The following is a 288,358-nucleotide window of genomic DNA, read 5'->3' as shown; positions in this document are numbered from 1 at the left end:
GTGCCTTGAAATGTTTAATTTCAAATCTGTTAAATACCAGATTAATAAGACGATCCCTGTGGGAATACTCCCTTTCGGTTCATGTTTAAGTCCCTCAAACCCGAGCTGTTGCAAGGATCCTCTGATTTGTGTGTCCTTGTTTTCTGCAGACTGTCATAGGATTCAAATTAGTTAGGTGTAGCATATTTTAATCATGAGATAGATAAACTGTCCTTGAAACCTGGCCTATATAGAAAAAGGACACAAGAAATTTACTAAGTATCCAGTTGTAATAGATTACATCTAGAATATGCAGTTTAACAGCTAACTGGATCACAATCAAATAAGCAGATCACTTGCTGAAAGGTTAGTTTTCATTGAAAAGGTTGAAATAAATTATTTAGTGTTATCAAAGTAATATTTTTCAAACTGTCATTCACTAACAGTTTTGAAATTTCTAAATAATTGGTGATGGAAGAAAAAAATGAGCCATTAATAGGAGATAGTCCTTTTGGGAGAGATCACACAAAGTAAGCAGGTGTGCAATTTCTCATCCTTTTTTTTTTTTTTTTTCCCAGTGCTTGCAAATACATCTGACTCACAGGAGATGCCTTCTGCAAGGAAGAGTATTATTCATTACTAAGCTCTGCACATGGATTTGTGTTAGTACGTCTTGACCTAATGTTATTTACATCTTCAGAATAATCATTTATTACTCTTACTGAAGTGTTTTTAAGCTTCTGACTGTTACTTTATGCAGTTACCTACAGTATAGCTGTACTCTCTTTTCTTTGCTTTCTCATCATGCCCTGATGTCACAGTCTGTATGTTACAACATTTGGAATAAGTTAAAGTGTGTGAGGGAGGAAACCTGAGTTTAGGATATATGCATGGATATGTCTACAAAACTACCTCGACCTATTAACAGGAAATTGTGTTTATAAGGATAAATGGGTAATTGTATACAGGGCTTGGCAGTTTCTTGACCTTTTTAGGACATTTTCTTGACATTGGAGGTATTGCTGTTTTGTGAGAGTGCTGCGGCCAGGCTGTGAACTGTGCAAGTATTTAACAAGATGTAGACCTGAGGGAATCAGGGAGACAGTTTTAGGGCAGGCTTAGATTGAATCTTGCCTCATCCCTTTGAGCCACCGGTACAACAGCTAAATAAAAGACTTTCTCTGAGGCTCTTCCTTACTCAGAAACACTTTGTGAGATGTGACTAGAATCTGTTATTTGGTAGGTCTTCCTTTACCTTGTTTTTGATGATAAAAGCAATTTTCACACATTGAAGACTGATTTCAACTTTTTAAAGTTCAAGCATAGCACACTGAGTCACCAGAGGGTGTCTCACATCTTCTCTGCCCTGTAGGACCACATGAGGGTGAGGGGCCACAACAAGAGGCTGTAGTCCAAGCAGCAGACTACTCTGAGGAGTGGCATCTTTCTTATTGCTGTACTCCAAGCTCCAGACACAGCTGAGATGCCAGAAATGTGTCGACTGATGGTGTCATTACACAAAAAGTAGACGAAGGACAGGTAAGTGAGTGATTCTCATTTTTTGTTTATACAGGTGATTAAAATCCAAGTATGTTGCATCACTGAACAGATCAGCTTGCATGAATGGATTCTAAAAGACTCAAATTAATTAGTAAACTATTTTCTTGTGGATGTTATTCACACTGCAAAAACTTTAATTGTTGATACAGGATTTTTTTAAGGCATACATTTAATGTATGTTCTTGTGATCACCTTTTTATATACGCAAAGTCATTTCTAAATATTTCCTTTTGTTAATTTTTAATATTCTTCCAATAATTAGTCCCCTACTTCTCCAGTTGTCCAGTGGAAAACTATGGGACTATCAAGGTTTTTATTCCTTGCTGCTAAAAAACCAAAGCATGAGTCTTGGTCATCATTTACGGTGCACAGCTATTGAAATGGATGAAACAAGAGAATGGGAGGACTTCTCTTGGTGAAGAGAATCTGTAAATAATTTAATCTAAAAAAAGGCAACAGAATTGGAAGTGGATATTGGGGTTTTAAACATTAATAACAGCAGCCTAATGAACAGAGAGTGGAAGAGAGGTGGGTAAAAGGATTAACTTTGCTTATCTGGACGTCCCAAGTGCACGTTGACATTATTACTTCTTAACCCTTTGTGTTAGCTCAGGAATACAAACATACAGTTCAAAATGACTTAAAAGTCTGTTACCTGACCACAGAAAGAAGGTGCAGAGGAGACCTAAAGATCTAAGTATCTGTTCCACAGTCTCAAGTGGCCCAGAACTACTCACTCCCTAGCCTTCAGTCTGATAGAAGTCCTATGCACCTCATCTGCTTCCAGATCAACCCAAGAAATGTGGTATTGCACAAAAGGTTCCTTAGGACCTGCACTCACCAAACTACTCCATCTTGTTTGAACATCCTGTTTATTAACTGAGAAAATCCAAAATATCTCCTGTATACAGTAATAGTGAAAGGAGGAATTACATAGTAATGAAACTCTTAACAGGATCAGACCAGGGAACAAATAGTGTTTACCATACTTGGAATAGACCGTTCTGATGGGATACCTGAGAAACTTATTTTCTGTCAAGGTCATGTCCTCTCTTCAACAGAAAAAACAAATGGAAATAAATTATTGAGAAAGTACTCTGGGTGTAAGGAATTCCGGAAGGAACAAAGTCATAAATGGACAGTCATAAACGATTACTGGATGAAAAGCTTTTTCTAAAATACACTTCCAGTGAAGTGCTTTAATCATCTTATGTCTTATGTGATCAAATATTTAGTATAAAAGCTCAAATATTCTCAGCATAACAAAATGTAAAGTTCCACCATCAAAAGCTTCTATGAAGTTTGAGTACATTTTCATGCTGGTTGAATGGACTGGTACTAGTTTTCACCATATGCCATATTAGTTTGATGGAAGAAGATTTGTCAAAATGCTGAGTAAGATGCTTTCATCTTTAATGTCAAGAAGAATTAGAGCAGTTATTTCAGAAATCACCGATCCACTGAAAAAAACTGTGCAACATAAAATGCCTGTTGTTGTATGAATGCAGTTGTTGGTAAAGCTGCAGAAGTGGCCAGGTTGCCTTAAGATTATGGCCCGGTTCTCAGAACTTACCTGATGAGAAGTATTCCTGTATGCCTATAGTATAAAACTTGAGATCTATGAATGACATCAGTAATTTGAGATTTCATGTAGATAATAAGCAAAAAGAAAATGCTTATTGACTTATGACATTACTTTTGCAAAGTAGAATTGTGTATCGTGGACTGTGTGTAACACCACCTTTCATCACACGTATTTGTTCTTTTTTTGTATTGTGTGGAGGTACAGATTGCCCTTTTTTAATGGCTCTCTACCAGCACCATGATGATCACAGTGATACTTCTCAATTTGTTTGTCACAATAATGAAGGGATTAGGTCCAAGAGCAGGATACTCTAGGCCCTAAATTGATATCCAGTATTTGTAATCATTGCAACTAATGAAGGAATTTTATTTAATAAACACACATGAACAAATGTGTCCGCAGTGAGTCTCTGTGTTGAGAAGGCTTGAGGCATTTTTTTATTGTATCTTTGGTTTGAACCTCAGTATTCACAGACTTAAAAATTAAATTCCTGCCTTGGTCGTCACTTGATGATTATCATCACTTGAAATAAATTCTTACTGTAGTAGGAAATAGATGAGAAAGCCACTTGACTCTAAAGATCCATTTCACGCCACAATTGCCAGTGACAATAAAATTATAGTCCCTCTTGAAAGATCTTAGATCAGATAACTAGTGGAGTTACAATCTGCTGTCTCAATGTTTGATATCTCTAGTTGTTCAGTAACATTTTGGTCTCTGTGCTGTCAAAGTAGCTGACAACCATTATATTGCCTTATGCATTTTTAAAGTGCATTCAAAATTCTTACCTAGCTAGTCTTTTCAGAGCATTACTTAAAGTTTAGAAAAAGAAAAATAGCTATCACTGTAGCACTGCAGCCCCAAATACAGCTGCTTAAACAAAACTTGCAGTGCCTGTTCTTATTCACTATGGTGAGAATTGTAAATATGAATCCCTTTCAACTGCTTTTTGTTGGTGTTGCAACTTAGAAGGCTAACTTGGCATCTGTATGACCCAGATACCGAGCTCTGGAAGATTTTCCAATTGTAGAATCTGCATCTTGGTTGCTTAGTGAAAAACACTAGCATTTTCTGTTCTTAAATTCTAATTGAAATGTATTGTGATGGTTTCTAATTATCATGATCGTATGACACTTTTCTTTATAGTAAGTGCAGCCATACATTATTACATGAAGTGTAGTTTCATAATGATTCAAAAAATCTCTCAGTGAAAAGTTTGTATTAGAGACTAATACTGTGCAAGACACTCTGCAGGAGGCTCTTCTGGCTTAGATCAAAATACGTAAAGGGATATGACATGGTGACACTATATTTTAAATGTCAGTTTGAATAGTCTTTGGCAGCATTGATGGAGGTTGTAGTACTGTGCAATACACTGAAATTAAGCAGAGTCAGTAGCTGTTCCGCAGTACTCGTAATATAGGTCTGATGGCACTCTCAAATCCCTAAATTGGAAAATTATGAATAGATAGTGAACTGAATCTTGTTTCTTGTTTAAATTAAACCTAATATCAAGCACCTTCTTGCTGGTACTTCCATTCTTGAAAGGACTTCCTCCTCAGCATATATATCAGTATATATATAAACAAATTATCAAAAGGTCGCTGTTTTCATGAATGACCTGCAGTGGCAAACCCAGTGATTTAAGCTGTGTGGCTCACAGATAGGTGCTGCTGGCAGTGCTGCTGATACAAGGCAGTAAGCATGTTACTTTTCATGTAGATAAAGAGGGTAGAGGTTATTAGATGCGTATCTTTTAATGAAGATAATTTGTTAAAGGTTTAATGGTTTTGTCTTATCTTAGAACTTTTTTTTTTTTTAAAGTTACCTGTTACCTAATTGTTGATGGTAGTGTGAGAAAAATCTCAATAATTTTCTTCAGACAGGATCTTCTGTGAAGCTATTTTATTCGCGATTGCAATGGCAGGCGTCCTGCCAATTAGGAGCGCATTATAGTAAACATACCATAACCTTTTATTCCCTATTACCTGACACCTGATCACCTCCCCTGTTTCCTCATTGGCTGAGTACTACAGGTTCACAAGCTACTCGACGTTCCTCTATACCATATATGTACAATTTTTCAACCAACCCTTTAATTTCTCCTTTTTCCTTTTTTTTTCTCCTTTCTTATGTTTAGAGAACTTGCGATCTTTGTTTTTTTACTGTTCTCACACTGATCATCCTGTCAGTCTTCTACCTTATTTTGGAACAGTGAGGCCTTTTACTGTCCACTTACCTACTTAGCATTTCTCTTTGTTATGAGTACACAACTACCTTTGAACACAGAAGGTTAGTTTTCTACTGCAAAAACACAACTTAGTTTCTCACAGTAGGAAGTGGGAGTTGTAGCTATTCATAAACTCAGCCCAAATTAGTCTGTATTTAAGTGAAGAAGGCATGGGACATTCTCGGTAATGTCATACCACTGTTGTATCTCTTTAGCACTACTGAGATGATTTGTGCTTGATTTGATGTACAGGCTCCCTTATTTATTAGCAGTTCTGTTGATGTAACAATTCTTATGGTTCAGCTGAATCCCATGAGATGACAAAGAACAGCACAGTTCATGAGAAGCAGAGTAAATTTAGCTGTGAAGTAGGTGAGGCAAGAGGAACATGGAATCAGTGCAAAGTAAAAGAAGACTGGAGAACGTTTGTTTCAAAATAAAGCATAGTTTCATATTGCTTGCCTAATTGACATGACCAGACCTAGAGCTGAGCTTAGATTCAAGTATAGTAATAGAAGAAAATGTTGTGTAAGGGTGCATTGCCTCCAACGCTCTCTTTTTCATTACTTTTTCCAGTAAATAAGTTCTCAATTCTTATATTTATCCTAAGAGATGTTCTGGGTCAGGTCTGTAATTTAAAAAAGGCGAGGAAAGCAGCTATTATTCATATGGACTTCATTAATAAATGACACCAGCAGTATCTGATCTGTAACAGAGAAATAAATCAGTGCACTGGGACTCCAGCTCCAGACCTGGGCACTCAAAACCTGAAGGTTAGATATCTTTCTGTGTGAACTATTAGCTTGATAATTGATAGTGGAGGACAAAGAAAAGTTAACAGTCTCATCTGCCAAAAACCTTGAAATTTTCTAAACTGAGAACAGGTGAGAATAAGAATGAATGTATGTGGCTTACATCCACCTTTGACAGAAAATCTCTGAGGCTTATAATGAACTTGGCTTTTAAGAATGCTGGGACAGAAAGAAATTTTTGTACAAGTTCTGATTGGCGAAAACACTAAGTGCTTTTAAAGCAAGTTAAAGAGTTGGATGGGCTGTTACTTATCAGAACCCACTGGCTCTTAAGCCTCTAAATACATGACCTTTGTCACTGAAACTTAGATCCGGACATTTTAGAAAACTCCTCTCTGCAGTGACCCTTACAGAGAGAAAAGACAGAGACCTTGTAGTGCTGTTTGGGATTAGAAATATTCGAGGTCCACAGAAGTTTAGTTTTGATCCTACTATATCCAGTGAGAGGTACAAACAGAGAAATTAAAGGTGGAAAACATGTGCTGGGTCATCTATTCAGCTCCCTCAAGACAGAAAATACAAGAAAAGTTACTGATGGTGTAAAAGTTCTGCATTTGTAGTTGAATTTATTAGCACAACAAGATCTGTTCAGCAGGATGCCCCATCCAAGCAGCTGTAAGTAGTTTGCATTATTTCTGGGGCTCCTAGTGCAACAGAAGACTACAGTGTAACAGGCATGCTAGTGGGAGCTGAGCCTGGCAGGCTGATGTGGGGTTGGTGCCAGCATGGATTCTCTGGAAGAAGGGGTTCAAGGCATTTTCCTTTGCATTGTTCCATTTGCCAAGTGGCGCCTTCAAGGTGCCTTCTACACACAGGGTGGCTCTGTGGTACACGATGCACGAGACCACTGGTGATCTTTACTCCTTCGTAAAGACAGAGTGATGATCAATTACAGCCTGTGTGGCTTGCGGAGTCACTTGATTTCATTTTGTTCTTTGCAAATTACTGACTACTGCTAATTTATTACTACATTTATAAATGTCAACACATAGCCAGTCCTCCAAGAATACCAAGCTTCGGTACTGCTTGGAATTACTGTGCTTTTCATAATAACTTGAAAGCAGAGAGAAATAAATCCATTTGGGTGTTCAAAATCGTTACTGGTCACAGGCCTACTGGAGTAAATGCATGTATGAGAAGATGAATGTGACAGTTTATCACTGCGAGGACTTGGACATAAAGTCATCATCTTCTAGAGGGAAAAGGCCAGTCTGATTTCCAAGTAATTTTGGTACACTAAACAGTAGAAGAGATGTGATATGATAAGCAGATCTAGAATAATCTGTAGTTTAGCTTGTTTAAAATTTAATACTAATTTCTGAGAATGAACTGGAAAGACTGCTCAAATGTTTTTTTCTGTTACACTATGTAAGTTCAGAGTTACTTGCTTAAAGTTAACATGATTGCACTATTTTATCTCAACACAGTACACTCTTGCTTTGTTTCAATACTGAAGGCACCTCCTTTTCTAGGAATGCTAGTGTGCCTTTTGGAATTAAAAAGTTTCTAGTGTTTGCCACCATTAATTGAACTGCATCACCGCTAGTAACTGGGTATCATTCGCATACCTGAGATGGTATATTATTAGTAGGACCCGTTAATTAAGTATGCCAATTTCTTAATAATTAAATGAAGTAATGTATGGCTTCTGAAAAACTATTGCAGTAGTTGACATAAACACATTTGGTAATGATAGCAATGCCAAGTTTAAATGCTTCCAAGAAGAATTACTGATACAAATACCACAATGATCACTGTTTGACAGCTCTATGTAAGTGTGGCAATTACTAGTTTTATTCTCTCTTAACTCTGTTTTAAATATCAACTTGGAAACTATTAGTACTTTTCCAAAATGCTGCAGAAAACCGTTCCTGGGCTATAAGTCTTTGCAGCACAAAATATAAGAGTTGCATGCTACATAATACAGAAAATCTCAGAAATTCCCACCACACTCAAATCAAAGAGAACCACTTGGATTTATCTAGCCTGTTCACATACTGACATTGTTATGCACTGAAAGTGGTGAATTGTGCTTGTGAAGTAACTTGTTCCTATTAAAAGCAGAAAACAAGAAAAAATGAGATCTTGGTTTAAAAAGGGGGAGAGTGGTTCTTGCATTTGAATGCATAGTAAGATTTGCTCATTAAGTATTTCTGTTTAATTTCAGAGCTGGCAAGAATGTTCTGCAACTGCAGAAAATCAGACATTTCAGAAAACAGGATTACTGCTTTGCATGTCTTATCTACACTAGAAATATGGTTTCTCCACCTTAATCTCAGTTTACTTAGGTCTGTTGTATCACCTCAAGAGTTTCAAGCTACTCTTTGTCACGATTAATACTTTTAATTGTATTCTGCAAGGATCACTATGTAGGTGATGATTTATTTGTAGTTCGTAGTGATAATAACAGTTAAATGTTAATGTAAAATAATAAATGAAATAAATAATGACAAAATTGTTCTGAATGCTATAAATATTGCAACTGAGGGAAAACAAAAAATACCAGGATATAAATTACCAGAATTCCTGTTCTTCATAGACAGGAAAAGTCATGATGTGACAATATAAAGATGAATGTGGATATGAAATACATTTGGTTACTGATAACTAGGTTGCAGGCAGATTCCAGAGTTTATATAGTTACACATTTAATTTTGGTTTGAATTTCTGTAAGGCATAAGTGCTGCTAATCATCGTGATTTTGAATGGATGTGTACATCACTGGCAGTTTTGAATGTCAGGTCACTTGAATCCAAAAGAAACACTGTTAACACTGCCTACAGGCAGGGCTGTGAAGCTAATGCAATTTTCTTAGTTTGCAGTTGTAGGAATTTCCAAGAGGACTGATGGAACACAGGGAACTCATCTGGGTCATTCCTTTAGTAGGCTGGGTTTCAGTTAATGTATGTGAAGTTAGGGGCCAAAATTAGCTGTTTGTTGTCAGAATTTTCTTAACAACTCCAGGTCCTTCTGAAGAAAACTGAACTGAGAAACTTCGCAAAATGAAGACATTTACTTTGGCAACATTATATGAATTTTGACTCTGTGAAAAAAATATTCATCATCATTGATGTTGTTTAACACACGAATAGTTCTAGCGATTTCTTTTGGTGACTGGGCACTTTTTATTTTTTTAGTGTTATGAACTAAAAGTGTTCAGGAACAGGAACATGAAGTGTTGGGCATCATTTTTAAACAAATAGAACATCTAAATATATGCAAATAAGATAGGAGGGATTTATTTTCAAGTGAATCAGTACTAAATAGAAAGCATACGTCTAAGCTTTGAGAATGTATTTCTGTTTCTGTAGTTGCATGGATAAGACTAATTAGGCCTGTTACACAGTTATGCAGTTAAATCTCTGTTCTCAATGTTAAGTAAAGTCTGTTTCTCTGCTATGTGTAGAGACTGTGATGAAAAAGGAAATCTTCTCAGCGTTTCTAATCCAGACTAATTTGGCTGCAGCATCTTTCTCTGGATTAGAAAATGAAACTCGTGATATTCATAGCCTGGAAAAGGAAAAATGGTAATAGGATGCAGAAGCAACTGTGCTCAAGAGCAAAAAAATATTTCCATTACCTAACAGCAGTAACAGCCATTTCTTAGAGAGACTCGTTAGAGAACACAGCAAGGCAGAAAAATGGTAAAAGGAAAAAGAATAAATGTATGAATGAAAGACTCAGGATTCCCTAAAAATGCATAGGGCTGTTACAAACTAGATAAACAGATAATATAAACGGCAAACAGATTTAAATAATTCTTATTTCTTCATTTGTTCCATAGTTATAGGAGATTATAACCGGTTGTCCAGTAGAAAAATCAAAATAATTTTTCAATGATCTCAGAAGAAAGCATTTATTGTGCTTTTAGCTCTTGGCAAAGTTGTTTTCTCTTACTGCATCAAAGCAATGCTGCCGAAGACAAAATAATAGCAAATTCTTATTCTCATCTGCCTTGCCAAAGTGTGTGTGTGGTTGGAATTTAGGAACTCAGCTGAGAAATCAGATTTAACTCACTGGAGAGGGGTCCATGGCAAGTGCCCAATTAAACTATAATGAATGACAGAGGTGAAGCCATTTCTGTTCCTAGAGCTGGAATGTCTTATCTGTAAATCTTCACAGACATGTGGCAAGAAATAAAAAAAAAAAAAAACGAAAAAAAAAAAGAAAAGGTTTTCATTCTTCACTTAGGGCAAAGAAATCTTCAGTTCAGATGGCTCATGCTTAGAATTCCTGTAAGTACTCAGTTTTCTTACTCAGAACTCTGTAAGAACTGTGACATGGGTTTAATGTTCCCAAATGAAATTTTCGACTTTCAAGGCATTCAGAAGCCTACTACACTCAGTTGCTCTTGGAGAACAGTCTCACATTTTGTAGCCTCACACTCATGATGGAGCAGAGGATAGGTTTTAGTTTATATTTATAACTTCTCCGTCTGTCTTCAGTGCCTCACTTCACCAGAGAGGACTTCTCAGATGTAGTTTTCCAGCCTCTTTGCAGTGACTCGGCAGCATGCAGCAACCTGAAGAAAATTTAAGGATGTAACAAACAGTAGCTTCCAGGGTTGCTCCTTAACTAACAGCTTGAGGGTACACTGCCTCGTCTGTCATCAGAAGGTGCGCAAAACATCCTGTTATGCCCCTGTTTTGATTGAGCAACTGCTTTATATCACTATCTCTGTTTAAATTTTCACTGTGTAGAAAAGGCAACAAGCAGAAGGAGGAAGTCATCTTATTCTCTAGGGTACAATTACTGAATAAACTTTGATCAAAAGACCTTGCCCAGCTGCACAAAAGGTTTAAGAAATTTCATTTATGCATCCTCAATCCAATAATCCACAGAGAAGGCATTTTCAATATTATGTTATCGACAAGTGTCACACCAGTTTGCTGTGTCCCTCTATGTCTTTATGATTAAATCTGGTAGAAGCAACATCCTGTGCCCTTTCCTTTGAAAGGCAGTTAGAAGGGAAGGAGATATTTTTCTTTTAAGATAGCAAAAACAAGAAGATTAACTATAGGACCACTGTAGCAGCTGTAAACAAAGCAATATGAAATCTCACATTGCCTGTTTTCCAGATGTTTGATGGTAAGATCTTTCTTGCTTTGGTTTCTGAAGTGAGAAGTTTCACCAGGTGTGGAGAATTTCTGGTCTTCTACTCACCATCTTACTGTTATCCCAGGGACCAAGTGCTGATGTAGCAAACTGTCCTCTGGTTCTTAGTCACAAAGATCAACCAGTCTATAATTCAAAACACACACTGCATCACGGTAGGTAAGGGCCAGGCTTTTATTTGTATTAGTATATCAATTCTGGGATATTATATATTTTAATACTCATTTACTAGCAATATGTATAACCACGCATAGAAATAACATGCTAAGCAGGTTATTTCAAGGTCTGAAAGCTGAAGTAACTTTTTGGCTTTGAAGCTGATTGTTAATGCTCCTATCTTTAGGCAAAGCGTAACAGAATCACAGAATTGTAGGGGTTGGAAGGGACCTCCAGAGATCATCGGGTCCAACCCCCCCTACCAAAGCAGTTTCCCTAGTGCAGGTTGCCCACGTAGGCATCCAGACAGGCCTTGAATATCTCCAGAGAACGAGACTCCACAACCTTCCTGGGCAGCCTGTTCCAGTGCTCCATCATCCTCACCGTGAAGAAGTTCTTTCGCATGTTGGTGTGGAACTTCCTGTGCTCTGTTTTGTGGCCATTGCCCCTTGTCATGTCTCCACAGACCACTGAAGAGAAGTTGGCCATATCACTTTGTCTCCCACACTTAAGGTATTTATAAACATCTGAGATCATTTATTGTACTTGAATAAACAAGTCATGAAGCAAGTTCAAGGGGGGAACATAATATTAGAGTCATAGAGAAGCTGAATACATACCAGACAGTAATACGTGATTCTTATTTATACCACATTGACAGTGGAGATAAGCAAGGTATGAATTTGTATCTGCATAACAAAGATATTGTATTGTTGCAGTCACAATCCTGTGACAACACCACTGAAAAAGATGCTGGCAGTGGAAATGAAATTAATCCACTAATTAACATTAAACATAACTAATTAACATTAATTAACTTCACTTTGCCAGACAAGTATTGAATTATTTTTCTACTGACATTGTATTAGTAGGGTCATTTAAACACAGACATCTACTTTCTTTTGTCAGACAATTAGTTCTAAGTTAGAATCCTAAACCTAGTCTCGGAAACATGTGCATAACCCTAATTACACTAGAAAACATTTGTGCACATCAGTGGGATATCCTTGGGAACCAACGAGTAAACTTGCTTACTAGCCCTTTACAACTCAGTTTTGAAGTTGGCTTCTGTAGAGATACAACATTAAAGCTGTGTAAAGAGACACTCCTTTTCATCTCTGTGTATCTCTAAGTAGTCCGTGACCAAACTGTGAAATTACATGGTGTATTTTATGTATGCTTTTTGTTTTGTTTTTTTTTTTTTTTTAAGAGAAATTTTATCAGGGAGGACAAACTAAATTGAGATGTGAACATCAGGTAGTTGAGAAGTCTTTTTAATACATAGCATTGTGAACCAATTCCCATACCAATCAGGTTTTATAGGTGAAGGTAACTAGTAAGCTAGCAGCTAACAAATGATATATCAACCAACATTTCATGATTATGTTTCATATAGAAGTAGAATAGTATTCTTTTAAAAGTGCTGCCAGAGCAGAATTATGTTCATAGTGGTAGATTTCAGCTACCACTGAAAATCAGGTAGATTTTAGCTAGAATCAGCTAAAATGACTGGATAACTTGGATGTAGTACCCATAGTAGTATTTTTGTGACATGTAAGAGACATTAAGCAGCACTGAAGATTTTAACAAAAATCAAAGTTGCTTATATTTAATACCAGATACCTAGGTATTGGAAAAGGAAAAAAAAATTCTCTGTGAAATTGAATAAAATATGTGAAAACTGCATCAAAAACAATGAAAAACTTGATGCCTGTGGCTGTCACTCTACAAATAATAGAATGTTGAAGAGTCCAATTAATCTGAGACTAAAATTAGCTACGCCAGGTGTCACAGAGCTACCATTAACATTCAGGCTTGAAATAGCAACGTGTTTTTAATAGTGCCATAAATTGTTTATACTAATACTATTTTTGATAGCATAGTACAGTCTTAAAGCTCCTTGCAATTTCATTATTTATAATGGCATTACATAGCCATGCACTTTCTAAATTCACTGAAATGAGAATGAAACTAAAGAGCTAATACACTCTCATCTGTGTGTTTTTCACAAAATTGAATACAATGGAATATTTTTCAAAATAACTTCAATGATTAAAGTCAGGGAATTAATGACAGTGTATATTCAGTGTGTCAAATTAAATTATATTTTTCAGTCCAGTATCTTAATTCAGTGGATAAAAACTGCATCTCACTTCACACACAAAGGACGTCCTGAAAAGTCTTAAAAGTCATCTCTGAGAAAGCAGGTCATTGTGTGTAGCCACAAAGACAATGATTAGATGCAGAAAGATTCACATAGTTAAAAAAATAAGATACTACCATTTAAACAGACATGTTTCATTTCCTCAAGTAGTAAGTATTTTGCATATACTATAGGGTATATGGATATTATCCAGTAAGGGATATGGGTATTATCCAGTAAAATATCTGTAAGTTCTTTATATACAAATAGCAAGCTTGGGGTTTCTGTTTATATACATATAGTTCTCTCCTGTATGCATGCAGAAGTTTAAGAAACTCAGTTATTTCATTTTGACCACAACAGCTGTAGGTCCTGCGTATGCCTGAACATAATCCAGGAACTTTGCTCAAGTTCCTTTTGCTTAAATCCCCTGAAAAGCCTGCTGCAGTAAGAGTTCTCAGAGCATATAATAGCATCGGGGGACCTCACATGCTGCTGCATTATTCTTTTTTTTTTTTTTTTAAAAGGAGTTGCCGGATGGGACTAGCATCCAAATGGTTAGAACATGTGCCAAGCTGTATAACATCTTGTGCTTGGTACCAGTGAATGGCCTTTCTTACTCAATATTAACATTGACTGTGATTACTCTCAGCACTGAGCATGAAAAAAACCACCAAACCACTAACTTTCAAATTAACACTGTTTCAGGCCTGAGAAAGAACGGTGATCTTTGAAAGACTGCAAATAAATTTTAGTTGTAATGTGTTTTCTGTATATGAAATTTATGTACTATAAGCATTCAAAGCAAGCCATCCTGCTGTTAGCTTGAAAAAAAAAAATGTTGCAAAGGATTTAATTTGTCAGAACATACAAGAACAAGATGACATCTTGGGTGCAAAATGTCAAAACACTATAAAACATTAAGACTTCTGTGTTCTTACTGTAGCCTTGAAACACTAGAGATACTGGATTTATTAACTGAATTTTAATTATATTCCCCACCTTTTAGTTGTTTCCTACCTCCATGATTTGTCCTCATTTTTTTTTCCAGTCTGTTCAGTCTTGAAAAGCAAATGAAGAGTCTGTACAATCCTGAAGTTCTGTCAGCAGCAAAGCTCATCTGAACTAGTATTTGCTTTAGTCAAAGGTAGTCATGGGTGCTTCAGTCCTTATGGACAACTTTGTGGCATGACAAATGTCCTGAGGAAGAATATGATTTATTGTAAATGCCTTATTAAAAGAGGAAAGAAAGAACCTAATAAGCTAACATAGTAACAAACAGCATAATAATGGAATCTAAACAGTGTATAAACACCTTTCCCAAAGCCAGCGGCACAGTCTAACTTGTCCATGTAACCTCTTATATGATTGTTTTGAGACATTTGATAAAAGCTAATAACAAGAAATAAACTGGATGTTCTGAGACACTTGACCAAGACTGATAAGTAAAGCAATAAGTAAATAAATAAATTAATTTATTTATTATTTATTATTTATTTATTCATTCATTTATTATTATTTATTATTATTTATTATTTATTATTATTTATTTATTAATTAAATGATAAGTAAATCTTTACTGATAAAGTAAACTAAAAAAAACAACCAACAACCACACACACAAAAATAAATGAGAACCTGTAGTCAGCCTTATTAAGTGGCAAATTCTGCTGACTAGTATCATAGAGAACTGTTAGGCAGAAAACCTAGCACATGGATAATTTTACTAGTATCAACAGAATTTTGTTTATAGCTGAGTTGATTTTTGCTCTCTAATATGTAATATATACAGATTAAGTGCTAATGGAGAGCTTACTGCTGCGTTAGACAAAAGGAAGGTTACTGAGGAGCTTACATTCAGCAAAAGAATTCATAATTGGATAGTGAAGTTCTTCAGCTTCTGCAATGAATGAAGTTATGCTAAATCAAAAAAGCGAGCACCCTCTTAACAATTTCTTCTGAAGAAATAAGTGGCAAGTATTGAATGGGATCTTTTTTCTCTTGCCTTGAACAAAATGGTAGCTCATTTAGAAGCAATTGGACCAAGTGAGCTGTCACTTGAGTCCACCTGCAAAGACAGAAAAACTGTCTTTCGTATGGATGTAACAAACACTTCTGTTACTGCAAACAACAGATGTAATGATTTTCCCAAAATACTGGAAGACCACAAATACAGAACAGTAAAAAAAATACATTTGATCTTCAGTACTACCCATCTTTCTTTCTCAGGCAATTTTATAAGATCATTTGACCCTCTCAGCATTTGTATTTAATTAATGTCATTTTTTCAAGTAATGTTTTATGCAACTTAAACACGCATATTAACTTTCTTTTCATATACCGGTTGAGCTAGGGAAAATATGTACATAAAGTTCATGCCAGCACAGCAGAGCAGGTCATGTAGATGCTTTAGGCTCTCAGCCCCAGCATTAATTTGTTGCCATGTCATCAAAATTAACAGTGAAAAAAATACATTATTCAATCGGTAAATTATACCATTAGTGCTGAATGAATCTCCTCAAATTTATTACATGAATGGATTTAACGGTATTTTTGTATTCCTTTTTTTTTTTTTTTTTTTCCTTTTTCAAAGATTCTGTTCAGCCAGGATTAAAATATACATATATGGAAACTTGCTTCCACTTGCAGGTCCACTTGTAATTGCTTTTCATCTCACAAACTGCTTGATATTCTGAAGAAAACACATGATATGTAGAATGTTTTCATTTTGAAAATCATCCATCAATCTTACAGTGACAAACAACATATGTCTCTCTAAATACTGTAACACATTTATATTGCTTTAGCCTTACATTACACTAAATCTTTGTTGCCCTAAACACTGAATTCACACCAGTAGATCATCAGCTGGTTATTTTGTCAGCTAAACAGCACTTAGTCTCTTACTTCATTGTCAGCCTGAAAGTTAATTACACTACTGTGTTGTTATATTTCTGGTATTTGGGCCTCATAAAAATGTAGGGGCAAAAGCAAAGCTAGAGTTTCTGTTCCAAAAGAAGGACAGATTACACACATTTAACCACCCTCAAATCAGTATCTGCTGTTTATTTCTGTGGGAGTCCTGACATGAGTAATGCTGGTAAACAATGCAAGTACTTGAAGAAATACAGCTAAAATACCACATAGAAAGTAGTGCCACCTTCTGAATCTTCACCAAACTACAGGTATCCAAAAATCCTATGTAATCTTGAAACAGTAGTTTTCCAGGAAAACTATCATATATAGACACAAAACAGAATAAGGTTCTGTTCAGTAATTTTTTTATAATCAGTTACACCACTATATTTTGATTTCAGGCTTAAAATAAGAGCTTTCATTCTTACATGGTTTTTAAGGATTTCAGGGAAAGCAATAGTAATTAGGAGCCAGAGCAATTGCATCCACATAGAGCATATCCTTGCTTTACAGTCCCTTATAGCTCCTGACTCTAATGAGTATGGCCATTATACTTCAACTTTTTCCTTTGAGTAAATCTAGCAAAAGTGAACATAAGTTACTAATGGGTTTACTGTACTGACCTACCCACTTAAATTAAAAAGTTGTCAGATTCTTAAAAGCAGTAAGATTTTTGCTGGAGCAAACAAGCAAAAAATCATTCTCCCCAAAGAAATACATTTGTAAAGTATCTCATACAACTTGTGTCTGAACACAAGAGAACTTGCCTGATAAACGTTTCTTGTTACAGTAAAACAATTCACCTCAGCAACCTGAATTGCAAACCATACTTATCTCTGCAGCAATGAAGCGGGGAAGAAGGAAGAGAGTTGAGTGTACCAGGTGTAAGGAGTTAGATATGATGGCACAGCTTGGGGGGGTTGTGCACCAGCAGGCACAGCTGCAGGAGCTAGAGCTTGTTTGGGACTGGAGAATGGTGCAGTTGTGGTAGTGCTTGAACAAAAAAGGTGTAGTGTGAGAGGGAAAAACAAAGTATTGCCTAGTGGTTGGTGAATAACTTATTTGTCCTTGTCACTACTAGGGTGACATAGTTGCAGATACCTTCTAGTTTGAGTTACTCCAAGTCCAAGCTGGCCTGGAAAGAAAATGGACTGGCTGACTTCTGGAAAGCGAGTCACCACACTGGTGCTAGTGACTACAACTAAGCCCTCCTGCTCTGCGAGCAAGGCAGCAGAATTTGTGTAGTTATTAATGCTTTCTAGTTCAGCCTGCTCCTAGACTGAGACATGTATGAAAAGGACTGAAGGGTGATGAGCTAGTCGTTACTTCGGAGTCCCTTTCTTCAGTGTCTGATGTTATGATTGTATGTACTTTTCTGCTTGTATTAATTTTCTTTTTTGTTTCCTTGGTCTGGCCTTTAAAAGTAGCATTTTTATTAAGTACTAAGTGGTGGTCATTTTGTTTGTAGGTCCTGCAGGTTGCATTAGATTTTCCTCGATTCGTGCCAGTTAGAACCCTGGTAAGTTACTGAGAAGTCCTTACCTTACAAGAAGATGGGAGAGAGACAAGGTTAGTGACTTTGATCAATATGTTTGGTTTTTTTTTAACCTATGTTTGATTGTGTTTTGCAAGCATTGCCTTTATAGTTTTGAGAGTCTCAGTGTGCACAATGACTGAACTTTGTTTCCTATGTAATGTCACAACTGATAGTATGATAGTATTCATACTTAAAAATCAAAAAACGCTGAGGTAATTTAGAAAATCTGGAAGTACAGGATAAAGTTGCTACTTTATCAAACTTAAAAAAAATTAAAAAGTCTATCTGTTGCATGTACAGAAAGACCAAACAAAATTATCATAAGTTTTTACTTTTTTTTTTTTATTTATTTTCATTCTTTCCCACTTGGTAACCTATTAAATTACTGTCCAGATAACTAAGTTGTGTAAAGTTTTGCTGATGATAGTAATAGTGTGGTGAGCCTCTTCTTTGTGGTTGTAGTTGTCTCAGTCCAGATGAGAGAATGAGTTGTTGGCCCTCAGACTTGAGGCTGTTTCCTGAGTTTCTGATGAGTATGGAAGTACGGGGTGAATTTAAGTTCTTGTAGATAAATCAGCGTGTCCAATTTAGCTAGCCTATTGTGAGAGATAACTTTTTATTTTCTTACTTTGTTTTCCTCAGAATGCCCTTTTTTTTTTTTTTTTAGCTTTCTGAAGTCTTTGTCTTTAAAGTCTGTGATGAAAAGGTTCAAGGGCAAGGGTTCTTTAATCTTTTAGATGCATGCAACTGGTTATCACTAGTTGGCTTGTCATGTTGACACTTGTTTTGTACTCATTGAGAAAGCTTAGTTTAGAATCTACCACTGCCTCATTGAACAATTAATTTAGAAGTAATGAAATACTGCTGCAGTAGAACATAGAGATTTAAGCTGTATGAAATTTAATGTGTGCGTAAAACTGTGTCACAATTCTATACTGCTGCTTCTGTGTTGTTTTCTTTATGATACAATAAACTTTGAAACCAGAAAGAGCTATTATTCAGGTAAATAAATAAGATGAGAACCATTCTTGGAGATGAGTGATACTTCATACAGTTGCCACACGTGCAATTAACCTTTTACTAACTTGCCTTCAGGGTGCCTGCTTAAGGTTTTGAACTGAGAAACCAAATGTAGACTTTATCACAGCATGGGTTTTCATGGCTTACATGACTTACTCTGCTGAGTGTAAATGTATAAGAAAAAAGTTAAACACGTTGCTCACATTTTGTGGGTTTTAACTTACTTCACAAAACATCAGCATAACATGTTCTAAATCATTTGTTTTTGTATTTTGTCTCAGCTGAACAAGGGTCGCGTATGTGGTCATAAAAGCATGTAAACAGGAAACTTTTTTTTTTTAGGCTGCTCTGTAAATAGACATAGAAATCATAGTAATACATTTCCTTGAAGTAGTTTAAAAAACCAACTTCTTGGCCTGATTCTAGAAGACTAAAAAATTATTGTAGTTTCTTCATTTTATGACTATTAGTATAGGGGGCCTATACAGCAATTACTTGTTATAAATAGATGTTTTTGTGGAAGCCAAGATGTATTAGAAATGTAGTGTTTCTTTGAAACAACATAGCAGTGTATCTATATAAGACAATCATTGCAGATTTTCAAAATTTCTGGCTTTGGTAAAGCAAAGATATTCCAGCATGGTGTAATGGATCTTACTGTGCAGGCACAGTGAAAACAGGCATGATTTGGCCAATTATGTTGTGCTACCGTCTCCTGATGTCATAGCTCATGAAGCTGTACATAGGCTTCTCATTGACACTGGTCGTATAGGAGGGTACAGGTTTCATTAGCACTTTTTTTTTTTTTTTTTTTTCTAATCAGGCAGTCATTGCTTTCTGGAGACCAAGACTGAACAGACTTGGCATCCTATTTCTAGGTGGCTGTTACAAGGTGTGTGATCTTCTGTTTGCTCTGTTTTGGTATGTATGTGCCCTTTTATCTACTTTTATTCTCTTTTTTCACAGGCTTCTGTTGTCTTTTCCATGCTTAAATATATATGCTTTGCCATATTTTCTGGATAATACGAAACATTTATGTTTGTCATGAAATTAATACTGAGTCATATGAGAATTGTAATTTCATTCTTGAGTACGTGAACCTGAAATCTTACCTGCTGTAACAGTGAAAAGGTGAAGTTACAATGAAACATCCTTGTTGATGCTGAGCTAGGGTTTCTAACTGTCTTTGTATCAGAGCTGAATATTATAGAAAGAGAAAATGTTTTCTGTTATTTCTCTAGACAATTCAAGGTCCAGTCTCAACAATTCAGAGATATTTTTGAGGAATACCGTGAGGTTCATTAAGGCTAAGAGATCTCTGTGTAGCTCGTTATACTAGACTGCTGTTCTCATATGGGGGATTGTTTGTATTTTACACATAAAATAATGCAGAAGTTGATAATGAGCCTAGAGAATTGCACTGCATAGCCTCTGCCTCATGTCTTATCCAGTCTGTGAAACTAAGGGTTCAGGGTTCTGTGAGAGGAGTTCTGATATATACACACAGTTACTGTTGAGCAAGGAATTTAATCTTTGTAATTTCCTGACCTTTGAGTAGTTCTCTTTGCATCCTAAACTGTCATTTTATGTAACTGTGTTACAGGAATAGGTCATTTTTCATGAAGTTAGGACTGATGAATTCTGTTAAGTGCAATGATGTGTGAGATGACGGCAGTATTCCATGCTGAGTAGTATATGAATTCTGAGAGAGGGATGCCCCAGCATTATTTGACGTCTAAAGCCATTTTTTAATTAGAAAGCGGAGCAGTAATGATACATGATTGTTTGTTTTGAGCAAGTAGTTGCTGGACTGGGCCTAGCATCACTGGCAACACAGAGTGTAGAATACAAATCACAGAATCAAGAATGGTTAAGGTTGAAAGAGACCTCTGGAGGTCATTTGCTCCAACCCCCCTGCCAAGCAGAGACACCCACAGCAGGTTGCTCATGTCCATGTGGCTTTTGAAGATCTCCAAAGAGGGAGACTCTACAATGTTTCTGAGCAACCTGTGCCAATGCTCAGTTACCCCACATTAGAGAAGTACCTCCTGATACTTAGACAGAGCTTACGTTCCAGTTTGTGCCCATTGCCTCTTGTCCTGGCACTGAAAAGAGCCTGGCTCTGTTGTCTTTGCACATTCCCTGTAGGTATTTATACATACTGATGAGATCCCCCCTGAGCCTCACTTTCATCAGGATGAAAAGTCCCGGTTCCCTCAGCCTGCTCTCATAGGAGAGGTGTTCCAGTCCCTTGATCATCTTGGTGACCTTCTGCTAGACTCTTTCCAGTATGTCCACAGCAGAGGTAAAAAAAGTGTAATAGAGGTAAATGTCCACAGTGGAGGTAAAATAGCAGAGATAAAATTCTGATCTTTATCTTCTTACAGTGTCTTCTGAAATTCTGCAAACCTCACGAAAGCTTGCTAATAAGCAGATGCTAGCTACATACTGGATTTTTCTACTGCCTTTTTTTTTTTTTTTTTTTGGTTAGAGATTCCTACCTATACAGTAGTTTTATTTGCTTGCATGTCACTTTACCAGTTGGGCAATAAAAAATGGTTCATGTGCTCTAATTTGGAAAACTACTAAAGCACTTCTTGTATCTTTTTCCCCTTCCTCAATCAGAAATTGAATTATGTTCTGATAGTGAATGGGTTCATTAAAGAAATCAGTATTAATTCATGTTAAATGTTAACACAAACTCTGAACAGTCTTCAAATCACATAACCACTGTGAGCACTTTTCTAGATTCACAAATCCTTTAGATTAAATGGAAAAAAAGAACAAACACCACCAAAAAAAAAAAAAAAAAAACAAAGAACCCCACAACTTTTTCAATGTCAGATGATACTTTTTAATTCTTGTTACTTCAATATATTCCTTTAAAACCTTGAAAGAGATAGACACTGTAAAGTATCTTGCTTTAAGTTTAAAAACATGAGATTAATTTCAGGGCTGGCATCTTTGTAATTTTCCTTGTGAATACAAAACATTTTTACTAAACCTGAAATGTATTTTCCAAAACAAAGAATATGGCTAATTGCTGGGGTGGACCTCACTGTTGAAGTGCTGCAGTTCATGCAATACATAAAAGACATCCCAAAACTCATTTTATTGAATATAAGTTATGGTTCTCTCTGAATTATAAAAAACAAAACAAAACAATTTCAGTAATTGCCTCATGTGACTTCACTTCTCCTTCCTTGGATAATGATATCAGAGATTTTTTTGTGATACTCAAGGGGGACTTCCCTTAGGGAATTTCCTGTATCGGAAAGCAAGTGGTTGGATAAATTTGCAGAGCAGAGTACAAGCAGGCTTCTTGAAAATATGCTGACTCAGTGTCTTTTAAATTCTTGATTTGTCTTTTTATATGCCTGGAAAAATACTTGAGAACCAATCAAAAAATACCTCCCTCAAGGGAAGCAGAGATTTTTGCATCTGAATTAAAGTGGATGAAGTAAGAAGGTAGAAGGTGACTGTCATCCATTCGTGCATGTCACAAACTCTCTGCAGATTGGCTTTGCCTTTTTTCTTAAGTGTTAGAAAAATGCAGTCTTCTGGAAGGCATACTTTTGTTTGCCTAAATGTTACAGGTTGAATGCAAGAATCATCTTTTAAAGACTCTAATTTTTACATTGTGTGTAGTAGAACAGCTACTTATGTCCTTCGAAGTCCTTGAATTTGTGTTGATGTGAAAAGAATTAAATCTTTCAACAGGGAAATAAATAAAGAAATACTGATAAATCAATTTAAAATAACATCTAGGGATTTCTTTAGAAGATCTGTATATTATGGCATAAAAAAGTCATTAAACACAGTATGGAACTGCAAATGGAAATAGTTCTGCAGTAGCACAATAATAGAGAAGTGGTTGGAATTAAAGTGGGTGAAGAACACCGATTAGTCCTCCTAGAAGAGTAAGGAAAAAATGATACATTCAAAGCTAAAAGGGGAATATGGAAAAGTACTGTTTCACCTGATGCAGTACTCCTGAAGGAAAAATGTTTCTCAAAAGTGTGTTTTTGACATACCTTGTTAGACCTCTTACTCATAGAATTGAGAGGTGACCCCATTCTTGCATAGTTCAGCAAGTCTCTGTTCATATGTGCAAGTCTGAAGCTGTGAAACAGTTGGATGAAATGTAAATATCAGTAAGTGGCACTGAAAGAACCATTCAAAAATTCAAACAAAAAATGTGTCCTTTAGCTGAATTAAGCTCTGGATCTGAATTTGGAGAGTGCCTGCTTGTTTAAATGGAGAAATAAGCTTTCAGTGCCAAATTCCTTTGAAGTTCAGGTAAGTTCAGATCATCTAAGTCATTCAGCTGTAAAAATTTTATGAGTAATAATATAAGAAGGATGAATAATATAAGAGAGTGGTGCTTACAAAAGTGATGAAAGATACTATCCTTGCCCCTTAGATTTTGCAGTCAAAATTAAACTGACATGACTCACTGATAGTAAGTACCTCCAGTGTAGATTTGGGCACAGAAGTGGCTGATAGAGGTGTGGTTTTTTGTTTGTTTGTTTGTTGTTTGGTTTTTTTTTTTTCAGTCTACTATCTTTCAAATAGCCACAGAAGAGTGAAGGTAAAGAGGAATAAGGGAAAAATGCTTATACTTACCTATGTCAATTTCTAAGTGGTTTAAATAACAAGCCTAGCCCATTTTATTTTGACAGGATTACTTCCATGTAGTTAATTTTCTCTCTACCCTCCATGCTGCAAGCATGCTGTATTATGATGATGTAGATGCCACCGTAATTCTAAAGCTGTAGAAGGACCCACCCTTCAGTGTTAGTGAATTGTTGGCTTAGAGTGGAAAGACTGAAATATCTTTATCAGCCGATCCTTCAGCTAATTGCCCTTCCACTTCAGAACACTTTTAAGTAAAAGTTCTGCACTGGCAAATACATTTAATGTCTTTGTTACTGATGAAATGCCAAAGCTTTCTTTTAACATCCCCTTTAGTGACTGATTTTACTTTTTCATGCTAGATGTATGATACACTTGAAAGCAAAATTGCAACTGTGAATCCTTGTCATCATTCTCCAATGGCTGAGGGAGGGTTTAGCTAGTTGTCACCTTGCTTTCCTGTGTTGCTCTGCATAGCAAGGCAGAGCTTGTTCATTCCATGAATTCTCTTCCCCGTTGTCCAGATAGTGAAGCACATAGTCTCCAATGGCCTTTATTTCAGGGTTTTGGAGGACAAGAATTCGTCTTCTGGTGTTCCTTCTCCTGACCTTTGAATTAATAGTTTTGCCCCACCCCCCCTTTCCCTTTCTTTGGGGTGGGCGGGGAAGGTGTTGGGACGAAGACCCATCTGTGATCACAGAATCGTCTAGGTTGGAAGAGACCTCCAAGATCATCTAGTCCAACCTCTGCCCTAACACTAACAAGTCCTCCACTAAACCATATCACTAAGGGCTACATCTAAACGTCTTTTAAAGACCTTCAGGCATGGTGACTCAACCACCTCCCTGGGCAGTCCATTCCAGTGCCTAACAACCCTTTCAGTAAAGAAGTTCTTCCTAACATCCAACCTAAACCTTTGGGAAGGAAAAAAATGAGGAGTGGAAGAATCAGGAAGAAGCTTACCACAGCAAAAAAGATTAGTGCTCTGGAGACAGTTTAAAAATACATCTGTACTTCAGCAGCTTATTAGAAAACTACAGTTCTTCATGAAAAATTCCAGATAAGATAAAAAAAAAAAAGGGGGGGAATCAGCCCTCCCTGGGTTCTTTGTTGCTAAGCTCTTAACTGTCTAGCATTAATTTTGATTTGTAATATTTCTCATATTTGTGGGGGGGGACTATAAGATGGACTAGAAGTTAAAATCTTAGTTGGAATTTCCAGTTTTGAAATCAGTAAACAATCATTTGTTCTTTTACTTCTTTTGAAGCTGTAGCAGATTATTGAGGTAATTCTCTGTTAAAAGTATTCTAAAATGTCTGATACCTCAGAGTAAGGATTGGTATTACTATGCAGTGAATGTAGATGGAATATGGGCAAAGCAGATGTCAGCAAGAACAGATTGATTGCTCTTTCTCTCTCCCTTCCTCTTATCTTCCCTTGCCCCCTCCTTCTTCTTTGAGGTAGTGCTGACTATAGTTCTAAACCAAGTATGTCCTCCAATTGTGGCATGCATTTCTTTGGAATATTTATAAGTCCAATTGAGTAACAAAAGTAATGTGATTACAGTAATGATGACAAAAATTATATCTCTGTATAGCTTGCTAAATAAGTGGCATATTTGATACTGAAAAATACCAGTAACATTACTTGATCTATGCTCAAAGAACTATAGTTGTCTATAGGAAATACTCGAGTACCACTCCATTTCTATACATTCTCTCTTTATAAAATGTGAAGTCTATGTAATCTTTTTTTTTTTTCTCATGTATGCTCTTGCATTTTGTATTGCTAGGGAAATTGTGTAAAAGGAAAACCTGTATTTCAGAACCAGTGTCTTACTTTTTCCTTTGAAATCCTTTTTCCTTCGTCAGAGATTACATTGAAATAATCAAGAATTTTCAGATGACATAACATCCCAATTACTCAACAGTATCCCTTTCTTTTAATTCAATGAGTCAGACTCTTCACCATGCAAAATAGCATCTCAGATTATTTCTGATAGAACATATCCTTCATAAGTCACTGTTTAGAGCATAACTTAAAATGCTTTAGTTAATATGTGCAGGTACCTACCACACAAAGTATTAAACAGAGGAGATATACTACTTTAATTTTGTACTCATGATTGTTTTAAAGATTGTGGAAGGGCTTATATTTTCCTTTCCTTTTAAATTAGTATTAGATACTTTTAGAGCTGAAGTGGTAGCAAGAGCCTAAGCTTCCCTTCACTGTTTTCCAAATATGAACTTTTGCAACTGAAGTATGTTTATCAATGGTCAAATAGTTCTTTTTCTTAGTTAATTTACTTGACAAATTGACTCTTGACTATTGAAGAGTCTATTGACTCTTCTAACAGTAATCCTTGTGTTCAGTTACAAATACAATGAAGCTAAAATAATCCAGTAAGCCATTAAGTTGTCTTTTTTTTCACCCAGTTGTTTTATTGCTTGGATGCCTCAGTCTCATAGTGTTTGGTTTTAGGATGTTTATCTTTGTTAGTGTTTTCATTAGTAGTATCTCATATGTGAGTTTTCTTTGGCATCAAACTGGACAAATATTTCACTGATGAATTCTACATTTAGCAGCAAATTGTGTTTTTCATGAGCATAAACTGACAGAGGGAAATCAGGTAACTTTGCATCTGGCCATCTGCTGGGGATCAGGCAATACTCTTGATTCATATTATGAATAATATGATAATGATATGATTATGATTATTATATTATATGATATATTATATGATTATTTTATTATTTTATTTTATTATTATTTTAATATTAAATTATTATATGATGATATATTATATGATGATGATTATATGATATGATTATGATGATAATGATATGATAATCATATGATCATAATATGATTCATATTATGCTGTCTTGTTAATGTCTGGAGAACAGTCTGCTTTGTGTTTTCCATACACAGAAAATAAGCCATCTATTTTTGGTCAGGAAAACGTACTTTGGAATAAGGGATACAAATAGGAAATAAAATAGGGAAAGATTGATATCCAAACTCTGGTGAGCCTTATCGCTGGTAAAAGGATGTACTTTTAGTCTTCTAAGAACAAAGCTCATTGTAAAATTGCAGAATTCTGTACGTTACAGAAACTTCTCTGTATCAGAATTCCTAAATGGTCTGTATTTGTTATGATGCATTTAGATGCCACTGTCTAGAGGTTAGTTTTGCATGAGACATACAGTGAAAATGCCACTCTTCTACTGTAGTTAAAGTTAGAGGTAGCCTTAATGAAATAACAACGCGTGCTCAGTGCCTTCATCATCCCAATGTCATCTTTCATTGAGGGCTGGGATTTAAGAAACAGAACACATTGTCAAACTTGAAGTGAATATGCTTTCATTTTTTGAAAGAATGCTTTTTTTTCCTGAACTCTGCTAGACCTATTTTTCCACTTATGTGTCAAAAGAGCTGAGGATTGTGAAGTCATTACTATAAGCCTGCACAGTTTAACTCCTTGTGACAATGTGCAAAGAGTAATTAAGCACAAAGGGGAAGATGTTAAGGAAAATCAGTTTTTCTATTCAGTTTGATTGGCAACGTAGCTATTGGGACCTGACTTTGCTCTAAGTTTCCATTGAGAGATCATCAGAAAACTTTGAAAAGGAATGACATCAGAGATTTGGGTCCAAGCAGTTAAAAGATTGCTTTTGTCTGATGTGAGAACGTAAAAAGGAAGAAGAACTAAAATAAGCTGCTTCACCTACCCTATCTCACTTTTTCTCCCTGCCTCGTTTCTTTCACTAGTTTCTAAATAATATTTATGGTATAGTCTCTCAGTCACTTGAAAAAAGGTGATTTTTTTAAATTTTTTTTTTCTGAAATTGAATGGATCCAAAGCTCTGGCTTATCTCTCTTGTTTCCCTGTGGCATCTAGATGCGAATAAATTTGCCCTTGGATTTTAGTGCTGCCACAGGAATTTTCTTCTTTTATTTTTTCGGTGGCTACAGCCAGTTCAACTGGGCAGTTGCTGTTCTAAACTTGACAGTGTATTCAGGGGAGCAAATGATGCTCCCACTATCAGCAGCTGCAGGTTTTATGAGTAGTCAGAGTGAAAATAAAAGAACTGCTAAAGATAGTATTAAACTCGAGGCATTTCTCCCTGGAGCTTATTTCTGTAATGGTACAATTCTACCAAATAGGTCTAAATTTCTAAGCAAGGTTCAAGTGAGGCGGGCTGTCATATATATTTTAATAAATATTTGAAACTGCCTTAGAACAAAACCAAGATTTTCAGAATTGTCTTATGTTCCATTTGACACACAATTCATAGATAACTGGTTTTCTCATCTCATTTTGTTTAGAAATGCCATCCTGAAGCTGAAATACCTTGTGCACAGTGTTTTTCTTCAAATTGGAGCTTTCAGAAAACGTTAAGGTTCTACTGAAGCAATTTTGAGTATGTCTGTTTGTTTGTGGGGTGGAAGGCTAGAGGAAGTGTCCTTGAATGCCTTTGAGCAGCTGTAAACTGATTCCTATGAACTACCAATTCCTGAGTCCTAGTGTTCTGATTAGGAAGAATTCATCTGTGGAATCTACAGCTCTTCTGACATACATACAGAAAAGGAAATAAATAAGTTCAATGAATGACTGTTCTTTTCAAAGGTATCAATAAGGTAACAGGAACATATTAATTGTAAATACTTCATAACACTTCTAAAACCACATAATTTTTAGAATCTAAGCATAAGCAATTTTGTTTTCTTAGTTATTTTCCAAGTTCAGTGTAGTGTATGTTGGTATTCACAAGGAGAGAGAAAATCCCTCTTAAAAACAAACAAAAAAACAGAAAACACACAGAAAAAGCATCACAACCAAAACAATACATTTTTGTTGGAAGATATTAGTATTCCAAGCTACTTCAGAAGGATATTGCTGTTTTCCTTTTGTGACCTCTGTAAGACACAGCCAGTGGCAGAAGCACCATCTGTCCCACCTGAAGTCCAACTTAGTCATATGGAGTTGTATTGGTGATGGCAAAGATTAAACAAGTTCAATGGGTTGTCATTGTTCCAGTGAAACACAGTCTTTTGCTAAGGTTTCTCTCAGTTACAGTTTGGGAAAACAGCTTGGTTCATATTCTGTTTTTACAGCTTTGAATCTCTATCTTGTTTTACATGGCGGTGTATACTTAATTGTCATTGTTTTATTTTTTTAAAATAAATTCCATGATGAGACATTACAAAATATTCTCTGCGAGGCTTCTCTACCGTTGAGGTAGTCAATAGCTCCTCCTAATGTAGTGTCATCTGCAAGCTTACTTAGTACGCATTTGAGTTTCATCCAGATTGTTTGTTAAAACAGTAATGAGAACTGGCCTTAAAATGGAGCTCTGCAGAACCCAACCAGTGACTGGCTGCTAGCCTGATGTAAGCCCGCCACTGAGCGTTAGTACGTCTGGTTGGTCTAATGAAAAAATTCCTGTGCAACAGCAGTGTATATTTACTTGGGTGTGACAGAAAGCAAGCTCACTTTCCATGGAACATCTGAAATATGGAAATGAGATACTGAAGTGAATGGTCTATTGACTTATTCTCATGCAGTACGTTAGTAATGAACTTCACTTTTTATAGCTGGAACAACTCCAGGCAGCTAAGGCTGTGGTTTGTTTTTATTTTTTATAAGTTTATATATGATATGTATAAATAAATACATAAAAAAGCATAAGAGATTGATGGTTAAGAGCGTAGGTTTTCTATTGGAAAATAGAGACAGATATACTTATCTATCTATATTTGATATTTTAAGGACTTTCTTGAGAGTCTTCATCTGTTCAGATTAGTACTCTCTCTCTCTTCTAATATTTATATATTGAGCAAATCAGCAGTGTCAACTGTTCTAGACAAATGTAATACTGCCTGGATCTAGCAAATACCTTATCTAAACAAATATGTTTTTAAACTGAGAAGATTCTTTACAGAAAAAGCAGCGATGCTTTCTTTGCAATTACTGAAGTTTCAAAAAGTGTTGTAAACTGTAGCTCATATTTTAACATCAAAGAGTTACGGTTCGGGTTTATTGTGGGAGCTGATATGCCCATCTCTCTACAAATAATTGCCTTGTACACTGACGTGCCTGTAGGCTATAGTCAAAACATTTACTTAAATAAACATAGGTATTCCATTTCAGTTCTTGTAATGCTTTCATTAGACACGCTGCATATTTCTGGCCTAACAGCATCTGAATGAAATCTTACATGTAGGATTATAATTTACTGTGATAAATAGGAGGTCTTGTTTTCAGAGATCAGAGACTCTTCTCACACCATGAGCTGGCTGACACTAACATCTTGCAGTTGTAAGCAGCTAGGCTCATGCCTAGTCCCCAGCTTTGACTTTTCCACAGTAAGGAGCTGACTCCATGCTAGCTTGCTTCATTTTTAAATCTGAAAGACAGTCCATCCAGGCATGAATAAGGGAGAGTCTTAGTAGTGCAGTTGGTCACACGGAAGATTTTGCATTATATTTTCATTGCAAATACCTGTTTTTTTCCTCAGTGTTTTACAGTTATTTACTAAGCAAGAGAGAAGGGATGGCACAGAATATCGTTTCCTTTATTTCAGTGATGTTTGTTAATTGTGATGTGCAAAACCTAGATTTTAATTGTAATTACTGTGTGTGAACATGGGAAGAGAATCACAAAAGTAGGCATGTGGTAGAAGCAAGCTTACTCTTCCTAAAACTGAACAGTGGCTGCTGCTGTGTCTGATTTCCCCAGCCAGTGTGACATTGATTGTCCCATTATTTGATAGCTATATCACGGAACTAGAGGACTCCTTATGATGCTTCAGGGTAAAATAAAGCAGTTTAGGAATGGTGTCGTTATTCACCTCTCTCCCACGCTGCTTAACTCTGGTAGGACTGTAACAACTGAACCTTGATTGAAGATTTTGACAGGACCATCATCTGTAAAAGCAAAATGGACACACTTTAAATTCTGACAGTATAAGAAAACTGCCAACCTAAGTAATGAAGAGGGTCACGCATTGTCAGTATTGCAATAACATTCATATTCTGTGGCAGTCAAGTTGCTGTCTATGGTAGTATAGGTATAGTTTTCTTATGGAGCTATGGGCTTTTGATACTTATTTTTATGACACTTAGGGGGAAACAAGGCATGTAAGAAGGCCTTTCTGTATGGTCCTACCATATTTTTTTCTTAGACTAGTGCCTGTTCTCCCAGAATTTATACTAAGGTAAAGAGAACAAAACATCTATAACCTGTTTACTGATTTGTACATACAGCTGGTAAAGAAATGGTCTTCCCATTTCAGGAGGTAAAAATAAGACTTCATTTCTTGAACAATGAGAAAATGTGGAAGGCTTAAAAATTCACAGCAGAGATGCACAACATCTCTTCTCAAAATTGCAAAGCTTATTATTATTAATTTATTTTGGACACTAAAATCTGTGCTGGACTGTAGCAGCCCCAGCAACAAAAGACTGAAGCAACTATGTTTCATATCTGTTCTGTGCCTTCTTATTTCTGAATACCAGTGGAATAAATGAACAGATTCTTCTAATGGTTAAGTTAAAACTGGACTTCGGTGCTGTTATTTAGAAAAGGGCAACCATAGAAACCTTTTCAGTCTGTAAGACCAGGGTATCCACAGCTGATGCCCCTAACAGGGGAAGGTTTTAGGAAACAAAAATTTCTTTTAGCCCCATACCTCTGAAAAGCACTTAATTCTTTAGCTTCTCATTTTCTGTCTCTAGGGAACTTGAAGTATTATAAAATAGTAAAAACAACAACAAAAATCTCTGGAGCCTTCGAGTGCTCTGTTTCCTTCATCCTTGATGCAGAGGATTATGCTGTGAACTCACAATGATTGCATCTGGCTGTACACTTCTGTATTCTTTATATTCTAGTTTTGATTGCAGTATTGACTTCCATCTGATCAAAGCCTCAGTCACGCTGTTAGTTAACCCCATCGCTACTGAAATGGTAAATTAAACAGAAAATCTGCTAACTGCTTACAAAAGCCTTTCAACACTCTTTAAGAAGCATATCTAAATGTGCAACTCAGTTTGTCTGTTCAGCATGTATTGGATTTGCTTTTGTCATTTGCTACGTACTCTTAGTCTCTTCAGAGATGGGGAATGTTTTTCCCAAGTGGGTGTGAGGCTGTCTTTTTGAGTTTGGTATTCTTAACTCTGGTTGGGCTTTTTTGTAAGGAGAAGGGACTGATAGAAAAAAATTGGTCATAGAGTCTATTTGATTTTTATCTGTTTCTGAAATTAACATAGAAAATAAACTTCAGATAATCTTCAGTGTATTGCCCTAAATGTACTGTGGTTCTATATCTTTGTCTGAAACAGAATTTTGGCAAGGGACTGATGAAAGATGAAAATGGGGAGGAGGAAAGAGTAACTGGGACAGTTGATCAAAGTGTATCAATTCATAAATAAGGAATGTAGCATGTTTTGAAGATCTGAGCTTGTAGCTTGAACCCCTGGGAAGGCTGGACTGCAATGATTGCTACAACATCTCAGATGATAAACTGGCATGGTAAAGAACCTGTTTCATAAGAAAAGAAATACTTAATGCTACCTTATAGTAGAAGTAACTTTTGCATTTTTTGGGACTTCAGTTCAAAAAATGCAGTTGTCTCAGCCTATCGGTTTTCTGCCATATATTCAAGTCTCCATGTTTTTATCTCGTATAGTACGGAAAGGCAAATTAGGAAGAAAATCCTACACTGAACCACGGCAAAGAGCTGTGGGCTTTAGGCTGTGTGTTGTGCGTGTGGGTTTTGTTGGTTTGTTTTAAAAACAAGAGTAGAGCTTTTATATTAAACCGTTAGGGCTATCAAGCAGCTGCTAATATTCATCCTAAAAATTAGCAAGTGTTGGAAAAGTTTGCTTTCCCATCTTTCAGTGCTTGCATATCTCATTTAAATATGCTGCCTCTTTGTGGGAGCAGGTACACTGGATTAAAAGGCAGTTGTTAACAAACCCAGTCTGTTGCTGGGATGTCCCTGCATTGTTTATGAACACCTGTCATCCCAACTTGTTCTTACTTGCTGTGGTTTAGAGTCTTTTTCTTTAAGTGGTGTTGATAAGATTACAGAAGGATAGTTTGCAACAAGTATGTTTCAAATTTATCCCAGTAAGTGTAGGTTCATTTACTTAACTTATTCTCACCATTTATCTAAGGCAGTATTTTATTTGTTTTAATGTACACAACAGCTAAAATGTGGTGTGAGCAGTCATGGAGGCAAGCCACTTAACCATTCTACACATGTAATGCCTTCCTTGGTTTTAGAGTACAGCAGCAATTGATTTCATTTTTTAACGTCAAAGCATTTTTGTGCTGCCATGGGACATAGACACAGAGCTAGTTATGAACACACCACGGTTGAATCAGTCAAACTTCATTTTGTGATGTCCTCTCGGAATAAGCTAAACCAGCATGTCTGCTTTGTAGATTGTTCTTTTGATGTAGCTCAGACTTGAACACCAGTCCTTTATCTTCCCTTCTTTCTCTAACCGTACTGTGTGTTAAAATTCTATCCTTGTCACCAGAATGTATGCATAGGTTTTCTATTTGTCATTGAGAATGGAGATTCAGATTTTTTTTAATAATAATTATTATTATTATTATTTTAATTATTATTTTTTATTGTAGTGGTGGTGGTCTTTTTCTTGGTATTAATGGTTTGTGTTCATTCTTTTAAATAAAAGCTGTGCATTGCTGTTAGGATATTAATGTCTAAGAACAAAATGATTGCTCTCCTCTGAATACTGGAAGAGTGATAAGATGCTGAACACAGAAAATAAGCGGTTTAACAAATACTAGTTCAGGTAGTTTATTTCAAGTAGTGCAGGAAGAGAGGGAGAAGGATGAAGAGAAGAGCTGCTTCAGCATTTCAGCAAATTGTAATTGAATGTCCTAAAAAGGTGATTTTTTTAAATTCTTATTTTTATTTGAAGTCTGTGGTTAAAATTTTCAGTGATGCCAATGACTTAAGAATTTCCACCACCTTTGAGAATGGATCACTTTGGTGTCCAGGTTTGAGATAAGTTGTGATTTCTAAGGTTTTAGGGAAAGACTACTCCTACCTAATTGAGTATGCTGGACACTTGGAAAGGTGGTAATGTGACTACATAATGCAGACTGTCTTGCTCTTTCTTCTAAAACAGGAAGTTTTTCACTGTTGGAGGTGACACAGACAGCTACTGGTATTTTTCTTAGTTATGTATTTCTTGAAGTGAACAATTTCAGAGCCTTAATCATCAAGAAAGAGCCACTGAACAGAAGGCTTTTTCAACCTTCAGGTTATCTGTCAGACTTCTGTTTGAAATGGTGCCTCAACGCACCTGGTGGCACTCTGTAGATACTGATTTTTGGTTGCTGAAGTAGTACAGGTTTCTCCAGGATTCTTTAAAAATAGGTGTTAATTTAGGGCATAGAATTATCCTGAATAGTAGCTTTCCATTAAGATGAGTTTTCTACTAATTTGTGTATGAAGTTGTGATGTTCAAACTGTTTCTTTACTCGTTTCCTGATGCATGTGTTTAAGTATTTGCTTAATTCAGCTGTAGGATTTTGCAGTTCATCAGAAAGAATAGCTGAATGGATTTTCCACTGAAGATCAGACAGGAATTCTGCTTAAATTTTTTCAATTTTTTCCTTTATTTGTTAATATTCTATAGAAAGTTCTTGTCTGTCATACTCAGCACTGGATCTACTAGAATATCCTCATATTGATCCTGTGTGTGTGCTTTTTATTCTTTACCATTTTCTATCTCTGTAAAAAATTTTTACATCTCGAGTTTTAATGTAGACATATGACTGCTAATAAACTGACAAATATTCACGTTAACAAGACAGGCTCTCCTGTAGCAATTAGAATGTCTTAATTATTAATTGACAAGGAAAACTGTTAATTAACAGAATTCCTCAAATATGCGTTATGAAGCTATGCTTAGGCATTACGTAGTCACTGGTATGAAATCAGAATCTGAGGATAACAGACTGCATTTAGGTGCTAAGAATAAGAGAAGAAGATTAAGTTTATCTATTAGTAGTAAAAATTTTCCTGCAAGATTCATGTTTTTCCTAAAACACATTATTTCAGTAACTTTGCATTCTTCATACTTGATAGGCTGATGCACAATCCAAGATCTAATTATGGCTTATAATGCTCAGTACTTTCTAGGATCTACGTTTACTGGATAGAGAAAGAAGATTTCTGTTTTGTTTTTTTGTTTTTTTTTTCATGTTATTTGTTCATTTAGAGCAGGAAGAGATTGTCTGCTCTGCCCTGCAACTATATCCCCCCCCTTAAATGGAAAGGGCATAGTTCAGGGGCTCACAGAAAGATGATGACTATTTTAATTTACTATCCAGTATATCTGGAGCACTGAGCAGGGATAGATTATTTGTTGGATTCTGAAATAGATGGGGCAAGCAATATGTTTTCCTTTGTATTCAAAGGTATTTCTAAATCTGAACTCTAAAGCTTGCACCTTTAATATTTCGCATCCACTATAATGAGCTACCTGGTGTTACTCGAAACAGTGGTTTCCCACTGCACCCTGTATGAACAATGACACTGCCTTCACAAACAGATAATATGTCATTTGAAGTGATGAAAATTCAAGAAGAAAGGAAAATTAGTGGCTCCCTGAAGGTCACATTGAGCCTGATTCTTGTTCTTTGACCAACCTGATGAGTGATGTTGGGCGAGTTATTTCCCCCAGTCTGTGCTTTGGATTATTTTTTTTCCTGTTGTTGTGGTTTAACCCTGGCAGGCAGCTCAGCACCACAAAGCTGCTTGCTCACTCTCTCCACATGGGATGGGGAGAGAATCAGAAAGGTAAAAGTGAAAAAACTCGTGGGTTGAGACAAAGACAGTTTAATAGGTAAAACAAAAATTGTGAGTGCAATCAAAATAAAATAAGGAATTTGCTCACTTCCTCCCTTCATCAGGCAGATGTACAGCCAGTTCCAGGAAAACAGGGCTCCATCATGCATAGCAGTTTCTTGGGAAGACAAATATCATACCCCCAAACATCCCCTGCTTCTTCTTTATTTACCCACAGCTTTTATTACTGAGCATATGTCATATGGTATGGAATATTCCCTTGGCCAATTGGGGTCAGCTGTCCTGGCTCTTTTCCCTCCCAGCTTCTTGTGCACCCCCAGCCTCCTTGAGGACAGGGCAGCACCAGAAGCTGAAACAGCCTTGGCTCTGTGAGAGCCCTGCTCTGCAGCAGCTGAAACAGTAGTGTGTTATCAGCGTTATTCTCATCCTGAATCCAAAACACAGCACCATCGCAGCTGCTAGGAAGAAAATGAACTATGTCCTATCCAAAACCAGGACATCTCTTGAGCTGGTAGCTGTCAGCCTGGCAAAAGTGTTGGAAATTAGCTCATTGTAGTTTGTAGAGGAAAGTGAAATCTTCCATTAGAAAGCACCACAGAAGCACAGAAGTAGGATCCTCAAATTAAGCACTTCAGAGCAAGGACTCTGGTACTCAGCAATACACAAAATATAATGATTAATTTTTCAGATGAACTTGGAGTCACTATTATTTTCTCAGCTTCCTAGCAGGTGCCCCTCTCTCCTTTGTTTTGCAAGTGCCCAAAAAGAAATTGGACTAATACCAAAACAAATGGAAATGATAAAGAAAAGCAATGCATTTACCATGCATATCAAACAATTTCTTATCACATGTAGACTCAGTGATGTCTCTGTCTGTACAGATCAAAAGTTGCAAATGAGCCTAGCTCTTCTACAAGAAATACTGGCAAATACCAATTGCTTGTTCTTCCTGCTGTAAATGCTCTTTCCACAGATCATGTTAGATGCCAAAGGCTTTACAGCCAAATGAGGAAGGAGGAACTGGTGTTCTGCAGCTGCTCAAGAGTGCATGAGATTCTCAAGACCTGTAGTTTAGAAGTCATGGTACTTGTACAGTTTGCGTTGTTTCTATTAAATCTTCTCCCAAGAGTATAATATACTGTATTTTTCTTGATGCTATTCCAACATTTTTATTTGTTTAAATTCAGTGCCCCTGGGATGAAGAAATCTTTTCCCAGATTCCTTTTTTTCCTTCTTCTTTCCCATTTTCCTTCCTTCTTTAAACATACAACATCCAACCATTTGGCTTAGAATTGATTTTTACAGTTAATTTGTAAGGATTGTTGCGACTGTATCTTTCTTAAAATCTTTAAGGAATTCTTGGAATAAATTATGGACATACCCAACAGGAACATGGGCAAAGAAAGCTGGATAGCTTCATAACTTAGAGTATTTTATAGAGGATGACTGTCTTCAAGAACATTTTTTTCCTTTTTTGACTCCTGTCAACCCCATCTTTCAAGTGTTTCTCGACAAGAATAGCAAAGCCGTATTTACATCTTGCTTTATTGTCAAAGGCAAGTAAAATCCTGTATTTCTTCCAGCCTGCCCTGTTCAGATCCTAGTAATTTAGGGAGTGACTTGTGTAGGAAATCAGTCAAACTTTCAGGTATAAAAACAGTGGTTTTAAAAAAAAAAGGGGGGGGGGTGGGATACTATTTTTAAAATCAGTAGATTGAAGGAGAATAGGCTATTTGTTTTGTTTCATATCTCAGATGAAAATAATTGGCTCGTTAATCACAATAACAACTTGGTCATTTTAGGAAGGTCAGCCTGAAGAATGAGTAGAAACAAGGTACATTATTTTAAAAATTAAAGAGCGGATGTTAAGGATGTCAGTGAAAGAAACTTGCGTAAAAATCCTCTTAACATTTTGTTACTTTATGTAAGCAAAATTTAAGAAATGTATTTTATGCTTTTCTTTTTTTAATATCATTTAGAAACGTACACTGAAAATGTGTGTACATGGCCTATATGTGTATATATGCACATATGCATTGAGACGGTATCATGAAAATGAATATTGATTTCTTAACTTCAGAGTTTTCTGGATGAATAGATGTTCTTGGGGTTTTGCTACCTTTTTGTGTATCAACTTCTTCCCAAGCTACCTTTTACTACCCTTGAATGCAAGTAGCTGTTGCTGAAGCATTGAAAGAGCAGACAGAAGCCCTGAACGCTTTCCATCTGTAGCTTTCCCTTAATGTTTCAAACACCATTATTTCCTGCGATAAGAAAGGTTTTGTTTTAGTCTAAGCTCAGATGGCAGAAGCTTTCATGAGAATGTTGTCTTATTTATTAGTTTTATATCTATTTCTAAATAAAAAAATGTTAAAGGAGGACTGAAAAATCTCAACTGAATATATAGAATTCTCTATATTGAATATAGAGAATTTAGAGAAATTAATAACTTTTCATATCACATTTTAAACTAATGTCATGATTTAGAAAACTTTCAGATGAGGATGGCAGTAGTGTTGGTCTCTCCTATACTGGGTCTAATTGTTCTGTACTCTCTCCCCTGAGTCCATACCACAGTGTTATTCTCTGCTACTGTAGTCTCCAGAGCAAAAAAAAATGCTGGAGCTACAGCACCACAGATTTCTAACCCTGTAGCATGGCTGCCTATTTTTGCTTTCTACAGTATCATTCTTTAGCCTTTAGTGAATATAAGTCTTCACTTAGCTTTGATTTCCTAAATAAAAGGATAGAACTTTCTGTAAGGTTGAGTAGGCTCAATACCTTTCTGTTCAGTGGCATCTAATTTCTAAGGATGATTACAGGCATACACAATATAATAGCATGCAGTAAGCCAGTATAATGGATGCCAGGATGATATCCTAGTTCTGCTATAGCCGTTAGGATTTTTGGCAGTCAGAATTTTCTGGTTGGTCAGTACACAGTGGAAGAATTATTTTCTGTTTGTAAAGAGCTTAATAGACAGTCTGGAAACAGTTGTGTCACAAATACTGTCTTGAAGTATTGACAGTAAAAAGACTTTCTCTTAAATTACTGCATGCATTCAGTCATCTGTTGTGAATGGATATATACAATTAAAAACTACAGTTTTGATGTTCATTGAATTATGAATGCTTCTGAAAGGCTCTGGACCATCTTAATTAAATAAACTTTTTTTTTTTTCTTCTTAAGCTACGTGTAGCTTCATGGATGGAAGTCCTAGCATTGATTTTTGTCTGCATAAAAGATTATCAGATGTTTTAAGGCCAGGTAATGCTTATCACCAGTGTATCCATGCTTAAATATGCCATGTTGCTTTCAGTGGGATACAGCAGTGTGTGTGCTTAAGTCCAGTGGATATTGATATATTCACAACTTTTTACTTGATTGGGGATGAGTACTATCTAAATTGTTTTTTTTTTTTTTTTTTCCTTTAAATAGATTCCCTGAAAGAAAAGCTTGAGATTTCGAAGATAGAGAGTGGAGATGCATTCAGTTTATGGAGCAGCAGTATCTATAAGCTACTGAAATTCTATTGTATTTAGTGAAATCTGAATGAAGTTCAAGGCTGTCTCATTTAATATATATATCTTTTAAATTGCTTATTATTAGGGGAAGAACTACAAAAAAGCTATTCATGCTTTACATGAATTAGCATTTGTTGTTAATGAATCCTGTCAAATTACTTTGACACTATACATGTTATTCTTTATCTCAAAACAAAAGAGAAAACAATTGATAACCAAATATTTATGACTGTATCTGTACAGAATCCTTGTTTACTCAATATTTGAAATTAGCAAGTCCAGACATGGATGAAAGTAGCTAATCAGTGCCATATTTACGCTAACCAAGGAGCTAAAAAAACTGTATGGTATGGCAGAATAGAGGTGTGAGGCTTTCCAATGATTAATCCATTGATTTTAACTGTCATTAGTCCAGCCACAGGGTTTTGAGCATGGTACAAGGACTTTGAATATGTTAGGCATTCAGACAGCAGTCCCAGCTTTCATATTCCCTGACCCTGCTCAGACTGGCTCTGATGCTGAACTTGAAAAATTGGTACCAGCTAGTAGCTTGTCTGCATCACTGTGTGTCCTGTTGCCAATAATTTTCCTAATGCAAGGAAGCTATAACACTAAGGTAATCTATAATGCTTTCTCCCCAGATCTAGTTGCTGTTGTTTTATAATGAGATTTTTTTTTTCATTTAGGCATTTGGGTTAATTAGATTTGTATTGTCCCACACTTTATATTTTTTCTCATTAATGAAGTTACCCAAATAGTACATACTGACACTGAAGCCTATTTCTGAAGTGAAATTAAGAAGTTCACTATTTCATGCTACAGGGCTATACTCTGCATAGTTCTAGCATTGGTGCATCTCAAAGGGAAAAGAAATCAGATTATTTTCCAGCATAGATGGAATAACTTTCAAAGAACTGCTAATGCTGATGAGCTTCTCACACATTTGTCATGCCCAACTCTTTTCTGCATGAAACTTCACTTAAAAGGAAAAAAAAAATCACCTGCATTTGTGTTCAAAAAGCAAATAAGAGTGGTGCTGGAAACTTTACTCCAAGTTCACAGCTATAAATGGGGAAACCAGCTTTGAAGAGTGTTTTTCTGTAGTTGGTTCAAATAGAAGTGTTTTATGAGCTGATTACGATGGGAAGCCCAGAATTGACATTTAACTTTTATCCTTTACCTCAGTTTTCTCAACTCCAGAATATTCAAATGACTGCCTGCAATCTCTGAAATATGCACATGGAGTTCTTCAGCTTCTCTGTGCCACAGCATTTTAAAATATTGTGTGATGAATGAGCCTTTCTCAACAGGAGGAAAATAAGATGAATCATAGGGCAAAAGACTGTTCAAGCAAACCTGCATTTTTAAGGATTTCTCCCTAGCTGGTGACTCAAGCAACTGGCAGAGAGATTCCATATAGATACAATGCATAGACCCTGAGCTTTTGTACTTAGGTGAGTAATCCTGTAGACATCATTGTCAGATGTATACTGTTCCCTTTCATTCTTGACAACTTCTGAAATTCTGGACTTGTTCCTTGGCTGTAGTGAGCCAAGTTTCTTTGAAAGTCATAAATGAATACATTCTAGGAGAAACTGTTAAGTTTAAAACCTTAGCAAGTATAGATATCATAGGACAGATGGCAGACTTCCAGTTGCTTTTCGGTGAGGTGAAATCAAACAAAAAGTTTATCAACATGCCATTTGTTGTAAATAGTTATCTGAGTATTTCCATGGATTTCAGTGGGGTTTCACTGGTACACAAAATGAGAATGCAGTTTTTAGATGCTTGTTCCTTTAGTTCGTGATTTGCATTAGTGCTGATACTCCACTAACACTGTGTTCTAGATTCACACAAAAAAAAGTAGCAACTCCATGGAGGTAAGTGCAGTTAAAAAACTTGTATGTGCCGAGAAATAAAGTCTGAACAAAAAATCCTAGCTCAGGACACTTGGATGAACGTTGAGTTGTTTAATTCTCACCTAGTCTTAACCTGACAGCTGGCATCTACAGCACCAGACTTCCCTAAATAGCTCTGTACATTCAGTTTTGGTTCCCAGTCCGTATTTGAACTTTGGGTTTTATGTGAGGTATCTGTAAAATCTGTTCACACAAACATTCTTTATCTGGGATTAAGTAAAGTAGGTCAGATCTACGTGTGCCAATTCTTTTTTTGAATCAACTCTTACCTTAAAATGTGTAAATCTCTCTATACTGTGACATGGTTGATGTATCCAATGGGCACTTTAATACTAGTAATTTTCTAGGTTTCAAGTGCTCCATTTCTCAACCTTCATGCTGTCTTATTATTTTTTGTGTGGAACATTTATTCAGGTGTCCTTGGTTTTTATCCTCAATGGTCTGATTAGACATAGGAAACTGTTGCTGAGATAACAATAGAACACAGTTCTCTGACAGCCAAAGCATTCATTTTAAGATTTTAAATTATGTATTTTGGATTGGGGGGGAGGGGGAGGGGAAGGAAATAGGGAATACACAATTTGTCAGGTACAGGCAAGCTTTATCCAGAGCCATATGATTTGTCCATATACTGCACTGTAGTTCAGAGATGTTCATCTTCGATCCCTTTTAGTCAGGGAATTTGACAGCTCGTGTAGTCTCGATAACTGTATTCATTTTGATAGAGCTTAGCATGTATCTTCAGATTCTGTTTTGTGTCCCTTATTTTCTGCAATTAACATTTTGAAGCAAAGCGATGTCTAATGAAAGGTTGTTCACTGTAGAAGAGCTGGGAGTGGAAGCTTGCTCTCCCACCTTTCTTTGTTTAATTTGGCGTTACTTTTGACAGAACTGTGTTAGAGGGACAATTTTGTTAATTAGGTATTGTTGAACACAGCTTGCTGAGTCAGCTTATGTTCTGGCAGTGCCACTGGGTCAGAGCTGAAGACCTTCTCCATTACAGCCAGACAGGAAATTCCAGGGTGAAATCTTCATCTGTGCCCTGCTGACAAACTAACAGTTGTTCTTGAGCTGTTGTAAGCTAGAGAATAAGGCTCCATCCAGTTTCTGAGTTGCTATTCATGCTTTGCACTCCTTACTGTTCAGTTAACCTCTTCCAGCTGTTCTTTATTTTGTTTGCTTGCTCATTTAGCATAGCAAGCCACTTAGAAGTGCTTAGGGTTATATACTGTTACGTTACATTCTTCCTAGAGAAGAGGAAAAGGCTTGAGGTGCTTAATGCCAACTTTGCCTTAGTCTTTAGCGGCAAGACTAGTTGTTCTCTAGATACCCAGTACCCTGAGCTGGTGGAAGGGGACGGGGAGCAGATTGTGGCCCTCACAATCCATGAGGAAATGGTTGGCGACCTGCTACAGCACTTAGATGTACGCAAGTCGATGGGGCCGGATGGGATCCACCCGAGGGTGCTGAGAGAATTGGTGGAAGAACTGGCCAAGCCCCTTTCCATCATTTATCAGCAGTCCTGGCTATCAGGGGAGGTCCCAGTCAACTGGCGGCTAGAAAACATGATGCCCATCTACAAGAATGGCCGGAAGGTAGACCCGGGAAACTATAGGCCTGTTAGTTTGACCTCAGGGCCAGGGAAGCTCATGGAGTAGATTATCTTGAGTGTCATCACGCGGCACTTGCAGGGCAAGCAAGCGATCAGGCCCAGTCAGCATGGGTTTATGAAAGGCAGGTCCTGCTTAGCGAACCTGATCTCCTTCTATGACAAAGTGACTTGCTTGGTGGATGAGGGGAAGGCTGTGGATGTGGTCTACCTTGACTTCAGTAAAGCTTTTGACACCATTTCCCGCAGCATTCTCCTCAAGAAACTGGCTGCTCTTGGCTTGGACTGGCGTACACTTTGTTGGGTTAGAAACTGGCTGGATAGCCGGGCCCAAAGAGTAGTGGTGAATGGAGCCAAATCCAGTTGGAGGCCGGTCACTAGTGGAGTCCCCCAGGGCTCAGTGCTGGGGCCAGTCCTCTTTAATATCTTTATTGATGATCTGGATGAGGGGATCGAGTGTACCCTCAGTAAGTTTGCAGACGACACCAAGTTAGGTGTGTGTGTCGACCTGCTCGAGGGCAGGAAGGCTCTGCAGGAGGATCTGGATAGGCTGGACCGATGGGCTGAGGGCAACTGTATGAGATTCAACAAGGCCAAGTGCCGGGTCCTGCACCTGGGGCACAAGAACCCCAAGCAGTGCTACAGGCTGAGCGATGAGTGGTTAGAAAGCTGCTTGGCAGAGAAGGACCTGGGAGTATTGGTTGATAGTCGGCTGAATATGACCCAGCAGTGTGTTCAGGTGGCCAGAAAGGCCAACAGCATCCTGGCTTGCATAAGAAACAGTGTGGCCAGCAGGGCTAGGGACGTGATTGTCCCCCTGTACTCGGCTCTGGTGAGGCTGCACCTCGAGTACTGTGTTCAGTTTTGGGCCTCTCCCTACAAGAAGGACATGGAGGTGCTCGAGAGAGTCCAGAGAAGGGCAACGAAGCTGGTGAGGGGTCTGGAGAACAAGTCTTACGAGGAGCGGCTGAGGGAGCTGGGGTTGTTCAGCCTGGAGAAGAGGAGGCTCAGGGGTGACCTTATCGCACTCTACAGGTACCTTAAAGGAGGCTGTAGCAAGGTGGGGGTTGGTCTGTTCTGCCATGTGCCTGGTGACAGGACGAGGGGGAATGGGCTAAAGTTGCGCCAGGGGAGGTTTAGGTTGGATATTAGGAGGAACTTCTTTACTGAAAAGGGTTATTAGGCATTGGAATGGGCTGCCCAGGGACGTGGTTGAGTCACCACCGTGCCTGGAGGTCTTTAAGAGACATTTAGATGTAGAGCTTAGTGATATGGTTTAGTGGAGGACTTGTTAGTGTTAGGTCAGAGGTTGGACTAGGTGATCTTGGAGGTCTCTTCCAACCGAGATGATTCTGTGAAATGAGAATATATTGAGGTACTTATAGCTATCTATCCTTATAGAAGGCCAAGACAGTTTGGCAGCATGTAGAGGTTGGGGGTAACAAGGTTTTTAAGTGCTGGGTAAAGTTGTTTATGAACAGTCTTAGAGTAAAACAGGGCAATTCTCTCACGTCATATCCATAAGTCATAAATACTTCTTTCTTTGGGGGACTGTAATGCTGTACAGGTTTGCATTGTGTCTGTGTTGTTGATGCTTGTCCTAGATAGGAATGTAGTGGGTGAGAAAACCAGAGTTCTTCAGGGGAGGAAGAAAGCTTAGGTCTATCCTGTGAGTCCAGGGAGCTGTGAAAAGGTGCAGTTGAAGGATCCATAGCTCTAATTATGAATGAGATTCCCATTACCTTCTACAGTGGAGGAAAACAAGAGTAAATCATTTCTCTGCAAAAAGTTCCTTGTAAATCCAGACAGTCCAACTTGGGTTTGAATAGACAGTCAGACTGACAAGTACTGATAAGGGTGATTCTTTGAAGACTGCAGATTTTACAGATGGGGGAATGTGTATTTCTGCACATAAAAAGAATACTTTGGAGTGGCGCCAACTGGAAGATCATGCTACTTGGGAGATAGGAAAAGACAGAATTAATTCCATAGAGGGATTGTCATCATCTCATAACAATGAATGAAAAATCAGACAGTGTACATTCCCTATCAGTTCTTCTGTCCCTGCCTTATTTATGTTCCTCTGCAGTTACTAGCCAGAATAAAGTGCTGGAGCTGTAGTTTTTACTGATATGTAGGGTTTAGTCATCGGATTATGAATCTATTAAAGATTCTAGCAGTAGAAAGTGTCCACCAACTCAGTCAGTAAACTTGTATTCTCTTCTGATGGTCCCCTCTGTTATCCCTGGAGGATTTCAAAATAATGGTGATCAGTCATCCACTAACGCTATATGAACTTTGAGTTAATTTTCAAACACCATGAAGGAAACCTTTTTAATCAGGAGCTGAGGATAAGATAAGCCATGTACCTTGCTTGAGGTCACATGCAGTCTTTGGCAGAAGTTTTTGGCAAGATACTTTCTCCTCTTGTCATAAGCTGGCAACTGCGTTACTGCTCTAGCGATAAAACAGCAGTAGGCACACTAGGCACGTTACAGGATTTTGTTATGGTGGGGTGTAAGCAATAAAATGTTCTGGGAAAAAATCTGTTAACATTATTGCCTACATCAGGCTGGGCTGAGAAATGACTGAATTGTCTGTTTGTTTCTCCCTACTCTCCCTTTCATCTTTTTCTGGTACTCACTTTGGGTCCTGGAGGGCTTAACAGACCTTTTCCAAAAGGGAATGTGAAGGCAATGGACTAACTGTAGAACTGTAATATGGAACTCCTGTCTTGTAGCAGTGTTCTGCAGCTGTGCAGGACAGCGTAACAAATGAGAATGTGTAGTAATTGTAAACTCTGCTTCTCTGACTTTCTGGGGTGGGCAACAACAGAAACCAAGAACAAAGAACACTGAAATCCATCCTAACTTTGTATATTACTAGTGCTGGGATTCAAAGTTTAGCTTAGGAAAATTAAACTGCATGAAAATAGGGGTTTATTACAGAGGTTGGTCTATGGACCCTACTTGGTGTTTTTTAAAGTAACTAGGAAAACAAAATCCACCAGATAGATATATCACTGTGTTATTTGTTCTTATTCAAGTCATAAAGATACTGTATGGTTTAAAGAAAAAAACAGTTTAATGTTTTTTTCTCAGCAGACATTTGATGGTGCTCAAGGCATTGTATTATGCCATGCTACATTATGTATCAGAATGTAATGTTCCTTAGTTACCTGATACACCTCACATTTTGGTATTCAGGATAAGAAACAACTGCCTTCGTGGTACAATGACGTCAAGCATTTAAGATGAGACCAATAGGTTTTCAGATTGTGTATGCTTGTTTTTGAGATTTATTAAGAAACCACACATATGGGAGATAAGGACGAGTGGACCATGGCACCCTAGTTAGGCTTTTGATTTATGCTTTCTTTTGCCCTCAGTCTTATGATACCTTTGTGTGTCAGTGGTGGTGTACAGCCAAAAAAAATTAAAAAAAGAGTCAAGCACTTCTTTTTACTTGGGAAGCATGAAGTTTTCTATTCTAACTCTCAGAATTGGACAGTGGTATAAACTAGATTTTGCACTATATTCTCTAGTAAGTTGTTTTTTAATGGGCATTTTTATGTGTTGTTATATAGGTTCCCTATACCAGGACAGCCATTCTCTCTCTCAGAACCTTCTCTTTCACTTCATCGTCTGTCCTGTCATCCTATTTCAGCAGATATAAATAACCTTTTTCCTCAAAGAGCTTGCCCTGAGTGTTTTCTCTTTATCACACAGATGCCTGAGTTGCTCGTGCTAGTTTAATACTAGGTAGTGTCTTTCTATTTGAGCCTAGATTTCTCAGAGTAAAGGTTCATGCATTACAAATACTTCTAGACTGTCAGGCTGGTGCTGTCAGCTTTTTCTCTGCTATTCCTACTTGCATTCAGTAGACCAACCACTATTTTCTGTTTGATACAGATCTTGACAGGCTACTCTGGTCACCATTGCTTTCTTTCAAATATGAAACATCTTCCCAAAGGTTCATATGCCATTTCTGTCTTTGTTACAATCCTGGCTGGATATGCCCTTCTGTTTCTGTTTCATTGCCCAAGTGATAACACTTAGGCACAAACCATGCCGGCGCTTGCTCTTCTATGGATGCCTATGTCTGCCTGCTTGCAAAGAACACACCTGCCCCTGTACGCACCAGCCAGCCACTTCATTCTTTGTGCACGCGGCAATCTTTCCCTCTCTGTTTTCCTGTCTTTCACGTAGTAAATTCTCCAGAGCAAGGATCATGGATCCTCGTATATTTGTAGATCAGTGGGCATATTGTAAGTGCTGTTACAATAATGTGTATTAGAAGCATTTCGCCTGAGATGGAGCTCCCTGAGAGGAGGCAATTCAATGAACAATGCACTATTGTCAGCCCTGGAAGGTTTTGGAACTCCCCAGTTCTGGATTTCTTGCTGAAATACCACAGCCAGCAGGCCTGTGCAGTCAGTTATATACAGGTGCTCAGGGTAGGAATTGCCAAATTTTAGTGCTATAATCCTTTCAGATTGTAATTCCCATTAATATTGAATTACAAAGTCACTCCATTTGGCTTCACATTTCTTTATTAAAATACATTTAGATGAACTCCTGTTTCTTATCTTAGCAAAGTATAATTTTATTTATATTTCTATATGCATAGTATGACATGCATTTATTTCAATAGTCACATGAATTATCTGACATTTTTTAAAAACTCCTTGCTCATTGCTTGTGGACAAAACTCAGCATCAATATATCGTAGGGAATATTAAAAAAATAGACTAGGGTCTTTATGATGGTGCAAACTGAATGTATATGTGAAAAATCATGATCTATTCTGTTCTTACTCTGGATTAGTTCATATATTGCTGAATGGTCTGAACAAAGTACTTAACTTCTCTGTACCTCATTTTACTCATTGTGCAGTGGAGATAAATTAGTTACCTATTTCATGGGGATGTTATAAAGACTAATAAATTATTTAGGCAGCACTTTAAAGCACTTTTATAAGTAGGTGATGAGTATTAATGGTGAAGATACTCAGATGCACAAATGGCATTTGGACACTTAACAGCCATTTCTGCCTCTGAAAAATTTCCCCTGGCTATTGGTGCTAGTGATTTGCTGTACCATGGGAGTGGGGGGAAGCCATTTAAATTCTCTGCCAAACGGAAAGACTAATGATGTACTCAAAGGCATTTAATCTGCAATGAGCTTTGAAATCCTCAGGTGAGAGGGGCACTACCAGTTAGCTTATTAGAGTTGTTGTAAGTCATGTGAGAGTTCTTGAAAATGTTCCACTCTGTGCTTCATCTTCCCTGACAGGGATGCTTTCCGTTCCAAACATTGATTGTTAGGAATTCATTAACGTATCCTACGCTGTGCTCTGAAGTTTCTTGTGAGAGAATGGGAGGTGTACTGGGCATACAAGCCACGCTTGCTTTAGATGTGACATTCTTCACATTCTTCTGTGACATCTGCCCACTGGATGGTAAAGCAACTGCAAGGTTAGGCATTATGGTACCATTGTTTCAAGACGATCAGATGAGAAAACCAAGCCAAACATTTTATTGGAATGGGAAGGAAAAAAGATTTATGTAATAGTCATTTAACATGCATCATATGGATGACATAGTAGCCATACAAACGTTGACCAGCTGCCAACCATGACTGAAGTTAAATGGGGCGGTTGACAAACACTGGCAGGTCAGGTTTTTAAAATGCTTTAGAAAAGTCCAAATGATCAGAATCCAAAATGCTGGGAGTCAATAAAAAGAGACAAAATTAGTAGCAATGTCAAAGAAGAACATGCCTCAGTGTGAACTTTTATTTTCCTGGCCAAAATTCTGTTTTGAGAGAAGATGACCAGAGAACTTTCCCCAGATGCAGTCTTAATTTTGGCAAAAAGATAAAAAGCTTTTATTTAATTATTTCCCTTACTTGCTATATCCAGTCTTTTGACTCTGGGATGCAGACACTGGTATCATTTCTATCATTTATTTTATGGTAAGTGTAGATGTTTATTATAAAAACACAAAATTAAGTTCAGTATTTCTGTGGAATTGCAGCTGCACCAAAATGGTCAGCAATTACAAGGTAGCACTTTGGAAACAGTAAATGATTGCTAAATCCAAATTGCTGTAGTGCTTGGTCAGGATCTTATAATTATTTAACATCATTAGAGACTGAATCCTCACATCTGTCCTGGGTTCTCGCCCAATTAGTCTTTAGCAAGACTCTAAACAGCTATCTGTGTATCACTTAATAGCAAATAGCTGGAATTGGGTATGCTGACTTAACTGGTCTGAATGTGTCACTACAGAGGAGTATTTGGAAGTAGATAATTTTGGTGTTTGGTAGTTATATTACACAGAAGAGCAGTTCTGAAGCACTTGTGATGTAGAAGGCAGTAGCATCTATTGGCAAGTCACTGCACATCGGAAAGCATTCAGACAGCATGGGACCTTTTATTGGATCATCAGTGTCCGTTAGATTGGGTACTGGGAAAAGAGTTTTGTAGGAAAAAATAGTTCATACATAGTGTATTTCTGTCTCTTCAAATGCACTTGTGAATGCTTCTCTGTTTACGGGAATTGTTAATTGCTTAATGAGAGAGAGAAGATTTAATATATCCCAGGAAACAATTTGTTAGGATAATTTGTTGGGGAGTCTCTTCCAGTGGAAGTCATACTTAAATTTATAGGCTGTGTTAAATCACCACTTTGCAGAATATATTAAAAACCTAAAATGGTATTCTCTTTTGTTGCATGCGAAATGACAGCACTGTCTGTGAAGTTGTCTGAGTACCTGCGTGAGTGAGGACAGCACAGCTGGCTCTAAGTCATCAAGTTGTCAGAACGGTTATTTGCAGAACTGTGATGTTAGTTACTCCTGTGAACAGCTGGAAATAAAAATAAAAAAAAGCCTAGATTCCCACAGTGTATAGCTAATGGCTATAGTGCTTGCAGTTTCTAAGGGACGTGGAAATACTGGTTTTCTAAGGTGCTACAATGAGACAGTTGGAGTGTAGTAATAAGAATAATCTAGAATATAATTAGACTTTTTTTTTTAATCAAGCTGCATTAGATGCATGTTTTCAAAGCCCTTGCCTTTGGGACTTAAAACAAAATAATAAATATCCAGAAGGCTGTGCTAGCTAATTTTCTCAGTGACCAGAAATTAAACATGTTACGTTCTTCCAAGAGCTTGCAAAAATCTTTGTGCAGACCCTCCCTCCACCGTACTCATACCCACATACTGGAAGTTTTTCAGTCACCTTAAAACAGACTTTGTATCCTATGTGCTTTGTATCCATTGTGCACCTAACACTTTCCTCCCTCAGCACCTGTGTGTGGCACAGCCTTCGTCAGGCAGGAGATATGGCTGGATGATCTGAGAATCCTCCTACTATTAAAGAGTGAATCATTTTGTGTGTTGTGGTGTATGAAACTGTCACTCCATGTTTTCCTGCAAGATGTTGCAATTCAGAGGACAAATTTGTTACCAGTGTGTCTTGGACCCTTTGTCAGCAAATCTTCTCTCCTCTCTCTCTCTCTGATCCTAGGTAGGAGGAGTGAGTGTCTACATCCATGACTGTACGTGATTCTCCCTTTCTGTTCTGTAGCAACTCTTTCAGGCCAAACCAGGTGCAAAAGGAGCATTCCCTTTTTGGGGTAGAGTCACTGGAACAGCTGAATCTATGAAAAGTTTTAAATGAGAACATGAAGCAAAGTTCAGTCCCTGCCCCCTTTTAATATCTGATGGATAAAGATAAAGAGATGAAGGAAAATATTTTGACCCCAGTAGCAGTCAGTGTCACTGTGTGCTGTCACTCATCACTGGAACTTATATAGAGGACAAAAATGAACTCTAGCCACCTGTGAAGTACAAAGAATGTTCTACCAACAAGCTGATGGATGTCATCTCTGCTCCAGTAGAACCAAATTTCATTTTCTTTAAACCTCTTGTTTTCTGTATAAGTATGTGAACTGCATGTTGGAGAACCATGTACCAGGACCAGAGGTATTAATTAGAATTGTTACTCTACAGAAATACAGGAGCCCCCCCTTCACACCCCTTTTATTTTTGCAAATCTAAAATATGTGCTCAAGGGTAGCTTTGAAAGAATTCAGCTCTTGGAAAAACATTCATTTAGCAATAATAATAAAGATATTGTTGCTTTGTGGACAAAAATAAATTGCACTCCTTACAACAAATGCAGTTGAAAGCAGTTGTTATGGTAACTACTGCAGTATCTTTATCAGTATTTCTACTGTACTCTTTGGGAGGGGTAAAAATCTCTTGCTCAACTGCACGTGGCAGCTAGAATGGGAAACTGGGACACTTCCCATTGCCCAGTAGAATGATGTGGATTCTGGTAATGTGTTTTAAGTTAACCTCCTCTTTCCCTAGGGGCTGGAGAGAATCTTATGACTCAGGATGCCAAGAATTGGCAAATTTTGGTTCAGTTCCATTTCAGATATACATAATGGCAATCCTAGAAAAACTACTTTTCTTTTGCAGTTCATTCTTTCACACATAAAATCAGGGTAGTACTTCACAAGAGAATGTGATGCTAAAATGTGATGCTAAAATGACAAGCAGTGCATGGGTAACAGTGTAGTTCTTGTACCAGATAGCCAGAGGTCTTATTAGAACTAGTTCCTCAATATTTCTTGTGCCTTTTCTAACTGTAAGGATAAGAAGAAACAGTCACAGTTGACAGGTTCCCTGTATAATTTGCCCTGACTTAATATGGGTAAAGTAAATAAGCATCAAAACGTCAGGGATTGAAGTCTAGAAGATGTAACAGTTATGATGTTGCATTGTGATTAAATTACCCATGTACCAAAGCATCAATGCTTTGGTAATAAGGACAGCATAAATCTGAAATAAACAGTCTGGTTCTGGATAAGATGTTATAGCCATGAATGCAGTTATGCTTCCTCATATGTAAGTGTGAACCTTACCCCTTGTTTGTAAGAGTGATGTTTTGGCGATACGTTTCTATGTTTGGCAGTATTCTATAGTACAGGAGGAGGGGAAGATGGAAGACTATCCTCAAAGAATAGGCAGCTGTTGTGAAAAGGCTTTCTTCTTTCCTGAGAAACTGTTTCTACTGGCATACGATTTCCTTGTGGTTTAGCTTGATTTAGTTTTGGCTGGAACGGCAATTCAGCACCTGGCAACTGGGCTAAGGGTAGGAGGTTGTTCTGTTATCAGTGATGTGCAAAGGACAGCAAGGGCTGCCTGTAAATGCAGACAAACTGCACGCAGATAGACATAGGTTCAGAACAATATTTCCAAATCCCTCAGTACTGTACCCAGAAGGCCTGGCTGAAAGTATGTAGATGTTTTCACATGCCAGGGGTACTCACAGTGACATGCCAGTTTGAAATTCTGTGTGTTTGTGCTGAGGCAGAACATAGAAGGTGTGTTACAAATTATGTGAGTTTCAAAAACAAGGTTTCAGCAGTAAGGCAAGTGATACTTGTGTGGGGTTGTTTGGTGTGTGACAATATCCGAGTATTAAAGGATCATGAGAAATGTCTAAATGGCTGGCTACATTGGATTTGCCTCATAGCATTTTGATGTTAAGCTGCAGGAGATGGATAACACTGGAACAGCACAACTAGACATGCTTTGTATCTCCATTTTAGTTACCATAATGTTAATAGTATATTCACTAAACCTGTAGGTAACATCAGAGCCTCTTTTCAGATTACTTTAGAATTATTTATAGATAAATTTTTCAGACTTTTTAGGAGGGTCTGTGGTTTCTTTCACTATGCATGTAGTTCTGTGCCAATACCTTAGACATAGCCTTTCTCTGGTAAGGGATGTTACTACCCTCACTTCCAGTGTAGCATATAAGCTTTGCTTGTCAGGACAGTTCAGGGACTGTGTGCTAGTCATCTGTCCTCATTGCTGTCAGAATGGCCTTCAGATTTCATAGCCAAAAAGCAAGCTGCTGCAATGGAGGCTGTTTTTTAAATGAGGTGTAATTCTGTGCTTGGATGCCCCCGTCCTTCTCTCTCAGATCTGGCATTAAAGGATAAGGGAACTGTGCTCCCATTGGATGAAAAAATGTGATAGCACTTAGATCCAGCAGGAGTACTGCTTCCTCAGGCTTGTATGTACAGCTTGTTTGTTAGCATCACCAGATAAAATGCAGTGTGTTCTTTTCAGGATTGATGTGTATAACTAAGCAAATTGAGGGCAGTCAGTAAATGCGTTGTTTAATTTGTTTTAGTATCGTTTGGGTTACTCGCTACTCCAGGGGCAGCTCCCAGCAACCCGTTTTTGTAGTCGGAAGAGCACAAGGACTTCTGTTACAGGGTAGAGTTCACCTTCCTATCATTCTTGCCAGTTGCAATGTAGCAAGAAATGCTATGTTTAAGGTCTTGATAAAGGATGTAGAAAGCTGAGCTATGCATTTATGCATCTTCTTTCTCTTCCATTATTGTATTTTTCCTTCCTTTTTGTCTGTTTTGGCAGTACAGTGCAGTGTGTTCTTTTTTCTGTTGGACATTTATCATGTAAATTTTTTTTGTTTCCACCACGGATTTGAAATCTTAAATGGATTTGAGAAAAAGTGTTTAGTGCCTGAGGAACACTGTAAATGAATCCTGAACTTAGAACAAACATGGATTCAAAGCTGTCTAAATATTCCTATCAAGGGAAGGAAAAGTGAGGTAAAAAATAACACGGCACATTCAACTTAACTCTACAGGAGATTTTCTAAGGATTGCACTTGGGGGTATTTTGCTGGCAGTAACTGAAGAAAACTTACTAGATCAGATATAAATCACTGATAACATTTAAAAGAGCTAAGTAGCTAGTAAGGTTATTACTCGTCTTACGACTGTATTGGGAGAACAACGTTTGGGATGTACTTTGAATGAAAATCATGAATGCGTTGTTTCAAAAGCCTGGATATTAACTGATTGTACACAAATGATTTAGACAAGAGCAAAGGGCAGCAGATGACAGCAAGTACCTTAGGGTAAATAAAGAAGGATTGTAATAAACTAAAGAACTGTATAAGAATGGATGCAACTAGTTATGAAAACTTCATTTTCTATATTCTAAATCTGCCTATATAATAAAACTGTGGCTGCCTTGAAAATAAAGACTTCTTTAAGTAAGTAAAGAAAAGCAGCTGTAAATATGCATATAGGGTTAACATATATGTTGAGATTTTTATTTTCAAATTGAATGATTTTGGTAATTTTGGATTAAGTAGTGTTCACTTGGATTTGTGATCTTATTTGTGATACTACTATAAATAAATTTATTTTTCTCCCCAAATCTTTGCCCTTACTTAAGTGATTTGGGTTCCTAGAACTTGTTTTCCTTATTTCATCCTCCCGCCGGTTTAGCTATGCTTTCTTAATTCCTTATTTCTGTTTATTCCTCAAGACTCCTACAGTGAGTATTTTAGTAACAGTTAACTGGAGTTAGTCACATCGGTCTTGGTAATCAGATCTCTCTATGTGCTGCTCCCAGGGAAGTGTGATACATGCTGTTTATGGAGTGTCTGGAGGTCCTCTCCAGGCACCTGAGAAGAATCAAGTAAAAACTGTTGCCTGTCCAAATGTGTGCTTAATGAGTAATTTAAGAATACTCTGCAGCAATGTTTGTATTACCTCTGTGGATAGTCCTTCAAGTCCATTCAGCCTTCCAGTTGTGAAATGGTTATTTACCTGCAATCTTGTGTTTGCTTATTTGGCTTCACTACTGCTTTTCTCTATTTTTTTTTCGGTTTGCTTGTTTACTTTTACAGTTGTCAAGTTTGTTTTACGCTATTTTTGTGGGGGTTATTACTCTAACAATAGAGCAGCTGGGGAGGTGGGGAAGGTGCTGTATAAACCTATGAAGAATACCACTGTTCTTTTCACAAGCAACTGCTGGCACATTACACCAGAGGGATTTCTGCTCAGTTTTTAAAAGCAAAGGTAATACCAGTGCTATTGCAGGCTTGAACACTGGACACCTGTAAGGTGCAATGGGAAAAAACAGCTAGGGACAGCATCTGCTTTATGATGAATTTGTAGTTTTAGCATCAGGTGTTCAGCCTTTGACTGGAGGTGGGAAGAAAGGAAGGAAGATGCACAAGTTGTAGAGGTTCAACAGCTGTATGAATATCAGCACATGCCTGTCTCATCATGTGTGGCTTTGCACTATCTTTCCCATAGGGAAATAAACTAGACTTAGCAAGTATAATCTGGCTGATCAACTTTGTCTTCTTTTCCATATTTTTTGCACCTCCATTCTAACTGGGTAACTGCCCATCTGCTAGAGCAAATGTTAAAACATCAGTATTTACCACTGTGCTTTGCTCCTTCAGCTTCAAGCTCCAAGGAATGTTTGTGGTAGCAGAAAAAAAATAATCTTGTTTGTTCTCTGACTTCCAAGTCTTATATTCTGTTTCTTCATAGAAGAGAAAACTCTAGATCACTTCAAAGATGCATCCATTGTGTTAATACCACTTCTTACAAAGATGATAAAACATTGACTCTGACACCATAGTCTCTCTTTTGCCATATGCTGTAAGATACTCAAACTTTTCTGTTAGATCAAAGAACTAAAGAGAGCTGGTAACATAAACTAATTTGGGAGTGATACGCAAAATTTTTAGCAAATTAACACTCATGAAACCCAGTTTCTTGAAGGTTTTGGAAGGCAAAAGTGAGCTCTGGACTGCAAACAAACCCCCTTGTTATCCCACGGTAACATCTCCTCTAATGAAAAGGAGAAAAGCTATGGCAATGAGAGTAGAGAACCCTTTCCATCAGCTTTCTTGAATACTAAATAGACAAAACAGTAATACTAAATAGATCAAAACAGTAAGATGGCCTACTTGCCTAGGCACAACATACACAGATTGGAAAAAGGGAGAATGTGAAGTCAAAGTAATTTGATATAATTTGGACTTTTTTAGAATAGTGAAGTAAGACTGATGAGAAAAGATAACTGCTGGGAATTCAAAATGACTTACTGATACTGTTTTTGTAGTATGTTTTTTTTTTTCTTCCCTGTGTGATCTCTACCCAGGTAAATGATCTCTATAGCAAAGCATATGAATACAGTATCACGTAGAGGAAAGCAAAAATCCAGGTGATTCATTTTGCTAGCATGATGATCATCTTTCTTTCTTGATCTCTTAATTAAAACAAGCTGGTTCCAAATGGCTGCTGAATCTGACTAGGTATGTTCAGCATAAATACTTATAGCACAAGATCAGTTTTGGCAAGTTGCTGCCCATAGGAAAACTTTTAAATCTTGTCTTTGCAATGCTTGTTTTATACTGTTCAGCTATTTAGAAAGGCACTTTCAGCATCCAGTTTAGGTGGTAAGATAACATAGGTTTACAATGCATGTGTGAGTTCTGAGCGCTACTTAAATGAATGCATGAACAGGCTATTTGTGAGGATGAGTATCAGTCGTACTTGTGGAGTGTTTTGGGGATCCGGACTGATTCCTCATAGCATGAAATTAATGCTATTCTTCAAAGTCAATGTGTGTATGCTGACTTAGACTAGGTGAGGACTGATGTCTGTTAGTAGCAGGCATTGGCACACAAGTTTGCACATTATTCCAGTATTTTCATGGAAGTGTTTGGCTCTGGATTTGAGTAAGAACTGCACACGCTGATCTTTAGACTGGGGGAAGCAGCAGGAGCTTTCAACTGTGGTTTGTCACTGGTTATTCAAGATTACCAGGAGACATATTTGGAACTATTTTTAGTATCTCCTCTTTGTGAGCATTTCCACAGAATTCACAGTTTAAGTGATAAAGACTTACATTTCACTCTACAGCTGAACAGTGTCTAGGAGAATATAGGAAATGATTAAATAACAAATATTATGATACACAGAGAACTGTTAACAGTGAAGATAAAAATATAATCTTTGGTGGTTTGTTTTGAATTGAAATAAGCACTATTTTGTCAATGTCATCTGACATTGCAAAACATTCACAGCTGGTATGAGAATCACTGCCATATATGAATACAGGCGATCTATCTGTTTTCAGAAAACAAACAGGTCTTCTTGAGGTTAACTGTTAGCATGGCAGTTCTGGAGCAAGCATTGAAGATAGGAGAAAACAAGACACTGAGACTTTGACTTTAACAATGAGAGAAGTTTAGGGAAGTTTTAGGGAACTACATTAGGCAAAATTACAGGCTGAGCCTTACTGTATTGTTTGTGTGTGCTGACAAGAGTTTTCATGCTCCTGCCTGGCTGAGAGGTGGCAAACCTGCAGCCATTGTGCTTGATTTTGTGCTTGTGGTTTGGGGACCAGATTTACTTGACTTAACCAAGTTACTGTCTTTAGCCAAGCATTTTTATGTCCCAAAAGGCTGAGGCATGAATGGCCCCATGGATTTAGCTGAACAATCAGACTTACCTTTTGTGGATAAATGAGGGAACAAGAGATTGCTGGATAGCTATGGACGTGGGTTTTGGGGCAACCAGGCTTAGCTGTCAGAAGAGGTGGTGGTGAGAAAGTTTCTGGTGGTAAGAACGTTTAAGTATTCTAAAAACTTTGTGTACTACTACTTACAGAAAGTCAGTACCTCCAACATGAATACCACTGACCAAGGATGTCAGTAGAGTTTAAAGGATGGAAATAATCTCCTGATTCTTTCTTCAGATCTGACCAAAGTCACCACCTTCTAAACTGTGGGTCTGTTTCCTTAGAATCACTCTTTCTTTCAAAAGCCAAAGAAAACTCCACTTACATCTGTCTTTTTGGAAGTACTAGGTATATGTTGTTTTCATATTGTAAGAGGGAAATATATATATACATATTTAACTGGAAAGTTCTGTCCCATCAGATATGCACTTCAAATAGATGTACTTCACTGGAAGTAATATACTATGATGAAATATATACTTCTGTGAGGTTACGAGAAGTTTACAGGTGCTCTATCAACAAAGATCCCCTTCTGAGACTATGCATAATGAGAGTGAATTCTGGTGAAGTAGTTACTTCCACCTGACACTGCAAAGCTAACTTTAATCAATAAACAAAAAATACATTGCTTTGCTGTTTCAGAATGTAGCTGTCAATGACATTGCCAAGCCCCATGTTCTATGCTTTTAAGTATGTTCATAATAAAGGTGGGGTGCGTAGGAAGAGAATTTAAGAAACACTCCAGCAAATCAGTAGAAAATACAGTTATTCAAAAACCTTAATGATCGCCTCCTGAGCCATTGTATTAGCACAACTATTTTGTATTCCATTTTTAAGAAGTTATTCTGACTTCACCCTGTGTAAAATGTTTGATGGTTATTTGGACAATAGATTAAATGTGCGAAGCTATGTTCCGCTTTTTGGTCTGTGTTAAAAACACAAGCAGCATTGGAGGTATTCTGGGTAGCACAGTGATAAAACTATGTTCCAAGTCTTTCAGTTCAGTGTCTTGTTGACATGCCTTTAAGACTGTGGTTGGATGAAGTACGCTTTAATGTGATTTTCTTTCTGCCAATGAACAGCCAGTTTGTGTTTATGCATGCCTGTGTATATACACACATATTTTATCTATATCTATATATAGATATATCTTTGTGTGTGTACGTATATAAATTTATGTTATATGCAAAACTGTGGTGCATTCTCTGGATGTGTGACCTTGAAATCTGAATGAATCCCTTGCTCTGTATCTCCAGCTGAGTATCCAGTGCTACCCAGTCGAGTAGCAACAGCTACTTGCTTTATTCCCACTTTTGCAACTGCCTCTTGGTCAGTGTATATAAAAGGCTCAGTGATGGTTGTTGACTGATTAACTTCTTTTTAGTAAAGACGATGAAGGCAGTACAACTAAGACCTGATGTTGGTGGATTAAATGCCTCAATTTAAATTTCAGGTGTTACAAAAAGATGAAACCAAAATACTTATCTCCCTCATAGCAAAAGAGGACAATATTCTACAAAAGAGAAGCCCAGAGAAGCACAGGAAGGACCAGGCAGGTGAGGAGACTCCAAGAGGACTCCTGAGTCCTCTTGTTCAAGTTGTAGCTGGGAATGAACAGGTGTGGTCTTGGTACTCCATGCTCCTGAGTACTTCTATCCTTGTAAAAGTAAGCATGTAAACAAATAAATGAATGAAGCTGTAGAACCTGGATCTCTTCTGGAGACTGTACAGCCTAGTTCCAGAGGTATTACCTAGGGATCTCTGACACAGGCTAGACCCTATTATCTTCTTTCCACAGATATCCAGGTGTTCTGCTGCACACGTGTGCTCTTGTGGGCACCACAGCTCCCCTCCTCTGTGTTGCTGTTGTCTTGCCCCACATGCAGCTGTTGTGAGAAGATGCATAGTGGAATTTCTTTAGCCTTTAGAAACCACAGTAGGGGATACCCTCGTGAACAATGATGAATGACAGCTGAGGAGATAGAGGAAAATAAATGCATATTGTCCATAAATATTTTAAGAAGTACAGTAGGAAGATTGCTCAGGGTTGCTTGAAATTTTCTTTCTCTTTTAATTGTCAGTATATCCTTAGCAGATAGTAGATAAGTTACAGTTAATTGCAAAGAAAATGTCATCAAAATATATTGGGCGCAGTTCTGTGGCAGCTGGAGGAAGAGGGGGCTGACTCGGTCGATCTTTCTGGTATTTTGGTCTCTGACCATACATAAGTGAAGAGGAATAAATCAGCACTGCTTTCCAAATAATTTGGAGAATACTCTTTTTTCCCCCTTAAGTGCTAGTTTTCCCTCTTTAAATCTATTTTATAAACTATTGCAAAGGCAGATCTGGGAATGTTTTTATTCTTTGAGGCAACTGATGACTGAATAACGCTTTAAAATGTTCTGAAAAGTGAAGATAGGTTGTTCTTTTTCACTCACTATGGTGATTATTTGTCCTTTTCAGTGTGAGGCATTGCTGCTCTATGTATGTAATTTCTGTGTAACTAAAAAGAAAGTGACAATGAGGCAGTTCATAACATAGTGCCATATGTAGCAAAAGATGGCTGTGTCCTTCAGTTATGCTTGTTCAACTGTTTTTGTGTGGTTCTTTTTTTTGTCTTTTTTTTTTTCTCCAAGAGAAGAGGCATGCAAAAGAAAATGTGTTTTGAGACCATATGGCTGCATCTCCCTGCCCTGAAGCCTTAGTGTGTTTACTGAAAGGAGGCTTAGTTTGTATCATGACACTCCATACGAGTTCTGTGGTTTTTCTGTCTGATCGTGCAGTTTCCTCCTCATTCATCTGGTCTTCAGGAGATTCTTACTTGCCTGTGAAAAAGAACTCAAGTTGGTCAGTGGCTAAACTTGGGAATGATTATAGAGGTTATACATGCCGTGTATTGAGCCTTCTCCCATCGGGACGCTTAACATGTTCCGGCATGCAGGAGGATTGGCCCATGTGTATAGCAAAATACATGCAAAATACCCCCTTGTGGAAAACCTCCTGTTTTTTCCACAGGGTGAAATTTTGCACAGCTGTGGTACCTTGACACTCCTTGACACAGTTACCGACGTTCTTTCAGTGTTCTACTTTTAGTGTGAGTTTGTAGCCAAACAGGCCTGAGGGACCTCTGAAGGCGGTCGGAGTGCAGGTGTAAAGTTGGTCTTTATTGGCTGTAGCTGTTTCTGTGTTGTTGGCTGTGCATTTTCTTTGAGAAGCTAGCATAACTACATATAGCGGAAGGTTGCACACACATATAATTAACATGCCACATGACATTAACCAGTCATTAAGAACAATACTGTCAGCTGGTCCTGAATGTGAAGCCAGTCTGCAACAGACGATTTGACACACAACTGGCTCCAAAGGAGGTTATGACTGTTTCTTAAACTAACAAACACATTTAAAAGTCCAAATAGAATAATAAAAGAGGTGGAATTTACATACAAGTAAAAGCAGCTGGAAATAAAGAGGACAGTAATCCTACTGTTCTGGTTTATCTCATCAGACTGTTTCTTCCTTTCTGCATCCCAATCTTAGCTGACGTGAAGTGATACGGCATTGTATTCAAACCTCCTTAATGGTAGGGAGTGAAGGCAGAGTGAATTCTTACTTTTTGCTGCTGCCTTTGGCTGAAGCCATTTTATCCAAGTCTGTGCTAACCAGGGAACAGTGCACTGAAATAAAAGTTGTAAGAACTAGAAACAACTAGACTGAAGGTGCACGCGTTGAACTGAGCCCAACACGGCAGGATTTCTTGTCTGTTCTCGTATCAGAAGAGGGGAAAACTACTTGGAAATCTTGGTGTTGACCTAGATTGAGCAAAAAGGCAAATACTTTTGTCCAGGGAACGTTACAAATGTGAAAATAGGGAGTGATAAGGGATGAAATACAATAGTTGATTTTAAGAAGCTACCCTACTACAGCTTTCTTTTTACCTGTGGTGGAAGGAGTGCCAGGAAGTAGGTTGTGCTCCATGATTTATTCTGCTTGCCTTGGTAGGATTTGTCATAGACACAGCCCACATCTGTGGGGTGTGTGGTGGCCAGTTCCCGAGGGAACTGGAACTTGGGGTGGATCAGCCCAACAGCTGCTGCTGGGAAAGCTGCCTGGGCAGTACTGGTGGTGGCACAGCACTCTGAAGTAGTCTGCTCATGTCTAAGGTCTTCATCTCAAGATAGCAGGTGTAACGTTCTTGCTGCTCGTCTGTCAGAGGTGGCAGGAGTAGCAGGCGTTCTCCCCTGGAGAACAGCATTATACAACTTTTTCAGATCACCACAAAGCCTTTTTTTACCATCAGTGCTAGCCAAGTGAGTCTGAAGCACTGGCTGCTCAGTTGTAATTTGCACATACGGTATTAGGAACCTGGTATCTGGTACCAGGCTGTATGTGATAAGCATTGGCTTTTTTGGGTCCTTACATTTTGAGAAAACATAAACAGGGGAGTAAGTGAGCATTATTAACAGCACAGCTCTATGGTGATTGTCTGTATTTCGAAACTGGCATTCTTCCTGTGTGATAAACCTCCTCCAAGATGGCTGTACCTCCACGGAAGTACACGCCCCAGTTGGAATTTTTCATAGCCCTGACTCTGTTCTCATTTCTAGTGAAGGTAGGTCAGTGCTAAAGTTCAGAAACTATAGAACTGAATGACCTTATTTCCAGTTGGTTGAAGAGCCAGCGTACATTTCTGTGTTCGCCTTTCAGATTATGGAAAATGAAAACTATTAACTCCCTCTTTGTGACTGCCTTCTATCTTGTTTATAATTTCTTTTATATCTTCATGCTCCTGACTGGGGAAGGGGGGTGGGGAGGACATACCGAGAAAATGCTGGACTGTAGACCTGCTGCTTAATTTTTAATTTGCTGTTTGATTTGTCACTCAGTTTGTAAAGGAGAACATATCAATAGTTTGTAAGCCGTTACTTGGCTTCTCTAGGGAAGCCGTGAGCCAAAATCATGGAACTTGTACAGCTTGTATTGTTAATGCCCAAGGAAATGGCATCACCTCTGGATCGCTGGGCATGACGCATGCAGAGCTGCATAGCACTGGCCACCCTTTCTTCCCATGTGCTTTGGCTGCAGAAGGGCTTTTAACAAGTCTGGGGAAGACTAGTACTTGGCAGATGCTTGGAAAGATCAGGCTTGGGTTAATGAGAACAGTGAAACCACCACTTAATTTCTAAGCTGATTTCCCTGGAGACAGCTAGACAGTAATAGTGTTTGGACTTTTTTATTCAATAAAAGTTTGAGTTATAAATATTCTCCATTTGTTTTCTATTTACAGTTGTAAAATATTTTAGGATAGCCTACCCATCACCTATCATTCAACACCTCTATAAATGCCATGAAAACATAATTGTAAAATAAAAATGTCTATTTTCAGCCCACAAACCCAATTTCCACACACTCACAAAATAAAATCAAAGGGACAGAAAGGAGGGGAGAGAAGGAACTGGGAAGGAGAGGGAGATAGGAAATACAGTACAGCAGGCAACAATGCAGTATTTGCTACACAGTAGCAAGAGAAATGGGTTAAAAAAAAAATTAGTCTGCTATGATGACAAGCTTTTCAAGACATTTGCTATAGACCAGCGCTGTCCAGTGCATTTCTGTAGGACAAGTTGAAATCCAAATTCATTTTCATTGTTTTCCTGCAATTCCAGGCAACGCTTGGATTTTCGGTTCTGGATTGGACCTCCCTTTAAAGATGGGGAGAAAAAAGAAATGTTTAGATTGTGATCTCATAGCATTGCTACCATTTAATAATATAGATTAGAGAACATTCCAGTGTCCATCTACTGAAGTCCACTGCTACTGTGAAAAAGTACTGTTAGAGACATGATAGGCACTAGGTTGGATTTGTAGTGAAGGTTCCTTCTGTCACAGGCTGGTTTAATCCTTAATGCAGTTTAGAATAGTTTCAATTGCTTGGTTAGCATTTCAGCAAGTGGGGTGTCTAGAATCAAGCTGCATTTCTGGCTGTGCTATTTAATATGGGCCAAAAGCTTTCCTGTTCGCTTCACTTACCTAGCTTAGAGGCTATGCCGCACCTCTGAAACATGGGGAAAAAAAAATACAAAAGAGAATGAATACCTTGGCCAGGGATGTCCCATATATAGGATAAAATGCAAAAAATAATTTATTCCTTGAATTCTGAAATGAACAGTGTTCTGTAATCTTATGTTGTTAATCCTCAATATATACTCTTCATTCAGCCGTCAGCTTAATACTGCCGTGCTGAAGGCCCTTCTCTATCTTCACTGTGAGTAGCAGCAAATCTTAATTGTGTGATAACCTCAATGACTTAACTATAGACCTAAAGAACAATCAGATAGATTACCTAAATTACATTTTTTCCTTTTAATTCTGGCTTTTTATTGAGAGTTTAATCCTCTCTCCTATGTAATAATGATAACTTGTACACATTGTCTGGGAAGTTTCTTCCAAGATACACAGCACAGAATATTTTACACAGTAGTCTGAAAAGCTGTCTCTAGAGGATGTTGGACATCCGTAACAGAGAATTACTGGCTTAATCTGCACATCAGAGAATGGAGTCTAAGTCAGTACAACCACATTAGTACAGCTGAAGTATAGAAAGAGCAACCACATATTTAAATTGCGTATTTGTACAACGGGGAGTAATAGTTGCTATCAAAAAAAAAAAAATTCCCTCAAAACCACAATAGCTTACCAGTTTGTTTCAGGTCCGTGTTACAGAAAGTCAGAAGTGTGACAGATCACTATTATAATCACAAGAATATTTGCATAAATCTCATAGAAGTGCTGAGTTTGCTCTTCAGAGAAAGCTGTTTTTCAGGCAAGGGTACCTCATTCCATTCAGCACAGGCTCTGCTTCATTCAGCCAGGTGACAAGGGGGAGTCTCCTCTCATCCTGTCACCCCAGTCATACTTAGTAAGTACTTTTTCTGAGAAGTGACATCTAGAAACATTTTGGGATTTGACTAGCTAATGAAACACAGAATTAGGTTTGAAAGCTGCAAGGTTTAAATATCGCTTTGGGTAAGAGACCGTTTCTAGAATAATACACAGAATTCAAAACATGAGGCTCACATAAATTCTCCTTGGTAGGCCTACGTGCAGAATCTAGGTATGATTTTCACCAGTTATTTTACTAGACAGCCAGGCATACACTAGGCATCTTAATATACCTCGCCAACAAAATGCTGAGTGAACTGTATTTTTCCACTGCTGTATAAGTATTATTGATATCGATATTAATAATGGTACTTAAATGTGGCTGTATGGTGAGAGCATAAACTCTAAGCTATCTATAAGCACTGTAACTGTCTGACACACAGAAAATTCATTTGAAATAGCTATGATAGGAAATTAGTCAAAGCTTTATTATATGTTATTTGTTCACTTATCCTCCCCCCCCCAAATTACCGTGGCCTGCTAAAGCTCACTGAAGTTGGTGAGAGTTTTTCAAACAAATTCAGTGAGCTTTGAATGAGGGCCTGTGGATATAAAACTCAACATAATGAATATTTTCTCTTTGACAAAAATAAACTTTTTCAGATCAACTACTTGAGCTTCCAACTGGTGCTGGAGGTGCTCATGTTTCTGTCACTGAAGTTAATTAGTTCTGTATCTGTCTCAAGCATTTACATATATCAATTAGGCATTTTCTCAGTGCTGGTGTCCAGGACATCTTTAGCTTAGATCTTGAACAGAAAAAAACAAGAGAAAAAAGTTGGCTCAGAAAGCTAACCAGCTATGGGAGAGTGTAGTTCAGGTCCCTTCTTTGCCCAGTTTTTGCATCTGAGATATGAATGTAGGTATGGTACTTCTAGAACTTGCCTGTCCTTTCTAACTCATTCGCATTAAGTGAAGGAACAGAATTCATTCTCTCCATTTTATGGAAAGCATGACAGCTAAAATGCAAGTGTTCCTTGGTAGACCTCTTCTTGCTTCTCCTCTCTGCCCAAATGCTGTGAAATGAACTCTGCGATGTCCATCCTGAGAATTTTATGCTTATGAGGAGAGATTAGTAGATGCTCAGGTCTGGCCCTAATGTGGAGTTATCTGTCTCTTCAGCAGCTGGGCTGGGGCATCTGCTTAGTTTGTTGGCTGCATTTTGTGAATCCTATACTTTGGTGCCTATTTTTTTTCTCACCAAGGACTGTGTATGGGACTTGGTCACCTAACTACTGCTCTGCTACCTAGAGCAAACTGTAGCACAAAGTCTTAAATACTGCCTTGCTGAGTTGAAATGTCTTTCTGTCCTTCTGCCTAAATCCTATTTGTTTCAATGGTCAAGGGTTTCTATTACTTGAACACGCCCAAATGCCTTCCACACCTGTTGAGGCTTTCAGGAGATAGGAAGAATGCTCACAGTGGAGACAGATGTTTTTCCTCTATTCTAAATCACGGAGAGCACACCTTGCTATTACAGTGAATGCATACATGTGAAATACTGTACTACTGGCAGCTACAGAAAGAGAGTATAAACCACTCCCAAGCCCCCCCCCCCCCCCCCCCCCCCCCCTTCCTTTTCCTGATACAGCTTCTTTTTAACAGAAACAAGTGACTTAGGACAGAAAAAAGGCAGAGAAAGCTCTTTTTGATAAACTGTGAAGCGCTCTGTAGTGGCTACTGAAAATCACTCTGCTGAGTACATTGAAGGCTTCTGTATGGAACACAAAAGAGACACCAAAGTTAAGTAGTGGTTAATATGTGTGAGCTGAATGTTTGAGACAGCAGAGGTGCTTTTAGGAAGATGATTTTTTTTTTCCTACAAAAGGGAAACATAAAAGCTCCAGTCCTGTTAGAAATGGAACAACTCAGCTTGGGAGAGATGTGAGGTCTGTGCAAGAACCATGGCTTAATCCCGCAGAGAGGGTGCAGTCTACACAGCTTTGGTTCCTTTCAGTAAGCATACAAATGAAAGAATTGCTCTGAAGTACAGGGAGAAGGGTTTGTATAGCACATAAAATTTCCTCGTTAGATTATTTAATTTTCTTGTGTTCATTTTTCCTTCATATGCTTAATGCAAGTCTGTTGTAGTGGTATTATTTTATTATCTCTAGGGTGATGACAGTGTACTCACTATATGTTGCAAGGCCTGAATTAGCTGTATAATTCATTAAAGCACAAGAACTGAATAACTCCACTTCAAAGCAAGTAACCACATGATACTCACGGAAAGCTAATACTACATTTTGCAGCTCTGGCTTAGCCTCCAAATTACAGCATCACTGAATAGCTTCTGCAGTCTGTCAGCATCATGTGCATTTAGAATCCTAGAACCGTATATAGATAAAGGTGTTATTTAATTCTTTATTTATAGCTATTTTAGTAAAATGTGTGTAAAACTTGACAGTCATATTTACTGCTCAGCAAAATGGTCTATTGTAATATTACACTTCAGGCTAACTGAATGTGGAAGGTGAATTGTCTGCCTGTCTGGTTCCCTTTTACCATCCTAGTTAAGACCTCTACTTTCCAATTTAAAGGCAAAAATTTGGTAGCCTGGGGTAATGTATTTTACAATGATACACAGCATACGATTCTACAGGCTGAAACAAATTACAGAGGAATTCTGCCCAGTTGAACAGAATTAAGATTAGCATCATTGATGATGAGGGACAGCGCGAAGGCAGTAGAAGTTTCAGGTGGATAAATAAATTCAGGCCAACTGTTTTATAAAAACATACTGAGTGTGACAGCACTAGTAAGTTTGACTGAAAATTTGATGGATGTTGCAGTGTGGGTTGAAACAATTTGAGACGTACAAATGCTCTTAACTCCTGGTACCATTAGACCTTATAAAAATGATTTAGTGGTTCATAAGCATACTTGTAAATGCTATTTCAAGTCATCCGTCCTTTTATGGCCATTAGCTATTGGAATGTGTGCTAACTCAGGCTCACAGAACAGTGGCACACAGTAATACTTTCGGCTTCCTTTAGAATTATTGTGCTTTCTGCAGATCTGCCATACCTAAGTGATTTCCTTTTAAGTCTTTCACTGAAGCAGAATTTAGCCATACTACAGCATCTAACAATGCCTTGTGATGTACCTGCAAACTCTAACATTGTGCAGTACAAGGATGTTTGGTAGGCAGTCCCATGTGTACTACTATGCAACTACTAACATGCTTTTAGAAAGAGCATTACGTTGCAAGTATATGCTTTTATATTCTAGGTTACAGCTGGAGTGATAACAACCTGTACAAAGTAATTATTCTTTATTGAACTGTCTTGTGGGTTTTGTTTTGGTTTATTGTGTGGTAGTGGATGCAGCATTCCCAAACCTTCCCCTTCCTATACTTGTTCTGCAGAGCAGCAGGGTGGGACAGGTCTCACAGAATCACAGAATCGAAGGGGTTGGACGGGACCTCGAAAGATCATCGGGTCCAACCCCCTGCCAAAGCAGGCTCCTTAGAGCAGGCTGCCCAGGTAGGCGTCCAGACGTGCCTTGAATATCTCCAGAGAAGGAGACTCCACAACCTCCCTAGGCAGCCTGTTCCAGTGCTCCATCACCCTCACCGTGAAGTAGTTCTTTCACGTGCTGGTGCGGAAGTTCCTGTGCTCTATCTTGTGGCCATTGCCCCTTGTCCTATCCCCACAAACCACTGAGAAGAGGTTGGCCAAATCCCTCTGTCTCCCACACCTCAGGTATTTATACACATTGATAAGATCCCCTCTCAGTCTTCTTTTCTCAAGGCTGAACAGACCCAGGTCTCTCAGCCTTTCCTCATAGGGAAGATGCTCCAGGCCCCGTATCATCTTTGTGGCCCTCCGCTGGACTCTTTCCAGGAGATCCCTGTCTTTTTTGTACCGGGGAGCCCAGAACTGGACACAGTACTCCAGGTGAGGCCTGACCAGGGCAGAGTAGAGGGGGAGGATCATCTCCCTTGACCTGCTGGCCACACTCCTTTTAATGCACGCCAGGATCCCATTGGCCCTCTTGGCCACGACGGCACACTGCTGGCTCATGGTCAACCTGTTGTCCACCAGGACTCCCAGGTCCTTCTCCTCAGAGCTCCTCTCCAGCAGGTCATCCCCCAGCCTGTACTGATACATGCGGTTGTTCCTTCCCAGGTGCAGGACTCTACACTTGCTCTTATTAAACCTCATTTGGTTTATTCCTGCCCATCTCTCCAGCTGGTCCAGGTCTCGCTGAATGGTGGCACAACCTTCTGGTGTGTCAGCCACTCCTCCCAGCTTCATGTCATTGGCGTACTTGCTGAGGGCAGCCACTATTCCCTCATCAAGGTCATTGATGAAGATGTTAAACAAAACTGGACCTAGCACCGACCCCTGGGGAACGCCGCTAGTCACAGGTCTCCAGCTGGACTCTGCGCCACCGATCACCACCCTCTGAGCTCGGACAGTCAGCCAGTTCTCAACCCATCTAACTGTCCACTCCTCTATCCCACACTTTCTCAGCTTTGCTATCAGGATGTCATGGGAGACAGTATCGAAAGCCTTGCTAAAGTCAAGGTAGATGACATCCACTGATCTGCCCCCATCTACCCAGCTGGTGATGTCATCATAGAAGGCAACGAGGTTGGTCGAGCACGACTTCCCCTTGGTAAATCCATGCTGACTACGCCTCATAACATTCTTCTCTTCCAATTGCTTGGAGATGCCATCCAGAACGAGCTGTTCCAACACCTTTCCAGGGACAGAGGTGAGACTGACTGGCCTGTAGTTTCCCAGAAACTAGAAACATTTGTACAGTGTACATATACCATCTAACTGGGAACTCCTGCCCCATCATACTATTGCTACTGCAGAATTGGTGCTATGTACCATGTCACAGTCCTTAAACTGCCTTCAAAACCAGAGAAAGCCTTCTCTGACATTATAACAATAATTAAAAAAAAAAAAAAAAAAGGTTGCATTAGGAAATTTCTGTAACATAGCCCTTGTCAAAAAGTACTGATCAGCTCATAGTAGTTGTTTGGCCTAAAAGCTCCCCTTATGCTTATTTATCATTCATACTACACAACAGGCTCCTTTAATCAGGTGACATTTTTACTGATCAAAGTGTAAAATTGTTCTGATTTCCGGCTGTATTTAATAGCAGTTTACCCCTGTATTTACTAAATTGCTTCAGTAAGAATTCTCTACCATCAGGACCAAATAGTTTTCTGTTCCTTGTTTCTCTGAAGTCAGTTTGCCAAAGCTGTGTTTTGATGTACGAACAGCAAAACACATGGCAGAAAAGGCCAGAGATCCTGCATCACAGTTTGAATATTTTTAAAGGAAAGATTTGAATGTGGATATGTGGCATCATTGAAGTGGAATAAGTAATTCACAGCAATTGACTTTGTCAATTCAATGTTTGTACTTGGCACAGCTGCCAGATGTGACCCATGATGCTCAGGTTGTTAAAGTATGTGTGATGGATTCTGTAAGCTGCAAGTTGCTGTGTTGGGTTTCAGATTTTCAGGGAAAAAAAAATGTAGACAGGGAAAACAGGGAAGTGAGGTTGTTGCTTTAAACTGAAACAGGGCTCTATAGCCTAGAAAATACTCTTGGGCATGCAACTTATACAGGATTTGGTTACCTGTAAAAATGAAGGGTATTAAATGAATGCTGCAGGTTGTCAGCAGTCCTGAAAATGAACTGATAGCTCTGTTTAACAATTTACTATAAGGTTATAATCATTTCTTACAGTGCCTAAACCTACTTTTTTGTTCATCACATTAAAGCTCATAGTATTGTACTTAAAAAAAAAAAAAAAAAAAGTGCTCTGCTCTTATCAGCTTGCCTAACCATGTCTATTTCCAAAAAAAGGTCTTAGAAAGTTAATAATAAGGTGGGTGTGTGTGTGCATGTACATGCATAGGTATTTACAAGGTATATTCAGTCTTGTATCATATATTCCATACAGATCATTGTATTCATTAGTCTCTAAGTCTCTACTTGTACCTTAATTGGCATCCTCAGATAGTTACATGTTCATTCTACCTTTGAGGTGGAAATGCTGATCTTTACTACTGCTTTGATACATTTGAATCAAAGAATGATTCAGTGATGAGGGGGGTATATAAAATAGACCTTCACAACACATCATCTTATCATTTGTTTTCCCAGACCATTGGGGTAGATTTTCAGTGACTGTTTGTGTGCCACATATAATCCCCCCAAAAACCCCTGCTGGATCTTCAGAATTCATTCATCTTTTTTATGGTCACTTCAGTATGGATCATGCTGAAGTAAGGAAGTGGTCATAGGAGAATGTCAGTAATCAATTCCATTCAGCACTCGATGTATTATCAGTATTGCCAATCTAAAGCTTGGAAATACTGGATGATGATACTGAGCTTATAAATTCTTATTTACAGTTACATATAGGGTATAAGTGTATATATAATGCTAATATAATGGTAATTGCTTAATTCCTTCTGAATCTAAAACAGTATGACAAATTTTCCAATTCTTTGGCCAGCAGGTGCTCTGTAAGTAAAGCAGATGCTATAGTAAGATGCTATGATATATTGTTTCTTGTTCAGATCTTTCAAAATTAATTTTAACTATTTAAATTAAAATATTCCTCAGCAAAGAATACTGTTAGCTGTTGCTCTTCTTCAAAGAGACTTGGTTCCATTTACATTTGCCATGACTACTGTGAAAATAAGGTGTGCTTAACTGCTATTATGTGTATGAAATACTGTATACAGAAATGTTACATATTAAAAAGGTATTGTCTGTCAGCTATTTATGTATGTCACTATTTACAGTTAGGCAAATGAGAATCTTTACCAGATACTGTTTTTAAATGTGAATTTATTTTTTCAGTCCTAACCAAAATTATTGTTGCATATAATCTCATAAATTTAGGTGGAGTTGTAACAGTGATTGTCCAAGCAATTTTAAAATAAAAATATTTTTTTCTTCCTCCTCCAGCACTCAGGCTCTGTGTACCGCTCTCCTCATGCTCAGGCAGCCATCTGAGCACTGATCTTACGTCTGCTTACTGGTACCCAAGGAGTAAATACTGTGAGGTATCCTCTGACAATGGAATTAGATGCATCATTCAACAGGTACAACAATTTAATCAATTTACATCACATTTTGTCACATTTTACTACCAAGATTTCTAGCTGTTCAGATTTCATATAATCATAAATGTTAAATTTTCATACTGCTGTAACAAACCTTTACTACTGCAGCTGTAACACATCAAATGATGCAGCTTTATCTGCACATCCAAACTGGTTTTTAGTAACCAGTGGACTGTGCAATCATTTATTGTTTTTGTTTAATCAAGATAGGCTACATGAACATAGAACACTCTAGGTTCCAAGGACAGCTATTTAAATGTGTATTAAATCTACAGGATGTGCAAATACACAATCCTGTTCATTAAAGTATTTAAATAAGAGCAATTAAATCTGACAGGAGGAAATGCAGTGTCTTACAGAGAATGTAATTGGAATGGAAAACAAATTACAGAATAACAGCATAAAAATCAGAAACAGAATGTATGGATTTAAGCCTGTCAGTAATATTTTGCATGCATATATCAAGCTTCATCACACCAGATTACAAAGACCCATTGTTAATAACAAGATTAAGAAAATACTAACTCACAGATAAATATATTCACACCTTGACTGAAATGCAAAGAAGCTCTTTAGGATATGATAACTCAAAATGCATTTCACTATAGAAAATGGTGATAAAACTAAGAAAATTGAAGCGGGTGTTGGAGTAGAATACATTATACAGACTGAAAAGACCATTAGGGATTTTTCAGAAAGTAAACACGAATATTTTTGTATCAGTAGTAGAGAGAAAATGTTTCTGACATTCCAGAAGAAACATTGGCAGAAAGAGATAATATAGGTATATAATTTTCTTCATTAATTAATCAATATGTTCCTGTTTAAAAAATAAAAAAAAATTAGGAGTTTAAAATGAGAATCTTTCATCCATATATAAGCCTGACAATTACAGCTAAATGTAGAATTTGTAGATGAAAATGTTGTCTGAAAATATTGACAACAAATCCAGATGATGATGTACTTGTACTGATGATCTTCTGATAGCTAGGATTCACAGAATCGTCTAGGTTGGAAGAGACCTCCAAGATCACCTAGTCCAACCTCTGACCTAACACTAACAAGTCCTCCACTAAGCCATATCACTAAGCTCTACATCTAAATGTTTCTTAAAGACCTCCAGGCATGGTGACTCAACCACGTCCCTGGGCAGCCCATTCCAATGCCTAACAACCCTTTCGGTAAAGAAGTTTTTCCTAATATCCAACCTAAACCTCCCGTGGCACAACTTTAGCCCATTCCCCCTCATCCAGTCACCAGGCACATGGGAGAATAGACCAACCCCCACCTCACTACAGCCTCCTTTAAGGTACCTATAGAGAGCAATAAGGTCACCCCTGAGCCTCCTCTTCTCCAGGCTGAACAACCCCGGCTCCCTCAGCTGCTCCTCGTAATACTTGTTCTCCAGACCCCTCACCAGCTTCGTTGCCCTTCTCTGGACTCTCTCGAGCACTAATAAGATTACCTAATAAGAATGGAGAAAAGGAAAAAGCTAGCTTTATGCTATGCAGTTGATAATGATGAGCATCACTTTTATGAATTCAGCTGCTGTCCTGTGTAACAAGTTGAAATTCATTTAGCAATAAATTGGATACCTTTGAGAACTAACAGTCATAAAAGTTGAACTCTGTAAGTTCCAGGAATGCATGCTTGTGAGATAGATGATTCACATATTGACAGCTGCTGAATGGTGAGGAATTAAAAAATATACTAAAATGAAATAAAAATAGGATTCTGTACGTAAATGAAAAATAGTGGGATCTGACTTATGTGATGGAAGTATGAATACCTGTGGGAAACTGGTAAATGAACTTTTTTCTAAGGGAAACTGATTGCTAGAGTTAGTAATATGCAACAACTGCTGTGATTTCTCCAGGTACAGGAAATCTATTGAATTAATTGTCGGTGTTCAATGACTGACAAGATTTTTTTTTAATGGGCTGGGTTACTTTTAAGCATACTGATGAAAGAACTTTTCATAGGCATGCTGAGGTGATCATTTGGACAAAACTAATCTTGGTCTTCATGAAGGGAGCACATTAGGGGTCAGGATGTGACTCCTCATGGTGTTACAGTGAACTGCTGACTCTGAGTACTTTGTGAAACAGCAAGCATTGACCACTGTTGGAGGCAGTCTGCTAGAAAAGGTAATTAATCTAGTTACTTATTTTTACAGTGGGCGATATGGCAAATTGCATATTCCTAGGTCTTACCTTTTTGATTGGTTTTGAAGAATTCATCACTCGTGTACATGTTGCTTTCTAAGGTTCTTTCTCCATTGCTAATCTGTGGAAAGTGTTTGTTAACATCCCTTTTCTCCCCGTTTTTGAGTGTGCATGAGATGCAGTATGGGGTTGCTAATGAAAAATCCTTTCACAGCATGCAACTGAAGGTCATGTGTAAGAGCCTGGTTCTTTCTCTTTTTCTCCTTATGAATGAAAATATTGTTCTAACATAGCATACCAAAAATGAATTTCCAGATGAAAAGTGCACATTATTACCGCCAACCTTAGCAGAGGGAAATATCTAGCTACTCATGTTCAACCTAATGAGAAACTCCTTTCAACACTATTAGGAACCCCAAGATTTTTATCTTTTTCCTAAGAAAGAGGAGATAATTATCCTTGGGCATTTTAACAGATTGCCAGTTATTTAGGGTTTTTAAACTAGAAAAAATATGCATTCCTATTGCTTTATGAGATGTAATTCTTACCAAAATGTAACTCTTCTAGAAAACAAAAATATTGAATGACATTTTATTTTCTTGGGGGGTGGGAGTGGTGTGTTTTACTAACCTAGGTTTTCTAATCTGAATGCTCAATATGAGGGCTTACTAACTCATTTTTACCCAGAAACAAAACAGTTTGCATTGTCATTATATGCTTATGATTAAACCAATGGCTAGAAACCAAGAAATAAATTGAGTGCCAACTGATGAAAATTAAGAAATAAATTTTCACTGGTATTTCCATTGATGTGCATATTCTAACAAAGAAGTTTAGGTTGGGCTCTTTGGAACTCTGGCCACAATACCTGGGTATTGAAAATAGCTTTTTCCTTAGTCCCCACAGAAAGCTGTAAGGTGATCAGAATTGATATTGGGAAAGGAATTTCCTTGCATCTGCAGTGCAGATCTTGCACAGTATATTCAGACAATAATGAAAATAAACTATTTTTTGTGTTATATTAGGTATTGTCACTGTCAGATTCAGGGTACCTGACTTGATGGCCTGATCATCTCACAAAGTAACAAGCAATATATTCTTGTCACATACATCATCATTGCATCCTAATTTAATTGCCTTCCAAGTGAAAATTTTTCTAAAATATTTTCTATATTTTCATCTTTAATTGGATTGTAGGGTGTTATTTGGTAACCAAATGTTGCTTACGTACATAGTTCTCTTGTTTCTTTTGGAATTACAGATGCAACTTCTACTCATTTGATCAGGACAGAGTTGGGGTTCTTTTGTTCTGTTGGTTTTTTTTTCTTCCTAACTGACAAATTTGAAAAATAGATGTATGCTAAAGGTAAAAAACTTTATCCATCTATCTCACAGCTGACAAAAGCAGAACCCAAGAAGTGATTGGCTCAGTAAAGCAAAGGAAGAACCAAGATCAGAGCTCAGATCTCCTGAAATCCAGCCACTTCATTTGGTAAGTGTTGTTTATCAGTTAAATTACCGAAAGCATCATGGGTCTGACCATTCTTTTGTATGTCTGTTATGTACCTTGGCAGCAGCTGTCTTTGGCAATTTTTGGAGAAATCCTATCTGGACATCAGGAATTTTGGAATATCAGGTAGAACTAGAATCAATAATTTATTTGTAAATAAAGGTGGTGTTGAAAATTAATATGCTAAAATATGCAAATAGGGTATATGTTTTCAAGGAAAAACACAGTATGCATTAACTTCCTTTTAAATTAATTCAGCACAAGTGTCTTTGGAGCTTAAATGCAGTCTTCGGGAGAGTAAATACTGCATAATACGATACACTGAAAAAGGCTTGAAATGCACCTGCTAAAAGCTCCTTTTACTGCTGTAGTCACACAAAAACTTCTAGCTGGCAAATTCTGCACCTTATTTGCAGTGACTAAAACTTGCTAAAGGAAAATTGCTCCAAATAGAAGACTAAACTTATACAAGAAAACATTTGGGTTGCCATTAACTACATCAGTAACTGCAAGCAAATTTAACACCATTATTCAAATACAATACTATATAGTAATATTTGTATAGAGGTTTTTTTTCTGCATGTGAATTATTTGCTTATACATTCTTGTATTTTTAGTTGAAGTCAAGTACTCAAAATAGAGAATTCTTTCAGATTTGTATGTTTCCAAATCCATTCTGCATGAATGGGACTAAAGAGTTTGTAGGCTTATAACAAGACATAGTTCAAGCAGTCTAAAAACCAAATATTTTAATATACTTGTTTTTAAAAGGAAGTATTTAGTATGACAAGAATATTGGTTAAGTTGCACATGAATTAGAGCTAAAGCAAAAAGAACATAAAAACATTTAATACCACTTTCTCATGTCTAAACAGCACAACAGTTGAGGTACCTTGTCCTTCAGCTATAACACCTTGTACAGATGGTAACACTTTCATGTTACCCAGTTCAAGTATTAAGTAAAGTATTACGTGGAGGCGAGCTAGGGTAATTTTTGAAGACGGGCAAAGAACAGCTAAGAGTAGAAAAAAAGTGCTGTTGATGTACTGGTCCCATAAACTAACACAGCACTGGACATGTGGAAGTGCTCTTTTGTGGTTGAGGTTTAAATCTGAGCACTTGGCAACAGTGGTTATTTAAAATCAGATAGCCTCAATAAAAATACAGGGTTTAATATAGTTTGTTGCCTCAATTGATTGAATAATTAGGTTATGTTTTTCTTTGTTTCTCCTGCAGTATCAAAAATCCGTTCTGTTTTTATTTTTTTTTATTTTTTTTAATAGGATCACAGTCACTTTCTCTTCTGATCTGCCAGGCAGATAGCACTACGTAATTGTATAGCTGTATGGCAATACAACATGCCTTATACTGCAAATACAAACTAAGTGTATTTGCGTCCTTTGGGGTTCAGAATAAATTCAAATTCTTGATAAATTAATGATGCTGTTTTTCTATCCCATGGCTCTCATAATGAAAAAAAGGGAAGAAGTTCATAGGGATAATTGTTCCCTTAGACTCAGCTTCTACTGAAGTTAACTTGCTGTACACAGATGTCCTTGGCTAATATACAGATTGAAAATTGGGAGTGGACATTACAAAGAAACTGTCCGTTGTTTAATGGAGCTAGCCCCTAGTTCTGCACTATGTGCACTCAGCAAGGGGCATATGAAAGTGGTACAGAGATTCTCTGCTTGGTTCACAAGCCTCCAGTTTAATCCTGCCACACCATCTGTATTCTGCATTGTTTGGGATATAGCTGTGGGTAATGGTTCTAGCTAGCAATAGTATTGCACATCTTTAAATTTCATGACATAAAGGGATGTGAGAATAATTCAGAATGGCTACCTGGCAAAAGCCAAAATCTGTGGGATGAACACAATGTAAACATGTTCAGTAATTTTCAGGTACATTCTTTCTTTATACAGCTACAGAGAGTATCTATTTAAGCTATATAGTATCTATCTATTATCTTTTTAATATCTATTTAAATGTGATACGAATGACCATGCTTGATCCGTGGAATGCTACAACAATTGAGTAAATTCATTTGCTCCCTTCTGTCTCCAACTTACCTTCCAAAGCAATTCCTACTATGGTATTTGGGAAATGACATATATAGTAACCACAGTTGTCAGCAACAAATTTCATTTACAGCTTCTCAAGACGGCATAAACTACTGCCTCTGAACACTTCCAAATGGGAAGAATCCTCCAGCACTGACTAGCATTACACTTCTCCATAACACATAAAAGCAATGTTAGCATCCCAGGCAGGTGCAACGCCTAGTGGATACAGATACAAGACAGTGCTGAGCATGTGCTGTGCACAGGTTCTCCCTCCCATGAGGTCTAAGGTGAGTGCTCTTCCATATAGATACATTCTCTGCTTATGTTTTTGTGGCAACCACACTGGAAGCTAAATTAAATTAACAGAGCCTGCTGTACTGAAAAAAAATCAACATGGAACAGCCTTAAAACAATTCACCTCTTAGGTTTTTACCTCCGCATCATGTCCTTTCTCATAGTTTTTTTTGCAGAACCCTTACCTGATATGTATCTCACAACAGCAAATAGTAATGACAGCATGGCTAACCTGGTCAAAACCATAAGAAACAGTCATATCCCTATCCAACTAGATATGAACATGCAATTCACTAAGACACTACAAGATAAAGAGTAACTGTGGAAAAACTTATTCCTTGTGCCTTTGTTATGCTGTCAGAGGGGCCCTAGTGTGCCATAAGCATACTTCGTAAATCACCTACATATAGAACTGCTGTCAGCCAGGTGATGTATGTAGAGAAAAATTTCACTCACAGGGCAGCAATTATGTCACAACTACCTTTCTATCAGCAGTAAACCTGAAAAATCAGACGGGAAACCGACAATCTTCTTAAAAATAAATGACTGAGTGCAGCATTTAAAATATACTCTCTCTTACCACACAAAACAAAGTTAATAGTATCAGATAGGTGCTTCAGAAGAGCATGGTTTTGGCCATATGCTGTTTCCATTGAAAGATGTCCCAAGGAGGTTAAAGTCCAGGGGCATTAGTCTCTATCACCTACCTCTCAGAGCACCTTGTCTGTCACAAAACAGATTATGTTAAGACAATCAGTGCAGCAGCGCCAAGGACAGCAGATTTACTGAGTGCGTGGACAGCAACTGTCATAGACAAGTGCTGCAGATATGATGCTTCCTGCAAACATTCAGTTACAGTGGGGAGCAGACTGCTGCTGCCAGCACACTTCAGGTGCACCTGCACCTTTCCATAAAGAGCTCACAGGCTATGAGCAGGATTAATTGTTTAGTGCCAATATTATATCACATGAAGGCCTTCAAAGTAACTACGGTAAGGAAATCTAAAAAAATATCATGGGGAATAAGTTATAAATTACAGGCACAGAGTGGCAACTGTTAGTTTTCGCTTTCCTAATGGCTCTTGATGCCAGAGCAGGTTTCTTGATACCATGTATAAATTAATGTTTTAGTAGAATTCTCACCACTTTGCTACCATGTAATTCTTGTCCTTATCCTTTCTGCTTTGTGTCATTTCTTGTGATCACTTACCTTTTTGCTAAAAGATCTAGTTTTGTTCTGATTAAATGAAAGAGAGACATACTGAACTAGGTGAATTGTCAAACACCTCTAAGACTTTACAGCATTAAAGTATTCCCAAAATAAGCATTTCCCTAGGAGAGAAGACTTGGCAGATAACCCCAACAACAAAATTCTTGAACACTACCCAGTTAATGGGAGTCTGTTCAGGGCTAATTTACATAATTTGACACGATTGCAGTTATAAACAATTCCAAGAAGCCTTGGAAGCAAGAATGTCACTGAAGCCTACATTTTATTGTGTTTCATTGCATTTGGCAGCTGTACAAAGCTGTGGAGCATGGAAATTTGCTCAGATGAATCCTGATTATACAAACATAACACAAGCTTTGAATGCTCAATTCAATTTTGTCCTGTACAGAAAAGCTACCACAAAGTCTCCCAAGGCCTCTGTCCAGTCAACCCCCACAAAATACAATGAAAACTTTTGAGATACTGGTGGTGGTTCCCTCCCTGTTAATGCCTGACAAACTGCCATTCTGTCCAAAGGATAGCATTTCCTGAAAGAATAGCATGGATTTCCTGAACATCTGACTTGAGCTTCCTACAACTGAAGGTAACCACATAACAGAAAATAAAAAATTAAAACTGAAGTAAATCATATTTTATTTTTAATCAAGTTATATATGTGTATATATATACACACAGAGTTCTAGTCATACAAAGCTGTAAATGAAGTTGGACAATAATTCTATAATACATCTACAGACTCAAGGAGAGTAGCTGAGGATGACACCAATTTTCTACTTTCGTCGTAAGAATTTTTATCATCTTTACATTCTAACAACGCAAGTGAGAAGGAAAAAGCTATCTGAAAAATGCACTTTTCAAAAACCTGTGCAGTCTTCTATCAACTTTGTGAAGTCCACTGCCCCATCACAGACTATCATAGTCCCTCAGAATACAGAGTATGTTTTGCAGAGAAATGAGAAAGTATCTTCATTCAAATATTAAGATACAAGATACATGTTTGGAATGCAGGGCAAGTACTTTTTTTTTTTTTTTTAACAGGGAAATCTAGTTCAGTTGGTTTACCCTACTCTGGCTTGTAAGTCTTGTCTTTTTCCCATTTCCTTTTCCTTACCTATAGCATCGTTCTTAATAGAATATCTGTCTGACCTAGGAATCTATAGAAGTCAAAGCATCCTTTCAGTCAGAAGAAAGTGATTTATAGCACCTACAAAGCTATAGCCATTTCATAGAATCATTAAGGTTGGAAAAGCCCTTCAGGATCATCTGGTCCAACCATCACTACACTACCAATGCTACCCACTAAACCATGTCCCTATGCACCAGGTCCAAACTTACCTACATCTGAATACTTCACAAACTTCAAGACTACATAAGCATCAATACTTACAGTCCTGCTAATTTGCAGTAGTCCTGCTGACTGCATAATATGGAAAAGAAATACCAGAGCTTTCAAAACATAATAAAAAAGACCCTTCTCAGATAGACAGCTTCCAGTTCATTCACAGAAACTCATGCCTTACCCACACACTAAATAAGAACATTTCAAACAGAGTTCATTGGTTGATGTTGGAAAGCCCTGATCAGTTTTAGACTCTCATTAGTTTTCTTCTAGCTTACAGCATGCACAAGAGGCTGTGTACTATGCTGTATGATGAGAAATAACAGCATTTTGATTGCACTGGATATTAACAAAATCCTTTTTGAACATAAAACTTTTAATTATTTCATTTGTCTATCATAAGGAAACAATTAATTAGCTTTCACTTCTCCTGGGCATTTTTTTTTTTTAATAGAAGACTTACTTACTTAAGCACAGTCTATAGGGTTTAGTCTAACAGCGCCGTACCTTCTGTGGGAGATTGTTTTCTGTCTGTAACTCTATTCCATATTAGAAATACAATCCTAAAGTAGTCAAATACCATTTCAGAAGTGTTTTTTTTTTAATTACTTAAATTATTGCATTCTATTGCTGCAACCCCAAATCAGCTCTAAAGTAGTAAGTATGACAAAATGGCAGCAATATCCTGGAGTAGAAATCATTAATTGTCACCAAAGGGTTGGGTTATCTACCAAAGGATTTGTTATTGCTATTCAGTAATAGTTGGACAGTAATAAAAAGTTACCAAAAGGCATTTAAAGAAATACATTAATATATTAATTCTACATTTTAGAAATGTTACAAAAAATTAGGTGCAGAGATTTCACTTACTATGAAACAACCCCACTGCATGACAGTTAATTGTTAAAATTTGATAGAAGGCTTAATTAAAATTCTGCCCTTGAGGAACTGAAAGTGAAAGCTGGGATGTCTTCCAGATGAGGTAGTTGAAGTCTGCTGCTCCAGAGCTACCATTTAAAGACAAAGATCTGGATTACATTCAAGTATAAATACAAATTATGGTAATCGTATGCTTTACTGATCCCTGTCTGAATGGTCTCTGCACTAAGGAAGAGGTTAAACTGCATTACCAATGTCTTAATATACTAACTAACGATGGCTGTTGAAGTCAAAGAAAAAAAACAAAAACAAAACAAAACAAACAACTTACTAGTGGCCAGAAAATACATTTGCAAACCCTTGGTGGCTATTATAGAAGAAACTAAACACAGGGATAAAAATCCCCATAAGGCTGACCCTCAGCTCATGGGCTTATATACCACTAATGTAGGTTTTTTGGTAAGAAAGGCTAGCTGTGCCATATTTCACAGAAATGGAGTACACAACTAAGTGTACTTCATATACTCAAAACTGCAGAGGAGCAACTGGGACCATTCAAACTCAGACAAGCTATTAAATTTTCCCCAGAAGCTAAATCAGGTACTTGTTTAGAAAGTATTGTAATCTCATTTTATTTGTCCTAAGATATAGACATGTCAGTACCTGACATGCTAAATATCTTAGTTTTTACCTTTAGAAAACCTCAAAACCTCATCTTCTTTTGAAAGATCAAATTTGACTATCTTCAGCTTCTAACCCCTGGAACCTGTTTTGTCTTCAGGATAACCTGTCTCACTTTATGGAAACGCTGATATGTTTCTGAGTCATCCTGCCACATCCTCTTAGCTAGATTGAGTAGCATGCTCTCTATAAGCATTATATCATGAAGCATGTTCTAGCCTCAGAACTTCTGTGGCTTTTTTGTAGTTCTCCCTTGTATTTCTAAATCGTTTATGAAGTGCAGACACCAGGACTGGATTCAATGTCTTAACAGCATTTTCATCACTGTGAAATTACTTCTAAGTCTTTACTTGCACTTCTTACATCAGGCCAAAAAAAAATGCAGTAGCCTTTTTAAGTAAGGAATTGCAAAACTAGCTCATTATGAGGCTGTTATCATCCATGAACCAGTAACTGCTTTTCTGAGCTGCTACTTAAAAAAATAAAAAAAAAATAAAGCTTTACTTTTCTTGTTCCTAAGTAGGTTGGTTTGCATTTGACTCTACTAAGGATCATTCTGTAACAATAACTTTGTCTTAGCGGCCTGTTAGTAAATCATCTATTTTGAACTTGTAAGAATATAATAAAAGTTTTATAACCTTCTGAGGTAGCTGTCATTGGGATCAAATGTAAACATATCTTACTGGAACTGTGCAAAAAAACACCAACAAGGATAAATCTGATTCTGTTCTGTTACTAAACAGATTACTCGCACTTCAGATATAGAAACAGAGCTTTTTTTGAACCTTCATTGAAATGAGTAAGACTTACCTGAGTAAACTGCCAGTAAAGCTTCATTCTCTTGGCTTTGGCATAATTGCATTCAATGAGCCTGGGCCTGCTGTTCACATCCACCAGGCATCTGTTGTCATCATCGTCAATAGTGGGACTCAGAACACCCACATGGAGCTGCTGATTGCTTGTGTAATAAACATTCTGCAACAGGAAGCACAAACTAGATTTGTGGCCTCTAGACAGAAGCACTTTTTTACCAAAAAGCAAATGGCAAATATAAATATGCTGAATAGCAGTAGGCTGACCCCATGGTGGCTTTTAAATTATTTCTGTTCATGCAGGAAGTAACATAACATTTTAAAAGTTGATCTAAATTAATTGTTACCAACAAGTTGATGTTTGCTGATTAACAGAAATCAGTCCCCTACTCAGTCTGGTTCAGTCTGAGCACCCTTCTGGGCAGAAGCAAAACAATGGCTCTGGTTGGAGGAACTCCCTTATTCTGTTTGCTGGCAAAACTCTACAGAAATAAGAAAGTCAAATGTAGTTATGCTTAACAGAGATAATTAGCTGGTTGTCACTTACCTTTAGAGAGCTCACCCTACCTGCTAACATCACTTTTCAGTGTGGAACAGTTTAGAAAAAGAGATCTGAAATCTTGTATCCTTGCCTGCTATTGGGACTGGCCAATAACCAGTTCATAATCAGCATGTAAAACTAAGCTCCAGCTGAAGCAAACTGTGATGGCTAGTCCGTCTAACTAAGCTCTTTCAGGATGCTGCTTTGCTTATCCAATAATATGACTATTACTCTATTATTATGGATATTCTGTATATTATAGCATCTCATCCAATGATATCACATCTTATTTCAGAATTGAACTCAATGCACAACCTGATGATTTCACTACAATGTTTTATCTAATGGCAGTATTGCTTTAAAAGCACATACCCTATACGAATGCTGCTTCAACTGCTAATGAACAGTGAGCTACTAGTTTGGTTTGCTCATTGCCAGACAACTTTTCTGAAAAACCTATGGACAGTCCCTGGCTCCTTTACCCAAGCCCCAGAAAAAGAGTCCCTGAGTTACCACCTTATAATGTACTTGTTAAGTATGCACATGCAACTGTTTATTGATCATCTTTTAAAGAGACCTGCGGGTAAAATAATGTCTTACATGTTAAAACCAGGTTTATGTTTTATCATCTACGTAACCCAATAAGAAGACATTTGTACTTGTGATTTAAATAAGTTATTATAAAGATGAATGGATGACTGCCCACAGCAGTAGTTTATTCAAGAGGATGCTTTTAACAAGGATCAATAAGTATGCTAGCTGTTCTGCAGTATACTTTAGCACAAAATGGACAACTAGAAGCACTTTTGTTTAAAACACTTCAGAAGATAGAGGCAAAACAGATTTTTCCAGCACATCTGCTCTACAATATTGCAACATCACCATCAACTAACACAACACAGGATTAAAATTTTGCGGTAATTTAGGAAGGTAATTTTTGAACAATCACTCCAGTACTTTCTTGGAAGTCCGAATGACTGAATGTTGAATATGGACTACTAAGGCATTAAGGTAGTTTTGAAATTTTGACTCAGACCTTGAATCTTTGTTTCTGCTAAAACAAATGTGTCAGTAGTCTTTATTCAAGGGAGCCAAAAATGTGCTTAGTTCTGCTGAAATTAAGACACTGGATAGCTGCTGATGTAGAGCATTCATTCAAAGTTTCTTTACACTTTCACTGAAGAAGAGACTCAGTCTCAGCAAAACACAACCACACATTTTCACACCAGCAGCACACACACATTCCCTGAAGAGCTGCTGTATTTCCACAGAAAGAACCCTGTTTGGATACTGGTACCAAAGTGGATGATTTAAAAAAAAAAATAAAATAAAAAAAATAAAAAAATAAAAAGGAACAACTCCCTTTTTCTTTAAGAAAATGAGCCTCCTTATATTTCATTAGTCTGCTCTAGCCCACAGCATTTCACCATCTGTTTTTTTTCACTGCAATAGTATTGATATATTGCTGCGTCTCCTGGGCAACGGGAAAGGAACACCTTTGTTCGGGAAGTCAGTTAGGTTGGAGAAAAGGCACTTGCCTCTTGAAAAGGTGAAGCTGCAAGGATTCAATGTTACAGTCAGAAACTTACAGGATTTGTGACTAGCAAAGTGTCAGATGAGCCTTAGGCACATCTTCAACTACAATCTTGCCAGGTGTTTTTCAAGGGTGGATGAGTGCAGTTTGCACGCTGACAGGCTGGCTCTGGAGGCTGCCACTTGCCACCTGTGTTCCCTGCCCATTCTACACGTCCAGCTGCATTCAGTGTCCCCAAGAAATTTCCTCTGGAAGCCTGGGGCTGGCAGCTAATCTGCTGCAAAGTAACGCAAAAGAATTTGTTCAAAACAAAAATCTGGTATTACTAATCTAAAGGTTCACAGCAAATAAGCTTGCAATACCTGCATCTGAAGAAAAGTAATTCATTTGCCTTCAAAGCTTGACATACATCTCTGCCACAAAGTTTCTGTTTCTTATGTTTTTAAAGAACAGCTTCATGACTGATCACGTTTATAACTGATCTTCCCCTGGACAGTTAGAATTGGTGCAGGTGTTTTTTGTTTTTGTTTTGTTTTGTTTTGTTTTTAAACTGTTTATAACTTTTTTAAATTTTTTTTCTCAGAAACTTTGCCTGCAGATTTCCTTGTGCCTTAAATACTGCATCTTCCAATTAATGGAACAGTTATTTTCTTGAATTTATTTTCCTAGAAGTGTTCTATTTAAGGTCACTGCTGCATTTGCTGTTTCTATTACATGCTAATCTCTCTGATTATTCACATTAAGATGAAATATAAAACAAACTGTGCTTGTTATCGTATTAATAGTACTAGTAGAATGTTTCTCAGGACCTTTCTAAGATGAAAGAGTGAGGTTTAGTCGCAACATGCTTGTTATCTGTTCTAAACAGCTTTTTCTGCTAAAAAAAAAAAATAAAGGACAGTTATTTACCCTAAAAAGACAGCTGAAAGATGAAAACACAAATGAGTGGTAGTTAACAGCTGCATAGCCTAGGATTCCCAAGAAATCTACATAATGACTGTGAAATATTAGAGAAAATTTGCTGTCCAAAATATTTTTCCCACTTCCATTTCAGGCAAACTGACTGCTCTACATTTTTTTTCTATTTAATATTCTAAGTCTCACTTTTTCTGAAAAAGGAATTTTCTTGAATATCAGGAAGATTCACAGTACAATATTGTAATGAAAACAAAAGTTGCATACACTGCTATGACTCAGACCAACTCCAAAATAAAGGAGAAGCAATGCCACCCTTCATTTACCACTGGACCAAGCATAGCCTTGCTCATTTTTGGGGAATTCAAGGACTCCCTCCCTTTTGATGTAATCTCATGTAGCAAGTCGGCATGGAAGAGGAAAAGGAGAGTTCATGCCTGGAGTCACAGGCTTCCCTAATTCTTAATTATTATGTTCAGAATAAAGGGTCCTTTTGCCTTTCTATTCCACTTAATCGCCTCCTAGACAAATTCTGCTTTCAGCTGTAATCTCGAAATTTCACTTGTATAGCCAGCCATCTAACTGCCAAAAAGTTCACCCTCTGCTAAGTTACTGCTCACTGGGAAACACAAGTGCACATCCATGCTAGTGCCAGAAGCATAAAGTAGGCATAGCAAAAAGCAGTTCTGCATAAGAATGCTCAAAATCAGAAAAAAAAATAGTTTGTGATTTACAAAAGTTAGAGCTGAGATAATGCACACTGAATCTAGCATATGCATCTAGCAGATACATACGTCTTCCCTGGTGTTGGAGCTCATCTGGCTAGATTTGGCTACTTTTGTTTGTACTGGGGGAACCATACGAAGCACACATCCCCAGTTCATACTGCAGTTCCCTCATGAAGGCAGTGAGGCCCAGCCGAGCCAGACGGAGCAGGCTAAAAGCTTGGGACAGACCTCAGTAGTACAGATCAGCCAGTCAGTCAGGGCCTGGCAAACTGGCAGTTGTTGCTGTCCTTTCTAGAAAAATGCCAGCTGGATTTCCATTGCAAATTTCCTCTAGAGCTAGAACGATAATTTTGGTGGGATACTCACATCATAGGTGCTTTGATGTAGTGCTGCCATACAGAACACATCCTAAATCTGCCATGCAAGCAATGAAGGCTCATTCAAAAAACTTTTTTTACACAGTAAAAATACTTAAAATACCTATACAAAATAAAATTTGCACAAAACCAAACAAAAATCAACATGATGGCTTTGAGTACAAGGAAGGTAAATGACCTTTCCTTATTTGGACACAAATACATTGTTTTGGCCTCACAACGATGTAAAATTTTTGTTCATGAGAATTTTGCCCTACAAGGTCAAATCATTATTCCCACTGCAATTAATACTGAAAATCCACTGACTTTAAGTGCAATGAGATTTTTGGCTCCAGGTTTATTATTAAACTTGGAGAAGCCACCAGAGTTGATAAAGAACTCAGAGCTGCACTGAGTTGCCAGTTGCAGTAAATTATTCATAGGAGCTGGTTTATCATGTAGCAGAAAGTTACAGTAAGATGTTCAACTTAACACAAGACAATTATCTGAAGGATAAATTGCCATCTCCCCACTGGAAGTTTAAAGCAATACACACTAATTTTCAGGCTGAAAACCATTTGTAATCCTTATGGCAGTGTTCCCAGACAAAATCACTCTGGAGAATGGTACATGACTGTGCATTTATAATGAGCAAACTTAATGCTCACCAGCAGCAGTATTTATTTGTTACCCTGCTGTTGGCATAATAACTAAGAGGGGTAAGAAGTCTGATCTGCCACTACTTTATGCCATCTTTGAACAATATTGTTTCTTCCAAATGAGTCCAAGAAGTCATTTATTGTCAGGAGTAACATATTAACATATTAGAAGTAACATATTAACATATTAGATCCAAAGTCTCACAGCAGATTCGTACTTGAGTACAACTCCAGCTAAAGAGCAACCTGGTGGATTTCAGTAAATCCAGAGTTGGTTAACGCTGCTGCTTGGATATTTATACTGTTCCTGATTTCTCTTCCAGCACTTCTTGTTACATAAACACATCTGAATGAAAGAACCTTGTTACTCTGATAAGAAAACTCTCTGCAGAATCCAAGTTCATTATGGATAACACAAATACATCACTAAGATCAAAATCAAGTGTTTTCCCATTTGATATTCAAGTAGAAAGAGCCTTCTCGCAGAAACCCTGCTATAAAAATCAATGAGCAACTGAGGAATAGCATCCAGCAGCAGCTGCTATTTCTACAAGCTTGTAATTTCACATGGAGCAGAATCACATAGATTTTCTAGACATAGCTGGCATGGTACTACAAACATGAAGCTGTTGTGCAAAATTATGCGTTGAAACATACTCTTAAATACTTTGTTGTACCCTTGTTACTGAGGGTATATAAAGAACATCCTTGTTTACGTAATTCTACCAATCATCTTAAATGACAGTGACCTTCATACTTTAGTCCAACAATTGCGTATAAATTTCCTGACATACACACACACTAATATATGAGCCACTCTGAGTCTCAGAAAACCAAAGAATTATCCTTGCAGTTGCATACACACTTCATGTGATGTGACAGGAGAGAGGCTGTGCTGTCCTGTAGCCACAATCAGCAGCATCACCGCATCTTGTGCTGCCCTAAAAAACTTACTGCTGAAGGAGTACAAACATAAGAACACAGATTGAGAATTAAAAATAAATAAATAAATCAGAATTTTTCATCCCTAAGCTATATATCAAAAGTTAGAAGGTGTTTTATTTTTCTGAGGTAGGTTTTCAGCTGGTGCAGCCTGATGTTACAACTTTGAAATAATTATAACCATGTTTTATTCATGTCCGTGTTCAGTTCACTCTGAAACTTGTCTTACTGTTCAGCTGACAAACAGCTAGTATACCAAGGGTAGCCACATGCTAAATTAGGTTTAAATTATAACGTATGTAAGAAGGAAACTACTCACTATTTCACCTCAGTTCTTAGATTCACATCTACTGAGTGTCTTGACTAGTCATGACTAGTTAGAAAAACCTCCACAGTGCAGCAGAGGACTTCAAAATAAAACTAAAGGAAAAGAAATTTACTTTGTTTAAATTCAGAAATACAACAGAAACTCAGCACAGATGTACAGCACTTGCATAGACAATTTCCTTTGATTTTATTCTCTCACATGATTGCTTCAGGAATTGTAGTACTGCTGAGATTGTGACACATGACCATCTGGGAGCTCCATCTTGAAGATTTATTACTTTCAGGTATATTTGCATTTCCATATACAGAACATTTAGTGCTGCAGTTTCCGTGGTAAGCAGTTCCTGTTACCAAGCTGTCACTTGCGCTGCTCACTGGATACTTCTGTATACTGAATACTATCTGTATTCTTCCCAGGTTAGAATTAGTCATTTTCCAGAGTAAAACCCTGTCATTATTAAAGTTTGCAGAGGTTTTGCTTCAGGTTTTCATGTCATATATACTTTATAATTACAGAACTTTATAGGCAAATACTATTCTTGGACTACTTTCACAGTCAGTAACATTATTTTTAATAAACTACACTATAGTAAATGAAATCTCTGACAGTTTTGGTAACCATGCATTTAGTATTTAAAAGCACCAGAGTTGCTTTTTCAAAATATGAATACAATTACAGACATCTCATGTCTATGCTGTGATTTCATTTTTTTTTTTAAATGACTCGTGACTTAACAAAGTTTACAACATGTTAATGGAGGATGAGTTAGTTCGAATGTTCATGGTGCAGACACAAGTGATAACAACCAAAGGAAAGTAGAGACCACCTTGCATCATTTTGCACTGGTCATTTCTGTCATTGACAGGTGAGTTTTTCTTTTTATAAAAAAGTCAGGGTTTTATTTACATTTCACTTTGAGTTTGTGCTTAATTGCTTTAACAGATGAGGACTTTTTGCATGGTTATTCAGTGGATGGGGTAAGAGAAATAGGTTGGACTTTGCAGCTTTTGGTCCCTTGGAGAAAAAAAGGGAAGTTACTCTTGTGTTCCCACCCTGGGGCATGTGGTAGTATTTCCCCCTTTTAAACCAAGTTAAGCCCATTAAGCTGAAGAAAAGAATTTCTGATGTTTTAAGTGGACAGCATCAAAATCCTGAAATAAACTAGCCTACAGAAAGTAAAAATTTTCCTTAGCTGTAGATGTATTTCAAGTAACAAAGTCTATCACTTCAACTGATTTGTTTCTATCTTGTTGGTCGCTGTGTAGACTGACAGAAGCTCATGGAATTTTATCTAACCCAGCTATATCCTAAAAATGAGATTTCTTTCCTGAAACATTTTTAAACCTTCCAAAGTTAAATGGAGAAATACATGTAGCTTAACTCAAATACGTCTGATTCTTGAAAAATGACACTTTTCCTGGCACCAAATATCTTGAAGTAGTGGCTCCTCTACTGTGGGTGACAGTAAATAATATCAGACAGAAAGAAGTCGGCATCTAGAATTTATATGAAGAGTTACAGACACTTTGACCTCATGCAAAAATTGTAGCATCAGTCCTGCCTGTGTTCATGAATAAATTTCAAAGTTCACAAAGTTCTGCAAGGAAAATCAAAACATGTCTCAGACCAGAACACTGTGCTCACACCCTAGACATTGCTCCTTTCTTACATTTTCACCACTTACTGTACTTGCAGTGCTAACTATGTTTTTAAAGGAAAGGTAGAAATGGGAGGTGGACATCAGAAGTAAGCATACTTAAACATTTCTTACCATGAGTGCTTAACAGTTATTAAGAAGACTTTCCAGAGTAGGAACAACTAAATAAATAATGCTGTTTAAAAGGCAGAAAATTGGCTTCATGTCACACAGGACATTAGTGTAAATTCAACTGTCCTAGCTGTGTAGGAAGGCTTACAGTGATTCACATAGTGAGCTTCGACTCCTGTGACTAAGAACACTGCCAACTCTGTACTGTCCCCCTTTCACAAATCATGCTGTAAACTTTGGCAAGAAATGAAACAGTAAATACTATGATACGCAGATGCGCATTGCTTGATTGTTCAAATGGTAAGATACCTCTCCCACTGCTTTCATTAATGAGGGCTTGCTTTCTGGGGCTTTCAGTCCTACTGTGAAAGCTCACATATAGTCGCGGGCCTTACAGGTATCCACAGGCCAAGTAGAAGAGACTCGGTTTTTCTGAGCAACTGCTTGTCATGTGGATGAGGCAGCAAAGTAAAACCAACAACTCTAAATCCATGTTGTTTGAATGACCTTCAAGTACAATAGAGAAACCTCCAGTCAATAGCTAAAAGAGCTATGCTAAGCTTCAGGCTGCTAAGGTATGACTAGGCTATGAGGATAAGCCGTCTTCATCACAAAAGGTAGATTATGTCACAGATTTTCCCTTGCATTTTCTGCCTGTCTTCGGAGCCTGTATTTTATCTGAAGTAGATTATCCTATAAAGGTATCTGCAGGAGACAGACATAAAGAAAACTCATTCTCTCTTGCTATTTAGACTAATAATAAAACTAGGCACATCAGTCCCCCCTAATCAAAAGTCAGTAGATATTCTCAATAAAACAGTTATTTCAGGACTCTTTTAAGTCAATTAATTTTACAACATCGTTTTGATTGTTCTGAACCAACAACAGTTACTTCTTTTAATAGCTTCCTGATTTGCATATGAATAAAAACACTAAGATGATTACATTTGCCTATTGTGCAATACACTGTTTAGTGATTCGTATTATTTTGCACAGCTGATTCTTCCCAAAGCTCAAAGACGTGTCAGTTCATGGGCACTCTAGGACCAGACAGCACTCTCCTTCCCAGGGGACAATGGTCCACACTCATGACAGAAGGAAATGCTGTGCTTGGACATGGCCAAGGGGAGACACACTGCCACAATCCTTACCCACGCACCCACTCCAGACCATCAGGAAGGAGGGGAGCTACCCTCCTAATTCCCAGCCAGCCAGCTACAAGGCCCACACAGGCTGTGCAGAAGCTAATCAAAGAGACAATTCAATACTTGCATCCTCTCCACAACTAGCAGAAAACTAGTGTAAGTCATGGAACCAGCAACTTGTCTTGGGTAACCAATGTAATGAGTGATGGTAGGTTGTGGGGTTTGCAGTGTCCTGCTGTGGGTTTTGGAAACCTCACCTTTCTGTGGTAAACGGGTGCTGGCCTCACACATTTTTGAGGCTATTGGATTTCTTAGCAGAAGGGAGAGTCCTGCTACATTGAACTTCTGCTTAGAGTGAAATAACTACATGGAAAAAGCTATTTCACTGGATAGGTTTCTCCCTATTGTAAATACTATGTTGGTCTGTGCCATTACCGAAGTAACTCATGAATTAAATATAGCAAAAACACGAAAGAGCATTTGCAGAGCTAAATTTAACTAAGCCACACGGATTTTACTTAGTTTTTCCTTAAAAACAAGCCCAGACTGGAGTAAAATGTCAGTAAACAAACTGCTTGTCCAGATCCTTCCTTGGTGTGCGTCTGGAGAACAGAACTACAATTTCCTTTCCATTTTGAATTTAAAAGTTATTTTCCTCCTGCATGCTCCTTTCAAAAAAACACTGTTGTCATCCTCATAAGCAGAATCACAGGGGAACAATTTATCAGAGAAACTCCAGTACAACTCACTCTATGATTTATATGTCCATTCACAGTGGGGAAGCACTTTGGTGAGTTACAAATTACACTACTAGCTTCTTGGAAATTCCAGATGAAATCTCAGGGTCTGCTTCAAGCCAGCATAACCCTTTCCTTGTGAACTAAACCACGCTAGTCCTAAAAGCAGGTACCAGAAAATTTTAATTTAAAAACAAAGAATCTGGGAGATGATTGGGAAAACTGAGATGACAGGCTACATCCTCATCTGAGATTCTGAATCAGACTAACGTACCTAATACAGCACTGAGTACAGTCTGACCTGTTATGATCTGAATGTAGAGTTTTATTGTAATTTTGTGCTTCATCGAAGAGAAGAAAAATGTTTTGAAGCTAGTGCAGAAAAACAATCTGAGACCATGTAGACTCATCTGTTTTTGCATCAAAGGGAAATGCAAGGCATGTTCCCATAACTGAACCAGCTTTCCAGCTTTTATTTTACAAACCTGGAGAAGAATTTCTTGCATTTTGTAAGATTAAAACTTCATGCATGCAGAACTGCTCCTAAACACCCTTTTCATATATATTAATGTAGGTTTTCCACTTGGTTGTTCTACCTTTAGACAAGAAGAGGTCAAATTCTGACATCTGTCTCTAAGCACTTCTCTTAAATCTTTCAGTTCTTCCAAAGCCTGTTTTTCTAAGGGATTCAGACAATCACAGAATCATCTAGGTTGGAAGAGACCTCCAAGATCACCTAGTCCAACCTCTGAGCTAACACTAACAAGTCCTCCACTAAACCATATCACTAAGCTCTACATCTAAACGTCTTTTAAAGACCTCCAGGGATGGTGACTCAACCGCTTCCCTGGGCAGCCCATTCCAATGCCTAACAACCCTTTCAGTAAAGAAGTTCTTCTTAATATCCAACCTAAACCTCCCCTGGCGCAACTTTAGCCCATTCCCCCTCGTCCTGTCACCAGGCATGTGGGAGAATAGACCAACCCCCACCTCACTACAGCCTCCTTTAAGGTACCTGTAGAGTGCAATAAGGTCGCCCCTGAGCCTCCTCTTCTCCAGGCTGAACAACCCCAGCTCCCTCAGCCGCTCCTCGTAAGACTTGTTCTCCGGACCCCTCACCAGCTTCGTTGCCCTTCTCTGGACTCGCTCAAGCACCTCCGTGTCCTTCTTGTAGGGAGGGGCCCAAAACTGAACACAGTACTCGAGGTGCGGCCTCACCAGAGCCGAGTACAGGGGGACAATCACGTCCCTAGCCCTGCTGGCCACACTGTTTCTTATGCAAGCCAGGATGCTGTTGGCCTTCTTGGCCACCTGAGCACACTGCTGGCTCATACTCAGCCGACTATCAACCAATACTCCCAGGTCCTTGGTCATTTCTTTGATGACTTCCATCCATCTTCACTTGTAATACAAAATGTTACCTATTCAGAGGAGACTGGTCTTTATTTACATTTTTTGATGCTTCCTTCACTCAACGATCAACTTAATGCTAATGAACTCACACTTCCTTGGATTTCAGTATCTCAAAATGTGTATATGAAATGTGTTCTCTCTTAATAAAACTATTAATGTCTTTACATTCTCTACAGTACGTGGGTCACCACACTCAGTTTCCTGGTTGTATAAAGTATCTCACTTCTCTAAAGCTGCTCCGCATTTAAAGCCTGATCCACATTTCATAGGTGTTTGCTCAGTAGCCTTTCCTTAGGCATGGATTGAAATCCTCAGGCCAGCCTTACCGCAATTAAAGCTTTAGTCATTGTCACTGAGCCTAAAGACTCAGCATTTATCCTTCACTATGAGCATGGAAGCTTCATCCCAATTACTTTATTGTATTCACTACTGAAGTATAGCTGCTACTGATTTGGACTGAAGATGAAACACTTTTATGGGTTACTTCACTTGGCTAAAGTTCACAGGATCGCAGAATAGTTTTGTTTGGAAGGGACCTTAAAGACCATCTAATTCCAACCCCTCTGCAATGAGCTGGGACACCTCCCACCAGAGCACGTTGCTCAAAGCCCCATCCAGCCTGGCCTTAAACACTGCCAGGAATGGGGCATCCACAGCTTCTCTGGGCAACCTGTTCCAGTGCCTCACCACCCTCATAGGAAAGACTTTCTTCCTTATATCTAATAGTAAATCTCCCCTTTTTTAGTTTAAAGCCATTAACCCTTGTCCTATCACTACACTACCTGACAAAGAGTCCCTCTCCAGCTTTTCTGTAGGCCCCCTTAAGTACTGGAAGGCCACTGTAAGGTCTCCCTAGAGCCTTCTCTTCTCATGAGTTAACTCATTTCCTCATTAACTCAAAAATTTAATTCCTCGTTAACTCAAAAAGTTAACTAATTTCCTTAAGATGTACCTTGCTCACATTGATAAACTAAAAGCAGGTGTCAGAAATATCAGTGTCTTTTATATCTATCTCAGTTCCTGGGGAACTTTTAGCCTTTTGGGGAAGTGATGGTTACCTGAGACCATGGAGTGTTTTTCCTGATGGGAACTTTCCAAACTTACATTTGGAAGCCAGAAATGGGCATTCTGTAGCAAACAGTTAAACCATAATTATTCAGTATGCCTCCTATTGAAAGTGGGAAATTAGGTACTTCAGTATATTAACTATGTATGTCACACATCTGGCAGAATAACATTTACCTCACTTGACAATTCACACTTAAATTTGCCTTGAGTGCTCAGGAAGGACCCAGTTCTCACAATGCATCATTATGCAAACACATACAATTACCCCTGTGACTTACAATATTGAATTTAAAAATTTAGTCTAGGAAAAAAGCAATCTGTTTACTTCAGAAATTCCTAAAACCACCAAATTCATAGTGACAAGAGAAAGTATAAATTTGATGGTTATATCAGTTCCGTATGTGAGAGGACTTAGTGTCATGACTGCATTGGAAACAAGTAAATAAGAACATGATTAGCCAATCATTTTCATAATTCTGCCCAGCAACACTAAGTAATTATATGATGTTTATGTAACATTGACATAATACAATATGCTGAAGTCAGTTGTACCCATTGTATGATCATATCCTGAGAATTTGTTTCAGGCACAGTATGAGAAAGGGAACCTTTTTATTACATTCTGCTATATTAATGCAATGGTATTTGTAAATTTCTATTTGAACAGCACGTGATTTTCTCCCTTGAATAAATTAAATATTTGAGGATTTGGTCCTATGGTAATATCAAATAGAGGATCTGACTAAAACCCAAAACTGATCTGAAATTCACAACTCTGATTTATCATCCTAGGCATGTTATCTCTTTCTTACTGAGTTCTGTCCCTGCCCTTCAGTCACAGAGTTCTATTCTGAAAAGAAAGCAGCACAATCAATAGAAGTTCCAGGTTTAATGTGGTAACCTATGTCACTTTTTCCTAGGTTTTGAGAACCTTAAATGACATGTTATTTTAACAAATCTTCTGTGTTGTTAAGTTGTACTGCTATTTTTTCCTTCCAAAATTGATGTCATCAGCAAGTGAGTCATTTTGACCTCAAAATTTTAAGGCTAATTTCAGAATTTGAAAGGACTAAAAATATAAGATGAAAGGAATATGCATGCTGAACAAATCACTACATCTTTAGCATACCATGAGAAACAAAGCAAATGTTCGCAATCAATGCAAAACAAATAACAAAGTTAAGACTGTAGTAACATCTGAATGATTTAAATGCATTCATCAGTTTTTTTGCTTGATTGCTATAAGCCTTTATGGACAGCCAGCTGAGCAGATATGCTTGGCATAACAGTGTTATGCCATCTCATTTGTTTAATCAACATTTAATCTGAATATTTAATTGAAACTTCAGAACCTGAATCAAAATTCAAAGAACTACCAACTGTGATCGCCGCTTATTTGACATGTTAATAGATCTATAGATTTAAGAACCAAAGAAGACGATTAGAGTGTTTTTTTTTTTTTACTGTAATCTTCGATATGCTACAGGCTGTATACTTCCACGTGCTTACCTCTAAGTCCTGTAACTGGTAATTCATTAAATTACAGTTTCCATAATGGTATCAGCCTTGATGACTCCAACAGCTACTGTCAATGCTTATGATAATTATCATCTGCTTTTAGATGGCTATGCGCCATATTCCTAATTTGTATCTAACTGGCTGTTATTATTAGCCATTGGTTCTTGAAACAGGGCTAAATTAAAGACTGTACTTATTAAAGTGTCATACTTCCTTCTTGGAAAAGTACTTCTACTCTCTAAATATGACCAGGTTTAGACTGAACTCAGCTCTTGGTAAGGGCTATTTGGATTGCTGATTTCCAAATAAATTGACAAACACAGCTCTTTTCTTGGCTTACAAATCAATGCTGATTTTTTTTTTCCAGAGTTATTCATAAATATTCAATCATGGTTTTATGTGAAGAAATAATTTCTGATATTTTTTCTGCTTCCTGATTGGACAAAGACGGCTAATGAACAGGAGGAAAACAAACCAAAAAAATCCCTGGTTCACAGAAAAACACTACAAACAATCATTCCATAAACATTTTTGCAAAACACCCTACTCTGGAAATGGTGAACAATACAAGAGAGAAACTAGCTGAAATTGAATAGCTGATCAGAATTTGAATGAATGCTGTGAAAGTAATATGGCTCATGTAATTACCGAGGGAGTTACATATGCTTTCATGGGGACTGAATTTGGTTCATGAATTCCAAATGAGCCAGTGAATGACTTCAATTAATGGAATGACATAATAAAATTATCAATAAAACTGAAGAAATTTTAAAGTGGAACTTCTATCAACTGTATTAACTACCCTCTCTTAACAGTTAATCACATTCTGTCAAGAATTTGAGAAACAAAAATCTGACCTCCAGAACTTTGAAGTAACAAATGATATAGTACAACATTAATCAAAAGAATGTTAAAATTGAGAATCATCTGACAATTACTAAAACATCAATCTCCAAGTGCTCTACATGTGTTATAATAACTATATTGGTTTTATGCTGAATTTATAGCATAAGCGACAATTGGTTTTTAAAACTGCAGATTGAAATGCCAATTTCCAATTAGAAGAGACATCTTTAAAACATGGATAACTCCAGTAATTGCTCCATAACAAGCAGACCTACAACTCTGATCTATTTAAAATTAATGGACTTACAAAATATGAAATACTCAAATTGCATCAGTTTGAGACACTACAGCTACCCAACATGGCTGTTTTCTTTCTCCAAACGCCATTAATTAAAAACATTTTCACTTTAGCAAACAAAAGACTTATCCTTCTTTTTTGACTGGACTGTGTATTTTTGAAATTAAAATGAACTGAACTTTGGACATTTTTAAACCTATTCCACCCTGCAGAGAAAATGTTAATAGGAAATTGGAAGTTCATTTCATTTTTAAAAAATATTTCAACTCAGTACTAAAGCAACATATGGAATATCCACATACTGTGGTTATGCAGCCTCAGAAGCCTAAGTCTTTGTTAAAAGAAAAAAAATGCTTGGACATTTGTGAGGTACCACTGAAATAATTAAGATTCTGACTTCTTACCTCCTCATGGGTCACATCGTGTCCAAGGCCAGAGACAGCAAGCTCCACTCCAGGGAAGGCAGGGTATACCTAGGGCCTGGTATCTCATGCCTAGCTGGGGGGTATTCTCCAAGGCAGCACTGAGTGCGAGTGCCATGCTGCATAGCACAGCTGGCCTGTATGCAGCTGTTGCAGAGATCGCAAAGTGTTTATAACCATGGTTGATGGTCTCAAGCTTGTGAATACCACTTCACTGCTGCTGAGCTACAAGCTGTATTCCTTTGTGAAGATACTTTGTCCCTCTGTGGCAGTCCTCCATTGCTTTCAGCAGGTCTAGTACCCAACATGGAGAAACTCCATGGTGCTCTGTACATAGAGTGCTTATTTGCTAAGAGCCAAAGTGAGATCTCTGACTGGACCAACTTCAGGCTTCTACATCAGGATGTTAGCCAACCATTGCAGAAGTCAGCAGCAGCTTCAAAAACACAACAGCCAGTATATTCAGGGGATGTTACCTCTAAGCTTTTTGATATCAGCTCACTGGGTATATGTAATAAACTACTGTAAGCCTATGCACCTGAACCAAACCAAGTATGAAAAGCAGCGTTAGCTTTCACCGGCTTAGTGTTCAACATGAAAAGCACAGAATATGAATTTAAAATCCAGTGCCAGATTTATCATCTAGGAGCTCAGCGATATTTCATATGTTTTAAAATATTTTGATGCTTTAACTTGTTGAAATCCTCTCGGCCAAAAGAATCCATACAAAAAATTATATGCTACAACACAAGAAAAAAAATTGCTTGAAAATGCATGTACGTTTTTACATCCCAAAAAAGAACAGTTTTGATCTCTTGTATAATATTCAGACTAACAACTATAATCTCTCATAAATTAAAACAGTACATGAGAGCTTGAAATGCTCTGATAATTTAAAATTCTTGAGCACTGCACCTGTTCACAACAGTTTGTTTCAATGACATTTTCAGCGTGGGTTTTGTAGTACAGATACTTGAGGAAATTGTAAACTAGAGAGAAAAGTTCTTAGAGTGACCACAACAAGCTTAGTAAGTGTGCTTTGAATTCTATAAAATGCAATGTTTTGACAAGATATTAAACAGCCTGAAAACCAATTCCTTTGATATTCTGCTTACCCTATTTTCCTGCATCAGCCTCACCCATTTTATAAAATACTGAATAAGTTCTTTCCAGTTAAACTATAGAGACAGTAACTGTATGTCCATCTCCTCCTATATCAATAATGCTAACATAGGATTTAGTCGTATAGAAAGGCAATAGAATTCAACATGAAGCGGATAACCCTAGGGCTAAGAAGTACAAAAATTAAAATTATTTTATTTTTGAAACACACATCATCTATGGCACAGCCCATATTCATTATGTTTGATAAATTAGTAAAATGAAGAGACAGGTTTGACTCTGGTTCTACTACTGTAAAGACGAGTTTAGTTGGTCAGTTGAAAAATACAGTCTACGAATCACTCACAGTCTATTTGCTGAGACAATGAACATAGTTATCAGAGCCATATGTGTAGTTTACAAGCTAATAATGCAATACTAGTGATCCTCACCTGCAAATGGACAACTCTCTTCAGTTTAAGAGAATCTCCTCTACATGGAAATAGATACTGCATTTGAATGAGATAGGCAATACAGAAGACTGGGTAACAGGTCACATAATCTGTATCAACAGAAAGCCTCTTGAATCAAACCACTGCTAGCACAAAAATAATTTACTCATGGCAAATGGTTCAACATAAAATCTGCTCCAAAACTAGAATCAGATTAACAGATTCTCTTTCTGAAACTATGCACTGAAGTTAATGAGAATTTTGCCAGAATCAAACTTAAAAACATACAATAGGAAATTCTATATTCTTTACATCCTAAATTCCACAGAACATCTGTGCACCTGTTCCATAGTCTAAAGAGGCTGCAGCTTTGAAAAGGTCTTCCATGGGTTTAGCTTCTCAGGCACACATCAGAAAAAATGCAAAACACCGAATTTTGCTTCCATTGCTATCAAGGTCACAGTTTCTATTAACTTTACTATGATCAAACCAGGATTTATGCACTGAAAGAAATCAAGAGAAATATAAAGAGCCTCAGTAAGCTACTCAGCAGGAGTACGTTATATAAGATATTGTCAGAGCAATTAGGCCTTTTAAAGAATATAGTTAAAATAAAAATTAGAATCCATAAATGCTTATAATCATCCTTGCTAGGCAGTTTCACGAAATCTGCAAGTCACCTTATCTTCTATTAATTGTATTTTTACTGAGCTGAAAAACCTTAGATTAAAAAACAGCTATTCTAGTTCCACTAACATTTACTGCACAAATACCCTTGTTCCCAGGAAGCATGTCGCATGTGCATGAAGTAGTGTTAGCACCAGCGCTTAGATCATTCCACAAGCCTTAGTGAACAAGTTAAAGGAAAATGAGCCTAAGTTTGTGCTCTGTCAAATGCAGTCTCGGGCAGAACACTAAGCACAGACCCCTGTGCAGGGACGTTTGATCTGTAGAGTCTGCAGACAGAGACTACAAGGAAAAAGGCTGCACAGCTGTGAGAATCTCAGGTGGCCATGCTACGAAGTACATAGGGCTTAACTCGGTGCCCAGCAGTGTGACCTGATCGCTGAAGCCCAGTTGTCGTGTCTGTCCTGAAAGAATCAGGCTGACCTGCTAAGCTGCCACTCTCTTGATGCAGCTGCTTCACTTTGTATGAATACTGATGTACTCTGGCTGTATGAAGAGAGGAAAAACCTACTCTCTTCTGTACTGCACAACGTGACTTTTCACTGCTAAGTATTTGGGCCAAGATGTAATTGGATGCTTTGCACAGTTCAGTTTTTGTATAGCACTCTGTGTTTCTGCACACATAATTATTAACAAAATAAATATCATAAACCACATAATTGCTAAATTCAAGTCAACATATTAGCAGGTCCTTAAAAAGAAAAGGTACTATACAGAGCAGATGCGAGTGGAACTCAATTGTCTTATACACAGATGTTGAATATGTCTAACATTTACCTTGAAGACAAACATAAGCAGCCATCCTTAGGTAGCAAGTGACTGACAGCTGTTAAAACAGCTGCTCTGCTGCTTTTTCTTTCTTAGAAAAAACTCCCTGAAAGTGTTTATTGTAGATGCTTCACCTTCAGGGCAGTGATTTTTCAAGTTTGAAGGGTCAGTCATTGATCCAGATCAGCAGGCTTTTCTCTGTTCATTATTTCCTGAAATGTGCTAGTATCAGTGGCTGCTAGATGTGGGGCCATCTGGTTGATGATATTCTTACACAAAGCCTTGCTTTGCAACACTTAGGTGTTTCACACACACACATAAAAACATGGTCCTACTTCTACATAGCAAAAAAAAATATAAATATATATATATATATATGAAGTGCAAGTATTTCATTATAGTTTCTAAGAATGCTGTATTTTGGGTCTGGAATAATTATTATTTCTCTGAGTCTAATTTCCAGCTGCAGGAGAAAAAGAACATGTATTCATCCATAAGCCATCTAGAGATCTGAGTCATCACAGCTATATGCTGTTCTCAAACTTCAGAAATTCCCTTATCTAATACTTTTCTTGACAGCAGTATTGTGGTGCACTGTTGGCAGCAGAATCAAGACTGTCAGGGGAGAGCAGCATCAGCATTCAGTACTTCCATGATTTTATTTTTAAAGCAAACGGAAAGGTGCCATGGGAAGTCTGAACTGTAGGGAAGGATATAATGACATTTTATCTGTTAATTTCTCATTATAGTATGGTTTATAATGGTTCTTGGTCAGAGTACTTCAGATACACAGAAAGGCACTCCTAAGAGGGCTTGTGCTTCTGCTTCCAAATTCTCTAAATGGTCATTCTAACAAAGCACATGGTTATTCTCCCAGCATTCCTAGCACAGATGATTGTCCAACACAATGCAAATCTTACTAGACACAGGAATCTGAAGAAAAATTTTCACACTAACAGACTTAGTACAATTAAGGTTCTATTAAAACTCAATTTTGAGATGCTTGTATTTGTAATGCCTCAATAACCTGAAGATCACATTAGTTTTGCTCTGGAGATGTCTAAATTACTCATTGAAAATAAACTATCAGATTTCTTTCTCTTTCTTTCTTTTGTATTTATTTATTTATTTTTCCCTCCAACATATTTGCCAAGAGATTTTAATTATTTTGGTAATTATTTGATGAATATCTATGAATGGTTCCCTCTCCAGGGGCTTACAAATTGGGGTTCACCAAATAACTGGTGTTTGTGACCAATCCTGTACTTTTTTACTGAGTAAAAATGCCTTCAGTGATAGCTGTTTTTACTCATATATGCTCTTGTTTACAAATTAACAAGTATCTGTCTACAAACAACCACCATGCTAAGAAATTACACTGAAGAAAAATTAGTTTTTATGAAAATATACATGAATAACATTTAAAAAGGAGCACTCATAAATCATACAAAGAGCTTTTAGAAGCTCAAGAGAGTTCTTGTAACTGCTGCTTCCAGTACTTCACACGCTGTGCTTAGAATGCAACATGAAGCTTTCAGGTCAGAGCCTAATGCAGTGTAAGCTGGCACAACTCTGCTTATTGGCATGGCTTTCCTACATTGCTTTCAGTAGAGAAGCAATACTTCATAGGATAGGGCTGTAGTCATTTGTTTCTGAGTGTCAGTTCTGCAATCTATTGCAAGAACATGAAAGGATATGAATGGGTGAGTGTCCCTTCTCACCTGCATTTCTTTTCTAGTACTTCTCCCACCCAATCTAGTCTTCTGACACTGGTCCTCAACTTGAGTTCCTCGCAATCTAACTGTTTTATATTGACTTTCACATCCCTGGATGGGATTCCTGGTTTAACTGCTTATCAATTGAGAAAGATATGAGCCAGAAGCGACTGAACAAGGGAAGACACAGAACTGCCCATTTTCCCCTCAGTCCCAAGCACTTTTCAGTGTAAATCTGGACTTAAAACTTATCACTTCGTTGACTGATGGTACTTGTTTATCATCCAACAGTTATAAAATTCTAATAATGTGGTTTTTCATTTAAAGCAAAGAATCTTCCAAATACTCAGGAGAAGATTTAATGCAAGTGACATACTGTCACCAGTCTGCCTTTAAGATTACAGGCCTGACTAAACAGTGGTCTTAAACAACACCAAACATTCAGGCTCAGACAGTTCTCAGAATTAGGAAGAGAACTCACTTGAGCCTGGGGCATGTACTTACTGCAGCTACAAGCAATCAACTTTTGCATGCAAAACTGGGACACTGCTGGAAATGGAGCTCTTTAAGGTCTAAATGTATGACTGAAGAGTGGCTTTGCTCCTTCAAGTTCAAGAATTAAAACAGTATCTTAATGCTTTTATGCATGAAGCACTTAAAAAAATAAATCCCGCAACCCCACATAAACTTTATGTTTTGTACCATTCTGCCACAACTTCTGTTCTGTCTTCCCTTCTTTTCCTTTACATTTTTCTCCTGTCACCTTCTCCCTTACTTCCCAGTCTACCACATCTCCCAGTTTTCCAGTTTCCCTCTACCATCACATGGAAGGGGGTCTGCTTCTTCACATCCCCCCAGGCTGCCTGTATCCAGTGCACCCTCTTTGGCCAACTGCAGGCCATGGTGATTTGCCTCTGAGCTGTTTTCACGCAACTAAAGCAACATTTTTACCACCACTGAACAGTATAGTAGGAACCTGTTTTAACTACTGCTGTAAACTATATTACTCTGTTCTCAATATTGTCTGCAAAAGATGAAGTATGGACTTTATGGCAGGTACACAGTTACCTATTTTCTTCAGTGATTTCTTTCTTGAATGAAACATGCTAAAAGAAAACTATCCATATATACAATTCTGAAACGATTACTTGATGTCAAATAGCTCATCTAAGCTATTTCCCACACAGAAAGCTAAGAATCCAAAAACATTTGAAAGAGGGTAGTGGTGAAAAAAGAAAAAATAAAGTTACTCAGCTTAGAACAGAGGCTATAGCAATAACTACAAACAGCAGTTTAAACTGCATAGGAGGGAATAGATCTTGGCAGCCAGATCTAGCTCTGAAACAGTAATATGGTATAGCTGTGACAGCAAAGCTTTGCACCAGAGCTAACACCAGCTTCACCAAAACCTTCAGTCATACAAACCTGAACCATAAGACTAAACTTTTTGACTAACCTGTTTCTATAAGGACTGACAAGTGAGCAAAGTAATCCCCTTTCATTTCCCCTAGCATTTCACCACTACTAGAATACAACTAACATCTTACCTGTATCTTTTGTACTCACTAGGAGGTTCACTAAGATTAAATGGAATATTTATTCAAATATTTTTGATATGCTAGAGGAAATGCATGTGGCTGTATCTCTGCTGTAACAAGAGATTCTATATGTGCAATGGATATCTCTTAGAAGTATGAGAAATATTTTTTGTTAGAGCTTTCCCTGTTTCTAAAGTAATCTGTAACATAGAGAAAAGACTGTGCTCTTAAAGTTTTCACTCATGACCAGGATCTTGCTTGTATACACGCCATATTCACGTGTTTTTCTTGTTTGTTTTTTTTTTTTTTAATCACCATTTGTTACAAAATATATATAGTAACGGGAAGGAGACACAGTTCAAATTGTAATTATGAAAGGATCAGAATCTTGTCAACAGAATTTTCCCTTTTCCCTTTGTTATTTATTCATCACTACCTCACTTATCCTGAACTTCAGCTGACATTCAAAGGTAGTTCTTTATCTGGTGAATACTAAACTGTGCTTACTGAAGCGACTTTTTGTTGTTATTGTTGTTTGCCTCTTAACTATAATTAAAATTTCTAGTTGGATTTTACAACTATGACTGTAGTCAGATGATATGCCAGAATAGAGTTAGAGAACCCTCCCAAAAGATTTAGAATAATGGCTTTGGCTTCTGGGTGAATTACACAGTGCCTTAGCTAACGCTAAGGACTAGCTTAAAAACATCCTGGAGGCAAACAGTGGGTACTACGTAATTATGTGACAAGCCACAGCCCCTGCAATGAATGAGTCTGATGGATGGGATATTCAGATATTTTTGTCCTTATCATTCATAACTTACTCAAACATGATGTCACTAGTGATCAATATTAAAGGACCTCGCAAAGGAAGTCATTACAAAACACAGTTACAGCATGTGTAACTTGGCAAGGAAGTACAGAATCTCATCTGCATTTTACCAAATTCATGCTTCCAGCTAAGATATCCAGGTACAGAGGACAAGATTACTTTTTTGCGCAAAGTTTATATCTAAAATATTAGGATCATCTGTTTACTGTTTTGTCAATTCACATAACTGACAATTCCATTGCTAAAACCACATTATTTAAGTAGGGCACAATAGGGCCCCTTTTGAGAAAGCAAATGAGGTTGTCAAAGAAAAAAATAATTCAAACTGGAGGGATTTTTCAGAGGCCCCAATCACTTTCACAAATATATACATTTTCTTTATGCCATTTTTGCTTATGTTACTTTTCAGTGTTATATAATTTGCACATCTGTCTTTAACAAACATGTTCTAGATGATGCAAAATGTTACTTTTACTGTCAGGATTTGCCTAGAAATGCTTTCACCTATGCCCAGATGCTTGGCTACTCAGGGAGCTTTTATCCTCTTGTTTGCCCAGTTAATAAATACTAATGTTGTGTAAGAAAATAGAAGGACTTTGGTAATTTTAGTCTTTGGCACATACTAGAGTAATAGGACAACAGCAGAGAAAGAAAAAAAGGAGCTTTAAAAAAATATTTGATGATTGGGTTTTGATTTTTGACACAGATGGGGGCTGTACATTTGTGAAGAAGGGGGCTGTACATTTCAGATTTGTGAAAATGAGACAGTAAACATACCAAGTAAAGAAGATGTTTCAGATAATGTATAAACTATGAATATACTCATGTATGTGCATAAAGTATTTAAAAATGCATTGTCATTCACACACCACACACAGATCAGAAATGAAAGCTTTTTATCAACAAAACTGTATCAATGCTGACTCTCGTACTCCTTAAATTCTTTCAAAATGAATGAACAAACTTCTTTGTCAAAGTGCTACTATGTCAGTAATTCCTAACTTAGGGCAGAACTAATTTTCTACCTTTCTGTAATAGAGATACTAAACAGCATAAGGAGGTTTTGTTGCAGGAAAACAGTGACAGGTACATGATGGTTCCTCTTACACAGTCTAGAAACAGCAGCAGCAATATACGACATCATTAGCCAAACTAACCTGTGGTGTCATTCCATGGCAGATATACATGATTGGGATATTCTCTGTGTCTGGCCCTTGATCAAGGCACAAATCACTTTTCAAGGAATTCTGCAGCTAAAATAAACAAAAAAGAAAGAGATCAAGCAAGTCTTAGATCAGAAAAAGAAGTATGATTATATTCTTTTTTTTTCCCAATAAAATTGTATGTACTTGAAATATGCAGAAGTAAAAATACTTGTTGAAGTGAAGATATGTGAAGCACCTGGACTAAATTCTTCCTTGTAGATAATCTAACACTACTGATTTCAATAATGTTGCACAAGATTTCAGGGAGGGTAGGGGTCAAAAAGCCTTCAGAGAGCAATCATTTTTTTCTATAAATATATTTTTAAATATTTTTATAGAATAATCTATGCTTCTAAGGTACACCCTATATACAAAAGAGTTGTTTATTTATTTATATATATATATATTTTTTTTTTTTAAACAGTGTAAAGGTAGCTGAGGAGTATGGATGGAGTTTTAAACACAGGAGAAAGCCCTCTAATAAAACTGTTTTTCAGAATCACTCAGGAGATTCTTTTGATTTCTGGAAACAATTCAAAAAATCCTTTCTGCTGACACTTAGAGACTTCTAGCCCATTGGTATGCATTAGCTCTTCTTCACATTATTCAGGACTAACCCTTCTACAGCAATCCAGCCATGAAAGGACTGCAAAGCACTTGGCCTGGTTCTTCGCTGATCCCTATATGTTACCTATGCAATGCTGAGACAGAATTTTCTGTAAGTGAAGTGCTAAATTAATGAGCACAGATGGCTAAAAGGTCTTTGTAGAGTGTAATGCCAAAGATGTGGGTTGCATACCCATGGGCATGTAAAAAGGTGTACAGTGGTATAAGATTGGTTCAGAGAACACAAGATGGCAAATGTAGTTTGCAACCACCAGAGACTGAGCAGTCCTGCCAGCTGCGTACAGGGACCTCCTTTGAGAAAAATAAATAGATATGCTTAGAAAGGAAATCCAAAAGTGCAGTGGTATGTAAGAACTGGACAAGACAGAGACTGAAGTCAGGCAGTGAATAAAATCAACATAAACTCATCTTCACAAGGTTTCCAAACCTTAACTCCAAACCTAACTAACTTTGGTAACAGACATGACAAATCTCAATATCAAAGAGAAAAATATGCGCTCAATATCAATGTGTGACTGAAAAAAGGGAAAGATCACACCCATTTTTTAAAAAGTGTAGAAAGGAAGACACTAGGAACTACCAACTGGTCACCCTCACATCTGTGCCTGGGAAGATCATAGAACAGATCCTCTTGGAAGCTACGCTAAGGCACTTGGAAGAATGCAAGGTGATTTGTGACAGCCAACATGGCTTCACCAAGGGCAAATCAAATCTTTAAGGTTCCTTCCAATCCAAACCAGTCTATGATTCTATGATAATATTGGCCTTATTCTTAGGTGCAAACTTAAAGAATTAAGTGAAATTTCCTCTCTCTAATCTTTATATCCATTAGCCTTAAGCATAACCACAACCATGACTCTAATCGTAATCAGATATTAGGCAACACTCTTTATCCAGATCAATGATAAATACAAGCCTTATTTATTCAAGCCTGGATCCGTAACCGGCTTTAGCTTTTTAAAACCTCTTCCACAAACTCAAACTCTACCACTTGTCCTAACCCTAATATTATAACCTTTCCCAAAATAATTCCCATGATAAAGGAAGCAAAACACCTCTGCCTTGGCCAACATCAGCGTATGACTTATCTTAAAGGGCTGGCCCAGAAGTAAAACAGATTCAGAGACTTTAGGGTCCCAAGCTGTAAAAACAACCATGAACTTTAGCCCTAACAGCGGCAGTATCAGTGATCAGGCACTACAGAAAAAGAAACAAAATGCTAGACCCCTTTGAAAACAAAGATATAACAGGAGCTTTCCAGACTGAATTTCTCAAACTCTTTTCCCAAACAACAACTCTACAATTAAGATAAAATATTCCTAGAGAAATAAACACTACAGAAAACTGGGAATAAAAGACACTGGCCTTATGACTACAAGACTTGTTTCAAAATCTGAGGCCCACGTAGAAGCCACCACATACTAGCCTCTTGTACAAAGTCACAAGATTCTTAGAAACTATCCCTTTCCAAAATCTAATGGCTATGTGGCAACCCAAAATTAACTCGATAATGCAGTTTTAGACTAACGAGATATTAATTACTAATTATAACCCAAAATATAACCAGGTTGCCAGTCCCCCCACTGAAAACAAACAAACAAACAAATAAAAACCCCAAAGAAATAATTAGTACTGCCACTTGCTCCCTTTTAAACTTAACAGCCTTACAGTACACAGAGATATACTACTGAAATTTTGTATTTGCAAAATTATCTCAAACATGGAGCTAGAATCAGGGAACTAGCCCTACACAAAATACTTTTGGCCCCACTTATGTTGCTTTCTCCTAACTCTGAATGTACTGCAGAATTCATAAATCCTCAAATCTTTGATTCTCAGGCCAGTATTTTGCCAGTGCTACTGTATTATATTCTCTTCCTGACAGAGGGATCTGGAAGTTCTAGAATTGTCAGGACTGATAGTCATTTTCCTAATTATGTCACACCTGAAGTACCTAGGAAGAAGAAGAGCTCTAGAAACTTTTATTTCCCAAAACCTAGTCCCAACCTCTGAAATAACAAAGAGACAAATCTGCAGGTTTAAAGTAAACAAATCATTTTCTGTGGACACAGTGTGCTGATAACTTTTGAAAGTAACCCAAATAATTACTTCTGTGAGCTCTGGAATTGGTATCCAATGGATATCTCAAGAGAAATAGTTGAGAATAATGGAAATGCACATGCATCATCTTAAAAAAGAGAAAACAACCCACACCAAACCAAGTCACCCTACAATGTTTTTAAATGAAAGGCTACATTTAAACTATATATATATATCTTTCTGTGCATAATTTCATTCTATTATATTTGGCAAAAATAATTACTGCACGTGTAATCTAATACCATGCTGGGATATTGCAATACCTAACTTCAGTCCTTTTGAGCAACACAAGAGGAAAATGTCTCCATTTTAGCTTTTCGTTTCCAGATGTTCAAACGATGCCTATTCAGATGGCTTTTGTAATTTTTATTTTTTAAATTAATGATAATGCTAGTATTTCTACAAAAAGAAATTAAGACAGTTCATGAATAGAAGCACTTACAAGAATCAGCAAGCAGCTGACTTTCTTTGAAATATCACACCTTTCTCTATGTTAAGACTTGCAAGAGAACAGGAAAGCAGACATGAAGGAAGACTACAGATCACAGGAACTCTTAGTGTAAAGATTGGGGCACTGTCTTTTTATTTCATACAAGCATTTCATAAAACAGCAACCTGTGTATTTCATAAAATACTCTCCCCTTTACCTGTACAGATACTTGGCCACAGCTGTCCACCACTCCTTTTGTGGTAGTACAAATAATGAAATCACTCCTCCTACCTTATTTAGCTGATGAGGCTACAAATGTTCTGCAGACAAATGACTGGATCATGTGTTTTATTATGCAGTACCTTAATGTGCATGTTCTGCTGACCAGTGAGTTCAGTATTTCTGTAATGAACTCTCCTGATTATTTTTGTTTTGCATATAGCCAGCAAAAGCTTTCAAAGGCTGATGAAAAGTCTTGGCAGAATATAAAATCATAGGGTGACTGTTCACTGTCTTTCATTTCGTTTTACATGATGCTGAGTTAATACTAAGACTACGCAACAAGTACCTTATCTAATCTGTACCTGTAAGCAGAATCATGCACCTATCAGCAGCTATATACTACCTTCTCCTCAGGCAACTCTGCACCACCATCTAATAATGATCATGGTACCGCTGAGTCAATGGAAGAGGCTCCTTGCATGCAGGTCTGATTTTGGCATTGTTCTGAGCTATTTTGGAAGTTAACCATCATGCCACACATTTAACAATGGCCTAAACCTTTGTTGGAAGTGTTTTCTTTTTGGATTGTATGAAAAGCCAGCACAATCATTTCAGTTGATCATCAAAGGGGTCATGGAACTTTGTGGGGCATATAATCACTTTAATTGCTGTAAAAGAGCTTCTGCTCTAGGGAACATTCACAGTCTTCTCAGAGCCACACTGGCAAACTGCAGAACTCATGCTTCTTTTTGGGCAGAAATGTCTCAAACAAAATCTTTCACTTGTATGAAATGTAACTACAACTCTTAGTGGTTACATTTCCTAACTGGGATGTGCATGCAAAAAACAAAAACAAAAAAACTAACAAATTGAATTCACAGAAATAAATTTTCGTGAATATAATACTGGATAGAGAATGAGAAAAGGACATCCTCACTCCACTAGCTTATTATGTGCCCATATTAACTTACTACGTTCATCTTCCATGTCGTGCACACCTATCCTCTCTGTTTAGATTGCCGGTTTTCTAGGGGCAAGAATTGTCTCTGCTTTAATTAGCACAGTGCAACTCGAGCATGATTTCAACACAGACAAGGGTACTAGTGTCACACAAGTAATGACAATGATAATCCCAAGATAGAAACATTTGAGGCTCTGGCTACAATATTAAGTAGCCTGCAGTTGAGATATTGAGCCTATTTTGTTAATTCACCTGCTGATTGCAATCCTTCCAACTGACATCTCCAATATGCCTAAAAAATCATGCTTTCAATATCAAATGGAATGCAAGCCATGGAACAAAATGAAAAAAAAATCTGGGATGAAGACAGTATACAGAGTATCTCAGCATGAACTACAGCAGAGCAGCAATCTCTGTCAACTAACCAGTCTATCGAATAATTTAGGGATTTCAAGTTTATCTCACTATTTTACTTGAAGCCAGGCATTGTATTCATGAATTACTTCCATGATTACTCCCTTTTTCCCCAACACCTTTTTAAAACAGGAAATGTAAACAAGATCCTTACCACCCCATAGGCAACAGTATCTGAATACATTCTCATTTCTGGATACACACTGACAAGATACCACCTAAAGGTCTTGCACTGGAGCTTCTTCCTCAGGGCCTTCCTCTCAGAAATATCACCAATATCAATTCCAGGGTCCTGCACATAAAGAACAGAAAAAGTAGGAAACACATCAGTGATACACTTTCTTCTGTATAAATTGATCACCCAGAGTCTCTCCTCATTGCAAAGATGACCACGACCTATGATAATCTCCACCTGCTGGCCACAGAGTGTTTGTGTTACACACACATTCTGCAAGTGCCCTTACCAAATATAATATAGGTCACCATGGTGGAGTCTCTTTCAAAGTCTGCTCTGGTCAATGGAAACACTCTTACTGAATTCAGTGCGGTTTAGATCTAGCTTCCAATGAATATAACTGTTGTTCTCTAATATCCTGGCACTTTCCAAATCCAAAAGCAATTGGCAGCAGGTAGCAAGTTGCCCTGGAAACAACTTTATTGCTGGCATCCCACTGTGGCCTAATCATTAGTATATTACACTTTCTGGCCATTTCTGAAGTCTGGGTTTATTGCTTCACTGGAAAGAGCAGAAGCCCTGGTCACCTTTCTGAAATATCACTTATTAAATTTCTATGGTAATGTAAAAAGAGAAGTTGATATTTTTGTTAGAAGCAATGGTGGAATGTTCTCTCCCCCAATTTTTATTTTCCTTTACATTTCTGGCTAACCTAATTTCATGTGACATACTTCTTTGTAGATCATAAAACGTGAGTTTCATAAAGTCCCTGTATATAAAAATCAATACTTTATCACATTAAAATCATGCAACAGAAATTTTTAGAGAGGGATCTAAGTGCAAATCCATGGCTGATGTTTGACAGGAAGTAAAGTGAGACATTTTGCTCTACGTTGTTCTCCACCACTTCTGCCTCGGAACAAAATGCAGGATAAATAAACTTTCTTTTAAACAGCAGACTTTGCTGGGCCAAAAATACCCCAAAGATTTTGTTAGCCACAAGATATTTATTAAAAAAAACACCCTCCCCTCTAAATCGGTCCATTGCATCCCTGCTCCTTTCTCATGCAACGTTGCATGCAGCCATGTTTGTTTCTTCACATTTTATTGTATGAGGTAAAAAAGGGCATCTGGGGCCTCAGTAATCACATACTTCCATGCAGCTGGAAATGGAAAACAGCTTACAAAAGGCACACTGGCTTTAATACCAGGAACAATTGAGTGTGTTCCTTCAAAGTGGAGAAGGTAATGGGAGGGGGGGAAAAAAAAAAAAAGAAAAAAAACCATAGGGGAGGACACATGCAGAGCATAGCTCTTGTTTCTGACACTTGAAAAATCTTTCCTTGGGGTTTTAAGTGCTTTTCCAAATCTATTTATCTAAGTAGTTATGATGCAGAAATCACCATGGTATCTGAGATCCCCATTAGAAGCCTTCAGTACTTCAGAGCCACACACAGAGATCCCAAGAGGGCAGTCATTTCACACTGCCAAATGAGTCAAACTCCCTTTATTATTATTAGCTCTCAAAGACAAAAACCTTTGGAAACATTGGATTGTGGGGCTTTTCACAGATTTGGGAACTCTTCCATGGAAAAAACAGGCCCTGTGGTTAACATCTTGGAATAACATATTTTATGGAAAGTCCCGACTCTTATAACTACATTTCAATGACCCACTCAGTCCATTACCAGTGCACTATTTCATCTGCTTCCAGGTAGAGAATTACTCCTATAGTTATCCACTTGTAAAACTGTACTTAGTCATGCTATCCATCTGTCCTCTGCACGTCTCTCATGATCATGTCTTGACATCTTTTTGCCTCAGCTTAAGCTACGTTTGTTTTGAAGATTTTCTCTCTTCTGCATTTCACCTTTAGTTTAATCTTGAGATAAGCAAAGATGAAACAAAAATATTGCTACCCAGTCCAATATCTGAATTTGACCTAGTCCATCCCCATCCAGCCTTTTGCAGAGTGTATCTTTGCACCCTGCCTAATGGAAGTCTGTATTAAAAGGATGTAAGGATGTAAGGATGTAACACAGGATGTAAGTTACTTTTTACATAACTTTACGCTGAATACTCCTTTCTCATTATGTTTTTATACCAGCCGGAGACTGCATTGCTCCTAACCCTTTGATGTATAAAAGCAGTCTCACACTAATGACGTAGATTTTCTTTATATACTGACTGATTCAATTAGAGTGCTTGGAAGTGTAGTTTTGTGCTATTTTCCTCTTCCCTGTAAAAGGTCAGAAGCCTTTCTTAAGCACATGCCCGATTCCTACTGCTCTAGAATCTGTTCAGTACTAGCAAAATTTAGCATGGGAAAGGAAAAGAAAGTCCCAAAGCTCCTAAGAGCTTATGACCTGATTCTTGGCACCAGGACTCGCACAGTGAACATAAAGATGATTAAAACAGCTTTGAATTATACAACTGACTTGGGGTACTTGAGCACACATCAGACTGTCAGAACAAAACAAAGTCCCAGTGCTTGTTTAATTCCTTCCCAATTTTCCATATGGCAAAAAATGGAAGCTGGATGAACAGCACTTGAATGGGCTCACCTCTAAGTTGCAGACCCCATCTGACAGGAAAAACCTCTGATGGTCATAAAGGTCCCATATTGTCTCCAAACATCCTGTAGCAATTACTAGGTAATGAGTATACTCAGGCTTTAAAGGCCTTTTTCAGTTGTGAAAAATAAGCCATTTCCCAGCGTATTTTAAATAAATATGTCGCTATGTATGTGCTTATTTAGTTTTCGACAGCGGTAAGAAATAAAAATGAAGGTTGTTTATGCTTGGTTCTGTAGATACACGTATTAATAGATTCTTCCCTACAACAAAGACAACTCCTTACATTGCAGAAGAGGCTAGCACTATTAAAAACTGATTTAGCACTTGCCGTCTCCAGCTTTTAAGTCTGTACTGCTGTTTGACAGCAATAGCCTTTGTGAAAATGAAAAGAGAATATAATCTGCATTACAATCTATTTAAGCAGTTTAGTGCAATGATTAGTGCAATTGTGGTTGAAAAATAATGGACATGGAAGAAAAAAATAAGAATACTTTTTTTTCCTCTTTGAAACTATAAATGAAATCAGTTTTGTCAGTACAAGATCTAGCATGCAAACATCTTGACAGACTTGGTGTCCTGAAGAAATCAGTTCAATCCACAAACTACATTTATATTTCATTTGTTTAACAAATTAGTTCTAAAATTTAGTATAAAAGGCTTATTTCCTGATACATTGGCACAGTCAGGACACCTCTATTTAATAAATAATAACAACAACTGATACAACCACTTTTGTATTGATAGATGCTAACACTCCTTGCCCTTTAGTAGCTTCCCTTCAAAATCTGGTAGAATTTTAACTGTGTGATTGTAAGTGACACAAATTCAAAATAACGTGTAATATGGATTTGATGCTTCTTTTTTTTCACATTTCTACAACTACTAGTTTAAATTTAGTCTCCATGCAAAGTTGTCAGTGAGGTTGACAAGAAATTCATTTTTAAGGAACCTGCAGACAAAGGAATTACTTCTAGAATGATATAGCTACATATGTATTTATGAATGCATGTATATATGTAAGCATATATGCAGAGACGTATTTTATGTCTATACCTGAGACACATATTTATACATGTATACAAATAATAACAAAAAAATTCCTAGCAGAAAATCAAAATTCAGAGTAGGAACCAAATCCCAAAGGCTGTAAAGCCAAAGCTTGCAAACACAAGCTTTTGTTACTTACCTCCTGGGGTATGTTCCATGCCATATAGACATGGCTCTTAAATTCATCCATCCAGACTTCAGCCACTCTTAGTGCGTTTCTCCGGACATGAGCAGTTAGATCTTCTGTGTACGGTTTATGTGCTCTTTCAATGTGGGCAATCCTTGAGCAAGGTAGAACTTCAACACTCCCTCCACACTGCCACACCTAGGAAGAGAAAAAGACAGCCTGCTAGTGACAGCTCCCTACACCACTGCCAGTGGTGTTTTTAGACAGTTGTGGGAGGAGAAGATTATTACCTTCCCTTACCATGAATTATTACCACTACCTACCTTACTACAGAATTCGTATATTACCATTAGCCACCCATCACAATTTTCTGGGATGAATTTAGCTATCCTCAAGATTATTAATAAAATTATTTATAAGGCATCCAAATACAATAGCATCTGGGTTCAAGTTTTAAAGCCTTGCAGTTATTTCTCTTAGATTGCACAGTCCCTCTCAACACATACATGCAATGTTCAGAATCTGGGGCTAGCCAGCCTTACATTACAGAGAAACTAAACCAATGGAATTTTTAAGATCATATATATGCATCTTATGCTTTCCTGTAAACATAGCTCAGAAAGGATCAAGTTTATTTCTTTTGAGGAGTGCAAAAGATTAGGAAGATTATCTAGTGAAAATGTTCTATGAACAATTTGAACACGTTATCCTTATAAATGATAATACACTTCTAATGTAGGTTAGTGTACCCGCTCAAGTGTGTTTCAGATTTGACCAGTATCACCGTTGAGCTAATGCCCATAACATTTATCATGAGTATTATATTCATTTCTGATTTCCTTCCCTGCTTTCACTTCAAGAGAAAACAACATCCGAAGCCTTAACAGTCAGTGATGTAGCTGAAATATTTTACATGCAAGTTCTTTTCCTGTGCATCTCGTATTATGTGAATTTCCTAAAAAGATCAAGGCAGCAGATTCTTAATGGTTTAGTGGATGCTGTTCACATGAAAACCTGTATGTACTGAAACTGTTTGATCCTACCGAACAAGTCCCTCAGTGTCCCAGAGATAGGCATACTGCACTGAAAAGTAAGCATGAAGGAGTTTGCCTTATGATATTTATCTTATGAGAATGAAGGAGTTTGTCTTATGATACTGCTAGCAGAGATTCCTGAGGTTTGGTGTCATACACCAAAATAGCCAAAAATGAAAGTGAGGTGCTCCTTTCCCTGTCCAGCTCATCCAAGAGTGTATAATCTGGTGTCCCTCCCAGTGCTCAGGGATGTGGGTTGGCAGAAGTTCATGATCTGGAGCTGGTCTCAGACCCCTCAGGTGTGTCTGCCCTATAGGCATATGCTCCACTAAGGAGGCACTTTGTTCAGTCATTCATTTTATATATTTAGACATCTGGCTTGAATACAGCATTTAGACATTTGGCAGCTCCTGAGACCAGAAAATGTGGCATGGATTCAGAATGTTTACAAAGCCTTTTCTGAACCGGTGCCTAATTGCATATGCTGGGAGAAGAGACAGAGCCTTGATTTTCAAAGCTCTCTGGAAGATCAGCTATCTCATGGACCTACGGTACAGTCAAGAAGGCAGCTGAAAAGACTTCAGCATGTCTTGTGTCCCTAACTTGGAAAACTACAAGAATACATAAATTTGATCACTACCAACATCAAAGTGAAACTGAGATGTTCATAAATACTTAAAAAGAAATAGGCCATTCATTGATCTGGCACAGGAATAAGTAATAATCTTGAAACAGCACTTGTGTTCTTTTTAATTTTCATATAAAGTGGGCAATCCAGCTTAGCAAGCTAACAAAAATACTAGTTTCTCAATGGTTTAATTCTAAATGGTTCAGCTATATTTCCTAATAAAGTTTAAATGTGAAGTATCATCAGTCTTCGCTCACTCAATGCCTGCTTGCAATCCAAGCTATTTCTCAGTACGGCATTGACATCCAACTATAAATTTTCAGAGTTACTCACTGTACACTGTTTAAATTAGTTTAATAAAAGACAAGGAAGATGTAGAGATGGTCATAACTTAGCCTATGTCAACACAATTCACATACTACATGCCCTGCCTACTCACTCTGCCTAGCCTTTGCTCATTTTAAATAGGGATGGCCTCTCTCCAAATACAACATGCTAACACCAAATCTTTTGTGTGATTTTCAGTTAGGTCTGAATGCCATCTTGACAACAAGCTCAGCCAGAAGTTCACTGTCTGTAAGAAGCTGTATTTCCACATATCTGATTTTTTTTTCCAGAATCTGAAAATTCAAAGAGTGCATTCATCTGTAATTTTAGTACAGATTCACTAATCAGTAAAATCTAATTTGACTTTATAATGAAGTCATATGTGCTTTCATAAAACACCCCGAGCTGACCAAGTCTTCCATACAGTTTGTAAATAAGAACTACCTAATACCTGAATAAACTCTAATAAATCAAATCTGGAGGCCACCCCCTTGTATCAGACACTGTCAATCTTTGTTCTATTTCCAAAGACTAATTAATTACTCTGCAAGAACTATGGATTAACTTAAAAATTTAGTGCTAAGAAGGAGCTATCAATACAGATGCTGACAGAACACACGGGTTGTATTGAACAGCTTCAGAAGTAAATCCTATTATTTCTGAGCAAAAAACTCTTGCAATCCATGAAAATGTGATTCACATACACCAAAACTGGACTAGCAGTATATCATAAAATCATAGAATGGCTTGGGTTTAAAGGACTTTAAAGATCATCTGATTCCAACCTCCCTGCCAAGGGCAGAGACACCTCCCATCAGACCACGTTACCCAAAGCCCCATCCAACCTGGCCTTGAACACCTCCAGGGATGGGGCATCCACCGCTTCTCTAGGCAACCTGTTCCAGGGCCTCACTGTCTCTGAGTGAAGAATTTCCTCCTAACATCTGATCTAAATCTCCCCTCTTCTAGTTTAAAACCATTCCCCTTTGTCTTATCACTATCTGCCTGTGTAAGAGCTAATAGTTTCTATATATCATGATGAGAAAAAGTCCTTTAATTAATTACTTTTTATAGAGAAATACAGGAGAAACAAATGTGATCTGATGCTATGCAAATCATAAATTATGCTACTGTATACAGAGCTTGCAGTTACAGCACTAAACAAGAAGTGCTACCCTAGATGTAGGCTACAAAGCCTTGCACAGTATTTGCAGAGTGAAAGGAGTTACAATACTTAGTGAGGGCAGAAAGGACAATCCTGACTTGCTCTGATGGTCAAGGACAAGCCATAGTACCCTGCTCTCCCACAAGCATTTTGAGCCCACGGGATTACAGTATGATGAGAAAACTCTTTTCTCCAAATGCTTCATTGCACTTAGCGAGAAACCAGTTGCAAAGAAATGTATGGAGACATCAAAGTTGGATTTTCAAATGGCATGAAACTCTCCTGGAATCTCGATGGACTCTGGAATCCCAACTCGAACACACAACGAAAACTTCCAGGCAAGGAACAAAGGGTTTTGCTAGCCCTACTACACTAAATACTAAACACTACACTGAGCAGGATATATGAATATTAAACACTGTAACATGAATAACTGACTGCTACAGAAAGCATTAGCTTTTCTTGATTCTTCCCTGCTTATATGTGAAATAAGGGAATTTTGCAGCTAGGCTGAAGAACACCTATTCATTCTTTCTTTCCTTGGACCAACTGCACACTTCAGTCTGACCTCTCCTGTCCCACCCCTGCCACCTTTATTTGTGGAGATGGTTGGAGCCATCCAACACACTATGATTTTTAAAGATATCCAGATAACGTATAAATCTCACATCAAAAGTGTATAGGATAGAATCATTAAATACTCTGAACCCTACGCCTTTTGGGGAAAGACAGTTTTTAATTAAAAAAAAATAATGTTAAGAAATATATTTTCTTAAAGACTCAGCTCAGAGCAAAGACTTTCACAATGGTCTGATTTTCATCTATTAAAACTCTTGCAGACAAGAGACTGTCAAGTTAGTTAAGAACAGGAACTGAGGGGTCAATTCCTCACACCTTCACACATTTCCCCTGTGAATTCCACAGCTAGTTTTTTGCTGTCATTAGTAATTTTTATTCAGGCTTCAAGTATACTGAATAATACCCTTCCCATTTCCCTGCACTGTTATTTTATGTGATGCCTATAAATAAAGTTTTAAAATTAGTAAAGTTTTTCCAAGTTAGCACCAATGACTTTGGCAGGAAGTCTAAAGATAAAAGAGCTTTAACAAAATCTTTTGTTTTAAAATGGGCAATGATTTGAAGTTAAATATTATGCCTTTAAGTATACTGCCCCTTCAATCAGTAATACTTAATGACAAAACCACTCATAAAAATTGTAAGGAAGGAACTTGATGAATTTCCTAAACTATGGTTAAAAGGAAACATTGTGCCCTTTCCTATTGCTTGTGAAGATCTTTTACCTGTGGTAGCTAGAGGTGGAAACTGCTAGCAATAGTCCCAATTTCCTGCCAAATCCCTAAACATACATACATGTGCCAAAATAACATGTACTTTCATCATCATGATACAATAAATTGCAATTCACATTTCATTCCATAAAAGCACCGATTTCAAAACTACAACAGGGTTCAGATTTGCCTTGAGGCAAAGTCCTTACAAAGTTTCTTGTTTTGTTTTAACAGAGTGTGAGGGACTGCTTATATGTCAGAGTACTTAACATCACTGCTAGAGCCTCAGCAGTGCAGAAAGCTTGCTTTTCTTTGGAGGAATTTCTTAAAGTTCTGCTCCTGTTGGTTTACTTTGCAAAACAAAATAAAATAAAAATTCTGTTAGAAGAAGAACAAATGCCTTTCAAAGAGCACTCACAATCCACTTCAGTGTTTTTTCAACGCTCCCTTCCAAAAGAGTACCTTAGAAGTAGCTGTTTATTCTTGAATTTCCTGAGGAGGTTTGTATATTTGGAATATCCTCAAGAAGGGCTTAGAGAGCTTCTTCCTCTTGAAAAGGTTCCCTTATCACTATCAAAAGGTGATGAAATTCCAGACCAAAATGCAAGGTGTAAAGGGACAGTTGCAGTGCCAAGGCAACTAACATGAAGCTGAAAAACTAAAATCAGCAGAGCCTGTGACCTAAACTAAGTACAGCAAGTAGCAGACAATAGGAACATTAAGTGAATACAGAGAATCTATTTGAAAAAGGGAGGTAGGAAACTACCTTCCTTTTAAGTCTTAGTTCTTGCAGCATACATGGATAATTTGTCCCAGCCCTAAAGCCCTAATTTACTAAATTAATTAAATTAAATTTAATTAAAGCCCTAAAGCCCTAATTTACTAAAGGTACATTACATGTGCAATATAACTGTGAACTTAGATCTGCGTGAATTTATGTGCAGCAAGGGTAAAGTAGCCCCACAGAGCAAACAAGAAACGCATTCTTCACACTGGAAGTAGTAAAGCGTAAGACACGTAAAGCACTGCAGAGAGAACCAAGTCATGGCCCAACACATCAGTTGCAACCTCCACACTGCTAAAGGAGTAAAGGACCACCACAGGTGGCAGACCAGTGGGACAGCACAAGCGGGACAGATGCAGAAGCAGTAACACACCAAATGGATTCCATAAGTATTTTTAAAGGTATAAGCCCTAATATCACTGTGCTATCATCCGTCACTCATTCCCATCAAAATAAGGGCAGTAATGACAGCAGTTGCACAGCCTGCAGTGTGGACCACAGATGGGTGACATCCTTACAAATGTTTACATTAATCTTGTCATAACTTCTCAAAGCAAATTCCATTCACTTCTGGAAAATGCTTTACTAGACAAAGAATCTCCATTTCTATCTATGTGTTTTTAAATCCACATCCTCTAGTAAATTATTTTCAATTGCATTTAAACATATTTGAATTTGCATGTTTAATCAAAACAATTACAATTCTGAAGTTGATGTCTCTCTTGAATATTTAATTTATACTTCATTATAAAATGATATAACACTTCCTCATTAATAGTGTTTCTTTTTATTTCTTTAATCACTGAGTGTTCTTTTCATGTTGTGGAAGTTTAATCTAATAAAAAAAAACCTACACAATGTTGAGCAGTTTATTAGCATGTACTACACTCATTGTATTTACACAGATCATGCAGTTTCTCTGAGAACTTATGTGACCTTGTTTGAAACCATCATTTCATTTGGACTGCAAACAAAACTTTAATAATTAAGTGGTTTGTTAGGATTTCTCAAAAAGCTGAAGCAATATCTAGCTTCTGTGAAGTTTGCTAAAGATGAAATTAGAAGAACTCATTAAAGATACACCCTGAAGAAAAACAAACAAACAAACAAAAGTCAGTGTGAATTAATTACTACTATGGATACAAACAAATAGGAGCCAATTATCTTAAACATATATTTTGGAGAACAATTTAATGCAAAAAATATTTCTGAATCTTGTTAACCGTTGACATTATCAATAACCATTTAGCAATAGCCAATAATAAGCTTGATGCTTTACAGACAAATAGAAAAAAACTATTTATTCCATACCATGAGCAGGGTCTGTGATCATTTGGGGTCTGCATTTTTATTTTGGTGTTTTGACAATTGACTGCAGAAAGGATAGGGAGGATGGTCACATACAAAACCCACTGAAATCCATGTTCATGTTTCCAGTAGCATACGGTGGGTTTTGGATTGGACCCTGAGGGTTTTGGGGTTGTCATGTATATTTGTATATCTGGCTCTGTAATCCTAAAAACTATAATCACTAGATGAAACACATGAATCTTTATTTAGGTGTATCTCCACTGAAGTCAGATAACGTTCACCAAATAATTGCAATAGTTACAGTAAGTACTGTAGGGTTTGGCTAACCTTCCCCAAATTCACCAAGAATCCCTGTGCAGTTACTCTTATCACAGTGGTCCTGAACAGGTTCCTCCCATTGAAGAAGTCTGCCATAACAGTAGAATTAAATGCAGAGTCCTGGCCTGAGTCATGTAAATGCATAATTTGAAAAATCAGAATACAGGCAGACAGGAGACAGGAAGAGGAAAAAAAAAAAAAAAAGAAAAAAGAAAAAGAAACACTGCTTACTGAAGCTCTGTTTTACTCCCTGCTTCCAGATGCTGAATGGGCTGGAGAAGAAAATCATGACCTTGTGTATACCCCTGCAGAGTGGGAAATTGGGGTGTAACAATTTCAACTGACTGCCAACAGTCAGAGCTCAGAACAGCATGCATTCTTTTGCATATCAGAGATTGGAGAGAGATTTTTAAAATTACTTCATCTGTTTTACTGAAGCCCTATGAGGTTTCTGAAGACTATTCTACTTCTCATCATCATACGAGCCTTTCATACTTTCAGGTAAACTGATCTATTCGTGTGTGATGATAGCTTTTTTCCAGAACCAAGCTGATAATATGGAACTGTGAACAGCCTACAAAAACACCCCCCACACACAATCTAAAAGAATTTGTGGAAGAAAAAAGGTTTTAACATAACTAGAAGTCCTCTTGATTTTTAAAATGTAAATTTTCCCTAAAATCTTACTTTTGAATTCATCATTAACTGTCTCATAGGCCTCATTTAACATTAATTGTGCCTTTATAAAACATCCTAATTGAAAAAGTAATACATGTAAAGATTCCTCCCATATTTAATTGTCAGTAGTTTTCTTCCCCTTTTAGTTAATTGTTTCATTATGTACTTTTAAAATGGTTTTGTTCTGCAGGGATTAATTTTGCACTTATCTTCATGAGCTGTAAAACTTTTACAATGTATTGTTAAACCACGTATGTTGTGTTGCTGTTCCATAATTGCAGGAAACTACTCTATGCCTTGTGTTACCAGGAGATAACACACTTCAAGGATCACTAGGGTGTAAGGCTTCATCCTGTTCTTTTTCGAATGTGTCTATCTCATTGCTAGGCACGGCAAGTAACTGACATAAATCACTGCTACATTGTCAAGTGTAAGTCAAGAGTAGGAAATAAATCACTTTTTACCCTAAAAGGTTAAAATGAAGTAAACTGAATTATCAGATCAACATTGGTTAAGTATTCACAGCACAACATACTGCATTGCCCTTCATTGATGTTTTTGCCTTCCTCTCCTCTGCTGCAGGCGCACTCAGCTTGATCAACCTTGTTAATTTGCACTAATCCTGAAGACTTGATCGGTACCAGAAGACCAAGTGTCCTGGTTTCAGCTAGGATAGAGTTAATTTTCCTCCTAGTAGCTGGTAGGGTGCTATGTTTTGGATTTAGGATGAGTGTTGATAACACACTGATGCTTTAATTGTTGCAGAGCAGTGCTTACACCAAGCCAAGGACTTTTCGGCTTCTCGCTCTGTCCTGCCAGCGGGCAGGCTGGGGGTGCAGCAGGAGCTGGGAGGGGACAGACCCAGGACAGCTGACCCAAACTGGCCAAAGGGGTATTCCATACCATCTGATGTCATGCTAAACAATATATAGGGGTGGCTGGCCGGGGTGGGGGGCCGGCTGCTTGGGGATAGGCTGGGCATCGGTCAGCAGGTGGTGAGCAATTGCATTATGCATCACTTGTTTTGTACACATTAGTAGTAGTAGTACTATTATCATTACTATTTCCCTTTCCTTTCCTGTCCTGTCCTGTCCTGTCCTGTCCTAATGAACTGTCTCTATCTCAACCCACAGGCTTCATTTTCCTGATTCTCTTCCCCCATCCCAGAGAGGGAGGAGGAAGAGTGAGCGAACGGCTGTGTGGTGCTTAGCTGCTGGCTGGGTTAAACCACAACACCAAGCGAAAAGTGCTGTGACGTGAAGATATTTAGCTTTTGCAGCTTTGTCCCAAACATACTTGATCCTGGCAGAATCCATCTTGGTCACCTAATCAGTTCTGTTACAACACAACAATCCCTTGCCTTCTCACACAGGTCTTTCTCTGATCTTTGTTAGATTACTCAATCAAACTCAAACAGTCTTGCAGAACTAAAAACTCTCTGTAAGTTTAGATTCCAGACACATATTAACTTAAAACTAGTAAGAACATGGAACCTTCTCAGATTAATCCATGAAGGATCGTAATACCAGTAGCTAGACTGTCATTTCCACCATGCTATGACATAAAGAGCAGGGATATTAAACATCAGGCTACCTTATAATAATGCACTAATTAATTTCCATCTGACCTAAGCCCACAGACTTTATATTGACTTATAATAGTTTTAGTCCTTTCCGAACCACTGCAAACAATTTCCTTTCTTAAAACATCCAGATGTCTATATTAATGCCCAGCTGGTAGTGTGCAACCACACAGGCGTAAGCAGTGAAAAAAACATCTGTGAGAAACCTCCAAGAGCCTCTTCTTCCTTCCTTGTAGGGTAGAGCGATGCCACGTACTGCTGGTGCAGTATCAATCATTTGCTTTCCTGTGGGAACTGCTAATCTCCAGAAAGAGCAAAAATGCAAAAATGATTCACTGGAAAACTGGTAATGCTGTCTGTATGTATAATTAGACATGCTGTAGCTGCAGGTTACCTGCTGAGGCATTCATGGGCAAAATGGGGGAAAAAAACAATTATTCTACTGGAGGCTTGACACAAAAACAGAACAAGACACTGAAAGCCAGTTTGTTATGTCACGACTGGCACCCATTTAGAGGCATGACAATTTAAAGCCAATTCCTTCTTTTATACTCAATAGAGGCTGCTTATTTTTCTGAAAAAAATGGCAGCCTTGATAATAGGGAATTTTAGTATGTGTCATCTTGATATTCAGGATATTAATACAGTGAGGTAATTTCCAAAACAAAATTTTGGAAAAATTGAGGTAATTTCCAAAACAAAATCTGGTTACACAGAGTGCTAGGCAAGTTCTTCAACCCTATTTGCATTGTTAAACACTTTATTTATTTATTTATTTTATTTATTTAATGTTGGTGAAAGTGTGGGCTATGAGAGCATTTGATCCTCCCTGTAAGAAGTAAGGTTTGGTCAATCTTTAGAAATTTTTCTTGGAGAGTTCCGTCTAGTAATGTTCGCTTTTTAATTCATAAAACGGAGTTAAATAGATATCACAATCTTAAAAAGCACTATTTAAGTGTTATCTCAAAGTAGCAACTTGATTGTTACTCCTGTAGTTCTGAGTTCTCTTCCTTCGCACATCACCAGCCCAATACTGTTCAACAGTACCTGAGTTCTTACACTAAGGACTTTTTCTATAAAGCAAATCATTCCCCAGTGGGAAGGGCTATGGCCTACTTATTAAAATCTATATTACAATATGGCTTTAAGACCACAGTAAGTTATGATGGCTGATAGTGCAAGAATGGGAAACATCTAGATTCATTTTTCTGAAGGTAATTTAGGGAAACACCCATATTGCTCTGTGGAGTGCCATGAAAGGCGACCCAGCAGCAAGGACAAAAACGGATGTTATGCAAACATGACACATCCCAGTGTTCTCTCTCCATGCAAACAGCTCCACAACACAGCAGCCGGGTGAAAAATTTCTTAACTTTTTTTGTTCACTCCCAGTTATTTCTACCTTTTGGCACACTGACCTCTCAATTTTCCTCACACAACAGTTTGTGTGGCAACATGGTAAATCACAACTTGATTAACATAAAAAAATCCTGCAGTTAAAAAGAAAAAAAAGTTAAAATGTACAGTTTATATCTGAACTGGAGGTGTTAGACACACAGCATACAGAGCAGCCATTCAGACAGCTATGCTGGCACAGCGAAAGCATGGGCGGAGTGCAAGCCTGTGAACAAAGGAGGGCAAGAAGGAGAAAATATAAACCAGACAGCTGTTTGAGTGTAATGTGTTGTGAAACTACAGCCTAACTTGTACAGTGTTACAAAGTTTTCCTTAACAAAAACTGATGTCTTTTTACACATAGTATATTAATGATTTCACGTTATCCATGGCTGATATTAAAAACACTGACAGGTAAAATTGCTGGAAACTTCTATGTAAAGAGGAAAAAGCCCAAAATGTTTTCAGATACATATGGAGATTTGTGAGCAAATGCAAACAGTTCCGCTTGCTTGTGATTATCAAAAAGAACACTTTCATAAGGGCACATTAGTAGAAAGAAATCTCAGGTGAGAAACCCTAGGGATGCACAAATACTTTCAATCAGAAATGATGGGACATGTAAGCCATTGATAGGCTTTTAGGCACCATATGACAGAGAGTGGGTAAACTAGCCAGCAATCAACAATTATGATCCCAAATGCTGGGGCAGGGGGAGGTTTAAAAACAAACAAACAAACAAACAACAAAACAACAACAGATAAATCAAGCTAGAGCCAAATCACTTGGAGGTTTAGGTTGGATATTAGGAAGAACTTCTTTACTGAAAGGGTTGTTAGGCATTGGAATGGGCTGCCCAGGGACGTGGTTGAGTCACCATCCCTGGAGGTCTTTAAGAGACATTTAGATGTAGAGCTTAGTGATATGGTTTAGTGGAGGACTTGTTAGTGTTAGGTAGACTTCAAATCTGCTTGCCCTGCCATAGAAGGACAATATAGACAATACCCCAAAGAACATTGGAATGTTTTCTGATTATGTTACTCATTCCTACTTCTCTGTTCATAATCCACCCTCTAGTTCTCCGCCAACAAAAAAAGCATCAGGATCAGTTTTGTTTAAGCTCTACAAACAAACCTTTAGACTAACGGGAAAGGAAGATAATGTGTTTTTTATGCTATTTAATTGTAAATACAACTAATTTCACTATGGCAATATACTTTATAAAAGTAGAGTCCTGTTACTCAATTTGAACTATAAATGCAATTTTCCCTCTAGGCCATCTGATGTAGAGACTTGATATATGTTTTAGTGGGAGCAAGACCCATTTCTTTTCCATTAAAGAGCTATTATCTTCTAACAAAAGTTTCTTTTACCCATTTAACAGATCCATTATATCTCTGTGAACATAAATTCATCTGCAAGCACAAAGTCTTTGTGACACACATAATTACTCTAAGTCAAAGCCTGGGCTTACATTCCCTTGACTCTGATGATGACTTAGTTTGTGACCTGAGGCAAATCACTGAATATTTGTTCATGCATCTCTAAAAGTGGTACAAACAACTTTGTTGTAACAGTATTTGGAAGCTTCATCAAACACGTAGGCTGCTTTAAAAGACAAAATGATTGCTACAGGCTTGCTCTTAATAGAAAATCTTCTGCTGACATCAGTAGAAATTGGAAGAAGCCTCTAAGAAGCCTACTGAAAACTAGTCTTGAACCATCTAGCACAGAATCTAATTGATAGCATCTAATTGATTGCAATGGATTTGTAGGGGCTTCCGTAACTGCATGTATAGCTTGTCCAAACACAGCCCAGAAAGGAGAGCCTAAATAAAGGTGAAAAATCCCAGCTTTATACTCACACTTATACAAAATATGAGTTTGCATTTGGTCTCTTGGATAAGCAGTGTGATTCCAGTTTGCCCTTCAAATATAATCTGGTCCCTTCAAAGCACACAGGTCCATCTAATTGGGAATGATCAAAAATAATCCAAAAGGAATCGTTACTCATCCCAATGTGAATTTAAGAATATGATTCTGGGACAAGGTAAATGAATCTTTCAGCAATCCCAGACTAAGAGACTGAGCTGCTCAAAAGGGTGCTGCCAAGTCTTGCATCAACCAGCCAGTCTTTATTTTGTTATGGGTCACATGAATAGCTTTGCAAGAAAATATTTGCTTGAGGTGAAAATACAGCATTGCTTCTAAGATTTTAAAATGTATTCCTATTTTGAACTCATCTGTCAGCTTCTAGCTCACGGAAACAGAATTCTATTAATATTTATTTGATAGTATATGTTTACGGTTTTACAAATATTATTACAAAGCCATAGACAAGGTAAAAATCTCAGAAGTTAAAATAATACCCCAAATTTGAGACAAATACTGATGAGTAAAGAAACTAATTCATCAGAGTGAAGAGAATAAACCTCCATTCAAAGACCTGTTTTCTGTGGTTTGATACAATTTACCAACAATGGGTGCTTCAGCTACAGTTTCCAATAGTTGAGATTTTCCTATACTCAGGTAACACAAAAAACTAGACATTTGTGCAGATGATGAGGCGACAAAAATACCTCCTGGGAGAGGATTCTGGGGTAAGATTCCATTGCCTCAGGATCTAATTCCTGGCTGTACACAGTGAGAACTCCATTAGTTTAGTTTAAAACAAACCATTTCAAGATTTCAGAAGACAAAATAAGTGTTTTCTCCTTTATAATGAGAAGAAATCCTAAGTAGGTATACTTTGCTTCTCAGAACCACTTCAGCTAGGAAATTAAATCTCATCTCACACCACTGAAGATGCAGCTGCTAACAAGGCATATAGAGAATAAGTCTGACTCTGTGCATAGGCACAGAGGTACCAAGTTTACCCTGATACCAGTTTATCTACATCATCACATGATGTTGTAGCTGATATGCGTGAGTTTGGCTAACAGTAGTTTTATATCCTCTGGAACAAAACAATAATATAAGGATGCAGGACCTTGTTCTACTTAATGTGTTTAAGATAAACAAGTAGCTCAAATAATCCTTACTCTTCCTGCTCTTTCTGTAGTTGACTGTTCACCTGTTCTCATCCTGTAAATATTTGTTCTTACGTGCTTATTACATAAATTTTCTCAATGAAAGAATTGACTTCCGGTACCTAAATACTGCAAAGGGAACAGGCTATGTTCCTGCTTCTTGGACATCCTGGACACTAGGCCAATTTGAGCACACGTGGTGTCTGCTTCTCCATCCCTACATGATAATGCATAACACAGCAGAATACTAGATGAAGCTTGATTCTTCTTAAAAAAGGAGAACGGTGATAAAAGATGAAGCATAGTGAGCAATCTGTAGTCATGGACTGGAGAGCATCATTTTAAAATGGAAACATTATTTATTGCACTGACTCTGTAATTATAATGTAGCTTTTATAGAACAATTACTGTCTGTATTGATTCATTGTAGGCCCTGCAGTTGAAAGCAACATGAGTAATCTAGAGGTAAATATTTTTGTGCTGCAGAGACAAGATGTATTTCAGCACCAAAGACAGACCATCTGGCATGCAATCACCTTCTGACCATAGTTTTTTTGCATAGCCCTATCTAAAAGAAATCAAACAGCACCACTAAGGATGAGTGCTAAGGATGCAACTGGATGGCACAGCTGCCCACATTGTGACAGCACGTTCTTAGCAGCCACCTGTACTTTGTCAAGAAACTGTATGGTCACAGGTGTGCACCTGCAGCAGATTGCTGAGGAAAGGAGTTTGCTTATGAAGCTTAACAACTGTAGAAAAAATACTATGATTTCCAGAAGTTCTAATATTGCACTGTACATTTATATTCATCCTGGTATCATCTGGGATATGCTGAGAATTGTGAAAAGAGTTAGTAATAAACTGTTGAAAAATCTGCTCAGTGATTTGTTTTGATACAGCTAGGAACACAGATCCTAGTCAGGATAAAGTTAGATGAGGCAGCATACATTACGCTACCTTATACACTACAATCTGCTGCAGATGAAAGTATTTTATGTAGGTCAGGCACTGCTTCACTGGAGACAGGGAAAAAAAAAAAAAGCCATAAGGAAATCAGGGCAGTGTTAGGTCTTATTCCAGTGATCCAGTCTACTCCAAAGTCTCAGTTATACAGAGATTTCCATCTCTCTGGTCTTGTCTATCAAAGTACTCATCATGATCAACTTCTGCAAGGCTAAGTCTAACAGACTGGATAGCATATATCTCGTGATGCAGAACTAGATAAAACTCTTTATGCTCACAGAGAGACTATAGCTTTGTCAGCTGTGGAAAGAAAAGTAAAATCAAAGTGACACTAATTTTCAACTCATTGAAATACTGAGCTGCAAAATTGTGTTTCAGGAGCAGAATAAGGCGCTCTGTCCCTCACAGTGAAGAGAATGGTGTCATTAAATGGAGCAGTCTTGGTTTTCTCTGTCCTTATCCTTACAACTGTGCTCTAATGTAACTGAGAGGGTACCTGCCTTTCAGTCTTCCTGCAATAACATTTTATCTCTGACAGATAGGAGGTAAAGAATTGCAGAAACCCAGAAGTAAGAATGAGTATTTTTTTGGTTATATCTCACAGTCTCATCAGAGAATTATTTATTTTTTGATGAAATTCTTTTTCTTTCCTTTTTTTTTTTTTTTTTTGCTATTATATAACTATATTTTTAATCTGGCAACCAAAAAGCACAAAATACTATCTTCCACTAACATTTCAATAGCCGGGTTTAGAATTTAATTTTTATAACACACATCATTCCATTTTTCATTACCACCTATCAATCTAGGAATTTCTCTTGTATAAAAAACCTGAAAGATTCTCAAAATGAGCAACACTGTATTTGTGGATGGTATTTAGTTGTGATGAGAGATGGAAAGAGGTACACAAAACACACAAAATACTACACACACTAAACAGATGGAAGAAGAAAATATGTGCACTTGTGCAACTTCAGTACTTTATGAATACCTTAATTCCCCTGCAGAGGGAAGGCAGCATACATGCCTGTATACTTCAGCTTGCTCCATAGCATTTTCCTAATTTAAATAAATTAATCTAGAAAGGCTTTTCCCATTACATCTATGAGAAACTATCCTCCTTACTGAGCCCGGGATCATAGGTACACAGGGAGTTTTAGGTATCATCTGTGCAGAATAATACCAACTTCTGTATTTATATTCGTTTTCCATATAAGTTCTTAAAAAAGATATGGGATATTTTTTAAGATATATTTTTATATTTTTATATATAATATAATATATATAATGTATATATTTATATTTTTAAGATATATATATTTTTAAAGATATAATATTTTTCCCCTTCTCAAATACAACAATCCTTACAACTACAGAGCAGTAGTATGCATGTTCTTTGCATGGTGTCATCCATACATATGTGACTCCTTTTTTTTCCCCTATAATAAAGACCAGGTCGTACTTTTTAATGCAAGCCACCAGTGCTGTTTGTTTACGTTCCTTACCCTGATTCCGAGCTCCACATTCTCCCCTCCATATACTTCCATGCCTTCATCTAGTAAGCCAATCTCTTGGAAATATTCTCTGTCTACTATGAAGCACCCAATCAATGCAGGACTTCTGGAAGAAAAAACAGGAGCAAGCAAAATTAACAGACAGAATAAGAACAATTTTATTATTCCAAAATTGACTATATTTATCATTGCTGGGTCAAACAGTGTGTCAAGATGGATTCTTATGAAGGTAGTCCTCAAACGGAGTTATTTAGCTTTGTTTTCTAATGTTCTTGACTCTATGGTGAAGAAAGCACTGAAAGAAAAGAGACTTGAAATGATTGGATAAACACATTCACCACAACAGGCAGGATTTAAGGATTTAAAAAGACTAGACCCAACAGCTGCAACTTTGTTTTTGAGGCACCAGCTATTGTAGCCAAAATGTGGAGTAGTCTATCCCTACTAAGTTCTCTGGTGTCGTGATAATTAAAAGGGATCATAGAATCATAGAATATCCCCAGTTGGAAGGGACCCATAAGGATCATCAAGTCCAACTCCTGGCACCACACAGGTCTACCCAAAATTTTAGACCATGTGACTAAGTGCACAGTCCAATCGCTTCTTAAATTCAGACAGGTTTGGTGCAGTGACTACATCCCTGGGGAGCCTGTTCCAGTGTGCAACCACCCTCTCGGTGAAGAACCTCTTCTTGATGTCCAGCCTAAACTTCCCCCGCCTCAGCTTAACACCATTCCCGTGGGTCTTATCACTGGTGATTATGGAGAATTGGTCACCTGCCTCTCCACTCCCCCTCATGAGGAAGTTGTAGACTGCGATGAGGTCCCCCCTCAGCCTCCTCTTCTCCAGGCTGAACAGGCCCAGTGCCCTCAGGCGCTCCTCGTATGTCTTCCCCTCTAGGCCCTTCACCATCTTCGTCGCCCTCCTCTGGACACTCTCCAGCAGTTTAATGTCTTTCTTGTACTGTGATGCCCAGAACTGCACACAGTACTCGAGGTGAGGCCAGACCAGCGCAGAGTAGAGCGGGACAATCACCTCCCTCAACCGATTAGCAATGCCGTGCTTGATGCATCCCAGGATACGGTTGGCCCTCCTGGCTGCCAGGGCGCACTGCTGGCTCATATTCAACTTGCTGTCAACCACAACCCCCAGACCCTTCTCTGCGGGGCTGCTCCCCAGCGTCTCATCGCCCAGTCTGTACGTATAGCCAGGGTTGCCCTGTCCCAGGTGCAGGACCCGGCACTTGCCTTTGTTAAACTTCATGTGGTTGGTGATCGCTCAGCTCTCCAATCTGTCCAGATCTCTCTGCAAGGCCTTTCCACCCTCATCCGAGTCCACAACTCCTCCAAGTTTGGTGTCGTCGGCAAATTTGCTCAAAACACCTTCTAGTCCTACATCCAAATCATTTATAAAGACATTGAAGAGGACTGGCCCTAAAATGGAGCCTTGAGGGACCCCACTAGTGACCATCCAGCAGCCAGATGTGGCCCCATTTACCACAACTCTTTGAGCCCTGCCGGGCAGCCAATTGCTCACCCATCGTATGATGGTTTTGTTAAGTTGTATGCTGGACATTTTGTCCAGAAGGATCCTATGGGAAACCGTGTCAAAAGCCTTGCTGAAGTCCAAAAAGATCACATCAGCTGGTTTCCCTTGATCAACTAGATGGGTGATCTTATCATAAAAGGAAATCAAATTTGTTAGGCAGGACCTACCCCTCACAAACCCACATTGACTGGGACCAATGACTGCACTGTCCCCCAGGTGCACTTCAGTAACTTCAAGGATCATCCTCTCCATAATTTAACCAGGCACTGACGTGAGACTGACAGGCCTGTAATTGCTAGGGTCTTCTTTCTTACCCTTCTTGAAAACTGGGACAACATTTGCCAGCTTCCAATCTACTGGGACCTCTCCAGATTCCCAAGATCGTTGAAAAATAATTGAGAGAGGTCCCGCGATGACGTCAGCCAGCTCTTTAAGCACCCTGGGATGGATCCCATCCGGACCCATGGACTTGTACGGATCCAGGTGGAGCAGCAAATCCCGCACACGTTCAGGGTTGGTTGGGAGTTTGTCATTCCCACCGTCATGGTCCTCCAGCTCAGGGCACCCTGGGTCCCAAAGCCCATCATCAGTGTTGAAGACAGAGGCGAAGAAGGCATTAAACATCTCTGCTTTGCCTATGTCATTGTCTGTGAGGAGACCCTCCCCATCTAGTAGCGGACCTATGTTTTCTTTGGTTCTCCTTTTTCTGTTCACATATCTAAAAAAACCTTTTTTATTGTCTCCAACAGACATGGCCAGCTTCAACTCTAGTTGGGCTTTGGCCACATGAATTTTCTCCCTACAAACATGAACAGCATCCCTGTATTCCTTCCTCATCACCTGACCCTCCTTCCAGCAGCCGTACACTTTCTTGTTTCGCCTAAGCTGCATTAGAAGATCCCTGGTCAGCCAGGCCGGCCTTCTGCCCCACCTGCCTGACTGCCGATATTTTGGAATTGCCTGATCTTGTGCTTTTAGGAGGCAGTGCTTAAAGATTGACCAGCACTGATGGACACCAATGCCTTCAAAAGCAGTTTCCCAGGGGACCTTGCTGACTAGTTCCCTGAGCAGCCTGAAGTATGCTTTCCCCATATCCAGGGCTGAAGTTTTGGTGGAGTTTTGGTGGCAGTTTTCCTTCTGTCACCATAATATATATATACCCAATGGTGCATAGTTTTCTAAGTTTAGCTAGAAGCTAGGGTCATCTGCATTTAAGAAAACATTCATCTTTAAAAGTTTATATTAAAGAGGAAGTGATTTCTTGAACAGAAACTTCCAGGTAAACTTTTGCAATACTGAATTAAGAAATGCCTGCCCTTCCCAGCGTTCAGTAAAACTAGTCCATTGTCCTAAGCCAAATTTAAACAAGTCACATACCTGTACCAAATCCACAAGCTCTATTTATGTCATGACCTGAATTAGCCAACTTTTACTAAGCAGAGCTAATATTAAGAAGGATAGAGTTCAACCACAGAGTACAATTCTACCTTTATGAGATGGAGTGGAGGAGAATGCATAGTACCGTGGCCTTGAAAAATAAAAACGTCTTTTGTGATTATTATGCTGGTATCAGGAACTCTGGGAACAACAGGATATTAATTAGCAGTACAGGGGAAAACATCCTGTACTATCCTGGACATGCAATACAGCTCAGAGGAAGCAGTCTAGGAGGTTTCTGGAGAGCGTAGGAGATAGTTTCCTGATGCAGCTGGTTAGTGAGCCTACCAGGGGAGGTGCCCCGCTGGACCTTCTGTTCACAAACAGAGAAGGACTGGTGGGAGATGTGGTGGTAGGGAGCTGTCTTGGGCAGAGTGACCACGAAATGATAGAGTTCTCTATTTTTGGCGAAGTCAGGAGGGGGACCAGTAAAACTGCTGTCTTAAACTTCCGGAGAGCAGACTTTGAGCTGTTCAGAACATTGGTTGGCAGAGTCCCTTGGGAGGCAGTTCTGAAGGGCAGAGGAGTCCAGGAAGGCTGGGCACTCCTCAAGAAGGAAATCTTAATGGCTCAGAAGTGGTCTGTCCCCACGTGCCCAAAGATGAGCCAGCGTGGAAGAAGACCTGACTGACTGCACAGGGAGTTGTGGCTAGAGCTTAGAAAAAAAAGAGGGTTTATGATGTTTGGAAAAGAGGGCAGGCCACTCAGAAGGATTATAAGGATGTTGTAAGGATGTATACAGAGAAAATTAGAAAGGCCAAAGCTCATCTGGAGCTCAATCTGGCTACTGCTGTTAAATACAACAGAAAATGTTTTTATAAATACATTAACATGAAAAGGAGGACTAAGGAGAATCTCCATCCTTTACTGGATGCGGGGGGAAACTTAGTGACGAGAGATGAGGAAAAGGCTGAGGTGCTTAATGCCTTCTTTGCCTCAGTCTTTAGCGGCAAGACGGGTTGTTCTCTAGATACCCAGTACCCTGAGCTGGTGGAAGGGGACGGGGAGCAGATTGTGGCCCTCACAATCCATGAGGAAATGGTTGGTGACCTGCTACAGCACTTAGATGTACGCAAGTCGATGGGGCTGGATGGGATCCACCCGAGGGTGCTGAGAGAATTGGCGGAAGAACTGGCCAAGCCCCTTTCCATCATTTATCAGCAGTCCTGGCTATCAGGGGAGGTCCCAGTCAACTGGCGGCTAGAAAACATGATGCCCATCTACAAGAATGGCCGGAAGGTAGACCCGGGAAACTATAGGCCTGTTAGTTTGACCTCAGGGCCAGGGAAGATCATGGAGTAGATTATCTTGAGTGTCATCACGCGGCACTTGCAGGGCAAGCAAGCGATCAGGCCCAGTCAGCATGGGTTTATGAAAGGCAGGTTCTGCTTAGCGAACCTGATCTCCTTCTATGACAAAGTGACTTGCTTGGTGGATGAGGGAAAGGCTATGGATGTGGTCTACCTTGACTTCAGTAAGGCTTTTGACACCGTTTCCCGCAGCATTCTCCTCAAGAAACTGGCTGCTCTTGGCTTGGACTGGCGTACGCTTTGTTGGGTTAAAAACTGTCTGGATGGCCAGGCCCAAAGAGTCATGGTGAATGCAGTTAAATCCAGTTGGAGGCCGGTCACTAGTGGAGTCCCCCAGGGCTCAGTACTAGGGCCAGTTCTCTTTAGTATCTTTATCTGGATGAGGGGATTGAGTGTACCCTCAGTAAGTTTGCAGATGACACCAAGTTAGGTGTGTGTGTCGATCTGCTTGAGGGTACAAAGGCTCTGCAGGAGGATCTGGTTAGGCTGGACCGATGAGCTGAGGTCAACTGTATGAGATTCAACAAGGCCAAGTGCCAGGTCCTGCACCTGGGGCACAACAACCCCAAGCAGCATTACAGGCTGGGCAATGAGTGGTTAGAAAGCTGCCTGGCCGAGAAGGACCTGGGAGTATTGGTTGATAGTCGGCTGAATATGAGCCAGCAGTGTGCTCAGGTGGCCAAGAAGGCCAACAGCATCCTGGCTTGCATAAGAAACAGTGTGGCTAGCAGGGCTAGGGACGTGATTGTCCCCCTGTACTCGGCTCTGGTGAGGCTGCACCTCGAGTACTGTGTTCAGTTTTGGGCCCCTCCCTACAAGAAGGACATCGAGGTGCACGAATGAGTCCAGAAAAGGGCAATGAAGCTGGTGAGGAGTCTGGAGAACAAGTCCTACGAGGAGCGGCTGAGGGAGCTGGGGTTGTTCAGCCTGGAGAAGAGGAGGCTCAGGGGAGACCTCATTGTTCTCTATAGGTACCTTAAAGGAGGCTGTAGTGAGGTGGGGGTTGGTCTATTCTCCCACGTGCCTGGTGACAGGACGAGAGGGAATGGGCTAAAGTTCTGCCACAGGAGGTTTAGGTTGGATATTAGGAAGAACTTCTTTACCGAAAGGGTTGTTAGGCATTGGAATGGACTGCCCAGGGAAGCGGTTGAGTCACCATCCCTGGAGGTCTTTAAAAGACATTTAGATGTAGAGCTTAGTGATATGGTTTAGTGGAGGACTTGTTAGTGTTAGGTCAGAGGTTGGACTAGATGATCCTGGAGGTCTCTTCCAACCTAGATGATTCTGTGATTCTGTGATTACTGGAAATATTCAAGCTGCAGTTAAGTGTAGGCATAGGCATCTGCTTTCAAACAGATTATAGGATGTCTTAATCACAAGCTGTAAAATTCTACAGAATTCTATACATTTGTGCCTTTAACTTGAAGTGCTATACTACCTACTTCACAACAGTGAACAATTGTTTCTGATATATTTATGAATGAAGAAAACAAGTTAACTGTTGCTTCTGACATTCTTTTAGAAGTATTTTTCAGAGCACCTGCTTCCCTTTTCTATAATTCCAGAGGCATATTTGGAGGCATGACAGACACCATCAATACATTTTTTGTTGTTGTTGTTGTTTTTTAGTTATCCATCACATGTGCACAGCGTATCTCACTGAATAAAAGGCTCCAGGGAAATGACTAGGGAAAAATCTAAACATCCAATATTCTTAAAGGCTATTTGCTCCACAGTACTCTCAAAGCACATAGTTTTTAGATAATACAGAACAGAAGATTTGTTCTTCATTCTGAGCTTAGGTACCTTTAACTTAAAAAGTTACCATAATTAATATAGAAGGTTTGCCTCTCCAGGAATTAGTAGAATATTTCAAGGCATTTTCATAATAATAACACAGTTTATTAAGGCTATGAAACCCTTCTAATGATGTGGAAATTACCACCCCTTTTTATGTCTGTGGCAAACCTGTGAATTTTTAGCTACTACTTCCCAATTCTGAATCCTGTTCTAATGATCAGCACGTGGATCAGAGCAGTCCAGTGTCTAAGCTGACAACTCCCCAGAAGACATGTCTGCCTGAAAAGACAAAACCACTGGATGAGATACCCCTTGCACTGACTGCATGGAAACAAGTAACTGAGTGCTACTGATGAGCCCCCCATGCTGCTGCTGCTATTTAAGGTTCTGCTTTGCAGCTGGTGAAAACAGTCTTCACATTTGCTTTCTGCAGAGCTAGATAACAGGTACCCGTGACCTCCTTGGTATGAATGCCTAGACAGAAAAAGGACTGGAATCTCAGCAGAGCTGCAGGGGGATTCAGAAGCCTCTATCTCCCTCCCAGAGGTAAGGGTATTGTTCTGGGCCAGCCCAACAATGCTCTAGCTGTGATAACAAAAAACACAGCTAGATTGTACGAAAGCAAGAATTTATTACAGTCGTTGCTAGCATGCTTTTGGTGGACCAGCATTAACTCCAATGACATAATACAGCTATAAAGCTATATGGCAGTATTATGAAGAATACAACTGTCAGATTAGTTATGTTATATAAGGCATTTGTAAAGAAAATTCTGTTTCTGGCCCATTTCCACTAAATTATCAGACAATATTTGGAGAAGGAGTGCTGCTGAGCATTCAAGTCTACTGTTTCATTTTAGCTATGTTTTTTTCCCATGCTAATAACAATGCAACCTATTAAAAAACATCTACTGATAAAGGTTTTCTTGATATATGTATGGGGAGCAAGGACACAGATCAAGGACATTTAACTAATTTAACATCTAATTTAACATTGCAGTCAGTAAGACCTATTACATAGCTGAGACCACTCACCATCTGTCACATCTAGATGAGCATTTCCTGCGATACACTAATCTGGGTCACAGATGCATGTTACCTTATTGGAGCAGTTGTGTTCTCCAGTTTCCACCATGACTTAGGAGGGTTCAGATAGCGGCACCATAGCTCCCAGTCAAACCCTTGTGCTGAAAGGGGATATTCTTCTATTTCAAAATTATCATACTTAATGTTATCAAATGATGGAGAAATGACCCTTTTTCTGTTTTCCTTTATCCTAGTGAGCACTGGTTCAGCCCTAAAAAAAAAAATAAATAAAAATAAAAAATTAAGACTACGTAGTAGGATAGCACTGATGGAAATAGCAGCTTACACTGTATATTTCGGAAGGAACGATGTCTGTAGGTGTTAGCTATTCAGAGCTTCCTTTGCTTTGAGACAGAGATTTGACAGAGCGGGACCTGCCCCAAAATAATGCAGTGAAATATTTTATCAAGGACTCTCTGTTATTATCCCTGATTTTAGCTGGAAATGGAAGAAATTACTATGAAGAAATTACTATGTGCATACCACAGAGCATTTACACCCCTGCTACCAAGTAACGATAACTTCAGGCTCTCAATATCATCAAGGGCATAAAGATCAGAGTTAATAATAGATTTATCCTGCAGACAGCACCTCCTGCATTTTTACTACCTTTTTTACTCAAGAAACAGAGATATTAAATCTAGACCAAACAAGTTCAAATACATGTTTTTAGGTATGCACTACTTTTGCAAAGAGCAACAACCTCAGAGACAAAATGACACTTCTTTGTTTATACTGTAAAACATAAAAGAAACTATGTTTACTATTATTAGAAGAAGGTCAATTTGCTTCAGCCCTTTGCCCATAAGGAGCATTACTGGAGGGAGCTGATCTCTGAAAAATATGAGCATAGAAAATAGAATTTTTTCTCAGCAGTTTGTCCTTTATTAGGAATATAAGATATTTGGAAGCTACATAAATGCGAAGCATTTTCTGTTTCTTGAGAACAATTTACAATATTGTCCTGAGATTTGAAAAGAACTCAAGCAACTCAAAGAAGCAAAACCTGAATCATAAGTGTGCTGCCCCTAACTGCAAACCCTTACCTGGTATCTGTAACTAGCCTACCTTACTCAGCTTGTTTATGTCAAAATTACCATTTACTTGAAAGAAAAACAATAATACACAATAGATTCAGATATTTTAGATATATTTTGACAAAAAGTGGGCGCTCACTTAAACTCACAGTTTTCCAATATAGTTAAATACATTGTAATTACACCAGGAGGTAACTCACACTAGAAAAATATATACAGATTGTTACATAGCACAAACACATTTTTGGTGATTGTGTCCATCTCTGAATCCTTATTAAAAAGATCAGAATATTAATTCATCATCTATATGCAAGAGAAATAGCATTTAGTAATTTATAAACAGTGCTTAGAAAAGGCCCCTTTATCAGATAAATACAAGGAGACACATACCATCCCACATTGAATTCCACATGGGCATCAAAGAGAGCAACTACTGGTGCTGTGGCTACTCTCCATCCACTAACTCGAGATCGAATCAGCCCCTCTTGTTTGCTGTGTCGAACAACCTTGATGAAACCAGGCTTCCGAGCATTCACTTCATCAACATACTTCTTTAGTTTCTCCTTGAGTTCTTCTGTGCAAAGGAAAGAATTGGATGTTAAGAAATAGCAGCTCGCCAAGATGTAAAAACCTGCTCTTTCAGCAAAACAGGAGTCTTCTCACAGGGGAATACTCCATGTTGATTTAACTATTAAGACTTTTTTTTTAGAAAAAAAGAAAAGAAAAAGAAGAGAGAAGGAATGCAAATTGTATAGTAATAAAAAAATTCAAGTGCAACAATTCAGCCCACGTGATTGGCAAAATCCTGTCACTGTTTAACATTAACATGCCACAAAATAAAGCACTTACTCATAAAGTACCATAGCTACATAAGTACATATTATGTTACTGTAGCAACAAATAAGTTAACTCTTATATTTCCAGAAAAAAATAAGCTAAAGTATTGTCCATTAACTTCCTTTACTAATATTTCAAGAAGTGAAAGAAAAGAATAAAATTAATTATTTATACTTCTTCCATGTTTTTTTTTTCCCCTGAACTTGGACAATACCTTTCTATCTCAACTAAAAAGTTCTATGACGTCTACTCTTTTTTTCAGCAGAACAAAGACCAGTAAAAGCACTGGAGGAGAATTATTCCTACTTAAAACATGATAACCTACTTCATCGACAGTTATTGCATCTCTGGCTTTAAGACCACTTCATGAGAAAACTCAATAGGAAGAACTGAAATATAGTGTTCACTGTTATTGTTATTGTTTATTAGCATTGCGATGTTCTATTATGGTAGCACTGAGAATTCCCTTGGCATTATTAAGTTCCCTTTCTTCACAATCTCTCCACAAATCCTGAAATGTCTTTGCTGCAAGGCAGAATATTGCTCCTGCGGTTATAATGATAAACTGGAAATTGACAGATCTGCATTAAGAGTTCAATTCTGCCTAGCCCTTCCTGTGAAATCTTGGGAAATCCACTTCTTCATAAATCAATTCCGCACCTGTGAAATGTGATCACCACACTTGTTTCTTCTTTTTGGTCTATTTAGCCTTGAAGCTCTATAGACCACACTTTGCTTTTTCCATGCACTTGCACAGTACCTAGCACACTGGAATAGGGGGCATCAGGCAACTGGTGACCCCCAGCCCAGCCCAGGAGGGAGCAGCACCCTGGAGTCTGCAGTGGGAAGGGAGTACCTTAGCTTCTGCCATGCTGGCTGGATCAAGCATGAGTATTTTCAGTGAGCTTCTGTTCAAGAGCTAGTTGTTTATACAAGTCAGGTACGCTTGTGTGCAATCCTGAAGGTTCACAAAAAAAGTGAACACATTACTTCCATCAAAACTTATGAAATAGGTTTCTTACTCAGAAACCTGTTTGCTTCCCATACAGCTCTGCTCCTCTGAGCCTTGTGTGTGTGCCATCTGCCATTTCCACAGTTTTCCTCTCTTGCTGATTTCAGTCCCTGATCCATACATACGCACCAGATAAGTTGGTCATGCCACTGTTTTTCCTGTTTCCTAGAGAAAAAACCTTTGGGTTTTTGCTCAGACGTTCAATGCCAAGCTATCCGTTGGTTGTAGCTTCTAATGCTCTCGCTAACATGAAATAAAGTTTTCATTAAAGAATTGATCCTGTTAGCCAGACTACAAGGTATTTAGCATCCCCACAAGCTTCAGGAACCCTGTGACATTTCATAAAGGCCCAATGTAGTAATAACATTGTAATGAACATTCACAAAATGTTCCCATCAATGTCATATTTCTGGTCTTAATACAATTGCATGAAAAACAAACCATGGGTTTTCCCCTGTAGTTTCTAACATTTGTTCTTCAACACATTCTTATTTCATTCATTCTTTAATTTGGATTACACACGTGTAATATATATAATAACCAATGTATGTATTGATTGCTTTCAGAGAATTTTACATCTCATTAAATCTGCTAGGCAGTCCAATGTTAATCTGCTCATTTCAAACTGACTTTCAACCATCTGAAAACACAAACCCTAGGGCAATGCTAACAGAAGGCACAGGCACAATTTCATGTAACTCTTCTGTCTATCCAGCAACTTTGCGGTCTGCATATTTTGGGTATAACATACATGATCAACAGGTGTACAACAGCAAACCTCTTGAACACACTGCAAACCCAAATATAGGCCTTATATTGTTCAAATAAACTCAATAGCTGGATGTGTTTGGGGAACAAGAGGTGACCAATCAATGTGAAGATACTAAAATACAACAGTTTGTTTGAGTTTTAAACATAACCAATGATTCTCATTGTTTTAGCAGGTGTTAGCTGTGCAATCGGCTTCTAGCTGCAAGCCAGGGAAAGATTAATGCACTGAGCCCAGTAACTCCTCACCAGGATAAGCCAGTCACTCTAGGAACTGGTCATCTCAATCAGATCTGGACAGTATGCACACTAGAATGGTTAATGCAAGAGAAAGTTAAAAGCAAACACACTTTTTTAGCCACATTAAATGTTCATCCTTGGAAAGTAGATGGATGTGTCCTCTCTTAGTCTGCAAAAGAGGAACTGAGCTGTTGCACAAGCGGTCCTCTAGCTTAAAGACTGCTGCAGCCCATGTGACCTGAATGGGTCTACTTCTCAGGGTACGGAGGAAGGGAAAAGATCAAGTGAAACAATTCCTTAAATTCACCCCTTTTTGAGAGACTCCCAGAGAGCCACCAGGCATGATGCTCTTGCAGCTGGTTGTACTGGTGTTGCAGGGCTGTGCATACCATGTACTTTGACAGAAATGAACTCTCTGCATAGAAGCAAGAGAATACAAAAGAAAAGTGCTAATGTGTACAGTTTTTCTGAAAACAACCACCAACTATAATTAAAACGAAATAATCTATAATGCAAGTCCATCGCAGTACTTAAACCGTAGCTGTGTTTTCGGAACGGACTTGATATATTCCTAGAATTTTCCAGTTCACATTGAATATAAGCATAGATAAAAGATAGGAGCATTGTTTTCTCTTTGACTGCATTGTCTTGAATAAACAAGACTCAGAAATCTACGTTTACATGAAGCATTAACTCACATAGTGCAGAGCACTCTTCTACTTCATACTAGATTTGCTGGGTGTTGATCAGTACACTTTTTTCCCTTATAAAGCCCACAATTACATTCACGTTTTCTATCATGCTTGAGCAAAGCAACACATTCTTATTGCTCATCTCCAACACACAGGTTTGTAGCAAGCAAAAAACGATCAAACCAACCACTAGCTAACAGCAGCTTAAATTCAAAAGAATACAATTAAATTATTGAAATTATGCCTCTCTAAAAATTGTCCAAAACAGTTATCTATTTCCAAAATGTAACATGGTGGAAAATTAATATCAAAACAAGAAGAGATCAAAGCTTTGTTCTCAGTGCAAGTGGCTGTTCATAGTTTTGCAATATCAGGAAGCTGTATTTCCCACAACAATCAGCAGCATCACTGCTGAGTATCAAATATGTAAAAGGAAAGCAGGCTCTAATCAAAGACTTGAAAATCAGTGCTTTTGAAACAGTCACTGTTCTCTCAATCACCTTCTTTCTTAGCAAGTGGGCTATTCTTACTCCTGTCATATACATTTCCTAATGTGGACTGACTTTGTAAGCTTGAGTAAACACAAAATCTTTTCCATAGCTAGGTGTAGTATGGAAATAAGTGGAAATGGAACAGAACCCAAATCTTGGCTTGCCACCAGTGCAACTTCAGCTGCACGTTATAACTGTGACATTTACTAGGCAGTATGCACTTTTAATACACACTGCAGCTTTTTGCAAATGAAGTGAATGGCCAGAGAGAGTCCCAGGGGAACCTTACAGGCTTACCCATGGTCGGTCTGTATCGAGGAATCCTTCTCTGGACTTCAGTATCAGCCCCAGGAGGCAGAGGAGAGTGCTGCATTTCACCTAATCTTTGATACTGACCTGCCAGCCGTGACTTTGTACTGTGTCCACAGGAGAGAAAGCAGTATTTTGCAGCCAGGCATTTTCTGGTCATTGTTATTTAAAACAGCATAGCTTTGCTTTGCAAAGGCAGAGGGCTGAACAGAGCATTATGCACACCCTTTGTCTTACAAAACCTATCAAGCAGATTCCCCATGAAGAAAAGATAGTTCACTAAAAAAACATATCCTTTTGACTCAAACACAAGACATAGCAGACATGCAAATGAAGCTTAAAAAGTCAGTATTGCAGAACTTTAAAAACGCTCTAGCTGGATACTTAAGTCAGGTTTTTTGTTTTGTTTTGTTTTCTTCAAGCAGTCTACATTTTTCTGAGTGTTACATGAGAAATCCGAGTTCAATTGTCTTTGACAGTTTCAGAGCACAGTGCCCAACTGGACTGAATGATGGGACTCTCCCCCTAGAACTGATCATACAGTTTGTGATGGCACTGATAGTCTTCAGTAATATATTTTTAACCCGTGCTTTGTTTTTTTTCCACTTCAGATATATTGCATGAATAATAAACAGTCTTTTTCATTAATTATTGTGCTTCACTGCTTTATGCCACCATAGGGAGAAGAAAGGGAATGAGCAAATGTGTCATTTTCAATACACTGTTGATTCAGTTTCTAATTATGGAAACAAACAGGCTTATAAAGATGGATGCATTTGCCTTTCAGTGCAGAATTTTTCAAATAAGGACTCCATTTGACTAAGCTGACTTGGTAACTGCAATTGGAGAGAAAGAACAGCCACAGATGGAATGGGAACATGGTGTAGATCTAGTGCTTGGAAATCATGCACCCTACCACCTGTCTCCATATGGTACAGATGTCTGTAGAGCGCATCAGAACTCCCCTCACAAACGCAGAAGTCATAATTATGCAACATAATAACGTTTAATGTTAACATAATTAAGTTTTAATATTTGTCACAGGTTGTTTATTTGCTTTTAACAAACCCACAAAGATTTTGTTTGTCAAGTTTCCCCTATTCAGCATTACAAAGCAGTGCTAAAGAACCATTTCATGCTACCTTGCCTTTTTAGGAAGGGGCAGAAGCAGGGCACAATTGAGGCACGAGGCATAAGGAGCCAGAAGACATTAATCATCCCACAGCTGTAGAGGCTGGACGTGAAGGGATCACTTAGTTCATGGAAATCCCTTCACGAGGCGATCTTTGCTTCAGTAAACGAAAGGAAGAGAGAATGATGGGCTTGAGACAGGCCCTAGCAATGCTTGCTGTGCTTGTGTGAGTGGCCAGTCCAGGCCCAGAGGGGCATTCTGGACCACAGTCCTGCCTCCTCGTTGGATGCTGAGGGATTGTGGCAGGCTTCACAATATGGAAGAAATTTCTCACAGCTGCTCCAGACAAGTTTCTCAGAAGGAAAACCATCTACAGATCTTGTTCTTCATCAAGTTGCATGTAAGTGGCCTGTGGTTTGAATGCCTCCACCTTCCCTCTAGCAGGAAGTTATTGGGCTAGATACTCAGATGATCTAAAGTGCCTAGCCCCATGGGACTCCCATGTCCTACAGCAGCTGTGGATCTGTCCCCAGACTTCAAATTTTTATGTTATTGATACAAAGTGTTGTCATAAATAATAAATTACTGCTTCACATTCATAGATAAGTAGCTTAAAGAACAGTCAATTAAGCTTCATTTTCTATAACTTTCATGTTTTAATGTAATCCCATTCTGAGTGCTTAAATGAGTCCTCACAGCTCTCAGAACAATTACATTTGTGAAGTCTGACACTCATGCTTTCCTGAGACAGGTGCATTTTACTGACTTTTGAAAATTGTTCTTCTTAGCTGTAATTTTGCCAAGAAAGCTTAATAAAAAATATTTTTAGATAAATAGATAGATAAAAGCTCTCATGTAACTCTATGCAGTACTACATCTTCCGAAGGCTGAAAGTACTGTTTGACTTCAGTACAGCAGAATGCCTACTGGATGTTATGGCCATCTCTGCAAGCCTTGTGCCTTTTCCCTTAGCATAGAATTTATTTCTATCTCAAAGGTCCAGGATTACTGTGTCCCTCTTTAACCTTAGCTCTTGACACAAATGTGGCTACTTCTACTGTGAAGGGAAGAAAATTATTCTTGAATACAGAATGAGGTTTAACATAACAATTGTCTTCCCTGTGCCTGAAATTCATTATTTTTTTACACCAGCTTTGTGTGTTCATTGAGCTGCCCAGAAGACACACTGTGGTCCTTAGACTCCAGGTAAAGAACCATGGTGGATTTTTTCATGAATCATAAAGGCCACTTCTAAAGGCCTTTAGAATCCTTACAGCAGCTGCAGGAATACAATGGAGCTACTGCCTCTGTTGGAGGCAAGAGACCGCTGGCTGGTTTGCACCTGCAAGGTCCCCTGGGCCTTGCTGAAACCCTTGGGCAGTAGGTCAGACTGGGACCCACCACCTTGCATCAAGGCAAAAGAGCCAACTGGCAGAGCACAAGGCACCTACTCCATTTCTGCGAGCAAAAGTCAGTGCACCATGAGAGCTGCTGCCATACAGGGAGCATCTAAGCAGGTACATCTTGCTTCTGCATGAAAGGCAGATAAATGAGCAAAAAGACAAAATTCTAACGAAGCACTTTATTTTAAACCAAAATTTTCTATATAATTTGTCTAGTTATTTATGGCCCAAAGTCTTAGCACCATCAAGATCTGCTTTTTCAGTTTTTCACTAATGATTTCATAGCCTTTGGAAAAACAGAATGTACTAACATGGCTAGCTTCCCTACTGGCAAATAAAGCAAGCCTGTTATACCAGGTATGCTGCAAAACGAACCTCTCTTCCCTCTCAGTCACTCTGTAGGCATATAACCTGAATTCATGTAATATCTTGAATTCATGGCAGCAGCTAGGCATGTAGGAAGAATTGTTTGGTGCACTTTAATAGGCCTGTACATTGGATAATGTCATTCCGCATGCAGCTCTTTGTTGTTGTTGTTTTTTGGTTTGTTTGTTTTTTGGTTTGGTTTGGTTTTTGTTTTCCTTTTCTCTGGCCCCTTATCTTTCATGCTGAAGGGATCACCTCTCATCTCTGTAGCAGAAGCAGATAATTTCAAATGGAAAATATTTATAACCAGCTACAAACATGTCATTTGTAGTGCACCTATGTATTTAGAATGCTTGCAACAAAGGGCAACAATGCAGAAAGGGATAAAGAGGGCCTGCTTTGCACACGTATTTAATAATCTCATGTTATCTGGTAACAGATAAACCACCCAAGGGAAATTACCAACATGATGCAAGGATTTAATTAGGACAGAGCTCAGGAACAAAAAAGCAGTATAGTCCTTTTCCTCCATTACTATACCTAACTTGTATCATTGACAGAGACACATAATCTAATCTCAGAAGTCCATGCTATCCGCATGTAAAGCCAGATAGGGTAATGAACTTTCACAATCCCAGCCTTTGTATTCAGCAATCCAGAGTCTCAGTTGCTGTCAAACCTTCACAGTTCTATTGATATAAATGAGGCCTACACCAACCTATTCCAGCTCAGACCTTGGACTACAATCCAAGGATTTTTCAGTCTAGCACATGAACGGCAAGCACCATTCTCCCACAAGAATAGCAGTAAAACACGCATGTTTCCCCTCCCAGCCCCTACACACAGATGCACACACAAACTTTCCTTTGCCCAGGAGAAACTAGCACAGATCAGTGTGAGGCGCACACTGCTTTTTACCTCATTTCTGTCCTGTTGGATCCTGTCATAGGTATCACCAAGCCCACATTCCAGCAGCATAGTGTCTCACACCACTTTGCAAGACTGAAATATAAACTGAGATGCCAGATGAATCTGCAAGGTCATACCAGAAGGTGCAGCAGGGGAGGTATTTGGGCCTTCGTCTCCCAAATCCCAGGGTAGCACATTAGCACTGCGTGGCTTCTTTCAGGCCGTGATTCTGCAGTTCGAGGCATGGCCCCTCGGGAGAGCCCAGAGAAATCTGTGTAGCTACAAGAGCTCATCCACATCACTGGATCGGGATTGAGAGCCGGCTGACATCCAGAGGTCTTGTTAATGTCAACAAAAATGCATTACATCAAAAGAATTAAACATGGCCCTCCGTTCCCCTCTCAACGCGAGAGACTCACATGCTTATGTCTGAGTACCAAGTAGAGCTTACTAAAGGTAAGCATTAACATAAAGAGAGAAAAGGAAAATAAATCTGCTCTCAGGTGAACATTCTTTCTAGCTCTTCTGTGAAGAGCTTCTTCCTGCTGCAAGGCAGGACCAACAATGAGAGCACAGTTTATTTTCTTAGATTACAGAATTCCCAAATTAGAAAGTTTACAACTGACAATCAAAGCCAATTGTGTGTACTTAAACCAGCAAATATGCAAACAAAAGACAGAAGTAGAATGGGAATTTACCAAGCACCACAAATTGTACTACTGCCATACAAACAACAAAACAAGAGCACAGTGGTTGCACCACACCTCTTCAAGGCAATACTTCAAACTCTTCAACAGGAAGGTGTTAAAATCCTAAAAATACCTTTAAGCACAGACCTATAATTACAAAATCCTAATTGTTCCACTCAATTTGCTGATTTCTGGATGCTTGAATTAATCTTAGCACAAACGTTATTCCACTCAGGTTTATTATGTACACCTACTTCCCGTTTAGGGAATGTTACTGAGTATATTATGGCTACAATAATGTGATCAGAACAATGCAAAAAGCACTACCATTGAAACTGAGATATTCACACTGTATCTGATACAAGACCAGCTTCTGATGTGTATTTGAATACAACAGTTTTAGAAAGGCACCATAAAGTGAGAAGTACACAAGCAGCAGAAGCGTGCATTGGAAGTGTTACAGTGCATACAGTACACTGCTGAAATAACTGCTGCCAAAATTCTGAGAGCTCATAATTTCATTTCTTCATGTTCTTTGATTCATTTGTAAAATGACCTTTAAATGTTAGAGAGAAGTGCCTGGGAAATGCATTCTAATCCCACTTGGGTAGCAGCTGTTTCAAGTAATCTAATTTACTTTAAATATATATATATATATTATTTAATTCTAATCTATTTCTTGGACTTGTACAGAGCAGAAAAATCACTATTCAGAAAAAATCTAAATACCTGAACAAAGCCAGAGCAGACTACATAAAACTAGAAAAATACAATTTGAAGAACATATTAGAAATACTCTGTACTTCTATAACCATAAGACTCAGCAAGCTGCCTGCTGTATTGTGAACTTGATAAATCATCACGACTCCAAAAAACAGCATGGCAATTCATGTTATGATAACAGATTCATATGGAAAAGAAAACTGCCAATTAAAGCACAATAGTCCAAGTGTAACTACTTCATTATTCAAGAGAAAATCAGTCACATAAGTTGCATTAAAAATGTAATAAGCAAACACGCAGTTAGAAATGTATGGAACAGAGCTGCTTATATTCCTCTCTGGATCAGACCTCCCTCTACCAGCAAGGAAGTTGAGAACATAACTCTGAAAGGAAGATTAAGCAAAAAGTAATCACAGAATGTTTCTGGTTGGAAAGGACCTCTGCAATCCAATCCCTCACTCAAAGCAGGTCCAATTAAGCAATACTAAATATCATTCACTATTAAAGAAGCACTTAGAAGAATGTCAGCATTAAAAGACAGTGGGTTTTGTGTTTGTTTTTTGTTTTGTTTTGAAATAAATGAGACCTAGCCATTGGATTTTATGAAAATGTTATTTAAAACCAGAAATTACAATCCAACCTTATACACACTGCATAGAACGAGGTCCTTGGGAGCAAAACAGTAGCTGGCAGGCAGCAAAACTGATGATACTACAAGAGCATCCTTGAGGACCAGGACAGCAATAATACTATTTCTCCTGTTGAGATCTCACTCTACAAATCAAAATGCAGTTAAGAAAAAATAAATCGTTCTATAGTGCATTTTTATTTTTTTGATCCTGGTCCAAATGTACAGTTGCCAGCTCTTCTGCTTTTGAATTAATGACTCTTACTCCTTTGGACACTACTTACACATCCGATGCAAAATGCTCCATCTACATTCCAGGCCACCAAGACTAATATTTTGACTACCTGCGATTGTGTTGTGTGTGACTTGCTACCATCTTCTCTTTTCAAAGAAGGACTGCAACTTGCAGAATATTGTAGTTCACCATAGTAAGAGTAATAAAGCACCCAATACATTTCGCCCAATAAAAGAGAAATACAATCTATCTGGGCAAAAGGGCTCCTTTCTATAGTGGGAAAGATGGGATGATGGAATCAGTTCACAAAAAGGACTTGTTTTAGATCAGCACAGCCACATTCACACAAGATGCTTCTGTTACAGAATTATAGAATCACTTAGTTTGGAAAAGACCTCCAAGATATAGTCCAACCATCAACCTAGCACTGCCAAGTCTACCACTGAACCATGTCCCCAAGCACCACATCTACACTTTTGTCTTTTGAATACCTCCAGGGATGGTGACTCAACTACTTCCCTAGGCGGTCTGCCCCAATGCCTCACAACCCTTTCAGTGAAGAAAGCGAAAACATACAGGGAAAAAAAAAAAAAAAAAGGAAATTATAGGCGGAAGAGCTTTTTTTCCTTCATTATTCTAATGGCTAATGCAAACAAGAATAGATCAGATAATACCACTTGCAAGTAACAATTGTACTGAGTGAAACACTGGTATCGTGGAAGTCAACAAGAGGTTTTCAGAAAAAAATTGTTGCATGTCCAGGCCCCGAATACAACATCATACATGACAGCAAGTACACATACTATAACTAGCCCGGTATGAAAGCCAGCTTTCACATGACCTTATATTATACAATGTTAATGCAACTGACAGTTGTTTATGGGAAGCAGGAAAGGAAAGGCTGGCTTGTGTTCCTCTGTGTTCAAGTTTTACATGAGCAAGGCTTCTTCTGCCCTGCTAGGAGATATACTAATAGCCACATTAACATACTTTACTTTTAAAATACGTTTTACTCTAGCTTAAGCAGGATTTAACCAAATCTTTCCCAGACTGCCACAGGATGCTAATAACAATGCTGGTCCTGTATTCTCAATTGAAAAGGTATTATGTATTTTACTTTCAAGTTACAGTCCAGGTTATTTTAATGTCTTCCCTTTTTTAGAAAACCTAAGAGTTGCTGCTATTGTCCCTCATGGTTTTCTGATACAAAAAGGCAGGGCACAAGCAACATTGTTATATGGCAATTAAAGCCTAGACATTTCATTAGAACTATTGGATAGAAAAATTTTTTATGACAGCTGGTTAAAGATTTTTTTGTTCTCGGTAAAACTACAGTTGCATGCTGATATATTTCATCTAAAGATACATATTGGATGCTATTATGTTTTCTTCATTCAGACTTGGAGTTTGGGAAGTTGTGGACAAGATACTATTTTGCTTATTCTTTACTTGGAGATAGTGTACGCCAGATTTAGAGGTTTTCTACAGCTCCCAAATGGCACGGTCCCAGCACAGCGTTAAACCTAAGTAATCAAATGTGATGGGAAAGAAGCGAGCCAGAATTTGTTGCTTTAATTTGAAAATGTACATAGTTGATTATTCCCCAAAAAACAGCACAGCTGATTTAGATAGAGCCAAATCCTGCAGCTCTTATGCCTTATATCAAAACTAAATCACTTCTGACTTGAATTGGTGTTTTACAGGAGTAAGAGTTATTTGGATTTTGTCCTTTGTAGGAAGTTTCACAAAAGAGAAAGTGTAACTGCCAGGTTACTGAAATCATGCGAAGTTAAGCCTGTGATACTGCTCCTACGATTTCGGCGGAAGTGCACACTGAAGGCCCATCTATGTTTGCTTGGTAGGGGATGGGATTAGGTCCTGCTGCTGCTTTTTGTTCCAGGTTAGCAGACTCTGATGGCTGTGCAGTGAAATCCATTGTGTTTGGCAGATTTTTTCCTGACATATAGCATTTTTCTGATATATAGCATTGTTTGGGAATTTTAAGGACTTTCCTTAAAAAGGAAATCTTCTTATGAAGGACTGTTAGCACTAAATATTGCCTATGTCTCACTAACTAGCCCTGATGTGGTCCTGTAGCACTGAAAACCTATCAGACTCTATTTTACAGAGATTCAAAGACTTGAAACTATCACCTCCCATCTCTAATTCTTCCACTATACTGCTTGACCTTTGTGAATAACGATTTTGCACAGATGCAGGCTAATTTCCTTGGTCTGGACCTTGATTTGCAGTGATTTGCAATCTGATTTGCAATATATACACATTTTTCACAATAGTTACTGCTTGACTTCTCAGATTTAAACCTTTTAGCATCTTTGAAAGAACGCTTCTTCCACAGCTGAATTTCATAATGAAATTCCATGACTGAATCCTCATCACCTATAAGTATTAAATTTCTACTTTGTCTGCATGTTGCAGTATGTTGCCTTGAAAACCACTTCACTCAGCTTCAGACTGGGTAATGATCTCATTTTCCTATATTACATTGGTCTTGGTTAACCTTAGAGGGTTATTCTTATGTCACAGGAGACATAAGACTGCTCCAGAAGATGGTAAATTCAGTTACAATTTATATCTAAATCTTGAAAATCTGAGCAGTATTTATTCTACAGATTTTTTTGCAATCTTTTCAAAGCTCAAGAAGCCTCAGACATGGGTGTCTCTTGGAAGGCTGAATAGTGAAATACTCCTCCGGTCACAAGGCTTCAAGGGCCTCACAGCAACCCTCTTCCTAAATATTCCCTTATATGACAATTGACAATTTTGTAAATCATACTCTACATAGCAAACACTGTCATGCTACCTGTTAGAAAGAGTGAAGTGGCCTAAACTGTAAGTCAAGATGACCCTTTTCTGACATTTTGTGAGTCAGACTAATAAAGTACAGGTCACCCAGATAGCTAGCCTGATACATTTTTTCCAAATTCTCACTCTGTCACTAATACTGGAGATCACAATTACAGTCACTCTGCCACACTGGGAAAAGGTAAAGTAACATGGACATTTTGGACTGCGCCTTGATTCCAAGACCATCACCTCATTCATGTCCCAAACCAGCAGGCTGCATTTCATCTGACTGGACAAAAGGAGGGTGCTGCCTCAACGTTCACTGCCCTGCTAGCAATACCGAGGTATAATTATGCCTAACTCATCATTGCCTTTGGACTGCAAAATGGCCCAGCTTTGTACAGTTCTTGACAACCTACACTCTGCACAATCTTTCCACTGAAGAAGTTTATGTGCTTCTTGGAAGAGCTATTTGCAAAGCTGTTGTCAAAGGAACTCAACGGGACTGCTCCCTTTGCAGATCACATAAAGAATGGGAACCTGAACCCTGTGCTGCAATTCCAATTAGAGAATTAAAATTATAAAAATAAGAAACTCCAGTACATGCCATATAGAAGAACAAAATGCTTAAAGAAGTAAAGAAATGGCTGCAGTTCTATAGGTTCTGAGAGGTTCTACAGTTCCAAAAGGTTTTCAGTGCTACAGGACCACATCAGGGCTTGTTAAATGAGACAGACAGCCACAGTTCAAATACTGCTAACTGGAGACCAGTCAATATTTCTGCCTTTTACCACTGACAAAACAGTGGCAATTGAAATCATTAAAACACATAGAGGTAGTAGGTTTCATAACCTCTCTTTTAAAAAACCAGCATCTGGTTTCTTTCTGTAAAATCATCCAGAACAACAACAAAAACATTACTATACAGCAAAAGCAAATAGCCTTGCTGAAGCCTAAGAAAGACCACCAACTTCCAAGAAGTTACTCAGTCTTTTTGCTAAACTACATGTGAAAACTCATGTCAGATTGCATTTTTTTTTAAATATTATTTTCTATGTGAGTTAATCTTCTCAATTGCTAAAAAGTAAACACTGTGGGTGTTAACTGGTAGCATTTGTGAAAACTAAGTATTGTGCTGCAAATGTGTTTCAGAAAAGACAGGGGTTTTGTAACAAATCCTAAGAAAGATTTGTCTAGTACATGCTTGGTTTAATCCCTTCAGGTAGATAAACAAAAAATATATGAGCCCTCATTTTAACAAAGAGAGGGAGCAGTGATTTTCTTCTAGTCAGAGTACTTCTTTTACAGTTAAACCTAAAGCCCTGGTACAAATTATTCCCAGACACACAGACATCTTAATCAAACAGATAACAGATAAGCATTGAGAAAGAATATTCCTGGGGAAGACAGTCATGCAACATCACATCTGGAAAGGGATCGATGCCTGCCAGAAGCCGCATGAGAGGGCTGGTCTTGGTTTGGAAATGAGCTGGTGCTACCTGTGATCAGCCACCTCAGACATAGCTGGCAGGTCTGGAAATGCTCCATTAATGTCATCTTTTATTCTCCACCTCAAAACAGATTTGTTTTGTATATCCTCCAAATACTAACCTATGCCACAACTGCTTTCATGCAATCATTCCCTAATGAATGAAAGGTAGTGTTCCCTGTCCTGTTGCTCTCATCAAGACTATCCTTCCCTAATGATGTGAAACGGACCTGATGTTTGCTAAGTACTAGCACTTACAAACCCCTCTGAAATCACCTGGCATCAAATAAAAGCAAAATTGATGATCTATGTCTCCATTTCTTCTGTCTATATCTACATATAATGCTGATACTAACTAAGCAATACATTGTTTTCTCCCACCCTTCTGCTACTTCATTTGTGGAACTGATTGATCCCTTGGATCAATGATTTACAGTATGCTGAACAAAACCAGCAGCAGTACCAGGACATACTTCTTAAAAGGTTCCTCGTTATTCTTTCTCTTCACAAACCCTTTTTATTTCACTACTGTTTGACCTATCACCATTAAACCTCTCTGTCTGAAAGGCTACATTATCCATCAGCAGAATGAACGGTTTCACAAGTAGTGAGATAATGGGACAGAATCTATGCTTCACTAATGTTTATGCAAATCTGCATAACAGTAACTAAGTAAAATTATAAAGCCCTTCCATTTTAAACTACATACATAAGTTAAATACCAATCAAGCTGAAGTTGTTCTCTATCACAAAAGTCTTCCAACAGCAACCGTTTGCTAAAGAAATAGAGCTTTGCAATTACTTGTTTGCTGATGGTAAATGAGAAAGCATAAACAAGGAGGAGCATGGTGGTCTTTTCAGAGGGAAAGGCTGTTATGCAAAGAACAAGACATGAACAATTTTACATATATTCTCCATACACAAAGCAAATGGACTGCAGAGCCTTACTACACATAGTAATCTCTGTTTAAAACCAAGTCTCAGAAAAATCTGCTAGTGTGGATACATTCAATGTTTACCAACCATTTTGAATATTAAAACATCCAGGATACTAAAGATATCTCTTATTCTGCCTATTGGCACAGTAACATCCAAAGCACTGTTTAAGGGCTTCCAGAAGATCTAATTTTTCCATACTTGTTGAAGTCCCAAATTTTGAGGTCAGAAACTATTTATATTAAAACAAAAATAAATCCACCATATACACAGGAGGCTTTCTACTATTGGTTGCAACTTCTCCACCTTCTCTTCAACAGAAATTACAGTTCCTGAGATATTTTTATGAGGACCAGAAACTATAACAAGGCTTGCTTGAATATGAAATCTCTGTCCTGAAAATCTGCATGCTGACCAATCACTGAGTGTTTATAATCTACACCTTAGACCTTTTCCATTTAAAGGCCAAAAAATTGGGGCTTCAAGAAATTGCCTGGTCCTTCTTCCTGCCCCAACACACAGGGAACTATATTTAAAATAATCCTGACAGATGCTTGTTTCATCTCTTCTTCGGTTTACTTCATAAATATTGTTACATGCTCTTTATAGATGGATGAAACAAGGCACACAGTAAAGACAAATATATTAGCAGTTCACATTAGTATGTTGTCTAACACAGTTATAAATCACAATCACCTATATGGCAATTAAATCTAAATATCTATTTGAAAACCTAAAAGTAACTTGCCTCAGACTAACTACATACAAGAACCATGAGCTATAAAATAAAGGAACTTCAATAAAAGATACAAAACTATTGCTGCAGCTCTTTCACTGAAAAGAACATTTCTCTCTCATAAACCTAAAGACCAAGAGGAACTCTTGAGTAACAAGCACTTTTTAGCATTCATAAATACTAACGTATTTCAGAAGGAAAATTCATTGTATTAACTTTGCATTTAGGGGTGGTATTTCACAATCACCCTTCCATGGGGAAATGCAATGACAGCCAGTATTATCTCCCATTACCAAGCTGGAAGATCTTTTTTTGAACAGAAGTTCAGTGGAAAATGCAGTATTCTCCCACGAGCAATACTGAATAGTTACACCAGCAGCATGTAGGGGGATGACAGCTTTAACGATTTGGCAAGATGGACAGCTGGCACTAAGCATTACACATTCATCAGTAACATTTAAAAAACAGCTTTTATATAGAACACAGAAGAACTGTCCAAATTTGCTCACTGCCAAATCACTTGAACACAACCAAAAAAGCAAAGAACTAGTTAGAGAGAAAAAATTTCAAATACTCGGCTGCAGGAGAAATAGAAGGAAAGTGTTAGGATACAAAGCTAACATTTTCAACAAAAGAGGAAGAAAATCCTGGTTTAAGTCTTAAGAGAAAAAATTAAAATACACTAAATCACACACAAACATAACTGATTCAGAAAAGATACTTTACAGCCCATAAAACTCTACAAAAATCAGCTAAGAATGAAACTGATCTACCATATCAGACAGTAAGTCTACAACTATTTGCACTGATTTTCCTTTCAGATAAAATATCATTTGGTTATGTTCATTATTTTCAACTTCCTTAAAAAGAATAGGGTTACATAAATTTGTGGCTTGTATAATGAATATTCTAGGCAGTTATCAAAGTACTTACATTCCCTTGGATTCTTTTTAGTTTTTATTTTTAAGGAGTATACCAAATCTGTAGTAAATTAGCAGCTGGTTTATGGAAACCAAGGCATTGATGCTGCTATTCATGACTTGAAGTACCAAATAATATCAACATTCTCACTGAACACAATGGCATTAAGGAGGATGGGATCCATTATTGCTCACACCGAGTCTAACTACTAAATAGCACCTAACCCGAACAGTGCCTCATTGATCCCCAGTGATATTTCATAAAATAATACAAATCATGCAACTAAATAGGTCTTAAAATTGGTTATAATCTATTCTAAACAATTGGCTGTAAGCAATTAGGCTTTATGATTAGGGTGACATCATGTTCAGCCCTTAATGAACACAAGATCATCTTGTTCATCTTTTCCCTACCTCCATGCACTGAGAAATAGACCCATTCAGGTCATAGGGGCTGTAGCAGTCTTTAAGTTAAGCCAGCAGAAAATGTGACCAATAATGTGCAAATGTTTTTGAGTGGGGATTGAAATTTCTTTGAAACAAAATCCATCTCCAGCATAAAGATTTGTGAAGTCAGACATATCAAGTATAAATTAAGTGATTATTGTTTTTGATTAAAAGATTGTTCCCATTACTGCTAGAATACAGAGGAAAAATCAGCTAGACTAGCAGTATATCAGGGAATAGTGCATCCCTAGAGCTTTGCACTTTTTCATGAAAATAACCCTATATGAACTCTAAACACTATACGAACATACAACACTGTGCAGAACTGAAAAAACACATAATAATGCTTTTTGTTGAATATATTTTGTAAGATACAAATCAAATCATAGAGTGGTGTTTTTCATGTGATTTCGTGAACTTCAATAATCCAGTCCTAAGGAGTCAAATTAACTACAGAACGTACATTGTCTGCTACAGTTGACTAAATAATTCCTCTGCTTTCTTTCTTCCTGACCCAAAGTTGATTGAGCTATTGTGCAGTAATCCACACTTAATTAAACTTATTTTGAGATATCTTTATGCAACAATTTCTCTAGGGCACTTTCCTTTATAGGGAAAGCTCATTATACCCTTTTTTCCATTTTACTGTAACTAAGTCATTTCTGTCAATATTCCCAGGTTAGGGCCATAAAATGAAGGTTAGTTTAACAGACCATTTTATTAACTTACTTCCCCTGAGGTTTTTCTTTTTAGATATTTAAAACAAACAAACAAACAAACAAACAGCAACTTCCTAATTTGGTGCCTTATTAAAAATGTGCTAAAAAGAACAAACTGGACATGGCTAACCTACATTAAGCATGCACTGAGAATTACAACTTAGAAAGTGAATTAGACTTAGTTTGCACTCATTTTCCTGGAAGTCTCTGCAGGTCAGATAGGAGCTCCAAGGAGATGAAACATCTGATAAGAACTAACATGATCAGAGAGGTTCCAGTTACATCTCTTTGGGAATACAGTTCTTTCTTTTAATTACAAACTATTTCTAATTCAAGGAAGTAGGATACATGAGCTTCTATACTGATCTAACATTACCAAAGGGTTTCTTTCATTTTGCAGTAACACTCTCTGGACTAGTTATATGACTTTATGGATATTTTTATGCAAGAAAACCTACATCACACCATAGAATGTAACCTATTAACGAAAAAGAAAATTCTAGGAGGCAATCAACACCATTTAGATTAGCCCTTAAACTAAAACCAAACCAAAAAAAGCATCACACATTTGGTAAACGAGTAGTGCTGACACCATAAATCATAAGCAAAGGGGAAAAAAAAAAAAAGGGAAAAAAAAGAAAAAAAGCTCTTCCTATAGAAGAAAAAAATTTTAAAAATCCAAAATCTACTTAGGTAAAGGAATATCCCTCTTTTTTTCTCCCTTCTGTTATTAAGAATAATTTTCAACTGCTTAAACTGGAAGCTTTCGTGTTCTTTAGATTTGATATCATGCCTAGTTTAATTTCAGCATCATTTTGAGAAAACCAACACACTACAACTTAAAAAGAGCTGTTTGTGATGGAAGCTCGAACACTGCAATTACTATATCATTCTCACCTCAGGGACTATGAAAGTACATTTGCAAAACCAACAGAAAATCCAATTCTACAGTGTGCAGTAAAATGATAATTTTGACTGCCTTAAACTGGATTTAATGATCTGTCTTCTGCTGAACTACCCATGCCAGCAAGATGCCTGCAGCTTTGCAGAGTATCCCAGGCTGTTGTACAACCATCTATGAGAGAAACACAAAGTACTTGACATGCTAAACAATGTATTTTCAAGGATAAAAACTTCCTATCTTTCCTGACATCAAATCCCTTCCAGAGCTCCTACTGGAACATACAATAATTGAGTTAGTTATTCATATTTCATATGTGAAGTCAAGAGAAGTCAGTGAAAAGTTGCACGAAGTGCAGGAATGATTCAGAGTCAACTGAATATCGGGCATCCTTTAAAGCAGTGCTATGCCACTGTATAACAACTCATCTTTTTAGGCTTGTAGAATAAAACTAAAAACATAAATTCTCTTTTTTCATCTGACACCCTTTTCTCCCTGTGATCTATGTGCTCATGCTACTGGAATGCCATTTAAGTTCACATGTGATGATAGTTTTATCAAGCCATTAAAGTTTCCTGCAACTTCATTATTTTCTGCTGTTCTTCTCTTCTGGAAGACATAATTGCTGACACAAATGGAATGGACAGAGCAGATGAAAATTTCAAAATTCAACCACTACTTATTTCAGATAACACTAGCAATGTGTTATCTGTGTTCAATGTGCTAGTAAAAAACAAACAAACAAACAACAAAAAAAAAACAACAAGATAAACTTGTCTTTGGGGTTCCCAGGAGAAGGGAATTCTGGACAAGATGTTATTTCTCAGTTAAAAAATCTCACTTGCTTTTACACTAGTTTCTAGTTGAATAGGAACCTTCAGTGTCCAGCAGTTCTCCAGCTGCCCACATCTGGGAGACAGTGTTCACTGAGATGACAATTTGATGGCCTCAGCAAGAATCCATCTTGGGCACAAAGCATTCCATAAGCCGGCCTGGCACGTTCTCATTCACTTCTTGTCCTTACATACAATGCTGAGCAGCACAGAATTGTATTAATGCTACCTGTGCACTATGTTCTGTATATACATCTGGGCTAGTCTCGGCACAGAAGATCCTGTGTATGAGATATAAATCACACACACAGTCACGCGACGTCAATGCCACCACATTCCTTACACTTTTCTATTTATACATGTGGGAAATGTATATATGTATTTATACATGTGGGAAAATAGAAGATATTCCTCTGAAAATTGTGAGATGAAAGAACACAAAATCAGAACCAGTGCTACACAGTCTCACTTCCATTTTCAAAAGCAAACGTCAAAGGCACAAAAGAAGTTTCAAGGGCACGAATATCACTAAAAATTAAGTCTGGACAATTCATATAAGATGCAGGCTACAGGGTAATGCTTTAAGCTTGCTCATATAAGAATTAGTTGTAAAACTACAAGGCAGGGACACATAGGTATTTATTTGACATGGGGATGGAAGTAAATTTTTCACATGCTGATGGAAATTTTATTTAAAAAAATCTAGACACCAGCATAAATACATTGCACTTGTTTACAGTAATAAAAAAATAGAAAACTTGTTTATGTCTGGCAAAGGAGCTGTCAACTTGTTTTCCATTTTAGAAGACCTCAATCTTTCTACTTTCTGCACATGAACAAGTATTGAGATAAGGGGCAATAGGTCAGGAGGAATAAACATTCCACAGCATGTAAAGCTGATAGAACTGTGTTTAGCCATAGAAATACCTTTAAGTTTCCTAAAACTTTACTATGATTGGGTATATGGTATCTCTTACATCTTCATAAAGCACTACAAAAAATGAGGTGCAAACAGCATTGATTTTATTTTTCAAATTATTTCTACTGTATGCAAATCTGTTGCTATTTTTACTGCTTGAAAAGGCTGCCTCAAATAGAAGGTGGTTCTTTAAAAAAAAACATCAAACAACGATTAGACGAGCATTGGGCCAAAGGACTGCATCTTTTAGGAGCAAAGGAAAAATGAAGCAGCTGACAGCTATCTTGAGAGAACTGATAGCAGTTCCTAATTCCATTAATACTTCCCCTGCTGACAAATGGAAGCAACAATACAAAATACAAGTTCTCCTGCATGTAAGGAGACCAGCAGACACTTTATGGGAAAAGATGTCAAAAGGAAATAACCTGTGATCAAACCAGAGTCACCTTACTGACATTAACATATATTAGCACTTCTCTCACAAGTTCTACATGACCGTTTGTCACTATTACCAAATCTACACATACACCTGCAAGTTAAATTCAGTGAGGCCTGTTTGAGAATGTTAACAATAGAAATTGTCCAAGCATTCACGAAGGCAATATAATCCCATTAAGATGAAAGAGTTCTTGAAAAAGGAAAAAATAGGAGAAAAATTAAAAGTTTTTGCAATCACACACTCTCTGAGAGATCTCTAGTAATTCATTCTAAGCCTAAAATCACAGTGATGGTACTGAGAAAAGGACCATGGCAGCATTTACACTCTGGCATTGTCACAGCCACCATTCTACAGCACTTGATCTCCCATGCACATGGGGTGGTTTCCTCATTGCTATTAGCAGAGCTCAAAACTAGTTTGTTCTTACTGAATTGGACTTCAGCCTTTAACAGTGTGGGCCACATATTGTTTCTCAATCACACCTGGCATAGTTGGTATTTCCTTTAAGTTGGCCCAAATTATTCTTCCAAATGATTTCAGAGTACCGATGCACACCTATTTATCACATAGAAACTTCAGCTGTTTTGTCCTTGAGCTTTGATATGATCAGTAAACTGACAGCATGTAAGACTGCGCTCACACTAAGGATTGTGTCATTAGAGGATGGCAAAACAAACACGGGCTGAAAAACAATAAAATACTCACTGTGCATTGTTTTACTTGATACATATGGGGTACACAGCATATGTGGGGAGAAAAAAATAAGAGAGAAGATACAAGAAAGCTGTAAAACTGCAGCTGAAATTACCCACAGATTTTGTTTCCCAAGTCCAGTTTTTCAGCATTTCCGGCATATAGTGGTTCAATGCTGCACTTAACTATCGGCTATTATTAAATATGGTATGCAGATACTGCTGAGATGGCACTTAAATTACTCCTTCCCACACTGAAATCAGATACATCATTATTCCAATCTTAAAGCTAAGTTTCTTGGTAATGGACTTGTCTTACTAGAAAAAAAGAATTATCTGGTGACAAGGTTTGGAGTTACATAAAATAACTTTTTCTCTATTCTGCTGCCTACACTAAACTGCAAGGATGAAAAATGCTGGTTTTAGAAGGGGCTGCTCTCTCCTCTTGAACTTGCTATACTGAACCTGACATATAGAAAAACGTATTTATTAGACTGCAAGTGCATTAGAACTGAATGAGTTAAATTACTTTGGGGGTGGAATAAAAGATAAGATGACCACATATTAATTTTCAACAACTGCTGCCCAGGAAAGATTCAGTTCATTGTATTATATCAAAAACTCTGATGTCAGGAGAATGCAATAAAAGCTCTGCTGCCCGCTGCTGACCCTTGATGTGGACAGAGTTTACACTATCAGCTTGCAAACACATTTAGACTTTGCTTATCCAACCATATAAACAGACTGAACTATACTATATTGCAGATGATTAAAATAACTGTTCTTTTGAAAGGCACTTCCACAGAGGCAAGTGGTGCAACAGACACAAGATGCACCAGAAGAGCCACACTTAGCTGCAGTGGTCATGCAGCCCCCCCTCATGCTCACAGCAGAGAGCTTTCCTAAACTCCAGAAAATGAAGGCTAAGAACCTTCCACATCAGTAATAAAGAATGGGGAAGTTCCCCTTCTAAAATAAAGAAAACTGCATGCTGGTTATCAAACAGCATTCATACAACTATAATCACAGTGCTAGAAGTCAGTCATACCTCCAGCAAGGGATGCTACCACCCCCTTCCCATGTGTGACTGATTAACATTTGAGTCTGATGCCATATGGAGTTAAGAGATAAGAGAACATAATAAGATAAGGTGAACAGAAGTGTTCACATACTCCACCATCAAAATCAGAACAACATTGCTCGTTCCCCTAACTTCTGCTGACTGCTGAAACAGATGGCCAGTGGACTATGTTTTGCTTCTGGTTGTTTTCTTCTTACATATTTTCAGATACATTCACAGCAGCTGGCACACAAGCCAGACACACTTCATTGCAGTCCTAGCATCAGCATGGTATATGTAGCCATAAATATATACTCAAAGAATTGTCATAATTCATTTATTCAAGCCTTAGTGCTAAATGTTACTACGCAAGTAAAATGTATAGTTTGTAAAAGCAACAAAATATATTCTAATACCTAAAAAGGAGACCAAATTCTTGGTCTATACATAAAATACATACTTTTTAGCATCTGTTTCCTTACTATCATTAAACAGCCCTCTTTCATGCCAACACAACTGAAAGTTTGCTCAGGTGAAGACTGTAAAATAAGAATTTCAGATTTATGACCTTTAACTAATGGGAGGGAACTAATTTATGCTGATAAAGCAAAGCCTTCACAAGGTATAATCCATGGCCCAAAAGTGAATACGGTTCTGAAGAAATTTTGGCTTTCTCCTTGTTTTTAATCATCTTTCAATTTTGCTGGCATTGAGATAAGAGAAGGACCAGAAGCCAAACAGGACAGCAAGCCCAGCAGTATTCCCTAGGAGCCTGTCATTAATAGTTTTGTTTGTTTGTTTGTTTGTTTTTTAATCAACACTCCTGCCTAGTTGTCTTGTCTGCAGGTATGCCATCTTCAGATTATGCCATAGTAGGAAATCTAGCGAGCATCTGAACCATACTTTTCAGGTTTATTCATCACTGCTTTTGTAAAGAAAATTATTTAGACAATTTCCTATCCGCCTCTTTAAAATAACTGAAGAAATATGTTTCTAATGAAAAGGTTGGCTCTGGATGCTTTTTGAAAAGCTTATTTTTTTCACTGTTTTGAGGACAGTGTTGCAAAGCTCTCAAATGTGATACACTGCATAAGACCCGCTTTCTACCACTGCTAATTCTCTTTGACACTGCAAGTCATAAAATTACCATCCTCTGACATCCAGCATTATTGCTGCAATTCAATAGCTGTGTTCAAGAAAATATCAGGACAAAGAATGATAAATTGTTAAACTGAACATGTTAGAATATTTCATTCATAAGCAATGATTTCAAGAAAAAGGAAGAAACTTTATGAAATCTGAGTTTCTACTGCAACATTAACTATTAACTTTAATGTAGAAAAATGTTATAGAGAATGGTAATTATTGCTGTAATATAAATATTTTGTAACACATGCTCCGGACACATTAATGCATACAGCCTCACCACAAAGCTGAACACATCATGATTCACAATGATTTTTTTTAGAAAGTTTTCAAATCAGCTGAAAATATCTTCAAGAGGTGCTTGATAATGTAGAGGAGCTCAAAGCCTGCAAGAAAGACTCAAAAGCCAAGCCAGGACTCCATTGGCGCAGAAGGTCATCACCCTGTCCCAATAGCACAGGATACAAAAAGTCAGAGAGTGAATAAAATGCTATTCCAATAGTCTGCAGCTCAGGCAATGCTTTTTCTAAGTACGTTTCTGACATCTAATTAACTGCCAGCAGTCTGGGACAGGGGCACTTATAGCTGTTTTAAAGCTGTTTCTTTGCAAATCCCTTTCCTCAATTGCACGGAGCAAGCTGGAAGTCTCTGCTTCTTCTGAAGGCTAAAATGAACAAATGATTTTATTGTCAAGTTATAAACTAATGAGCACATTATCTCTGAAAGGCAAACAACATTCCTGAGGAGAATGGGAAAGATTCTGATCTGACATAGAGCATCTAAACTACAGTAAAACAGTTGAAATCAGTGCAGTTAATCAATTTCACACCAATGTGACTGAGATCTGAGCAAGATCCAAACGAACAGAATTGGTATTTTTTGTTTGTTTGTTTTAATAAATCTTTTGTTGTCATTATACAAGCAATCACTGAAATGCATTTTTAACCTTCTATCAACTTAAATTTTAGTAGTAATGTACTTGGCAGCATATATGGACCATTTCAATGCTATGCTTATCACATTCTCACAGGAAAAGATGATATGGCAAAATACACGCACTAAGCCATGCAAACTGCTTTATTAAAATAAAGGCTCAAACATTTTGGACCTATTCAATCTATTTTCTACTTTTAAATGGCACACACTGGCATTTTCAGTTACCTAACTTTATGTAAAAAAACATTTATGTAAAAAAAAAAGAAAAAAAAAAAGAAAAAAGAAAAAAAAAGGAAGCTTCACAAAGATTAATTGAGGTCTCCTGAAACATAATTGAGAACTTGAAAAACTACACCAAGGTTTAGAAAAAGTCATAGATAATTTGCTTGACATACCCTAAAGTGCATGAAATAAAATACTATAGCTTACATTGCTCAAGACAAATGTACAGACTTTGGCCATACTCTTGAATATATGGTTTCTGAAATCAGCCTTCCAGACTTTTGAAAAGCGAGCAATCCACTGCTCATTTCTGAAAGGAATAATTCAGGTTCTCATTACTAGATTCAGAATTTGGCCTGGAACAAGAATTTAGACCAATTAACCAGTATACCACTTCCCCTCAAGTAGCAGGAAATTCTGGTGCCCTCTTCTAGTGCCAACTGCTTTTGTATCTGCTTTTGTTTTAAACCATTTGCTCTATGTGAATGCAACCAAATAGTGCAAGAGACTCAAAATAAAAAAGCTGTTCATGTGTTCTAGCTGTTCTAGTCACTTCCCATACTGTGATGCTTCTTGACTGTGAAATCCATGGCTGTGGCATCACTGAAAAAATCTTACATCGAGTTATTAAAGTGGGATCCTTGGTGAAAACCTGAGCAAACATACTGCTTATAATGAGGCTTCTGACAGGTCTCTGTGAGAAACCTGGAACCAGATGCAAGCACAAACCCAGCTTCTTCTTGCTAAGGTAACATTACAGGGAAACCGAGTAATGCACTGATCTTACAAGCAGCAGCATTCACAAGCTGTAGAGCACTAACAAAAACTCAGAATGACACTAAATATAAAGGATTAGTTTCAATGATGCTAGAAGGGAGAAAAAATAGAATACTGTAAAAGCAAAAGTAAATTGTAAAATAAATATTTAAGGATTCAAACTAATAATAGAAAAGCCCATAAATCGTATTTATAATCGCTCCCTTTCCTACCAAACATCCATCTTCTCCAAGTGGATGCCTATTACCAGGTCTTCAGCATACGCTATGGGATAAAGAGAATTGTAGGAATCTAGTTTACTACTGCAGGGAAGAGACACCAGAGAAAGGTTTAGAGGAGCAGAAAATCCTGAAGAATTTTTCCAGGGGACTATGTACCATTCTGCGTGGTGTGATTCTGTACAGAATGACATACCACATCAAGCCAAGGCAGCCAAACCAACGGTTACCTTCCTCTCAGTTACTGTCTTGCTGTTTGGGGTCAGGATTTGAGGCACTCGAGTGCGGGAAAGGTAAGCCTGAATAAAGGGCACAACCAACCATAAAAATAACATACTGTACAGTACCTATACTAACACAAGACATGGCTGAACAGGTCTTCCTGAGAGATTAAGTGGTTCCTGTGGTTTCTTACCTGTTTCAGGTAAGAAATAATATAAACGATAATTTTGACAAGCCCACCGAGCAGAGTGCAAGAAGTATATTTGTTAGGCCACTATAATGACAGGCCCTCAGAAACACTGATGTTTCTCACATTGCTCTGCAATGTGCCCACTGGAATAAATACCTGTCAATTCTAGAAAATGAGACTCAAACTCTAGAAACCTCATTTTTCAGACAAATTATTTTTCTTCTTCTGTGACCATCTTGTGGCCAGTCCCTCTGTGCAAGAGGCCTCAGGCACTGCAGCACAAATATCCAGTCAAAATCATTGAGCTCCTGGCATCGCATTAGCTGGAGCTGTTTGAAAGATTGTAGGAATTAATTTTTACAAACACATTCCAGAATCTAAGTCCACATATCAATGTTGTATTTCAAACTTTTTTTCATAACAAACTCCTGTATACTGCATGAGGGAAAAGGGGTAAAGTCAAGGCCAGCAAGAGTACATCATTAAAACCATGTCAAATGACTGAACTACAGACTGAAGGTAAATAAAAGTCTACCTCAGCTCCCAAGATGTTTCTGAATCACATATACATGTGCATGTGCACACATTCGTTTCATGTGTTGTTTTTGTTTTGTTTTGTTTTACTTTGCTTGTAGTTTTCTGTTTCATGCTATTTTTTCTTTTACTTCATCACACTGTTACATCATAAATTGTACCATAAGCTAAGAATAACAACTCATAAATCCTGCATGCCAATTTACCCACACTGTTCTCTGAGTAGGTGTTTCAAGAAAAGCTTGGTCAGCCTTAGGTAACTCATAATGCTATGTTTAATAGCATTATTCACTGGGACTGAAATAAGATTTAATACCAACTTAAATCAAGTTGTTGGGTTTTGTGTGCACTTAAAGAATCAGGATTTTGCATTTTCCTTCATTGAGAAACACCAGAAGAAGACATGATGAAATGTATAGCCTGGGGAGGGGGAACTTATTGAATTGCTTACCAATAAGTTTCTCTTCTTTACAAATTGATACACATCTACAATCAGCAGGAAGCCTCAGGATCTAGCTACATGGATCACATAGCTGTAATGATGGCAAGGATGGGAGAAGCCCTTTGTTCAGCATTTTCTTTCAATGGGATAGAATTCAGATTCTCCTTATATTTTAGGAGTTCGGAATTAACCCTCCAGCAGAGACAGATTTTAAAATTCAGCATCCTGTGTTTATTAAAATGTCATTGGTAAAGTTGCCTTGTAAATAATGCCCAGTATGGCCTCATTGACAATAAACTAGGCAAGCATTGAGCAAAAACCTTGGCAATCAAAAATGAGCAGTCCTTCAGATCATGGAGAGCAAAATCTTAATACATACAGTAGAAAAGCAGCAAGGTAAACATTGCCAATGAATACCTAAGAACAGACAAAAAGAGAGGAGAGGAGAGAAGAGAGAGAGAGAAAAGGTACTAGCAATCTAAAGGAGATATCTAAGAAGCACAAGAAGGTGTTTGTACAAAAGAGAAAGTGAGTAAGCACATGAAATCTGACAACTGAAACAGGAAGAGCACAGAAAGCATATAATCTTGAAAGCATACCAAAGTACTAAGAAGCATAAAACATCTTAGGTCTGTAATCTATTGTTATACCCCAAATTCTGCTTAACAGCCACCTTAAACAAATAGAAACGGCATTTTATCTTTGTACATTCTCTTCTTTAACCTACCAACTTGTCTATATTTGAAGACAAAGCCCAGCAAGATTGTGGTATGAGAAAGGGAGAAAATGCGCTGAAAACATCTGAAATGCTAATGGGATGAATAGGAGCCAGAATTCAAGGATTCTCATGTATGATCCATCCCCTGTAGGAGGAAAATAAATTTTAAAAAAGACCAAAAATCTCTTACCATTATTACTGTTATCATCAACTAAAATAATCTCTTTGAGCAGGTGAGCAGGAGTCCGGTCAATGGCAGAATGAATAGAGCGCAGAATCACTGAGAGAGCTTCGTTAACAAATATGAATACAATGCTGACCTCTGGAAGTCTGTCAGGAAATGTTAGGTTTCTGCACCTGAAGAGAAAGGTGAAAAAACAAAGATGTAAACTGTTGGAAGTCACAATGTCAACACAAACTGTTTCAGGGAAATCTATCCCCAGCCAAAAGAATGACTTCTGTAAACATTGATCAGAAGGTCCCCATAAACTGTTCAGAGCACTTACAGGCAAGAACCAAAGTAATTACTATCTAAAAAAGGAATCCTTGGAAATAACTTCCTGAAACTTCCTGTGCAACCAAGGCCGAGAACGAGCTCACTTTCTGACTCAAGGTCCAAAACACTGAAAAATTAGTTTGCAAACCAAATGTAAGCTCTTATTTAACTGCAGTTCCCAACTGCAGTTTGTCACAATATTTTTTTCTTGGACAGTATAGACAGGAATAAACTGAGTTTGCCCCTTTGAAAGGCGTATTATTAATAGCTAAATTAATTACTTTTGCTACGGAAGCTACCAGCTATTTCAGTCAAGAATAGGAGATACCTTCTCAACTCAACAACAACAACAAAACAGTAAAAGCTCCAAACAGTATCTTGCTAAATAAGCTAAGACAGACAGCATAGACAGAAAAGAAATGTACAAGGATGCAAAGCTCAGTCAAGAATTTTAAACAGAATGAAGACCACTCTAGTAACCTGGTAGATTTTCCTGTGTTTCTTTATTTATTCTTTTAATAAACATGTAATTTGGCCACAGAATTTATAAGTCATGCTACAATATGACTCCTTAAGTAAATTTGATGTTCAAATAGAAGAGAAAGTGTAGCATTTACACTCCTTTACATGTTCATAACACCTGCAGATTTCTGTTTGGTGGATGCAACTGAAATTTCATTCAAGTTTTGAAAATTGGGATTCAAATGGGGAGCACTATGAACTAGTCAACAGGCTCAAGCATACCAAAACAATTTTCAGTATTAGCTTATAGAGAATCGACAAAGCCTGCTATTTCAGTGATTCTGTTGCAGCCCAAACGCATAGATATATAAAGGTACAGCAAACAAAGATACAACCAATCTTTTAGCTGTATAGCTTAGACATCTGTTATCCTCAGCAATAGTGATGTACAGAGAAGATAAAAAAGAAACTCTAGCAAAAATGGTAAAATATGTCATCTATCAGATAAAGAGCAATGCAGTGATTTGGGAAAATAAATAATAAATAAATAAATAACAATGAAAACACACTGAAGTTCAAAGAAATTACTGCCTTAAAAGCTGATTTTTTGCCCTCTGTCAATTAAGCCATTATTGAAATATATGTCAAATATACTTTTGTGAGAAAATAGTGACAAACTATATTTAAAAAAAAAATGTTCCAGATGACAAAACCAACCCCCAAAACACTGGTGCACTACCATAAATCCATGCATAAACTGAAATGTAACAGAATTTCTGCTTGGGACATCTGTTTAAATGAAATGGTTTGTGTTATCTTTCCTACCCGCACTCATTTTCATTTCTTTTTTTCAAATTAGATCCCACTGGATAGGATTTTCTGTTGTCTGGCACCTTGTGCAAAACAAAAGCAGTGTTTGTGATATGAACGCCATTTGACCCCTGTTTTGCCCCTGTATATGCTAAGAGATATCTGCATATGATACCACAGAACAGAATTAGGCTCCTGTCATGTCCAATTTTTTTAGTGCTTTACAAATGGATTCTTTTTCAATAAGGGTACATTCCTAAATTGAATTCATACTTTCTTTTTTCCATTCAGACTCATTTATCATCTTTACTTACAGCTTAGATTCAATGTGTGTAGAGTTTTAAAAAAATTGCATTTTCCTATGTTGTTTTTTATATAGAAAGCGACAATACAAATTACCTACTTTTTTTTTTTATTTAAACAAATTGGAATGAAACACACCCAACTTGGTTCATACACAGAATGCAGAGAATTTGTACTGTTTCACAAGAGCATCTACTTCTTTGTGCTAAGTTTTATGAGGAATAAAATTCCACACAACTAGGAACGAAAAAGAAATAGCTATAAGGAAGGGGTGTGTGTGTAGGTATATAGAACATATGCTGAATGGCTAAAAAGGGAGGACACTGTATGGCTCAAATTCTGAGATTCATTAAGCCCTAAGAACTGAAGGGTTGTGCAGCAACCAGCAACGTCCAGGTTTTAATGACAGCTCTGCCTCTGCCTCGTTCTGGGGCTTTGGGCAAGCCCCTACCCTGCCCAGGTCTCAGCCACTCCCCTTTGCGAAGCAAGGCCCCTGCTAAAATAAAAAAATTAAAAAAAATTAAAAAGAACAAATTCACTAAATATTGAGCATACTTCAGTATTAGGATTAAGTGTTGGTTTTTTTTAATATAAATTCTACATATAGTTTAGAATTACAATAATGAGTATCATCACAATGTAGCTAAAAATTTCCTCTCGCAACCAACTCTGCTAAATTACATTGGGCTAATGACACTAAAGAAACAGTTGTCATGGTTACCAGAAATTTAGAGAAACTCCTGGTGTTCTATTTCAAGCACAACTCAGGCAACTGGAGGACAGCATACATTACGAATCTTCTTTGAAATATTTGTCCATATTCATCTAGAAAATATACATTGTGATACAGCAACTTGGCCAGTCACGTTAAAATTAGTTTAGCAGAACTACGCAGTAAGAACAATACGCAAGAATGATTTCCTGTGTTAATAACTTATCTATCAGACCTTCTACAAATATGTACATTATGAAAAAGAATTGATTTTCTGCAATTTTTGAGAACCTTTCACCTAACAGTTACATCAGTATCACAGCCAACAACAGCAACAGAACACGTTTTGTGTCTTAATCACTACATTATGTCATATGTTCCACTTTTTTTTTTATAGGATACAATGAAACATATTATAAAATTATACAATACATACAATTTTTCTTTTCTCCTGCTCTTTGAGGATTGCAGTCTATTACTATGGAACTGAAGCCAGAAAGACAGTAAGTTATTTCTGCTGCAAATCTAGAAAACTTTATATGTGGCCAAAGTCTATTACTGGAGAAAAAAAGCAGGCATACAGTTGTGTGAGGAATTTACATAGATCTTCCATATAACTATAATCAAATACGGCCAACATTTTTTATGGATTGGTGTCAGGAGAGAAAAAAAATCTTCTTGATCTCCAAGGCATCTTACAGCATAGATTTAATTGTAACAAACTGTGTCCCCAGTCCTTTTAATAAAAGACATTATTGTATAATTTTATTGACAAGAAAGTTCCTTTTTTTTTTTCCTAGGTACTTAAAATCAATACTTTTCTCTGAATAAAGTAATTAGAAGAGTAAAGCTGGGAGTTGATGATCTCAATAAAATTCACTTTTATATGAACATGAGGAGAATTCTATGTAGCTATTTGGACAAAAATGGTTAGTCTCTTACAGTATTAGCCAGGGATTATTCTGAGCATGTGTAAATGTATGCCAAGCAAAGAACATTCACGTTATGACACATGAGAGAGGGAGAGACAGTACATGCGTGGATTACAGCATCACATCTTCTTTCAGTTAAAGGAGACAAGGGGGAAGATCAGAAACAAAGGTACAGCATTATTAACTTAGGTTATTATAACAACTTGGAGACTGCAGCCAATATGATATCATTGCTAGTGAAATTAAATACTTTTAAAAAATGCATTTAGGCAAATACATTCAGACAGGACAAACTGAAGCACAAATCAGAAGCACAGAGGGTGGCCACTCAGCACACACCACTGCTATGACTCACAGTTTGGAGACAAGAAAACAGAAGAAGCAAGGTAGAGAGCTGAGTAAAAGAGAGTAGGGAATGAGCCAGATATTTGACAAGAATGCTAATAATTTTGAATTTTAGGACTTCTGTCAAAAATAATCTAATAGGTGAAGGACCAGACTTCTGTGCTCTTTTAAAGGAATCCTTTGAAACATCAAATACCACATGCAGTATTTATACTGTCTTTTATGAGTAGGAAAAAAACTTGGTGTAAAACAAACATGGAGCCATATACATCACTAATGTAAATCCAACAAAATACAACTATTTCATGGATATTCAGACAAAGCAAAAGCTTATGGAATGCAAATCCTTAGGAGCTAGCTTTTGAGAAGCAGAGCTAACGTGCTATAGTCTAACTTGAAACTCACAATTTGGGATCATGTTTTTTATGTATCACCTTTAATAAAGGAAAACCTACAGGTTTATAAAAGTGTGATGCTGTCTTGCACACTGTATCCAGGACTGCATATACAACTTAACACTGGTGGTAATGCTGACACTGGACATACACACACAAACAGCTTTTGTCCTAAAACACATCAATCTCCTCAAGAAGTGGATGCTTAAATTTTCTACCTTGCGTTTGAACTTGCATTCACTGGATATCCCACCTGTTCTGCTTTTGCCACTAACTGTTGCTCTTCAAGGCTTCTACCATTGTCTCTTGCTGAACTGAGCCTCAAAGTAACACAGTTTGAGATTGGTGAACTGCTCAAAACAAGGAGCACTTACAAAACAACCCAAGCCTTTCTCTGCACAGGAAACTGCATCTTCTCTGCACTTTTCTAGATGCCAGACAGCACTGACTCAGCTGGGAAAAGGGCGAGCCACTGCAAGTCAAATGCTATACCATACTATTTAATCTGCAAGGAGGAAAACCAAACTGAGCTTTAAACGCTTCTTTCCTCCCTCCAGCCTTCCTGCCTTCACTTCTTCATATGAACACTGTTTTTACAAATGCAAAAGAAGTTTGGCTGACTGCAGTTAGTACTGACTGAAAAAGATGCCTTATGCCCATCAGCCAACTCCTTCATATCACACGTGCTCTCCAGGAACAGAATTCTGCAACATAATTCCTCTGCTGGGGTCCTGTTACACACCGTTTTTTCCCCCACTATCCCTCACTCTCTCATCACATAAGCAAAGCACAATGTTATCTCTCTTTCACACACGTGCTTCAGCAGACTGTATCAGGCAACAAAAAATTTACAAGCTGACAGAGTAGAATCATAAGTGCATCCACTCAAAAACAGATTTGGTAAACAGCTTTGGGATTCCTAAACAACCTAGCTTTTAATAATGCCTTTCTGTGTGAGCTTGTTCAACATTTCACTCAGGACAAGCTTTGTGGGTGCTGCCTGCCCTACTTAAAGCAACGAGCGCAACAGAATTACAACTAACACAAGCATTATCCTACTCATGCGCTCAGTAAGGCCAACACTGCCTTCCTCAAAGCATCCAAGCTCATTAGAGTAAGTAGTTATTTGTTACTCTGTGACAGAGACACATTACAGACTAACAGATGGCTATAAGGGTGGTAAACAGTAGAGCACCCAGTTGCAGCACCAGGACATAAATGGATGCCTTGTAAGAGACAGCATAACCAGTACTCCACAATACAGCACATACCATCTGCTAAGCATTGCAAAAACTGAGACTACATCAGTATGTGATGATTACTTTAGGAAGCTGGGATATTCAGGGGAGTTATTTATAATAATGTGTATTATAACAGGTTTGGGAGTCATTATTTGTTCTGGGGACACCACTGGGATAGTGTAGACAAAACACCAGCAGCATCCAGGTGCCTGTGCATAGGCATGTATTTTTTGGGAGGTTGGAGGAGGGAAGTAGGCAATTAAGTGAAATTAATATGGTTTTGTCAATGTAAAAACACAGAATATATAGAATATTCCAGAATACTTCTTATCCTAACAAAATGATCAATTGGGAGTTTTAAGAAAAATCAAAGTCCTTCTTCACACACCACACCATCAAATTGAGGAAGCAAACACACGATGGAAGCCAGAGTAGAAACAGGCTGAAGAAGGGAGCAGTCACCAAAGGATATTAAGAAAAATGTAGTGGATACACAATGTTTGACATATCTGTCTTTGGGCTTTACTGATAATGGCAGGTAGCAGTTATGAATCGCTGTTTTCTTCTCAAAATTATGTGCATGTGTTCCTGCAAAGTATCTCGGTACTGAGAAATACAGTAGCCCCTTTTATATTATACTGGTATGACTCAGTTTTGACCTTTTTTGCCAACAGTGTTCTGAGAATTCACATCAAAGTACCTCAGCAGAGGAGCTAAGCATCTCTTTGTAAGGTCCTGCAGTGAGAGATGCCACTTCTCATAACCCCATATTATAGCATAGAGGAGTTTCTAGGGTCAATGCTGTCAACTTTTAATGGAATGAGAAAAACAGAAGGACAATTAGAGATTGCTGAGCTACAACACACATGAAGGAGAGGGCAAGCATTCAGCCCTGCCCAGCCCTCCAGTGCAGGTGGCATGCAGAGATGGGAGACCAAATTTAGTAGTTAGGGCGGTGCACTCCACCCAGGTGGTTGTTCCCTGTCTTCGCAGGAGAAAAAAATGTCAGTCAGATGCAAACGTCCAACAGAAAAGAGAACATAGCAGTATTTTCTTGGCATTGTTCATTCCCAGCATCCACAATCACACAATTCTGGACTGCCTTGTTAAAATGAACATAACACTGAGGATAAAGTTGAACTAGGTTATGGTGCTCACTTCATAAGAACTTAATAACCTAGTAAATAAGGCAAGTATGGTCAATTCTCCCTAATCTGGGTGAATAGTGAATAAGAAGCTGCAATAATGTGGACAGACATAACACCCAGATATTCTGGGACCTGAGGAATACAACGCAGATGCTCAGTCCCACATAGCTGGCACAGCAAACTGCAGAGACCCTTGGTGCTCAAGACAGCCCTTGTTTTACTACCCTCTCCTCCTTCCCAATCCAAACCTTTCTTTAATACAGCTTATCTGATTTCTCTGCTACTGTTTGCCTTTTCCTCGATGTTCAATCCTTACTCATTTTCTTGACTGCAAGCATCCAAGATTTAAAACATACATGGCTGAGAAAAGCCACTAAAATAGCTGCCTCCTCAGCTTCAGCTGGTGGAAGCTTGCTCTCCTGTGTGCAGCTTATGCAGATGTTGGCCACTTACACAGTTGTTACTACTGCTGCAGTTGCCCTTCCAGCTGATCTTGGAAATAAACACAAGCATCCTCAGATGAAGGAAAAATACGTCACTGAAGGCTGAGGCAGTGAACCTAAGAGTCACTCACATTGTCACATGAGGAATACTGTCCTCATGCTTTTCTACTCTCAAAGTCCTGTTCAAGCACAGACGCTGCAGGAAGCGAAGAGTAGGCTACATGGGCTTTTAAGCTTGGATTTCCAGCCCGTAAGAAGCAGAGCACTTTGACATCCTAAGGTTTGTGTAGATTCCTCAGGAATATAACCTTCTAGTTCAACCCTAATTAGCAGAGGTACAGTTAAGTCTGAGTAATTTGGGGACTTTAGGAATATTCTTCTGTTCTTAGCCTGCCAGCTTACTGTCAACACAAACCCTTGGCAGATCATTTTATTCTCCCAGTCTCAACTGGGGCTGATTAGATGTGAATTACACTAGACTTGTTATATTTCTGTTCTCTTACCATCATCCTATATTTCATGTGGTATGCTATTAATACAAATGATAGACCACAACCAAGCCTGGACATATCTATAGGAACTCCATTTCCTTCAGCTACTTCCCTGTAAGCCATTGCTGGGATCCCTATGAAACACTTTGTTAGTTCTAGGCTAACTCCTCCCTGAGCAATTGTGGTACTGCTGCAATACTTATGTTTTCTTGCTTTTCCAGTCAGGAAGTTGATTAACTCATCCTCCACACCACTTGCTTTGTGCTCTCTTCAGAGCAAGCTATTCTTGGCTTTCATGCTACGCTTCTTGAGCCTAGTGTCTGCTCTTGGATAATTTAAATATATTCATACAGCTTCCAGAAGTGACTAATACAATTGTCTTTGAAAATAGGTGCTACGAACACTAAAAATGGATCATTACAGCAGAAAACATACTCTTACAGGGTAAGATTTTTCTTGCAATAGCCATGTGCATGTTCTCAAACAAAAGAGAATTTGCATATGACAATTGGGAATTCTTTTTTTCAGAAATGTGACTTTTGGAATACCCTGTAGCAGTGTACTCCACAGGGTGCTGTATGTGCAGCAAGCAGTGTACATACTACCTGACAATATGCTTCATTTCCCTCAATATTAGAATTTATCATTTGATGCTTTTAGCACCAGATTACCCACTCACGCCTGAACCATGATAAAGGGTGGGGGGAAAAAATGTCTTCCTGAGCTATCATTACCAAGCCATTATTTTGTGTGCATGACTCTATAAACATATTGTAAAGTCTAACATGTTTTTTGCAGATAGTTAACTAAGAATCAAAATTTTCACAGAAATTAGGATCATGATTCATTTCAAACTGGAGTTTCTTCTAAAATCCCAACCCTAATTTATTTCTTTCAGCTACAGTAACATTCCTTTACTGTGTCTTTTTAATTTTTTATACCCACAGTTATAAAAAATTCAGGCTGAAATCATTCAGGAGAATCATCTCAAAAGAGATATAAGAACTGACACACTTCTGTCACTGTCTTGTTAGTCACAGGAGATTTATTTTTCCTCTAAATTAGTTTACAATTAAAAAAAAAAGAGATTGTGCATACAGACAGTGTTAAACTAATTTAATCAAAATATAATTTCTTGGACCTTGATTTCCTTAAGGCTGTTATATTTCAGCAAATCTACAACATACATATTTCTAAAATGTGATATTTCATAATATAAATTATAGATATACTTAAAATTGCTAAACTGTAGTCTGGAATGGCATTCATATCTTTTCACTAATATCCAACAACTCAATATACGGTAAAATGTACTGTTTATTGCACTGGTTATTAAAACATTTGGTTAAAAGTAGTAAATAAGATCACAGCTGGATTGCGCTTGGGATTGGCAAGAAGCTAAAACACCTTTCACATCTTGGTTACTGGTTCAATTCAGTGAGTGCCCATCATGTTTATTTTAATGATTTTTTTTTAATGAGCTGCAAAAAAAGCAGTTTTCTTTCCACCCACATCCCCATCCCCAGAGATGCTAGGTTTTTTCAAATGAAAAGATGTATCAACCAAGGCTGAAAAACAGTTGAATGTTAACTGTCTCTGTAATGGTCCTACCAGACCAGGACTCAAATGCCTTAAAGGGAAGGCTGTTCATTCCCCTGGTCCAATCCACATCAACAAAGCATCATGGAATAACAATGGACATGTTTACCCTGCCTGGCATGCACACTTAGTAGCAGAGAAGAGCTCAGTGAAAGCTGGAGGCTCCTTGGGCTTTCAGCTGGTATACACTGCTTCACTAAACTGCATAATGCACCATCAGAGCTCACCAATCTCATCTGCTTTCTGATCATTATCATACAGTCCTGGGCTTTCTAAAAGAGAATTTCTTATGTTTTTCCTATTCTAGTCAGATCTTGTGATAAAACTGAAATTTAACATAAGAAATGTTACTCTTTTAGCAATAAAACACTATTTAAAGTGAATTGTAGGTGACATTAAGATTCCAAAAGAACTTGGGGAACTTAGAGGGTACTTAGTGGGATTTTAATAGGACTTAATATGGGTATTTCAGCATTTCAGGGGACGTTTGAAACTTCCAACCTTCTTATATTTCATATAAATGACTCATTATGGCCATCCTATGTAACTTACCTTCTATGCAATCACACAACATAAGACTATCAGGTGAAGAAGAGTTAAGACTTGAACTCAGGGATCCACAATGCTGGGGTTAACTACAGCACTTACCCATTAGGTCTAAGGTCAGGCAGGGGCCTGTCCAGTGGCAGGCGATCACTCAGGTAAGCATTGTAGCCGTAATACTGAAATTGTTTAAGTGCAATACGTCTGTTTTCAGGACTGAGATCCTGGCCCCAGTGAGCAAAGAGAGATGAGTCGGTAAATGCCTCAGCAGGATTTTCTTCCAGTTTTGGTGGAGCTTCTACAAAAAACAAAGACAAAAACAAACAGTTTTAGACTTTCATTCCAACAGGCTCTAGTGCACACTACTTTAAAAGGTATAACTTTTGGGAGAACACCACACAGAACAGCAAATACTGCCAGCTTATTGCAGCCTGTAAGTCTTCACGTACCATGCCCTCACAAATCTCTAGGGGCAGTAGAACTGTTAGTAGTTGAGGCTCAAAATTTAATATTCAAAATACAGCTAAGTTAAAAACAATTATTTATCATCACAGTAAGAGTGAAGGGTGGGACTGACAACTCTAAATGACTTAAAAATTAAAATAAAAATCTCTAAATGAATCCAAAAGAATTCTTATCAGACATTTTTTGTTTGTTTGTTTTTGTTTGGTTTGTTTTATATGCAAAGGTGAATTATTTGATTTCAGCCTGAATTATCATGCTAGGAAAAGGGTAAAATTTTGAAGGGAAATACAAAGAAAGAGTCTGTGCAGGATACACAACATAGCTGCTGAAATCTGTATTAGGTAAGTTCTTTGAAACTACGGAGTCAGCATAGAGAAAAAACTCGCTGCACTTGGCATCCGCGTTTAAATAGCAAACCAGTTTCAGTCACACCATATTTTTATATATTATTTTTTATTTTTATAGTCCGGTTTACCAATCCAGTCTATACAAATTTTTGGTCTGTATTTAGATGTGTGCAATGATGGTACTAGAATCTTTACTCGGCAATAGTTATGTAATTATAAAAATGTTTTTGTTCCACAAGGCTACATCTCTGGCTGCTATACTAGAAGAGAAGACGGGAAGTGATATGCCCAGATCTTAACTTATGAGCTCTGGTACAATGAAATCACAGCATTCCTTCTCAGTATATATAATTGCCCAAGAGGTCTAATTCAAGGTGACTTATAACAACACCATCTCATCCAGACAGACAGCCCACCGGTGGGTGGGTATTCAGGTGACCATACAATCAAACCAAAAGAACGTTGTCTCTGCAAACAGTTTCTAATATACAGTACACTATTAAAGAAATACCAAATGCCTTACTTGACCCTGATTTGTCATCGTAAATAGCGTCTCACAAAGAAAAAATGCCTTCGTTTTCTGGATGTCTGAATTATGAATAGTCTCCATATCCACTAACCAACTAAATAAAAACTCTTATTTCTCAAGCTGTATTCACAAATCATAACTCACTAATACTGGTCACACAGAGAATTAGGACAATAAAAGCAAATCTTCAGATAACTGTCAAATGTGTCCAAGAGGCAGAAACTTCACTGACACCATGTCCAGAGCCAGTATTATATCATTCTCAGCACTCACAGTCACCTAAAGACCTGACCAGCTGGCTTAAATCTAGCTACATAAAAACATTTAAAGAGAATGGTTTATGTAGTAACAGTATACACCACTAGAATCGTGACTCCTGAAGTATGCCAAGAACCACTTTCTTTGATCTCTTACTAAATAGAACCCAAAATACAAAATCATAAATTGAGATTAAGTTAGTTGTTTGATTCATTCAAGATATTTTCCTTTTTGCCCAAACAGTACTGGCGGGAAACTAATGACACTTGTTTTCCTGCATTAGATTCTGATCTCTGTAAATACAGAATGTTTCTTTACTTGTCAAAGTACCGTTGTACAACCTGAATCCCGGAATCAGCTCCATTTCTTCAAGATGAAATACATGCCAAATCCTCAGTCAAACACGGAAACTACTCTGTCAGGCCACATAAATGTTACAAAGTAGAGATTGCGGTTTAAATCAAAGTCTGCAATGGAAATTAAGAAAACTTAATAAATTCAGATCATTTATAGAAGATCCTAACTTGAGAAATGCAGAATAGCTTTTAAATACCAGTCCAGAAATCATAGCACTGGGAAAGCCATAGACACCTCTGTTGACTACTAAGTGACTTCCACAAAACCAACTTGAATTTACACGAATAACGTCACAAACTTTCTTCACATCTTAAGAGATGCTTAGATCAGGTGCAGCCAGTAGAAATTACCGTTGCTCAGCACTTTTCAAGAGCATACACATACATGCTAGTCAAAAAAACTATGCAAGTATTTAGCTTGTGTGTTAAACACATACCTAAGTTTTCTACTGAAACAGAGACTTTACAGCAAACAGGATTCAAGGTATGGTCACATTTACAGATTTACAGTCACATGAGCACTACTAGACATGAATTCTACAGAATGAGCTTTTCCAAAAGGTAGGAAGGATAAACAACTTGCGTTTGGGGGACACGGAGACTGGTGTGGTGAAATAACATTGATTTTAATATGAAAAAGTTAAAGAAACAAGCAAAACAAAACAAAAACAAACAAACAAAACAATCAAACAAAAAAAAGGACACATCCAGAGGATAAAGGTTCTGCATGACAAGCCCACAAACCTGTGCTGCCACTTAACAGGTGGAAAGCTTTAAGCTTCACATGCAATCTTCCCTTTTCCCTGGACTTTCTATGCTGATTAGCCTGAGTCCCTGACTCCTGCTAACAAAATGTTACTCCCACAAATAACCTTGGTATTTATTTTTCATCTATTAAAACATTAATGTACAGGAGTGACACTTTTTTCTAATGTCCATACAGAATTAACACATTCGAGGCAGAAAAAAGCCTTGACATTACTGTGAGGGTGGTTCTTCACGAGCAGGGAACAACAGGAGCAGCCACTCACTGCCAGGCTGCCAGTGGTGAGGTCAATAACCACTCTTCACCTCCTCCCAGGTAATGGTTGACCAGATGATCTTTAAGGTCTTTTCCAACCTTAGTGATTCTATGATTCTAAAGGAAAAGTGCCATTAATCTGGATTTCTCCAAGTCAAGCACAATTTTTCTGAAGTCTTTAACATCTATATTTATAATTATACATATGGCAGACAACTGACTGATGTAGGATACACCCACATGCCAACCGCACATCTATGCCCCAAAAGAGGTCCAAATAAAACTGAGATTCACTGTAAGAGCAGTGCATGGCATATGCATTTGTAACTGCAGATAAGGGGAGATCCAATTATAATTTTCCATGGATGGATGGCCATCCCAGCAACAACTGTCTTCACAGAACTGTACTCACACATCTGCTTGATTTTATCTAAAGATTTTGTGGCTGAGAGTATCTCCTTATTCTTGCTGCTTTCTGATTGAAAAAGCATTCAGTAAAATCTAGGTTGTATCTGCAAGACTAAGATTCTCAAGTGATGGATATCTGTGAATGTAGTTTACAAGGTCTAAAAAAACATTGCTAAACACAGCCACTTTTTGTATGCTAAGTAAACATTATTTCAATATATTGTGCTACAGGAAAAATGCATTGCCAAGAACCTTCAATTAGAATTTCAATCAATGGAATTAAGCATGCATCTCTGATGACAAAGCCTTTCTTTCCTTCATTTGGCCGAAAACCCTTGGGGAAGTGCCTTTATTCAGTCAGTCTCTCACAAGAAATAAAAACAATTATTATAAGACCATGAGCTGCCTTTCAACTACTCCACTAGCGTATTTTATATCTTAGTCTCTGAAAACAGAAAGTGACTGCAGTCTCACAGCCAGTTCTTCTTACCGCTTGTTTCTACCATTACAGAATGATGATGGGAAGCTAAGGCTCAATGGTGAGCCAGTAAGTAGTACTGCCTAAAGCAATACTAAGGTAGGCACACTTATCTGCTCAGTTATTACTAAGAAGGAAAGATCAGTTCCATTTTTCCTGTGGGAGGAAAGCTTATCATCCACAGCATATTGCTGTAAATGTTAACATTGGGTCTTTCTTCGCTACATTGACTTTCCACATCATGCAAAGAAGAGCAGTATACACAGACATAAGGCCAGTATTAACTCTTGGCAGGCTGACACTTTGCCCCTAAATCGATTGATTTAATGAATTACACAGATGTCAGCTAGCTGTATACCTGAGCTGTGGATGTCTCCTTCCCAAAGCTTCTCCTTCCCAAAGCTGGTCATGGGATCAGTACGGGTTTGGTCACACACTGTTTAACAAGTCCAAAAAACTCATAGTTTGTTTTCTCTAAGTATCTGTGTCTTTAGCTCATACTTTATGGGTCATGTTTACTAGTTATGCCATTAATCTTAATACAAAATGTATTGCTTCATTTGACCTCACTGATGGCAGTATCCAACATGAGTACTCATTGTCCTCTTTCTATCGCTCTTTACATCGTATGTCAGAGACACGGAATCAGAAGATACTGATGAAAATGTGACATGAAACCAATTCTCTCCTAGTAACAAAATACACTTTTATTAGCAACTGAAGAAAGAATGAACTTACATTAACTCTACCCTTGTAAAGAAACACATACCCACAACCCTAAAGCCTTTGCTAGCATATTGGGTACAAACAGCAAGGTTTTTTGGTGGGGGGCTGCAGGAGGTGGAGGAGGTCAGGTGCTGCCCTGTGTGAGGCACATGTGGCTCCCCAGCAGCCCCATCACTGACCAGAGTTATGCCATTCAGTGAATTGGCAGCACCTCTGTGAAAACATATTTTAAAAAAGGCAGAAAACAACAAGGGTGGGGGAACAAAGGTACAAGGGAACAACAAAAAGAACAATGGCGGAAACAAGGGAATGAGAAAAGACCAAGATCAGAGCAGTAGGAGGTGCTCCACAGCGGAGCAGGTACACCCCCAGAGGGCCTGAAGCCCATGAATAAGCTCATACCAGAGCATAGCAAACACATAAGAAGGAAGGAGCAGTGGAAGAGAAGGGTGAGAAACAAGTTGCAGCTGAGAGTAACTGCTGTGCACTGATTATTTTTTTTTTGTGCCTCCTTTGCCATCTGTTGCCTCGCTGAAGGGATTGAATGAGTTTGACAGAAGTAACAAGGGGACTGGAGAGGAGTCTGAAGTGATGCTGAGTCTGGGAAAAGGAGGAGAAAAGTTGTCTTCCCCAAGTGTTTAAATGTTTGTGGTCTTTGTTTCCCAATACCCAGGTCAGTAATTAAATGTTTATGTTAATTGGCAGTAAAATAATGCTTTCTTCAGATGGTATACAATGAACAAACAGAAAACAGAAATGCTTATCCATCACTATTACCAAGGAACTGTGGGCAAGCAATTGTTAGAAGCAACAAGAAAAGACAAGACAGACCTTAGCTACGCATTTAACTTATTGATCTCAATTACTATAGTATACTACCGTATCCCTTTCCCTCCTCTCCATTCCTTCGTTACCTATTTATAACCTATGTTTATTTTGTTAGTTTTCCCTCAATAAACATTTTTCTCTGGCAGTTTTCATAATGCAACTAATACAACTGGTACTCAGAGAACAAGATAACAAAAAATCTGATCAGATGGCAAAGAATTCAGGAAAGGCTTTTCTTCATTATCACCAAGCGTATTTATGGCATCATTTGATAACAGCTAATCAGGGCAAAGGAATCATGCTGCCCACCATGAAAATGCAATTATTTCCAGGGTGGTACAGGACAACCACTTAACTTACAACAGAATTCTTAAGTCATCAAAGGAAAGAAATGAAGACTATTTTATCCAGCTGTGACGGTAGTAGTTTTTAAGTACCTTGGCAAAATATAATTATATAATTACTATTTGCATAATGTAATTATTTAATTACCTAGGGGTTTTTTCCCCCCAACAAATGCATATCTTAGCCTCAGAACTAAAAATGCCATCTCTAACAGCACTGATGCATCCATTATGCAATGGTACACAGCAGTAACTTTCCTTAAAAGACTGCCTTCAGTTTTATTACCAGTATAATTTTATGTTGATGCAACATATTGCCTGTATATCTGACATGCAAATGCTGATCCTGCCCATTTACGCTTCCTTATCAAGATTTACGGAAGATCATCAGAACTTCAGTGTCTGCTTCAAATTTCTGATGGCCTTAACTGATTAGTTAATAATATGCCAAGTAATAACATTAACAGCTGGGATTTAGTAGATTAAAAAGCTAAGGAATATCACTATTCTTATCTAATTTCAGTCGTAGCTAAGGCACAATGATAATAAAGCATCTATAAATTTCAAAATTTTTAAATCAAATTAGCATCTAAATCTATAATTGGCACTATGGCTGTTTGTATTGTATCATGATCTATCTGTGGAAGCCTTTAAACTTTAAAATAGATCAGTTGTCCTCTCTTCCAATAGCATTTACAGTTAGCAACTACTTGGTTTACAGAAGAGGTCATAAAGACAGCCCTGAACAATAAGAGTTCATTACTTCACTGCATGTGCTTTATCCTCCTCTGTGTTTCATAATTTGGATTATCAGTTGCTGCCAGTAATACACTTATTTTCCTTTTTTCTCTTCTTACTTATTTTCCTAAGCTGTACATTCCGTAAGTTTTCTCCAGTTTATGATCAATGCTACATTGTCTCTCTGTGGTGATATATTTTTCATAATTTCTCATGACCACTTCTCCTTGCATTTCCACTATATAGAAACATTCTATCTATTACTAACAATTTCTGCTACCACAAGGCCAAGAAGTAAAGAACCCAGATCAAAATATTGAACAGAAAATGGCAGCAGAAAGGTCCATCCCTAATGACAATTGGGAATTCCAGTGTAATGCCATATGCTACAGCAACCACATGAATATGGTTCTGCATAATGAACTAGTAAGTTTTGTAAAAAAAAAAAAACAAAAAAAAAAAACAAAAAAACACTTATATGGATATTGCATACCTTAAAAAGCAGTCTTTCTTCAGACTAGCATTGCTGAGAACAACAAACAGGACTAACAGAATTAACAAGCTTGCAATATAAAGGCACGCCGACATTGTTACCTATATTCCCATAACAACCTCTCAAGCTTATCAAGAAGCACCCATTTTTCTCACTTCATTCAGATTTCACTTTTCTTCCTAAAAAAGGTTACTGTGAACAGGTTTACAATTCAGAAAAAGGATCAAGCCAGAAAATGGCTACAAAAATAATTACAGAGAAAGTTTCAAACATAATTTTTATTGTTACTAGACTGTAAGATTTGTTTTGGTTCTACCCCTCATTCAACTGCAGGTCTTCCCACAAGAGCAGCAATTTCACATCAAAGCTTCGCCATTGTAAAAGTGTCCTCCATGTATCTGAATGGTTTTACAAAATGTACCATGTAACCTTATATCTGATTTGAGTAAGTGCCAGTAACGAGAAGGGATAGACAGTAAGTCAGCAAAAATATCCCAATATGCAAAAATACCCCTGTGTCAGCTACAGACAAGCAGACATCAATAATTGAGCAAAGCTAAACGTAGGTGTAATAGGTTGCTCACAGAAGAAAAATGAGTTAGAAATGATGTCAGGATTTAGGCAGAATGTTCAGCAACTAAATTTTTTGAAACAAGGGATAAACTTCTAAATGCTTTTAAGAAAGAATACTGTGGTTTTGGAGAAACTAAAAGAACTGACTTTGCCCATGACATCAGCAGCCTTCAGATTCTCGAAACTATCGTGAGGAAGTAAACAGCAACTCTGTGTGATAGATTGTCTCTGCTCATACTTTTGGATTTTAAGTGCAGACTTATTCATAGGCCTAATGGCCTCAGACCCTGGCTCCCAGCACTTGGAAAATCTATATTCAATTTCCTGCAAGCAATACCATTTCAGCTTTCTGTGTAAGGAAGGATCCTTTCATCCTTTTCCCCTTCATTTGCCCTTCGTCTATTAGCCAGTCTATACCCTCTGGCCAGAGACCATATTATGGCAAGTAAAGATTCCAGACTTGCATTGGGTCATGGAACCTTCATAAAGATTTTTAAAGTGTCAAGACTTTATCTAAATTTTGTCACATGGGAAGATACACAGAGGAAGATTCCACTTTGACGATTCCTGTCCTGGAAAGCTGATCCCATGCAGGTCACTAGTATAAATCCTTTACCAAATGAATAAATATCTGAAATAAAAACATAGCCTCCTCATTTGCACAGCATGATGAAAACACTGATAAACAATGGTAGAAGCAGCTCAGCAAGATGCAACACTGCATCAGCCATAAAGAAAAGCATACTCAGAAAACAAAAAGATAAAGGTGCAATAACAGTGATGGAGTTTTCCTCAGAAAGGTTATTTTGCTTAAGTTCTCAATCCCCCAAAATCACAATACCGCTGACAAGGTGCCAACATTAATATTGATTTGTGCTGAAAAGTGAATTTTACTGTTTTGAATATTCAAGCTAAATTTATTCTCCTTATCAGAATCTAGTTTTGCTCTCAATGAAATGACTTTAATGGAAAGGCAACTAAGAAAAAAACAAAATATCCAAGTCAGCTTAATTCTGCTACCACTGCTTACAGCTCAGTAAGTCATACTGAAGATGCCAGGGTTCCTCAAAGAGACTGACAGAAAGTCTGTCTGTACAAAGTATGAGGAGCAGTGGAGCACTAATTTAAAAAAAAAAAAAAAAGGCAAATCTGACTCAAACAACATATGAAATGCACAACCACCCTGGGAGGATTCAACTTAATATTCCAGCATGATCTGTAGTTAGTGTCAACACAGGACAGATAGGGAATAAAAAACAAAACAAGAAAAAATTAGTGATTCTTTCCTGAAAGGCTGAGAGACCAGTTTGCAACCAGGAAACAGACAGGTGTCAGAAATAGAGACTACAGATAGCCAATGCTCTGTAATAAAGCTGAATTTCTGAAAATTACTTTCCTTGCTTATTACCTCTGAAGAAAGAAGTGGAAACACATGAAATCACTTATGTAAGGCCTCGTATTTTGCAATAACACTACTGTATTTAAAAGCATTTTTATCTGTAAACAGATATAAAACAATTGAATTACTGTGGAACCTTTTTTTTTTTTTTTTTTTTTTGTAAGATTTACCTCAGAGATTTACCTCATCTAGCAGCCAAAAGGGCCAACTGCATCCTGGAGTGCATCAGGCCCAGCACTGCCAGCTGGTCGAGAGAAGGGATGGTCCTGCTCTGCTCTGGTGTGGCCTCACCTCAAGTACTGTGTGCAGTTTTGGGTACCACATATAAGTACGACATAAAACATTTAGAGAGTGTCTAAAGGAGGGTGACAAAGATGGTGAAGGGTCTTGAGAGCAAAATGTATGAGGAGCAGCTGTGGTCCCCTGGTTTGTTCAGCCCAGAGCAGAGCATGCTGAGGGGAAGCCTCATGGCAGCCTGCAGCTCCCTCACGAGGGGAGCGGGAGGGGCAGGCGCTGAGCTCTGCTCTCTGGGGACAGAGACAGGACTTGAGAGAACAGCATGGAGCTGGGACAGGGGAGGGTCAGGTTGAGTGTTAGGGAAAGGTTCTTCACCAAGAGGATGGTCGGGCACTGGAATAGGCTCCCCAGAAAAGAAGCATTTGGAGAACGCTCTCAGACACATGGTCTGATTTTTGGGTGGTCCTGTGAGGAGCCAGGAATTGGACTTGATGATGCTTGTGGGTTCCTTCCAACCTGGGATATTCTGTGATTCTGTGAGTTGAAAGTGGAGTCAGACAGGACTAATTCCTGAGTAAGATCTGGAAGGCTAGCAACAAAGCACTAGACTGATGCTTTAAAGATCTTTAAGGGTAGATCTTAAAGGGTATAAATATCTCTGGCAACAAACAGATAGGAAGATGTAAACTCAATATAATCTACATATAAAAAGCACATTGCAAAGTCAACAGAATAAACCAGGTTCCACAGCAAGCCTTAGGACCAGAAACATAGCAAGTAAGCTCCAGTGCAGAAAGGGAGATAAAGTGATTAAAATATTCCATGGATTGTAACTGCACATGTTCCTAAATTTAGGCATCTGCTTATGTGCTTAGCTTACTAAAAATGGAATCTCATCTGCAGTTAATGAATAGCAGAACACATTTTTCTTTGGGATTAGTGGAGGTTGCAGCTGTGCAGCTGAGAGGTTTTAAAAGCTCAATATGCATTATGTCATAAACCCAAATCTATGTCACCTGAAGTGAACACCAAAGCACTTAAGCATTTTGAAAACTATTTTGCCAAAGGCTGTTAGGCTGTGATGCTAGTTAGAGTCATATATGCAGTTTTTGATTTCATACAAAATTGAGTAGTCACACCAAAAGTAAAGTCCACGTGAGGAAAGAGAAACTAGCTCCCTTCTACACTCACCTAACTCAAGGCACCACAAATAGGTTTCTTCTTTCAGTAAGCACATAAAATGAGGTTTTCTCTGCTTCCTGGGCTGTACTGAGCTTCCTCAGATTAGTTCTCCTTCACCAATTTCCATCCAGTCCTCTGAGGAATTTTAGTTTGGCCCCTTCTTCGCAAACACAAACATTTTCAAGAGAGCCGCAGCTCACCCACTCAAGACAGCCTTTTCACTTTTCATGTATGCTTTCTATATTATGATAAACATTGTAAACTGTTCCATCACTTCCATCAAAGTATACCACTGATATTTCAGGAAACAACTATGTTGATAAATGGGTCTGTGTTTGACAGGGCTACTATTTCAGAAGTACTGTGCAAACACGTGCAGGTATAGTTGAACTTGTGGTTAGTTCACGCTTTCAAGATTTTTTCTAAGATACAAGAGACATAGATAAGCTTCAGTTTTAAAAGGAACCTGAGGAATTCTGAACAATGGGGCAGTTTTGAAGAAGTATCGGTGTGCCCATCTGGAAAAGCATCTCCCATCCCCATTTGTTATTGCTTATTTCACACTTAAAGCACTTTGTATATACAAATGCAATAGCACAGAGTAAGTACATTTTAGAGATTTGCAAACTACACTGCGGTAGAAAAAGAAAACCCAGCACTATGTAGCTTCTCTTCTTTGAAAAACAAACAATCAAACAAACAAAAAAAAATGTGAATAATAAATTAAAAGCATTCTCCCAGCTTTGTAACCAAGTAAAAGATTGGTGCTCATGTTAATATCAATAAACCGAGATTGTCAAGATGACATGGATTCTCCATAAAATAACCATCTGAAGAAAACGCAGTCACATGAAGTCTTCAGCCTTCATAGACATTTGGTAACTGCTGCAAGACTGTACTTTCCTGTAACTTAATCTGAGCAAAAGGACAGCAAGCATGCTAAGACAGTGAGTCATGCAGACAACCAACAGTTTGCATAAACGGAAGGCACAGAAGATTTTCTAGATTATACCTAGCAAATACTAGTGTACTGTTCACAGCTGTACACACAGTTTATCCTACAACTAGTCATTGTGAGAAATAGCTAATAGTTTTTTCCTCTTATGCATTATTTTAAGAACTGCAGATAAAATGGCTTTAAAACTTACATTCTGCATTTTCTCTGCAACTTCAAAAACAGAATAACTTAAAAATATTTTTGATTTCAAGCTGCATTAACTCTACTCTTCTTCTGCTTTAGTTGTGTGACAAAAGGAAGTGGCTGATCAATGTTGGCTCCACATGGCTAAGCTCCATTAGTAAGATGATAGTTTTTGCTGAGTTCACACCAAGTATTTCCGGAATTTGATAAATGTATTAAAAAAACTATGGAAGGGGGATATTTCCCCAGTGCTCTCTGCTATCGAGGTTTGTGCAGCCTTTAAAGACTGGATTGTAATGAAGAAAGAACAATACTGAACAAGTCCATAAGCACTTCTATTCTGCAGAAGAGGAATGCGACACGCTCAGTTCACACCAGAGCATACAACTGCCTGCACGCTTTGATGACTGTTACACGAGGCAAGAACTGGACCCTATATGTCATTCCACATTAAAGAGTATGATCTTCACACATACCATCTTTACAGTATTGATACTGTACTTTATCTTTTTATATACAATCAAGTCTAACCTTGGAAAATGGGGCAATAAAATTAATAAAAGCAGTAGAACAGCAAGGATCAATTATTTATTTTTTCTTAAGGAATTTGAAGAGCTAAAATTCTGTTTCATACTGTCAGGCCTTGCTCTTTATAACATCCCACGTTTATTCCTCAGAAGAGACATTGTGCAGTTTTATGGATAGGGGAGTTATGAAGCCATGAATGATCATATCAGGGGAAAAAAGAACAGTGACATGATCATTTTTGTTAAAAAAGACATAAAAGCTTAGAACATACAAGGAGTTTGTTAAACATGTGCTGATTGCTACAAAATGACAGCTGGATTCCACTATCATTTACACTAAAAGTTAGAGCTATACAAAGGAAGGTTTTCTTTGTTTTGTTTTTTAAAGCCATCATTTTAAACATAAAATACAGCTAGATTAGGGAATGAATTAAATTTATAGCTAGAAATTCAATTTTAAACTGAAATAAAATGCAAGAGAAAAAGATGAGGAATCTAAAAAAAATTAAAATCACTGGAGATCTACTATGACTTCAACATGAGAAGCAGTATTGAAAAGGACAGAAATTCACAAATGAACCTCTTGCAAATGTGCTAAATCCGTACAGACAAACAAAAGTGGAACAATCTTCCTGAATTTTTAATTTGTTATCTTTCTTGCAATATAAAACTCAAAGCTATAATAAGCTATAATTTGCTACAATTCAGCCATATTGTGTTTTCTTCCTGTCCTCTTCCCACATCTGGGAATCACCTTACGGTAATCCCACAAAAAGCAAAAGCAAAAGCAAAACAAAACAAAAAAACTTAGTGGAGGATCAATTCTGAAATGATCCAAGAGTACAAGAATTTTCTACTTCTGTTTCCTTCTAACAACAGGATGTGCCATACATCCTGAAGGGATGCTTATTGTTTAAAGATTTAACAGTTCATTTTGTCCAAGATGAAAATCAAGCCTCTTTGAAAAGAGTTGTTCCAGTCCTTCTAGTGATGCTCAACAGTACTATACTACAACTTAAGCCAAGGCAAAGGAGTACTGAACCCACTGCACAGCCTCTCCAAATACATCAACTTCTTCCTGAGTTACCAAGAAATAATGTCAACCGCTGAGTTAGCCACAGTGCTTCGGCAGAAAGCCTGATCTTCAAGTTATGCCTATCACCAATATGGTCAAACCTACTCAGTGGGGAAATGCTGACAAAATCACATCTTGACGTGTTACTGAAGAAGTACGCCTCTGTTATGCTTAGCGTAACTTAACCACATTTGCAGTAATCTTTACAAAGGAGAAGACTGCACCCAGCAGTAAATGGATTTTTGCTCTCATATTTTTGCTTCCCTGGAAAGATTCTTACCCAACGTGTATAACTCACGTAGGACACTAGAGACACACACACGTCAGCTGTCCATTATGAAGCTACTCAGGAAGGCATGAGAAAATGCTAAGGGCAGAGAGGTTTGTCTTGAATCCTGTCTCACAATGACTCACATGCTTCCTGCTGCAAGGAAGCACCTTCTTCACTTGCAAGTCACAGCTCTGACCACTCTCCTGGATTTATGTGACCAGGCATTCTCTTTAAAACAGTCCCCTAGGCCTGACCTCCCTTTCTAAGCAATTTGGAAGAACATCTTCCTCTTTATCCAGTATTATGCAGTAAGAACATCTCTGCAGGATACAAACCATCCTGGTTTACTTCTCTCTCATGCATAAAGCGATCTGAATGCACATCAAAGCTGTATTGGGACTCACAACAAAGCTGCTTAAGTGAATGAAAGCACAAGTCCTGCTGCTGATTTGTACTGGATAAAGATCTAGAAGAATATTTTAAATAGCCTATTACAGGATAAATTCTCATCTCAGTTACATAAAAATGGATAGGAGCAGAATCTGGTTAAATTTTAAAAGCTTCCAAAAGATACCACAGTTATATTTCATGCAGTTTCACAAGAGACTTTTCTACTGATTCTTCTGTTCCACTGTGAAAATGAGCAGATTCAAACCTGGATCCTACAGTCTATGTATTAAACACAGGAGTGCATTCAAACCCAGACAGGTAGTTTCTAATCCTAGCTATCCTAAAAAGAAACAGAATCATACAGGAGTGTTTGCAAACATCAGAAAAATGACTAAAAAACTGGGGTTTGAAAGCAGATTTACACCAAATTTGTGGAATATCTTTAATAATTGAGAAATGGACACTTTATCATTATCTAGACTACTAGGATAGATAGCAGACAAATATACTCTGATAAAACACCAGAGAGCTGTAAGACATTCAATTTTGGATTTACACATTACTTTTAGGAATTGCTATGCACGATAACAGATTTTGTTAATCTTGAAGTTATGTCCAAAATGAAACACAATGCTGTTTTCTTGTTCATTTGTTCCACTTGCCCAGCAGGTGTTTGAAATCTACAGTGCTTGCAGGTTAATTACTGATTAATCTTGAGGGTGGAATGGGCTAATTAAATCTATTTGAAAAAGAGAGAAATGAACTAATCATTTCACCAAGAGGCAGCATATTAGCTGCAGCGTAGTAGCAAGGGAGAAGCAGCTAACCCTGAAAAGAAGACTTTGAGAGCATCTGATGTTACTCTGGAATAACTATTCATCAACGAAACCAAAGATTTTCCAAATCCACAGCGGATATAATTTCCTTTAATAGTAAATGAAGAATCTTAACAGTTTGCTTCTAATTAATCTTCTCTTTTGGGAAAAAGTTGCCTTTTAATAAAGTGTCAAGGCTTAAACACAGATTAGAAGGACAAAAATCAGTAAAGGCTCCAGGATTTTTGAAAACAAATACTAGCTTGTGGCAATGTCAGAGAATTAATTTATTACCTGGAAAACAGAATATTAGAAACTAGATATTTTAGCCCAGTGTTTTGTTTTACCAGAGTTGTTTTCTAAGTGCAATCTCTGAAAATTGAATAATTATGAGATAAATTGAAGCCAATTAGAAAGCAGAAGGTAATTTCCCTGGAAGGAGAACTAAAGCTCACTGTGTTGGTCCTAATCATCACCTCCAAATCTTAAATGGAAAAAGTTTCCTAAGAAAGCCCAACATAGTGCTTTTCATTGTAGAAATTTCATTTTTCACTGTGGGAGAGTGATTCTGTAAGCCTGCTGAGGAGGCATGGCTTTCTCCTTGAGCCGAGCTCCAGTTCAGCTGGGAACATTGTTATCCATCTCTTTCTATTTCTATCTGACTTTAGAACGTGCACGTGGGATTCATGTCTTCATACTGTTGACTCAAACTTTCTCAGTGTGATCTTAATATCAAAAGTTATGTCAAAGCTGTTTCTCTGCCCCATACTAATATTTAGCCAGTGGCCATTGTCTGAAAGAGGTTAGCAGGTATATGAGGGAGCTGGAAATTTAACTCAGGGTCACTTCCGCACTGTAAGATAACTAAAAGAAAAAAAGTCTCCGTTTTAGCAGCTTAATGCTCCTAGACTGCAAGTTCTGTGCTATGTTATTCAGGGCCAGTCACCTGGCCAATGGTTACCCAAATACTACTGAAAAGAAATAGAAACTGATACCAAGAAAACTCCTTTACTGTCATCTACCTTAGTTTCTGAACAGTGGCCTGCTAAAAGGTTCAGCAAAGGAGTGCTTCGGACTGGTATTAGCCCCCCTCTGCAGTGTCCCTCTATCAATGGAGGAGTTGAAAAACACAAGCAAGGAAACACTGACAGACCTCTTTCATAGAACTTGCGTTAAGAGTAGTTTAACCAGAATCAGAAAACAGAGCACGGTCTTGTTTGGTTTCTTCTCCAGTGATTCTTGTTACAGAAGGCTCCATCCCTCCCTGATAGACTTGTGCTCTGATAAATTTCTTTTATCAACTTCTCAGCCAAAGACCTAGTAAGTTATGGAGCAACAGATGTCTGTTTTTCCCTTGCTTTCCCACTTCTTTGACTTCATCTACCACCATGTTCTCCAGTTCTCCCATGCTTTCAGAAATGAAACTGTAGATACTATATCTCTGATTATTTAGCTCCTCAGCTCCATCTACAGTCGATGGAAGCTGTGCGGTTATTTTCCCACATACTCTAATTTTAAATTTTTTTTTTTTGTAAGTAGAATTTTCCATTGTGTTCATGATGCATTTTCTGTGTTATTTTATTCTAACCTATAGGCACACGGAGAGTGCAAAGTTGCTTAGCTATCAAAAAACCTCCAAAAGATTAAAGAAGTGCCTAGACTTCAATGTAACAAGCTATATCCAAGATAGCCTGTTGCCTCAGACCAGGAAAAAAAAAAAAAAAAAAGAAAAGGTGAAAAGGAGAGCCAAACTGACCAGAACAGCAAGCACATCCTCTTGTCTCCAGTATTGCATTGCACTGGAAACTAACACTGAGGGTAATTTTCTCCTGTTGCTCCTGATAATATCTTTCAACAGTAGTAAAGGCAGAATATGATTTAATTTTCTGACTAAAATAATTCCTTCGTTACCTTTGTGCAACTTACAGAAAAGGCAGAATATTTTCCCTGTGGATCTTGTCTTCCCCCAAACAAGGATAGTACTACTTTCCCTGCCCTCCAGTACTATTAAAATAAAGTTACACTTCTGAAATACTCAGTACCAACCATCACTGAAATGCCTTTAAAAACACAAAAATCCTTTCTCCTCTCATTAGTGAAGACATTAAGTGCAGCCATTTTTCACAAATTCTCCTACATCAGCAGACAGTTTGCATCACCAACATGTTCAATTACTTGTTCTCTCTGCCACAAGAAGTTAACATTGAAGATGTTCACTATTTCCAAGCCACCTGTCTCTAACACACTTTGTATTACATGGAGCAGATGTTTACTACAGTTCTATTTCTTTAACCAGTAGCAGTAGATTTGTTCTGTGTGTAAGGAGATTAACTAGATTTTCAAGCCTCTTTAGAGCATGGAACACAAGGAATATTTAGTATTTCAGTAGAACTATTTTCCCTGCAAGGAGACATGTAGACTCAGATATTCATTGTCTTATAGCTTGATAAAAATTTGGTTCTATGAACAGAAAATGTTCAAGTGTCACCAGGAGAATATCCATTCCCAACTGACCTAATCATACAGCATGTTAAGAAGCAAAATGGCTAATTTTCCATTTAGAATATGTTGCAGTAAAATCATTTTGGTCAGGCAAAATTCTTGCTTTAACTTATACCTTTTAGCAGTAACAAAATGTTGTCTTTGCTTAATTACACAGCCTGCTTTACCCCTCTCATTTCCCATTCCCCATTTTTGTTGTTTCCTTGCTCAGAGGTATGCAAACCATCTGTGCATCTAATATGGTCTAATAACTATCTGCAGATCTGTTCCCCTGAAAGTGACATTACCAAAGCTGGAAGGCCAAATATTACCAGCTGCTTGCTGGAGTGCAGGCTTGCACACAACAGGGCCTCTGTGATTTGCTTGCTTCCTGGCCTGATAAGCAGATGATATATGAAAATATCTTAAGACTCCACAAGTCCCATACTTCTGCTCAGGTCAAACATACCTGTTTGTTTGTTGATTTTAAAATACCATAGGATAGCATTTGAATTTAAATGCCAATATTTCAAATAGTTCACTGAGTTTCACATCTCTCATTTCTTTGAAAGACTGACCAGCAGACATCAGACTCATACGGAGAGAACTTTTTAAGATTCTCTTTCCACTGTCTTTAATAAAGCCTATTTTAAATACAAACATTGGCACTTACTCTCAACGTACTGTCCAGTACATTTATTTTCTATATATGCTGCACTTTGGCACTTTGCTCATATCTGATTTTTTTTAATTATTTTCCTTTAGGGACAAAAGGAAAAATCATCATCTCAAAAAGGCTAATAAAAGTGTTATCATATGTTCTTACAATGCTAGGTCAATAAAGCTTTCCTGAACGTTTACTGACAAGATGCTTATATTTTATTTTCATGACACTTGCATAATATAGAAACATACGCTTAGTCTTATTGCTTCTTTTATAAGATAAACTATTCAGGACAATGAAAGAAATTCCAGGGGATTTCTGCTCTCCACCTCAAAGAGGGACATTCCATAGTCAAACAAATAAAACCTTGGCCCACAAACAAACAAAAAATTAAAAGCATGTTTATACAACCTCTGAAAATATCTGTCCTGATTTAATTTACTACACTGTTTTCTCTTAGGTTACATGGGAATCTGGTTTTAAAAATTATGTTTTTAAATATAAAAAGGGAGGCAGTGAAGGAGGGAGGGAGGGAGGGAGGGAAGGGAAAAGTCATCTAATTTAAACATACTCAACAGATTCAGAAAAACCTAATTTCATCTGTTAGCACTCACATTAATATTCACAGCTTCCTACCCTTAAGAAAAGCCATGTTGAATAAAACGTGACGATAACTTCTATTGAACTTGCATTTCCTATTAATAACATTAATCCCAGTTCAACCTTAAGTATCTGGATATCGCTTAGTATATCTCTTATAACATATTTTTGCCAGCATAGGGAACGTAAGAAACAGAGGACAGGTAAGAACAATAAGAAAAAGAGCTTTCATTACATTCCCTGGCATACACTAGCCAGCAAAAGTCTGTATAAATCTCTTTTCTCTTGGAGTAAAAGTACACTCTACCTACCAGAGTCATTTCTTCTTGGGTTTTCAGAAATGACTACTCAGAGCCACTTACTGCAGATCAATAAGTGCCCTTGTTTCTTTCAGCCCTTGCTAATTTTTAAATAAGTACTGATTTATAAACCACATCTTTGAAGAAAACAGCCCTTAATAAAGAAGATAAAATGTAAAAGGATGTTGGAATAGTAATTCCTACATTCTTTTTATACCTAACAAAAAGGACTGGTTATTTCAAGAATACCAGTTAAATGAACAGCTTTACATAAAGTATTTTCAGAGTACAATGCTGACAATGAGATAAAATATACTTTCCTCAATGGTAATAAGACATACTGACAGAAGAAAATTTGACTCAAAACTACATTGAAACAACTACTATGAAACAAAGTTTCCCAAAACTTTGGTTCATTTCCTACTATGATCCCATCTTCCTGATGCTCAACTAGATTTCCAAACATGAAAAAACCTTTACCATGATCAGCTGTCTGTCCTCTAGTCTTACTTGACAAATAAAATTAAGTAGTTTGGATTTATGCTAGCTTCTTCACAGAATTTCCATTTATAAACATAGAATTCAAATTTATTATTTAATATTTGCCATTAGAAACAAGCAGGAGAATGAGGAAATTAGATCTTATTTGTCATATAATTATATTCAATTTCACTCCTCTTGCAGGGATTTCAATCTGCAAAATTTATTAGTTCATTATTATATTAAAGCCACTGCATCTCAAATAGCTGGTAACGACCATATTTCAAAACCTGTAAGCATCCATTTGTTACAGTTCTTTTCTTCCCACCTTCCACCTGAGCTACTTCCAGCTAGTCCATGGAGGGGGGAAAGTATCAATAGTACTACAATCGCAGGGCAGAAAACCAGCATCATATCATCCAATATCCCAAACATTCAGGTGGGTGTTTCCAACCATACTAAATAGATGGCTGTGTAGCTTTTGGTAATAATTTATCTTAGACTGCACGTGTATTGTTTAAAAATAATCACACAGGTTAGGTCCTCCCCCCCACCCATTTCATCTTTCCAATTATTTAAAAGAATGCCTTTCCCTGAAGGGAATTAGCTCTGGATCTAAAATATTAGTATTTCTTTGATGTCGGATAGTAACCAATCTGTACTCTACATATTAAATCAAAACAGCCTCTATACAAGCACATAAACATAGCTAGTTGAGTTTGAAAAAACACCTGGATTCCTCGGCTCTGCCCCCATCTCATTTTTCACCAGTTCTTCCTCAGAGTAGCTTCCATACTGGTTGCTACAATACACAGAAATGTTTCTCCCATGCTACTTCCTGAAAAACTAGCTCCAGAGGTGTGAAGGCCCCACAAAGACAGCTGCTATTTCATCATAACTGCTCTTGATTCCCCATGATACATTCAAGCAAAATCAGAATTGCTTCCAAGGTCAGGGGGGCAGTCTGCATTACTATTAAAGATCAATACATAATTACGCAAAGTCATATCTGTGGATTAATTTCCACAGATCAAGAAAACTAATGACTCTGCAGCAGATTAAAAAAAAAACCTGTAATTTGTCCGTAACCACATATGCCAACCTGATCCCCAACCTTTATTTTAACAGCAAAAATGAATTTTTTTGTCAGGGCTTGGTGGGTCACAGAATCATAGAACCACTGAATCATGGACTCAAAAAAAGGTTTGGGTCGGAAGGGACCTTAAAGCCCATCTAGTTCTAACCCCCCAGTTTTCATTCAGACAAATATTCTTTGATACCTGAACTTTCCCTTTTTGCAGCTTATTCTGCACTCAGTATTTAATGCTAATGATTTGTATTGACTTATGTTTTCTTATTGCAGCCCTAGAATAAATTTGTTTTTTGAAGACTACTTACTTTACAGAAAGTGATTTTGCAAAAATGCAACTTGTAATTCTACATGTGTCTGAATCTGTAATATGTAGAAAAAAGTGACTATCAAGTTGCCGTTACTACTTCCTACGCACTGCCATGACCAACAACCTTGCTGAATGTTAGTTTCTTGGTGATGTGCATTTCCATCAACACTGAAACGCAGCTACTTCTCAATGTGGGAAATAGGGGACATCAGGTAGAAAGGTATCAGAGACCTTAGTCTAAGCAAGGAACTACTGTAACCAGAGACACTGGGGAAAAAAGATCAGATGAGAGCCACAAGAAAATAATGGGTTTTATTATTTGAAACAAAACCAAAGCCGCTCATTTTTTAAAGCAACATTTATTGGTGGCCTATTATATGCCAATTTAACTGCATATTAATTTACGCTTGAGTGATTAGGTGTATCATAATCTATTACAACAGTCTAATATTTAAAAAAAGTTGCTCCTTTCTAAATTTAAAAAATGTAATTTGGAGCAGATAAAGTAAGGTATAACTGGAGCATTCCTAAAATTTCTACAAATAAAACATTTTTCTAATCAGTCAAAATTCACTGAAGCAAATACATAAAGCAATCATTTAGCTGACACACAGATAGGATTGATTATTTGGATGAAAATTCAAAAGCTTCTAGAAAAATCATTACTCTTTCTGTGAAATTAAATATCAGATTGTATTCTTAATAAATGGAAGCCTTCAAGAAAACCCAGTGAGAAATTACTGAGGATTTAGATTAGGTTTTATAATTCTGCCTCCAAATTTGGAAAGCACATTTGCATTCCTAACAGCCAGCAGAACTATGAAACTCATGACTTAATAAGGGCAGTCTAGGCAGTAAAACTGACTGGTAATTCAGAAGAAATAGCTTTTACGTCAAGAATGCTCTCTGGTGACACACTACTGATGATGGTTTTTATGTCAGTGGCTACAGAGATGCAAAACATGCACAAGCCAGAGATCTATCTTCGAGGTCACAATATCAGATGTATACAGTATTCCCCAGAAAACAAAGGAAAAAATTACTTGATTTTAGTAGTTATTGAGTGCAATTATCTATTCTGTACCTTGCAAAAATTAAAAGTGATCTATAAAAAAAATAGTATGAAAAGCATTTTCCATGAATTCAATGATGCTATTTATGCCCCTTTTTAAGAGCTCATAAAGCAACTTGTGAAACTATGTCTCCCATACTGAGCAACTTGGTGATGATGCTGACACATCAGCTTACTAATTAGCACCTACTCTGCAACTGCAGTTACGTTTTGTTTCTTTTTAAATGTCTTTGTGCAACGGAAATACCTTGGATAGCCCTATGCTGTTCTCCACACGCAGTTAAAACATTAACAGGCTTCCTAGAGAAGCAGTTGATACCCCAGGCCTGCTAGTGGTCTTGGATACTTGGACTTGGATAATGCCCTCATTAATGGGCTTGAACTTTCGGTTAGCCCTGAGGTGGTCAGGCAGTTGCACTTGGTCATCTTTGAAGGGCTCTATCCAACTGAACTCTTTCATTGCATTCCAGTCCAGTCCAGTCCAGTCCATTCTCTTCCCTTCCCTTCCACTCCATTCCATTCTATGTTCTTTAGCTCTCTAAAAGACAGTTTATGACTAGTTTTCCCAAACAATATTATTGTTAATTTACATTACTCATTACATTGACACCTACTGTGGAAAAGTTTCATATTTTTAAAGATATGATATGGTAATTAAGAAAGCAAAGCTCCATTAAACACGTGAGGTATTTTGCTACTTTCCTATAGAAGTTGAAACAATTACATTTTCCCCCAAAGAGAAGGAAAGCTGCTTTTATTGTCCTTCAGGCATTTCAGTGAGAAGTTTTGCCTGTTCTATTTTTAATTTCCACCTCTGAATATGTTATGAGAATGCCCACAGCAACTACAGATCCATCATCCCATCATTATTGCACCTACTCTGCAGTTTCCAGTTCTACTTCAAAGATGCAATATTTGTTTACAAATTTCCTTGTTCGCCAACCTGAACTTCAGTCCTCCACCTGAAGCTTACCTCTTTACTGGTCTCTGCTGCACTTACCACTGTTATGCAGCCCTTCTCACGGTTCTTTCCTTTGATTCTCTTGCCAGGTGTCCCGTCTCCTTTGGAATACTGCCTGTTCCCCCTCTAAGGGATCAGGATCTTACTTTGATACCTGCACTTGCTTTGTACAGCACTCAACAACATAGTACCTATACCAGATCTGGAAAGGGTCAGAGATTTCCAGTGGCACAAAAACAACACAGGAAGATGATAAATCCTCTCTACCCAGTACAAAGGGACTCTCACACTACTCCCTCCAGCTTAAAGAAATCACTTGAGAAAAGCCCAGGCTCAGTGTGTAAATCACAGAAAGGAGACACGTTGGCTTCCGCTTTCCCTTCAGGCTCTGTCTCCTGTGACTGCTCTATCCCCTAAAGGAACCACCAGAAAAAATAGCCCTGTTTTCTTCAAGCTCTTGTGCTGATCCCTGCCATCTGCAGTCCCTCCTTACATACACAACAGCGCCTTTATTTCCACTGTACCACAGGAACAAGGTGAGGTGTAAGGTGATTAGGATACCAGTTCTGTCCAACTTGCCAGAACACCTTGCCTTCACACACAAACAGAACTTTTGGGGCACCAATATGAAACTCCCATGCAGCTTGCTAAAAAGCTTACCAAATCCCACAAGACATGCTGGACCAGATACAGTAGCAAATAAGAAGCTCCACTAAGAGCACTGGGATGCTTGTTAGAGGACCAGATATCGACAGTTCCTGGTTGCCATACTTTTTTTTAAATGTATTACCTCTACTGATTAAGAACATGGGAAATGATTCATCCTTTATCATCTGCTTACTTGCATAACCAACGGTCTTGCTAGCAAACAAATAGCTTCCAAGAAGCTACAGGCCAACCAGAAGACTGACAAACTGAGAAAAAATGACAGCAGAATGAGTTTACTCACCTTCCACAATACATTCCTGCTTGTGAAGCTGTGCCACAAATAAACATCAATTTGCTAGGGAGGTAAAAGAAGAAACTGAAGCAGATCGGAAACTATTAACTCTTCCAAAGCATCTTAGAGGTCAACCAAACACCCAGAGTGATTTTGAGATGGTTTTGATAGCTAGGTAACCCTTCTGCAGGGAGCTGGTATAACAGCAATAGCAGCGATCACAGCAATATCAGGTTGAGACACGAGCATTTCACAAGCAATCCTGTTTTCAGAGGAGAACACTAATTGACGTTTGTGCGACTCTGTATGTCAAACTTGCTGGACTGGATTCTGTTTTGATCCTTTCAACCCATAATCTATCCATAACAACAAAAACAAGTGCAGTGCTGTGCTAGAACATTTCCACTTCAACACAATAGGCTGAATTCGCTTATTAACTGCAGTATTATTAAATCCTCACTGTTCAGTGACTTGTTTAGGAAATGCATTTTGGCAAGAAGTGCTCAGAGGAGCTCAGAGATTCCAACACCCTCTTTACAGTCACAAGTATCAGGACAGACTTTCTTAGTTTCTCTTCATCAAACATACATGCTAGCTATCTCTATACAGCTCAGCTGTACTTGTGCTCCTAATGACATCCACTGGGAGCAAGAAACGCACAATCTCATCCAGCATTCCCTCCAGGAAAAAAAAACTACGACATTGATTTTCCAGTTCAAGCTATAACAGAAGGTTGCCTCAGTTTCCTGTCCAATTTCATCTTTAGCAAAACATGAGTGCTTGCATCTTTACAGCTACTAACCTCATCACTCCATAACATTAAATATTACAGAACTTTCTATTAAACATGAAAAATAAACTATTTCTCTAATTCTTAGCTTGTCCTTTAGTGGTAAAATACCATCCATCATGTGTTCAGGTAAAGTAAAGAATTGTTCTATTTAGGATCTATTTTCTAAAACTACAGGTAAATTTGGCATGTAATTCACATATTTTAAGTGATCAAAGCACATAAATGTCTTCAGCCTCAAATTGTAGACAAAACCTTCCAAAAATGAAGCCTGGAGTTGCTGCTTAGCTGACTAATAATTAGCACTTGGTAATAATTAGCATTGATAAAGCCGTATATTTAAAAAAGAGCTGAAACCCTTTAAATAAATAATGTTTTTAATATGGTCTGGAAGAAGGATTTTTCTAATTTAGCTTTTCTTTCTCCTGGTATTTATGTTGAAAAACTAGCCTTCACCAGAAACAGAGACAAAATGCTGAAATAGTAAATGAGATACAGCACCTGGAATGAAAGAGCCTCAAGCACAATGCAGCTGCACCTACCTAGCAGCTCTCTCCACAATCTGTTGGACGCTGCAAGGCTGTCAAATCAAAACTGAACATCTAAGAAAACTCCAACAGTTCCCTCCATACTTGGAAATCAAACTGCTAGCTGGGCTGACGTGTGTATTCATACAGTTTTGTAGGTGCTGCGCTTGTTTAAAGCATTATAATCTGCAGTTTTAAGAAGATCAAATGGAATAACAAACAATTCAAAAGATTATCATCAGCTCAGAGTGTTTACAAAATGGAAAACGAGTTGTGAGTAGAGGAGGTTATGAATTATACAGTGTTTCTTGATTTCACATGCTGAAGAATAACCTCAATCAGACTTCTTGCTTGCCCGTAACAGAAACTCTGGCTCTGCTTCTTGACAGCCACAGACAGTAACGGACAGCCCCATCGCAGCACGCCTTTCCAGGAATCCAAGGGCATGTGCCAGCTCCATCCTGCCCCACATTCCCCTACCTCAACCAGCAAACACTCAGCTAGGTCCTAGACCCCTGAAAATCTACACTAGGTCAGCCTCACGAGACATCACACAGTGGAGTTTATTAGGATGACCTGGGATTCCAGTCAGCACGACTGTGCAACCCCTATTCTTAAAACACCTTTTTAATTATTATATATAGATATGGATTTTTTTTCTTGTTGTTTGGTTAAAAAACAACACAACAACATCAAAAAATCACTTCCCCATCCCCAGGAGTACACAGAGGAGCACACCGAGACAAGGCAGTTTTGCTGTACAAAGACCACATGATACATACAGCTTGTTCTACTCCAGCCATGCTTTACCCATGCCTCTCTCATCAAGAAAACAAACACTTGTGAAACATGACAGATTTGTGATATATCCCTTCCCAACCCAGTAGATCATCAAAACAGATCAACACTCCATAGTTATAGGAATAAACTTGCAGAAACACCTCTGAAAGCTGAGCAGCTCAGAGGCTCAGAGTATGTTTCCATTCTCTTCCCAAACTTTTTTTTTTTTTTAAATAATAATTCATGACTCCAGACAGGTTGACAACTTATTGAAAATGGTTCTTCTTCAGCAAAGTGCTTATTACTTACTGTGTACCGTCTTTATTACATTGATACTGACGTTTAACACTCAATAAATCAGCAGCCATTCCATGAAGCTCTGCTTTACAGAGAAACTCCAGACTCCTTTTCTTTAAACTCATTTTCTTTTAATACTTGCTGAGATTTTCCAGGAAGCAGGAGTTCCATATCTGGCACTTCATTAACATGCAAGCCACTTTCAAGATGAACAAAGAAGAAAGGGAAAAGTACCTTTCACAAGATTTTGCAGCTCTTAACACACAAAATCCCTGCAAAAATGGGAGGTTTAGACTGGATATCAGGAAAAGGTTTTGGACCAAGAGGGTGGTTGGGCACTGGAACAGGCTCCCCAAGGCAGTGGACACAGCACTGAGCCTGCCAGAGTTCAAGAAGCATTTGGACAACACTCTCAGACACATGATCTGATTTTATTGTATTTTTGGGTGGTCCTTTGGGGACCAGGAGTTGGACTCCATGATCCTTGTAGGTCCCTTCAAACTCAGATATTCTATGATTCTATGCAATTAAATTGCATGCCATTCCATTTAGCTGTAGTTTGTAACTTCACCATTAACAGTCATTGTGAACTGAGGGGAGAAGACTGACAGCTGTCCCAGCCAGATTTTCTGGTGTAAGTTCACCATGAGTGCTGACAGGAAAGGGTCAGGGGATGCTGCTGATTGACAGCTGTCTCTCTCCCAAATGGGGTGATGTAATAACTTCTGAAGTAAGGATTGCTGCACAAAAGCAATACCGTACTGCCCAGAAGTGTATACCGTAATAAAAGTGTATACCGTAATAATAAAAGTGTATACCATAATGCCCATCAGTGCATAGTGGTTAGAAGGGTTCTGAGAGAGATGACTTTTACACTCAGACTCAGAATCCTTTTACCCCAAGGGAAATGCTCAAATGACTTTCAACTGGCAACAGAGCTCCCTCAAGCAGAGCACTACAAAGGAGCTAAGTACTTTGAATTCACTCAGATAAAAGAGAACTTGGCTCACTTAAGGTGGGAGCACACAAATGATTCCAGCAGGCTTTTTATTCAACATCTAATTAAGTTACTGACAACTGTTAACAGAATTAAGCCACAGAGGCAATTTCCCCCCTTGTTTTTTTCATTTTCTTCTAGATGCAAAAAATAGGCTACGTACAGTTAATTTGAGCTACACTAGATTTTTAGAGAAGCCAAAGAGCATAAGGCATGAAACAGAGGGTCTGTTCCTTTCAGAGGGTAGTCAAACCATCCCTTCTTAACAGATATTTTCTTACGACAGGTATACAAAAGGTCAAGAGACACAATGGTGGTGGAAGCTGTCTGCTGCCCCTCACAGAACACGAAGCAGTAGGATTTTCATTAATTTAAAAAGGAATGCACTGGAAGAGAAATGAGACCACTGACGGATGAGCAATGGAAGCTGCTAAAGGATTACTTCCCCCAGGTGGTTAGGATTTGGAACAGGGGTGGCAAACCACACAGAGCAGAGATGTCGATGTCAAAGCTGGGATCTCCAGGTCTAGCTAGAACAATGATCCTCCCAAAAAATAATTAAAAAAAAGAGCCCCAAGAAGAAAGAGAACTGTATTGAAATTAAGAAAAAGTCCAAGTGTGTAATCAGAGGAGGATAGGGTAGGAAGCCAGCTTCCTCAAAGAGGTGTGAGTTATTAGAGTAACAGAACTATATTGCTAGCCTGCAGAGTCAAACAGGGCTGGATGACACCATACCAAAACGCAGTCTTTATTCCATGATACAGGAGAAGGGATTTAAATCTTCATTTGCCTTGATTACACAATACAGAGACTTTTTTTTTTTTTTAAACAGACTGTAGTAAATGTTCTACTGCTGTCTCTGAACCAATAGCCTATTTGAAAGAAGCTTCAGCCTTTCATCTTCTCTGTCAGTTGGGAATCTGAAAACCACACTTCTGGATTCTCAGCTGTTGGAAACTGGCATGACTCCAGCAACAGAAACAGCCCAATTCTCACTAAGACTACAGATGATGTGACCCCTTCACATACAGCACAACAATGAATGAAGAGTGAAATGTGACAGTTGATGAATTCCTTGGGGTTAGCTTCCTTCCAGTTCAGAAATGGAGCATATGCAGTGCTTCATGCATGCAATGTTTGAGAAATAGGAAAATCAACTTCTGTTATTTTATTGTGAGCTTTCTATTACTTAGCAATACTTCTTTTAGTCACAAATACCTAAAATCATCACAACTCCAGCTTTCCTTAAGAAAAGGAAATATCTAGCAGTCTGATTGTAAAGCAAATCTGCAGATCTTAAGACAGATAATGGAGAGCTCTCACAAATGAAAATGCATCATCATCTCAATGATTTCAAATTGTCCCTTTTTTGATCAATTTCGTGATTCATGTATTTGACTTTAAAATGCTTAGAATTGGTAATGCTATACATATTAATCACAATATTTCAGTTTGGCATGCAACTTGCTTACATTTTAGAACTAAATTTGAGTCTAGATTGTAAAGAAATTAAATTTAGCATTACTCCCTTCAGAAGCCGTTTTTAGCTTTTAGTACATTACATGGCATTAATATGCCATTAATGGGATGTGTAGCAGTCACTTTCTGCCTCAGGGAGACTCTATAATCCATTCTCTGAAACAAGAGCACGAATGTAACTGAGAAGTTTTGCATACTGTTAGTGTCATCTTTACTATTTACTCATTCATCCTTGCCAGAGTTTTTTAATCTAAAGGTTCCCAACTTTCATATGTCTTCAAATACATCATTCTTTCTGCTCCCATCACAGCAGTACCTTGCTGTACCTTCCCCTTCTCTGCTCTCGCCCAGTCTCTCTTTAGCCATACCTCTTACCTCAAGAGGAAAACTCAGGGCATCCTGTGCCAGGCAAGACCATTGCAATCTTTTTTTTGCAATGCATGCTTATGCAGTTCACAGCAGATTGGGCAACTGCACACTGACTTTCTGCCTTGCTATTTGTTTGTTATTTATGGTGCAGCAGGACAAGCAGCTCATCAAACACAGCTAAAGCCATTTCAAAATGTCCTCCTGGAGAGGCCTCATAAGCTAACCCAAGCCCACATAGCAATCATTGTGGGACAATGTTCAACAGGCCTGATTGTTGACCATATGACAAGCTCTTTATTTGTTTCAGCACACCCTCTTCCACCGCAAGCACTCCGTACTGTTGACGTTTAAAATTATATTTGCCGTAACAGGCCTTGAGGCATATTTACTGCCTGTTCTCACCACCCTTGTGTTGCTGCTTTCAATGCATTCATTTCTTTCAATTAATTTTTGCAACCTCCTTACAAGTACAATTATATTATCACTGCATTTAGCAACACTTCACATCCAGAGATAATCCACCTAGTACACAAGGAGTATGATTATTGTATGATTTACACAACAGTGTAGAAGAAAAATGTTATTGTGTGCAAACAAGCTGTCATGACACAATCACCAGCAAATTCATTAAATAAAGCCTTCTCTATTTTTCAGCCAAAAAAGTGCATTGCAACAAAAATTATCTGAAAGTTGTGGGGACGGTTCTATTTGTAGTAATTCAGTCCTGTACTAATAATTACACTGTCCTACACTATTTGTAATAATTGTCTGCAGCATGCAACACAGTATAAGTGTCTACCTGGCTCTGTACCCCTACTTCCCAGAGATGTGGGTAGCAAATGTACTGGTCAATATTAGTGCCGATAACTTAACTCGTTATTTTATAATATCAATCTTTTTGATTAACAGACAGAAAAATATACTCTAAGGAGAGAATGTGTTCTATTATTTCAAAGACAGAACTGACCCTAAAACACAAGAGAAGATACTAAATGAATATGATAGCATACTAAGTGAAGTATTAATTTTAATTACCTTTAATTTTACCGTATAAAATAAATATTCTGTAGATGTACCTTTCAGCTAGAGAAAGTGATTTTTAATTTTATAAAATTTTACCAGGATTACAAATTTTTGTAGTACACATAACAAAGGCATTGTGCTAGACTTTAACTCTGAAGCACACTAATAATGGAGACAACGCACAAAAATGGATGCCTATTGATTCATACTCCTCATGGATAATAACACTACTTATTTGACAGTTTCATCTTCTGTCATTCAAATAGATTTCTTAATGCTAAAATTTGACATTTTATCCAAAGAGCAAGCTACTGGGTATATTCAAATAATCAAAAAGCTTGCCTACAAAAGTCTAGCAGGGAGTTCAGCTACATATCCAGACAGTTCAGATATCATTTTAACTCAATTTTCATACCCTCTACGGGAGCACATTCAAGTGCTAAATTTTATATTGCATACCCAGTTTTCAAGGTATGGAAATACAGAATTCCCGTATTTTTCATTTTATTAATTTTTTCAGAATACACAGTTTGGATTGATTTTTCTGATTAGACTATTTTTCCCAAGGACTGCATAAGCAAAACAAACCTTCCTCTGGCCACATATATTTTGCTATTGTTTTTCTTTTCTAAATGCATAGTCTTTGATGATTTTGCTTGTCACTTTCACACACACACTGAGGCTCATCTAAAACATGAATGTGATGCACTAAGGCTCTTCTTTGGCCACCTCACAAAAATTTGCAAAGTAATACATTGATTTTCCTAAAGCAAAAGCCACAGCTAGGGAGTTTCCTTTTTCATGAAACACAGAAAGCAGTCTAACATATAAATAAGTTGCTATTTTACCTGTAAGCATAACCTATCAGAAAACTTTCAAAAAAAAAAAAAGTTGTTGCCAGACAATCATGAGTCACCAGAAAGAACTAAAACTTTTGCTGAAGTGTATACAGTTATGATCCTCCATCAAGAGTGATCTCTGAACTCTAGAAGCTAACTTTTGATGAGTGCCCAAAAGATGTTTAAATCCTAAACTGGAAAGCATTAATTTGAGTAGTTTTAAACTGAAGTTAAAATTCCTCCCCAGTAGAAAAAAAGAACAGACTCAAAATCATATCCCACATGACCACCCTGATTACTGGTTGATTACTACTTGAAGAATCAACCTATTCTCAAGCCCTTTTCGAGGATCAACTACAAAAACTCATGAAATACATCAAGGGAAAATTTCTGAAATCCCTGAAAGCTTCTGGTAATGTCAAAATTGACTTCTGATTAGCTCTACTCATACAGTGAAAAATATTAAGAAGGAGATGTGTTAGAATATGTCTATGTATCCATTTTAAAATAATGTTGAACTCAGTGAAATAAATCTCTTCTTAATCAGTAATGATTTAAAAGCTAAATTACAGTTAGAGTTGTAACGAAGAGATAAAACTCTGAATAAGAATCAAAATTAATATAAAGAAATTAAGTTACATTTGCTTGAGGAGAGGGAATTGTCTAACTTTATGAGATAGTTACTGAAGGCAAATCAAAGTAGTTTCAAAAAACTCTTGTTCAGAGACTACTTGTCTTCTAACCTCTAAGTATCCAAAGCAGAATTCCAGTAAATTTTTGGATTACACAAAATCTGATCTCAGCACTTGTATTATGATAGACTGTGTCAATTTGGAGATGATTATGTACTTTCCAAAGCACTGAAAACATTCCTGCAGGGTACACAAGAACAGCATAAATTAATTTAGAATGTCTGTTGAACAGTAGCATCTTTCCTACTATGTAGTAGAAACACTAATGTGCTCTGTGCTCACATGTATGTAAAGATCCAACTTAACTATCTTGTGGATTTTTCAAGGGAATGAATCTCAAAGAAAGTTATCCAGACCAAACATGTCCACTTTTCATATATGCAACCAACCGCTAAAGAAATAAACAAAGCAGTGTATGCAAAATGAATACAAATCTTGACACTGTGATATCACATATTTCTCAGTTACTGAGAAAATGCTAATGCCCTCATCCTCCAGCCCAAATTAAATCATGAACTCTCACACATTAAGATCAGTAATGGAAAAGCAATTTGCAAATTTTCAGCTAACTGCTGGGTGGCAGGCCAGCACCTGCCAACTGGAGTTAGCATCAGAGCCAGCGTATGCTGTACAGTATATATCAATTACATCTTCTGAAACATATCCTTCCTTGAAAGGTCCCTGAAAACTAGTCTAGGCATACCACTGTGGGTTTATACTTTCTCTGTAATACAACTCTAAAGATTATTTATTTCAATGGATGACATTATTTAAAATTTATATTAGATATGTATTGTTTACTCCTTTGTCTTACTAAAACATTGCAGATGTCAGACTGTCACTGATCAGAACATCACTGCATTGAAGAGAATGACTGGATGCAAATCCCACTGACAGTAACAGTAAAATTCTTAGGAGGTGCTGAGTACTGAAATTAATGCAAGCTTTGAATAGTTAAGCTCCCTGAAAACAAAAACCCACCAGGTGTGGGGCAACTGTTGAAGCTGCATGGCATCTTCATGTACTCTGAATTACCAGCTAGCACCTTGCTGACCCTTCAAAGCAGAAGGAACTGAACCAGAAGGCTAGCTTCCTCATGCAAATTTTGAGTTACAGCCTGCACTTGGAAATACAAGATTCAATGTCGACTTTATTTCAGTCTTGAGAAATGCATTACAATTCAGGAAGCCCTACTGCTGCCTTTACTTACTGGCTTAATACAACAGCTCTTCCTTCACTTTATGAATGTACATACTCTTTGTCTCCCAGCCACTTCACAGTAGTATGATCAAAGAAATTAATCTAGACCATGCTATCATGATTCAGAGCTACATTGTTCTCAATCATAGGGCAGTATTTCAGTCTTGCAACCATAACCATAGTCACAAGATAGCCTCTCTCATCTGATATAGTTTTACCAAAGCAAAACTGAATAGGTACAGGGTTCTGTGCGATTCAACCCCATGGTCTGCAGTCTAATAGATTATCTCTAGACAGAACCATAATTAATCTCTTAGGGAATGAAACCTGGGAGAACAGAATTTCACTCTCATTGCAGAAAGTTATTCAGACAATGCCATATCATGGGAACTATGTGGATCTTACATCCTAGCTAGCGAGATGGTGGAAAGTGGAGAATCTTGTAGAGAAGTTTTAAGTGAATCACGTGTCAGTATTCAGTTCTTTTGATATTTGACTGATTTGCTTCAAAGGGATCTGTAACTTCAGTAGATTGGAGTTGAAATTAGCCCTTAAGATCTTTTAGACCAAAGAAAAAAATCTCATTTTCTCTCAGTCAGCATAAAATCAGCAGATACATTCATATGGATTAAGCAGGAACTATCTATAGAACAGCAAGAAGGGAAGATTTTCAAAACACTACTTTTGTGATAAAGCAGCTATTTCCTGAGACAGCTATTTTCATAAGCTTTCTTTTCTATGCATTTTGTTCCTCTGAAAAAACAAGTATGTCTTTCATTAGTTGTTTTTTTTTTTTTTAATTTTCTTTTCTGATATTGCACCTTCTTCCTTTTTTTCTTCTCCTCCTAAAATGCCTAGGCCAGAGATTTCAAAAACAAAATGAGAGGGCATTCTATAAGAGCTAGCATGGATGTCACATGCAAATACACTTACTAGTTATGGTGCAGTAATCTACAGTAAAGCCTGCTTATTTGTATTTCAAAATTAGAACCTGAAATTTGGCAAGGATGAGAAATCTTTTCAACTTTCCTTTTTTTTCTGTAATTTGTAAGAACTGAAGACATGCAAGTTTAACATTCTTCATTATTCTGAATAGAATTTACGATATGAAGTATCGTTGAAGTATGATGAAAGTATATGATATGATAGTATTTCACTATTGGGTAACTCTATAAAGAAACTAGTATCTCTGCTTTAACTACTTATTGTTACCTTGACCTCCAAAATAACTCTGCCCTACATTGACCTCCAAAATAACTACAACAGTGTAACCTATGTCCTACAGCTCAATATCACAAGCTGTTTTAGACAAATAGCATACATGAATTCAAAAGAAGAGCAGATACTTTCAGGTTCACTGAATGGTTATTTCCACTGGATGTGGCATCTGCCTCAGCAATTCCCTAAAGTACCAATTGCTGAAAGCCCTAAGAATATTCCAGGGAAATTATCACTTAACAGATTTTTTTCTTTCCTCCGTAAACACTGACTGCTGTCAGAGACAGTGCAACAGACTAGAAAAACCTTAGTCTGATTAGCTGTATTTTCATTATAACACACATACATCATACAGTGTGTTGCGTGCGCATTGTATTAATTACACGATGCATATATTATACTACACACTGACAATTTCAGAAGCAGGTAAGTATGCAATGTAACTTATCACCCAAGTCTGTGCAGCAAATTCAAATCCTGTGAAATAAATGTGATTAGGCATTTGGAAAAAGTAAAAAAGTTAAAAGAAAAAAATTTGTAGTAGTACAGATTATTCCAAAGGTGCTAACCCTTGCAGCTTTTTTGTTTTATGAAAAGCTTGATCTGCTTCTGCTTGGTAATCGATGTGGGTGGTTGTTTGTCTTGTTTTCTGACGCTAAGAGTCTGATATGCAAAAACTGTAGCTGAAGTCCCAGAACTGTATTTTCATCAGCAGAAGATTTGGACAGAGAAATGCAAGACTATTTTTTATTCAACACTTGTAATGCACGAACTAAATACACATAAAATATTAGTTTTAAGTATTTACAGAGACTCATTTCAGGGGAAAAAAAAAAAGAAAAAAAAAAAAACTAATCTTGCATACTGGCCCAAAAGAGGCAAAATAAAAATGCATACACTTTCAATTTGTCTTGGAAGGGATATCAGTGTGTTTTGTTACAGTAGTGAGGTAATATTTAGCTGTATTTGTGTTACTCTGTACTTTATTGAGATAGAACTTATTAACTATTCATAACAGAGAATAATTCATTGACAAGAGTCTTAGTACCTAAGCAGAGCATCACATGATCTCCTGCCAGCTTTGAATAAGACATCCTTTTGAATCTCTGCACTGTATTTTCTTAGTGAGGCTGTGCCACAAGGTCAAAGCATGACAGGTATTAAAGAGGGTAATTAATGTAATGCTTGATTGTGCCTTACATTCTTTATAAGGTAAAATGTAAGGGCACGTCAGAAAAAGAGGCCAGCTATAATCAGCAATGAGGAACTAATCTGTAGTATGTGCTGTGGTGTTTCAGATCAACATGGATTACATTACTCTGTGTGACCTGCCTGCAGTGACTCTTACCATGTGACACAGAAAATAGTGAGAGCTGGGAGTTGCCAAAATATGTCTTCCAACTCCTGCAGATTAATGCTTTCACAGAAGCGGATGGGGAGGGACACTCAGCACAACTTAGCACCTATTGAGAAGTGGAACTGAGAGCATAAATAAGATCAATTTCGAAGTAAAGTACATCTTACTGAATTTATGCGTCACTTGGGTATGCTTGCATACAAATGCAAGCCAACAATGACTTGCTTTTATGTCCTTCTGCGAGCAACATTCCTTGGTTCTAACGACAAGTTTCGTAACAACCATTTAAAGGTGAAAATGTAAAATTGCTTGATTTCAAAGGGAACTCTCACTTCCTTGTTGAGTAGAGGCTCACTGAAGGACTTTCCTGAATAAATTTTGTTCCGAAAATCCCAAGGCCATTGCTGAATGAACAGTAAGCACCTTTCAGAGGTGGTATGTCAGCAAACCCTTCCCTGTTTTCATGCACAGAGAAACATACACAGCCAAAGCTGCAAGGGTGGAAGCCATACAAACAAGTGTGCTATTAAGTATGTACAAACAGTTTTACTATTAAGTGCCATTAAAAACAGCCATAAAAGCAGCTTTTATTGCAGCAATGTGCTTCAAATTCCCAGTGTAAGCTTGGTTTATACCTAAAATGTTTTATTGTTCTTAGGCAAAGAAGAGATGACTATCAGCTTCTTGGTGGAACTCTACACTCCAAACTCTCTACAATCCGGGAACCTTATTACATGCAGCTTCATGTCACAGTGGGAGATTATGAGTAATTTTTAGCTTTCATTTTTAGTACTCACCAACCCCCATCTGAAACAGATCCAACCATACAATATTTTTCCATATTCAATCTTCCCTAGGATCCAAATTCCTTGGATCCCATGCTCCAGCTGGGATCTATTTTTAGGCCAGATGAGATTTGTTCCAAGAGTCACAATATGCAAAGAGACCTTGAGCTAACATTTACTATATTTAGTATTATTTCACGGTAAACCATATAGTTAAGGAACATGCTTGGTATGGGACCACTTCTGTGGACAATGCACAATTGCTTCCTATACAAGGACTTCTTGTCGAGAAACATTGAAACTTCTTGTCGAGAACTTGCCGAGGCGACCGGCTCCGGGGCAGACGTGCGCTGCAGCGGAGCGCGGGATCGGGACAGGCAGGGCTATTTTTCGGGCATCGAGCCTACGTGAGGGAGCCGCCAGGCACCGGCAGCCCTCGTGAGGGAGGCTGACGAGGCGTAGGCGGGGCCAGCAGCGTCAGCGACAGCTCCTCCCCCCGGCCGTTCAAAGGCAGCCCTTAGGGAGCGCGAGCGACCAGGAGCGCGGCGACCAGGGCCGGCAAACAGGGAGCGACGCGGCAGTTAGCGCAGGCAGGGCGGAGCGCTCACACCCGCCCATAGGGACAACTCCTCTAACGGCACTCTCCTGTCAGCTGGGCTACAATGGTCTCCACCAGGCACGGTGCTTTCTCTAGGAAGTCAGTGCACACCCAGACCGACTGCCCGTCCAAACATGCGGCAGTTCAGGTCTCCGGATGCGGGGAGTGTCTGAGCCTCTTGCTGCCATCGGCGGGAGGCAGGGAGACTGCTTGCGTGAGGTGCGAGCAGGTGGACGACCTGGTCCGCATGGTGGCGGAACTCAAGGAAGAGGTGCAGAGGCTGAGGGATATCAGGGAGTGCGAGCGGGAGATAGACTGGTGGAGCGACTCCCTGCATGACCGGAGGGAGAGGGACCAGGGTGAGATGCCCCAAAGGGGGGTGGACCCCCTGCCCTGTTGCCATCGGGCAGAGGGAGGGGACCTGCGAGTTGAGGAGGAATGGAGGCAGGTCCCTGCTCGACCTCGCAGGAGATGCCCTCCCCTTCCGGCACCGCCTTCCCAGGTGCCCTTGAACAATAGGTTTGAGGCCCTGGAGCTCGAGAGACCCGTGGGTGAGGATGAGGTAGGAAGCCTACCCGGGAGGATGCCTGAGGTGAGGAAGTTGACTCCACGCCTCAGGACTGCCTCCACCAAGAAAGAAAGAAGGGTGATTGTTGTGGGCGACTCCCTCCTCAGGGGAACGGAGGGCCCTATTTGTCGGCCTGACCCCACACATAGGGAAGTCTGCTGCCTCCCTGGGGCCAGGGTCAGAGACGTTACCAGGAAGCTTCCAAACCTGGTTCGCCCCTCTGACTATTACCCGCTTTTGATAGTCCAGGCTGGCAGCAATGATGTTGAAAAGAGAAGCCTCAGGGCCATCAAACAGGACTATAGGGGGCTGGGACGATTGGTGGAGGGAGCGGGAGTGCAGGTGGTGTTTTCGTCTATCCCTACGGGGGAAGGGAGAGGCACGGAGAGGACACGGAAAGCTCATGTGGTTAATAGGTGGCTCAGAGGCTGGTGCCAGCATAGAAATTTTGGGTTTTTTCACCATGGGGAGCTTTACTCGGCACCCGGCCTGATGGCCCCAGATGGGTCTCTATCTCCAAGGGGAAAACGGATCCTAGGCCAGGAGCTGGCGGGGCTCATAGAGAGAGCTTTAAACTAGGTAAGAAGGGGGACGGGGCTCAAACAAGGCTTGTTGGAGCTGTGCCGGGGGAAACAATGGCTAGGCCGGGGAAGAAGGCGATGGCCCAGCTGAAGTGCATCTACACTAATGCACGCAGCATGGGTAACAAACAGGAGGAGCTGGAAGCCATTGTGCAGCAGGCAGGCTACGACTTGGTTGCCATCACGGAGACGTGGTGGGACCGCTCCCACGACTGGAGTGCTGCAATGCCTGGCTATCGGCTCTTCAGGAGGGACAGGCAGCACAGAAGGGGTGGTGGCGTGGCTCTCTACATTAGAGAATCTTTTGATGTTGTGGAACTCCAGGCTGGGAATGATAAGGTTGAATCCCTGTGGGTTAGGATCCGCGGGAAGGCCGGCAAGGCTAGCATCCTGGTGGGGGTCTGTTATAGACCGCCGAACCAGGATGAGGAGACGGATGAGGAGTTTTATAGGCAACTGACAGAAGTTGCAAAATCGTCGGCGCTTGTCCTCGTGGGGGACTTCAACTTCCCGGACATATCCTGGAAACACAACACGGCACAGAGAAAGCAGTCTAGGAGGTTTCTGGAGAGCGTGGGAGATAGCTTCCTGACGCAGCTGGTCAGTGAACCTACCAGGGGTGGTGCCCCGCTAGACCTTCTCTTCACAAACAGAGAAGGACTGGTGGGAGATGTGGTGGTAGGGAGCTGTCTGGGGCAGAGTGACCACGAAATGGTAGAGTTCTCTATTCTTGGCGAGGCCAGGAAGGGGACCAGTAAAACTGCTGTCTTGGACTTCCGGAGGGCTGACTTTGAGCTGCTCAGGACGCTGGTTGGCCGAGTCCCTTGGGAGGCGGTTCTGAAGGGCAGAGGAGTCCAGGAAGGCTGGGCGCTCCTCAAGAAGGAAATCGTGATGGCACAGGAGCGGTCCGTCCCCAAGTGCCCAAAGATGAGCCGGCGTGGAAGAAGACCGGCCTGGCTCAACAGAGAGTTGCGGCTGGAGCTTAGCAGAAAAAAGAGGGTTTATAATCTTTGGAAAAAAGGGCGGGCCACTGAGGAGGACTACAAGGATGTAGCGAGGCTGTGCAGGGAGAAAATTAGAAAGGCCAAAGCTCATCTGGAGCTCAATCTGGCTACTGCTGTTAAAGACAACAAAAAATCCTTTTACAAATACATCAACGCGAAACGGAGGACGAGGGAGAATCTCCATCCTTTACTGGATGCGAGGGGAAACCTAGTTACTAAGGATGAGGAAAAGGCTGAGGTGCTTAATGCCGCCTTTGCCTCAGTCTTTAGCGGCAATACCGGTTGTTCTCCGGACACCCAGTGCCCTGAGCTGGTGGAAGGGGATGGGGAGCAGGATGTGGCCTTCGCTATCCATGAGGAAATGGTTGGCGACCTGCTACGGAGCTTGGATGTGCGCAAGTCGATGGGGCCGGATGGGATCCACCCAAGGGTACTGAGAGAACTGGCGGAGGAGCTGGCCGAGCCGCTTTCCATCATTTATCGGCAGTCCTGGCTATCGGGGGAGGTCCCGGTTGACTGGCGGCTAGCCAATGTGACGCCCATCTATAAGAAGGGCCAGAGGGCAGACCCGGGGAACTATAGGCCTGTCAGTTTGACCTCAGTGCCGGGGAAGCTCATGGAGCAGATTATCTTGAGGGTCATCACGCGGCACTTGCAGGGCAAGCAGGCGATCAGGCCCAGTCAGCATGGGTTTATGAAAGGCAGGTCCTGCTTGACGAACCTGATCTCCTTCTATGACCAAGTGACGCGCTTGGTGGATGAGGGAAAGGCTGTGGACGTGGTCTACCTTGACCTCAGTAAGGCTTTTGACACCGTTCCCCACAACATTCTCCTCGAGAAACTGGCTGCTCGGGGCTTGGACTGGCGTACGCTTCGCTGGGTTAGAAACTGGCTGGATGGCCGGGCCCAGAGAGTTGTGGTGAATGGAGTCAAATCTGGTTGGAGGCCGGTCACTAGTGGAGTCCCCCAGGGCTCGGTACTGGGGCCGGTCCTCTTTAATATCTTTATCGATGATCTGGATGAGGGCGTCCAGTGCACCCTCAGTAAGTTTGCAGACGACACCAAGCTAAGTGCGTGTGTCGATCTGCTCGAGGGCAGGAAGGCTCTGCAGGAGGATCTGGATAGGCTGGAGCGATGGGCTGAGGTCAACTGCATGAAGTTCAACAAGGCCAAGTGCCGGGTCCTGCACCTGGGCTGCAACAACCCCAAGCAGAGCTACAGGCTGGGAGATGAGTGGCTGGAAAGCTGCCTGGCCGAGAAGGACCTGGGAGTATTGGTGGATAGTCGGCTGAATATGAGCCAGCAGTGTGCTCAGGTGGCCAAGAAGGCCAACGGCATCCTGGCCTGTATAAGAAGCAGTGTGGCCAGCAGGTCGAGGGAAGTGATTGTGCCCCTGTACTCGGCTCTGGTGAGGCCGCACCTCGAGTACTGTGTTCAGTTTTGGGCCCCTCGCTACAGGAAGGACATGGACGTGCTCGAGCGAGTCCAGAGAAGGGCGACCAAGCTTGTGAGGGGTCTAGAGAACAAGTCTTACGAGGTGCGGCTGAGGGAGCTGGGCTTGTTCAGCCTGGAGAAGAGGAGGCTCAGGGGCGACCTCATCGCTCTCTACAGTTACCTGAAAGGAGGCTGTAGAGAGGTGGGGGTTGGTCTATTCTCCCACGTGCCTAGTGACAGGACGAGGGGGAATGGGCTAAAGTTGCGACAGGGGAGTTTTAGGTTGGATGTTAGGAAGTACTTCTTTACCGAAAGGGTTATTAAGCATTGGAACGGGCTGCCCAGGGAGGTGGTGGAGTCACCATCCCTGGAGGTCTTTAAAAGACGTTTAGATGTAGAGCTTAGGGATATGGTTTAGTGGAGTACTTAGTGTTAGGTCGGAGGTTGGACTCGATGATCTTGAGGTCTCTTCCAACCTAGAGAAATCTGTGAATCTGTGAATCTGTGAATCTGTGACTTGACATTTATCAGACATCTGTACTGGGTCTGGCCAAAAAAAAAGATTTTGATTTCTACATTTTTCCACTGTATTAAGCCTTAATACAGCAGGAATACAATAATTGCATTAATTTGTGAAAACAGATACCTGATGAACCACTAGGGTTGAAATTCATGCTAATCGCACTTAGGTTCAATCCTACAATTTCCATACTTCCCAGCATAATAGCATAGTAGAAACTTTCCTGCTAGCCTCATTTCTCATAATTATAATTTTCAAAATTCATTCTTTATCTCTTGGTGCAGAGGAAGCCAGGAAGTTTTTTGTGCATGTGTGAAAAATGATCACAAATTTTCTCCTTCAAAATACAAAACAACTGTAAAATAGAAGATGCAAATTGATAGACCTATCAGCTTCAAAAGACAGATGAATTGCATAGTGCCCCAAGGCCAACTACCAAAGTAGGGCCAAAGGGGCCAAAAGACTCAGATGATTTTCTTTCAAAGTATTCTAACATCTGAATGAGTCTTTGAAAATATGTTGATGAGCAAGGCAGGGGGAGGATACAACAGATACATTTCCTTTCCTGAGTTATGAGTGGCTGTCTTGGCTGCTGACACCCCACAGAAAGAACACAGCCAATGTACATAGCAATTGCAGAGCAGCTCAGGTGAGCAGAGGGCCAACTTGTCTGACAGCTTCCAAAGCACACAAACACTTTCATTCCGTTAGAAATTGCAAAAAACAAAGTTTCTCATGATGTTGCCATAGGTTGTAAGACATTTACATATGCCCATATGTATGCCAAGATATGCCCATAATTCCAAGGAAGGTGCCAAGGTCTGGAGAGTCCCAAGAATGTATTCAATAAACTGTATTATTTAAGGGTTTCTCACATTAAAACATATGAAAAGAGTCATTACTATCCAACATGCCTTCTCTGCACAAGCACACTAAGAGACAAGGCCAGTTCCCTTCAACTCTCTAAACTGGGATTTCTCAGGGAAAAAAAAAAAAAAAAGACTTTTCCTTTGAAGTATGTGACTGATTTTAATGCGTGCCTAGATTCTTAGCTGTAAAGCAGAATAATTCCACCTAATTCTGTAGAACTATATGGATGAGAGCCTTGTGAGAAGTTTTTCTGTCTAAATAAGTAGAATAAATTGTGGGGTACTATGGTATAAAGGTTTTATAGGTATTTATTCAAAATGAGCTTGATAACTGATTCTTGCTTGATAAATTCACAAGGTGAGTAGCACACCCATCAAAAATATGTATACATTCATATTTTTATAGATAAATGTTTATGCTGCACACAAAAACCTATGTGAGAATAATGTAGGATATACTGGGTAAAATTAATTAGAAGCTGATTAGATTTTTATCTTTATCTATGCAAGTTAAGGATTTTTTTATATCATTCATTTTACTAAAGTCATTTGGATTTAACAAAGCTGTTGCTAGAGGAGTTAAAGACACCTTTTTCTCACCTGCTGCAGAAAAATCAGATAAATCAGACTCATACATTAAAAAAAAAAAGTACACATGCAATGAATCCCTTTGCTTCCAAGAAAGTGTCCTGGGCCATCTGTTCAGAACATTGTTTTTGGTCTAGAAAAGAAGTAGCCAATAAGTTTGCATCTTTTTCTGTTCGAGTCTATGTTCATTATTCTCAAAGAGCACAAAGAAACCAAACCAAGTAGATCAGATAAGTAGTATTTGTTGTCCAACTAAATGGTAGAAGAAATGATGCATGAACATGAAAACTGTAATGCAGCTATGGATCACATATGATGCTTTCAATTAAGGTTTATATTTATATAAGGTTCAAAGAAGGTTTAGTTAAGCACTCACACATTTAAATGAAACGTTTTGCAAAATTTTAATTAAAAGATTTCCAGATTTCTTAGATTTTCTGTCTTCTCCATAAAAACGCACTGTGTTTCTTTTGTACTTTTTTCATACATTTTGCTCCCAGATAGATTGCACTCAAGAGCAATACTTAATTCTGATGCTGAATTCTTTGCAAACTATAAATGTACTACATGGAGTTTGCTCTTCTTTTAATTAGAGACATTTGCACTTCAAGATTCTAAAATTAAAAACCATAATGAATTTGCATTATTAACACAGTAATTTTTTAATAATTCTATTTCAGGAAGACAGAACTGATTCCGTCTACATAAATATATCTAGTATGAATTGAAAAGCAACTTTAAAGCTGAAACTCTCTCTGTAATTTAAGTAAAACCTAAGCAAATTCCTACTGCAAATTTCAGCATAGCAGGTTCATCTGCCACTGCTCACCTTCCTGGCATTCATTAAGAAAGTTCGACTACAATACAGTAAAAATGTTCACGGCATGTGCTCGTACTAACAACAGTGGTTTTAAAAATACCTCATGTCTGAATTGACTTCTGCTCATTTTTCTTTCTTTCTAAAATAAGTTTCACTCTGACTTGGAATTCTGACTCTTAAATTGACCAACTACCTTCGGAACTGAAACAACTTTGGGGGCAGGTGTGTGTGGGGTGCAATGCAATTATAATATTTATTCTTGGATGCAGCAGACATGTAGAATGCTGTTTTGATAGTTGATTATGAGATCCACCAGGAATGAGACTCAGCACAAAACATGTGGCTTGAGATAACATTTCAGAAAAAGAAAAACAAGCAAACAAACAAAAGGAAAAGGGACTAAACAGTAGACCTGACAATTCCAATCATGCTACAGTACTGCATACTGCTTTTCCTTCTTCTGGAACCAAAAAAACACTCCTGAAATAAATCCACGCTTCATGGACTGCTTTAAAATTATTACTACTCTGACAAAAGACATGTATAAAAACATGTATTTTCTTATGACATTAGTAGTTTATAATCTGTTAAGATGCATACTCAGTAAGTAAACCTCTCTAAAGCCTGATGTCTCTGTAACACTACCAGAACAGGAGGTAACCCAATAAGATACTCTACTACACCAAAAAGCCAGCTGGTAACAAATAATCCCTTCAAACTTTCCCTAGATATCAGTTTAGAGATTCAAAATTAATGGAGTTACATACCTCAAATTTATTAATACCTTATGAAAACTCATGCCAGACTCAAACTGTGAAGTTATAAAAGTCACTAGACTAATAGAGTAAGGCCTCAGTCTTAAAGTGCCATTAATTACATGTGGATGCAGTATCAGGTTAGTAACTCTGCTGATTGGCTTTAAGTGCTTTAGAAGCAAAAATACCAAAGCCTGATCACAGAAATTTTTACACCTTGATTTAAATCCTTAGTATCTTGTGTTGTCATTTAATTCTGCCTGAGAAGATTGAATGATATGCACTAAGCCCATCAGAAAGTATCTGTAATATTAGCTAAAATACAGGACTAACTATAGTAAAAATGCCATATTATAGTATTTCAAAGGCAATTTTTTTACTTGAAAGAAAACAATGCAAATTGCTTTGTTTTCCATTCCTAGGGCACTTCACAATTCCAACATTTACAACCACATCATTTCCTTCAACAAGGCTTAATGTCCCTCTTGAAGCTCTTCAGGAAATTTTCCGAGGTTTTATTCACCAAAAACACAAGGGATTTGAGTCATAGCATAAATATTCCAACAGTTTTGCATTTCCTGTTAAATAGCAATATAGTTCTATGCCATCCAAAGCAAGAATAACAGAGTATGTATTCTCATCAAAATGGAGAATCTTTTTTTTTAAATGACAACTTTGCTTTATGAATTTCAATATAATCCATAAAACAGTTCAAACAGTTTCCTGCCACAGCAGTGACCTACATTATCATGCTTTTAAATTTGCCTTTTACTCTGTATTTCTCAAACACAGCCTGAAGACTACGTTTGTTAACAAAGCAGGAGTACTTTGTGGGCTAAGTGCATTGATGAATGACAGTCAAAGAGGAGTGCCAAATTACTTGAAAAAATCAAAGATGTTTTTGTCCATAGGGTAATTAATCCAGCTTCCCAAGAAGCTCATTCTCTGACCAAATTCATGTGCATTTATGGGGTGTCAAACCCTATCCTGATCTAACCCCTAAAGCATAATTAAATACAACATATAAGATCCAAGGAAAAGAACAGTCCTCTCCCTACTTTTTTGCGATATATTATGGTTGGACCTGATGATTTTGAAGGTCTTTTCCAACCTAAATGATTCTATGATTCTAAGACTGTTTAATAGCTCGATGCTATTAGCAGCATTGCAGCTGTTACAGAACCAATAGCACGTTTCATATGTCAGAAACTGTGTACACGTAGCGCAAGAGATAGAGACCAGAGCTGGGAGGTATGCAGCTGTGAGGCCACTTACTTATCACCACCTCCCACAGTGTTGCTTCATTTCTGTGATGAGCAATGACCTGCTCAGGGCATTCTCTGTGCCTTGTCCCAATTCAGTTGAATTGCGGCCACTTTGCAAGGTTAGTCTTCCCTCCATGCAGTATTACATGGGCCATGTTACTTGGCACATCATTAGTCACTTCCACCTAAATACTTCATGTCTCTATAGACTAAGGATGGGCCAAAGGCCAGCTGCACAGGCTGCTGGTGCTATACTCAAGGTGAGGGAGGAAATGGAGGTCTCTCACTTTACACAGGGGACTAAAAATTATAAAATAGTAATAATAATTTAAAAAAAAAAAGCTACTTGCAGCTTTTCTTTTGTAAAATGATTTTTAAAAAATCATATGAGATAGATTTGGGCCACTTTCTCTAGTTATTACTTTCTTTCTCAGAAGCAATACTATACTATCCAAATAGAACAGTAATAATTCAAACAATAGCTTTAAGTCTCCTGCTTCCAACAAGGATGATTACAAAATAAACCTACACTTTCTTGAAAAGCAGTCAGGCACAGTAGAAATGGAACTTCAGATCTGCAGACATGTCAGACGCATATCCAAGAACATGCACAGTTTGGCTCTCTACAAAGCCGCTGCCCAAATACACCAATGGTACAGCCCCCCAAAACTGAGAACTCCTTCCTCTTACCTTTGTGCTTTTTAGAATATGATTTAACCTCTGTAATAATGCCCTCACTTAGTTATGAAACATCATTAATGAAGGCAATTAGTACAACATCACCCTCAGAAACACCATTAAAGTGTATCAATGCCTTTAGTCATACTCCCTGGAACATAAGGTCGACATTACAACTGCAGTGTGCTGGTCTTTGTTTTTTTGCTAAACATTTTTCAAGTGTTTGAAAGATTATTTACTTAATGGAAGAAATAATCCACAATCGTTTTTTATTTACTCCACCCATTAGAACCCAAAGTTCTAACTACACGGTACTATTTTGTGCCTTTCTTAAGTATCTAAGAGAGGTTCCAAGTCTAAAATGCCATATTTTAGCTTATTTTCTATTTCTGGCATGTGTATGTTAAATAACTCATTCACCACCAGTGCCAACATGCTGACATAACAGAATATTTTTTGTGTGTTAAACACAGTACTTTGTCCCTTACATTTATGTAATTAAGCAAGTTTTTTGTTAAGTAGAGTGTTCGTTCCTTCCTATTTCTCACATAAATCTATTTTAAAAGTTACCCAGCACAGCAATTCTATTTTAGTTGATAGTACTCAAATAGAGACCACCAGACATTAAGAAGTGCCAAGCTTTAGGCAAATGAAGAATAGCTAACACTAGCAGTACAGGCTGAATACCTTGAAGACTGAATAATACTTTACTCATTAAAAACTTTTCATGCATAAATACAGCCACACCTAATTTGGGGCATTCTGGTTAAATGTAACTCCCAATTATCTTGACAAGTTCTTATATCCATTTATGTAAAAATCAATAGTCTTAAAAATCAAATATCTATCTAAAATCAATAGTCTTCAAGTACCCAGTATATTCCCAATGACGTGAAGCTATACTTCAAGTTAAGCTGGACTGCTGTTTATATTTGAAGATTGTTATCAGGTAACCATCAAAGACCAGTATGCCTTGAAATGAATGCTGACAGGGACTCAGCTATGCTCTTCCCCTTAAATCTGAGCCACTGTAATTGCATTACCGAGATGGAGAGTCTAATTAGTTCAGCAAATGTTGTAAAAATCCTGGTAGAGTAGGTTGGCTTGTAATACCCATGATAGAGTTAGTCATAAAGAGGTATGCTCTGAATATAAGCTGAACTCAAAAAAATCCATGGAAATGAATGATCTGACACCCTTAAGCTGTTTTCAGATCAAAACAGCTGTTCTGTAACAGCTGAGTTGCCATCCTGGAATCACCCTGTTGCTAAGGGCCTCAACAGTGCCCATCCAACAGGAATTTTGTAGGAATTAGTTGGAATGGTAAACAGGACTTAACAGCTCTCCAGCTGCCTGACTGCTAGAAACAGGAGCCTTATTTGGCCCCTTCTTCACCCCACGCTGAGACACGGGCATTTCCTTAAGCTTCATAAGAACAGTTCCACATAAGTCATCAGCACAGCTCACAACAGCAGTGTCTACCTTTTCTGTGTGTTTTCGTTTTTTTCCTCACAGAAGTGACAAGAATAACTTCTGCAGTAAAAAGCCTGGAGCCGAAATGGGACAAACAGTTTGCTTGTTATTGCAAAAATATTAAGAAAAAATTAGTCTACCCAACCACTTCTAAGTTGCATGCTGGTTCTAGACTGATATAAACGGCAGACGGGAAACAGCCTCCATATATGAACAGCATAAATCATCGCTGTAAATGGACACTGCTCTCACACAAGTGTCAACTATTATTCAATATTTTAAACAAAAGCCAAAGGAGTTACCATATCAGACAAGATTTTTGCTTAATCAGCTCCAGCATGCTGCTTCCAGCAATAGCAAAGACTTATGCTTTGGAAGAAAAACAATTTCTGTGAGGTACCCAATCAGCCTCCAGTTGAACCACCACTCACTTGTGGAAGTCTTTCCACAAACAGAGCCTCATTCCACTGGGAGAACTCTGCAACTGCAACACACTGAAAGGGAAATACAGTGCAGCAACATACAGTCTTCCCTCAGTCCAGGTAGTGTGGTCCTTCTGCACGCTGTGGATGGAACAGACTAACTCCAAGAGGGCAGTGGCCAATTGTATTGCTAAGAAGCTAAAATTGCATTGGAATAAACAGTATTTAGAGCAAAACTCATGAATCAGCTCTTTTCTGACAGAACTTTACTATTTTTATTCCGCTCAGCAAGCACTAGCTGACATGAAACATAAGCACTGCTAAACTACGAGGAAAATTATCAGTACCCTCAATACCTGTGGAAGAGGAGACATGACTTTCTAAAATTTATTTTCTTTTCATATAAGGAATTAATTGAAGCAAAACCTTACAAACAGTATTCATTGTTAAGTATTATTAAGTATTCATTAGCTTTCACTGAAACACAGACAAGGTCAAAACTTAGATTTTTGTTTATTAGACTAACAAATTTTAAGTGCTTGTTATATATATTAGGTTATGTCTAATCTCCTTCCTCAAGTTGTGTAGATCAAGAGGCCTTTGAGGTCCACCCTCTGGAACGCAATTGTCCATTATACAGAAAAACAAGCAAGTAACAATCAACTGCTTTAATCCGTAACTGATGTAATATATGAACCTGACCGGCATTGCCCTTTGGTCCTAATAAGATTATCACTACTCAGTGCACATGGTAGCATAAGCTGACTGGCTGAACTAACCAATGGGGTCTTTTCACTTAATCAGCTTCACCTGGCCTAGGATATGGCAAATAATACTACAACTTTGCCCATGCTGCACATATGTAATTATTCAAATACTGGGCCCTGGCAGGAAAGCAGCCATTTAACAGCATTGGGAAGCCTTATTTGATGCAGGCCATATACCAAACACCAGCAGAGATCCGGGACACAGATATATTCACAAAAATATTTTGTTCCTACTGATTAAGCAGTAATGTAAAAACCACCCATCAAATATGAATTAAGGCCTGCTGCAATTAAGAGGATGATATATTTAGCTAGCAAATAATAATTTCACTCTTCTAGCTATGCCCAGACAGATGCTGCTGGCTGTACCTTACAAAGCTGAATTAGGTATTTAATCTAAAAGAGGGGAAATTAAAATTGGCCAGCAGGGTTGCTCTTGATTCCGCATCAATGAGACGTAATTATTCCAGATTCTAGTACCAAGGTTGAAGATACAGATCTCAACTAAGTGATTCACCAGTTTACCTCGCTCTTATGCTTTATGATGCACGCATGCCTTATGTATGAGTGTTTGGGTATCTTAGGAAAAGTTTCTCTTGCATGTACTGGCTGCAGGAAGCTGGCTTTTACTCATGGATGGCAGATGGCATCATCAAAGTGGCACAGCTGTCCTGTAAGTAATTCCTACAGTAAATGAATTACTGCTAATGGGAGTCAGTCTGTACCAAGAAACAAAAACAATGGAATCCAAAGGAAGTAGAATGGAAATCGGGCAGCAGTGGGGAGGACTGGACTACCTTGCCCTCTCTCTTGCACATCCCTGGTACATCTCTCAAATGGTAAGTGATCCCAGGCTGAGAAGATGCTCATACTACCAGCTGGAAGAGGCAGGGTGTTCAGTAACTTTTGAGACAGCAGACTGAATGTCCTAAGCTGTCCAGTGTTGCTGTGCTCTTCTAGCAACAGAAATGACACCTGCATGAATGAGCAACTAAAGCATTGGGAATGAATGATGAAATTATCAACTTTACCAGAGAGTTCTGACTGACTTGCACTCTCTTTCAAAGGCAGTTGGTCTTTGCAAGGGGCTGGGGGCAGGCACATAGACAAATATCTCAGACAAATCCAGCAATAGATTCTCAGCATGCTAAATTAAGCCAACAAAATCTCAGACCAACAAAGCACAACAGAGAAAAGCAAGAGCCTTCCAGCAGCTGTTTGCTTCACTTTCTACTGAAAAAGCTATTGAATTGAAAGCTATTCTGTGTGCTGCCAAGGTGGGAGTCCTGTGTCTCATCATTCATTTCTAATTTCCTAAGTATGTATTATTATGGATTTTCCATGCCAGAACAGTTGCAAATTTATAAACCTGAACAGATCCCAAAGAATTTCCTGTCCTGAGCACAAATCCATTTCTCATTACTTTGTCAAAGTTAAAATCACTTAAGAAATGTTCCTCTACTTCTACGTGACCTCTTTATATTGTTCATGCTCTGAATAAATATGCATTTACTTTGTTTACATCTGTATCTAGAAAAAAAAGTCTGCATTAACTTTAAGTAGTATGGTTTTAAATACAACTGTGTGCTGACTGAAGAGAAAACACAATGTTAAGTGGTTCATCAGTTTTAGGATTATAGATTTTCATTTGCTTTACAGAAAAAGTTATTTTTGCATGGAAGAGGGTGAAGCTCTCCTTTGGCAGGCATTAAGTAGAACTTCTCCAAACTTCATGGCTGTAACAGAGACACAACTCTGCCTAACCATCTGAAATCTGGTTGCAGTGATATTTAATGACCTTGTACATAATATTGTGACAGATTTAAGCTGATAAAAGTGGACTGTTGGCTGTAAGATTTAAAAAAAAATTCTTTTTGGTTATCTAACTCATTACTTGGAAATACTGTAGTAGGTGGACTTGACAGTGGTAGGTTAACAGTTGGACTAGATGATCTTTGAGGTGTTTTCCAACCTAAATGATTCTATGCCTACAGGAAATACTGTATGTTTACCTGGTAGGAAAAAACAGACACACTTAACGTTCTTCATTACAAACACTATGTCAGCAGTCTAAGAACAAACTATTCATTCTATTCTATCATTTTCAAAATCCCTCTGCATTTTCAAGAACAATAAAAATGATCTCTGTAGGAGATCCTATCCGATGGAAACAACTCTTTCTCCAACCCTCAGACCTGTAGGGATGGCAGTTGTTTGTTTTTGCTATTAATGCATCTGATTTAAATTTGAATTTTCAAGTTACACCCATTCATTAGCTACTTCAGAACATACTCTGATTATTTTAACACTGCTCTTACATTACAATTTCATGCAAATGACAATATTTTCAAACATTAACTTGGCCATAATCCTGAAAATGCATTCAATTCTTGGCATGCCTTAAGGATACTGGATTCTAAAACTTCTCCATTATGAAATTACAAAGTCTTAAACTTGACAAATTAGCCCATTAGAAGATTAACTGCCCTTTTAACTCCATGAATAACATAGCTTTTCCTAAGTTAAACTACAGTACATATATTCTTATTGATTATAATATTACGTCCTTCATAAAAATGAATCACTGAAGACTTTTAAGTAGACTTTTCAAGAAATTAACTGTGGTCTGTTTGTAAAGCTCCATAATCATAATTGCCAAAAGCTTTAAAATGAAAAATCTTAATATTGTCAAGAACATCTTCTAATTGAGTAGGCATTTAAAAAAAGAAAAAAAACGTTTTCTATCTTATAAAATACTTGAAAATAAAAATTCTGTAGAACTTGACCTAAGGAATTATATCTTGAGATGTTTCCCACACAAGCCAATTGAATAGACAGAAATCCACCTAATAGAGAAAGTGGTTAGGGAGAAAATCTCTAGAAAAAGAACCAGAAATTGTTCAAACTCCTCCCTCCCACTACTCATCTCAAAGAAAGGAACTGGGATTCAGTAAAGATATAAAACTATTTATAATACAGTGTCACAAACTAACATAAATCCAGAATTACTTTGTCAATGTTGTAAGTTAATATAAATAGTTACTACTACAGCTGAGATCAGAATCTGTCCCCTACGTGACAAGGAAGTTAAGCAAGGATTCAGCACTTGCCAGTGCTAAAAAAAGGAGAAGTGCTTCCTGGCTTTGTTCTCCCTAGCTGCCTGATGGAGTATGGGTAATCCATCAGTCTAGACTGGTGGAGGTCACAATTTAGAAACAGATTCTTAGGAAAAGTCAAGGATACCCTTGAAAAACACTGAAGATGTGAAGCATCTGGCTTCTTATCAACCCTTGCCTGAGACAACAAACATTGACCATTCTCTCTCTGCAGGTACAAGAGACTGCTTCACAGTCTCTTGATGAGATAGAGTAAATTCCCCACGGCCAACTCCATACGTTCGGCAAATATCCTTGAAATCTTGCACTCTTTTTTTCCTTTGTGTAGAGTATATTTTTATGTGCCTTTCCCCTTCTTTACATAAAAAAACAACAACACATTGAACACATTAATCACTTCATAATGTTCAAACAAGAGCAAGAACAGATCAAACAACCAAGTGCAGTAATTCAAAAGTCTTACGTTCACCTCATATGCCAGTGGGTCAGCAAATGCCCTTAGCCTAGTGCTGCAAAACACAAGCATGGAAGACACTGCACTATTGAAAATAAGGTACAAACTATGAATTCTTGAAGAAGTAGAGGTACATTAGACTCTTGCACTTACTGCCACACTGCTCTCTCAGACACAAAATGGGGACAAACCTGCAGAAAGGTTAGCACAGCAAAATTCGCCCATGATCTATATGAGAATTGTGGCCCATTCTAAGCACTTTAATGAACCAAAATGACTATATCAAGAGTCCAAGGAGAACTGCTTTCTTTTCATTTTCCAGAACCAGCAGCCCGAGCAAGAAAACCCAGTGGGAGTCCTTTTCTTGAAAAACACAAAAAGCCTAGAAAGTGAGAATGGCTGAAGAGCTCAACTACAACTATAATGCACTGCTTTGGTATCTTCTTGTACATTTCACAGGAAGCTGTTGTGCCTCAAAAGACACTCTTATGGCTGCCCTTGATACATGTTATTTCAGCAATGGATTTGCATACATTCTTCTACAACTCCCTAAGCTCCAAGGAAAGGACATCTACTTTCCAGCTACAAAGAGAATGGAAAATAAATATCCCATATGAAATTAAAAGTTTGAAGTGAACAGATATATGGTTAATGATCCTTACATTCCAATTTCTATGTGCACAAAAAAGATATTTGCTTAGAAATAGTTAGCACAAATTAAATTATTTTCTTTTGCCAAGCTTACACAGTATCTCTATGAAAAATGATGGATAGCTGTGACTTCAGACATTGGAATTGTTTACGAGTAAGAGCAGCTGTCACAGCTTTCCCAGTCTTCCAAAGGTGCTTGACATATCAGTTGCCTGAATAACCTTCTCCTTAAAAGAGAGGAAACAAAAGATTCTACTTCAGATAGTGAGATTCAGTGGGTAAGAAGAAAGCTGAGAGAACTTGGAGCATGTGGGGAAGAGGAAAAGGAGCATGGAACATCAAGGAGTCACAAGGGGTCACGGGCCACAAGCACACAAGTTGGTGGTTGAGAGAAATGTGAGATATAAATCATTATATTGCAGGAAGGAACATGAGGGCACACAGGGGAAAAAGAACTTGGAGAAGACCTCAAGCATTGGCTTCAGGAAAATCTTCTGCAACTGTAACTCCCTGCATCTAATTCTATGACAAGTATGTACTACCTTTGCCCTGTGTCACAGCCTGCCCCATGTCATGGCCTGTGGACAAAGGCACTAAGTATTCTGACTTCAAGAATGACAAGAGTGGGGCCCTTCAGCTAATTTACCAAGTCATTGTCTTCTCATTTATTCAAAGCTCTCCATTTTATTTCAAATTTTAATTACAATTCAAAGGCAACTTCAAGTGCTCAATGGTTTATTCATACACACATCTTCTTATTGGATTATTATTATGTTTTTACAACACCACTTCTGAGGTGAGGTTAAAGAGATTGTATCAAGAAATTTGTAGTTTGCAAGTCTGAACTTCTACTGTCTATGATGAGAAAAATCTTTTTGCAGTCAGAACTTCTATGGGTCACCTCATCAGAAAAGCGAAAATTTGGGTTAATGTAACCTTTACCACATGCTTCTATAACTAAGGTTTCCAGCTCTTTACAAATTAAGAGATATTACCAACTAAATTTACAGATTAAGAAGCTGGGAATGGTAGTGGGGCAGAAACCGGAAGTGGCTTGTGCAGTCCTGCAGTAAAAGTAAGGCATGACTGGTTTTCATCTCTCTACTCCAAACCCAAGAAAAGTCTGTCTCTATTTCCTCAGCCTTATGTTTTAGAAATTTTATCATATATGCCGGTGAAAAGAGTTGTTCATTTGTTTCTAGGTAAAATGATTGGGAACTAGGAAATAGTGTTTCAGATGTATTATCAACAGCTGCTGCTGCCCTTGAGGGGACTAACATGCACTTTCAAGTTCTTGGATTCCAAGAAGAAAAAAAATGCAGGAATAATTAACAGTCCAGCTTAATTTTGCTGGATTTGAAAAGGAAGGAAAAGGAGGGAAGAGGAGGGAAGAGGAGGGAAGAGGAGGGAAGAGGAGGGAAGAGGAGGGAGGAGGAGGGAGGAGGAGGGAGGAGGAGGGAGGAGGAGGGAGGAGGAGGGAGGAGGAGGGAGGAGGAGGGAGGAGGGAGGAGGGAGGAGAGAGGAGAGAGGAGAGAGGAGAAGAGATGCATAGCCGGATGCAAAGCCATGCATCTCAAAAAAAAACCATCCTATCTCCTGTAATTCACTTAAAGCTTTTTGTTTGTATAAGCTATTTACTTTTAAAGACTGTTATGACCTACAAAAGTAACAGCACTAGAACCACTCTGATGACTACGTAAACTTTAAATTCACCACAGGTAACAACAGTTCACTCAGCTTCTTTCATTGCAAGGAAAGCAAAGCAGTGCCTTGAATTTATGGCGTTTTACCATTTAGCTCCTTTGGAACAATGCAACCTATGTTCTTATACTGACCTGAGAACCCTTCTACCTGCAAAACACCATACTTCAATTTCATGCACAAAGGAATTCTTTAAGAGTCACTTATATTTACACAGTAAGTCCCCAGCGCCACCCTGACCATTAAGTTCTGCCTGCTGGAAAACAGTTCTCTAGTTTCACCCAGGTTTGCACTGATCCAGCTAACTTGCAACATATTTTAAACAATCTTTCCAAAGCTTAACCCAGAGTAGCTTTTAGCCTGTACATTCTGCATTTAACTTACACTTTCAACTACAGTAGTCTTCACTTAAAGGCAAAAAGCATTGAGGACTGGAATTAAATTAAAACAAAAATTATTCCTGTCATTTACTTTGATCATTAAAAATCAGTCTCTAATATGAATTTACCTAGTCTAAGCTTCAAATCTTTGCATCTTGCTATGCTTTTCATCTAATGAATGTACCATTACCTCTCACTCACTTACATGCTCTGGTAAAGGACAATAAGGTCATCCTTTAACCCATATTTTAGCAAACAAATAGGCTGCACTCCAAGTCTCTTCTCACTTTAAGATACGTTGCTAGTCATGGTACCCAGGTCTTTGGTAATCTGTTACATCAACACAGCAAAAATCAACCTTGATATTACAGCTTCACCCTGAAGAAAAACACTTCATAAACAATACCTTACACAGCAAATATCTGGCCATTCTTACTCCACAGACCTGACAGTACATATGAAGAGAAAATAAGAATAGATTAAAGTCTGACTTTGATTTATTTCTCCTGGTAGCATTCCAAAGCCAATGCCAGTGTTGGAAAGAAAAAAAAATAAAAAATAAAAAAATAAAAAAGCTGAATTCTCTACTGACCAATACATCTTCAACAAAATCGTTAACTAGATTTTGATCGCTGAACATTTACTACAGGGGACGTGCAAGCCAGAAATGAAGAACAACCTCACTTGCCAAATCAGATTGTTGGCATTGTACAATACTGCTGTTATAATAAACCACATTTCTTACTTCTGAACCCTACAAATTTGGGTCTGGAAGTGTCTGGGACAGATGAGGGGAAAAAATGTTTGTTTTTATTCCATGTTTAAAAAGCCTCAAATCTGTTTTCACAGCATTAGAAGTAACCTGTGTTGGATCCATACTACAGATGAAATACTTGGAGATGTTGAGGCTGAGGCCTCCTAAGGTTCTGTGGTTCAAAACTGTAATTCCTAACTCAGGGTAAGCAAAGACTTTCATCGCTCTTCAGAGGATTGTCCCTTGCAGGTACCATTGCAGAAAATAGAACACAAGCCACCCCTGCTTTCCAATGTTTGCTGGTATGGGAAGAACTTCACATGCAGGGACAAAAACTGATGGCTGCTTCCAATTCTAAACACTTCCAAAACTTTACTGTGCTTAGCAGTTTTCACAAAAAATGCTCATTACTCAACAATCACAGACACACCTTGACAACACGTTTTTGCTCCACAAAAAAGGTCTTCTGAATATTATTGAACGCATTCAGGAAAAAAGCCCTCTTTGTGTGCTTTTCATACAGACCTTCCTGCCAGCGTGCCTAAAGCACACAGCACTCAGTGTGCTCTACAAGCATCCTCAACAGGAGCTATATGCACCACTACCAGCATGATAAGTAAGGCTCACTCCTTCTCCCACTGAGACATACCAGGTGTACCATTACCAGAAGTAATAAAAGTATATTAAAAAAATGTAATAGCTATTAGCCTTCAGGCCACTCTTCGGTATTTCACAGCATATTAAACAAGAAACCTCAAGATTTTTACTCAAGTAGTTTATAACCAACACACATGCAAGTTCTCTTCTGGTCAAAAGATTTCCTGCAGTCACCTGCTATGTACTTGTTATCAGAGGACTTTTCCATTAGCCATTTGCTAATTTTAGTTAATGACATCTGTTTAAGAAAAGACACTTTCTCTTCCTACAAGAAGAAAAAAAATGTAGCACCTGGAAAGGTATTAACCCAGTATTTGTCATCAAGTCACAGATGTAACAATGCAGGAATAGCTCAAGGATGGAGAAACAAACAAAAAAACCCACCACTATTTGCTTTTCTGTTTGCATGAATATGGTTATTTTCACAAAAAGCAGCTTCACTTTCCCTGTAAAACTGCCTAACAGTGCTAATAAGACCCACCAAAATCTCTCCCTAATAATTCAAAAATATACCACTTTGCTTGCAGCATTTTCTACTCCAGATGTGAGAAATTTAAAATCAAAACCAAAGGAAGGAGAGTAAAATGTTGATTTGCTGCTGTTGATAATGCAGCCTTGGAAACAAACTGCTTCTGCTCCTTTGGTTTGGCTTTGCATCTCTCTTATTTCCATGTAATTTCCTTAGCAGCAGTTTTTCTTCTTGTTTAGTAAGCAGCCACACAGCGACAACAAACTTTTCTACAGCTTCTGATGTTTCTTAAATGCCATGTTTATAAATGTAACTGCAGATAGAAATTACTCTCGCTACCTGTCCCTTCAAATGCAAGGCTGCCCTTTAAATGTTTATTCTACCCGAAGTTCATGCATGCTATGGAAGTTAATGAACCCCCTGAAACTGCTTCATAAATACTATACTTTCTGCAGCATCTCTTTTCAATAGAAAGTACCTGGGGAACCTCTATAAAGATCAGTTATATGTAATATGAGCTATAACCTTCTACCCTTTTGCATGTCTTAAAATAGAGGGAGATTCTTTCCATCAGCTGCATACAAAGTGAGGCAGTATAAAGACTAATTGAGAAGTGCCATTTGTTTCCCGTATTCAAAATAAAAACAGTAAGAATGTACAAGGGAGTTACCTTTATTTCCATTTTCCCCTTGGCAGCAACCCAGACTTGTATTCTATTGGCCTGCCAGATGCATGCATTCAAAAGGAATTCAGCAATGCCCATGATCCTATTTAAATCTCTTGCACACAAAAAAATCAAACAAGGTGGAGACTGTACTAATTGTTCTCAGTGGGAACAACTTATAGATTGTTTAAAGAATGCTGGAAAACATTCTTTAAAAATAAACACAGATTTTTAATGTCTACCTCTTATACAGACAGCACTCATTAGTACAAATGAGAAAAGTGATTGTAAACCATGCACAAATCCACAGTGGTATCACGTGTGTCAAACAGCTGGAAACAACACAGCAAATGCTCACATCCATGAGCTACATGGGTGTGTGTGTGTGCACGCTTCTCCAGGAGGGGAGAAGATGCTGTGAATTAATAATTAGACTTCAGTAAGTCTTATGCGACCTTCTGTAACTATCAGAGATGCTTTCAAAGTAGAAGAATAATTCAGTATTTTAAAGGCATGTGAAGGACAGTCGGTTTCTATAGCCCCCCTACAGCTGTTGTCAGCACCATGAGCCACATGGCATGATGTTGCTCTGCTGTCAGACATCAGGGATACTAGAACTTAAAATCTGATGCATCCTAAAAGGCTGCCCATCTTGTGGTCTTCATCTTAGGATTTTATTTATTGTGTTTGGGGGTGGAGTGGCAAAGAAAAGCCCTATGGGTTCTCATGAGCAAACCTTAAGAATTCCAGTCTACTCATTTGTTGCTGCTGTAAATGAATTGGGTTTCATAACTGTTCCACACAGGTACAGAAAATGAGCATCACAGACCAGACGCAGACTGTGCATAAACCTTCTCAGGTCAACTGAATTGCCCTCACTTTCCTCAGCTCTGAACCAAAAACATGGAGACAAATTTTTATTTAAGTTATATCTGTGCAATCATATTCATGTCAATGGTTTCACATGGGAATAATCACACTAGAACTTGGTTAAGTGCATAAAAATCTCAAGATAAATTATTTCATGTGAAGAGCAAGCAAGAGAAACTGATTTTAAAGAACTGTTTTGATAATATGCTTTCAAAAGGAATAACATTATCTTCTCAGATTACTTTTTTTTTTTGCAACCTTGACATACACCTTTCCAGATGTGTGCACAATGCTCACCATGTGAATGACCCCACTGACATCAGAAACCTCAAAGACAAGTAAGCACATGACTAAGACAGTGAAGTGTGCTCATTAGCAACACATCTTTTGGAAAGCAAAATGAGAAAAAGTTAAAAGCTCTAGCACTTTGACTTAGGTTTTAACTAAATATGAGTAACTTTTCAGGTCAGTACAACTATTAAGATTGTGCTGGTCTCACTGCATATCAGAGAACTAATGATGATGTGATGCAGCTTCCCCTACATGTGCCCCGTTGTCTTCTAACAAAACAGGTTTTCTGTTAGAGTCCTCACTTCTACTGCACTGGTGAGACTATATATGGGACCCTATATGGCAAACTGAACATCTCAGCCACAGGGCTGACAATAGCATATTGAGAACACAAAACTGTCAGAAAATCAGAAAGTCAATTTCTCCCCCTCTGTAAAGTACAAAAGGAAGCAAACCCATTTGCTGAAGTCAAGATACAAATAGCCCAGAGGAAAAGGAAAGTTATACACCCACCAGTGACAGAATTTTTTTCTGACTTTTAAAAGGCTGTTTGGTACTAGCTTAAATCCAAAGCAGACAGTCTGTACAACAGCAGTCGGGAATCCATTGGAGCCCCTGTATGGATTACTGCTGTAATAATGACAAAGAAAACGAAAGAGTGTGTGTATGCATGCATGCATGTGTGTGTAAAACAGGTTAAAAAAATGCAGACAGCTTGACCTGACATATTTAATCACTGTCTGTTTTTAAGTCTGTTTATGAAAGGGCAATTGAGGTTTCAGTATTTAATGAGTAAACCTAGGTGCATCTTAAAATTCATCAGCTCTGTGTGTACAAAGGCAGCTCTTATATGCACTGGGTACAACCTAAATCCAAGACTATTTACAATTTATTACAGAAGAGACTGAACTGAAACAATCACACACAAAACAAACAAACAAAGTGAGGGGCATTGCTGAGGAACAGTTTTTAGAAATCCTTAGTAATACAATCGCAGACCTGTTGCCCTCTATATTCTGCTAACAGCTTATGACTTTCCCTGAGATCTGTTCTCTCTCCAGGCTGCTACAGGGTTCTTAGTGAAAACATGTTTTTAAAGGCATTTTAAGGAAAAGCTTGCTTGTTTCATGCTAAAAGCCAAAAATAAAACACAAACATGAGGCACTAAATAAAATAAAAAGCCAAGTGTTATGGACCAGTTTCATCTTTACCACTGTCTCGAGAAGTGGACACAGCAGAAAACTTGATTCTGTCTCAGCAATCTGGAAGATGAGACAAATAAAGGGCAAAGAGGAGGAAAATGCAGTATAAACAATGGGTCTGTAATGCACAGAACTAATGAGGCCTAGCTTTCCATCACCTTCTGTTTGGTATTTTGATTCTCTAGCTAAGCCTACATGTCAGTTAAGGCACTGGTAGAGAGTGGATGTGTACACAAATACAGTTCTCAGTGTGAGCTTGCACTGCAACACAACTTTCTGCACTAGGGCAACATTACGAGGCCTTTGTTTTCCCAGCGAACTGTTTTCCAAAAAGCAGTACGAATTTATGGTCTTTGAGATCAACTCCCCCCCTGCAGGGTTTAGCCCAAATCAACTAGCCAGGTTCAAGAGTTCCTGCATATGAACACACAGTCTCATTCCCACAGACAACCTTATTTCTTCAGGACATTGCACTGCACTTTACTATTCCATAATGATGAAAAATAGAAAACTCTCCATCTTTTAAAACAAACTCATTCCCCATCATATAATGTGTTCTGCAATTACAGCAATATCATCTTCGCAGACTGACTTAATGAAAACAGCTAGGATATTCTGCACTTCTTAAACTTTGAAGTATAAATCAAGTCGGGGGAGGGAGGGAGGGGTTAGAATGTCTCTGTCCTCTTCTTACATTTTAAGCAGATCAGAGCAGCCACTCTTGCAACAGGAAACCTTACGGTACTTGGTAACTGAATTTGAAGAAGAGATATTTAAGAGCACAACTGAAGGTTAAATAAAATGTCTTTTCTTCCCTCTCACATCCCCTACCAGCTATGCCAATAACATTCTCCATTTCCCTAGTGTATACAATTGGTTAACAAAGGGATAAAAAGGTGTTGAGATCAAGGTAAGAACAGCAAGTCAAACTTGAAGGAAAAAAACAGCCCACAAGACTGTCATTTTCAGTTGAACCTGCAGAAAATAATGAGCCATTCAGCAGAGAGATCTGATTCATGTCCAGACATCTTGAATGTTATCAGTAACGAGCTGTCTGTGCTGCTGGCTCTCATTTCCAGCCTTCTCACCACTGGTAACACATGCATTGAACATTGCAAAAACAACCCTTGGAAACCCATGAATGTCAACCGCAAACACAGTAGACACTGAAAAACACCGCAGCTCCCAAACATTTAGCCTCTCAGTGTGAAAGCAGGTAGCCCATATATTTTGTCATTCCTCAAATTCTATCTGTGAAGCAAACAAAAAACAGATTCTAAAGAATGACGATCTGTACTCAGAAATACAAAACAAATCAGCTTTCCACAAAGAAAATATGAACCAAAACAAAAGCTAAAAACTTGAAGACACAAAGTTTCTGTACCTGAAGACAGGCAATGTGTTCAGCTGCAACAATGGACTTTAAGAAACACCTCAATAAATTCAGTCTCAGATTTATGAATTATTTCTACTGCTTTGGTGCTCCAGATCAGCAACCCAATCTGTAGACAGCAGTGAGAGAAAATACCTTCTGATCTTTCACAAGTACCAGCAAAAGTATCGAAATACCATTAATGCTGTGTCATTATTTCCAGGAAGTGCAAAAGCCATTTAAATGGCAACATGGACATGGATTAGCATGTGTTGGGGAAACTGTTCGGCTCCCCAGCAGCCTGGCTAAGTGTGGCTGCCCCTCCAGCCTCTGTGGCAAATAGCTGCGAGTGGGTTAAGAGGCATGGCTGGGGCCCAGGGCCTAGGCTTAGGCACAACATCATAGATCTGCTGGCACTGCAGCAGCAGCACGATTTATCACTGGTATCATGTCATCGCCCACATCAGAAGGCACAACACTGTCATATCATACTAGCACTATTACTCACACCAGCCTGCTCTTTCTCTGTATCCAGGAGCCTGCAAGTCACACAGAATTGAGCAGGATTTTATACCACATTCCTATAAAAGCTGGCCCCTTCAATCACTGTAACTGCCTCAGAGGCAGCCAGCTCCTCTGCTGACAGTAGCCATAACACACAAGAAAGCCATCCTGCCTCACATTCTTTCTTGGCAAGGGACAAAGGGAAAGGAAAACACAGATAGGAAGGAAAATTGTCTGGAAGGGAAGCTGAAACTGATTCAAATAAATTTAGTTCATCTTTAAAGCAAAGGTGTGGACCTTATAAGCACATCTGCAGATTAACACTGCTAGTTTATTATTGTGGAAGACTAAAGTGAGATGAAATTTTAAGGTTTGAATGAGACTAGGACCCTTATTTAACCAAGAACAGCTGCAGAATTAGGGAATAGCTAAATGGGGTAGGAGGCTAGAAGGAATTCAGGTATCACTTAGTTTTCAAAAAAACATTCTAAAATATTATATATGTAAGCTATTTTAAATGAATTTATGAATAAAAGCAAAAAGCGGCAAGAAACCGCAACCAGTTGTAGGATTGGTTACAATATTAGTTTTAGCCTCAAACTCTAAGAGGTGAAATACTTGCCTCTGCAAAGGTGGTCTCAAACTGAGTAAGACTGGCATTGCTGCCTGATTAAAGTCACAAGGTCACTGTTTCTACTTACCAGACAGAGCTTCTCTGAATAAATCATAAAAGAAACCAACACAGAACACCCAAATCGCCTTTTTTTTGTATAATCATTGCACTCCTCCAAGTATGCCTACCATACTGCTACAGTTGCACTAGTAGCCTGAGTCACCACGCCACTGCTAGATTACCATTTGACTCTCATTTTCAATTCCTATCTATCTTTGGTCTTTATACCACAGTCTAATAAAATATCAGTACAATTTTTTAGGCCTTGCTTGCCAATTTGGTGAGAAAGATATCTTCACACAGGGGTACACCAATAAGCGCTAATCACAGGAGAGTACCTCTAGACATGCAACATATCCAGGGAACAGCAAGTAAATGCCTAACGCTACAGAATCACATCAAATACCAACAAGCTGAGTAATTAACTGAGCACCTTCATTAAAAGTGATCCCATTTAAGATTATACTGTGCTGCTGTTACAGATGGAAGAACAGATTCTCTGCTGCTCATGTCCCCTTTAATTTATTGGAGAGTCACCGCGCTGTGATCAGTGATGCTGAGAAGAATACATATGACTACAATTATTTTTTTCAATCAAATGCTTACAAGCTTTTAAATTATTAGTAGCTGGTCACCTGAGGTAACCAAGGTGCCACCCTGAGTAATGACTGAATTTTCTACATATGTAAGAGATGCTCAATGTGAGTAGGAAAGCCTGTTAACACGTACTTTTTAACTCTGTTGCTTTTGCTCCCTGGACACCTCTGAATCCAACCTCTTAGTACTTGCATAAAGTTCTTCTTTGGACTTTTTTCATGATATCCTCTATATTCCGAGAAGGTTCTTACCACCTAGATGGAAAGCATCCTTCTTCTTTGCACCTCCCTAGCACTATTTTCTTCATAAATCCTTCTTAGGCTGCTTACCTCTACTTCTGGTCTGGTATGAGCCTGCCCAACATATTGTTCCTCTCTTTGTTGGCTTTAACATCTCTTTCAGCAATGGTAAGAAACTTCATTAAGGATACGGGTCCTTTTCATGCTAATAAATCATTCTCAGTTTCTTTCAATATAGTATCAAGTAAACTTCCACAGGAATGTACCTACTAACACTCTCAGAGAGTAGCAGTCAACAGGTCACAAACCAATTTGTCACTTGAACAAATGAACAGAAGCCAAAAAGCAGATTATGATCCAAAGAAATATTTAGTTAGTTGCCAACATTTGACGTTTCAGAAAAACAACAAGGAGAAAAAGTATACATTCAAACTAGAAAAGTTAATTCTGCCTCATAACACTTAGGCTATTTTTTTCTTGGTGTTTGAGATTAGTTTAATCATTTTACTATAGATACTGTATATAAAGTTAATAATAACAGAAATTGGCACACCGTTCTTTCCTATACTAAGAGTAAGCTATACTGTAAAAGGCTTCATAAATAAATCCTCTTATGCCCCCACCCAAGTGGATCTTAATAAGGGAGTGATGCAGAAGGAATCTAGTCCATCGACTTCTGCTGTGAATAATGACACTGGAGTCCTGCACCTTTTACAAGCATGTTACAGAGGCTCTTCCTCCCCAGCGTGTCCTCCTCAACAGAACACATACCTCAGCTGAATTCTTACTCTCTGATCACTGTTTCAGTTTGCATTTCATGCAACACACTAGAAAAGTAATGAAGATTTGGAATACTTAGAAAATAAAAAGGGGTATTTTGACTTGATGCTTCATGTAACAAGCTGCTTTTATACTCAGTATCAGTTATTCATCCTAGCTGATTTTTCCACTTATTACCATAATACTGCTGCCAAGTCACTAACACAGGCTATCAGGAAAGGATAACTTATACACACAGAAAAAGAAAACAGGCATAACCTAAAATCACACCAGGTCTTATATATTTCCTTTTGACTTCACAGATTCACGCTACCTCTAGCTATCCATGGGAATAGGGACCTCAGAGAAAAATAAGATTTTTTGTACTGCAATGAGACCGAAGTGATAATATGGTGCTGTATTGGGCCAACCAGACTGACCAAACACTACCAAGTGGTGACATGGACAAATCTAGTTGACCTTAATGACCGCAGAAGGTAAATTTTGCAACAAGTATCACCTGAAGTACAGGCAGGCAGCATGACTCCTCCTGTTCTTAAAAATGAGCAGCACTACAATGTTACTTCGTTTAGGCTATGGTAGCTTGCTGCCAAAACTTACCCTTGTACAGGAAATGCTCAGTACGAAAAGACAAGAAGTCCGTCTGTGTAAAAATCAGAATGTAACTCTACCTCACTTATTAATAGAGCTTTTGAATACTTCAACTGAAATAAAATTTTACAGTTAGCACTATTTTTTTTTTCCTTACAGTTTAAACTATGAAATGAGACAAACTTTCCCTTTTGTCTTCTAATTCATATTTGCCTTGTCTACATAACACTATCACAGTTGGACTGATTGCACAGTATTCATTGAACACTTCCCCTAAAATACCATTAATCCTGTTCACTATAGGCTTATATTGTTTAATTTCTAAAATAATATGAAGGTAGTTTACATTTTAGACTAGCTCTTGAAAATACACATATTGAAAGCACCTCATTGGCACAAAAATTGTTTTGCCTGCACATAAAAACACACCACTTGTAATCACGTATTTATGAATAATCAGCCTCTCCGATGGTAAATTTACCATAAACTGGTACGTAAAAAGTGTTGATAACGCTTTTACCTACGTTCCAGTATCTTTTACAAATACTATGTCAATGTAACAGGGCATAAATGGAAGGAGGATGAGAAGAGGGAAGTAATCTCCCAGAGAAGAATGTTAGCTGGAATAAAGAAAGCCATGAGACAGATGTTCTCCATATCCAGATCTCACCATAACTCATACAATCCATAACTTTAAATACAAAAAGCTGCTGCATGGAAATTTTAAAACCATTGACAACTAGCACTCTTTGGCAGAGGTCCATGCTGCAGACCATTTGTTGCATCATTTCTGCCTATGCAGAAGTGTAAATACTCAACACTTTGTAATATCATCAGGAACACAAGGCAAAATGCACATATCTGAGATATCGCTAGCTCATGTAAGGGGATATTTATGAGCTAGATATATGATGATAAAGTTCAGTACATCTTCTGTTTCCCAAAAGTAATAGAACTGGAAAACTTGAAACCATAAAGAAAAATAATTTTGTATATGAAACATGCATAAAGAAAATCTAAATCAGCATAAAGAAAATCTAAAATGAGTATTTTTCTAGAGAATTACCACTTAGCTTACAGCATCCATGAGACATATACCTAATTTCTCATGAACCTGTTCTTGAACCTGCTATTGATTTTAGCAAAACATAATTGTACTAAGAATTCTGTGGTATCAAACCAAGCCAGTTTTAAAGCAACGTGCTGTTGTGCATATTGATACAAATAGCATTGTTCAGGAAGTGTGTTCAAAATACTATAGCTCTTTATAAGAACAAGTGGGAAAGGCATGTAGCCAACTATATAGTGCACAACCTGGCTTGTATAAGAAACAGTGTGGCCAGCAGGGCTAGGGACGTGATTGTCCCCCTGTACTCGGCTCTGGTGAGGCTGCACCTCGAGTACTGTGTTCAGTTTTGGGCCCCTCGCTACAAGAAGGACACCGAGGTGCTCGAGTGAGTCCAAAGAAGGGCAACGAAGCTGGTGAGGGGTCTGGAGAACAAGTCTTACGAGGTGCGGCTGAGGGAGCTGGGGTTGTTCAGCCTGGAGAAGAGGAGGCTCAGGGGCGACCTTATCGCACTCCACAGGTACCTTAAAGGAGGCTGTAGCAAGGTAGGGGTTGGTCTATTCTCCCACGTGCCTGGTGACAGGACGAGAGGGAATGGGCTAAAGTTGCGCCAGGGGAGGTTTAGGTTGGATATTAGGAAGAACTTCTTTACCGAAAGGGCTGTTAGGCATTGGAATGGGCTGCCCAGGGACGTGGTTGAGTCACCATCCCTGGAGGTCTTTAAGAGACATTTAGATGTAGAGCTTAGTGATATGGTTTAGTGGAGGACTTGTTAGTGTTAGGTCAGAGGTTGGACTAGGTGATCTTGGAGGTCTCTTCCAACCTAGATGATTCTGTGATACGCAAGACCAAACTGTAGCAGTTATCCAGCTCTATGCTATTTGCTCTTCATCTTCCAGGCCTCAGTCCAAAAAACCCTTTCAAAAGCAACTTAACTTCATAGCTACTCATATACTTTTAAAGTCAGCAAAAGCACTCAGCTTCCTCAAAACAGAAATCTTTAGTATTTTACTAGATCAAGGCAGGCCTAAAAATCAATAAGTAATTATTCAAACACCTGTATTTCAATCATATGTAGTGAGTTATTTGCTGCAGTGTTGCTGCCACAGGCTACAAGAACCATACTGGGAATAGAGTTGCAATTTTTGTTTAGAATCATCGAATCATAGGCTGGTTTGGGTTGGAAAGGGACCATAAAGGCCATCCAGTTCCAACCCCCTGCCATGGGCAGGGACACCTCCCACCAGAGCAGTCTGCCCAAAGCCCCATCCAGCCTGGCCTTGAACACCTCCAGGGCTGGGGCATCCACAGCTTCCCTGGGCAACCCGTTCCAGGGCCTCACTGTCCTCTGAGTGAAGAATCTCTTCTAATATCTAATCTAAATCTGCCTTCTTTTAGTTTAAACCCATTCCTACTGCCTGACAGAGTCTCTCCCCAGCTTTCCTGTAGGCCCCCTTTAGGTACTGGAAGGACATTGTAAGGTCTCCCCAGAGCCTTCTCTTCTCCAGGCTGAACAACCCCAGCTCTCTGAGCCTTTCTTCACAGGAGAGGTGCTCCAGCCCTCTGATCATCCTCGTGGCCCTCCTCTGGACCTGCTCTAACAGCTCCATGTCCTTATACTGGGGACCCCTGAGCTGGACACAGTGCTCCAGGTGGGGTCTCAAAAGAGCAGAGGGAGAAAATTGCCCTTGACCTGCTGGCCTCAAAGAGGAACAGGGAGAAAACATGATGAAAAGGGCTGAAGGGTTGAGATAAGGACGAGATGATCGCACAGTAATTATCTTGACGGGCAAAACAGACTCAGCATAGGGAGATAGTAATATTTATTACCTATTACTAACAAGCTAAAGAAGCAAGAAACAAATGAAAGAAACCAGAAGTACCTTCCCCCCCCCATCCACCCTCTTCCACCTCCTCCCCCTGAGCAGCACAGGGGAACGGGGGTTATGGTCAGTCTATAGCGCTTCTTCTCTGCCTTTCCTTCTCAATCACTCTCGTCCCCTGTGCTGTGGGGTCCCTCCCACGGGATGCAGTCCTTGCTGAACTGATCCAGCATGGGCTTCCCACAGGCAGCAGCTCTTCAAGAACTGCTCCAGATAAGGGTCCGTACCACGGGGTCCATCCCTCAGGAGCAAACTGTTCCAACCTGGGTCCCCCACGGGCAGCAGCTCCTGCCAGGTCTCTTCTCCATGGGCTACAGGTCCGGCCTGGAATCTGCTCCTGCGGGGGTCCTCCACAGGCCACAGCCTCCATCAGTGTAGGTCCACCTGCTCCACGGTGGTCTCCTCCACGGGCTGCATTGTTATTAAATTTTCTGGCGGATCTTCTTTTTAGCAAATATATTTTCATTCTTTTCAGCAGAGATCAGGTTATATGAAAAGAATGTGTGAAGAAATACAATTTTGAAAAGCAAAAAATAATAAAATTCAAAGCCATTTGAAATAAAAGTAACATCTAGGAGAGACTCTGCAGCTTAACTTCATTTACTCTTCGCTCCTAAACTTTAGGGATGTTTGAGACACAGTTCTAACTGAGGAAAAAATTAAAGTACCTAGTGATGTTCAAGAGTCAGAACAAGTTCAAGAGTAACAGCATATCATTTTTATTTAATATGAAACATCATCAAGAAAGCCACACCTGAGCATGAGTCATCTCTTTTGCGTGCCATCCTCAGCTGTCAATGCTATCATAAGCTGTATGAAGAAAAATGCAATATTAAAAATTTATTTAAATTGGAATTTGAGAAAAATAAGAATAGACACAGGTCAGATTTATATAACATAGGCATTAAAACAGTGACAAAAATGATTAGTATGTTAGATATTTCACAAGTTAACATACTTAAATAAGATCGGTGAAGTGCGTTTTATTGTCTGTTAGTCAGACTACCAAGTTTGTACAAAATATCACTCATAACTGATTCTGATAAAAGACCTTGCAGAAGAAATGCTATCCTCTAGGTTAGCTTTAGGAGTGGCTATCCAATGTTGTTCTACAGTGCATAATGGAGCAGTAGTTTACACAGATTCAAGAGGAGGCTGCACAAGCTCAGGGCATGGAAATCCACAGGCAGCTATTAGACACAGAGACCACATTTATCTCAGTAAATCCATAACAAGAAAATAATTGAAGTCTCAGAAGGAAATGGAAGGCATTATCATGCATGCTTGCACTGTTCTTGTTCTTTCCTCTTGTTGCCCCCAGCTGCTGCTCAAAACAGGATAAAGGAAAAGATGCATCTTTTGTCTGATCCTGCACGGCCTTTCTGATACTTTTAGGTAATGAAAAGTGAGGTATAAGAGGAAAACAGATTGGATAGAAATACTACAAAGAGTACTCTATCACTGTCTACAAAAGATACAATCCAGATGGAAGACTCCAAAATTCTCAGAATCAGTTGCCAAACAGCACTTGATTCAAACTCGATTTCAAAGCTAATGAAAGTTGGTAGTCATCTGACAAAGCTCAGCTGGCCTTGGTCACCGCCACCAAGGCCTGAGAAGACAGGCAAGGCGGCCTTCTGTGAACTAGCATGATTGTTGAAAGAAATTGTGCAAGGTCATTAACACAGTATTCTTTAATATTGTCTGCATTCATTTCTGTCCTTTCACCCATCCACTTGCTCATTTCATTTGCATACTACAATTTGTTTTTTATAGTGTAAATTGTTCATGGCAGGAACCATCCAGGGTGTTTACAGAGGGCTTAACTTGGTAGATAGTATTCAGTGGAAGCCTCTGGCCTCCACTAAAAAAAAGAGCAATAGAAAATAAGACAGGATAACAGCTGAGCTAACAGAATGTTGCTATTCTTAATTCACCAAAAGCAGTATTAGACCTGAAGCAAGCAGAAGTAAGTATAGTAATGCAGAAGACATTTCACCTCTGACACATGGCTATATGGCTCACATTTTAGCCCTTCCTTAAAACAATTTTTTTCTGAAATGTCAATTTATTTGTGCTCTACAGTCTCACTTGTTCTATACTATCAAGAAACAGCTGCATAATAAAGTCTAAGTTTAATTTTTAAAGTGACAGTTTGTTAACTAAATGTGCATTCTCTTCAGCAGCATCCCAGTTTCTCTCCTGGTTCTCTTCTATTTCTTGTTGCTCCAAAATTTTCATCTTCAGTATTTCATCTTCAGTTTAACTGAATACAGTAAATCCATAAAAAAGGGCTCTTCTATTTCTGCCCGTAAGATAAACTTGGGACCTAAGCCACTGCATTAATTCACTAATTCATGTTAATGCACAGAAGGCAAAAAAACTGACACAGTAATAGGGCCTCACAATGAGTTTTGCTGCCACTGACTCCAAATTAAGATTTTTTTTTTCAGTCTCATGTTCACAGCATTTCTAATGTCAGTAACTTTCAGCTTTCTTTACTGTTCATAGAAAAGTTCAGGTTTAGTGTTCCTTCAGATTTTAGTTCTAGTTTACTAAAATCTCAAGAAATGAGTACAAAAATTAACCAGAGAACCCTGTTTTGTCTCTAATCAGAATGATCAAAACACACCATGGCCTCTCTTTAAAGCATATCACAGAAAAACAGTGTTTTCAGTGTTTAAGGAAAAAAAAATAATTCTATTGTGGCACATCTTAATTTCCATCATAATATAGTAAGAAGTCAAAATAACATACTCCTCATCTCAGCTACTTTGATAACACTATCAATGTAGCACCTGTACTTGTTTTGTTGATATTCTTAGAAAGTCAGAGATGTTGTTGACGTGCTTAAATTGTCATATAAACATGCAGAAATTAAGGACTGACATAATTTCATCTGTTTGTGATATTACACCAATTCATGTTAGCTCTAAATTTGGCTTATAACTAAACACTGCTCTCTTATACAGCTCTCAAATTTCTGCAAATTTCTTAAGCCTTCCTTAAGAACATTTTCAAAATTTGATCACATTTCTGGTCCTTATTACTCTTCAAACCCTACCTGTATAAATCACTTACATTTTATTAAATAGAAGTAGCTTCCAATAGCTTCATGTTAGGGTAACCTCACAAAAAATTATTGAAATTGGATTTACAGCCCTTATTCTTTAAGTACAATCAAACAAGAGTTGTATGACAGTTGTACGAGTCCCAGTTGAACAAGAACCAAAATATCATCTTCCCCCCTTTCTAAACTCTGAGATTTGTATAAAAGTAATCTGTCAGAGAAGATCCTTCAGAAAACCATTTTTCAAATCCTCTAGCATATGAGGTCTGAAATAACCTTGCTCACGAGAACTTGTCTACTTTGTCTCCCAAATGTGACGTACTATAATTTTTTTCACTCCTACTCTAGTTTCATACAAAGCCTCTTCTTTAAAGTGGCAGAGAATTTGATATACCTTCTTTTTTTTTTAAGCGTACCTTTAAACAATAAAGTGAACAAAAAAGGGAATATTAAATGTCCTGTTGGATATTAGCAGTTTTTAATCTCTCTGTATTCCTGTGATCTTCAGAATAGGAATCATCAATACACCACTCTAAAATCAGTGGAAAACCTCCCAACAACCACAGAAGAAAAATTTATTTTCAGATCTCAAGTCTTTTCCAATGCTATACAGTCTTTCCACAGCACTTTAAATAAACAGAAAAATTAATTCTATTATAAGAATTATATAAATTCTTAAATTTATAGTCCTAAAAAGAAAACATTAATTTATGAACAACTAAATGGTTGCAAAGTTTACAGAACAACAAAGATAAAGCTTTTAGAGCAGACTTTGTAAAGCTATTTAATACCTTATGGTATCAGAAGGAAAACAACAAGAGAAGCTTGGAAGAAAAAAAAAAAAAGTGGATTATAGTTCACACTGACACTTATAACTTGAAAGCTATTGATATTTACAAAATAAAATGTATCCTCTCACTTGATTCAGTGCCACCCACAACTAAAAGTAGTAAATAAAAAAAAAAACAACTTTGCACTAACCTCATTCTTCCTCTCTCACCCTCCCCTTTTACAAAAGGCAGAGCTCTGGCTCCCTCCCCAGCCTTGCCATAGTGGTAGTTTATTTCTGAAGCCTCAGGCAAAATACCGTCATGGATTTGCTTCCTTATGGTGGTAGAAACTTGGGCTAGATGCCCTAAGTGAGCACAGCCTGTCAGAACTGGCATGGAATTTGCACCTATTTCACTGTGCAGTCTGGGGAAGCTTAGCTGACAATACAGCTTTTCTTCTCTGCCTGGGGGGACAGGAAACAACAGGTACCATATGTCCTATAATTCCGAAGTGTGAGCATCTTAGATGAAAGATCCAGTCAGAGCACCAGGAAAGCATTGCAGCAAGGAGCCGAATCCATACTGATTTGCAAAGTATTACAGTTTACCTCATTTAGGTACTTATGTACATGAGCTGAGAAGAGTTTCTGTTTTGCACTAGTGATTTCTGCTGCCCTCATGCCATGCAGTAGGCTTCACACTGATGATATCTAATGAAAAGTCTAACAACTAAAACGCACTGCTTGTCAAACGCTATATAGCCAGTCTGGACTGTCACCAGTCACAATAATCCACTGATCTGACAGGATGTGATCATACTCTTGACAAAAATGCATATAGAGAAATAAAAAAATCTCTTAGCATTTATACATTACTTAAGTAGCACAAACCACTTTTACATAAAGGAACTGTACACGTTTTATAGTTGCAAATTCACAATCACAATCTATTTGTTCTATAGATGGCTGTACGGAAAACACTGTATTTTACATAGCCCTCATGATAACACAGAAGTCAAGACAGGAATCCAGAATACAAAAAAAACACAAGAAAATGTAAAAATCACAGTACCTGCATCTACTTGTTACAGTGGAGGTCAACCTCCTCAATTTAAAATTAGAACTCATAATAGAAAATGATTATGGAACTCAGGAAGGAGAAGCTTTATGCTAAAATCAGGTAACTAGATTTGTTGCCTACAGCATATTCTTAAACAAGATTATTCAATGTATTTTGTTATTCTAAAATATTAGAAGAAAATAACTTTCCTTAGCCTCTTATTTCATCATCAAGTCTCATATCGTAGGTGTTTGTATTGCAGCTCCAAAGCAAAAATTGCATGTGGCTGAAGTGTTCAGGTTTTGGACATGGATATATCTACCTCAGCTACCAATCTTTCTGTCTGCAGCTGATTGCTGCCATAGGACTCAAACTTCATATCCAATGCATCTATAGACACAACTGGGAACTGTGTGTAGACACACAAGAATCCAGGAAACAATGAGAAATATTTGTTAACTTTTACAGTGCTGTGGACTGACTGTTACAGTTCATGCTGACAGTTACTGAAAAAGTAATAATTGGTTAGATAAATCACTGTCTGAGCCTTACTTCTGAGCCTTGACAGGACTGCATACATGAGTATTTAATTCTTAACAGAAAATATCTGAATGGATACATTTAAAATTGCATTCCAGACTGGACTCAATCCATTACTGTAAGGACAGAGAACTTAGAAAAAGGACAAGTGGCCAAAGCACACCAGAAACATTTTTTCAGATCTGTCTGTACAGGGTTTTGTGGTGGCTTTAAAACAAAACAAAATAAACAAAAAAAAACCATGCAAAATACAGTCAATGAAAAGAACAGGCATGGAAAAAGGGTGTCACGCCCAACAGCAAGTTACCCTTCAATTAGTGGTTCTGTAACATAATTCCCATCCTGATGCCAACAGATCCTGGCCCTAAATATGACAAGGGAGCTTCTAATGAGAAGCAGGAAGGTATTTTCAAATGCAAAACTGCCTCTTTTTATTTTTTGCTTCACCACAGTAAGTTTTTTATTTTGTCTGGATGAGGGCAACCAGTACCCTGACTGAGCTGAAGTAATGCGGTAATTAGGAGATACTTATCTAACCAAAGGAAAGAAATTTGCTTTCAGGTGTCATACCAGAAGGAGATCTGTATTAAGTGAGGGAAGACGTAAATACTGACCTTGACAGATTTTTTTTTTCAGAGCAATGAAAAAAACATTATTTCAGAGAAATATGGGATTTATCCAGCAACTTAAGCATTTGCATAATCAAGTCTCAGGAAGTTACACACTATACAGTAAATTACTATATGAAAATACTCCATTATAGAGGATAATTTTGATGGAATATTCTCTACAGAGCAAGTCAGAGCAAAGCTGCATAAGAGATATCACTATTCATGAACATTATGTACATATATCTACAGATGAAAAGCGAGGGAATACGTGAATACGTGAAAGTTATATGTATGTGCATATTTATATGTGCACACATGTATAAGGTGAGGAAAAGTGAAGCAAAACTGCAGTGCAAGAAGGAGTCCTCTTCTAGACAAAAGACCAAGAGGTAAAAGACAATAAGCCACAAGAAAGTTTACAGAAAAGCTCCAGTATATTTTTTCACACCATCGCATTAGATTAGTAGTGTGAACAACTGTAAATATGGAAAAGGTTGAATGTGGAAATCAGTATTCTCAGACAAAACAGTAAGTAGAGACTATCAAGGCTTATGGAACGCAGCTGAAGCTCTGTATATTAATTCAGACATGCTGCTGTCAGCGTCCAGTGACACTGAAAACAAGGATTGACTTGTTTTCTTCAGCACTGTCAAAGATTGTCTGTATTTTTCCTACCACCACTGTTGCCCTTTGGGAAACTGGCTTTCAGCATTTCTGTTAGTAACTCAAAATCTGAGAAAGTCAGCTTTTTAGTAAGGTGTAAAAGTGACAAAATAATTCATTAGAATATTTAATAAATGTTAAGTATAACAAAACATCCTACTTATCCCTCCTGTAAATCTGTAATGTGAATTTCCTAAAATTTTGTTAATATTGACAATAAAAACCATCATCAGCTTCCTCTTCAAACTGCAAATCCAGTTACCACGTGGTTAACTTATTCATGATGCCAGATAGGGTTTTCTATTCCTTTTTCTTTTGGAGCAGTATCCTGACACTAGGTGCTGCCTGGCACTTACCAGTTTAACTCCCAGAAGAATCCCATGCAACTTCGCAGATCTCCTAATGATTTCTGAGAAAATCTTTTATGTATGTAAGTCTCAACAATCAATTTCAACACAGCAACAGATTTATACTCATCATATCTGGAAAGATTCTCGTTTCTGAAACTGTGGAAGCAGACTTCCCCCATAAAAAACAATTGGGCTTCTGCAATTAATCTTTTCTGTCCTCAGAAGCTGAAAATCACCACTTACAACCTAAAAGAGAATTTATTAGTCTTCAAAGACAGACTATGTAAGGCTTGGGAGTTCTCTAATTTTCAGAAATTTTTATTATGATTTGTGACTACCAAGTAGAGATTCAAACTGTAAACTTCAGTGAAAAAGCAAGTTGATTCTGTTCTTACTAATTTCCTACCATAAAATTTGTCCAAAACTAAATGTCACTGCATATGTGATAAAATTTTTAGAGAAGCTGCATAGACCATTGGGATTTTCTTTTATAAAAATATTTTCCTTTCTCTCTCCAACTTTTTTTTTTTTAATATCTTTACCAAGCCTTAGACTTATACTGTTTGTGTAACATTCACTCATTACTACACCTTTGGTAAGTTAAAGAACATGCAAGTTTTTACCTCACTGGTTACTCCACTGCACTATTTTTCTCCACCAACATTTTCCAAACAATACTACAGTCAAGAAAATTAACAGTAGGAATTTAATTAAAGGCCTTTACTCCTTAAGTTTGTAAATGAATCATTTTGCACGTTTTCAGATGAAAAAATTGGTTAAGTTAAAAGGTAGTATTTTAAAACAGCTTCTATTAGCACATTCTTGTTACAGAGAGCAATTCTAGTTCCATTCTTTCCTTAGCTTTGTTTGACACTTCCTTGTTCTTGTGCTGGGTGTCATTTTGAATTGCTTGGTAAAAGTGCTCCCCTCTCACATCTTGAGAGGACAGGGTATCTAAATGACGCCTTGCCTTCATTTCTGTCCTGAACAAACGTCCAGAGTTCGGGTAATGCTGGAGAACGAGAGGTTTCACGTCTTGACACTCTTATTTATTACCAGTGTTACAGAACTGAACTTCCCGGCTTATTTGAAAAAGAATGTAAGAAGGGACACAGACATGCAAACATTACAAACATCCCTCTCCTCTTTCTATTCCACCCATGTATCCCCCTACTTGCCTAGGTTGGGTTAATCATGTATTTGCTCTTTTAAGTTGAATCCAAATGATCTGTCTTCTCACTGATGGGTTAGACTTTTCCCCCCTCCCACCCTACTCACACGGCACCACAACTTCTCTGTTAGTGGTCGACCTGATTTAAGAGATAATAAAAGCCTACATGAGCACGCTAGACTTTTCCATGTCAGCTCCGCTCTATCCACATAGAGTTTCTGAAAGCAGAACAAGAACTAAGTTGCTCCAGCAGTCAACAGCACACTCCTCTAGCCTCCCCTCCTCATCATGAGCTGTTACATGTGGAAATGACCACACAGGTCCAACTAAACCTTTTCTTCTCCAGGTAATGCTGTCATAGGGAAAGGACTGTAATGTGGGGTAGAATCAAACCAGTGAAAGCAGGTTGAAAAATCCCAAGCTTAGTCCATTAAGCCACACATTTCAAAATGCAGCAAAACATATGCGCTCACTGTTCCGGCTCAGTCTGCGAGGCTTAGCTAGGAATTGGGTTAGAGTTACATAAACCCTAATTCAAGAAGGATTTCAGCCTCATTGTCTAGTTCAGCTAACACAATTACTGAAGCAGCTTTGTCAATACACTGAAAAGATGTATTCTTTGCAAATGTTCCTGTTGCATTTTAAGTCAGAAGGGAATTAGGACAGAAAAAATGATGTCTCTTGTACAGGAAAAGTTTCCAAAAAAAAAAAAAAACCCACAGAGACGCAGAGGAGTTTGTGTTCACACGGACACACCAAGAATGAAGAGGAAGTGGATGCCACTAAATTTACAGTGGGAAAAAGAAAACTTTTTTTTCTCCTTACGATCTGTTATTATTTATTCTGTTGACTGAAATGCAGGTGTTATGAAACAAAACTTTTTAGTTAAAGTTGCTAAGAAAAAGTAGAGTAACTGGCCATTTGCCACAGAGGTCTTTTAAGGAAACTAACTAATTTATCAGAAAAAGCACAAAGAACAAAAAAGCTATGGCATTCTCAGCTTTCATTGGGCTGAACGCCTCAGGAGGTGTGCAAGCAAAAGGCATCAAAGAAAAAGCTAATGACTCTCTTGCACAATATGATCTGCTAGCCAGCATACCTTCTTCACCACGCACGTACATAATGCCCCAAGGTATACTCGCTGACAGAAATCCTGCCTGATGAGCTGTGAGTAAAGAACATATTGATAGCAACTTCATCACATGTGACTGGACTTTACAAGTAAACCTAAACGTTCCCCAGATTCTCCATCTTTCACTTGTTCAAGGTTCAGTCTATCCCACAGCAAGCTGGAGCTGGATTCTGCCTGCCTCAGGTTACACTGACAGGAAAGTGGGCAAGAGCTTTGGTTAGATCTTTCAGAATTAGGTAAAATAGAATATCAAGCCAAGTAACACTGACATTGAACACATTTAATATTCAAATCTATAATGCTGTCCTCTCATATATACACATTATTATTTAAAAGCTGTTTTGACTAAAAGAGGAGTTGATGTACTGTTTTAAGGAAACATACAATTGACTCATACATGAAAGGTCTGCTTGAAGTAAGAGTGCTCTGGAACACAATATTTTGAGAAGGGTTTGTAAAAAAAAAATCTATACCTGAAAAATCACATACATCAATCCCAACTATAATGGAATGAATCAGAATTCCTCTACCTCCAACCTATCATATATTTGATACACTGTATTGTCAATAAATCCAAGTGCTGCTGATTTTCTACACATTTACATCTACAGAAGACACAGACGTTATCAGTTAACACAGCACTAGTTAGAACAAAGAAGTTGCTTCATGGTAGTTGGCCTTGAAGTTTCACATCTGCTGTATTCAAGTAATGGTCATGCATGCATAACTGCCTGGCATGCCTCTTATTTGGAGCCCAGAATGTGCTCCAGGAGCACACTCACTCTTACAAAACACATTAGCACATTAATGACGGGTCTCTTGAGTATTCTTTCTCAATACACAGGAGACACTTTCCAATTTTCACTTCAGTACATTTATAATTATAAATTGATTACTATTCTTGCTCCCCAGTACCGGTCATAGCACAGCTCTTAATGACTACAAAGAGATTCATGTGTAACACACCTAAATCTATCTCCTGTTTAGTCATTACATTCCTAAATCGCTACTATGCTTTTCCAATCTGAACCATGTGTAATAGACTGCTAATCAGTCAGCAGACTTAAGGGGTCTGAATGGCAAAGTAAAAACACAAAGCTGAGAGAAGAGCCAGCAACTGACCATGGTAAAGGCACACCAGCGAGTCCTAGTAGGATATCATACAATAATTTTATTCTTTCATGAAAAAAAAAAAATATTTTACATGCATGTAGTTCAGGCAAGGAGACCATGAAACTTAAAAGTCTATGACAGAACACAGAAATGATGCAACCGGAACACGTTTCTGCCATCAACTGAATAAACCTTTTGGTTTCTGCTTTTACATCTTATCTTTTCTCTGAAGAATTTTAAAGAAAAAATATGGAATTGCCTGGAAATTACTGAGACAAGTAGACTGACATATTAGACAGCTGCAGGAATATTAGCAGATTGAGAGAGTAAAGATAAAACAAACAAAAAAGTACGTATTACTTTGAGCCTCAGAAAAGTTGGGATTTCACTCAGAACAAAGCAGGCTTAAGGGCTTCTGGTCACTGTAGTAGAATGCCTTCGCTCTGCTAAATCCATTATAGAACCATGAAACTTGGTGTATGTTCACACCAAATCATACTAAACATGCATTTTGCCATGGGATGAAGTTCAGCTGCTTATTTTACATAGCAAAGTCACTGTTTGGAATTATGTACGTACTGCCAAAAGCATTGTCTACTACAATTTAATGTAATTTCACAAGTTTGAAAGCTAGTAGAAAAGGAGAATATCAACCTGAAATACTAATATGCTTAAAACACTATGAATAAAATTATCTTTCAAGAAGGACAAAGCTCTGACTGCATTCTTATTTTAAGTATGCCTGTATTTGTTCTCTGAAATCCAATTATTTTACTATAACGTGACTTTCCTACACCCTGTGATTTTGTGACATATTCCAGGTAAAAAACGCAGATAATTAGTTGAAAAACACTCTAACACTAGAATGGAAAAGAAAGGAGATCCATTAACGGTAAATAAATATGACAAAAGTGTTGGAAAGAAAGAGAAATGGCATAAAAAGAAAAAATCGTAAGTTCTTCTTTCAGCAATGAGGAAACACATTTCTCAGAACCCCCACAATGTGAATGGAGGTAGTAGTGCATCAGGATTCCTGTGGAAGATGCCTTAACAAGTAAGTAAGAGAAGACAACTGAAATATGGATGGAGTTTCAATCCAAGCACACATCAAACTGGGACATGTTAGCCATTAACTAAGCTAACAGTTGATTTCCAGAGGCCAAGTTTTCCCTTGATATACTGCATGCAGCCTTAAAGATAAGCTATTTGAATTTATTCTCAGAATTTTTAGCCTGAGGGCTTACTGGTGTCACAGCTATTTTAAAATAGGTATCTGCATTGCACAGCTGTAATGTCACTGCAGCATGAACACCTGCCAGCTTCACTGACGGCTCTTCAAAGATGCCTCTGGACACCAACCCCAAAAGAGCTAATGGCAACTCAGTTAGGCTGGACGTTCACAAATGGGCCCAACACATACAGACAGCTGCTTTTCTCAGCTTAAAGTCTGACTGCCAACAAGGTTCAGGAAAGCAAATTAGATACCACTTCCTGCAGTTTGCAAATATTTTTTCACATAAACTAATTACTCAGCAAGAATCTACAAATCATGTCCTAAATTTAATTTATGCATACATGTTGGTTTGTCAATCATATGAATATACAAACACCAGTCAAGCATGCATATAATAAAATGTTATTGCTATGTAAGCAGCCTTAACAATCGCCTTTCCTAAGCCAAATAGAAACATGAATATAACGTGGTGTCATTTGATTGATACCAGTGCTGTGACATTATGGCTGAGTTGAGCAACGACAAGTATGCATTTTCTATGTTTATCCCAAAATATACCAGCCCATGAAGTGAAAAATCAAAATTAATAGTATCTTCCAGTTATACTGAGTAATTTGCTGCAAATTGGTTACACTCATTCAGTAAACACAACTTTACCGGACTTTCTCTTAACATTTTTTATTTAAATAAATAAATTCCAATAAAAAATATTTTTATCACTTTGAACTAAAACATTAAGTCCTCCACATAGGTATAACAGTGAAATGAAAGGATTAGCGTAGCACTCCCTGCCTTTTCATGTTCTTTGTTAATCACAGTTACTGCATCACATGTAAAATGAGGTCACACTTCAATCAACTCTATTCCGAGAGACCTCTACCTAAAAACTTATGCCAGGCTATTAGGTTTTGCAATGGCAAAAGGGTAAGACTGCAGTAAAGGAGTCAACTGCAAGACTCTTTGGGACAAAATTCATTTATTTCTGTTATTACTATCAAAATAAGCTGAACACACAATGAAAAATTTCTTTCAGCCAAATCAATACTATTTTATATCAATGCTAAAACAAATTACATACTACCTTCTCTATCTTTCCTTATTATTCCCCCATATGAATACAAAGAAATGGAAATTGAGTCAGAGCAGTGACATTGTGGTTGGGATACTGTAAAGAGGCGTAAGACAGGAAGCAATGGACTGGGTAGTACTGTAACAAAGTAAGAGACAATGCATAGCGGACACAGAATTTCTCAAGTTTAAAAAAATCAAAGAGCTTTCTTGCATTCTGATATTTAAATAAAGAAAGTTAGATGTTAATAATACTGATTAAGTTTAGAAGCAAAAAGTAATAAAAAGGCTAAGCACAAGTGGCACAGAACTGAAAATCCCACCAGGTAAGTAACAGAAATTTCTCATCTTGCAACAGGGAAATCTAATCTACAAGGTGATGAACAAGAAGCCACCCATGAGCAGCACTGGGTTTTTGAATTTGCTTATGCAGTCGAACACAATTTTGTTGCTCAGTTTTATTTAATCTAGCATAGTATCAAAGCATTCCATATGACTGGAAAAGTCAAGAGTCTTAATTGTTGTTATTGCCCACCCATAACGATTACTGTAACAAATTACTTGGAACACCATGAAAAATAAGGCTAGGGCTGCCTTGAATGTGTATGTACCCCCACCTTCCCTCACTGAAGCAGAACCTGAATATTCATGTTCTTTCCACTATCCTGATGAACGCCCTCACAGAAACATCCACCCCTACATGAAAATAAACGCTGATGCACCTTTCTGCTATGGTAGACCACAGAGTAGCTCCACCAGCTGTTTGAACACATCTAAGTGCCAATTGAGACATTCTTTTCTTTTATCATCTTTTGCTCAAACAGTCTGATGATTCTGGCATATCAAGGTACAAAAGAAATGCTGGATAACATGAAAAAAAAATGTATCTGTTTCAAAATGCAATGTTTTAGGAACCTGAATTAATTTAATTAATAACTACTTACAGTCATTTATAAGAAAGAATAGATATGCAGTATAAACTCCTAATTAAACAAACGGATGTTGTTGTGCTATTACAAACTATTTTCAGTGGCTCAGTTACAGTGGTCAAAGATCTCCACAGTATGGATGTAACAACAGAAAACCCTACACAGCATTAGTATTCTGTGCTTTTAATAGGTTGCTATGGAAATATTTTTAATTTCTGTAATATGGAAGTAGCCTCACACACCCAAGCAGAAGATTGGTTGCTCAGTCACGAATGTGATTCACTTTCTGAAGCTTTCTCCATTTACAGCTTAGTAGCAAGCTAACGCCCTTGTTAAACAAAAATAAAAACCTGTTTTAAGGTAGTATATAAAAAAAAACTAAATTGACAGCTTGGAAAATAAAACTGGTAAAGACTTAAGTTACATCCCAGCAAAATGGAATTTCATCATTCAGAGAAGTTCTACAGTTTGGTAGAAATCTATTAAGTTCAATAAAGAAAATTTTTCAGCTCAGTGCAAAACATGCATTTCAAGGTAAGGTTCTCAAAAAAAAATCTAAGGGAAAAAAATTGAACATCAGATAACATAACATGTCATAACTCATTTCTTTGACTGTAAGTACTTTAGCAATGCTCAGATACATGCAGAAGGTTTACAAAGCAATAGAAAAACAAGCCCACTTCAGCATGATTATGGTTTCACAACAACACAGGATAGCTCAAAGGCGGAGAGCTGTGACAGAAATTACGTGTATCTACCTCCTATTCTGGAGCCCTGGATTCAATTCACAGCACTTTTATGGACATCCTCAGGCATATGACACCCACACCCTCTGCTCCCTAAAAGAAAAATAGCAATAAAGTGTCTTCCTGTTTCAGAAGGAATGGTGTGAGCATAAATGCATTAGAAATCTGTGAAGCATTTGGACATCATAATAACAGGAGTAATCACATCCCTAAGGCAGAACTGGTGTTATACTTGTATGTACATAGCCCGTTTCCCTTCCCACACTTCTAAATGTCTATGTATGTTTCAAACAAACACTCTCTCTCTAAAAATAGGGCACAATTCTCCATCGTCCAAGTTTCCAATATCACTTGAATTCATTTTGGCAGGTTCACTACAGAACAACATACCCCAAGCACACCAATAACTATTTCTGCAATGGCTGAGGCGGCTAGAGAAACACCTGTTCTTGGGGTCCCCCTCCCAGAGCCTGCTATCCCCAAGGAACCTTTGGTTTCTCAGGGCTGGATAAGCCTTCTCTTCCACCAGCCCCTTTAAAACTTCCATAGCAGGCTAGGACCATTACTGTTTCAACCAAGCCTGCCTAAATCTGCTCTTCAAAAATACAGTCCCTGTCTTCCTTAGGCTAACTCACATTTCATACAGCAAGCATGGTGGCCCTTATTGCTGACAGATGCAAAGAAAACTATCATTCAGAAGTGATACTGAACTCTAAGCATATTCCTTTCAGTTGATCTGCAAGCTTATTGGAGAGAACACTTAATACCTGTCAGCATCTTCTAGGAGTTACCTAACAGAAAGAGCCAAATTCCTTTGCAAGGATTCTGTCTTACATACCAGTAAAGCATATTTGGCTTTGACAAGTCTCCACCCCACAAATTCATTGCTGGTGTGAAATGATTATGTAATGGAAGACTATAAATATGTAAAAGGGGAAAAATATATTTCCAATATTATTTTACGTAGCATTTAACATTATTTTCAGGTGTCTCTATCTATATTTTAATACTGCAAATTTTCTGCCAGTTTCTCAATGCCACCCATAGGAAATAAGCATCTCTGAGGATCTTGAAAAAAGGTTCCTAATTATTTAAATTCAATCTACGTGAAAACCTTTAAAAGAAAATTTGAGAAGAATACAGCAATCATGCAGCAGAAGAACTTGCATAGACAATATTCAGCAGTTCAGAAACAGTTTTCTTTTTAAAGTTCAAATGTGTTCAATTTGTAAGGAGTAGACATTTTGATGATTTAACAGGTACTTTGTTAAGACAGTGCTCTGCAGAGATGTACCTTCTGAATGAATGAAGAAGCCTAAATGAATTCCAATTACATAAAATGAACTACGCAGTCTTCTCAACCTTATTTTTATTTGCCCTCAAGATGTGTGTCTAATGTCTTCGTAAATTCAAAGACAGGCCTGAAAAAATGGAACAGTACATATTTTTGACAAATAACGTTGAATTAACTTTTTTTTTTTTTAGCCATCTGAATCTGTAAAATTGATTGCTGGCTGAATACAAACTAATTAAGTAATACACCATCTGCTGTAACTAATAAATACCATATAAAGGTAATATCTTTCATCCAAGTAATCATTGTGCTAAAACTTTGTTCCAAGCCTCTGTGTTGCTGTCTCCAGAAGATTTTTTTCATAAAACCTTTTCATACCTCTCATAGACAAAACCTGCAGGTTATTAGGAAGACCTAGCACAAGAAACTAATCCCCAAATCCCACGAACTAGTAAATTAAATTTCTTTCAAAAAGCAGGTTTCTCACCTAATCTGCATTTTTCATCGTTTCATATGATGGGGTTGGAACCAATAGCTAAACGTATATAAATACATATGTACTATAAATACACACACACACTGTAACTATTATACTGTAAACACTGTTCATACTTAAAAAAATTCACTGAAGACCCTGGCACTATATAACACATTTAGTAAAACTACAGATATTATTGTCTTGATCACACAGGAAATACTTGATTTATGACATTTGTTTTCATCCCACATTGACAGCTGAAGTCTAAATCTGAAAGATTATTTTTCACTAAGTATAAAATTCAAATAAATTTGAATGCAGAACCACTAAAATGTTTGAAACTACATCTGTCAGCAGCTACTTCCATGATGCATAGCAGTATTAGTGCAAGGAAAAACTGACAGTGCAGTATAGAAGTTTGTCTAGTCCTAGTTCTTTCATTAGTTGTCCTTATGTAATATATATTATCTTAGCCAAATGAAGGGAACTTTTAAAATAAAGTATTGTTTATTTAAAGAACATGGAATGCATATGCAGTAACAGCGATGCTCTACATTTCCTGTTCACTGTAGATTTTGTCCAAATTAGTATTCCAGTTTTGTCCCCCAAGACCAGAGAGGATGTCTGCTCTACTTTAGAATGTCTTTTGTTGAGATTCTGAGTTTACTTTTGATATAATAAGAACTGAAGCTAGACTACAGCAGAGGAAAATCTTTCCCTAGGAGCTGGATTAGGCTTGAAGGTTTGAACTATGGCTCTCTGAAGCCCTAGACAGGAAGCACACAGTTGTGATGGTGTCTACTCCAAAAACCGCATCAGGGAAGATGGTCACATCACAGGGTCCATTTTCCCACCCTCTCATTCCACATGACTGAGGAGCAGCTAGGCTCAGCCACTTCCAGAAGGGTCTCACTTGCCACTAGCAAAGAGCTGTGTGGAGAGAGCACTCCTCACCAGAAAGAAAAAGCAGCACCCTAAGCTCCTACTTGGCAACATTAGTCCATCCCAAGTGTAGCCCTCATTCACGTACCTGTTGTCCTGGACTGGAAAGAGTGGCAGAACTAAACCAGGAGACCTAAACATTCAGTTTTTATTCCAGAAAGATTTGGAACACCAAGGAATTAAATGTAGTGCTTATTCTGGCACACAGTAGCAGTGAAGTGAAACCTGAAACCAGGAAAAGTTATAGAGCTTGCTTGATTTTATTTTTAATCATTCAGTAAAACAGGTCATAGATTAGATGTTTTGTGACCAAAATGCCACAAGAATCTTTCAGCTCATGAGGGGCTGAAAAAAAAACAAAAAAGGGACCAAAACAAAATAGTCTGAAACAGACAAAAAAAAAAGAAGCAAAAGCAGTTCCTTCCTTGACAACCTCTCCTCTCTTCTCAGCCATCCAGTATGATCCAAACACAAAACACAAATTCCTTAAATCTTCTGTAAATTGCAGTATTGATATTAATAAAGGCAAGAAACTCAGAGGATAGGAAATTTCTGACATCTCTTTAAAGTAATTTACTTTTTTTTTAAATAATATCAGAATAAAGCAGCTCTGAAGCATCTTTCCTCTTGAAATTATATACAAGCCTGAGAAAGAAGCAATTTCTGACAAATGCTGGCTTTCAAAATAAATGCTATGTCAGCAATATGTGATGCATTCTGCAAAAATTTTTCTTTGTCTATTCTAATTTACTTTTGCCTAATTTACTTTTCCTTTCCAGTTCCCCTGCTGAATTTGACACATCACTTCCTGCCAAAATTACAGAAACAGATTTTGTAGCTCATGCCAAATCATTCTCTCCATTAGTTCGCCTCATTCCTCTGACCTTAAGGGGAACAGAAAGGAACGGAAAAAACTTTGGTGATTCTTCTAAGAAAATTTCCCAGTAGGAATAAAAGCGATGCCAAGTGCAGACAGCTTTAAAGAAGTTACTCATCCAGTGAAACTTTAAATGCATACAACACTGCTGATTCTAGAATGTTATGGTTTAGTAACTCATTTTTACAGCACTGCTTTTGACTCTGCCAAACCCAGAGGGTTTAAAAGCCGAGCCTCTGTCGTATTTTTCAACAAATTATATTAAAACATGCATTTGTCTATATGCATGATATGTTTTGAATAACACGTTTCAGTACCACCCAGTAAAAATTAGAACAATTACACATATTAATGTTATCCAACATAGACAAGTTGATGAGATGCTCAACGTGAGCCGGCAACGTATGCTTGCAGCCCGGAGAGTCAGTCATATCATGGGCTGCATCAAAAGCAGCGTGGCCAGCAGGGCGAGGGAGGGGATTCTCCCTCTCTGCTCTGCTCTCGTGAGAGGAGTGCCCAACCTGGAGTGCTGTATTCAGCTCTGGGGCCCTCAGTATAAAAAGACGTGGAGATGTTCGAGCAGGCCCAGAGGAGGGCCACAAGGATGATCAGTGGGCAGGGGTACCTCTCCTGTGAAGGCAAGCTGAGAGAGTTCAGCCTGAAGAAGAGAAGGCTCCAAGAAGACCTAATAGCAGCCCTCCAGTACCTATAGGGGGGTTACAAGAAAGCTAGAGAAGGACTTTTTACAAGGGCGTATAGAGACAGGACAAGGGGTAATGGCTTTAAACACATAGAGGGAAGATTTAGATCAGATATAAAGAAGAAATTCTGTACTCATAGTGTGGTGAGGCCCTGGAACAGGTTGCTCAGAGAAGCTGTGGATGCCCCAGCCCTGGAGGTGTTCAAGGCCAGGCTGGATGGGGCTTTGGGCAGCCTGCTCTGGTGGGAGGCATCCCTGCCCATAGCAGGGGGGTTGGAACTGGATGGCCTTTATGGTCCCTTTCCAACCCAAACCAACCTATGATTCTATGATGTTAGTCATTCTAATTTGTCCCTTCGATTTAATGTATGGTTCCCAGTTGAAACAATTATTTCCTAAGCATTTAAGAGAATTTCACTCTTACTGGCTTTAGAGTAGGGTTACATGAAAATACTAATTTTATGTGGTGACAATCAGAAGTAAAAGGATTTGTTTGAAGACTTAGATGAAGCTGAATGTACAGCAGTAAGTTCAGATGTAGAGATTAAAATTTAGGAGACTCCAAACAGGGTTCCAGTGTACAATTCCCTTTTTTTCTGCCATTAATTATTTGAGATGCCAGATAGGACAGCATAATGTCAGCATTAATTTACCTGTAAGAGAACATGAATGTATGCTCTTGAATTCAATGCATATATACAAGAGGAAGACTACAAATGAACAGGAAAGACATTACCATTCAAAGCTCAATCCACCAATACAGTACACAGAAATAATTATGTTGACCAGTTCTAGAATACCACTACTCTTTCACAGCTGTTGAGCACAATGCAAACATTTCCAATCTAACCTTCCACACATGAAATAAAAATAAAAAAAACATAGAATGATACAGTCCCTGCATTTCTAATAGAAATACTGGAAAAATGCAGACAGCAATGCAACAGCACAGCCACCTTGGGCAGCAGGCCAGAAAGGTCTAGTACTTTCTACAGCATGTTAACAGAATGAGTTAGAGATCATGGAGGAAAAGCAGTTCTTCAGGAAGAAAAAATGTTTGAAAGCTCAACTTCAGGCCATCACAGACTGAACTAGTGCAACTTTGCTGAAGCCTGAGACCCACACAGGATAATGTGGTCTCAAGGAACAAGGAACAACTGCAGCATCTTACCTGTACATTCTTGAGTGAACACATGAACACATCTGAACATCGCATATCGAATTCAGGCAGTGTCTTTTTAATATTTAAACAACCCTCTACCCATACTATAAATAATTTCTTCCAGGTTACCTGTGCTCTGATATTCACCACCTTTTGCGATTTATCAGTAGACTACTTTGTAGAAAGTTAGATCCACACAAACTTGCTGCCCTTGATACTAATCAATTTGTACTTCTTTACAAAACTGAATTATGAAAATGTTCAAAAAAGGTTTCCCATATGAGATTAAAAAAATAAAACAACAAAAAAATAATCAATTTCTAGTCCACTTTTAAGATTTCTATTTAATCTTCAACATTCTGTTTCTAAACAACTCAGGCTCTTTACAGACATCCATACATTGAGTTGCAAAACTTCCTTCTGAAGTACACCAATACTAAAGCACTGTATTGTAGCCAGAAGAGCATGTAGTACCCTATTAATGGCATAGTAGTAAACTGATTTGGGGTCAACACAGGATTATTAATGACATAATAACTATCAGTAAATATCTATATATTTCTTTAATATATAAGTTATGGATGTATATAATAGGTATAGAATAAAGGATGTTCCTAGAACCTATTTTTCCGACAAAGTAGTTTCATTACACATTCAGTACAGGATGCTATTATCAGTTTTGTTTCTACGTGTAACGTGGCAATGTTACCATACAAAGTTTAGGAAAACCAATGTCACAATAACATTAAGATTTCTAAATAGAAATTTTGACTGATAGACTAGGTATTACAAAACATTATTCTCCTTAATTTTGATTGGGCTTATAATTCATTTTCCAGTTAATTCTTCATGACGCTGCCTTCAGGAGGAACTGTTCTGTCATCAATGGCTAGTGTGAAAACAGTCTCCACGATAATTTTGAGAAGCTTTGTAAAAGATTTTTGACTTTACAATACCTTCAGACTTGATACTGCCTTGAATTTCTCTCCTCTTCCATTTTACAATTCAAATCACTTCACCTGTATTTAATCTGGTATTTCACTTTATTTTTTTCTTCATTGTTAACTGTTTCATGAAATCAAGATTATTCAATTTGTTGTTCATAAGACATTAGTATATTCTATATAACAGGAAGTCTTTCCTGTTGTATAAAATATCCCAGCTACAAAAAAAGTTGTTCATGTTCACATGCATTTTTCTTTTACTCTGAAATAAATGGAATTCAGACTGCTCTAATACCACGAACTTAAGGATCAATCTCTCATTCTCTTTGTGTGTACAACTTCCAGTGCAAACGACAGTGGTACTTTAATTACAAGACTTGCAAAATTAGACTAAGAAGACCATGTGTGAAGAAAAGGAAGAGGCAGGGTTTAAAGAAAATCATCTTTGCAAAGTCTGCAAAGTCTTCACTGTTATTAAACAAGAACCTGTGGCTTTAGATACTATTACTATCTACTAGTAATATCTGCTACCCTAGATCTTACTGTATAGATTCCACTGATTTGCACTCTATAAATACCAAAGATTGGCAGACACAAAGAGGGGATGTTTGTTTTATTACAGACATGATGAGAACCCAGTTTTTATTTTATGTGCAGATAGCTTTAGCTGCCAGGATAGTACCACCTGTGTTAAAAAATAATGGCAATTTTGAAAAAAAAAAAAAAAAAACTTTCTTAGAAAAATAGATGTAGTCATGCTTTTTCTTTCCTTGACTTTATTAACAATTAATACCATAGAAAAAGTAACCTCTCCCAGGCTTTGACTGATTTCCTTAGAGAAGCCACTTCCTTCCCAAGCCCATTCTACAAAAGGGCTTGAGATTTGATTTTTCAGTTTGCCTAAATTGTAAGATCAAAACAAAACCCATTTTCTTAGAGAATTCATACCTTCTTGCAGGTGACTGCAGGCTGCTTAATCAAGTCAGGTGCTACGAGCCAACTCTGCCCAATTGCCTAAGCTAACACAGCAGCAGGGAGGAGAGTATCAACATACAGCAAGCAGGAAAAAAGAAAATAAAAGAAATCCTTAGGTCAACTACAGCATTGTTTTTACTTTGTCTATAGGGGTATTCACTACAGTTTTCTTCAGTTTTGAAACTCAAATATACTTGTTTGGGTATTGCTGGAATAAAAATCTCAGGAGTTTACCATCCATGAATATCTCTGTGCCCTGACAGTTAGCTAGTATGACTTAAAGGAAGGATGAAGGATGAAAGAAGGAGAAAAAGTGCAGAAGACATTAATCTAGAGAAAATCCTACTTGACAAGGTCAGTGTATCAGTCATCGTCTGTCTGAGGTGAGAAATTCAATAAAGTCAGAGAATAGCTTTTTGCAAATCTCCTGATGAATCTCTGCAACATCTCATTTCAAGAACAACTTTTATGGTTGGCACAACATAAAACACTTTGTGATAAGAGATCTTGGAAAGTCTCACACACCTGCAACTGCAAGTGTTGAAACAACCAGAGATAGTTTGTTGCCTTGAAACTCTGTCAAAATTTGGTGACTTCACGAGATTTTTATAAAAAAGCCCCAACTGTGCAGAACTAATTTCTTGACACAAATTGTTTATTTGTATGACAATGTTCTCAGAACTCAGCATTGTACTTGGGGATATTTTTATTCTTTCATGTGGGGCTACAGAGGTGAAGAGTTGCTGTTCTTCCTTAATGTCACATCTAAAGAGTGTAGCCTGTTTCTGGACTAAGACCGCCAAAAGGCCAATACAATACCTTTTCTCCTGCAGAGCTCAGAACAAGCATGCATTTCTTCAGCCCCACCAAACCAAGAAATTTAGCAATACCTCCTTATCAACAGCAAAGTTTAAACAACATATATATCCCTACCCATCAAGATCCCTAAGACAGTATCTTACTGTATCTTTTGGGAACAGGCAGCCCAAAAGAAAAAAAAAAAGTCTGGTTGCCTAATATAGATGCACAGTTAGTGCACAGACATACTTTTCTCCCCCTCTCATTTCCAACTAGCAAGGCAGGAAAACTCAATTGGAGAACACATTTAAAAGGCTAGAATTTAATGATCTGACCTAATCAACAAAATTTTTGAAATTAAATGAAGCCATGATGTTGCATATCCATCTGTCCCTGAAAAACTGGCAGAGTACTTGTTCTCAATGGGACTGGTTACAAATTTCTTGGATGGCCTTAATTTCACACCAGCAAACAATCACATACATGATGATTTTGTTCTCCAGTTAATGCATTTAATGCTGTTTCAAGCTTCTAACACCATGAATTCAACTAATTCTGTACTGAAGAATTCCTGAAGAAAAAAAAAATACTTCAAGGGCTACATGGTCACAAGCTTCCAGATTAGAATTCTGGCAACCTAAGGAAAACCACCTGTGTTGCAGCCACATACAATAAGCTCAAAGAAGAACCTTAAGTTTAGTTTCAATCAATTCATTCTATGTCATCCATAAATTGAATATTCTTATTAAATAGTAAATGAATCTTATGACGAGAAAGAATTGTTTTATGAGTTAAATACCCTATTCTTTTACCCGCCAGATTACCCATCCTTAATTACTATCTTGTATAACAACAAGCAGTGGCTGGTTAACTGTTTGTACATGGCCACAGTTCAGTGGATGGAACCAGCCAGCTTTCATTTGCCCAAATGACTCTAACTATGTATCCGCGTAACTTGAAAGCACATGATGTGCAAGAAACTTGTTTCTGTGTTTTGCTTTCATTTTTTTTTCCCTCCTTGAATCTTCACAATTTTATGTGGAGACATTCTGGAATTAAATAAATGTATAAAATTAATCTGACACAGAAAAAACTTTAAAAAGGATCTTCAGGGAAATTAAAAAAAAAAAAAGATAAATATTTAATAAAAAGGCACTGAGGTGAGACTTTCCTGACCTTCAGACTCTCTCATTTCATAAACGTAACAAATATTGTAATCTGACATTGCCAAGCAGGTAACAAGTTGTGACAACCAACTGGCAACTGTGCATAACATTATGCTATTCTAAGCACAGGCCTATTCACATTCATCTTACCATTACCAGTTCAGTCCATTAGACTGTTTTATTTTAAGATTAGAAATTTTATATATATATACACACACACCTACAGAACTTCATTAAATCCAGGTTTTCTAAATTGCAAGGTAACACTGTTGTTCCTATAACCACTGTCCTCAGACCACATTGATTTTAAGTGACTGTTTATAACCCAACGAAGAGAAGCCCAAACTAGCAGCCTGGACTGCTGGTGTAGCACAGGACAAGGCTGGATCCCCAACGGCAGGGCCAGTCCCTGTTTGGAAAGCTTCCCCCAGAGTAGCCTGGACATTCCAGGCATACAGCAGCACAGCACAGCCACTCTCCTTCTGGTATCGCGCTGCACACTGCGAGCACAGCCTGAATTCTCTGGGAGCAGGTATCGACTGTGTGATTTTTGAATGTCTCCAACGAGGCCTGACCCAGTTACAGCTTCAATTTACCACCACTAAGATTACAGCAATATAAAATCCTGATAATTAAAAAGGCAGATGGATTTACACCCAGCATAACATATTCTTAGCTATGTAGACTAAAATTTATTTTTCACTTGATCTCAAGACAGCTGGAGGCTATTTAAAGAACTTTTAAATATGTTAATTACAGCATATCGGCTGCTTCTACTTCATCTTTGTTCTGTGGGTTTTTTCCTCCTTAAAAACAATATGCACATTAAAATGCTAGCATATGGTACCGGCTTGAAGAACAGCTGCCCCCTTAATCCCCAGTGGTTAAGAGAGAACACACACAATACCCAAACAACCTTAAGAGAGGTCAGTTCATACTTCAAGATTTTTGTCCCATTTTGGACTTAAGATAAAGCATTTAAAAAAAAATCAAATAATCCCATGATCTTTACATTACAAATTCCTTAGCAGCAGCACTTAAATGCTTTCTCTTTCCTTCCATTTTTATTATTTTTCCTACTTAATAGAATGGACAAACTATTTCATGTTTGTGAAAGGCACCAGAGCAGCAGCCCTAGAAACTCAAGTCCAATTAAGCTGTTTTCAGAGCAACTTCCTTTTTATCCTGAAGTTATGTAAGCAGATGATGGCAACCACCCAAATTGCATTAAGGGTACCCATAACAGCCAAAATCTGCTTCCTGCTGAAGTCGAGGGTCCTGATCCCTCATGCTTTTTATTTTTGTTTTTCCCACACTATCAGAGAAGGGACAACATGATAACTCATGCACCCAATTCCTTCTTGCAGAGGTGATCTTTAGCCTTGGTAAGGGAAGTGCACTTCAGCCCTATGCTACAAGCCAGAAGCTCCCGTTGTGACACTGCAGCAGGACACACTGCCCTTGTCCCTGCTATACCACAGACGAAAGATTTCCCATTTTTCATAGCTTCCAAAGTCACCGAACAAAACACAACAAATCCTTCCTGTCCATTACTAGTTCTTTATAGCATTGTTTTTTCATTTTTCTTTGCTTTTTAAAATAAGCTGTAAGCTAACAGTAAGCTTGTAACAATAATGCTGAGTTGACCCTGAGACTACCACTACTGTGGTAGTTTTGTAGTTTTCCTAACACCCCTTTTCCAGCTCTCTTCTTGCATTAAGTCGGGAGCTGACAAACTGTTGCTGTTTTACCTGGAAACTCCTTAGGTTTCAAGCGATAATACTCACCATGAAGCTGTATGCACCTAATTATACACAAATCACATGCCAAACAGCGCAAGAGCTTTAGGATTCTTAAAAAAAAGAAAAAGAAAAAAATTGTGCCACATGCATGATGCATTGTTTCTGTGATGCTGCACTGAAATCTGCACAAAATAAATGAACTCAATTTACAATTCCACTACCCAGCAGAACCAGCAGCCTGAATAAAAGCTAGAACCAAAGTATCTGCTTTCTAGTACTCATAATGGCTTATTGCTCAAAATTCCCAAATGGCAACAGAAATCACTTGCTGTAGTTCTTCTATTATATAAATTAACACATCCAAACTGCATAGAAACATTTTGTTTGCTTACTAGCATCCTAGTTTGTCTTACTCATTATGTGCTGGCCTAGAGTCTGCAGCATTATGACAACTGCGCATACCGCGTCACAAGTCTAATGTTTAAGATGGATTTATTTAATCAGCCTTAGCGTTCCAAGTAAAAAGCTCATTAAGATGAAGACAATTAACTACCAGTGAAATGGTGGAATATTATAGATGCAACTACAATACAGAGCCATTATGTCAATGCATTTATACACATGCTTTGTAGAAGCAACAATTAGTCACGGCAGGTGCTTGATGATCAAAAGAAATTTTCTTACAATTTCCAGTAATTTTTAATGACTTTTCCCACCTCACAGGGGTTAACATTCTCACATGCAATTCTAGGTTAAAAATTTGATTACTTGACAGGAATAAGAGGCAAAAAATATATGTATATACAATAAAAGTTTTCTCAGAACATAGCACAGTAGGGCTTCAACAGTAGATTACTTCTTCTTGCAAGGAAGACACTTGTTCTCTCATACTTTCATGTCTACAACTAACAATAATAATCATGCTAAAACACTGACACAAACATCTTGGGACTGTATATATTTCAACAATACAGCCTATGTACTATTGTTCTAACTCACCTAAAAAGTCTATAACAACTAAAACCCAGGATATAAACCTAAGTGAAGCTTGGGGGTAGACACCTTTGATTTGGAAGTACTTCTGGTGTAAATCTGCAAAACAAAGAGCTGAAACCCCTGTTCATAACTTGAGGCGTGCAGTGAAGCCAGCTGAAAAGTCAGCAGCTTGAATCATTCCACTAGGAGGAAAACGTTCAAGAAACTGAGGCCATTAACATAAACGTAATTGAATTAAGATATTAACAGAGTAAATGGCAACCCAGCTCCTCTCTAAGTTATACCACAGTCTGAGTAAATGCAATCTTAATCAGATAAAGAAATAAAGGTCAGTGTTTTGGGGATTTTTGGGGTGAAGAGGGAGAGCGGGAGAAAGGAAAGAGGTTTGCTTTTAAACCTGCATTAGGAAATTGGCAATTCTTGCAGAGAGAGTTATTAATAATTAAACAGAGCTTGTGGGTTGAAAAAACAATCAATAATACACATTAAGATCTTTAAAAAAAAAAAAGGCAAATGCAGGTTTCAGAGGTTATGTATTCATACACAAGAATTTCTATTTACACCCCTAACATCTGTCATTACTATATCAAATTAATCCTAACCTTGAGACTTTTCAGACTATAATTCCTTACAATGTTATAAGCCTGAATTCATTTATAAAACATTACTAGTTGCCTCCAGTAATTTCCTTTAGTGTTTCTCTAGTCAAAGATTTAAGGGCTTTTTTATTTTGGTGTAAAGCATGTAAAGCATTTAATGAAAATGAAATTTTAAAAGAAAAACAATTGCCTTCTGTCACAAAGTTGCTAGGAAAATCCTAGTAAGTCACGAATTAAAGTGGGTTCTAGTATGTTAAGTATCAGCTTGCCTGAAAAACAGGAATTCTTGGTCACATATAGTACTACTACAATTCCTAAAACCTTTGTTCACTTTACAGTGATTCATTGCACTTCATTTGAGGAAGGTATCCTAGCAAGATATAAAACTTCTGCTATAGCACTAAATTAAACTACAGAAAATCCTAGAAAATATATGCTTTAGAAAGCAACCATACCATAGTCAGCAAATGGAGTATGATTTTTAAGAATCTTCAGTCATTGCCAAAACAATTCACAACTCTACAAAAGTTTGCTGGCTGAACTTTTGCTTACATAATGCAAAGCAGCAGAGTTGACAACACCAGAAACTGAGGGCCTATCAGAGTTCCCCATGCTATGCCAGATTTCCTTTTTAATTCCCTAGAAATCTGCTCTCAAAAATAAATGCAGCACCTTTCTGGCAAATCTGGCATATTTCTTAGTTACTATTTTAAAAGGATAAGGATTGTCCAATGCAAAGACAAGAAATGTAACCTCATCCAAGCTAATAGCAGAAAAGAAAAACAGTAGGACCCCAGCCTCAATGACCAGTCCCAGTGCCTATTCACCAAACTGTCATGAGGTCCATCAGCATTTTACCAGAGCAGTTAGCCTACAATTTGACCCTAAAAAAGAGGAGACAGACATGTTCTCTGACAAAGAAGACCCCTAACGAAAATAAGGAAATAATTTACATCATGAAAGGAAAAATAAAAATAAAAAACCACACCACTTATTAAAGATATAACAACACTTATCTTCTTGCTGAAAACATTCCTTTAGCAATTCCCTTCACTGCAAAGGGCTCCAAAAGGGTGTCAAGTTTCCGTGCTTTGTCTTATAAAATACATACAATGTATCTCAAACACAATTTGCCACATAAATATAATGATTGATTGGATTTGACAAGGCTCTTTCTAGAACAGTAAACACTGAAGCTTTTGTTTAGGGATATTAATCAGCTCAGGAAGCCAAATGTGTCACCTGTGCCCGAATGAAAGAAAAATCATCCCCACCTGCTGGTAGAACTACCACCAGTAATACCAAAAGGGAGAACCATTAATTGAGAGATTTAATCCAGATCCCAGCTATTCAGAGTGGCAGACTTTCACCAGACATTCATCTTTCCTGTAACTGATCACTCTATTAGCAATAATGATCCTGCCCAAATGGCTGTGAAAATCCAAACCGTCCAAACTGAAACCTGGAATGGCTTTCTGCAAACTAAGAACTGCAAATTCAGATAAAACTTATAATTTCCCTCCAGTCTGGTCCAGGAACCTTGCACTTGCACCTTAACATACCAAGTGAAGAAAGCATAGACTGCACTGAAAACATCTATATGTCCTATAAAACTAGACTTAATTTAAGAATAATTAAGAAACATAGGTGTCAGGGAATAACATATCAAACTCCTTAACTGCAGCTTGACCATCAGCAAGCTTTATTCACTTTCTTAACTACCACTGGGCAGAGGAAGGTAAGAACATTACTGAACATTACGTTCTCACCTTCAAGTTCCTGTAAAATAGCAAATGATTATGCAAAAATCAACTGGTAAATTTAAGTGGTAAACTAATGCTCTGAAGGAAGACAAACTGCTGTCCTCAGCCGAAAAAGGCTTATCTACTATGGGAAGGTAATGATACATCCTAAGCAAACATGAAAGTCACTCAGGTAGTGAAAAAAATTACTCTCCATCAGTTTAAACACTGAAACTTTTATCTGTCATATATACCTAGAACCACAACATGAGGCTTTACAAGCAACAACTGAAAGAATTACATGTGATAGTAGCTGTTCTTCCTTCTAAAGTGATACATCTGGACATTCCCACAGCTACACAGATGTTTTCTAAAATACTCTGCAGATCACTGCCTGACCTATCTGAAGATTTTTTCCAAACTAGGTCTTCCAATGTTTCACATCTGCTAGATGTACACATACATTTTTACATAGTTATTGCATATATACATACACATAAATATCCACGAGGACTTCACAACAGTTTCTGCATAGGATGATTGTTTTCAACATCCTCAGTTCTATTTAGGAAACCCACCTCCCTCCAGACTGTACACTTGCATACCATATATAGACTAAAGACCTCTAGCCTGATTATCAAATCCCTGTGAGATTCTGCAGCAATGGGTGTCTCACAGCCTAAAGCCAGCATGGTGACACAGAGAACCGAGTAATTTGAAGGAAATCAGTTCATGGGGCAATGTATGTTTTCACATTTCCAAGCTTACAATAATTAAGCCCAATATTTTAAGCACACCCCCTTCCCCTGACTGACCTTCCCAAACTCTGCAAATACGCACATACAGCCTGGCAATTTCCCATCTAGATTTCGGTTTTTACGTTCTCACCCTTGCAAATGGTGCAGCGGGCTCCTGAAATAAAGACTGACGTGAAGAGCCAGCTTAGCATTTTGCTTTCCCCCCTCCCAGAGATGCTTGAATTCAACCACCACTGTGCTTCTGAATCAGCACATTCAAAAGACCAAATGATCTTAGATCTTCATTGTCACAGGAAATCCTGAAACTGAGTTAAATGGATGCCCAGCTCAGAAGATACTCCGCGCAATGTATGAAGATAGCAAATACACCTTCTCATTTGTTACTGCTGCTAATTTTGCTGTGTCCCAGTTTTTCAGCCACCTGCAATCAGAATTCAGTTTAGCTGATAAAAAGCAAACGTGCTGCAGTACAAACCAGGAAGTTGCAGTCTTACTTACTAGAAGAATGAATAGTTCCTTTTCTGCATAGGAGTTCTTTTCAAGAAGCTTAGAAAGGACACCAGGACACAATTAAATCAGCTCACTGAGCACAAGAATTGACAATGCCAGTTTTCCTGTGGACTTGCCTCTATGCCTGTGAGCTCCTTTGAAGATTTCCCAATGTCTAGGAAATAAATGACTGGGGGCACATTCTGATGGCTAGTATTAATAAATGCAACTCTTCAACTGGCACAAGGAGAGAACTTAATAGCCTCCATCATCTGTGGGGAAAACCATATGGATATAATTATTTCTAAGATTTTTAACTTCTGATACCCAGCAACTTGTCTATTAGGTTCCAAAGTTTCTAGAAAAGTAGACTGCTGAACGGAACACTGTTTTCTTATTAATTCAGATTCAGAAGTAAAAGATGGAAACTTGGTTACTAAACCAATCAGGTAATTGTTTTTTTCCTTTTAATGTCAATATTCCTAGTAATGATTTGAAGCCATTATATCATAACCAAATTTTATTGCGTGAATTCCTCAGAGTTTTGTATTAGTTTGCCTTTTACCTATAGTTCTCTTAATAGGACATGGCATGGCAGTATAGTATAATTACAACTTTCAAATCTGAGATTAAAAGATTGTATCTAAAGTCTGGTAAATCTAGCTTAGCTGAGTTTAGTGAAATGCAAAAAAGCAAAAAAGCAGTCATTATGCCTTTCATTGGGACAAAGGCGTTTTAGTTTATCTTTCATTTTTGGAGCTGCTAATGTGCTAATGCAGGTTCTAACAAAAACACGGCTTGACATGAGCTATCCTGAAAACAGATATCCCACAGAGTCCTGTGAAAAGTTGCGTGGCCAAAGCAGCATGCTCAGGTCTTGATTTTCCTAAATGTAAATATTGGGATTGATACTTTCATTTGACCGCTTAAGGAAAGTATAAGACTTCCACTTGTGAAGTCTGAACAGAATAACAAGTAATTGTAAATGTGCAGGTTTCTTCCAGCAGGGACTTCTGCTCCCAGTGTTACTTGCATTGTCTGACATCACTGAGAGTTCCAAACACGCTGCATAAAAGGATGGATTGTGCCAACAACATTAAAGGTATGCCAGACTTGTCTGTTTACCTCAAGGGGGCTAATTCCCGTCACACTGCTTTCTCTGTTCTCTGGTGTAAACCAGGAATGACTCAAGCACTGTATTTATACAGGTGTGCAGTTCAGAACCTCCCTGCTAGAAGGAGCTTTGGTTTACCTTCCTTCCCAAGAAGCAACAGAAACTCGTGGTTTATCACGTTTAAATTCAAATCTTGAGAAAATTATAAAGCAACATACACTTCACATATTGAAGAAGTACAACTTCATAAAATTGCCCTTTTTTCTTTTTTCTTTTTTTTTTTTGGTTGTTTTGTTTTTATTTTAAAGACATGACCACTTATTCCAGTGAAGCAAGCAGGATTTCTCGAGTTTAAAATAAACTCAGTGAAAAGGGTATGTTTTCCACCTTGCATTGAATTGGCCCTTGTAGGTAAATTGCTTGAATAAGCTCTGCTTGTTGGATGATAATTGAATGAGCTTGGGGAATTTTGACAGTTCCAGGTGCCTGGGAGTTAGGAGAAAATAACATCTGTTCTCATCAAACAGCAGAAAGGCAAATTACAAGTCACTCTTAATAAATCTGGAGCATGAACATTAAATAAAGAGTAAAAGAGATACATTAAAAATATTTTTTTTAAGTAAAAATATATTATTTTTATTAACTTAATTTAGGAAAGATATGCTCCTACATCTTACTTTGTCTTTTTTTTTTTTTTTTTTGTGCCATACTTGCTCTGTCATAGCTTGCCATTGTGGCTAAAATTCTTACATTGTCTGCACCATGTTCATTGTCAAAACACCCGGACAGTTATGCAGCTACACACTGACACATGCAAGAACAGCCTGGCTAGCTAGATGCCTAAGCACAAGTTTTAAAAATAGACACAAGGCAGAAAGCGCACTTCTAAGTATTTGCCATTGCCTGTAATTTGACACAGTATTTTATATAACCCATGTAATAATTACATTATCTTTTATACTTGAGGATACTTTGATTCTTTCATCCCATCCTCTTCTTTGTGCTTCAGACCCAGTTGCTTACATGGTGATACGAGAAAAGTAACTCCATAGATATGAGACAAGCAAGACTTGCTCTTCTTGAACCAACCTGGCCCCTGGATACGCAGGGCAGAATTCTGGGACACCAGAAGAAAAGGACAGGGGAAATGAATAGAATATTAAAAAAAAAAAAAAAAAAAGAAGTTCTGCACAGATCATCCCTCCCACCTTCAAGCCTCACAATACTTCAGATGAATGAATTACTGCATTACTGTGGCATGGCAATGATAGCAATTTATGTAAGCCAAGCAGAGGAAAGAATTTAGAGCAAGAACTTCAAGTGCATTCATGCTAAGAACTCAGTCCAGGGACCCTCTGTTATGTGGAAATAATGTAATACACACACAAACACAAAAAAAGGAAAATTAATCTTTAACAACAGCTTAAGGTTTTTATTATATGGAAAAATGTTTAAAAAGAATAGCCCCTACTAGGATTTGCACGTTTTCACTTTTGTATGAAGACTTTGTATCTTTTTAGTAGCAAAAAGGCTGCAAACACACAGTACCCGTGTAGACAGCTTTACAGTTTAAAGTTTGTCTTAACTAGAGAGTCAAAACTTTAATTCAATTGCTGAAGATGCAGGTATTTAGATTTGTCTTCCAATGAATCTGTGGAAACACACGGTATAGATACAGAGTAAGGCTTCCTTCCTGTACCTTCCTCTCCCAAGACAGCTAGACAACCTTCTGAAAACTTACATGGCATTCCTATCTGGCAAATCCACCCACAAAAGCTAGGTTAAATGTACAAGCTCTTTGTCTTAACCTAGCATACCTCCTATTTGTGTCCCACACCTGCAACATGCTGACAGTTCTTATTCATGGGAGCATATTTCCTAGCTTCAGCGCAGCCAATCACAGCCTAAAAGCTGTCCAACACAAAGATAATAACAAAGTGTAATGAAAAAAATTACACTCAATTGAGATCATGCCACTTTTATATTTACCACCTCATTATATTAACCAGTGTGGGGCAGGGGGGGAGGCGTTACTCTAGCCTATGCTTCAGTCCACAGAGCTACTGACTGTGATCAGTATTTCGCCACTGGTTGCCACACAAAGAATATTTTGGGCTAAATGGCTGATTATCCATCAATTCCTGTACAACTGATACAGGTGCTAGACACAGAGCCACATGTGGCAGAGTTTGTAATGAAACTTTCACACTATATTGGCTGGACCCTGCGTGCTTTTTTTGTGGAGGTCAATGTCTCTTTCTCCAAGTTACTAAGAGTTACCAGTATTTGTCCAGGTACTGCAAATTTTTGCAAGACTGTAGCAGAAGCTTTTATTTCCCTCTTCATTTCAGAAGACAAACAAAAATACTCTTTGAAATATATTTAGACTGAACTCTGTTGTTTTTTTTTAATGTTAATTTTCAGGAATGTTGCCAATCTGTTTTTAGCAGATGGTTTGCTATTTAATGACTCTAGGCAAGGCAGAAAAGCTTTAATCAATAGAATCAAAAGAAATGCAGAGAAATTACATGCAATTTTACAAAAATCAAAGGCATTTCCTACATATTGTCAAGCAGACAAAAACATATTGACATGTTGTTACTGCAAGCAGCCAAGGAATTGTTTCATACATTACAACTACCTTAAATTTCCTTTTACGTGTTTTCAAGTCTCCAGGCTTCCTCACAACAAGGAGTTTTCCTCTTTCATAAATTTAAAAATTCTCCACCACTAGCTTATTTCTTAATTATGAGAATAGAATCTAGGGCTGAAGGATTAAAAATTTACTCTCAAGAGCTACAATTTGCAACATAGAAAGCTCTACCTTCGCTTCCTTCTTGAAATAAGAAATCAATGTCATGGCTCCCCACTCAGTCCATGACCCGGTATTCTACCTTCTCCTACAGCAGTCAATCATCCTGAAACAGGTCTCCACTAATAAGTAGTGAAACGTGCAGGGTTCACTCTATCCATCAGCTAATTTCTCAGTTACTGCAGAGAGCATTAACAACTGAAAACCCAACCTAACACACTTCAGGCAATACCTGTCATTTGCATTCACAGACTATAGGAGTCTGTTCATGTTGCCACCATACTGAGATATTATGCAAACATGCTGTCACTTGGTCTAATCAAGTTCTTGCTTCAGTGCCTCTATCATCATCCATGAACTCTTCGATGTCAGCCCAAATCAGGCAATGGTGAAGATCCTTCCTACCTTTAAGACAGGGTATATGGATCATCAGTATAGTGATTACAAACACCTCCTCCACTCCCCACGTATTTATATATAGAGATATAATATATAGAATATATCATATAGATTAAATATTTGTATATACACCTCCACATCCTCTTGCATATTTTTTTTTTCTCAAATGAAATTAAGAGGAATAGAATGAACACTATAAAGGTGCTTTTTATAACTACTTTCATGTAAGAAAAAAGCTGTGCTGATGAACTCATTTATGTTGATAGAATTCTCTTTATATGAAATATAACAATAAATCAGTGAAATGGAAATGCTTCTATACCAAAAGCATTCCTGTTACAGAGCCTGCATTTACGGAAAAGTAAGCTGCAAGTGGGAATGATCTATCCAAACGTAAGTCTTCGGTCACCATTTTGCTACTGCTTTTTTCTGGCCTTGCTTCTTTAAGTACATCAATTCAAAAGTTTTCCTGGCATTTTATGCAGCTTTATACATCTCTTTGGAACTTCTGTTGTTGTTGGGTTTGCTTATTTGGTGTGTGTGTGTGTTTAATGTTTAATAATTTGAAATTCATTTTAAACTTGAGAGCTTTACAACCACAATAAAATATCAGTTAAAGACAAGCTTAAAATCTGTTACATTCCAGTTTAATATGTCATAATCAGTTATGGCTGACGTTCTAATGTCACAGAGTGCTAACTTTGCTGCCTCTTTAAAGAGGAGGACATCAAAACAACAATACCTGATTGTAACATGGGAGATGAATAAGGATACTATTTTCATGTAAATATCATGTAAATATTTTCATGTAAATTTTCATGTAAATATCTTGCTTATGAATTTCTGAATATATGCAATCTGAGTATTTCTTATTTCATTACAGAAACTACACATGCTTAAGATTAAATAGTCTGTTTTAAAATACCAGCATAAATTAGATCTAATGGATTTAAGACTTGTATTTCTGAATGCTAGATTTCAGTTTAATTAATGCAAGAAAATATTTATAATAATCTCCTAAATGCTAAACTGGTTTTCAAAGCAACAAGAAAGTAAAATGCTTTCAGAACTGAACCAGAAATGGTGCACTGTTTCTTCCCGCTCCACAGAAATTCAATATGCCTTGCTTCATCAGCTTCAATAACACTAGTGGAAACTATTGAGTTTCCACTTAATAACTGTAGTTCCACATTAACTAAAACGGCATAAAACATTCACAGAATCTTTCATATCCTTTAGCTTTTTCTATACTTCTCTCCTCCTGGACCCTCCTCACCGTTACACATGAAGTAAACGCATTTACTAGTAAGAAATACCACAGAAATTACAGCATACTACTCCCCCACCCTTCATTTAAGCTGCTTAAAATATTCTTGTTAGCACAAGTAGAAGAGGGAAATGCTGTTATTGTAATCACGTGCTGTGTGATCATGCAATATACAGCTGCTAAATTGCAAATACCTCAGAGAAACAGAACAGAACAAACAGAACAAACAGAACACAACAAACAGAAAAAAGTGATTTTAAAAATGATGCTGTGCTCTGTTTCGCAAGTCCTATTTATTCTGTGCACATGGAAATCCTGAAAGGCGTTTTCTCTAACCATAACCTTATTGCAATGATAATCCTGTAATGGATAGGTACAGATTCACTGGGTCTGCTGCGCTGGAAAAGTTTATCTGTCAGTTTTTCTTTTACCTACAGCATGCCAAAGTTTCTTGCAAAGCCTGTGGCAAGTCATGACTTGATGCAGAAAGAAAAGCTTCAAAGGAACGTGAATCCACCATGAAAGTGGGGACTGATAATTCACTGCATTAGTTGGATGATTCATGAAACAGATCTGTATGTAGATCCAGATTTTAGACAGGCAAGTAACAGAGCTGTTTTCCCAGACTAAAAAAAAATCTATACTATCTCCCTAAAGTGAAGGCTAGAATTGCCATTTATCTACAAATATTATCTATATTATCTATGAAAAAATAGAAATACTATCTCTGTTCTTACATTGTCCAGAAAACTGCTTATAGAAATCCTCTTTTCTCAGAGATCACCTGTGGATTTTCCTTTTATTAGAACTGTCAAACACTCACATTTTAAATAAGGGTTTTGATTTGGAGGGGAAAAAAAAACAAAACTATAAGATTTCCATTCCCTCTCCCACATTATTTGAGACCACAAATTTCCAAAAGATCCAAGCAGACAATTATGCAATTATGTGGTATTTTAGATGTGCTAATTATAACTTGCATGTTGAGAGAGGTATTTACCTCATACTTCAGAGCTCATGTCAGTCTCAATATCAATCAGGCCCAGACCTATGGTGGGAGAGCAGATGTGGGTACCACCCAGTACTGCCGTGGTTGCTTTCAGCAGGATTTGCACACTCTCTCTAAGCTGTTACTACTGGGACAAGGGAAGACCTTTTGGCCAATTCATCCAAGCAACTCTAGCAGACAGGCAAACCTGCTACCAACAATGCATATAAATTTGGCCATACTAGTTCCTATGGCCATCTCCTCTGCCCAGCTTCCGCTGATCTTTCCATAGAGACTAGGATCTCTTCAAGGCAACTGTTCCACTACATATTTGTGCACAGTGATGGTTGCAAGACAGCTGGGATTTCAGCTATCTGCCACGGTGCTATTGTGCTCAACATGCACAATGAACTAAAAAAAAAAAAAAAGTAACTATCACACCATTCACATTATATAAACCTTATTAATTAATTAATACAGCAATCTAGCTGATATCACCATAAGGAAAAAATAATAATAATTAACAACTGTAATCAAGAAAGGAATTACTCAATCACTAGTAATAAAATGCAGCTACTTTATTAAAAGTGAGCCTAGACCTCCTCGGTTTTGGCTACTGTGTCCTAACCATGGCAAAACAAATCCTTGGTACAAGAATCACCAAGAAAGAATACCCTTAATTGCCTTCTAATTATATTAAGAGCACAAAAAAAATAGCTTCAGTAATACTAATAACAAATTATCAAGTTGCAGTTATACTGATCAACGTAATTAAGTCTTCAGTAGATGGTCCTTGAACTACCTGTACATCCAGCAAGCCTCGAAAATTTACAACATTTTGAATCAGACTTCTAACTGAAAACACTATTAAAGTTTTCTTTAGTACAGCCATTCCTAAGCATGGAAGAACATGAAAATTAAATTCAAATTAATCTGCACTGACATGCAGCAATCTAGAATGACTTGAGAAGTCACAGCCTAAAGAGAAAAAATAACGGGATTAATCCTGCATGTCTCACATATCCAAGTAGTTCGTTCTCTTGCAATTAGTTACATTGGGACAGTAGGTCTTCTTGCTTGTTTATATACTTGTGAATACAGGGTGCTCTGTAGTGGAGCAAGAGCTGTGTTCCCAAGGCTACTGTCTGCTGCTGATTTGTTTCTCAGAATAAATATACTGCAGTGAGTGCCAAATATACCTAACTGCCTTTGTGCTTGAAGGAAATAGGCTGGGGGAATTTTAAAACTAACAATTCCCAAAAGGAAACCACCACAAGAGTAAGAGACGTGGTGGAGTCTGGCAAATCCAAACAAGTCCAACTGTATAAATCCATGCAGGTAGCCAGGCTGCAAAGGACAGCTATCACAAAGAGATATTTACATACTACATTCTTTCTTCATGTTTGAGATCAGTAAATAAATAAAAGGTAGGTATCAAGTATAGGATTTACTTATCCAAACTTGTAGATGGCTAAAATAAAGAGTCTGGGTTGACATGGTTCCCAAGTTCAAAATACCCAATTTGTGAAAGTAATTCATTCCATCCTAATACCTGTCCAAGACACAGGGAATGAGTCACACTGGAGATCACAAAAGGGTGATTAGATATCCAGCTATGGGATAGCTAACAACAGCTGAAGTAAACCCACAGAGCAAATCCTTCTAAGCAGCAGGTTGAGAGATAACACATGAAAATTTCCCAAATAAGTCTACAGAGTGCTTGACATGTCATTTATTTACGCCAACAGATGCTGCAGCATGCAAAAATGAGGGATAAAATTCCTAGTACAAAACAGATGTCTTAGTAACCATCTATTGGTCTTAGATAAGAATTCAACTGCTCCAGAAATAAACTGTGTATTTGCAACTTTAACTTGGATCTACTGTACATATTAATTGTATGCAATTAATCAATTCTGTTTAAGTTCCTGTTAGGTGGCAAAAATGTAACTTCATTTCACAGATTTCATAGACCAGAATTTTTCAAAATAATGCTAGGATGCAAATATCTTCTGATTAAAACTACAAAGTTGAAAAAGATAAAATGACACTGCATAATATGACAAATAGCAGAGCGTGTATGTCACGTCGTAAGGGATCCCTGCTTAACCATAGCATAGCTTTCCAAGAAAAATGTTCAGCTTATCATCTCTGCAGTCTAGCTTTAGGCTGTCGCAAAATAAATTGCTACCTTATTGATAGTGTTGTGCCTCTTGTCGTTGTTACAGACTAAGTATCTGATCAAGAGCATCCTGCTCACATGATCTTCCAACCACACACACACAACTTAGGGCAATTCTTTAGTGACAGAGCCAACGCATGATGCATTATTAAGATGAATGATGTGTTCTGATCTGTCTGATGCACTCTCATATTGATTTTATTAAAATTAGTCTTTGGAGTTTTATTTAGCCAGTATGTTCCTTGTGAACTTGACAGAACATACTGTTTTCAAATAAAATTAAGAAAAAAATATTTTGAACCTTATGTTGGAAAGACAGACATTTTATTTAATACAATATTTATTAACTTTAGTTCTTTATAGCATTCTCTCTGGTAATAAAACTCAAGAGTAATAGATGATACATTTGCCACACTCCTTTGTTAGACACAAAAAAGACTCCACTTTGCATAAAACTATTCATATGGTCTTCTCCTTATTTTCCTTCACAAAGGTGCACACACAAATCATCTCAATAACCACCCTATCTTGTTTACAAACTGCACAGGAACTGGAAACAAAGTTTCTCTGAGTGGCCTGCTTGCTAGAATAAAACCTATGACTCCTACTAAAGCTATGGGAAAAAAGTATTTAAGTACTAACCTTGTAGAATTCAGATGAAGCTAACACAATCAATACAACACACTGCCATAGAAAGGTATACAGGTCATCATCAGTGTAAAATGGTAAGGATAAGTAAAAAAGGTGAGGTGATTTGAAACAAAACCATCTCATAAATGGGTGGACCACAAGCCAAGAATTCATGATTCCTGGGCTTAAGCTCAAGTTCCAGCCTCATGCTGCTGTTCCACAAAGTACTTCTGTCTGTGGTCCACATCGCCTGTCTAGACTGTAATGCTGCCAATCCTGCCCACCATGGAAGTCTGCGTCAGATGCACAATACCTGCGTAGCATGTCCATAGGCTAACACAAAATATCATAAGAAAGGAAAGAAGAAAGAGAAGTACCATAAAGGTAGAGCAGAATCCACTGGCAGCACGTGCTCTTACCTCATTTCTAGCACCTGTAAATTATGTGCAGAGCAATGGTTATCCTCCAACATGTGGATAAGTTGGGATACACAGAAGTATAGGATATGCAGTATAGCAGGTACATAATTGTGCATTCCAACTTTCCTATTCTTGGCCAATACCACTACCAATATTTCCTTTTCCACACTGTTCTTTCTGAAAAGAAGGCATGCATACTTTCATTCTCTCAGAATTTCTTTTACCTCTTTTCAATCTAACACTTTTCTTGCCTTGAAAATGTCTTTGTAAAAGTTCATACTTCAAAAAGTGATTTTTTTTTAAATGAAGGCACCTCTTATTCCTTCTCATTTCCACCATATTTGATATAATATTGCAAGATAGCAATTTATATGCTAAAGGAATTCCCTGATGGCACCTAATTAAACAATTCAATCAGAAAACAAATTAAAATGAAATACTAGAGTAACCCCATGTGTAAAATGCTGCAGTTAGAGCTTTCTGGTATTCTCAGGGTATCCTGTGGAATGCCACTCTATTACCCTTGCTAATTTTGTGCCTGTTCAGCACTGCAGAACATCTGAGTTATTGACACCTTTCTCCAGCATAAAAAAGGAGTAGCTCAAGCAAAAACTTTACAGCAAACTACAGATAGTTATTATCTAGTCCAGCTATTCGGCAGCTGGTTTATTCAATTTATGGTAATGAAACCCAAACTTTTAACTTCTTAAAGCTGACCTTCAAACTGATAAGCTTGAAGCTAACCCAAACCCCAGTCAAGCTTGGAGTATTCCTTCCAATGACTTCTGTGAGTTCTGCAACATGACCCAGAAGTCATAACATCTCACAGTACTAAAGCAAGATCCGATTAAAATAACATTCTGCAATCTCTGCCACAGAAATTCCTTGTGAAACTCAGTTACTATGATTTGGAAAGTACAAGTACAGAAAATCCATTTAGGGATGACAATCTGCAATTATTTAATTTTTTTATTATTATTATTTTTAAAAGTGGTTTCAGTAAGGTGTGAGAACTTTGTAAACTTTCCTTCTCCCCTCCCCCCCAAAAAAATATATATTCTAGCACTTATTACCAAACCGTTTGCTTATTTTTAGAAGATTCTCTTCAACTTTCATATGAATGTTATTTAAGGAAAATATTTTCTGGTTTGGTTTTTGTATAGTCACAAGTTGTCACAAATTAGTTGTATGCTTTAATCCATGCAAATCCATCCCTTTCTCTATGACTCTGAGAAGAATCACTGTCCAAAGTAACAAGCCAATCTGGTCACTATTACTTTCCTTGAAAAGAAGACTATCAGAACTTCGCACCTACAAAACTGAAGGAGGTATGCTCTAGCCCTATTTGGATGAATTTCCTGTATCTAACTCTTAATAGCATCTTTTGAAAAACAGCTGCCTTCATACATGCTTCCACAGTGCACTCCACTGGCACACAGAAAAAAATATATATTTTCTTTTTAAATTCCTTTTCAGTAGTCAGGAAAAAACTCAAGGACTGCATGAGAGAAGTTAAAACTTGCAGAAGCTGCTGTAACTCATCCTCCAAAAAAAAACAAGGAGAGGGGAAAAAAAAAAAAAAAAAGTATTTTACTAATTTACCCAAGCTGACAAGACTATCTGACAAATGGAGGTACATGCAATCTGGACAGTGATGTGTCACATATTAAGAAATGAAGCCACAGGAAAGCAACTGTGCTTTAATAGTGCTGCGAACTTGTGAGCATTGCTAAGCGGGGGAAGCCCAATTCGTAGAGGATTAACCACCCTGCCCACTCCACCCCTCTTTAGACTGCCAGAAGAGCAGTTGGCCAAAGCTGCCTGGAAGGAGGGGACCTTTGGTGCGCTGGTGATAGGCATGCTTTGCTCTGCCTTTGCAGATTTAGGAGAAACTAGAACTCGGATTTGAACCTTCAGTACAGGTTATGCGGAAGCAGAAAAAGATGGTCCCTCTAGAGCTCTCATTTACCCACCACCCTCCTTACTATCCAACCCACATAGCAGACAGAGGGAGTGACTGTATGACACCACACAGATGTTGAAAATATAAAGGAAGATGCTAGTTAGAGATCACCCACCAAAGTAAAGACATGCAAAATCCCAGTCCCCCCAGAAATACTCATGTTCTTCCCCACTACTTGGCCACTTCAACCCTTCTCCCAGAGCTCCCATTAAGAGGAGATCGAATTAAAAAGGTACTACACAAATGAGACTGTCCCAGTTAAAATCCCAAGTGGCTCCCGGCACTACAGCAGCACTAAGGGAAAACCTTGAGCACACCCGGACGCACACACTCTCCACACGCACTAGCAGAGTCAGGCTTAGAAGGGAAGGAGAACAAGAATTCCCCTCGCGGCAACCCATTTTGGCAAAGGCAAGTAACAAATACGAAACAATGACGAGCACAACAAGATGAGAAGAGGCTCTCCTGCCCTTCGCGCCGAGCCCTCCCCCCGGGACCCCGCATAAGCGAGACACGGGCACGCTCAGGGCTGAGGTCAGCTTTACTACAACGCCGAGCCGAGCCCAGCCCGGAGCCCTCCTCGCTCCACCGGGCACAGCAGCCCCGAAGCCCCCGTCGGGTGGAGGCGACTTCCCGCCAGCGGCCGACCGGGGCGGAGGGAGAGTGTGCGGGGCAGGTCCCCCCGACGCTCCCGTCGCCAGGGGACATCACCGGGAGGGGACCACCAGGGACCCCCCCCACACGCACCGGGCGCTTCCGGGCTGAGGAGCGGCTCTGCTCCGATCGCGACACGAATGTCACTCACACACACACACACAGCCCAAACGCGGCGAGAGGGGATGGAGGGTGGAACACGGAAAGCGGCGGGTGGGTGAGGGGGAAAGCAAGCGGGGGGGAAGGTGGTACCTTGTATGTGCTGCTTGATGACATTTTCCAAATGGTCCAGCCTTTCTATAATCCTTAAAGTGTCCCCTTTGTCTTCCTCTAACTTTTTTTCCGAGATCGGCTCCTGCACTTTCACATAAACACTGGCAATGTAGTTGGTGACCCAGCCCACGTACAGCAGGCAGATGATGTTAGTCATTCCACTCAAAATCACGCAAGTGGACACTAAAGTTTTGGTTTTCCTGGTGCACACCATCCTGAGATCGCTCCATATAGCTCCAAAAATCCTGCGATCCAGAAAACAAAAATAAACCGCGATGAAAATAAATCCTTTCCCCCCCTCCCCGAAACGGAGACCACTCAGAAGGCAGTAAATTTCCATGCAAAAAGTTCTCTAATCCACAGAATAGAAATATTTGTCGCCTACCTAGAAGGAGAGGTGGGGGTGGGGAGGGTTGATAATTAGAATCCTGGATTTTACATTCAAATAGCTGAAACTTTGCGATAGCAGTGGCGACTGCAGCCCGCAAGGCGTGCCAACCGGCGGGCTGCCCGCTGCTTTTAGGCACCGGTTCCCGCCCCGGGCATCACTGCCGCGAGCAGCCCAGCGGCCGAATGTTGCAAACTTTGTTCCCTCCGCCGCCGCCGCTTCCCATCGCAGCCGGCCTCAGCTCCACAATCAGCGCTGGGAAGCGGCTCGCCGGAGAGTGGGGCTCGCTCGGCCGCGGATTGACAGCCCCCGCCTCCAATAAGGAGCCCGCTCTGGCGCGGAGGTTGCTGCCATCACCGTATGGCCGACGGGGGCCCAGCGGGGCGGGGTTACGGCGGGGCCCACCTGCTGCCGCGCGCACACGGCCCCACACACAGACACACACACACAGACACACACACACAGACACACACACACACAGACACGCTAGGGACAGTCCGCCGTGCTGCAAACTCGGGAGGGAAGGCGGGGCCGGTGCCTCCGTGCTGTGTCTGTATCTGGCCGCAAAGGGAGGTAGCCGGCAGCCCCCGTTGGCTGCTAGGTGAACGCGCCACTGCGTGCCTGGCGGGAGCAGTCGCGTTCATGAACAGAGATGCTCGCACCAAGTCATCCATTTGCCTGGAGGGGGTGAAACCGGCGAAATTCCTTTGGCTCATCTGAGCTCCGTAGCTCCAGCTACCCAGCGACCAGCCACTATTAGAGTAGGTGCTTGTCTTGGACACCGTTTGTGTCTGGTTCCCCCCGTCCGGGGGGGTTGTTATTAACAGCTGCTGGTTGCTTGCATCCACACCAACAAGCCTCATAACCATCCATCCCCGCACGCTGCATTACTCCAGACTATGTTATATCAGAGCACATCCTGTCCAGAATTAGCTTTAGTATCACGGAC

At 38.2% G+C, this 288,358-nt stretch overlaps 1 protein-coding gene and 1 long non-coding RNA gene across 12 annotated transcripts; both read right to left on the bottom strand.

Moving 5' to 3' along the window:
* Positions 1-10,505: 10,505 nt before the first annotated feature.
* LOC310901061 lies at positions 10,506-17,847 on the bottom strand. Of its 3 annotated transcripts, XR_014585559.1 has the most exons (5): positions 17,264-17,847; positions 15,436-15,648; positions 14,601-14,780; positions 11,330-11,407; positions 10,506-10,688 (listed from the first exon to the last, which is right to left on the bottom strand). It is a non-coding gene; the product is annotated as an uncharacterized lncRNA (long non-coding RNA). The 3 variants fall into 3 exon arrangements; XR_014585560.1 differs by lacking the exon at positions 15,436-15,648 and having other exon boundaries at positions 17,264-17,843; XR_014585561.1 differs by lacking the exons at positions 11,330-11,407; positions 15,436-15,648 and having other exon boundaries at positions 17,264-17,839.
* Positions 17,848-62,199: 44,352 nt separating this feature from the next.
* GALNT18 (polypeptide N-acetylgalactosaminyltransferase 18) lies at positions 62,200-287,834 on the bottom strand. Of its 9 annotated transcripts, none has more exons than XM_083840007.1 (12): positions 287,407-287,834; positions 287,001-287,266; positions 177,201-177,393; positions 167,366-167,532; positions 138,828-139,008; positions 137,414-137,611; positions 130,212-130,326; positions 114,213-114,398; positions 110,430-110,567; positions 105,474-105,569; positions 82,004-82,168; positions 62,200-62,684 (listed from the first exon to the last, which is right to left on the bottom strand). In XM_083840007.1, the coding sequence occupies exons 2-12, from the start codon at positions 287,233-287,235 to the stop codon at positions 62,538-62,540; spliced, it is 1,821 nt and encodes a 606-aa protein (XP_083696133.1). In that variant the 5' UTR covers positions 287,236-287,266; positions 287,407-287,834; the 3' UTR covers positions 62,200-62,537. The 9 variants fall into 9 exon arrangements, 7 of the variants coding, with proteins under 7 accessions (XP_083696133.1, XP_083696132.1, XP_083696138.1 ...); XM_083840006.1 differs by having other exon boundaries at positions 138,828-139,011; positions 287,407-287,831; XM_083840012.1 differs by lacking the exon at positions 287,407-287,834 and adding an exon at positions 244,957-245,012 and having other exon boundaries at positions 138,828-139,011; positions 287,001-287,137.
* Between the last annotated feature and the right edge of the window lie 524 nt (positions 287,835-288,358).

Source organism: Anser anser (assembly GCF_964211835.1).
Source record: "Anser anser genome assembly, chromosome: 5".
Taxonomy (NCBI): Eukaryota; Metazoa; Chordata; class Aves; order Anseriformes; family Anatidae; genus Anser; species Anser anser.
Note: the sequence above shows the minus strand (reverse complement) of the source record. Positions and strands in the feature narration are given on the sequence as shown.

What these genes read in the sequence shown, in the direction of transcription:
- GALNT18 (XM_083840006.1), bottom strand. Translation starts at nt 287,235, where the DNA reads ATGGTGTGCACCAGGAAAACCAAAACTTTAGTGTCCACTTGCGTGATT. An exon ending in GTGGAATTCAATGTGGGATG is followed by an intron (nt 137,612 to 138,827) that starts GTATGTGTCTCC and finishes TTTTTTTTTTAG; the next exon opens with GGCTGAACCAGTGCTCACTA. An exon ending in TTTACTGGCAGTTTACTCAG is followed by an intron (nt 62,685 to 82,003) that starts GTAAGTCTTACT and finishes CCATCTTTAAAG; the next exon opens with GGAGGTCCAATCCAGAACCG.